Source organism: Centruroides vittatus, unplaced genomic scaffold, assembly GCF_030686945.1.
Source record: "Centruroides vittatus isolate TY-2023 unplaced genomic scaffold, ASM3068694v2 contig_3084, whole genome shotgun sequence".
NCBI classification, from domain to species: domain Eukaryota; kingdom Metazoa; phylum Arthropoda; class Arachnida; order Scorpiones; family Buthidae; genus Centruroides; species Centruroides vittatus.
The window spans coordinates 282,931-543,794 of record NW_027121983.1 but is presented as its reverse complement, the minus strand read 5'-3'; the positions used below and the strand labels follow the sequence as shown (position 1 = coordinate 543,794).

Sequence of the window (260,864 nt, the reverse complement as noted above, 5' to 3'; positions counted from 1 at the left end):
TGTCAACCTTGAAACAAAAAACTAGTTCTTTAATATCTTTAAAGAAATAAAAATAGACACGCAAGGGTTGGCATATGACTTTTTAAGCAGTAAAAATATTAAATTTACAATTTCCTGCCTTAAAACACTTCTTTCGTGCTCACTTCCATTATGAAAATCATTGATCAGATTTATTCTTAAAACAGTCATCTCTTCCTTCTTCTTGGACTTGAAGAGCAAGAAAGCACCTAGACTTGTGGCCCTAAACTGTAGTATACAACAGGTCCCCTTCATAAAATAATGATACGTGTAAAAATACGAGGCCCTAAGCCGCAGTTTGTTTAGCTTACGTGCAAATCCGGCCCTTCTGTTTTGGCAAGAATTCTTCTTCTTCGTGTATTTGTAGCCTTTTCTACCACTTGCAGGGTGCCTTTTAATGTTTGATACTGCTATGAATACAGTCGAACCTCCAATGCCGGCCAACTCCAAACAGTGAACACCTCTAAACGGCGGTCAATTTTTCAGGAACTTTCAACAAAAACGCATCCAAAATAACCTCCTAACCATGGGCCTTTTTATGTTTCCGTCAGTGGCTGTTGTTTGGAGGTTTGATTGTTTTTTTCATGAGTTTGCCATTGCTTTTTTTATGATACAATATATTTAATTAACTGATCGAACTTGGTATAAGAATGTAGTAAGGGATTTTTAACAGAAGTGAATTTAATGCATTTAAACCCTTCTGATGGCTCAATGCTGGAGCCTTTTAGCTTAAAAAAAATAGTAGCTATATTGTTTTAAAGCTTTTTATTAAAATTATAAGAAAAAATTTGGAGCTTGCAGATTCTTTTAACTTGCTAACTACACTGAATATAAGTGAAGAGGGCATTGATTTTAATAATTAAAATACACTATTTAACGCAAATTTATTATGAACTTTCAAACAGAAATTTTTAAAGTTATTTATTTTTAAAATTTTATATTTTATGGCAAAAAGAAGAAGTTATCATTACATAAAATACAGTCAACTATAAAAAGTAGCTATAAATAAATTTTTATTTAAACAAACCATAAATAACTTGAAACAAAATTATAAATAACCAAGAAGAGTGAGCAGTAAAAAGTAATAAATTTTATTAAATAAATGTAATCCTCATATAAGATTTTATATTGTTGAAGTTCCCTAAACAATAATGCCCATACGTAATGATGGTATTTTAGAAATGCCGTTATATTCCATACATTACTTTTTATTATTACTAACAGATGGCGCCACAAGATGTACCTATTTCTAATGTTTTCATTCTCTACAGCGCCATCTACTGGCATAAATATTGATTACTTTTAAAATAATATCTAATGTATACATATACAGTATACTTTTTGGCAGATTCTCCCCATAAAACTCGGGACTAGGCACTCCGATTTGGCCTTTTTTATGATCAGGCAACTCCAAAAACAATATAGTGTAGTGAAGCCGGACTCTCAAATACTTACATTTATTTTTAAATTTAAACACAAGAGCCACAAAGGGGAGAATATCGAGAGCTTTCTTGCAGTCTCCCGAACAAGCATGAAAACAAAGATCACTTACAAATAACTGTAATAGATCAAAGTTCAGTGGTATCATCAAATAATTTCGAATTATCTAGTTCTGGATTACCTGCTGATGGATTAACGAACGTCTGTTGCAGTGGCACGTTATCCTATTTTATGGGCAAAAAAACCAATTGCCTGGGGTATTTATCAACGGAAGTCCCAAGCCATTATTTTTATAAGAAAATATCTTTTGAAAAAATTCGCCCGAAGAAAAATGTATGAAGTAAACACTATACACAGGGCCCCGAATTTAAATTTGCCTGGGCCTCTCGAAACTATACCGCGCTACTATTCTATTGTAATTTTGGGCCCACAAATGTACAAAATCTGAAATTTTCAGCGAGTTTTGAAAATGATCAATGTTGTAACAAGATAAATTTATAAAAATTTCATTTTCATTTTTTGACATTTTGCATGTTTATTATTGGCAAATTCGTGTTCTTAATACAGAAATTTCAATTCATAACTTGTATTTTATTCATTCGTTGGCAATTCCGTTAATGAACATAATGTTTCATTCTTGTAACATTTGCATCTCAAAGGAGGGCCCGTGAATGGTGGAGGGAGGCACACTCCACAAACCTTATTTTTCTCCACGCAGTAATCGTTACACAGGGTTTCATTGGGGCATCCTCTATGAGGAGTCGGATGTAAAACTCCTTCTGTATGGAAACCACCTGAAATATTAAGAAGGCAATTACATTTAAATTTACTGTATTTCTGAAATGTAAAGATTAAAAGTTCTTCCATCTCCATTATTGCTCCTTCAGGTTTCTTAGTTGATTCTTACGCACGGTAATTTAACCGTATTGCTTCCATCACTATGGTATTCATACTTGATATCACAAAATCGAGTTTAGCTGCAGTAGATGAGCTTTGTTTACCTTCATATTTCCACATCATTCGCAATTTCGGCGCAAAATTGAGCGTGGTACGTTTGCCAGGTAGTTCACGCCTCGCTTCTGGTTGCCGCGTATCATTATCATTGTGAAAAATAATAGAAAATGACAAAAATACGTGAAAATGAACACTGCCAGAAAGGTTAGTGCTGAAAAAATTAAGCCACTTCCTATTTTCAGGAAGCGTAGACTTGCGCCTAATTAAATTCATATTGCAAAAGCGCCAGGGCGATCGAATTTTGAAGAATTCTGATACGTTTAGTTGAAATAATAAAATCCTGTATAAAAATTCGACTTACCGTAAAAAATTACTGCTGCCAAAGCAAGATAAAAACAAGGCTTCATGATTATTTCAAATTCAATATTTGTAGAAAAAACAAATTTCAATTAAACACCTCGAGGGAAGTAAAGTGAGGAACAATGGAGAGACAAACCTTTATATAAGACTGAAAGCCATTTCGTCATTTAAAATTGACCAATAAAATTTTTATAATCTTTAATATGTTGTGTCATAAATTTACTTTATAGCTGGAAATGATGTATTTGCGTGTTTAATACAGGTTAAAAAATAAATACTTCAAGGAACAAATATACTGCTTTGTTTTCCAGTAATTATATAAAATATATTTGAATAAATTTTAAAAATAGAGTGGTTCTTGTGTTCAAAATGCTTACAGAAAAACGAAATCAATGCAGACCACAGAAGATGGAAAGAGTAGGATCACTCGAGTTTGAAGATTTTCTTGCTCTTTCTGCTTTGTAGGTAATAAGGGGGCATTCTTATTATATGAATATATCGTAATAAGTGGTAAAGTGCTACAAATTTTTACTAACCCCACTATCTCTTTACTCTCTCACCTACGACACAAAACCTAATACTGCCAATTCACCATGCATAGGAATAACGCTGCCTTGTTTGAAAAGTTTTGGTTCATCCGTTTTTCGATGTAATATAGAAAAAAACGCCGATACAAATATACACAGAATTTTGTAAGGATTATAATAAATTTCTATGTTCTTTTCAATAAACAGAAAATATTTTATGATGACATAAATTTTGAAACGTACAAGTTCATTTCTGTATATGGGTAATTGATAGTATTGAATTTATCGGCTAGGGGAGAGAGATAGTGTGAGTCACATTAATTTAATTACTTAAGTTTATCATGAAAGTATAAACAAAGAAAAACATAGTAACAAATGTATTTTATGTAATTACTGGAAAACAAAGCTGTCTATTTGTTCCTTGAACTATTTATTTTATAACCTGTATTGTACATTCAAATACATTATTTCCGGTTATAAAATAAATTTCGCTAAAGAGTGTTTACATTAAGTGAAGTAAATACTTTACAATCTTGTCATTAACCTGTGGAATCGTTGTTACTCAGTTCTATACTTCTTTTTAAACTCTTTCCGCCTTATGGGCACTAAGAGGGCTTCATTTAGCAAACCCATTATAGGTTCAACCAGGCCCACAATGGGGCGACCGGATAATGAGGGACGGGGCCCGACATATCTGGACGAACTACTGTCTGAAAAAATTCCTGGAGATTTTTCGACTCGTCCGGATTCGAATCGGATCCTCCAGACCACTCGGCCATCCGGCTTTCACTCGGTTCTGTACCATGACTTATGAGCTATTTGTATATGGTAACACGACAGATGGGCATTCTGCCGAGGGAGAGTGATACTTTCCGGGAGGTATTTTGTGGGAAACAGGACCCTATTTAAAATGTTACTAACGTAAGAAAGCCTGGTGGTTTCGAGACGCGAACCCACGACCAACTACCAGCGTCCAGTGATTTTATATAAACTCTCTAACTTTCATACCCTGATACTAATGTAGTTAGATTCAGAACACAGGACCTTAACATTGCCGCACTTGAGCATGTCAGTGGCGTAGCGAGCGGGGGGAGGCAAGGGAGTGTATAATGCACCGGGCGCCACTCGCAGAGGGGCGCCCAAATGGTCTTCAAGACAAACTATATATGTTCCTGGAGGAGGAGGGGGAAATAATGTGTCGTGCCCCGGGCGCCAGTTATGTTCGCTACGCCACTGGGGCATGTATCCACTTTTTCGTCTGGTTGCCCTTTTTCCTAACTCCGAGGGGCCCCAAATTCTATTATCAACAAACAACAGAAGATTCATGTCTTCAAGCCTATTCTGCCAATATGAAAAAAACTAGTGAATGATATTTGTCCATTGTCCTATGAAACTGTCGTATGTTTACCAAAACTTGACCGAAAAAAATAAGAAATGTTTCTCGTTTATGGACTAAGTAAGCCCCCGATGCAACCAGCGTTACCTTGAGGGAGCGCTGATCCGACGTTGAATAATAGTTTGAAGCTTCTTGCAATATCTCTTTTTTATAGATTGTGTTTGTGTTTTTATAGTCTGCCGGCACCATTGGTCCCGCAGATTATAAAAAAACAGTAGAATTTTGATAAGTGAAAACTTTGTAACTGCAAATAGTGTATGTCTTTGTATTTACGGTAATTCTGGAATCTCGACACTTCATATTAAGTTTTTGAAAAGTCATTTTATTCAGTGGGCACCAAGAAAGCGGTTTTTTTAGCAAGTTCATTATGGGTTCGGCCAGGCCCACAATGGTGCAACAGAGTACTGTGGGACGAATCCCGACATATCCAGAGAGACCATCTCCCAAAAAAAAATTTTTGGGGTTTTTCAACCCGTTAAGATTTCATTTAGGGTCTCTTACAGCAGCGGTTCTCAATGTTTCTCATTTCGCGGATCCTTAAAATCCCACACCATGATGGTCTGCGGATTCTGGACGCGGCACCTGGACAGCTAGAAGCCCACGGACTACCTGTTGAGAAACGCGGCCCTAGAGTTGGTAGTTGCCATCTTAACCTCCCGGCCATCAGGCATTCCATTCACAGTAATAGAAAAATTTGTAATTTCTTCTTAACGATGTTTATTCTTTTAATTTTAATATTTTTAAAAATTGTTTTATGCAATATAAATATACTATTTCATTTTTATTCGTTCTCTGATTTTATTATTATTAATTAATAAAATATTTTACCCTCTTAGAGCGCCTCTATCGGCTATCTTACAAAACAGATTTGCTAATTGGTTTAAGTAGCACGTGGTATTATTTTGAAGTGTAATTTTTGGTATTTTAATATGAATAGGTAAATTTCTGTTAATATTTGATTTGATCATTAATTTCATTATAAAGTCTGTATTAGTTTTATAAATTTAAGTCGTAACTGTGTTAATATTTGATTGTTGTACGTTCACTAATGTTATGGGACTTACACGACCATTTAAATTTATGTCTCGATTTGTAGAAAGCCATTTAAGGTTTAATTTAAATTAATATATTGACGATAAAGTCTCTAACTGAGTTTTATTTAATTCTGCAAAGCATAATATACGGTTAATGTTACCTTAGGTAGCCAAGATGGCGGCTCGTCTCTGATTCCAGCAAGGAAACAGGTTAAAACGTGCGTCCCACTGTTTCCTTGCTGGAATCACAGACGAGCCGCCATCTTGGCTACCTAAGGTAACATTAACCGTCATGAATATTTTGTATGTAGGTATCCTACTGTTGGCCATGTGTGTGGGAAATAAAAGCACCCTTTTGCAACTCCATAGAAATCAGTGTGTAACTGTGCATGTGCACACCATAGAAGGAACATTGGTCCTAACTATTTATCATTGTCACAAGTTGCAGAACATTATTCATGTTATTGTGCACAGAATGGTCTTTACTGGTGTTTGCTATAAAGAGATTACTTTTTACGAGGGAGTTTTTTTTAACCTTGGCTAGTCCGTAAAACAAAGACAAATGTAAATAACAAAATGAATTTATTACCAAAAGTTAGTTACAAACTTCGTTACTTTTCGACATAATCATAGTGAAGATTGAGGCATTTGTCATATCTGTGGATGAGCTTTGCAATCTCTGCTTTATAGAATGTTGCCGTCAGTGATTTGAGATGGGCCTTAATGTTGTGTTGAAGATCCTCGTTAGTCTCGAACTTCTTTCCTCCTAGCCACATTTTCAGTTCAGGAAAGAGGTGGAAGTCTTCACATATTAAAGATGTAAAGACTCCTACCCAGCTTGGAACTTTTTAAACACCCAGTGTATAGCCCGGATTTAGTGCCGAGCGATTTCTTTTCCTGAACTGAAAATGTAACTAGGAGGGCAGAAGTTTGAGACTAATGAGGATCTTCAAAACAACGTTAAGGCTCATCTCAAGTCACTGGTGGCAACATTCTACGAAAAAGGGATTGCAAAGCTCTTCCACGGATATGACAAATGCCTCAATCTTCACGGTGATTATGTCAAAAAGTAACCATGTTTGTACCTAACTTTTGGTAATAATTCATTTTGTTATTTATTCTTCTTTGTTTTATGGACCATTGGAGGCTGAAAAAACAGCCTACATATATTTTTTTAATAGACAGATGAAATAGATAGATCTGTTTGAAAGTTCAGGTTCTTGTTCTACATTAACTTTAATTAATTTTATCAGTGCTCTAAGTAAATGCTGAAAAGTTGGGAGTTTATACCAATTTTTTAACCAAGGTCCTATCAGCTACTTGTGAAGTTTATCATAACATCTTTGTTTAGTATTTTATCAGTAAGAACAAGAGCAAATCTGGAGGGTGCTTATGGTGCTGCAGTACCTGTTTGATATCAAAGCAATCAGTTTTGTTATTTTAAACTGTCTTCTTACTAAATTACTGGAATGAAACATGCACAATCAAGAACCTTTAAACTCCAGTAACACAAATTTTAATGAAAATGAATGTTTTTGACCTTACCCAAAGTCTGCTTCAGATTTTTAACAAACAAAATTCCAAAATAGAATGCATAGAACAAACATATTTGAAAAATTATTTTTAATAATTTTGAACATCAAACGTGTATAAAACAATTTGAACGATAGACAGTACAAAAAAGTCATAAAATAATACAACTGTCTCATATACAGTAATTTTTTAAGATGTAAATAGTGGCTCATAAATTATTATGTGCTAGCGTTGCCTGGTTTTTCATACATTTAAAGACAGCAACACTATCCTATGCATGGAGTACATTTATGAAAAACCGGGCAATGCTAGCATATAATAATTTATCAGTGAGGCGAGATTAGGTATCCAAAGCAATTCTAAGGTAATTGAGGAACATTCTCTGAAAAATGACAGAGAGCACGTGCTTAGATACCCCCGAATCTACGTCGAACATTACTCGTATTCTCAGAATCCTGGATATGCCACTGATGAGAAACCTTTTACCTTCTCGTTTTCTGGCTTTTTATACAAGAACAGTACTAATATTGGCAAAACATACGTTGAGCCTTCCAAAGTTTAATTAAACAAAAATATTAACCTTTTGTAAAAACTAAGAATCCAATTAAATGACCTATGTATAAGGACATCTGCCTATGACTTACGTAATTGCCATATTCAATTATTTCAATACAGTTTTGTAAATTTTATGAATGCTTAATATTCTAGGTTTAAATACAAAAATTTGAATAACATATGTGCCCTTGTTCTAACTGATAAAGGAATATAAAAATATTTTTATATTATAATTATTTTCAGTATATTTACCAAGCTTTTGTAACTAGGACTTAACATTTTATGTAAAAGGAAACATCGTTAATCAAAAAATCTTTCAAAAATATAATTCATCCCCAAGCATTTTCTCAGAATAATAATAGTTTTGTATAGACACACATTACTGGATTTTAAAGGTTGCTTGTGTGACAAAGAACTATTCTGATGCTTCATACAAATTTCTGAAAATATAATTAAAACGATTACTAACTTCTGCTACATCAATAGAACTACTATTAATAAATACATACAAAAATATATGATTATCATAGTCTCTTTGTTGCAGTACTCTTTTGATAATTTTCATTTTCAATAGTGAGGTTGAGGCCGAAGTTTTAAACGCAAAAACGTGTACGTCGGACGTTCGGCGCCACTTTCCTGTAAGCCTAGAAGTTTGACAACGGTGTTTGGAATGTCGAGCACATTGTCAAACTTCTAGGCTTACAGGAAAGCGGCACCGAACGTCCGACGTACATGTTTTCGCATTTAAAACTTCTGCCTCGACCTCGCTAATAACAATTATAAATAAACTTATGCTGTAGTTGCAATTACGGAAGAGTAGAATTTCGATAAGTGAAAACTTTGTAACTGCAAATAGTGTACGTCTTTGCATTTATTTATGTTTTCTGGTGAGTGAAAAATATTTTATCTGTTTATTTCTTAATTAATAATGAATTCATTATTGTTTTTTTTTTTTTAATAAATCAATTTATATACATAAGAAATTTGTCGTGGCAAAATTTATGGGATAAATATGTAAAATGTTATGAGACGCACGTGTTGTAAAATGAAATAAATGCTGGAAGACCGTAGTGTAAGACTTTAAGAACAACATAATATCCAAGAAAAAACAAGCGCTATTATTTATATTGTTATTAGTTTTCTTATAAATAAATAATTTGAACAGAAAAATGGGATGGAAGAATGTTTGAATTAGTAATTGTAAATATACTTATAGCTTTATGAAGAAGCCAATAATAAATAAGATAAAAATGATTGACTATTTTTTTGTTTATTGTGTTTTTCTTAATGTTTAATCTTGATTTTTCTGTATTTGTTTTTATTTGTGAAAATATTAATAAGAACAACAGCAAATAATCATAATTTTAGAGTTAGTTAGTTAAATGGGAAATTTTGAATATTAGAAAAAATTCAAATAAGAAATTGCAAGTTATGGACCATAGTATCTTTTTGTGAAAGTCAATGGAACTTGGAATTATATTAATAACTAGCAAAGAATGCAGGATCTCAGTGGGGATCGAGTTTCCTCGTTATACAGTAGTGTATGTTTTCTGCAGGATGGCAGAGAGTAACTATGTAAAATTGGTGCAAATCTATCAAGGATTTTGGCAACTTTTGGAGGATGAAATCAGGGAAAAGAATCGAAGGTTTGAGTTTTAAAGTAGCATATAGTTTTTGTAGGATTCTAAAGATTAGTCTCTACAATCCAAAAAAAATCTTATTATGCGAAATTTGTCTAGATTGCTGAATAAGTTTGGGAGTTTGGGGTTGAAATCGGGAGGAGTGAGTGGTCCGAGTTTTATGGTAGTCCATGTTTCCTGTAGGATATCAGAGAGTTAAGTTTGTAGAATTTGGTCAGATCAGTCAAGTTTGGGAGTTTGTATGGAAGATGAAATCAGTCGGAAGGAGTGAGGTGTCTGAGTTTGAAGGTAGTTTACATACTGTACATCGAAAAGTAATATGCTTCCTAGTGGTTTCCTGACACAGATGTGTTTTGTGACAGTTGCAACTTTCTTTTATGTAGTTTATGATCAGTAAGGCTCACTACATTTGTGTATACTTGAAAAGGAACTGAAAGAAATCAATTTATGTAGGTAGCTGATAACATGAGAAAAATTCTTATATTTAAATAATACTAAAATGGTATGGTAGGATTAATACTAAAACAACAAACACACAAAAATATTACAGACCTACTTCAAAAAGTTTGGTTTCATATAAGGGAAGTAAATGTGCACATTATAGTTGTATCTGATAACATAAGAGTATTATTCTAATAAACAAATGACCAAGACAATATAAAGAAAGCATATACACAACTATCCGAAGTACAGAAATCAAAACCTAAACTGAAAATATAAGATAATAAGTTTAAAAAAGTTCACCAGGTAGCGAAGGGAATTGAATGGAGCAGACAAGCGACAATATGAGAGCAGTACTGTGGTAAAAACATCATTCTTGTGCATTTTCGTTTTTTAATATGAAAATAGTACACAGTCTATGTTCATCTAAAAGGAATAAGCTTTCCAATAGTGAAAGAGTTCTAAAAATCAGTTTAGTTGATTTCAAGATTTTTCTAGCAAACAAATGAACAAACATTCTCATTTTATGTATTAGTATAGATCAGGGGTCGGCAACCTGCGGCTCGCGAGCCACATGCGGCTCTTTAGTTCCATACGCAAATATTATTTATTTTATCAAAAAAAAAAAACATTTAAAAATCGTTCTGAATCGATTAACAAGGATTAGGCACCGATTCTATCTCTCAGCCACTTGTACTCGCTTTTCACCGCACCCCTCCCCCGTGACACGCGTCGTCAGTCCGTCGGAAGCTCTCGAATGACGCCGTCGTCGGATGTTTCTATGTAGGTTTTAATTCGTTTTCGACGCAAGACAATTTGGCGTCTTCACCAGTGCTTTGGCTGTGACGTATAGTTTGTTGTTTCAAGTAAAAGAGTTAGAAGCGAATTATCTTCTCAAAGTTATGTATGTGCATATATATTTATATTAATAATAAAAAAACCGAAGTAAAGGTAGGTAACATAATAAGTATTATATTTTTAAAATACATATTATACATATTTTTTTCCAAATAAGATACCTAACTACTTTTTTGAAGTCAATAAGAATTGTCAAAAAAGAAACAAAGTACTACTGTTGGATATTACCGCAAAAGTGTTTATTAAAATATATATTTAATAAATTACCTATTTTATTATTTATCTATTTTATAACTTTTATTATTTAAAAATTCACGTTAAAATAATAATTATAAGTGTAAGTACCTATAAATTGTTATTTAATAAACCTATTTTCGAACTCTGAGGATCAAAGTAGGTAGGTATTTGCAGTTTTAGATTGTTTATATGTTTGGCAATTTTCATTGATTTCGGCATAGCTGGTTATAACACCTTTACTTGTAAACTAAGCATCTAATATTAGCCAAAATTTAAAAAAAAAAAAAACTAAAATGTGCAGACTGCGCCGTGATAAACACGTTCTGACAAGTCTGTTCGTGCCAGTCGGCGATCACCGCACACTGGAGGTGACCACAGATGCGACGAAACTGTGTACTTATAGTCAATCAGTGCGTGAGAAAAAGAGACAAACAGTGTTTCGTGTCTAAATTATTTATTTTAATAATTAAATTATTAGAGAATTATTTATTTTATTTAGGTAAGTATTTTTAATTGGGAAATATCATTGTAAAATGTTTTTTGATAAATTATATTTCATTATGCCCAGCTTCTCGTATGTATTTACTTAGGTATACGTTGACATAGTAAATAATTGCAAAACTTGTCATCTGCTATTTTGGATCCCTAAATAATAATTTTAAAAGTTCTTTATTACAGCTTCACTGCAAGCATGGCATCTACAAAAAAAAAAAAAAAAAAAAAAAGAGAAGAACTGAAAAAGAGCATCGAGAATTCAATCGGAATTGGACAGAGTCGTTCGCTTTCATATGCAACTCAGATGGCCTTCCGACATGTCTCATTTGCCACGAAAAACTCGCACACAATAAGAAATCAAATTTAGAGAGACACTTCACTAAAAAACATACTCAGTTTGCTAGTAAATATCCAGCCGGCGAAGAACGAAAAAAGCTGTCGACGAGCTCCAAAAACAAAAACAGCAATCAAGTTCCATGTTAAGTAACTGGACGCAATCTACAAGTAATGTTAATCTGGCAAGCTTCGCGGGATCACCAGAAATTGCAAAAAAAGGCAAACCATTCACAGATGGTGAGTATGTCAAAGATTGCTTCATACGTGCATCTGAAGAACTGTTTTGTGATTTAAAAAACAAACCAGAAATCTTGAAAAAAATCAAAGAATTGCCACTATCCGCTAAAACAGTACAAGATAGAATAGCTAAAATGTCTTCAAATGTAACATATTTGCAGGTGGAAGATATTCAACTTTCTTCTGCCTTATCACTTGCTATAGATGAGTCTTGCGACATAAAAGACATGGCACAAGTTACCCTTTTTGTCAGGTATATGTCTTCCCAAGGTCCAAAAGAAGAACTTCTAGGATTGCTACCGCTCTCGGGACAAACTAGAGGGGAAGATATAGCGAATTCCGTGCAAAAATGCCTTGAAGACAATAAGATCGATTTAAATAAAATCGTTTCAATAGCAACTGATGAAGCCAGAAGTATGACAGGAAAAAATAAAGGGGCAACAATGATTCTTCAGCAAAGTAAAGCAAAGCAAAGTAAACCACGAAATTCTTACGTTTCACTGTATAATACACCAAGAAATGCTTTGTGCCCAAACATTTCCGGCCGAAATAGTTGAGGTCATGAATTTGGTAATCAAGATTGTTAATAGCATCTTGTCAAAAGCACTCTACCATCGTCAGTTTAAAGAATTCTTAAACGAAATGGAGACTCAGTATTCCGACCTCCTTCTTCACAATAAAGTGCGATGGCTTTCGAAAGGTAAGGTGTTGAAACGTTTCGCTTTGTGCTTGAATGAAATAAATACATTCCTAAATGAAAAAGGCATTAATCACCCTGAATTAGAGGACAACAAATGGTGGCAAAAATTTTACTTTATGGTGGATATCACAGCGAAATTAAATGAGCTGAATCTAAAACTGCAAGGAAAGGGAAACCCAGCCTATGTTTTGGTAGAAGAATTGGTTTGTTTTGAAGAAAAATTAATTCTTTTTGCAGAAGATATTCAGAGCGGTAAATTACTTCATTTTCAATTTCTAAAGCAATATCGCGATAAAACCAGTGCAACTGTTGACACGAATTACTTCAGCACAGTTATAAAAAAAATTAAAGATGAATTTGCTGACAGATTTGAGCAATTCAAAACCAACAAAACCACTCTAGCATTCATAGTAAATCCTCTTAACACAAATAGTAACAAAATCCACATTGAGCCATTTGGAATTGATACTGGATCTCTAGAAATGCAATTGATCGATTTAAAAAGTAAAGCTTTGTGGAGTGGAAAATTTACAGAGTTGAAAAGCAAGTTGGAAGAGTTGGAGGTCCAGAAATGTATGTACGTAACGCAACAAAAGTGGACAGCTTTAAAAGAAATGCCGCGACTTGAGGCACTTACATTCGACGCATGGAATAGTCTTCCAGATTGCTACAGTGAGGTGAAGAAGTTAGCATTTGGAGTGCTGACTATCTTCGGATCGACATATTCGTGCGAGCAAGCGTTCTCTTGCATGAATATACTTAAAAGTAAAGTAAGAAGCCAACTAACAAATGAAAATTTAGAATCGTGTCTGAAACTTAAAACAACAAGTTATGAGCCAAATTTATTGAAACTTTCTAAAACCATGCAAAGCCAATGCTCCCATTGAATTTGTTTGCTCAATTGTTTGTTATTCAAGTACAAGTTAGTGTTGTAAGTAAATGTTTAATTAATAATAAAGACCTTTAATGACAAATTAAAAAAAAGCAGAAGAAAAAAAACACAGAACACCAGGTTTTGGGTTACACCCCAGCATACTTAAGTAAATGTTTAATTGTTTTAATTTTTATAAATTTCTTAAATAATAAGTAATTATCTAATAATGCCATATATATATTATCTAATTTGTTGTGAAAAACACTACTTATATATGAATAAATAGATTAGTTTTTTTTATCAAAAAACTTTATTTATGCGAGTACTATTTATTGTTGGCAAGAAAAAATTTTGTGGCTCTTTAAAAACTTTGAAATTTTGTAAATTGTAATTTTTGACTCTTCCGACTCAAAAGGTTGCCGACCCCTGGTATAGATAATAAAACAAACTACTAAAGTTCTGGTTACAAAAAAGGTATTTAATCAGGAGTGTTTTTGAGGATCGTCGAAAATATTACTTATTAAATAGCTTATGATGAGAAAGAAAATACATCAGTGATGCATGTTACTAAACACAAAACACGAATGCTAAATCTAACGAAGCAATATTCATTCGTCGCGATACAATGTAGACAACATATAGTTTACCAAATTACACTGCACAAGAGTTTGATTGTCATCTTCCTAGCTATACGTGATACGATATGGATGGAACTAATACATCAGTTGGGATGGAGCCATCAACCTTGTATGAGAAGGTGTTCTAGTTTTTTGGAGTTTTTCAAACATGTCTTTGATGTGTACTTGATATAGATATAGAATATTTTCATTTTAAATGAGATTTGGTACAAGATATAACTATCTATAATAATCCCAATGATCGCCTAAATATTCAGGCTATAATCAAATAATCAATACAAATAAATTTGGTACTAGAGGTAAATGTTAGGTGCCATCTCTTATCTAAATTAATAACTATAATTTTAATAATTTAATAAATAATTTAGAACCTTCTGGAAGAAAATAACTGATCCGGGGCAGGGCTTGAACTTGCAGCCTTCGGTGCACTACCAATCGTGCCACGAAATAGCCCGAATATTTAGGCGATCATTGGGATTATTATATTAACTCGTCTGGCTTTGACACGTGTATTATACTGATATAACTATCTGAAGGCAAGAAACAAATTATTCATATACCAAGTATGAAACTTAAAATTTTATAGAAACTTTATTTCCTGATTAATTGATACATTAAACATATCATTCAATAACCAAATTTCTTATCCTTTTCAGTCAAGTTAAATAATATATAAGACATACCATAGCCAGCCAACATTGAATTGAATTTGTAGAAACAATTATTATTATAACCATTTTTCTGCATAGGTATAATTTTAAATTCATCCAAAATATTGTCACTATTATTAATTCTTTTAAAAATTTTCGTAATGCGGAGTAAAACATGTGCATTTTTATAGATAATCCAGAAGGAGCAATATTTGATACAGGCCCATGGGGAGAATACTGTACATAATAGATATCATTGATTGAAAAATATATACTATTATTCCAGTTTTAGGAGAGTACAAACTGTTCTTTTTGGTTTCTAGCCTAGCATTATGGTTTTCTTTTTAACATCCAATTTGAAACTTTTACCAAAATCACTGAATAATAGTGAGGTCGAGACCAAAGTTTCAAACGCAAAAATGTGTACGTCGAACGTTCAGTGCTGCTTTCCTGTAAGCCTAGAAGTTTGACAATGGCGTTTGGAATGTTGAGCATGATTCCACTGACTTTCCAAACACCATTGTCAAACTTCTAGGCGTACAGGAAAGTGACGCCGAACATCCGACATACACGTTTTCGCGTAGAAAACTTTGGCCTCAACCTCGCTAATATGAAACTATTTCTACGTGAGGACACCACCTTTTTATTTTTTTTTTTTTAAATGAAATGTTTTTGACTTGTGAGTCATCAGCATTTTGAATGTTTGAAAATGGAATTTAGAAGATTTTTGAATCATTGTTCAGTGTACATACACCATTGATTAGTAAGAAAGAACACAATTCTATTGGTTTATTCAGTATACTAGCAGGGACATAGCATGATCACACAGTAATAAAAAAAGGAATTAATTTATATTTATGTAGTAAAGGAAATCAAGGTTTCTTTTACTTAGCATCTTCTCCACTACAATTGCATTTAATGGGTCTGCTTGTTTGATTTGCAGGATGCTAAGAAGAATAATTACTAATATTTTTACAAAAAATTTTATCATCCAGCAAAAATTCTAAAATTAAAAAAGAATAATTACATTGTTGGCTATGTATTTGATTTAAAACTGGTGCAGCTGGCACACATACTGTAAATAACAGCTATATGTATTGACTAAACAGGATTCTTAAATTAAAAATGCTTAGGTGCTATGTATGTTCTCTTCCTCTGCTCTCTTAATGTCACCAGCAGATATATTGATAGCCTATTCTTAGGCAATTTATACAATTTATTTAACCTATCTATAATAGCTAAGGTTGCCAACATGTAGCTTTGAACTGAACTGTCTAGTTGTATGGGTCTTGTCCACTGTCTAATTGAGAAGTCAAACCAAACACCAGTCAGTTTTATTTGAATAATATACTATAATAAGTTATGTAATTACATGATATAAAGAAGTATTTTTAAGTTTCATGATTCAAGATAATGTTTGTTATCTTCTTTTTAAATGTAATGTTGAACTTTATTGTATTATTGTATAGTCGATTATATACTTTCTTGATGATTCTATGCAATTCTGAACATACTTGCTCGTAATAACATCGGTACAGAATCATTGTGATAATTTTAACATTTTTGGCGATCACACTTTTCCGTTATTAATTGATAAATTAATCTGAGTTATTCCTCGTGTCAGACATTCTTTCGAGTTCAGTGTAGTTAACAAAACAATATGAAATAATGTAATAACAATCTACTTGTTTAAAAATGAAAAATTTCTTTCAAATCGTGCTGAAAATTAATTGATCAGATGTGATGCTGGCCATTCACAGCCATTTATTAAGACTGAAGCTCGTTCCTTAACAAATATAGTTCTACAGATTTATGAATAATTATTTACCAATTACTCTAATTGTTGGAGAATTAATCATCACTTAATAATTAATTGGTATAAGAGCTGATTAGTGTGATTAACTATTAGCAAATAATTACTTATTACATCTTTAAATGTTTGGTTTGTCTTTTCATTATAAAAAGTGTTCAGATGTTACAAGAATGTTTAATTTTGTCTCTTTTGTTTTTTCATTAAAATTGTTTGAATGTTTCAAGAAACTGAATGGTTAAAGAGGTCATATAATATCGTTGTAAACATTGTTTTCAAAAATTTATTTATTCATACATGCATATATTTTTTACAGATATTATGGATCAGATGATGAAATTGAAAGTGGAGAACAAACTGAAAAAAGAAAGCGAAAAATCATAAAAAAAGTTCTTAAAGAAGCAAAGGAAAGAGAAAAGAAATTTAATGAATATAAATTATTAGAAGTAAATGCCGATGTGTCTTCAGATACCGAAAATATACCTAATAAGAAAATTAAATATGATGATTTATCTGTAAATGGCATAAACTCTGAATTAACAACAAAATCATCTGATGATGATGAAAGTCGCGATTCAGACAATTCATCTGTACAAGCACAATCAGTAGAACCAAAAACAGTGGTAAAATTATCTAAAAAGAAAAGGAAATTGTTAAGGAAAAAGGAGAATGCTGCAAAAGAATACACTGTTATCGGCGAAGACACATCTCGTAAAAAGCATCAAGTTCGACGAGTTCTACCCGATTGGCTTGCTAATCCAATTACTGTGGATTTGGATTTACATAAGAAAGAAATTCCTGTCGAAGAATATGATCATCTTGATAAATCTGTTCTTAAAAATTTAAAAAGCTTTAAAATTTCACATTTTTTTCCTATTCAACAAGTTGTGATACCAGAACTTATAAATTCGAATTATAAAAGATGGTATTGTCGACCCGAAGACATCTGCGTATCTGCTCCAACTGGAAGTGGGAAAACTTTGGCTTTCGTCGTACCGATTGTTATGGCTTTAAAAGATCGAGTTGTTACAACGGTAAGATGTTTAGCCGTGTTGCCCGTACGAGATTTAGCCGAACAAGTTTTTAAAGTTTTTTATAATTACTGTCAAAATACTACGTTGACGGTAGCGAAAGTGACAGGAAGCAAAACATTTGCCGAAGAACAAAAAAGTCTCGTTAAAAAGGGAATTCGTGGATTTCATAGTTTAGCTGATATTGTTGTAGCCACTCCGGGTCGACTTATCGATCATCTACATAGCACAGACGGTTTCTCTTTGTCTCACTTACAGTTTCTTGTTATTGATGAAGCAGATCGAATGATGGAAGAAATTCAGCAAGGATGGTTGAATGAAGTAGAGAAAGCTGTATATGGAGAAAATGCTCAAAAGATCAATGGTTGCTGCTGTCAAGAGCAATTATATTCAAAAGTTAATTGTTTTTATTTGACACCTTGCACTCACGGACACATGTCTGATCCACTGCAAAAACTTCTTTATTCAGCCACGTTGTCGGAAGATTCTGATAAAATTCAACGACTTTCCCTCTTTTGTCCAAAACTTTTCACCAGCGCTATTGATCCAAGGTTAATTAAAGTATCAAAATATAAGAAAAATGACAAGTCTACCAATAAAATTACAAATGAACCCGCCATAAAATACGTCACTCCAGCGGAGTTGACGGAATACTTTGTCGTTTGTAATCCAACCTTGAAACCCTTAGTAGCGTGGTATCTTGTCGTATTGAGAAATTATAAAAAAGTTTTGTGTTTTACAAAATCTGTCGAGAGTTCTCATAGATTACATTTGGTTTTAAAGAGAATGGGTAAATTGACAGTAGAAGAATTTTCTTCTCATGTGCCAAACTCTCAAAGAAAAGAGAATTTAAAGAAATTCATATCAGGAAAAGTAACAGTTTTAGTTTGTTCTGATGCCATGGCGAGAGGAATGGATATCAAAGATGTGGACTGTGTGATTCTTTACGACGTTCCATTACATCTTAAGACATACATTCATCGTGTTGGCAGAACTGCTAGAGCCGGTAAAGAAGGAGTTGCCATTACTTTGATGGAAGCCGGAGAGAAAAGAGACTTTTTGTTAATGATGAAATCGGTTCCGGGACAAAAGTTATCCGAACTTAACATATTACAAGAAGAATTAGAGACGTTTAAAGAGAACTACGAAGCTGCCGTAAAAGGAATGGCACATCACTTGACAATTGAACAACAGAAAAAGTCTCGTTCAAAACACTTAAATAAAAAAAAGAATAAATATGTTAAAAATAGTGATAAATAATAACACGACACATATTGATAATAAAATTTATTATTAAATATTTGAGTATTATTTATTTATTTTAGTACATTCAATGTTATGCTAAGAAAAAAATATTTAACAGAGTTTGTACCAGTCAGAGAAATCAGGGAAATTGTGGAAAAATTCAGGGAGGAGAAATTTCTTCATGAAGTTAAAAATTCACATAAAAGGGAAGGATTTTAAGGAAAATGAAAAGTAATCAGGAAATTTTTACTTGCCAAATTTACAGCAAAATTAACACTTAGTTTTAAATTTTCTATAAGCATTTGAAAGTTTGCCATTGTATGAGAACATTTTAGTTTCATAACAGGTTAAAAATACATTATAATTTTCAGTGCCATAACTAGGCAGGTGCAACAGGTGCACCCGCACAGGGCCCACTTGAAAGGGAGGTCCAAAATGCATGTATTTGTTTTATTAATTTCCCAAACCTAATTAAGGGGCCTAAATGCAAATTCTTGCACAGGGCACAGGAATGGCTAGTTACGGCACTGATAATTTTGTCTCAAATTGACTGTATTTGGTTTTTTTTAGTACAATGATTATGCTTTTTCTTAATTAAGTTTTTGTAATAGTATTTTGTCCTTAAAAATTAACACTTTTCACAGGTTTTCAAAATATAAATACTTCAGTTTATATATCATTAATTATGATATAAAGTTGTATATTTGTGAGGTCTTTTTGAACATTAATCTTGGTACAAAATGCTTTTTTGGTGTTTTTACTACAATTTTTAATATTTGAATACAAATTTTTGAAGAAGAAATAATATATATATGTCTAAATTGATTAGTGTAAAAAATTCCTTATATTTATAATGGGAAATTTATCATACTTGCAACATGGCAGCTTGTGTTTTTTTTGTTTTGTTTATTGAGAACTGTCATAATCTTACCCATTTTTGGTTTCTTAAGATCCACAATGTGGGCTGCCGGACTGTATGGAACGAGACTTGACACATCAGGTACAGACCACTCTGGGTTCTTCAACAGCCCGAATTTGATGTCGGAGCGGTTAGACTGAAGTCTTTACTGCTGAAACATCCTGCATCACCTTGATATACTAGGTCTTCAAAGCCTGGCCATGTAGTTTTTGGCGTGGCTGCTAAAGGGCAGGTGCTTTCAAATGTCGGCCTTTTCTTTATAAATAGAGAAACTGGTCTTATTTGGCCAATTTAAATGAGTGTATAAAATTGGGTGAATTTACTTGCTTTGTGTTTTACTAAATTTTTTATGCATCAGACAGGTGGGATTTGATGGTTTTGTTCAGTAACTTTTTAAGTCAATGAGTAACTAAAATGACTGCTCATTTTTAATGACTTTGTTCAAGGATAAAAGACAGTCTAGTAAAGGACAAATAGATGATAATGCAGTATGCAAAAAAAGTAATGCATGAGTGTAGATCCTTATAGGAGAGAAGGGACATAATTTGTCAGTAATTTTGTACTGACAAATTGTCCCCCTCCCAATGCATTTTTATATTATACTGTATTGCAGATACAGTGTTAGGAATAGAAATGAGGTCTATATACAACAGCTATATATTAATTTTTCTATCCACTGAAAACCAAATGAGAAATTTTTTTTACTTACTGTCATTGGCCCATACCCCAATATGTATACAGAACAACAACAATGCTGAAATGCAGAGGCGTTTTTCACGCTGCAATATTGGACAGATTCCTTGGACAGCCAATGCAACTACTGCAGACTTCAGACAGCAGCTTGTAACCAAACTACAAAAGCTACATATTGTTTACCTAATACACAAACCTCCGTACAAAATTTCAGAAATTTCGACAAAAAGCAAAGGAGTTATTATTTAAATATTTGTTTAATACAATACAATTATTAAAAACAATTATATTGACCACTACGTGGCTAAGGCAGTTGACATTTTTGGGGGTGGATTGAATCTGGGCGAGCAACTTCCCAAGAATATTTCATGGATGGTCTGTCTCAGATATATCAGGCACTCTCCATCACTATCTGTCCCAATTTTGCCCCAGGCCGAACCAAAATAGATATAGAAAAAAGGCAAGGTGTAGAGTAAAAATGGGAAAACATCAATTTTCATTCAAGTTTAAAACATTAAATAATAATAACATTTTATTTAATTCTCTTTGTATGTCCTCAAATCTCGCATCTGAAGTTTCACCCACTTCTAATTAACACAGAAGGCTGAAACTTTGGGGACATATCCGATGATAGTGCATTTTTAATGATGTATATAGTGACCCACCCCCTACCATACTTTCCATTCCGAAATACAATAACCACAACCAAATGTAGCATTTAATCCTTATGTGCGTGCATAATACACAATTGTGATGTATATGGTGGGTGAGGCCATCCCTACCTCTTACTCGAAAAACATGACGAATGAAAGTGTTTATTTTGATTTTTTCAATGTTACACATTGACGGACCTGATTACAAATTTTTGTTTGCATAGCAGTAATAAATAACGTTAAATATTCTATTTTAATGACTAAATAAACTAATAAATTATTTTCATTTGCAGATTTGAAGTACAGTATTTTTCGAAGTAACATGCGTTTTTATAACATTAAATCATGTTCCCTGCGACGAATCCTTTACACTTGTGGAGCATTAATCATCACATTGAGTTTTATCTTGCTGATGAATCGAATCACTTCGCATCCAACTTTCCGCAATTTTTGGGCAGGAGACATTGTCGACTTCAGCAATTCCAACAACGTAACAGGTTATCCTTATCCAATAGTTCCGGATGTTGTTCATTACGTTCGTTTCCGGAACCCAAAGTTGAATTTCGTCGACATGATAAACATAAAATCTGTATACATAAATCACAAACCGAGTGAGATAGTGATACATTGCGACTGTCACAACTTAACAGGAAAGTATTGGGATATGGTGAAAGATATACCAGGTTTGCGTGTACAGTACAAAAAAATACCCACTTACATTTTTGGAAAACGTCTCAGCTCCGTGTATCACTCGTCAGATATTGCTCGACTTCAAATTTTAATGAAGTACGGAGGAGTATTTCTGGATAGTGACGTTTATGTAGTAAAGTCTCTTCATTATTACAGGAGATTTGAATTTGCATTAGGATGGCCACCGAAGCAATTTTTAGGTACGCAAGTTCTGATAGCCCACAGGAATTCTCGGTTTTTGAAATTATGGTATCAGTCTTATAAGTACTATAGACCTACAAGATGGTATTATAATGCCGGAGAATTGCCAACAGAATCCATACTTTTGTTCCGTCCGAATTTCGTTCACAGGGTGCCTTACGATTTTGGGGTTCAGAATTTGGCTTTCATGCTTTATGGTGTAAGAAGTCCCAACTGGAGGGATTATCATACTATACATCTTTTAATAAGACACCGGAAATATCTTGTTCCTGACGATCACTTGGAAGATTTCGATGAAAATAATATCAAAACTTATAATAAAACTTTCGGTGATATGGCTAGACAGGTTTTATTTGGGAAAAGTGATATGATTTTGGTTTAGGAGAGCTGAAAATTTGGTTGTGATACTTAAGATCTGTTTCTATAAATTTTTTATACACTGTATTTAGTTTTATATATATATATATATATACACACACACACAAGAAATATGTATATAAATGAATAACTGTGACATTGTTTTTATTATTGTACAATACTGCATGACTAAGTAGTTTGACTGGAGGTAGGTGATTAAGCCACCACGTGATAAATTTAATAATAAAAAATGAATAAAATTATTTTAATTCAGAATACTCTAGAAAATAATTGACTGGATGTGGGTTCGAGTCCCGCTTTGGACCGAACCTAATAAATTTACGGGATTTAAATGGCGAATACGAGTACACGTTCGCCATTTTCCTTTTAGTCAATGGGCGTTCCATTTGTGTTATGTAAAGGCAACGAGCTAGAATATTTAACTCGTGTAAAAGTACAAAGGAAAGGAAGAGTTTTAACCCTTAATTAACTAAGATGGTGCGAGCCAAAATGACCCTACTTATATTTTGTATTTAATTTTGAAAGTAAATAATAAGACATTTCATTCTTTAACCCTTTATTTAAATGTTCCTAAACAAGACAAAATATTCTGTAGCGATAAGTCTAACATTCTTAACATTTACAATTTTTTTTTTTTTAATAAAACTCGTCATTTCCCTCAAAACAGCTTTTTTCCATTAGATAATAATTAAAAATATTAAAAGTTATAAGTAAAGGTTTCTTTTTGTAATAGTGAGACTAGTGATATTTATCACGTTTTAATTATCTTCAATTAGCAGAGACCAAGATTAAAACAGTTCATTTTGCCTAATTATCAATGCATTTCGGATTGGTAATTTTCCAATCCCTCTTCAGGCTCACGTCTGAGGTTGTCTGCAATATAACGAACAAAAGGTTAGTTCATGTTACTTCACCAATGTGGTTCATAACATGACAAAGGTCAAAATTTAGTTTTTCATTGAAAATATTTTCACGAGTAGAAATGTTTACAAACAAACTACATAATAAAAACACAAGAACCCTACTTATATTTTGCAAAAGATAAAAACAATCTCCGAAAAAATCAACAACGTACTGTATGGTACAGATCAGAATACATTATAAATAAACAATCATGTTGCCTAGAGTAAAAAATCCTTCCTGCCTAGTATGTAGATTATAAAAATACTCTTTATTCAGAGCACTTAAATAAAATCTAGAAAATAGCTGAATTCGAGATGAAACAATCTAGATTTAGACGAGAAAAATATATTTTAAATTGACAATCCTGCCCAACACATAGTATAGACTTGAATGTTTTGACTCAAAGTAAAATGGCGGTCGATAGTACTCGTCATTGTCACCGAGAGCACTGTAACAATGGTCACAGCTACTCTATGTAGTATATTCTAGTTCGATGGATATACCGGTTTATTTTTCCATGCAAGAAACACTATAGTAAGTAAAGTTCTGCGCTCTGTATGTTAACTTTTTCAGTTTCAATGCGTGGTAAAGCAGCTGTAATATAGATGGATAAGCGAACCAATGACATACTCCGTTACAAATAGAATTGGCTCGCTTATCTATCTGTATTAAAACCACTTTATCGGGCAACGCGCCCATAGAGTGTCCTTAACCTGTTTGGTTTTATCGAATGTTTATTAAAATATGTTTTCCAATGATCACATGCAACTAACTTATTCCAAACTTATATTAACAGTATAATATATTTCGGTTAATTCACTTTTGGACGAGTTTTATATGGAAGTAATTTATTGTATTATGCATTGCAATAAGTGTTTAAAATGAACTAAATTATGTAGCAGATAGAAATTTTATTAAGAACAACCGATACATAAAGTTTTTTAAACGCAATTTATTAGCAAAGTGAACAGAGCAATGTGGATTTCACTCCATATTGTTAATAAATTAAACAATGGGAGAGCAAATTCCTTTCTGATTAAAATACCAAACTTGCTCATTATCGACTTCTGGAGGAGGAGGTGGTTTAGCACAAACGGAGCTGTGACCACATATTCCGAATATGTTCCAAGGACCTCCACATTCTTCTCCTATAAGCTGTTAATTACATATAAATTTAAGCTTTATTCATTAATTACATTATTATGTTTTTAGCTTGTACGCTTGATGCTTACCTTGGAACAGACTTCACAACATGCACATACGTCTTTTACTATTCCAGCTGGACATCTGCCGTGTGGCTTGCATTGCGATTTATCGCAGGTAGGACAATCCAGAGCATATGCTCTAAATATAAAGAATGAATTAAATTTGATAGAACGTTAAAAAATATAACAAATAACACAAATATGTGTACTTACACTGCTATACAAATGACTAGGAAAGAGCAGAGAATTGAAGATTTCATTCTGAAAAGCGAAGATTTATATACATGATATAAATTTTATTTTTTAACCGATTATGTACTTACTTGAGGTATGTTTCGTTATGTAGAAATGAAGAGCAGATAACTTCAATCACCCCCTTTTTATATTTCCCAAAATATCGATAATTAGCTTCAAGGTTAACCTATGAGAAAACATACAGGAGATTTAATATCTCTAGTAAGATAAAAAAAAAATTGTAAAAAAATAATACTTAGATAATAAAAGGTCGATTAAAATTTATAATAATTAATTAATTAATGTTGAATTTTTCAAAGAATGAAACTTATACTATTGATCCACACTGATAGGGGAAACACTACTATTGATCCACACTGATAGGGGAAACACTAAAAGCTTGACGTCAGAGCATAAAAGTTAGGCAATGTAGGCCCCAAAATGCCAGCAAAACTATTTTTTCATTGAATTTTTTTGGTTAATGTTACCTATGGTAGCGAAATATGGCAGCCCTTCCAGTAATCTCGATGGCATGCGTGTTTAGAAATGAAATGTAGATGCGCTTATGGTAATGATGAATTTGTATGCAAATTTTCAGCAAAAGTATCCGATCTGGAAATTTGAGGAATAATGTGAATTTCGATTTTGGTTACGATGTAGATGGATCGTGCATATTGTTAAGTTTTCTAAAGGTGTCCGTGTTTATTTAACGTTTGTACAATTTTATCTATTTTTTTAAAGTTAACGAGTAGGAAAATTTAGCCAATGATAATTACCGTGCTAAATGTGTCCTAAATGTGTTAAATGTGTATTATATGTGTTAAACCTGTGTTAAATGTGTTAAACGTGTGTTAAATGTGTTAAACGTGTGTTAAATGTGTTAAAATGGGTGTTAAAGATGTGTTAAACGTGTGTTAAAAGCAATGGCATAACGTGGGTGTTAGCCGCCCGGGCAGAGGAAAATTTCGCCGCCCCTTAAACTTTCGCACCCTTAAATAAAATACAGAGAATCCCTACAAGTCAGTACAGACGGTGTTGTCAGTCGATACAATGAGCAAAATGTCATTATTATACATTCATTTAAAGAAAGGGGATTCCCCAATTTCCTCACAGAATAAGTAATGAAAAATTCCGTGCTCATTTCGATCGGTCCGAATCGTAGATGCGACAAAAATATGAAATGAAATGGTTCAAATTTTTACAAGATATTATTATTATTTATTGTGAAAAAATGCTGCCTCCTAAAAGTGCCGCCCGGGGCAGGCCGCCCCTGCCTGCCCCCACTACGCTACGCCACTGGTTAAAAGTGTCATAACCAGGGATATGTTACTCGTGATTTCCAACGCCATGAGACAATGCGACGGACACATGGAAGGTGAGGTGTGCGTGGATCGCAGATGTCAATTTCTGTGGAGACGCTTCCTCTTGTAGTCGAAAAGGCGAGAGATGTGAGTCGCAATGTTGCAGTTCTTTAGATGCACAAACTTTAAGTACACTCCAAGCAAATTCTGTTTGAACCAGTGGCATAGCGTAGTGGGGGCGGCACTTATAGGAAGCGGCAAAATTTCACAATAAATAATAATATCTTGTAAAAATACCTAAATAAGGAGGCGGCGAAATTTTTCTCCGCCCCAAGCGGCTGACACCCACGCTACGCTACTGGTTTGAACCACTGATGTATCCAATCTCGTAAATAACTACGTCCAGTTATCGATGGATTTCAGGTTGAATGATGAACTTTTTATTTTTTGTCTTCGATCCAAAGAAAGGAAATGAAACCAAAGTCTCGGGAAAGAGTAAGTAGCAAATTTACGGTTTAAAAATGTTTTAGTTTAATCACTTACTCCGACTCAGCTTCTTAAATTGGGCCGAAAACGTTAGTTGTAGTTAATAAATAGTTGTTCTCAGCAATAAGGTGTTTTGGATGTTTATAGTTTTAGTTTAAAAAAAGTTTAAATATACTGTAGTTGCGTATTGGTTAATGTTGACGGTCGCCATCTTGCTTGCACATATGGGTGCGCAAACAAGATGGCGACCGGAAGGGCCGACATATTTCGCTACCATAAGTAACATTAACCGTTTTTTTATAACAAAAACATGAATTTTTTTCGGTTAATGTTACCTATGGTTCCAAGATGGCGGCTCATCTGATTCCAGCAAGGAAACAGTGGGGACGCATGTTCTAACCTATCCTAATAATTTTGTTGGTAATAATTATGGTAATTTATTAGAATAGGTTAGGTTAGGTTAGAACGTGCGTCCCCACTGTTTCCTTGCTGGAATCAGAGAAGAGCCGCCATCTTGTAACCATAGGTAACATTAATCAATTTTTCTTATAAAATAAGCATACTCAACGTGCATTTTGTATCCCGCAACTGGTGTGAGGTTAAGAAGACTTTTATGGATACTTTGTCTATATTGATGTATTAAAAGTAGACAATAAAGAACTTGTAAGTAATTTTATAAATTTTAAAAATCATTGTCGGGTATAATATTGTTATTTTTTAAAAATAATTTTTATTTAAAAATCTGTTATCGAATGTTACTGTAAACCTGCTGAAGTGGGGCTGTCAGGTCCGAAACACAAAAATAGAGTGTACAGGTGAAAGTAGAGATGTTTGATTGTTCTAAGTTCTGCTATATTTGCTATACGGAAACTACACCAGTGTAATAAGTCTTATTAATTAACAAAATCCAAAATAGATAAGGATAAAAATGGAAATTAATAAAAGTAAGGAAATAGAGGCAAAAGAATTAATAAATATTATATAAATGATTTTTATCTAATATTCTTCTTCCGTATTTATCTTTAATATTATGACTAGAAATTGCAACGAATTCAATAAATTTATATTTAATTTTAAAGATATACAATTCATTCATCTGTGGGAAAGTAATAATATGTTGCCTAGAAACTGATGGGAAAGTAATATTATTTTATCAATATGTCATTTCACGAGCAATATTTCTAAAACAGATTATAGTGGATTCAAGTTACGTAGCTATGGAAACAATTGATCGCAACATTTCTCCATTAATTTAAGAAATGATTATTACTTAACAGTTAATTAAAAGTAACATCATCTGTGGTGCATGGACAAAGATGTTTTCCGGAAAAGAGTATCTCATTCAGCTTATCATTGCTACGTACATTACTATTTCTACAGTTTAATTTAGTTTCATGAAACGAACGAAATTTGTTTTTGTAAGCAATAAAGGCATACATCAGGAGGAAAGGATATCAATGAATTTAACAGAATGTCTATGGTATATTTCACTGGCAATATTTTTCGTATGGCAACTAATGGTTTCGTTTTTATTAGATTTTTTCATGTACGAAGCTCTAAAGGGATCACCTGGTGCTGAAATTGTATTTTGTTGTACTAACTTTCAATTATTATTTGTATTTTGTATAGGACAGTTCTTTTCTATTTTCTCTGTTCTACTTTCTACATTAATTTTATTGTTGAATAAATTTAAAAAAACTTTTACAGGAATTTACTTTAATCCATCTTCATTCTCGAAACTTAGCTGTACTCCTTGAAGACATCATTCAAAAACATTCAGTCTTATGGTGTCATATTCAACGTTTCAACGAATAATACGACATGATTTTTGCTGTATTGTACTATTTTTACTTGTATCTAATCTGTTTCTTCATAGCTGGAGCTATGTTTTCAGGATTCTCCCCTCCTTACGTTTTCGCCATGTCCGTAATTTCGATTGTGATGGTTAGTGTTGCCACCTTATTTGCTTTTGGCTTATCGAAATTTAGGATACTTTATCGGTAAGGGTTTTTAGTCTGCTGTTCACAGATAATACAATTTATTTAAAAAAAAATTTAATGGCTTTTACAGATTTACGGGAATTTTAACGAAATGAATCGATTGTCATCAGCAAGAATCTCTCTTCGATACAAGTTAAAGATAAATTCATCAACATTACAGTATTATTAATTTGTTTTAGAATTTCCCTTCTGTTGAATTTAATAGTGTTTACTATTTCCTACTTTGCGTAGATACTGAACTTCATGAAGAGATTTGGAAAAACACCCATTGGATTATCCTTTTATGTTAAAAAGAATTTTCCAATCAAGGTGAGTTATCGATAAAATATATTTTTTACCAAGTTTACATAAGAACTGAAGATAATAAAACATATAAAATCACAAATTAACTTTTCATTGTTTTCAAATATCAATTATTTTATACAGATTTAATCACCAAATTATCCACTATAAAGAATACAGGGTGTACCGAAAGAATATCGGAGTTTTAAATTTGTATAATTTGTCTTACTTGCAGTATAAAATAAATTATGTCTGATAGGAGAGGAATGTACAAGGTTTTTAATAACACACCACAAGTACTCAAAGTGGGAACTTTTTTGATGGGACGTGATGGCGACTCTCGAGCTCTTTCTTTCAGAACAGAGTACAAAATGGCGGATCCTGAGCCGCAGTCATGTGCACTGGCGCAGTCATGAGGCGGTAGAAGAAAACAGCTTTAGTGTTACCATCAGAATTTTCACAGCTACTTTCATTTCTCACTTAGGTTACAAAGGTGTACAGTACGCTTGCTTATATAACCGTACTAATTATTTAAAACTCGATATTCCTTTCGATACACCTTGTATGGGCAGAACGATATACAGAATGGTAAAGAAAGTCACTTAACTCCCTGCTACAGAACATAGAACGTACCCAAAGTTAATTTGCTCATATCAGTTAATTTTCTCATATTAGCGACCATATTGAATGAAACCGAAATTTTAAATAGGAAAGGTGTCATGTGATACATCATTTAGGGTCAGTATTTCACAAGGAATTGATCTCTGAAAGATTTTTTGATCTACCTCAAACAGTTAGAGTTATTAATGTGTTTTCTTTGTAGTTACAAGTTGAAGAACAGACAACACAATGTTCCTAACACATAGAAATTATCTTGATGGCAATGGAGAGAAGTTCCAGGGTGTTTTCACAAGATTTTAATCAATGTCATCCACCTCATGTGCCTGTGTCACAGGTATCAGTTACCAACCCACTCCAGAAATTCAGGGAGACGTGGTCGGTTCAAGATAAGAAACGTCCAGGCCTGTGCAATTACACTGCAACTTCTCTCCTCTTCCATCAGGACAATTTCCATGAGTTATTCTGGTGTTAGGGGCATTGTGTTGTCTGTTCTTCAACTTGTAACAAGAAAGAAAACACTTAATAACTCTTTGATCTATCTCGAACTGTTAGTCTTTCAGCAGTCAATTCCTTGTGAAATTTTGACCGTAAATAATGTGTCACACGATTTCCTTCCTATTTAAAATTTCGGAGTTGTATTCAATATGGTCGCCATCAAGATGGCGGCCGTGCATGTAACGCACATCAATCTGTTTTCCCCTTGGTGTAATGTGTTCCTGAACGAAAAAATTAACTTTGGGTACACATTCCATATTCTATAATAGGGGTGTTCATTGACTTTTTTTTACCACCTTGTACTTTACTTGTGTACACTAAGATGGTCTCATCGAGGGTTCGGCCAAGGTTACATTTGAAGCGCTCAGGCAGTCGGGAAAAGGATTAGATGCACACTGCAAAGAAAAATTTTTGGTATGTGAGAGATTCACGATTTGATCTTGGATCTCCAGGGTGATAGGCTGACACCTTAACTTATTTAGGCATCCAACCATCCATTACAGTATATCAATTTCTTTAATAATAACCATGCTATTATAAAGGTATTAATGACTGAAAAAATATATGAAATTTCATTAAAAAATGGTAGAACCAGGTTAAAAAGTAAAGCTCTGCGAAAACAACTAAAAAACTTTGTTTGTCAAAGTTGTCCCATAATAATACTGAAATAACAGTAAGACCAAAATATAAATTAGGTGCACATTACAGACTACACTACAGGAAGTTATGGATGAAGCAATGTTACCATGGTAATAAATCAGGAAAACAAGCAGAGAAAAAGGCTCCGAGTTTTAATTGGTGCCTTAAAGTTCGTTCACTAATATTGTTCAAAGGTGTTCTAATGTTTAGTGAAATTAATGTAGGCGCAAGGACTTCAAGGCAAAAAGTAAAGCTCGAAGCCTTTTTCTTTGAAGATGCCTGTTTTCCTGTGTGATTATCATAATAACATTGCTTTATCCAGATTTTCCTGTAATTGTAGTCTGTGTTTTAGTTTATTCGTTTACGGCATTGCGATACGCGGATTCTGGGAGGACATTTATGGGTAACTGGCCCTATTTAGATGCTATACATGTAAAGGAAATACAGAAAACTATACGTGGCCAGCCTGTTGGCGAGGCATGAATCCACGACCATCAGCAAGATTCTCTCTTTGATACACTGTTTTAAAAAACTCTTTCCGCCCTGTGGGAACTAAGAGAACTTCTTTTAGCAAGCTGGTTATGGGGGCTTGGTACAAGAAGTCCTCTTAGTGGGTCCGGCAAGGCCCACAATGAGGCGGCCGTGTAGTGAGGGACAGGGCCCGACATAGCCAGACAGACCATTCCCCGAAAAATTCCTGGGGATTTTTCAACCCAGAGCAGTAGACTGCCATCTTGACCGCTTGGCCATCCGGCCGTCTGACAAACAGGTAGTTTCTCTAGTTTTCTTAACATTTTCAACTCCTCCCAGGAACCATCCCTTACTTCAATATTAAGAAATTGCTGTGATATTTTATTATTTTATGTAATTTCATTACTTCTGAGTGAAACATATTGATTTAATCAGAATCTTTCCCTAAGTGGTTTTAGTTTTATATAAGCATGTAACTACATGCTTACATAAAACTCTAAGAGAAATTTCTAAAATTCCTGAAATTGATTACATAATGTATAGTTATAACATACGTTTAGTGCTGAATTATTATTTCTAACTTTTGAATTATATTATATTATTTCATGTTCATGTTTCATGAAATAATAATCGTTTGATTTTCTGAAAAGAAATCTCCGCATTTTTCTTCTATATTTCTGAATGGAAAGATTGTCCTTATAAAGCCAAATTATCCTCCGAATTTGGAAAAATTTTACAAAAATTCTTTAATTTTAAAAGAATAATTTAATCAATTTTTACTAAAAATATCATACATTTGTAATTTGTTATTTAAAAATAAAATTTGAATTATAACGAATCAGTTCTGTGTTCGTAATTGTAAAAAATATTCTGATGTTTTAACAAGAAAAAAAAAGGGAAAATGTATATTATTTCTTATTTTGTGAACTAATTTTAATTACATTCTATCATTATTTATTTATTTCTTAATTACAGAACATTTTTAAAATTATAATTTCGATTTTTCACATGATAGAAGTAAATTTAACACGAAACTGGACATCACGTTTTTATTGTTTTAAGGGAAAGGAGCATATCTGATACATATTTGTGGCATTTCGTTGATCAAGAATACAAGGATACTGGAGAATATTTTCATGGTAAAAATATTTAGTTTTTTAACTCATCTGTAGGGGACTTATAGCGCTGCTAGCGGCAAAAATACACAGCGTATGCAAAATAAACGCATGCTATGATATAAAACTGCTAATGGCATGTGAAATAACATTCGTACTAATGCTGATCAGCAGCGATGGGTATGACCGTGCCTGAATTGTTTATTTTGTAAAGATACTTAAAGAAAGCAATGCCAATGCTGCCACTATGCTTGGAGAGCAAATTTTTTTTTTTGTCGCTTGCAGTGCCAGAAGTTGCCTAGTGATGAGTTTTTGAAATAAAAATTTTTTTCACATGGAAATCTCTCTTTCCCATGTCCGGAAAAGTCAGCATACAAAGTTTGATTGAGTTCGGACTGCTACGTAATCTTCAAGGCCAGGTATTAATAAAGCAATTTTAATCCAGAAATACTTCAAGTAAACATGGGAGAATTTGGTTTGGTAACAGTTTAATGAGGTAAACTTGATTATTCGACTGATTACAATTGTCATTCAGTAGCATTTTCACTTCTACATTCCAGATAAAGTGTTTCCAAGAGCATTTCTACATCCATGCCTCCGAGAGGCATGGATGTAGAAATGCTCTTGGAAACACTTTATGGGAAATTGGTCCTTAGTTAGCTGTTAAGTAGTTGAAGAAAATCGAGAAAACTACACGTGGCTGGCATGCGAACCCACGATCATTAGCAGTGTTTGTTTATCTATTCGATGACTAGCGGGTTGTAATATTGCAACTCGTGTTGTTAAAAATGTTTTTATTTAGAATTTTATTTTCACTCCAGACACCAAATTGAGTAGTATGTCTTCATTTTGAGGTTTTACAACAGGGTAACCGTAATTATCTATTTATATTAGAATGTATATATCTTTAGTATCTATTTTTCAAATATATTTATTTGAAGTAAATTATTTTATGCGCGCTTCAAGATAAAGAAAAATCAATTATACATGAACATCAAAAATCAAAAAATTTTCACAAAATATAAAATTTGATTTCTGCTACAGATCTGAAAAACATGGAAAATATTTTAAACTAAAACTGTAATTTTTATTATATAATTATAGATAATAAAGCATAGTCTCTCTTCCAAGGTAGTTTAAGTGCATCTGCACTTATATTATCCTTACCTGTCAAAACATCGTTAAGTTATATATTATATAAGAGCACAACTTATAAAATTCGTCTATAATGTAAGATAAGTTTGTTTTCTCTTAAGAGAATAGAAAATTTCCATTAATTAATCGATCAATTACATCAATAAATTAGCGAAACAATTTTGAAAATAGTCGAAGTAAATTTTTCAATTATCTCTATGGCAACAAATGTTCAGCTCAAACAGAATATTGTTCTGGTCCATGCTGATTGAATATCTGAAGCAAACGTCTCGCTTCTTCTACTATATTTAATGGTAAAAATGTATATATTTTGACAATTTAATTACACATTTCTGCTGTTTGTCACCGAATATCTGGAAATTAAGAACATTCCAATAATATTAAATTGAACGTACAGTACATCTTCTCACCGATTAAAATTTATGAAACATAAGCTTGTAAGTTCTTTAGCTATTTAAACTTATCATACAAAATGTCTTCGAATTCAGAAGTTTGTCCCGTTTCACTTAAAATTCTGTATCCAATTATTGCGTGCAGTAAATTATTTGGTTATGGTACTGAGAAGAATATGGAAAAATTTCAGCATAAACCACATAAACTGTTCGAAGTGTATTCCCTCTTCATTGAATTGTTTCTTTATGCAAATATTATGTTCATCGTCTTAAACATTGCAACTGGTGATATCATATGTGGTAAATGGACTGAGCTCTTTTCAGGAAATGAACATTTCTTATATCCTGTATGCCTGGTATCCAATATTGTGTGTACATTGCAGTTCAGTTATTTGAAGCGTATAAAATATATATTCCCCAACAACCAAACCACCTACCCTAACGAAGAAATGACAGTAAATTTCATGCAATATTTATGGTATATTTCATTAAACATATATTTTATATTGGAAATAATTGTATTATTCTTTCTTGATTTCTTCCTATATGAAGCAATGGAAGGATCATCTGATATAGAAATTGTTTTTTGTTATATTGATATACAACTGTTATATATATACCTTATAGGGCAGTTCTATTCTCATTTCTCACTGTTTGTATCCATAGCATTTCTGATGTTCTTTAGATTTAATGTTATTTCACAACAGTTTATAGAAATCCGTTATAAATTTCAAAATTTAGGGCACGTTATTGAAGACATTATACAGAAACATTCAGAATTACTGCACGATATTGATTGTATCAATGAATTATATAACATGATATTCGCTATTATATACTGTTTTTTTCTATATCTCATTTCTCTTCTCATCGTTATCGCACTATTTTTGAATTTGCCTTCTTTTTACATCTATTGTTTATTACATTTATCAATGGTAATGATAATGGTGGTGACCATAATTTCTTTTTGTTTATCTAAATTTTCTTCTTCGGTAAGATATTTTTTAACGTTTTTTTTCCTTATTCATTTGGTGGATTTTTAACGATTTTAACTTTCAGATTTACGGAGATTTTATTAAAATGAATCGATATTCTTCTGCAAGATTTATTCTTGAGTACAAGTTAAAGGTACATAATTTATATAATAATGTATTTTAGTATACTTTATAGAAGTTTCACCAGTGGATAAAACCACTGAACATCAATCGCAAGTTTGCACTTCGCAAATGGCTGGCCAAGTGGAGTTTGGTGGATTTACTTCACGTGTATAACACGAAAATAGATGCCAATTTACCACAAAAGTCCTCCAGGAAGCCATCTTAACGTATTGCGTTGCCGTATCCCACGAATCCTCCAATCCTTTATATAAGAGTTTAGTTTAAAATTTAATGTTTTGTTTATATGCTTTTAGATGCTGAATTTTATGAAGAGATTTGCAAAAACACCGATTGGAATATCTGTTGGAGGATTCTTTTATGTAAAAAAGAACTTTCCAGTTAAAGTGAGTTAAACACTTCTACTTTAATTATTTAATTGTTTACAATGAAAAATTATATTTCATAAATACAAGTTTGTGTATGCTGAAAATCGCTTCCCTCGACATGCGATAGCATCTCATTAATTCCGTTAACAAAATGTCCTGGATTGACGGACAAAATAAACGATAAATTTTTATTTACACCTTTATTTTCAGATTCTCTGCCGATTTTATTCAGTACTTTCTGCATTAATACAACTTGGACAAAGTAATAAAAAAGGAACGTGTTATTCGGATGGATTCCTGCCGTCAACTTTCAACAAAACAAATTAAGAAATTATTTTTTGACTTAAATACTTATATTTTATTGTTCTAATCGGTATAAGGATATTAACACTAAGAAATTGTAAAGTGCTCACTGTAGAATATTAAGTCACACCATATTATTCATAGGGAATTAACTTACGAAAGTAAACAGTTGTCTGTATGAAGAGAAGAAATAACCATGGATAACTGTGCAAAACGACAAATCAATCTGAAATGAATTGAAAATACAGAATTCGGACATAAATCTTTCATGGCAACACAATATTTGTCGGACTTTACATTAACTAATAGAACTTTCATACTTAAATACTTATATTTTATTGTTCTAGTAGGTTTAAAAATATTGTTTTTCAACACTAAAGGATTGTGAAGTGCGTATTTTGAGACTTGAATGTATCTAAAATGAAACAATATAAAATAGATTTTTTCTATTTTTATCTTTTGTATTCAAATTTCCTTTCTCTGCAGGAAATTATTTTCCAAATTGCCGTGGGTAATGGGTGAGAAGTCTAAATACAGCCGGTGGTCAAATCTTTGTCGATTTCTCGCTGATTTCTGGTGTTTACGATTAAAATAATTTTGATTCGTTTCCCCTTAAGACCGCTCTCACTAAAGAAAAATCACCACAGAAAAGTAATGCGGAGAAAAAGAATACAGAAAAGTAATTCTATAGTGGTTCTGTTCGAAATATAAATGGGATCCTCGTCAGATCCGAAAAATAATTTAAACAATCGGATAATTTTATGGTTCACACTGATAATACAGTGCGATTTAAAGTCCGTGCGCACTGGGCGTGGAAACGACAGTCTCTTCCAGGAAAGAAATAATGACGTCGCGTGTCCAAACACACAAAGCAAATCGTAAAGTCGGCAAAATCAGCCCAGCTACACAGAAGTAACCACGCCGAGAAAAAACTTTTTCATCGCACTATATAAACCATACTTCGCTAACATACAAGAGAGAAACATTGTCTATTAAGGATACTAGAAAATGCGAGGTTAGTAGAATCTCAATTTCCGAAGCACAGTCTGAAAAAAGTAAAGGGTAAATACATTATCACCACAATCGACATATATACGTCATATTAACATATCGAAAACTTTCGCAAAGTATAGGAAAGTTTAAAATACAGCTCACCCTTGATAATCCGACATGCTCAGTAGTCCGACGCACCTCCTGTCAAGGTCACCGTAGTCCCGTCTCGTTACGTGTCTGTTTTCCCAGACGGATGTCGCTACATGAATCTCCCCACCCAATTCTTACAGGATGACACACATTACTTGTGTTTTCCGTGAGCAGTTCTGTACGTACTGTATTATTTATGCCTATACATACTGTATGTGCTGTACATTTATTGCCTTCCATATTTCTTTTAATAAACATGTTTTAGTTAACCGAAATGGGTGTTTCATTTCCATATTAACCCAGGCAGCATTTTATTCATAAAATTAGGAATATTGTAGGCTACTGCTAGCAAAACAATGCCAAATATGTAATCACTTTCGGTAATGCGGACACTTTTGGTAATCCGACACCCCTTTGGTCTCATACCTGTCGGATTATCGAGGGTCAGCTGTATAATATAACTGTTTGAAAATCGTAGCAGCTCTTGACAACAACTGAAGAATTATAAACGCAGTTTGCTTTACAACTCTTTTTCAATAGCTTTATAGAGTTTGCTTTTTGTTTGATAATAGCATGTTAATCAAAAAATTTTCAAAGAAATAGTAAAAGAATAAAATCCTACGCGAAAATCTTTGGTTAATGTAACCCTTGGTGCCAAGATGGCGGCTCTTCCGGTAATCTCCAATCCGGGTGTCGTGAGGTAGTAGCGATAGAGGGAGCTATCATGTAATTGACTGACATAATACGTAATGACGTTTCACGTGATGTAAAAAAAAAACGTGAAAGATTATGCAAATTTGTAAAATATGACGTGGTAGACGGTAGTTTTTCATGGAAATATGCAAATTAACCAGTAGGTAGACGATACTGACAGTGTTGCGTTGTATCCATAGCGGATTTTGTGATTTTTATTTTTTACAATATTTTTTTTTTTCCATAAAAAGCTAAAAAGGTAAATATATTGTGTTCTTAAACGATAGTATTGTGAATCTGATATAAATTACAACTAAAAACGTTGTTAATTTTCAATTTTTTTTTCTTTTCTTTAGTTTTGTATCTAGTAGTTATGCAGAAATTAGGTCCTGTGAATTTTTGTTAGGTCGAGCTCCCCGTAAATTCTAATAGATAGACGTAAATGAATATTTCGAAATTTGTGTGGGACAATGATATCAATAATGGCTTTAAAATGTGCTTTAAAGTTAGGACTACAACGAACTCGTGCAAGGTGCAACTCCTGTGATAAAACATGTAAAATATACTATAGAAACGAATTAAAATCGCGTTTTCTAAGATTTGTAAAAGTGGTAATAAGTATTCAGCATACGAAGAAAACATTCAAAAGCATATTTGGCAATGTCCATTTTGGTGGTATTTAGTCTTTCGGTTCGCCCTCGAATTGTTTGAAATGTACGGCAAAATGGAATTACAGCTTTCGGCACAGTCCGAAGCATATATTGGATCGAATAAGTATAAAGAAAACCTGGAAACAGTTTCCAATTTTTCCAAAACAATTTGGTTGCCATGCGTCCAGGGACTGAGAAAACTCCAAAATGGTTTGATCTACAATCTGTTCTGTCTGCACTATTTTCAAACTTTAATAAGAAGCAAATACCGAAAATAGAGAAAGAATAGGAAAAGACAGCAGCAAATATGGATAAAAAGACAGCCAAACACTCCTCTAAGATTGTAGCCGAGACGACAACATTAGGGAAGAAAGGATCAGCAATAGAGGAAATTAAAATCTACGAAGCTAGGAAAAAAAGTAGAATCGAATATAAAAAAAGAATCGTTAACGTGAGTAAATTTATTTTTCTCAAGATTACTAAATTTGCGGAGACACGTGATCTCCGATCAAAATAACGCTAAACGCTCAGTCTCCAAACCAATCCAAGATGGCGACCGGAAAAGCCGCTATCTTGACACCAAGGGGTGGTTACGTTAACCAAATCGTTGCATGATTTGGCCACGAAAATAAAAAAATAAATATATATATTTGTGTGAAATAGAAGAATCAGCTTAATTTATTTTATTGTCGTTAAGCAATTGTTATGAAATACATTGTAGTTTGCATTGTTGAATGTTAAGTGACGTGTTTTTCAATAATGATGGAGCGTTTAGGGGGTTGAAAAAAATTACATTGTTGCAGACCAAAGTGCAAGAAGTGTGTGTGTGTGTAAGAAAATACGAAACGAAACGAAGCGAAGCGCGTGCCAGAAACTACGAGACAATCGTTCATATTTATATTATTTCTATTTTTGGTTTGTTTTTTCTAGGTCGCGAGGGTTCTTCTGATTGGACAGTGGGCCCCAGGACCGCCGATAAAGCCAAAATCCCGAAGGGGATCCGGAAGGCAGTCCAGCTACAAAAGGGGCCTGCAGGACAGAACCGAATCTGTCTTATGTTTAGATTATTGTCATGTAGTACAAAAGATATATATCACATTTTTAAATGTTTCATGACTGCGACAGAAAACAATTTACAATAATAATTCTCATTGTCGAATTTAAATAGCTTTAAGCGTCTTTCACTTCAACAGCAGCAGTACAATCCTTTGTCGCTAACTTCAGCATAGTAAGACACTTGTCGACCAGTATCGAATCTTGTACCCATTTGGAGGCAATTTCTAGTGGAATGACATTATCGGATTGTGTTTCTTTTACTGGAGAGGGAAAATGATGCTTTTTTTTCTGGGCTTACAGTCAATTTGCATCTTTCGCTTCATCTTGCAATTTTGTTGCTCGAAACACTGCACAATCAACGCTTTCCGATCAGGATTCTTTCAATCGATCAAGTTTTTGATCAGGAGGTAATCGGCGACTACTGGTTCAGCGCAGGGCCCGTTTATCGCTGGTGTTTTACAACTCTAAACCATTTATTTACAAAACGGCTTCTCGAATTTTTAAACGTTTCATTCAAGTCTGTCTGGTACGTTTTCCTCCGATTTTCTTCAAAGTGAATCGTTTCTTCCATAAATAGTTTTAGATTACCTTCCGAAGTCAGATTTCGTGGTTATCTCGCCATCCTGTAACGAGTGTTAGCATTGAAATTTCTATTAATTGTGTATTCTGAAACCGTGTCTTCCTTTATCTGTGTTTATTGTCACGACTATAGCATAGATAAACACGGCATTTCTGACATCGACTTTATTCGGAATATTCTATAGGTCGATACGCGTTTCGGGCATAAGCCCCTCTTCAGCTAACTAAATTTTAAAAATTAAACATAAGAAAATATATACATACTAATACAAATTACATATAATCATAGATTTCACATAATTAAAACGTATCCTAAAAGCACGGATCACGAACATACAGACTATAAACGCAATGTTTTGTATCTGCTTTCATAGATCAAATGAGAGAAGTGTGAACAGACTGGCGGGTTTGATGGCGGATTTTCCAGATGCAAAAGCACATCCGGAAAAACACATAGGCAGACATGATGTAGCCGCTTTCACGGATCAAGTAAAAAAGGGGGCAGGTTGACTGGTTAATGTGAGCTTAGGTATACAAAATGGCGGCACTTCCGGTAATCTCGAATGTAATCACTAAACGAGTTGCGAAGTAGAGGGAGCTGCTGACGATTGTGTCGTGATATGCAAATTATTTTTTGAAACGCCCCTTGTGTGGAGACATGGTAGGAGAATTGTAGATTTTGCGTTGATACTGAATTTGAGTTTTTTAAAACTCCTAATTTTTGAATTTAGTTATTTATTAATAATTATTTGTTAAAAATGGGTTCGTTTAATATTAATTCTGAAGCATTTTGGGCTGAATGCATCTCTCAATCGTTTTTCCAATTGTTCTAATCTGACTTTTCCGAATTAGGTATTGATACCAGAATTGATAAAGGTTTTAAATTAGCAGTAACGTTAGGAATACAGCACGTACAGGATCTGTGTAAAAAGTGTTCTAATTTATGTAAAATCTATCGAATTGACAGAGAATCATGTGTTATGCGATGCCAAACATGCAGAAGCAACTCTTCAGCTTTTGAAGGAACATTTAAAGGGAAATGCGGCAAAATCTCATGGAATTGGAATTTTTCGTTTGTGTGGCATTACATTGGATTAGACTGCTCTACTACAACAGCCGCCTTAGCCTCAGATATTTCTAATAGAGCTGGAATAGACTGGTCAAACCACATCCGTTTTGTAATGATGGTTGCTATGCATAATTTAACTACATTTAAAATTGGTGGGCCAAACAAAACTGTAGCAATAGACGAAACAGTCATATGCAAACGCAAATATGAAAGAGGTCGGAAACTGAAAAGTACAAAATGGGTTGTCGGTGAAATATGCAAAGAAGACAGGAACTGCTTTATTTGTCAAGTGAACTATCGATCCAAAATCACCTTAAACTGGATAATTTCTAAATTTGTTAACTCAGGGAGTACAGTCCTGACCGACGAGTGGAAAGGCTATACGCATATAGACGATCTGCACGGATTCGATATTGAACATAGAACAGTCAACCATTCGGAAAATTTCGTTAATCCAACTACTGGCGATCACACCCAAAATATTGAAAGACTGGGGGTATTGAAAAAATAAAAAAAAATCTGCCGAAACATTATACCGACGATCTATCCGATTCGTACATGTATGCATTTATGTACAAGAAGTTTTTAGATTGGCCATCTAAGAAACCCGGCGAAAGATTTTATATATTCTTACAACATTTAAGAAAGATATTTCCTGGATCAGGCAGAATTCCCGAATGGAAAGAACCAGAGACTGTTCCCGCCGCTCCCGTTTGTACTAATAAGAAAAAAGTGAAAAAGGAAACATGCAAGAAATGTGACGTTACAAAAAAGAGCGAAAAAACCACTAAGAAGAAACGAAATCAGACCGGTCCGTCAGAATCAACTGTTGTAAAAAACAAGCGTCGGAAAAAGGGAAAAGAAGAATCTTAATGTAAGTAAATCTGTTTTTTCAATTTAATAATTACTTTTTACATAAAATAGATTTAAAATAGGGATTATTAGTGTCTAATAATCGGCGAGGCCTAATTTGCATAAATAATTTCGCTGATAGTCGTAATCAAGATGGCGGCCGGAAGTTCCGCCATTTTTGTTTACCTAAGCTTACATTAACCGGTTGACAATAGGCGGCTGTAATGACTGACGAATTTACATTTTTAAGCCCAAACGTACAAATTTAATACAGAAGTGTTTTTTAGAACAATGTTATACCTTTAGTTTAATTTATATACTAACCAAATTTTCAATATAACTATTGTAGGTTTTTTACTCGAGTCACACACACATTAACCGAACAACACAAACCCGTCAGCTGATTTCCATATACATTGACATACAAATTTAAACCAATATTAATACATAGTAAGATTATTGTATCGATATACACATTTTTCATGATACAAATTTTTTCAAACTAAAATTTTTAAGCTTTTATTAACACCACACAAATTCATCTCAATGGCACAAACCAATTTGCACATACATTAACGGACAGATTTTAACCGATATCATTATATAATAAAATTATGATATTAATTAATGTACATTTATATATAAATTCTGATTTTTTACAGTTGAGGCATTTAATTAGACAGACGTTAATTTTATATAATTTGCAGTTAATGAATTTACGGTGCTTTTTACAGCAACTATTTTTTACCTCACCGACAGATCTTACATAGAACATTTCTTAATTACATTTTTTCCCCTTATGTCTATTAATTTAATATACTTACATTAATAATCAACGCCGCGACAATGTTCAACAATGCTTAATACGTTTACAATATTTTCATCCAGTTTTCACAAATTTTGACACAGATTTTTGTTTATACAGTTCTGATTTCTGATTTTTAATAATTTCAACACTCCCGTCAAATAAAGCGATGAATAATATGCCAAGTGTTTTTGAAAAACGTCACTCCATTGTGTCAACATAAAACAACGCAAATTAAAACACTGTTTCATTACAATCAAAATTGTAGGCGGTGTTAACATGTATACATCTCACCTACAATAAATCCTGCAAGTCATGCCGATAGAAGATGGGCTTATGCCCGAAACGCGTATCGGCCTATACGATATTCCGAATAAAGTCGATGTCAGAAATGCCCGGTGTTTATCTATACACCTAGTCTGGTTCGGATATAAAAATAAAGCTCTTATGTAGTAGGTGAGTCCAATGCCATCAGATATAAAAAATTCACATCCGTTGGGACCCGGTGGAGTGGCAAATGTACTATAAGGACAGACATTTCAGGCGTTCGCGCTTTGTGTAGCAATTTAGTTTCTTTTAAGCGGGAGGCTCTATTTCCTAATGTAAATTCTTTCATTTTTTTGTTAATTACACGATCATTTAAAGACCTTCTGCATTATTTTTAACATTAACTCCAAACAAATTGAAAAAGGAAAATTATACAGTTTATAAAAAGTAGTGTCGGTGCTTGGTAAAGGATTGTACTAAATGCGGTTCAAATAATCGATTAATCAATTTTACATCTTCGTAAGCAGAGAAGATCGATTTCAAAGTTCGATTCTGCTCGTGTTAAACTGTATTCCTGTAGTTAGAAAGGGTGTGTGAAGACATCAAATTTTTATTCGAATTTAGTCTTCATTTTGTAATATTTTAAATATATTTTATTTTACACTTCAAAAATTTTTATACAGATTACTTATAGAAAGATATTTTTAAAAAACATTAAAAACTTTGGTACTATCGAAACCGTGTTGTTATTTGTATTTGGTATACTGGCACGATGAAGTGACGCTTAATCAACACTAGGCGAGTTTTCCATCTTTATTTAGTTAGTCTAACTAAATAAAGATGGAAAACTCGCCCAGTGTTGATTAAGTGTCACTTCATTGTGCAGTATACCAAATTAAAAAATTTCTCAAATTAATTTTTAAAAATGTATTAAAATGGTTAGATGGCGTTAGTCTATTTATACCTGGAAGACATGCTTGCTTATTATTTTGTGACGCGAAATTTATCTGTTACTTTGTGTATTCGCTTCTTATTAACATTTAATGACTATAATACAGTTTATATATTTAAAAACCTACAAATAAAAAGTATGAAATAACGTGGTTTAGACATAAAATGTTGATCAAATTGTTTTATGTTTCAAACTTGAAATGTTGTAGAAATTCGGCAACGGCTAGTGTCTCCGCTAAAAAACAGATTTTCTAACGAGTTAAACCACGTTGCAATATCGGAACCATTGGTCACGTTGATCATGGAAAAACCACATTAACAGCAGCTATAACTAAAGGTAAATTTTGTATAGTATAAGTTACATTTCGGTTATTCCTACAATTATAAATATGTAGGTATTGAGGTAGAAATGTAGCTCATAATGAGGCGATTGCCACCTTATCAGAGCTATGGACTTTGCCCATAAGAGTAAATAAGTTGGTCTACGTGGGTCCGTTTGCAAGATATAGACCCAAAATCAGCATATCTGGATTTTGAAGACTCAAAAATGGGAAATTTAAAAGTAAAAAATCCTTGAACTGTTTCTCAAAACAATATTAAAAATCAACTGTTTTCCAGTTTACTAGAGACAGCTAAAACACGTGAAAAACACCATTGCACCAACTGCTACTGGGATATATAAATACTATGTACTATATCTCGTGAAGAGCTTCATTTGTACCATTATGGATTTAACAGTAACATTTACTACTTTAGGTATGAATTGTTTTTAATCCTTTTAAAATATGTACTTTAAGATGAACAGTTCTGCCCGAGAAAAGACTTGCCAATTATTGGAAGTATGAAGATATGGACAATGCTTCACAAGAAAAAAGATGGTGAGATAAGCATCAATATTGCCAATATTGAATATACTACTGAAAAACGACATTACAGCCATACCGGTTGTCTTGGACATGCAGATTATATAAAGGTAGGTGGATTATATGTTGCTTATAATCAAATATGCACCATAAAAATGCAATAATTGGATTTTGATTACATTCTACAAGATACGTATCATACTTTGAGTGATGTTATCTCTATCTATTGTATAGAATAGCCATAAAGTTTCTATGCTTGGGACTGTATCTTCGATTGGCCTGTTAGAAAATATCTCAATGAAAATTCATAGGGTGATGGATTGAATAGATCAGTTATTGTTTTGTTTTTACATTGTCCATTTAGATCTTGTTTATAAAAAGGACATATTCTACTGGTGTAGTTTTGAGTTAGCAAAGGGAGGAAATATTAGTAAAAAAATAAAACAAAAGTATCTTTACTTTAACCTGTACACTCCTTTTGTGTTTCAGACCTGAAGGCTCCTCCTCAGCAAATTTACAACATTCTATAACAACTATAAAGCATTTTTTTAAAATATAGTGTCTTACCTGACAATATTCAAACACACAATCTTCTTTACTGTGCAATATTAGTAAAACAATAATACTGACATAAAGCATGTAAAAGACAGAGCTAAACATAATTATCTTAGTGTCTGCTAATTTACATCTCATTCTCCAATATGAAAGAATAATGCTATTAAAAACTTTTACTTCTGTACAAAATATAAAAAGCACAGAAGTAAATAAAGGTTCCTGACATTTTGAAGAAAGGAATTTATGGATGCAGACAGTACTATAACAGGAATGGCCTCTCTTAGTAAATTTGTAACCAAAGAAATGGAAAAAGGTATGCAGCGGGGTTCTAATAGGATAAAAAAATAGTATAATTTTTCTATTTACTAATTTACATGAATTCTTATTCTATATCAATCAGTAAGTAAAGCTAAAGGTATCATATAATATAACTGTACTTCAAAAGTAAACTATAAATATAATGAATTTGCAGGGTCTATGTCACTGGTTGAGTGATGATACATTTTAAAACTTATTTGAATTTGGAATTAAAAGAGGAGAATTCTAAAAATTAGAACAGAAGAATTAGAAAATGGCTATATGTGAAATTCTTATTTTTATTTTATTTTTTGCTATTGGTAAAATAGTAGTTCATGGAGTTACAAAGATTGCTTGTTGCATGTATTCTAATCAGAAATAGATGAATATACTATAAAATATATACGATAATTCTTCAAAAACTTAATAATATTAATATACTTTGGGCTTGGAAAATATCATATTTCTTAATATGCCAAGCTGTAACTTAGTTGTTGTATTGTATAATGAAAACCTAAAATTTAAGGAATATAATTAAAATAATTCGCAGGATCGGTTTTTATTTTATGGAATAAATTGCATTAATTTTAGAATATGATAACTGGAACAGCAAAAATGGATGGAGCCATACTAGTTATTGCTACTACAGATGAATTTATGCTACAGACAAGAGAACATTTAATTTTGGCAAAACAGGCCAGTTTAATTATCAAATTATTAATTTGGCTACTTAATATATGTTATGTGAATATATTTATTTATTGTGATGTAAGGTTCAGTGCATATCAGTATGGATAACATTTGTTGTTTCTATAAAATGCATTCAAAAGTACAGGAACGACATCACCATGTTTTTCTAGAGCAGAGGTTTCCAACTTGTGTTCCACAGAACTCTGAAGTTCTGCCAATAAAATTTGGGGTTTCGTAATAAAACCCATTGAGTGTAGTGATGTATGAATGTGCCAATTCAGGTTTGGGATGTGAAATGTAATTCTTTTAGCCTCGGATCGAGTCCTTTTGATGTCTCATACACGTGCTAGGGTTATCTATAGATTTATAAACAGTTGGGATCTATTTATAGATAATTGCCTAATTTCTCAGCACCTACAACAGCTTCTATATAGTTTAAAGAATGCTGTTGTAGGTGCTGAGAAACGAACTGAAAACATTTTTGATCTTGGTAATTAATCGTATAAGTACGACTGAAAACAAACTTCTTCATTTTTAAATTAACTGATTATAGCCGACCTCGTTGAACGGCCGCATGGTCAAGCCATGATTGTACAAAGCGAAACAGTTAACAAAATAAGCAAAAAAGCAGACCTCATTGTGAGTCAGATGCATAGTATCGTGCCTAATAGCATACGCTAAATGAAATGACTCTTTTTTGTTTTTTTACTAAACATTGTTGATGACAAATTTTTAAAATTGTCAAACCAATTTTTGAATTTAAAATGTATATAATATGAATAAATGGTTTGGTTTTATTCGTATAAGTCAACGCGGCACATAGGCGTTCTGCCGAGGCGGAAATGCCTTCCGAGATATCTTCTGTGGAAAAGAGGAACTTGCTTAGACGTTACCAATATGAAGAAAACCCACGTTGAACAGGCGCGAACACACAACTAATTACCAGTGTTTAGTGGGTTTATTTATTCGGTGGGCCGTAAGAATAAATGTGGGAATGAAATATATTCTAGAAATATTTCTGATTTCTTTTGCCGAGTGAAATTAGTGACAGAATATAATTTTATTTGAAGCCACGGAAACGTCGTCATGTCCTCACTCTTTTCCGTGGGTTTTTTGCTTGTCCAGAAATTTCGTAATGTCTAGGCAGCATCCATATTACGGGAAAAACTGCAATTGCTCCATTTCCATGACAAAAATGTCCATAAAGTATTCGAAATTCTGTCTAAAACTATTATTACACATCGGAATGATGCATCAGAGGAGCAACGCACTACCTGAAATAAAAGTACAATCATAAGTAATGAATCAGCAATACGCTAATTATGGACAGATTTGGACAAGACCCTTTTGGACTATTTAAAATCTGAAATGAAAGGATTTCATATTAATAACAACTCTTGCAATTATCAAAAATTGGATTTACCCTTAGCCGATGCCTTCAGAACTCAAAATTATCTTAAACTTTTAATATTTAAAGCGAGGAACAAGCAAAAAGAAAATCTAGTAGTGGACGTTAAGCCTGAAGATGAATTTTCCACAATAAGAGAATTCTAACAAACGCGATTCATTGTTTCTTCATATTAATTTCTAAAGTATTGTTTTCAATTCAATTGTTTCTCTAATTACGCGTATTTTTAGATAGAATTACTTAAATGTAACATATACATAAATAAATTAAAATAAATATAATTGAAAATATTAAAATATGGATTTATTTTTCAAAATGTTACATTGTCTTTGTGTTTTGCTTATAAAACATGAAGCAGACATGCGGGGAAGATTTACACGATGAAGAAAATTTGTTCCATGCCAGCGCCATGTTACAAAAGAAAAAAGTGTCGTGTCTAGAAAGAACAGCGTTAATACAGTTCTATATAATTTAATCTAAATAAAATTTAAGTGTGGGCACCAAGAGGGCCTCTTTCCGCAAGCACATAATGGATTCGGCCAGGTCCATAATCGGGCGGCGCCCCACATATCTCCAGGATTACTGTATTCTGTATGTATATACCATACGTGTTGTACAGTAAAACACACTTGGGCAACAGTTAGTTTATCGTATTAATCACGATTGTGACTGTTTTGCCGACCGCATTTGCAACAAACAACTGTCGACCGGCAGACACGTATTGATTATACTGTACATCAGTCTCTGTTACCCGCATCGACAAGCGATAACACGAAAATATCATGTGCGCTGCCGTTCGAATAGACGGATTACTGGATGTGTCGAGCTAACGAGAGACGGACTGTAAAAACTCTATTGTTTTAGAATTAAGTGTTTTTCTAGGTTTCGTTTTTTTCCTGTAATTTTGATAGCCGAGTGGATAAAATAATAGACAGTGTATAATCATTAACAAGCTAACATGGGAGAGGGAGAGATTGCCTATTAAGAATAAACGTAAAATGCGCAGTTAGTAGAATCTCAATTGCCGAAACACAGTCTAAAAGAAGTAGGGGATCGAAGAATAATTAACACAATCAATATATAAGTTATATTAACACAACGAAAACGTTTATAAACTATAGGAAAGTTTAAAATATCCCGAAACTGTTTGAGAATCGGAGCAGTTCTTGACGAACAACTGAAGAATTATCCAAACATTTTGATTCTGAACTCTTTTTCAATAGCTTTATAGAGTTTTCATTTTGTTTAATAGTAGCATGTTAATAAAAAATGACCTGTAATACTTCAGCGTAGACATTACTTAAATTAGAAAATCCGTGTGTGTTATGTGAAAAATTAGACTGATGTCAAAGTAGTGGAAGAATTAAGTAGAAGGTAATGATCTTTGCATGATTTGGCCACGAAATTGAAAAAATAGATATATTATATATTTGTGAAATAAAAGAATCAGCTTAGTTTATTTTACTGTTTTGAAATACACTGTAGTTTGCATTGTTGAAGGTTAAGTGACGAGTTTTTCAATAATGATGGGCGTTTAAGAGGTTAAAAAGAAATTACATTGTTGCAGACCAAAGTGAAAGAAGCGTGTGTGTGTGTGTGTAAGAAAAAACGAAACGAAGCGCGTGCACGGAACTAGAACACAGTCGTTTATATTTATATTATTTCTATTTTTCGTTTATTTTTGTAGGTCGAGAAGGTTCTTTCAACTTGACAGTGGGCCGCAGGACCGCCTATAAAGCGAAAATATCAAGGAGCATCCGGAAGGCAGCACATCTACAAAAGGGGCCTGTAGGACAGAACCGGAATTTGTGTTATGTTTAGAGTATTGGAATATAGTACAAAAGATATATATCACATACACATTTAAATATTTGATAACTACGACAGAAAACAATTTTAAATAATAATTCTCATTATCGAATTTGAACCAGTTTTAAGTGTCTTTCACTTCAACAGCAGCAGTACAAACGTTTGTCACCAACTTCAGCATAGTAAAACACTTGTCGACCAGTATCGAATCTTGTAACCATTTGTAAGCAATTTCTGGTGGAATAACGGAATCGGATTGTGTTTCCCTTACTTGAGATGAGAAATGATGCTTTTTTTCTGGGAGTAAAATCTATTCGCATCTTCCGCTTCATCTTCCAAATTTAACGCTCGAAATCAAGATTCTTTTTTTCTTTCAATAGATCCAGTTTTTTATCAGGAGGTAATCGCCGAGCTACTGGTTCTGAGCAGGGTGCGTTTGATAAGAAATAACCATTTTTCCCGAGATTAAAGTCAATTCGCATCTTTTGCTTTATCTTTCAAATTTATCGTTGGGGGTCAGGATTCTTTCTTTCTTTCAATAGATAAAGTTTTTGATCAGGAAGTAATCGTCGAGCGACTGGTTCAGCGCAGGGTGCGTTTAATGAGAAATAACGTTTTTTCCCAGGATTAAAGTCAATTCGCATCTTTTGCTTCATCTTTTGAATTTATCGCTCAAAATCAGGATTTTTTTTTGACTGATGACAGAATTGGATTATGTTTTTTTTACTTGAGATGTGAAATGTTGCTTTTTCCTGGGATTTAAGTCAATTCGCATCTTTAGCTGCATCTTCCGAATTTATCGCTCGGGATCAGGATTTTTTTTTGACTGACTGATGACGAAATTGGATTGTGTTTCTTTTACTTGAGATGAAAAATGTTGCTTTTTCCTGGGATTAAAGTCAATTCTCATTTTTTGCTTCATTTTCCGAATTTATCCTTTGGGGTCTGGATTCTTTCTTCTTTTCAATAGATCAAGTTTTTGATCAGGAGGTAATCGCCGAGCTACTGGTTTAGCGCAGAGTGCGTTTGATGAGAAATAACGTTTTTTTTCAGGATTAAAGTCAATTCGCATTTTTTTCTTTAACTTTTTAAATATATCGCTCGAGGTAAAAATTTTTTTTTAATGATGACGGAATCGGATTGTGTTTCTATTACTTGAGATGAGAAATGATGCTTTTTTGGGAGTAAAGTTTATTCGCATTTTTTGCTTTATCTTTTGAATTTATCGCTTGGGATCATAATTTTTTTTTGACTGATGACAGAATTGGATTGCGTTTCTTTTACTTGAGATGAGAAATGATGCTTTTTCCTGGGATTTAAGTCAATTCGCATCTTTAGCTGCATTTTTCGAATTTATCGCTTGGGATCAGGATTTTTTTTTTTGACTGATGATGAAATTGGATTGTGTTTTTTTTACTTGAGATGAGAAATGATGCTTTTTTTTGGGATTAAAGTCAATTCGCATCTTTTGCTTCATCTTCCGAATTTATCGCTTGGGATCATAATTTTTTTTTCGACTGATGAGAGAATTGGATTGTTTCTTTTACTTGAGATGAGAAATGTTGCTTTTTTTTCGGGATTTAAGTCAATTGGTAACTTTTTGTTTCATCTTCCGAATTTATCGCTTGGGATCAGGATTTATTTTTGACTGATGACGGAATTGGATTGTGTTTCTTTTAATTGAGATGAGAAATGATGCTTTTTTCTGGGATTAAAGTCAATTCGCATCTTTTACTTCATCTTTCGAATTTATTGCTTTGGATTAGGATTTTTTTTTTGACTGATGACGAAATTGGATTGTGTTTCTTTTACTTGAGATGAGAAATGATTCTTTTTCCTGGGATTAAAGTCAATTCGCATCTTGATTTTCATGTTTCGAATTTATCGCTTGGGATCAGGATATTTTCTTTTTTACTGATAACGAAATTGGATTGTGTTATTTATACTTGAGATGAGAAATGATGCTTTTTCCTGGGATTAAAGTCAATTCGCATCTTTTGCTTTATCTTTCGAATTTATCGCTTGGGATCAGGATTTTTTCTTTTTGACTGATGACGAAATTGGATTGTGTTTCTTTTACTTGAGATGAGAAATGATGCTTTTTCTTGGGATTAAAGTCAATTCGCATCTTCCGCTTCATCTTCCGAATTTATCGCTTGGGATCATAATTTTTTTTTTGACTGATGACAGAATTGGATTGTTTCTTTTACTTGAGATGAGAAATGTTGCTTTTTTTGGGATTTAAGTCAATTGGCATCTTTTGCTTCATCTTCCGAATTTATCGCTCGGGATCAGGATTTTTTTCTGACTGATGACGGAATTGGATTGTGTTTCTTTTACTTGAGATGAGAAATTATGCTTTTTCCTGGGATTAAAGTCAATTCGCATCTTTTGCTTCATTTTTCGAATTTATCGCTAGGGATCAGGATCTTTTTTTCTTGATTGATGGCGAAATTGGATTGTGTTTCTTTTACTTGAGATGAGAAATGATGCTTATTCCTGGGATTTAAGTCAATTCGCATCTTTAGCTGCATCTTCCGAATTTATCGCTCGGGATCAGGATTTTTTTTTGACTGACTGATGACGAAATTGGATTGTGTGTCTTTTACTTGAGATGAAAAATGTTGCTTTTTACTGGGATTAAAGTCAATTCGCATTTTTTGCTTCATTTTCCGAATTTATCGTTTGGGGTCTGGATTCTTTCTTCTTTTCAATAGATCAAGTTTTTGATTAGGAGGTAATCGCCGAGCTACTGGTTTAGCGCAGGGTGCGTTTGATGAGAAATAACGTTTTTTCCCAGGATTAAAGTCAATTCGCATTTTTTTTCTTTAACTTTGTAAATATATCGCTCGGGGTCAGGATTTTTTTTTAATGATGACGGAATCGGATTGTGTTTCTATTACTTGAGATGAGAAATGATGCTTTTTTGGGAGTAAAGTCTATTCGCATTTTTTGCTTTATCTTTTGAATTTATCGCTTAGGGTCATAATTTTTTTTTGATTGATCAGGTTTTTATCAGGAGGTAATCGTCAGACGAGTGGTTCAGCGTTATGCATGTCTATCGCTGGTGTTTTACAACTCTAAACCATTTATTTACAAAACGGCTTCTCGAATTTATAAACGTTTTATTCAAGTTTGTGTGGTACGTTATCTTTTGATTTTTTAAAAAAAGTGAATCGTTTCATCTATAAATAGTTTTAGATTACTTTTTCAAGTTTGATTTTTCGTTATCATGTCAGCTTGTAAGGAATGTTAGCAATGAAGTTTATATTTATTTTTCATACAGAGTTTTTAATTTATAATTGTTATATCTTAACAATATTACTGTTTTCATGAATTACTAAGTTACTTTTTTGTTGTTTTTTATTTTAATGTATAAAGTTACTTATTTTGTCTGACTTACTGACTGAGTGTGTGACTGATTCATCATTGCCCTGATTTATCAGCTTAATTTAAAGATTTGAAATTCGGTACCCAGTTAGGGTATGTCATGAAAATGCACACTTATAACGGATTTAATTTTTTTTTTTTTTTTTGCGGGGAGAAGGAAAGGATGAATCTTTAACTTGAAGAACATCTACTGTTATTTGAGATGCGATTTTTTGTTTTCAATTAGGTTTCGTTTCCATTGTGTTGTTCGATGCATTAAAGAAGTAACATTTCAGACATTTTTATAGATATTTTTATAAAATTCTTATTTTTTAACCAAATGTTCGGACTGTTTTAAGTCCGAATTCGCTATTGCATACATATTGGTTCGATTTTAGAACGATTGTAAACGTTTTAGAAAATTGATCAAATTGAAAACAATTCGTTTGATTCTCAGCAATTGTCATCATTGTCTGCTGGTAGGAGTTATGTAACAATTACTATGGTTGTTGAAATACTTGAGTACAAATGGTGTTTGCTTGCAAAATCTGCGCGTGCGAAGTCGCAGGTAACAGCTAGTTAATGATATTTGTATACCGACGAAATGTCTGCTGCCGTTTGCGATAAAGTTTGCCCGCTTCGGATTTATGAAATAATTTCGTTTGATATATATTAACGTTATAAGCTTATATCACTGTTAACATTGTTTTTGTTAGAATGGCTAAGAGTACAATAATGTTTCAGGTATCAAATTACTCTGCCGTTGAAGAAATATTGGAGAATTATACAATAAGCGTGGCGTTGCTTGGGCAAAAAGTAACAATAGCGAAGATTAAGTTTATTACATTATAGCCAATCTTACCCGTTTTTACAGAATGCAAGAATTAGGTCCTCCTGTTTTCAGACTAATTAGAGAATTCTTAGATGGGTCAAAAATTATGTTCGAATTTCCGCAAAAACGCAAAAAACCGCATCTGCGACTGTAAATCTTGCACGTCTCTTTCTCTTAACACTTCCATTGTTTAGCAATACACTTCTTTTATCCCCACGTGGTATCCTACTAAAGCGTAGTTAAAAACAAAAAAGTTGCATTTAAAATAGTACAGTAGAATCTGAGTTAGGATAAGCCTTAATTCTTTCCTGTTATTCCCCGTGTGAAGTTCCAAAATTCCCTTTATAGTGTGCATTCTCTTGGCATACCCTAACTGTGTACTCAGCTATTACCTAACCGTTTATAGTAAAAGTAATATCTTTACTTTTTTATATTGACTTTTATTATTATATTATTAAGATGATATACAGCATTTATAAGCTTAGCTTTTTTATTATATACTCCTCTAAATTGAAGGATTTTCCTTTGGCCGTTCATATCGCGTGCTTTAGGCATCCATTATTATAATCGGGATACCTCTTGTTGTAGATACATGAATGCTTTCGGATGTTTTCGATAAATCTTTCCAGATCTTCTAGAGTAGCCACGAGAGAACGTACACAAAAGCTCGTTTTCCGCCATTTTCGCACCGTGTCACGATGACCTAGATTTAACTGACTTCTGATTGGTGGATGGTACCGGTTTATGATCGTATTCGCTTCGAAAGTTGAACACTGCTCAACTCGCTTTTACGTTGGTTTTACGACTTGCTCAGGCGTAAAATATCGTGGGCACGTGATTAAAAGCTTTCACGGCCCTTTTACGGCTAATGGAGTCGCGGCCTAAATAAACAGATAAATGGTAAAACAACACATTACTCACATATTATTCATTATTCATGATATTAATTTACTGGAATGCTTTACGTCTAACAGATTTAAAGGCTTTTCTTCTTAACCATTTTACTCTCTTAATGTGTTTGAAATTGAATGCGAGTAATTCATGTGATGTAAAATTTTGTTACAAAATTCCGTTACAGAAATTACACAGATTCTTTGCTGCTATGGTAACAGTTATAAAGAAACAAAGCAGTTTCAAAGACTGGAAAAGTCGTTATAAAACGTGTATTTTGTGTGTAATACTTAAAGAAATTTCTACAGCAATAAAATCAAAACATTGTCTTCACAATAACGATGTCGTCGGGAGTACAAGACGAAGATTGCTCCATTGCTCTAGGAATTTTATATCCTGTTATAAACTGTAATAAAATATTCGGATACGGCACGAAGAGGAATATGCAGAAACTTCAAAGCGAAAATAGCAAATTAATGGAATTCTATTCGCATCTGGTCGAATTGTTTTTCTATTGTAACATTATCCTCTTCATTTTTATGTTAATAAGAGATGACGTCATCTGTGGAACGTGGATTCAAATGTTCCCAGACAAGGAATATTTCGTATATTCTATAGTTCTTGTTTTCATCATTGTTCTGACTTTGCAATTTAGTGTGTTAAAACGTACCGAGTATGTCATACCCAATAATATTTCTACTTATAATGGCGAAGAGAAAATAAGAAATTCTGTCGAATTTATATGCAATTGTTTCCTAATGACTTATTTCATAATACAATTATTATTTGCAGTTGTACTGGAGTTTTTCTTGTACACAGTTCTAAAAGAAACATCTGATTTTGAAGTGATCTTTTGTTACGTTGATTTCCAACTCATGCTTGTGTTATTAATCGGGCATTTCTATTGCATCTTTTGTCTCATCATTTGTACTTTTTTCATGTTATCTTCTAGATTAAATAAAACTTCAGAAGAATTTACTGAAATTCATTCCGAAACGAAACATTTGCCTGTTCTCATCGAATCAATTATACAGAAACATTGGGAATTACGGTATTGCATCCAATGTTATAACCAGTCACTCGACATGGTTTTCGCTGTAGTTTACGGCTTTTTTATGTATTTGACGTCTTTCCTGATTGCTGGGGCCATGTTTATAGATTTCCCTTTTACTTACGTCTTGATTTTTTTATCGATTTCTCTAATAAGCATAACTGCTCTCGTTGGATTTTCTTTCGGATTTTCCAAGTTCACATCAACAGTAAGATATCGACCTCTTATGTTTGTTTTTATAATATACGGTTCTTAATTAATAATTCTGATATTTACAGATGTATGAAAATTTTAACGAAATGAATCGATTTTCATCTGAAGAATTGAGTCTCGAATACAAGTTAAAGGTTAGATTACATTGCGTATCATTAAATATTTTCAAATAATTTTGTATGATTTACAGGAAATCCTCGTTAGTTCGAACTCGGATTGTTCGAAATCCTGGGATATCGAGACTTACATGTTAAAAATATAGTGCGAAAAATAAGGCTATTTCGAAATTACAAATGAAAATTCTATCCGAACACTCATTTGTATGTCACCTCATTCGTTTAGATCGGAGTACCTCTATACAGTAACAGAACAATGGAATAAAACAACTGTAATCTGTTGAATTTGGTTTTGCTTTTACACATTTACAGGTGTCACCTTATCCATGAATTTCCTTTTATTTCTATTATCTCAGAAAATAATGTTGGGTTTCGGAATTGCAAGATTGTTGGGACACGAATAGCAGATTGAGATATTTTAGAGCTCTACTGTACTACATTTGGGTAAATTACTACTTTTCGAGCCATTTTAAAAAGAATTTAGACTGTATTTCGAGGATTCTGCTTTACTTTTTATAAAAAAAACCTGTCGTGCAACAGTGAGGTTCTCAACGTACACACGCTGCTACATAAGTAAATCTCGAATAATTCGAAAGAGCGATTATTTCGTTCCTTCAATTTCGAACTAACGAGGATTTCCTGTATACAAAATATTGAATTAAATTTCAGTTTTTCGTGCAGATGTTGAACTTTATGAAGAGATTTGGCAAATCTCCCATCGGTATATCAATCGGAGGATTCTTTTACATCAAAAAGAACTTTCCAATCAGGGTAATTGCATAGGTCTATTTTATGCATTGTCAGAAACGATAATGTAATTATAGTATTTAGTTTAGTAGCACATGTCGTTAAATAAAACGAGCTGTGTTTAAAGAATTTTTCACAATGTTGTCTTATGTTTTACTGTATTTTATTGGATGTAAAGAAATTTGAATATTTTATAAATGATGTCTTTATAACCTAATTGCTTATTCGACTTTATTTTCAGCTTGTCAGCAGCTTCTACTCAATCCTGTCAGCATTGATTCAAATTGGACAGAGCAGAAAAAACACAATCTGTGTTTTACAAGGATCGTTTGAAATCATCAAAAACGAAACTCTTCTAGAGTAATTGCAGGATATTCATTAATTTAAGACATTATAAACATTTCATAAGAGTTTTAAATATAACGTTATAATTCGTGATGTATTTATTTAAACGTGAAATACCAAGTAAATGACATTTAAGAAAGTTAATTTTGAAATAATTAAATGTATAATCAAAACGTGTGTAAAACTTCACCAAAAGCGATGGGCTATTCAAAGTGTTTCAAATTTCTTAGCGAGAGGATATTTATAATTCTTTTCGCGTACGACTCCGTAAAGTTTTCTACCATGTTTTTGTCAAATTATATTTATTTGTAAAATTGTAATTAAATTTAAATACATTATATTCGTTAGAAGCCATTTGACTGTTTCTGTTTAATATTCTGATAGAATTACTTGTGCACATGCTGACATGGGAAATTTATTTGTATAAAAATTGAGATGTTTCAGAGGAAGGAAAAACGTCTATATAAATGCATTTCATAGACATATGATTCGTTGTAAAATTCGTTAATTGACTTACTTTTACAATAATGTTATATAATTAATTGTATTTTTAATAATCATCATGTCTGAATGTTCAAGAATGGAATATTTTATGATTATTAACATATACTAGTGTTAATTTATAAGGTATAACAGAGCTAAAGAATCAATTAAATTTATGCGCTTTTCAGTGGTAAACATTTCAAACCTGCTTTTCATGGTCTGTGGATATCAGTCAGTTTAATGCCGCATATTTATTGTTGTTAATTGTCAATTTTTTCACTGAAATCATCATTTGTGATCTTGAATGTAATAGTTTTGAAGACAGAAAGACGAGAGGAGCTTAGATAAAGATGTAATAGAAAAAAAGATACAATTAGCGACAGAAACAGCACCAGTGTGAACAGCATTCACTGAAAAAACAGTGTTAACAATACGATTAAAATTTGAATGAATCGAAAATAGTTAACTAATACGACTCAAATTGTTTTATTTCTAAATCATTTGCAGTACTTTCTATTTTTATCGCAAATTATCTGTCGTTTTGATTTAAAATATATTGTTACCAGGCTTAAGTACTATGAAAGTAGCGAGGTTGAGGCAGAAGTTTTAACGCGAAAACGTGTACGTGGGACGTTCAGCGCTGCTTTCCCGTAAGCCTAGAAGTTTGACAATGGCGTTTGGAAAGTCAATGGAATCACGCTCGACATTCCAAACGCCATTTGTCAAACTTCTAGGCTTATAGGAAAGCGGCGCTGAACGTCAGACTTACACGTTTTCGCGTTTAAAACTTCGGCTTCAACCTCGCTAATATATTAATCCTTATATATTAATCCTTTAAAAATTACTACACTTTGTTCAATACTCGTTTTAATCGCAATATTAAAGTAGCCACAGAGGAAAATAAATAATTACAGGAGATTTCAATAAATCAATTCTCTGAAACAGATAAAGAAATATTTCTCACAATAAACTGTATTTAGGGCCTATAAAAATGAATTATGGTATAGATGTTTACATTTGTACTTTTGTTTCTGAGATTCGAAGTACCACATGATTTAAGAAATAGTTGTATTTATCCAACACCATCTGCTAACATACCGAGTATTGTGTTAACACAATACTGTTAATAAATGTATTGTTAACAGTACACGTGTTAACAATTCAATTATGTTAACAAGACATAAGCAAATTATGTGATTTCAGGAAAAACAAAATTTCTTTCTAATGTAATATAAGTAAATGTTTTTATCATATAAAACAATATTTATCACTTTGAAAATTTCTAATAACATTAAATATAACATTATGTTTGACTGACCTAATAGAAACATATATTTAGACGAAAATCTCTTTAAATATTTGTATATGATTGAATCTCCACTCACCTCTGAACAGAACGACAGTTACTTAAATACTTTCTTCGTCTTCCCTTCGCGAAACTGATCAGAAGCGAGCGTTGCCTAATAGAAACATATATATTTAGACGAGAATCTTTAATAGACAGATCAAATGACCATTTGTCTTTGGTTACATTAGCGCCATAAAAGTTACATTAAGCCACTTATGGCCACTAAACAACATTTATGTCACTTAATGTTACTGAACACCATAAATGCAATAAAATGCAACTAAACGACACAAACATCACTAAATGCCAGTCAACGACATAAATGACACTTATTGTCAGTGATCAACATAAATGCCATAATAATGCCACTTATGGCCACTCGACAACATAAATGCGACTTATCACTATTAAATAATACAAATGCCACTAATGATTAGTAAACGACGTAGATGTTACTAAATGCTGCGAAACGAAATAAATGAACTTATAACCATTCAAAACCATAAATGACACTTACGAAAAATAAACAACATAAGTGCAACTTATTGTTACTAGACAACGTAAATTCCACTAAATGTTGCTAAACGACATATATGCTACTAATGGCATCTAAACGAAATAAATGCCACTTATAACTACTAAACGACATGAATGCCACATTTGTGCCACTTATGGCCAGTGAACGACATAAAGGCCACTTATGGCTACTACACGAGATAAATGTCACTCATCAAAACTAAACCACATAAATGTTACATTAGTGCCACTTATGGCCACTATACGACATAAATGCCACATTAGTTCCACTTATGGCCACTAAACAACATAAATGCCACAATAGTGTCAATTATGGCAACTAAACAACATAAATGCAACATCAGTGAAACTTATGGCCATTAAATGACATAGATGCTACATTAGTTCCACTTATTGCGACTGAACGACATAAATGAAACTTATAATCACTAAACGACATAAATGCTATATTACTGAAACTTATGGCAACTAAACGACATAAATGCCACATTAGTGCCACTAAACCACATAAATGTTATTTATTGCAACTAAACAACATAAATGCTACCTTCATGTTACTTATAGTTACAAAATGACATAAATGCCACATTAGTGCCACTTATGGCCACTAAGCAACATTTATGCCACATTAGTGTTACTTATTACCACTAAACGATATAAATGTTACATTAGTTCCACTTATTGCTACTAAACGACATAAATGCAACTTATAACCACTAAACAACAAAAATGCCACAATAGTGTCACTTATAGCCACTAAACAACATAAATGTTACTTAATGCCACTTGATACCATAAACGCAATAAAATGCAACAAAACTACATAAATAAATCTAAATACCAGTAAACAACATAAATGCCACATTAGTTCCACTTATGGCTAGTAAATGACATAAATGTTACATTAGTGCTACTTATGGCCACAGAACAACATAAATGCCACATTAGTTAAACTGATAGCAACTAAACAACATAAATGCCACTAAATGCAACTAAACTACATAAATGAAACTTATTTTGACTAGACGACTATATGCAACTTGTAACTACTAAATGACATAAATGCCACTTATGGTTTATAAACGACGTAAATGTTACTAAATGCTGCTAAACGACATAAATGCCACATTAGTTTTACTTATGGCCACTAAACAACAAAAATGCCACAATTGTGTCACATATAGCCACTAAATACATAAATGTTACTTAATGCCACTTAACACCATAAACGCAATAAAATGCAACAAAACCACATAAATGATTCTAAATACCAGTAATCAACATAAATGCAATTAGATGCAACTAAACGTCATAAATGTTACTGAATGCCAGTAAACAACATAAATGCCACATTAGTTTCACTTAAGGTTAGTAAATGACATATGTTACATTAGTGCTACTTATGGCCACTGAACAACATAAATGCCACATTAGTGAAACTGATAGCAACTAAACAACATAAATGCCAGTAAATGCAACTATAGTAGATAAATGGAACTTATTTTCGACTAGACAACATAAATGCAACTTATAACTACTAAATGACATAAATGCCACTTATAATTACTAAACGACGTAAATATTACTAAATGCTGCTAAACGACATAAATGCAACATTAGTGTTATTAATGGCCACAAAACAGCATAAATGCAATAAAATGCAACTAATCGACATAAATGTCACTAAATGTGTGTAAACAACATAAATGCGACGAAATGCCAGTTAACAACGTAAATGCCACATTACTTACACTTATGACTAGTAAATGACATACATGTTACATTAGTGCAACTTACGGCCACTAAACAACATAAATGCGACATTAGTGCCACTTTTTGCTACTTAACAACATTAAATGCCATCTATTTCAACTAAACAACATTAATGCCACATAAGTGCCACCTATAGCCACTAAACTGAATAAATGGCTTTTATTGCAACTAGACGACATAAATGCAACTCATTAACACTAAACGACATTAATGCCACATCAGTGCAACTTATGGCCATAAAATGACATAAATGCTACATTAGTTTCACTTATTGCAACTGAACGTCATAAATGCAACTTATAACCACTGAACAACATAAATGCTATATTAGTGCAACTTATGGCTACTAAACGACATAAATGCCACATAAATGCCACTTATCTTACTAAACGACATAAATGCCACATTAGTTTAACTTATGGCAACTAAACGAAATAAATGCCACATTAGTTTAACTTATGGCCACTAAACAACATAAATGCCACAATAGTGTCACTTATCGCAACTAAATGACATAAATGCCACATCAGTGCAACTTATGGCCATTAAATGACATAAATGCCACATTAGTTCCACTTATTGCAACTGAACGACATAAATGCAACTTATAAACACTAAACGACATAAATGCAATATTAGTGCAACTTATGGCTACTAAACGACATAAATGCCACATAAATGCCACTTATCTTACTAAACGACATAAATGCCACTCATTGCCACTTAACCACATAAATGTTATTTATAGCAACTAAACGACTCTACATTAGTGCCACTTATGGCTACAAAATGACATAAATTCAACATTAGTGCCACTTATGGCCACTAAACGACATAGATGCCACATTAATTCCACTTATGCGACTGCAACGCACATAAATGCAACTATAATCACTAAACGACATAAATGCCACATTAGTGCGACATGTTGCAACTAAACGGCATAAATGCAACTTATAACTATTAAATAATATAAATGCCACTTATGGTTACTAAACGACGTAAATGTTACTAAATAACGCTAAACGATATAAATGCCACATTAGTGTTATTTATGGCCACAAAACAGCATAAATGCAATAAAATGCAACTAAACAACATAAATTTTACTGAATGCTGGTAAACAACATAAATGCAACTAAATGTTAGTGAACAATGTAAATGCCACATTAGTTTCACTTATAGCTAGTAAATGACATAAATGTTACATTAGTGCAACTTATTGCCACTAAACTACATAAATGGCACTTATTTCGACTAGACGACATATATGCCTCTTATAAATACTAAACGACATGAATGCCACATAAGTGCCACTTATGGCTACTACACAAAATAAATGTCACTTATCAAAACTAAACCACATTTATGCCACATTAGTGCAACTTATGGTTAGTAAATGACATAAATGTTACATTATTGCAACTTATGGCCACTAAACAACTTAAATGTTACATTAGTGCCACTTTTTGCTACTTAACAACATAAATGCCATCTATTTCAACCAAACAACAATAATGCCACATAAGTGCCACCTATAGCTACTAAACTGCATAAATGGCACTTATTGCAACTAGACGACATAAATGCAACTTATAATTACTGAACGACATAAATGCCATTTATAAACACTAAACGACATAAATGCTATATTAGTGCAACTTATGGCAACTAAACGACATAAATGCCACTTATTGCCACTAAACCGCTAAAGAGAAAAAATTCATCAGATATACAGTAAGACCCCGCGTAACGTGTGGGATGCGTTTTTAGATGACAGCGCTAAACAAAACAGCATCAAACGGCGTCATCTTAACATGTAAATAAGGGGATGCGTGAAACAGAACAAAGAATAAGAAAATTTATCAGTTATTTGTTTTGTAACATTTTTTGTTAGATACTTCTTTATTACATTAATTATAGACTTATTTATTGCTAATATCAAAATATATTCATAAAACATTCAGGAAAATGAAAAAAAAGTTCCAGTAAAGAAGTTACGTTTGTGATGATGAAGGTTCTTCTTCATTTGACATCTTTTGCTTCTTTGTGAAGAAGTCATGTAATGTCGTTTGCCTTTTCCTGTTCTGTTCAGCCAGCAGTTGTCGATAGCAAGACATTGCCTCCATGACACTTCGTCTTGCTTTTGAACTTCTATCAAAATTGAAATCATTTTGTATAAACTGATCTATTATTTCCGTTATAGTGGCCAAACTTTTTTAGAAAATCCGTTGAAAGTTCCTTTTGTTCCTCATCTTCAGAAACGCTAATTTCGTCAACTTCATGCACCTGTTGTTCTACTAATTCTTTAAGATCGTCGTTGTAAAAACTTTTCTCCAGTTGTAACTTGCAATAATTTTTCAATATCTTGCGCATTTATATTATCCAACCTTGTTTCATTAGCTAGTTTCACAATTTCGTCGACATCAACAGTGGATTCTCTTGTGTCAACATTTTTGCTTACCTCCGGCCATACATTCTTTCATACTCCTTTCAAACATTCCAGGAGAGATTGTTGTTGTCTACAGCATCCATGATATTATAGTTTTTCCAAAAGTCTCTAATAGATTGTTTATCTGCTCTATCTGTTTTATCAATCAGTTGTCGGAATATCAGTTGCAGATAATAAGCTATAAAATTTGATATTACGCCTTGATTTCAACACTGCGTGCGATCTCGGGGAATTCCAATACTACCGCGTAATACCGGAACAGCGTTCAGCGGGGTCTCACTGTAATTTGATTCATTTAATTAAAATTTAGATACCCTATAAAGTATTAATTAAAAAGTATGTAGTACATAAAAATGTATTACAAGATAATATCTAACAGTTAATAAAAATTTAAATAATCCAAAAGTAAATACAACAAACACAATTATGATTTTAGCAATTAGCTAAAATAATGAAAATATCGTGTCATAGAAGTGAGAATAGTGTATATGGCCGTGAAATAGAGAAAATTATGTCAAAAATGTAAACAATTAGCGAAAACCATATTACGTGACTGGCTATAACGTTGAATGCAATTACTATAATTCTGAATCTTTCTGTATGTGGTTCGTTACGACACGGCAAACCTCTCATTTCGAGATTTATTTTTTTAAGATCTCGTGATACTTTGCTTTATACAATATATAATAAAAATGCTATAATAACAAACAACAGACAGAATAGAATTGATCAACTAATAACAAGAATAACAACTGAAAATCAATGTAACAAAAGATAATTTCAATTTCTATTACAGAATTCGACTGTGTTAATACATATTTAATTTTAATTGTGGTTTATATTATATACATTTAATAATTCTACGTGACCTTAAAAATTTACTGAAAATCGTATAAACTCTTTCGATAGCCAAGAATTGCACTTACATAGACGTACTTAAGATTTCAGCAAACTTACTTCTGTCTTAAGTTTTATAATAAAACACAAATTAGTGAAAATTATGTGTGCTTCTGTAATTAGATGTGTTGACAAAATAATTGTATCCTTGGTAACATAAAGCATTCTACGTAAAAATTAAAATTTTATACCAGGAATGTTAAAATCTCTAATAGATATCGATTACTTGCAGCTGGTTTATTAGGTCTAATATTAAGTAGGGTGCATCGTGCATGGCATTTATTAATGTTAATGGACTTTTACATCATCTCTCCACATTTTCTTATCTCACTGTCGACTAATATTAAATTAAAGATGATTAATTAAAAACTGCAGCTCGAATTGTAACGTCACAGAAAATAACCGCACGTTATTCGTGGAACTTTTATTTCAAATCAATAATATAAACGGATGCAATCTGATATTATCGAGGAGTTAATTCGTTACGTATAGCGAAATGATCATTCTGAGTGCTTTGTTGTTTTTCTAAGGCTCTGATAAAATGAGTTTCAATAGTAATGTGAACGAAACCAATAAACACTGATACTTGGTCGAGGGTTTGTGTTTCACCAATGGGCTCGCCTCATTAAGTTTCCAGGTTGATGTGTCTTTCACTTGAATATGGTCCAGTTTTTCATTGAAACTCCTGCGAAAAACAGTCATTTGTATAGATTACCCATGTCTTGCGTTGCATTGTTCCGTTAAAACATGAAAATATCATTAGAAATATTGCAAGAAATTGACTTTTTAAAAGATCGTCCGGCATTGTTTTATTAACAAGATAAGTTCACCAGCAAAGCAATTCATGCGACGGCGTAGTCCTTTGGGAAACTGAAAATCGAATCTGGACCCCAGTAATTATTAATACGCTTAATCTGTACCAGATAAGTTAGGCTTTATCTCTCATCACACGGATGTCCCATTGTTCGCCTAGCCTAACCCACAATGAACCTGGAGAAAAAGTTGTCGAAGTGCCCACAGAGCTGCATAAAAGCATAGAAAATCTTATACAGAGAAAACAGTCACAGTTACTTCTCAAAACGCCATAACGGGGTCACCCTTCTTCTGCCAGTTACATATACGCCGCATGAATGTAATTAACAGTAAGTGAAGAAAAGACGATCCAATTTCAATTAACGCGCATACTAAAATTTATTCCAGAAGTTTCATTCGTTGTATTTACAAAAGAGCTGTACGAAAAACAGCCTGTCTTCTTCTTGTGTCCGATTTGAATAAGGGCAGATAAAATAGAATAAAAGCTGCTGACTACCTGTAAATAAAATTCAAGTAAAAATCAGTTTCCTTAAGAGAAATTACGTTAAACGTTCACAATATCTTTAATTATTGTAAACATTACTAATTCTGTTCAGAATACAACAAACTGTACTATTAAATATAAAAAATTAAATAATTAGTGACATTTCTAAGTCAAATTATTTAAGTATACACTCATGTTATTATTGTAATCAAATTTTTCAACGAGTGAAGATAATCTTACCCTTATAGGCAGGTTCTTTTTGATGTAGAAAAATCCACCAATAGATATTCCAATGGGTGTTTGGCCAAATCTTTTCATAAAGTTCAGCATCTGTAACAAAATGTTTAATCGTTAGTGTAAGAATTTGCATGCTATATTCGGAATGCAGGAAACAATACCTTCAATTTGTACAGGAGACAAAATTCTTCGGAAGAAAATCGATTCATTTCATTAAAATTCCCGTACAGCTAGAAGAGAAAGTAGTAGTTAAACGAGTTTCGTATGTTATTTAAATGTAAACTGAAAATATCTTACAATCGAAGTGAATTTAGATAAGCCAAACGAAAGCAAAGTTGCAACAGTTATCGTCATTATCGAAAAAAATGACAATACGACGAACAAAGGTGAAAACATAGTATACACAGCTGCAGTAATGAAGAAACAGGAGAGATAGACGTAGAAACAATACACAACAGCGCAAATCATGTCATACGCTTTATTGAAAGCTTGAATGCAGTTCCATAACTCGGAATGTTTTCGTATAATCGCTTCCACGCGATCGGGTAGATTTGTGTGTTCGGGTTGGAGTTTAACGAATTCTTTTGCTAAATTGCGTAATCTAAAAGAAATTAAAACACTTATAGACACAAACAAACAAAACAGAGAAGAAAATTGGCCAATTACTAGAATAAACGCCAACTGGAAATCGACGTAACAAAACATAATTTCCACATCGGAAAATTTCGCCAGAACTTCGTAAAAATAAATGTCGAGAAAAAATAAAACGATTAATTGCCAAGCAGAAAATATTTGTAGAAAAATACCGCAAATTAATTCTGTAGAATTGATTAAATTTCTTTCGTCTTTGTAAGTTGAATTGTCACTCGGTAAGATATACTTGGTGCGCTTCAAGACACTGAATTGTAATGTCATGATCGTAAGAGAAATAAGGATCAAGAAGTACACGAAATATTTTCCTTCGGGGAAAATCTGAATCCACGTTGCACATACGACATCGTCTGCGATTAACATTAAGGTAAAAAGAATAATATTACAATAGAGAAACAATTCGATTAGATGCGAATAGTATTCGGTTAATTTGCTATGTTCTCTTTGAAGTTTTCCCATATTTCTCTTCGTACCATACCCAAATACTTTATTACAGTTAATAATGGGCTGCACAATTCCCAAAGCAATGGAATACTCTGCGTCACACATGATCAAAGACGATGCTAATTGTTCACAAAAATATCTTCTTTTGCTGAAATTTGAAAAATTGTAGACCTATAAATTTCCACTGCTGTCGGACTGTTTGTCTATCATTCCTTAGGTTCGTGAAACAATGTCAGTAAAATGAAATTGTAGTCCAGGTATGGAAAGAGTAGAAAAGGGGACCCCGAATAACGGCAATCACGTTATTTCAATTGAAACTTTTTCTTCTGAAACGTATTAGATTACTGGACGTATCTATTGATAAAAATGAAAATTACGATGTACAGGTACTAAAAGAGACTACTAATTTCAGGTGGAAAGCATATATTTTAAATTAAATCAATTACAAATACGATTAAGAATTGCAGTCTAACATTGTGACGACGTCACAATAAATAATTGCTCTCTGCTATTCTACTTAAATTTGTTTTACAGTACGACAGGCACAGTGATATACGCACCACAAATAAACTCTCGTTCGTTTCGCATAAATGTAGTTACTAAACGAGAATCGGTACCAGTGCATTAAAGATTCAGGTTAAAACGTAATCGATTTTTCCTGCTCTTAATAAACAAACTTCCTGATCGATAAATTATTTCAAGGGAAAGTCGTGCAAGCTTCGTGGAATTTTAATATTTCGTCTTAGAAATATTCGATAAGCAAATTTACACAACAAATTAAATGTCAAACGTTTAGCCGTAGTAATTCCACAAAATAGAGCAAACTGATTGTCGTTGTATTAAGCTCTTTTGACGGATTTTGTAATTTAAACGCAATTACGGTTTTATGTTATATATGCTTTATGAAATGTACGAAATAGAGCAATCTGTGTTAAAATCAAATTAAGAAAATTATATTGTTTTTACACAGACTTACGTGAAATTATTATTAAGATGCATTACTTAATCATACTACTGTTAAATAAGTTGCAAACACTATACATTATTCCGCTGTTCGGGCTAGAGACAATGGGATATAAGTTACAGATTACAATATTGGTACAGTATACACCATTAGAAAGTAGTTTGTCTAATCTCCTTAAATAAATGTCTTAGATAATAGATTGCTCTAACACAGGACGAATTCGTCACTGCAATGGTTTATGTATATGTGAAGTACTTTACCGCTACATTAGCATGTAACCATACTTTGAGGCCTTGATACATTTTCTAGTCAGAAGAAACGAATGTAGTGGAGGTTAGTGAGTAGCTGAAGGTTTTGTGCTACGCTTGTTTCTTTACGTTTGCCGGCCAAGCATACCTTTCGGAAAGCAAGGTTCCTGTAGGGAGTCCATTGGCACCAACTTTATGTCAATTAGTAGTTAGGAGGATGGAAAAATTAATAGTACCTACAGTGTATCAACTTGGGTGTTGTACAGAAGTCACGTCGATGAAATAATCATAACATCGAGGACGGATATAATATATGAGAAAATTACAAAAAATTATCACAGTTAAATCAAGTGTTTTCCTTGATTTTTAGTGATCCTCCTCGTATCTTAGACGAGTCGTTTATTTATAGTTTGTCTCAGGATCCTGTCTAAAACACAATTAGTTTTCACTGAATGAGATCTGTTTTCTTAAAAGTAACCCAGAAAAAGAAATAATTTGCCATTCGTAAAAGAAAAATCACTTTTACGCCTCTAATTCCAATTGTATTCGATGTGTCGATCACAAAACACGTTAAATGATAATTTTTTTATTCCAGCAAACTGCTTTCTGCGCTTATAATTGTTACCATAGCAGCAAAGTATTTGTGCACTTATTGTCATACAAATTCCTAAGAAATTCATTACATTAAATAAAAGGAAAAGTATGATGTACAGAAGCAAGCCAGTACTAATTTGAGGTGGAGAGCATATACTTTAAATTAAAATTGTGATTAAAAATTGTAGCCTAGCATTGTGATGATGTAACAATGTTTCATACATTTTTAGCTCTACAGTTTAAAAGGACAGATTCTCAACTGACTAATCATCACGTATTGTTTCGTTAAAATTCATGGAAATATTTTGCCTAAGAAAAATCATCTACGCCTATTTGTACACATAGAGTCAATCAGAAACTACTTTTATTTACATTTACATCTTTAGGACTGTTGGATTCGACCCTGTCTATGCTTAAATGGCAATATTCCGAAACAATATTTTTGTATTGTCTTTAATTATTTTTAGAAAAACATTCAATTTTTAGCCAATTTCTACGAACTTTTGATAAAATATGTTAATGTATAGTAACTCCCGTTTACTTTAATCTAAGGAATTTTAAGAAAATTAGAATAATTTATGTAAGAAAATTGTACATAAACGACCGATACAGAAAGCAATGCATTATTGAAATATTATTAATAATTCACGATATTGATTAATTTTCATTAATACATTTAAAGTGAGATAAAAGCTTCGGCTCTCGGATATTTCCTTATTTAATTGCATACTTTTAGAATTTAATGCTAATAATTCTTGTGATGTAATGTATCTCGTATACATTTCCATGACAATCAGTAAAAAAATAAACAGTTGCGAGAACAGATAGGATCAGTGCCGAAGCGTCTAAGAGGTAATTCAGACTAAGGTTACCCTCGATGAATTTTGAAGTTAAAAATATTAACCAAAACGACCTATAATTTGTGGTTTTTATCAATAGATTGAATATGAACGATCAGAGTAATCTTGGATTACGTCACGTTTTTTATGTGGATTTTATGCACGAATGCCAATCGAATAATTGACTCATTATACATTTGAATTTATACGAATTCGAAAGCTTCACCTACGTCAGTATATAAAAATAATTAAAAAACACTTCTCCAAAGTACAGGTAAAATTATATCAAATTAAAAAAATCTTGCAAATTTGATCACATATTTTATTTTACAGTGGATTATTTGATTTTATTATTTTTGTTGTACGAGTGCGGGTACGTTTTACGATAAAACAGGGACGAAATTAACTTTCTGATATTAACTATGAACTCACAACAAAGAGAAAGACAGGTAGAACTGTTAACAGTGGTTGGAGGTAATTCAAATATTTATTGAAAGAAACGTTTCCATTTCAAAGAAGTTCACGAAAACAAATCGTCTACAAACGCCTAGCGTTGAATCAAGTTTTTACAACAATAAAATCAAAATGTCCTCGTTAGTGCAAAACGAAGATTGCTCCATTTCTCTGGGAATTCTTCAGCCCATTATTAACTGTAATAAAATATTTGGATACGGAACAAAGCGGAATATGAAGAACCTTCGAAGTAAACACAGTAAATTGATAGAATTGTATCCGTATCTCATCGAATTATTTCTCTATTGTAACGTTATTCTCTTCGTTTTGATGCGAATTAGAAATGATGTCGTGTGTGGAACGTGGATTTAAATGTTTCCAGACAAAGAAGATTTCGCATATTTCACAACTCTTGTTGCCATTATTACTATGGTATGTCTATTTAGCGTGTTAAAACGTACGAAGTACGTCATACCCAATAACCTTTCAACTTATGAAAGCTTATGAAAGCGAAGAAAATATAATAAATTCTGTCGAATTTATTTCTACTTGTTTTCTAATAGCGTTTTTTGTAACACAATTATTACTTGTATTTTTCTTCGATTTCTTCTTGTATAATGTTCTAAAAAATACATCTGAGTTGGAAGTTATTTTTTGTTACGTTGATTTACATCTGTTAACAGTTCTAATAATAGGACAATTGTATTCCATTGCTGCTTTCTTTATTATAACTTATTTTGTGTTATCTTCTGGATTAAGTAAAACATCACAAGAGTTTACTCAAATCCATCCGGAAACCAGAAATTTGTCTGTATGCATCGAAGCTATTATACAGAAACATACTGAATCCTGGTATTGCATTCAATGTATGAATCAGTCATATGATATGGTGTTTGCTGTTATTTACGGTTCTAGCATATACTTCTCCTGTTTCCTCATTGCTGGGGCCATGTTTTTAGACCTTCCTTCTATCTATGTCTTGATTATTTCACTCATTTCGCTAATAATCGTTATTGCTAACGTTGTAGTTTCTTTCGGATTATCCAAATTTACATCAACCGTAAGATATAATTTTATTACACATGCTGATATAATATGGGCTAATTATTTTTGTCATTAATGCTATTTATGTTTTTAGCTATACGAAAATTTTAATGAAATGAATCGATTTTCATCTGAAGAATTTTCTATCGAATACAAATTAAAGGTTACATTATACTTTTGTATTTATTTCGAAATTTTCGTAGTAAATAGGGCGTATTGTTTAACGTGATATAAGTTATGTAACATATTTAATTACATTTGAATTCTTCGTACAGATGCTTAATTTTATGAAAAGATTTGGCAAAACACCCATAGGAATATCCATTGGAGGATTCTTTTACATCAAAAAGAAATTTCCTATCAAGGTGAGATCGTTCGATGATGTTTATACCTCATTATATATATCAGCCTTGGCCAACCGAAATTGTTTCGCGGGCCACTTTGATCACGCGTAAAATTAAGGTAAGCCACAATTTAGGCAAATATGCTTTTAAAAAATTAAAACAAATACAAAATGAATAAGATTTTATTGTTATAGCAAGAATTCGTTCTCGCACTTGTGCATTATAACAATGACACATGCAAATTTTCATTTATTTAATTGTTTTGGTATACACATAACAAGAAACAAAACTTTTAATAGATATATAATTTTGCTCAGTGGGCCAAAAAATTTAACGTGACAGGCCACCTGAGGCCTGCGGAACGCGAGTTGGCCAGGCCTGATATACATAAACACAAGGCAATTTTTACTTTTTCGGCTGTTATACACAACAGAGGAAAATTCTGTTTACCGAGTAAAATTGACCCCCGAAGATTTTTACATTTTGAGATTTAAAACACTTCAACCGGTCCAGATATGCGAAAAATTCCGGTCTTATAAGCATATATATGTATGGATGTAAACGGGTAGGTGTTAGTGTTTGTGGCATAATTTTGTTCACCCTCGTTAAAGCTTAATAATCCCTGCGCATTTTGTCGACAATTTCTGAAATTTTTCGCTGTGGTTTGTGTATTAAAATAATAGATGCTATGAAAGTTTGGTGATTATAGGTCCAGGACTTGGCAGATAAGAGGGTCTTTCGTATCTCCAGTAAGGTCGGATTTAATTAATGACGATTTCACTTCTTATTAGCGTTTAAAACTTTTATTTATAAAACTCATCCGTATCCTGAAAATTAAGCTGTTTTCCATTTTATAACAGTTGAAAAAAATTAAAAAAAATTTTTTAAATAAAATATGATAAGAGATGGCGCTACCAAATGTTCGCCCGGAAATTTAAGCAACTCGTTGCTGGATTTTTTTAATATAGACTAATGATAACATAAATTCGTAAAGAATTATTTTTTACTATTTACACTATTCTTTACAACTATTATACTATTTATATTGTATTATTGTTTGATATAGTAACCTATGTTTATATCAATATTTCTATTTGAATTTGATTTCAGTTTGTTAGCAGCTTCTATTCTGTGCTTTCTGCATTGATTCAAATTGGAAAAAGCAGGAAGAAAATAATCTGTTCTTCACACGGGTTATTTCAAAATATAAAAAACGAAACACTTGTGGAGTAATTTACTATATTGTTTGTATCAATTTGTAGAATAATGAAAAGTGTTTCAAAGTGTCTTTTATACATCAAAGAAATGTGTGGTGTTTTTCAAAATACAGTATAACATGTCAAATGGATGACATTTAATTCGGAAGACTCAAATTATTACAGATAACGTCGTAACATGCGTGATTTATGATCTATTAACAGCAAATTAAATTCTTGAAGTGGTTGTAATTCCTCTAAAATGCATTAAGAGTTCATAGAAAATAGATGATTTTGTGAGTGATTATTTTATATATATATATATAATACACTCAATTTAAAAAATGACAATTTATCAACAGAAATATCAAAACATGACTTTCTTTGTTTAACTACAAATATTCTTAAAGTGTATAAATATTTTATTAAGCATTCAGTAGAGGTAGTTTGATATTTTGAAATTGATTCTTATGATAATATATGGCAGAAAAGTTCGAATGTTGTGTATAAATTGCGACATATATTTTATAGACATTCCATAAAAAGCCAAAAAACTAATGAAAATCATTAATGATTTCTTTTTCAAACAAACAATGAACTCAGTGCCCGATAAAACATTTTTTTTATCTGTAATTAACAAATAGTGCTGGGATAGTAAGAATTTACAAGAACACATACACTACCATTCTCAACAATATGGAAGAAAAACAAACAATAGTGTTATCTTTTTCTCATCAGAATTTTTGTTTAACAATGCACATTTATCGGTAATGCCGATAAGCGTCATTTCCTTATGAATCTACCATCTTGGAAACATTATGGAAGACATCATCCACAGTAATTTTTAAAAATGATAACACCGTCTTTCAGATAAATATGTAGAAATTTATAATTATTTTCGTACGTTTTAAATGCATTTACGGAGTGTGTTAGTCTATGCAGAAATTCGTCGGAATATTTATAATTTGTTTATGACTTTTGAAAGATATTAGTTATCATGAATATTTGTTAATAATTAAATTGATATGAATAATTTTCGACCTACAGTGAAACTTTCTTATCACTTAAACATGCCGATCAGACAGAGATGATCATCTCATCTCGGCATATTCAGGCATTAAGTGGTCGTATTTTTAACATTAGGAAAGTTAAAAGATAATTTTAAATTATTCTAAACTTCTTTTCTCTTCATCGTTATTGTATGTTCAATAAAATGTAAAATTGTTTTTACTTGTGCATTTTACAGAACTAACCTTGTTTTAAATTTTTTTAAGTATCAAATATTCATCAAGTTTAACATGTGAAAAATATGAAAAACAAAAACTTTACTCATTTATGCTAGTCAATATGTTAATTTTTGATAATGCAATCGACTAATAATTAACCTGTTGTTTGTCTTATATTTGCGAAGATTTTAATTTGTCTACTTTTAAACCAGTATATACAATACCAAACAACTCACACATCATTAAATTTATAATAACTCAAACGTTTTTATCTCTAACCAACAGGATTTGTAGTCCTCATTCAAGTGAAAGTAAATATAGAATAGAATATACAGAAAAAACTAAAAACTAAATAATAATAATAAATTGTGAATATAAGTAGAGCATAAGTTTATGTATAGAACACCTCACAACAGTGAAGATTTCAAGGAAATTAATTCGTTTTCTCTATCTTTCTAAGAAAATATGCTGTTTAAATTGGCGCTCGGAACGCATAAATTTCTAATCTGCTGGAATATAAAGCAGGTAGTAGATTAATCTAGTGTAAATATTCGTATAAATGTGGCCATTATGAAACACTAACCTTTAGGTATGTTCTTTGTTGTTCTAACCTTACTTGAGGTCCCCGAGAAGCACCGCTATGCCATGCATTGCAGCCCTTAAGTTACGTTATTTTAATTGAAAGCTTTTCCATGAAAAGAGTTAACAGATAACCAGCACGACTGGAATTTTTTCGGAAGTGGTCTGTCCGCATATGTTATATCGGACTCTCTCTCCCGTCGGTCGCCCAATGCGTACCCGACGAATCCTGTAATAAGCTAGCAAAAAGACCGACTTTGTGCTCCAAAGGGCGGATAAAAGTAATAAAAAGCAAAAACACCTAATCTCCTTGTCACTCAGATGGGGAAATACAGTTAGATAATTCCTTGTTTTTACGAAACATTCTATTTGACATTTTAAAAAAAAAAATCTATATCCTTGAGCAAAAAAATAATAATAAAAAAAACTATCGTCAAGGTCTCACTCTTCTCTGCAGAATTTTTGTTTGTCTAGAAACCCCGTAATAAATAACCAGCATCCACATTACGGGGAAATATGGAATCGCCCCATTACCATAATACAAATGTTCATAATGTATTCCAAACTTTGTCTAAAGCTATTATTACACATTACAATGAGGAGCAATAGACTTGCTTCAGCTGGTTTGTCTGCATGCTTCCTCACACAATCTCCATTGGCAGAATTCTTTTGGAAATCAAGGTACATAATATTTGTTATATTTACATATTGTTTGCATTACAGTACATATTAATTCGCGTATAAAATTCCCGTCGAACAATTTAAATTATGTTAACGATGAAACTGTAAAATACGAATGCCAAGAAAGCTGCAGAACCAGTAGAAAGCTGATGATGCTTCACATTATGAATCAGGACAGATGAGAATAATTATTTGAATTCCACAAGATTTTCTTCTGTCACATTGAGATATTTCGACAGTATTTTCAAATTCAAATCCAGTAAATTTTCTCACACCAACAAAAAACGTACGAATAATTATTTATCGTTGCAATTATTATGAGATAAATAAAGGGTGCCATTTATATATTTTAAAATAAGTCCGAACCTGAAATAAATGTAAAATCATAAGTAATCAATCAGCAATATGCTAATTATAGACTTATACTTCCCTTTTGGTCTTCTTGAAATTTAAAAAAAAAAAAAACATTTGACATTAATAATAACTCTTGCAATTATCGGAAATTGGATTTACACTTATCTTTTAGCTGTGAACACAGCACGTATCTTAAACTTTAAATAATTAAAGCAAGACACGTAATAAGAATATATCGCCGTGAATATCAACACTAAAGATGAAATTTCCACAATAAAGGATTTCTAAGAAACGACATTTGTTGTTACTTAATATTAATTTTTGGAGCATTGTTTCAATTCAATTGTTTTACTGATTACGCGTTTTTTAAATAAAATTAGTGAAATGTGACATTGACACAAATAAATTAAAATAAATATAATTAAAATTATTAAAATGTGATTTTACTTGTGGAGTAATTTATTATATTGTTTGTATCAATTCATAGAATAATGAAAAGTGTTTAAAAGTGTCTTTTATGCACCAAAGAAATGTGTGGTGTTTTTTTAAAAATATAACATGCCAAATGAATGACATTTAATTCGAGAGACTTAAATTATTACAGATAACTTCGTAATATGCTTATTTGAAGATTTATTAAGAGCAATTTAAATTTTTCGAGTGGTCGTAATTTTTCTGAAATGCATTAACAGTTCATAGAAGATGGATAAATAATAGTAAATATGTACGTAGTTACCTTTGTTGTAAATAGTTATTAGAAGAAAAAAATACTGTATATTTTTAGTATGTGGTCCAAGTAAGTTATTCTTTGGATGCGATCTGTAGATTCCGCACATAAATTTAAGGTCCACAGTTGCTCTGAAGCAACTTCGAAACAATCTCGTGTGGATAGAAAGCTACACGTGTTTATAGTAACGTTTTATAAAGCTGTCAAAACTTGCATAGATTCGATATTTTTCACGTATGTTAATCTTGTCATGATCTGTGCTAATTTGCAAATATAAGCTTTCTTGATGAAGCCGGAACGTACAAGTACAGTGGTTTTCAGTAAGGTGCACTGCGAATGCTGCGACTCGTTTATGTACTGTACAGTACTACTCAAAAAGGTATTAGGAACAAAGCTACAATGTACCAATACCTACTTTTAATAAGGATTGATTTTGCTTGAAAGACATTTAGTACGTTTAGTACAATGTTTTGAAACTTTCCATCACATTTTTTCGAGTATCGCTTGGCGGCTGGTTTTCAACGCCCCCTAAATTTGCCTTGGACCAGAAAGCCCCGTCAACGCCCACCGGTGGGCGATACCGACCCCGTTGGAAACCACTGCTTTAAAATATACTGTGAATATATTTTATATGTATATATACTTAATCTAAGAAATGATAATTTATTAACAGACTATCAAAACATCACTTTCTTTCTTTGATTATAAATATTCTTAAAGTGTATAAATATTCTATTAAGCATTTAGTAGTATTAGTTTAATATTCTGAAATTGATTCTTGTTGTCGTTTTCGTCGGATGAATAAAATATTGTTTAAAACAACTAAAAGACCATGTCGTTTAAAAAATTAGACGACTACCATTTTTATTCTTCTTTCAGTGTTGCAGAACAAAATCAGACAGCCAGACCTTTCTTTATAGGCTACTTAGCTGCCATTTTTAAAAAGACTTTTTTAAAAAACACCCAGAAAACCAATTATAATCAAATAATTTCTTAAAATTGGAATGGTAAATCTTACGACGTCTTGTCTGATTTTGTTCTAAAACACTACAAAAAAAATAAAAATGGTAATCGTCTAATTTTTGAAACGACTTGGTCTTTTAATTGTTAAAAACAAAAAAAAATTGATTCTTGTCAAAATTTATGTCAGAAAAGCTCGAATTTTTTCTTGGAGGAAATAGAGACATATAGCGTATAAACATTTTATAAAAACCGAAAAATCAGTGAAAGTTATTAATGTTTTCGTTTTCAAACACACACTGTACTCCCTGCCCGTTGCAACATTCCTTTCTCTGTAATTACCAAAGAGTGCTGAAGTAGTACAACTTACAAGAACACATACACTACCATTCTCAACAATATGGAAGAAAAACAAACAATAGTGTTATTTTTCTCTCATCAGAATTTTTGTTTAACAATGCAGATTTATCGGTAATGCCGATATGCGTCATATCCTTATAAATCTACCATCTTGGAAACATTATGGAAGACATCATCCACAGTAATTTTTACAAATGACAACATCGATTTTCAGATAAATATGTACAAATTTATAATTATCTTCGTACGTCTGAATGCATTTACCGAGTGTGTTAGTCTACGGAAAAATTCGCCGGATTTCCGCCAATATTTACTATTTGTTTATGACTTTTAAAAGATATTAGTTATCATAAATATTTGTTACTAATAAAATTTTTATGAATAATTTTCTAGCTAGAGTGAGGCTTTCTTATCACTCAATCATGCCGATTAGACAGAGACGATCACCTCCTCTCGGCATATTGAAACTTTAATTGGTCGTATTTTTAACATTAGGAAAGTTGAAAGGTAATTTTAAACTATTCTAAACTTTTGTAAAATTGTAAAAGTGTTTTTACTTGTGCATTCTACAAAATTAATCTCGTCTTTAGTTTTCTTTAAGTATCAAATATTCATCAAGTATGATGTGCAAAATATGAAAATCCTTATTCATTTCTTCTAGTCAAGATGTTAATTTTTGATAATGCAATCGATTAATAAATAACCTGTTGTTTGTCTTATATTTGTGAATATTCTGATTTGACTATTTTTAAACTACTTTAAACAATTTTACTTTTACTCAAAACATAATGCCGATCAACTCACACATTATTAAATTTATAACAACTCAAACGTTTTTCTTTCTATTCAACAGGATTTGTAGTCCTCATACAAGTGAATGTAAATGTGAATTACAAAGGAAAATTAAAAAAATTAACAATAAAACTAGCTGAGTAATTAATATAAATTAATATATTAAGTATAAGTTCGTTTTCATAATTGAAGTTTAGACTATTTACAAAAATTATATAATATTTTTGAGTTTATCTTTAATCCTTATAAGTTTGTGTATGGAACACTTCAACACCTTCAAGAAGATTAAGTCTTGGACTATGAACCCGAAGTTGAGTTTTAATTAAACACTTGGCTTTATTTCCATCTTCAATTAGTTGATACGTGCCATTTGCACGTTTCGGGCATAGAGCCCTTCATCAGTCAACTAAACAATACAACAATTAATATATTACACTAAGTATTTTACAAACAAAATTAACACAAGGTATGATTCTTTCCATTATCATATTCGATCTGCCATGCATACAAGGTTTAAACTCAATCGACACATGTATCTTATTTTTTCAATAAACGGAGTAAGCCCTTTTACACACAGTATTTATATCTAATGTACTGTATATAATCTTTTGCTTATTTTACGATATCCAGTTATCACAATATCTAGACACCAGATATAAATACTGTGTGTAAAAGGGATTACTCCGTTTATAGAAAAAATAAGATACATGTGTCGAATGAGTTTAAACCTTGTATGCATGGCAGATCGAATATGATAATGGTTAGAACCATACCTTGTGTTAATTTTGTTTGCAAATACTTAGTGTAATATTTTAATTGTTGTATTGTTTAGTTGACTGATGAGGGGCTCTATGCCCGAAACGTGCAAATGGCACGTATCAACTAATTGAAGATGGAAATAAAGCCAAGTGTTTAATTAAAACTCAACTTTGGGTTCATAGTCCATCAAACACGGTTTGAAAGAAGAGATTAAGTCTTGTTCTCTATCTTGCTGGAAAATATGTTCTTTTAATTGGAGCTCGAAAGGCATAAATTTGTAATCAGCTGGAATATAAAGCAGGTAGTAGATTGACCTAGTGAAAATGTTTGTATAAATTTGGCCATTACGTAATACTGACGTGACTTCCAGGCGTGTCTTTTGCTGTTCTAACAATACTTGTTAGAGCCCCACCACACGATTGTATTTAAGGTTTAAACAAAATCACTTATTTCTCTGCTTGATTTTATAACATTATTAAGATATTATAGAAGTATCTGCGGCACAATAACCAGAAAAATTAGTATTACTTTATAACCCTTTATGTATTATCTAATTGTTCTTTCAGTAGCCGAATGGATAAAACCAGTAAATACTGGTAGTTGAACGTTGGGTTGCATATCTCCAACGTAAAGTTTTTCGGTTTTATCACGTACCTAATAGGTAATGTACTGTACATCTTTGTATACAATGGAGATAAATAGGTGAAGGCATTGTCTATATGGACATGTTTTTAGTGGTGTTTAGGAGTATACGACGTTATTTTTACGAACTTAATTACTTGTTATGTAAATAAATTATCTCTTGGAAAATATTTGAAGAACTTTTCAGTCATTCTTGAAATGTCACAACGTAATGAAAGCGAAGAGATTTGCCAAAAGTACATTAGTGTACACGATAGGACGAGATCAGAAAAGGCACAAAAATTTAAACACGTAGTTAAGAAATGACGCTGCTAGAGATTAATTACATCTTTATATTAGAAGTTCTTTCAAATAGACATCTCATTGATGATCAAAATTTGAATTGGTGCAGTTGTCCAGTTGTTCCGAAACTGTGGGGGGAATTCTCTTTAGTGAGGCTTTCTAGAGACGATCGAATAAAAGTTATCGCTGTAGTTACAGCTGCAATCTGTTGATTATTACTATATTATCAAAATTTGATATTATATCAGTTTGTATTTCTGTGTTTGTTCCGCTTTTGTTGCGTGCTAAATTTACATGTGTACTATTAGAATTAAACACATCCTAAAACAAATGTAGCTCAGTAAGAATTCAAAGTGTATTTTACATAAAAAGTCGCTTAAAACTTTCGGTATCAGTCAATCATTTTTACAAGACTACTCACAGTTACAACCACTGTTTCAGTATTAAGATATGCATAAAAAATTATTTTATTCAGAGTATATTTTAGGAGTACGATTACTCAGACATTAAAATACTTATTCAAATACTTGCTTGAAAATTTCAGGAATAATGCAATTAATTCAGTCTGAGTAGAACACAGTTACACAGGCTATATGGTGCTGTCAAACCTTATCAACATGACATCAACATTAGCTAAACTGAATAAAGATATTTGATGGAAAACTTGCCAAGTGTCTTTGGAACACAACACAACACTACTGTTTACTAAATCTAAACTATAAAATTTATATTGATTTATTCTTTATTCGTTTAAAGTTAAAAAGGACGAAAAGTACAGCCCATTTTCACTTTTTGAAACGTAATTCAGAGGAAATAATTTAGAAAATTCGTAATACAAATCGGATTTACAAAATCGAGTTGATCAAGTTTTAACTTTTCCTTTGTATTGTTTCGAAATTATTCATTTATAGGCGAGACCACGTATACGATGACGTGATTTACGTCATAGTAACGCACCTAAGTATAAAGAATTTCGAACAAATACAAAGTAAAAAAGAGAAAACAATTACAAATTTACAGAACTATTTCTGACGTGGAAAAAATCTTTGTCCATCGACACAAAATTGTTCACCATGCAAACGAAATTCTACGATCGCTTCTTCCTGCATCTCCATTGTATTAGCTGTGACGTCATTATAATAGCTGACACTTTATGATTCTTCTAGTGGATTTAAAGACAACGAGATTTTTATCAGGTCATTATAGAATTATCTTTTCTGTATTATTTTTCTGCAAGTGAAAACGGAGCTTAAGGAGAAACTGTTTCCCACCCACATTACATAATAAAGTACAAAAAAATAATAATGTAACAACCAGAAAATAATATTAAATAGATAGAAATTATATTTATTGGTTACATTTTACGTACATTTCAAATGTTTAAGTCATAAAACGTATTATTTATTACAAAACGGATTTCGTGAAAACAGCTATTTTTTTTTCTTTAAATATAATCTTCTAACATTAATATAAAGTGATGACTAATTTACTAACAATAAATAAATTAAATAATATAAAAAATCTTCGGTATTGTCTTGAAAAGATAATATTCGCTGAAAAATTATATATAATGCGCACTTCACAATTCATTACTCTTATCAATCAATACTATTAAAGGTACAATTATTCTGTTTTGTTGGAAATTGACAGCGGGTACCCGTCCGAATGACACGTTGTCTTCTTATTACTCTGTCCCAGTTGAATGAATGCAGAAAGTATTGAATAAAATCGGCAGAGAATCTGAAAATAAAACTAGTAAATGAAAAACTGACAACTTATTCAAAAAATCCTTTGTCGTAGGATCTTTTGCTGTAACTTGAAAATATAAGTACTGTTTTATAAATTGAGTTGTTTAAAATTTTCCAATTACGTTAGTGAAATTAATCGTACACATAATATAAAGTATGAAATTACTTCTTTTTACCTTAATTTATTTAAAAGTGTCTTAAGAATGTTCGTCAAGAGTATTTAAGAATATTAATTTACAGTTCTATACTTAAGTATTGTATTTTAAGCTGTTCAAAATAAAGAAATTTGTATTCCTAAAATATGAATTTAAAAAAAAAATAAAATAATTAAAGTAGAAGCGTTGTAACTCACTTTAACTGGAAAGTTCTTTTTTACATAAAAGAATCCTCCTATAGATACTCCAATCGGTGTTTTTGCAAATCTCTTCATGAAATTCAGCATCTGAATAGATATAAACAAAAGATTTAAATTTTAAACTGTAATTCTCTGAAGTGTTGGGCTCTTTTTTATAAAATATACTAGAAATACATTATATACAACCCATTATATACTTTTAACTTATACTCAAGAGTAAATCTTGCACAAGAATATCGATTCATTTCAATAAAATCTCCGTAAATCTGAAAGTAAATATCGTTAAAAATCCGCCAAGTGAATAAGGAAAAAAGACGTTAAAGAATATCTTACCGAAGAAGAAAATTTAGATAAACCAAAAGAAATTATGGTCATCACCATTATCATTACCATTGATAAATGTAATAAACAATAGATGTAAAAAGAAGGCAAATTCAAAAATAGTGCGATAACGATGAGAAGAGAAATGAGATATAGAAAAAAACAGTATATAATAGCGAATATCATGTTATATAATTCATTGATACAATCAATATCGTGCAGTAATTCTGAATGTTTCTGTATAATGTCTTCAATAACGTGCCCTAAATTTTGAAATTTATAACGGATTTCTATAAACTGTTGTGAAATAACATTAAATCTAAAGAACATCAGAAATGCTATGGATACAAACAGTGAGAAATGAGAATAGAACTGCCCTATAAGGTATATATATAACAGTTGTATATCAATATAACAAAAGACAATTCCTATATCAGATGATCCTTCCATTGCTTGATATAAGAAGAAATCAAGAAAGAATAATACAATTATTTCCAATATAAAATATATGTTTAATGAAATGCACCATAAAAATTGCATGAAATTTACTGTTATTTCTTCGTTAGGGTAGGTGTTATTTCTACGTTAAGGTAGTTTGGTTGTTAGGGAATACATATTTTATACGCTTCAAACAACTGAACTGCAACGTAAAGACAATAATGGATACCAGGCATACAGGATATAAGAAATGTTCATTTCCTGAAAAGAGCTCAGTCCATTTACCACATATAATATCACCAGTTACGAAGTTTAAGATGATGATGATAATATTTACATAAAGAAACAATTCGATGAAGTGGGAATACGATTCGAAAAGTTTATTTGGTTTATACCGAAATTTTCCCATATTCTTCTCAGTACCATAACCAAATAATTTACTGCATGCAATAACTGGATACAGAATTTTGAGTGAAACGGGACAATCTTCAGAATTTGAAGACATTTTCTATAATATAGTTTAACTCGCTAAAGGTCTTTCAAAGAATTTCTATGTTTAGTTAAACATTATTGCAATACTCTACATTTCTAGATATTCTACAACAAGCAATAGAAAATTTTAGTTTGAATTTTTAAAAGATGTAATTTTTAACACGTAAATGTATTGTTTGGCTGTTAAATGTTTTATCAGAAACAGGAGGTTTGCTTCCAACATTCAATCAGATATGGACCACAATAATATCCTGTGTACTGGCAAACAATGGTAGCCATAGAGATGAGTCATAATTCTTAGTTCACTTTAGCTTATTTTCAAAATTACTTCTCTGATTTATGAATTTAATTAATCGATTACATAATGAAAATTTTCTGTTCACTTTAAAGAAAACGTAATTATAAACGTCACAGAGGAATTTAATTCATTTTGGAAGTAAATATCGTGTGACGTAAAGATGTTTCTTCACGTAAGGATACTCTAAGTGAAAATGCATATAAATTACCTTGGAAGAGACTATGCTTTGTTATCTATAATTATTAAAATTACTGTTTTATAATAATATATTTTTGAGTTTTAAAATCTAAATGCAAAAATATAATTTTGAAGGAGCAATTATTCATTGTAACATCGTCACAATGCCGGGCTGCGATTGATTTAATTTAAAATATATTCTGTCCACCTCAAATTAGTACTGTAGTGTCTTCTTCTGTACAACACACTTTTCCTGTTCGCAACAGTCATGCTGTCATCTATTTAATGTCAGGCCGAAATGAATTACGAGTAATGGTTATAAAAAGTCGAGCATCTCTAGCGTAGAGTTTCACTGTGAAAACTACAGTGAAACTCTACTCCACATAAACTTTGAAAATTTTTTCTATTGGCAACAGTGTAGTGTTAAATTAGAATTTAACAGTTAGCTACAGTGCAGGGGTCACCAAACTTTTTTCACAGCAGGCCACATAACTGAGAGAATGAAGAGCACCTGCTGCATAACCATTGTGTTTAATACAATATACTGAATACGCAAAAACTAGACAACCAGCATATACATTAACCAATACACAAACACGATCTCTGCAACAAGCTCCTAATCGCTTTTCTTAGAAACTTCATTGCAGATACAGCAAAAAGCGCTGTGCTATCCAAAATCATAAAAAATCGCCGAATTTTTTATTTCACTAGTTTTATAAAATATTATATTGTGGTCAGACGCAAAAGCGGCGGCCGGATGCTCTCTTGTGGCAGAGTGCAAAAGTGGGATAGAAGAACTGATCTGGCGAACCAGATTTGCTCTGCAGGCCGTAGTTAAATGATTCCTGAGCTACACGAACAATTATATCGGACATTCAGAAGCTTTGTATTACTTGTATATATGAACCTACAACTGGTTCTGTGGTATTAACCACTCGTTTATTAATGGCTCATTCAGCACCTTTTCTATTTCAAAGAGTGGTACCTCCAGGAAGGAGTTTACTAGAAATTGGCTTATATTTATGTATTATATTAAAGAAAGAAAGCTTCAAATTCCCAAACTTCCTGGAACTTTTTGATAATTCCTTGACCATTATCACTATTTATTGGTTTTATATATTCGGCTTCTGGTAAGATGTATTAAAGTAACTCCTGTTTAAAAATATATATATTTAGATTTATTACTGAACTGGTAACAAGTTTTATGGACTCTTTTCATTTTGTAGTTATACAATTTAGTAGCCATAACAGAGAAACCTGCTAATGTGACCACTAAAGTAACCAGCTCAACGTGGTCATCTTACACACGTTGTCTTCTAACGCAGGTTCACTGTAATAGAAGACAATTGACACATGTAACTTTAATATCAATTTTTTGAAATATAGTAATTTTAATAAATTATTTTTTTATAAATTTCAAAATTCAGATATACCAATTGCATTATATACCAACATCAAAAAATCAGAAAATCACGACAAAATGTCAAAAATATATTATTATAAAACGGTAATTTTAGTTGTATAATTATAGATAATAAAACATAGAGTCTCTTTCACGATAGACAAAGTGAGCTTGCAATTATATCTTACGTGACGAAAGATCGTTTAAACCCTACTTTTAACGACCGAAATAAACGAAATTCGTATTACGTTTCCTCTTACATAAAAGGAGAACTTCCGTTAATAAATCGATTAATTATATGAATAAATTAGCGAAATAGCTTCGAAAATATGCTAAAGTGCGTTAGTAAGCCATCAATTATCTTTACGGCGACAAAAAAAGAATATAATTATGGTCCATCTTCTAAAACTAATGGTTCCTTTTTTTTACGCTTATGTCTTTAACGTTTTGCTGTTTTGTTTTTATATCATCTACATGGACCTTGTTTATAAATAGGACATATTACGCTGGCAAGTCAGAAACTATACTAATATAATAAGTTTTATCTATAAAAAAAGGTCCAAGCAAACATTATAGAAACAATAAAGCAAATTATTCCTTTCTTAAATAGAATTTATTGGCAAAACAATACATTTATATGCGGAAAGAATGCGCTTTATTTTTTGATAATTTACAAGACACATTTCTACAGCTTATTCCCAAATATCTAGAAATTAAAAACATTTCAGTAAATTACAACTGAATATACGTTCAGCCAAATATTAAAAGTTATGTTAATATTTAGTTTAATAATATAACAGAGATAATTTAATAACTTATTAATAAAACGTTTATATTTCAAAGTAGTTTAAAAATAAATATATTTACAAAAAAAGTATAAAAGTATAAAAGCCGAGACACGACGTGAAACCTAGAAGGACAGAAGACCCCGATTAATTATATACGAATTTCTGATGCAAACCGTTAGTCACGTTATTTTATTTCAAATTTTTTCCCGTGAAATGAATTAACACATGACCAGCAGGACTCAATTTCTAACAGGAAAAGTATGATAAACATACACAGACAAGTCACTACTAATTTGATGTGGAGAGCATATATTTTAAATTAAATAAATTAAAAGTATGAGCCAGGCCTTGTGACGATGTCACAATAAATAATTGCACGTATATTGTTATTTTTTCTAGTTTTCCCTGTGAATTTATCTTATATGGTTTTTAAGTTTGGCGACCTTGAAGTGTGAAAAGTTCACACTAACAGTGGCTACTTTTCCGTTAGTTGTTTATTGTCTAATCTAATATTCTTTCTGTACATGTTATCAAATAACTTGTTGTGCATCACATGTTCAGCAGTTAAGATATCATCCGATTACTTGGGGAATCCAAAATGTAATTTGGACAGGTCGAAAAATCCCTGGAATTTTTCCGGAACTGGTCTGTTCGAGTATGTCAGGCTCTTCTCTCTATCGCCTAATTACCAGCTTGACAGAAACTGTGAGGACCGGGTTTAACCCGGCCCAAAATCTTTTTTGTTGTTGTTCAAATCACCTCGTGGGAAATCGTAGAAAAGGTCGACATTCAAAGGATGTGCAGCTTTCCGCCGTCAGAAAGCACTTTCTTTTTCTCTGGATCCAAACTCTTAGTCACGGAGATCGAATCATCAGCGATTCACAACCTATCGCGATTGGTGATGGAAGATAACGTTACCTGGAGTATATTAGGCGGAAAAGGCTGATAACGGGGTCGCTGAAGGTCCGCATAAGACGCACGTTTCGTCGGATCTGTCTGGAGAATCGAGGGCCGAAACCCGAAGTTACCGAAGCACGCCGACGACGAGCTGCCACGACCGATCCTCCTGCCTGCCTCCACGATTGGAGAAAGACCGATCCTCCTGCTTACTGAGGCGATATTCCTACGATTAAAGCCGATATATCCTAGGAAGAGGTATGAACCCTAAATTTGTAAACTCTCTCTCTCCTTTGCGGTTAGGAACTGGACGCGTTAGGTTTGATGTATTTTGTTTAGCTATATATATAAATCGTTATTCGTTTTCATTATGGTTCCGTTATTTCGAATATCGCCTTAACTTATCGACGAACCCGCACGCTTCCTCCACTCGACCTGACAATTAATTACTTAATCCCAACAAGTCTGACTATTATAAAAATTTAGCGATCCTTAACAGTTGGGTTGGTCTTGCCGACCTGTTCGCCGAAAAAACCAAGGCGGTACGACTCCGTCTTACCTCCCGGCGTTCCCACAGAACCTGTAATAAACTGAGAAAAAAAACTGATTTTGTGCACCCCAAAGAGCGAAAGAAAGTGAAAAAAAAAGAACCAATTAGAACTGCTTGTCTTTCAGATGCACAGTAGTACACTAAGTACAACTATTTTTATTGGAAATTTGATAAGATTATTTTTTTTTGAACATTTGGTTAATGTCACCTTAAATAGCCAAGATGGCCGCTTGTCTCTAATTCCAGCAAAAAAACAGTGGGACGCATGTTTTAATCTAACCTAACCTATTCTAATAATTTGGTTGCTAATAATTATGGTAATTTATTAGAATAGGTTAGGTTAGGTTAAAACGTGTGCGTCCCACTGTTTCCTTGATAGAATTAGACACGACCCGCCATCTTGGCTACCTAAGGTAACATTAACCAAACATTTTCCTAAGCAGAGAAGAGCCTGAAAGAAAAGTTCGACTCTGCCTATTAAAGTAAGTTAATATTGTGTTTCTATGATTGGGAAGAATGTCGTTGACATCAATTTGATCTTAATGTTTAGTTTTAAATTTTTAATATTTTAAATATGTTTCATTTTGTATTTTTGAAATATTTTTGTTTATACAAAATCATTATAAACCACAGTAGTAGTGATTCGATAGACTTTGGGGTATATTTTATTTATAAGATTACATAAGTCGATTAATGACTTTAACCCGTGTCGTGCTTGATTCTTGTTAACTACAAAACACAATATAGTGCTTTGTAGTTAGCATTACATAAGTCATTTTATATTTTATACTTTTAAATTGTTTCTTTAAATTTATTTTACTTTTTTAACATATCATCATGAATGTTACAAACAACATCAAGTAATAAACTATGTGAACTATAAGCGATGTATTTTCCATCTAGTTTTGATGTAAAATAAAGAAAAACAGAATAAAATTTTACCTGGAGTAGACAAAAATTGCACAAGATGTAAGCAATTCACACACATAGAAACGACAGCTTTCATATTAGTTATTTTTTATATTCAAGTAACCTACTACATACTTTTCATAGACATAAATATTAATAAAAATATTAATTGAATGCTTTTGTCATAAATACAAATCAAATGAACAACTTTTACAACAACTAAACTGTCTTTACTTGGATTTATATTTTCCTGCACGAAATTTGACCTTACTTGTCATCAGCTGTATTAATAAATTCCATATTAAAACATGACTTTTGTACAAGAAACACGCCCAGATAGAAAAACAGAAACAAAGAAATGACTTGGAATAAATACAAAATGTGTTCAATACTTAAAATATCTCAAATATTCAAAATAAACTATGAATGATAGCATTTATTACCTTCATTTACTGAAAATTTACTTGGTTATTTACTGAAAATTTCGCTACAGTAATTTTTAAATATTTGTACACATACACTGAATTGTCTATATCAGTTAACAAAGCTAATACTACACTAATTTGAATTTGTCTGTAAACATGTTGCGCTAAATAAACCGGTAGGAAATATAATGAATATCAGCAAGAATAGGCCTAAATGTTTGATTAACTGTAAATTTTCATTTCATGCAATAACGTGTTGTTGACGTTTTTAGGTTTTTATTTTGCTCTTAATACACTCTAATCACACATCAATCGCTTCTAGATTCGTGCAAGAGATTGTGTAACCAAATCAGCATATAGCAGCGTGCACACAGCATAGGGATACAGTAGCATACATGCAGCAAAATGAATACAATGGCATGCTTATAGCATGAACTATATTTTATTAGCAATACATGTTTACGTTCAACAAGTCGACAGCACATGACTTATCGATAATGGAACGGTCGATTTCGATATTCATGAGTATTTTAACCATGTCGTGAAGAAACGTCCATCACTCTTCTTCGTGTAATAAGTGTCTTTAATCACATTTCAATTACGCGTATTCTACTTTTCGTGACTACGGCAATATACGTCTACTTATCACCTTTAATTGGGAGTTTTCTTGTACTGATCAAGTATGAATTCCTCGACAATGTGAAATAATAGATTGTAAAAACTCTGCAAATGTTTAATGATATCATTTCAAAAGACTGTCGTCTGTTATATTTTTAAAAACATTGTGGAAAGAACAAGCTGTCTTCTTCTTACTCTGTCCTATTTGAATCAGTGCGGAGAGGATTGAATAAAAGCTGCTAACAATCTGTAAAGTTAAAATAAATGAAGTATTAAACGACAAAGTTATCATTTGAAAAATAAATTCAAAAATTTTTGTATTTATTGTTTAATGGCTACAAGTTTGAACTGCAATTCAAATTGCAAACTTGTAGACACGTGTCTTATTACTGTTGTCGGTCCTTCTGTCTATAATTTTATAGATTACTGATGCTCTTCGAATGAAAGTATTCATTACCGTATTTTACGGACTATAAGACGTATTTTTTTCTTCGAAAAATTGCCTCCAAAATTCAAGTGCGTCCTATAGTCCGTAGCATCATATATGTATTTTATATGTATTTAAAAAAAATGCTTAAAATTAAAGTGCGTCTTATAGTCTGTAGCGTCTTATAGTCCGTAAAATACGGTATTTATTAACAATAAATTTATATTACATAGTGCACGAAGCTTAATAATGACACTTTAAAACAGGTGGATAAGCAAGTCAAAGACAATTTTTTTTTCGGTACAAAACTGAATGTCATTGGCTCGCATTTAACGATGTGTAAAGCATCTTTGAAAGACAACTTCGCAACATTGATTAAGAAAATTTCCAAATTACTACATTTTAACAGAATAGCGATAGGAATATGGCTCCACTTGAAGTGTCAGGCACGTGTGTTAAAGTGGGGAAACGCCACATGCCTTACACATGTCGGTCGCAAACCCGCGATCAGTGTTCACTAGTTCTATTCTCAACGATCGTGATAGCTACTTGTTGGAACAAACCATGCAATAAAATGCATAAAAATATAAGTGCAAAAACGTTTTCCGTGTAAAATTTAATTGTAATTTTATTAATGAGAGTTTACGTCAAATTAAAGTAACAAATGATGCAGAGTATTTTAAAATTCTTATTGAAATAAGTAAATACGCATAAATATTCTCACCCTTATAGGAAAGTTCTTCTTGATGTAAAAAAATCCACCTATGGATATTCCTATGGGAGTTTTGCCAAATCTCTTCATAATATTCAGCATCTGCAAGAAGAATTTGAGCTTAACAAAACTTGAAAACAAAAACAAATTCGAAATAATTAAAATATTCATATGCATAGAGTTTAATCGAACCTTTAATTTATATCGGAAACAAAATATTCCACATGCCAAGTGATTCATTTCGTTAAAATTTCCATACAACTATAAAAAATATAAAAAACCGTTAATTTAGAAACAGATATTATATAAACATGTGTATTGACTGTTTATGTTTATTACATACACATAAAGTAAATTTAGATAAACCAAAAGCGACTAATATAGCAACCATTATCATCAGCACAGAAACGGATAATATGGCAACGACATAGAAAAGGGGAAAGTCTAAAACATGGCTGCAGCAATTAGGAAGCTGATGAAATATACGTAGAAACAATAAACAACAGCAAATACCTTCTCGTATGATTCGTTCAAGCACAGAATATAGTACCTCAGTTCTGAATGTTTTCGTATAATCTCTTCGATACGATATGAGACATCTCTCATTTCGGGATTTATTTCTTTAAGATCACGCGATACTTTGCTTAATCTAGTATATATTATAAATGTTATAAAAACAAACAAACAACAGACAGAGTAGAATTGACCCGCTAATAACAAGAATAACAACTGAAAATCAGTGTAACAAAAGATTACTTCAATGTCAGACAATGCATTTGAAACTTTGTGAAATGAGTATCCGAGAAACAGTAGAAATGTTAATTGCACTGTAGAAAATATTCTGAAGAACGTATTGCAAATAACTTCTATAGAATCTATTATACTTTCTTCGTTTTTGTATGTCGAAGTGTTATTTGGTAAAATATATTCGATGCGCTTTAAAAAACTGAATTGCAATGTTACAACAATGATAAACACAACAATTATAGAATATACAGAATATTTGTTGCCAGGAAACATCTGAAAGCATGAACTACAGATGGAGTCATCTCTAACTAACATCAAGATAAAGAGAATAATGTTAAAATACAGAAACAATTCGACCAGATACGAATAGAATTCCATTGATTTGCTATGTACGCTTTGAAGTTTCTTCATATTCCACTTGGTGCCGTATCCAAATATTTTGTTGCAGTTTATAACAGGATACACAATTCTTAGAGCAATGGAGCAATCTTCGTCATATACTTCTGTCATTTTAAATTACGTAAATAAAATCGTCTTATACTTTTACTTTCACTTATTTGTGTCTACGCACCTGTATTAACTTTCAATTTTTCTGAAATAGTTCTGAGAGACATCCTTAGTGGTAGATGTATTTTAAAGCTAAAAATAATTGCATAATGATCGATTGAATAATTGTTTCCAAGGTAACGTAATTTATTTCACGAGTAAGCTTAAAATTCTGTCGGAAATGTTTAAATCTTTAATAGCTATCGAGTAATCGCAGCTGATTTAATGGTACTCTAATTAAGTAGGGTGCATAATGCATGACATTAAAGCTTACTTAGTAATAGAGCAGACCTTCTACCTGGCAATAAATGTCAGGCTTCCGGTGCTGACATTAAAGCTAAGTGCGTTTAATAAATTTATGCGACGTAATTGAATAATCCATATAGCCATATAGTAGATATAAACCGTAATCTATACTGAGCACATAGAAGATTGATTTTCCCGGTCCACATCATCTATCTCCCAAGCTCCTCATAGAACACCACGACTACGAATATTACATAAGTCGAGGTAGTATAATTTAATGTGTATGTAAGATCTCTCGTAACTAGAGTAGTTATAAGATATTAGAAATCACTTAATTTTTGTATTTAGTTCTTTTAAATTATATTAAATTCTTGTTAATGTTTTTAATATTGTCTCATTCTTTTCTCAAGTCTCAGCCTACGTCCACTCCACTTACTCGCGACCCTCCCACTTGAAATTCCTCCCGAATGAACATCGGCGTGCCTAACGCTATAACTAGGCTGGTGTCAGGAAGAACAACTTACAGGGGATCTTCACGGAATCCTGTTTCTGATTAAAATGTTAAAAAGTCATCCTTCGACTCTGCAGAACAGTTGTCCCAAATGGACAGCCGATTAAGTGGTATAGAGTACATTGCAACTTCATATTCCCGGCTAGCCCCTCACAAAAATTATATTATAATATTTTTATTAAAGTACATTTTTGAGAATTAAAACTGTTTTTTTTTTTATTTTTTTCCGTTCTTTGGGGCGCACAAAATCAGTTTTTTTTCTCAGTTCATTACAGGTTCTGTCAAACCGGTAATTAGGCGATAGAGAGAAAACTCGGACCAACCAGTTCCGGAAAAATTCTCGGGATTTTTCAACCTATCCAAATTACATTTTGGATTTTTCACGTAATAGGATGATATCTTAACGGCAGAACCTGTGATGCACAACAAGTTATTTGATAACATGTACAGAAAGGATATTAGATTAGGCAATAAACAACTAACGGAAAAGCGCAACAATGCAGTTTTTGGCTTATTGCATGGTGACAAAAGCCCACTTGACCTTACCACAGACCCAAGTGTGTGTGAAATGCCCTCTAGGTCTAGAAAACCACTCAGCAAATACATGAGGTACACATTACAAAATTTTTCTACCAAGCTGAGGAAGAGTGAATACGACTTATGTAATGAAAAAATCCCCACAACGCTGGTTATTGTTGCCACTGTTAGTGTGAACTTTTCACACTTCAAGGTCGCCAAACTTAAAAACCATGTAGGATAAATTCACAGGGAAAACTAGAAAAATAACAATATACGTGCAATTATTTATTGTGACATCGTCACAAGGCTTGGCTCATAATTTTAATTTATTTAATTTAAAATACTGTATATGCTCTCCACATCAAATTAGTAGTGACTTGTCTGTGTATGTTTATCATACTTTTCCTGTTAGAAACTGAGTCCTGCTAGTCATGTGTTAATTCCTTTCACGGAAAAGATTTGAAAGAAAATAACGTGACTACCGGTTTGCATCAGAAATTCATATATAATTAATCGGGGTCTTCTGTCCTTCTACGTTTCACGTCGTGTCTCGGCGTTTATACTTTCATACTTTCTTTGTAAATATATTTATTTTTAAACTACTTTTAAACATAAACGTTTTATTAATAAGTTATCAAATTATCTCTGTTATATTATTGAACTAAATATCAACATAACTTTTAATATTTGACAAGACGTACATTCAGTTGTAATTTACCGAAATGTTTTTAATTTCTAGATATTTAGGAATAAGCTGTAAAAATGTGTCTTGTGAATTATAAAAAATACAGCGTATTTTTTCCGCATATAAATGTATTGTTTTGCCAATAAATTCTGCTTAAGGAAGAAATTATTTGCTTTATTGTTTCTATAATGTTTGCTCGGACCTTTTTTATAGATAGGTCTTATTACATTAGTATAGTTTCTGACTTGCCAGTGTAATAAGTCCTATTTATAAACAAGGTCCATGTAGAAGATATAAAAACAAAACGGCAAAACATTAAGGACATAAGCGTAAAAAAAGGAGCTATTAGTTTTAGAGGATGGACCATAATTATATTCTCTCTTTTGTCGCCGTAGAGATAATTGATGGCTCAGTAATGCACTTTAGCATATTTTCGAAGCTATTTCGCTAATTTATTCATATAATTAATCGATTTATTAATGGAAGTTCTTTTTTTATGTAAGAGGAAACGTAATACGAATTTCATTTATTTGGGTTACGTAAGATATAATTGCAAGCGCACTTTATCTACCGTGAAAAGGACTCCATGTTTTATTATCTATAATTATATAACTAAAAGTACCGTTTTATAATAATATATTTTTGACATTTTAAAATCTGAACAGCAGAAATCAAATTTTGAATAGTATAGAATTTAATTGTTTTTAATAAAATCTTTTGATTTTTTTTTGTTGATATATAATGCAATTGGTATATTTAAATTCTGAAATTTATAAAAAAATAATTTATTAAAATTAATATATTTGAAAAAATTGATATTAAAGACACATGTGTCGATTGTCTTCTAATACAGTGAACCTGCATTAGAAGACAACGTGTGTAAGACGACCACGTTGAGCTGGTTACTTTAGTGGTCAAGTTAGCAGGTTTTTCTGTTATGGCTACCAAATTATGTAACTACAAAATGAGAAGAGTCTATAATGAGTTGAGTAATAAGTCTAAATATATATATTTTTAACAGGAGTTACTTTAATACATCTTACCTGAGGCCGAATATATAAAACCAATAAATAGTGATAATGGTCAAGGAAGTATCAAAAAGTTGCAAGAAGATTGAGAATTTGGGGCTTTCTTTCTTTAATATAATACATAAATAGGAGCCAATTTCTAGTAAACTCCTTCCTGGAGGTACCACTCTTTGAAATGGAAAAAGGTGCTGGATGAGCCCATTAATGAATGAGTAGTTAATACCACTGAACCAGTTGTAGGTTTACATATACAAGTAAAACAAAGCTTCTGAATGTCTGATATAATTGTTCGTGTAGCACAGGAATCACCAAACTACGGCCTGCAAGACAAATCTGGCCCTCCAGGTCAGTTCATCTGTCCCACTTTCGCACTCTGCCACAAGCGAGCATCCGGCCGCCGCTTTTGCGTCTGACAACAATATAACATTTTATAAAACATATAATTAAAACATAAAATAAAAAATTCGGCGATTTTTTTATGATTTTGGATAGCAGAGCGCTTTTTATTGTATCTGCAATGAAGTTTCTAAGAAAAGCGATTAGTAGCTTGTTGCAGAGATCGTGTGTGTGTATTGGTAAATAAATATGCTAATTGTCTACTTTTTGCTTATTCAGTGTATTGTATTAAACACAATGGTTATGCAGCACGTGCTCTTTATTCTCTCAGTTACGTGGCCTGCTGCAAATAAGGATGGTGACCCCTGCACTGTAGCTAACTGTTAAATTCTAATTTAACACTACACTGTTGCCAATAGAAAAAATTTTCAAAGTTTATGTGGAGTAGAGTTTCACTGTAGTTTTCACAGTGAAACTTTACGCTACAGATGCGTGAATTTTCATAACCTTTATTCGTAATTCATTTCGGCTTGACATTAAGTAGATGACAGCAAGACTGTTGCAAACAAAAAAAGTGTGTTGTACAAGACAAGACACTACAGTACTAATTTGTGGTGGACAGAATATATTTTAAATTAAATCAATCGCAGCCCGGCATTGTGACGATGTCACAATGAATAATTGCTCCTTGAAAATTAAATTTCTGCATTCAGATTTTAAAACTCAAAAATATATTATTATAAAACAGTAATTTTAATAATTATAGATAACAAAGCATAGTCTCTTCCAAGGTAATTTATATGCATTTTCACTTAGAGTATCCTTACGTGAAGAAACATCTTTACGTCACACGATATTTACTTCCAAAATGAATTAAATTCCTCTGTGACGTTTATAATTACGTTTTCTTTAAAGTGAACAGAAAATTTTCATTATGTAATCGATTAATTAAATTCATAAATCAGATAAATGATTCTAAAAATAAGCTAAAGTGAACTAAGAATTATGACTCATATCTATGGCAACCATTGTTTGCCAGTACACAGGATATTATTGTGGTCCATATCCGATTGAATGTTGGAAGCAAACGTCCTGTTTCTGATACCACATTTAACAGCCAAACAATACATTTACGTGTTAAAAATTATATCTTTTAAAGGTTCAAACTAGAATTTTCTATTGCTTGTTGTAGAATATCTAGAAATGTAGAGTATTGCAATAATGTTTAACTAAACATAGAAATTCTTTGAAAGACCTTTAGCGAGTTAAACTATATTATAGAAAATGTCTTCAAATTTTGAAGATTGTCCCGTTTCACTCAAAATTCTGTATCCAGTTATTCTATGCAGTAAATTATTTGGTTATGGTACTGAGAAGAATATAGGAAAATTTAAGCATTAACCAAATAAACTGTTCGAATCGTATTCCCACTCTATTGAATTGTTTCTTTATGCCAATATTATCATAATTATCTTAAACTTCGTAACTGATGATATCATATGTGGTAATGGACTGAGATCTTTTCTGGCAATAAACATTTCTTATATCCTGTATGCCTGGTACCTGCACTGGTACCGATTCTCGTTAAGTAACTACATTTATGCGAGAAGAACGAGAGTTTATTTGTGGTACATATATCGCTGTGCCTTTCGTATTGTAAAACGAATTGAAGTAGAGTAGCAGAGAGCAATTATTTATTGTGACGTCATTATAATGCTGGACTGCAATTCTTACTCGTATTTTTAATTAATTTAATTTAAGATATATGCTTTCCACTTTCCTTTTTATCAATAGATACGTGCCAGTTATCTAATACGTTTCAGAAGAAAAAGTTTCAATTGAAATAACGTGATTGCCGTTATTCGGGGTCCCCTTTTCTACTCTTTCCATACCTGGACTACAATTTCATTTTACTGACATTGTTCTCGAACCTAAGGAATGATACACGGACAAACCGACAGCAGTGGAAATTTATAGGTTTACAATTTTTCAAATTTCAGCCTAATAAGATATTTTTGTAGACAATAAGCATATGTCTTTGATGATGTGTGACGCGGAGTATTCCATTGCTTTGGGAATTCTACAGCCCATTATTAACTGTAATAAAATATTTGGGTATGGTACGAAGAGAAATATGGGAAAACTTCAAAGAGAACATAGCAAATTAACCGAATACTATTCGCATCTAATCGAATTGTTTCTGTATTGTAATATTATTCTTGTTACCTTAATGTTAATCGCAGACAATGTCCTATGTGCAACGTGGATTCAGATGTTCCCTGAAGGAAAATATTTCGTGTACTTTTTGATCCTTATTTCTCTTACGATTATGACATTACAATTCAGTGTCTTGAAGCGCACCAAGTATATCTTACCGAGTGACAATTCAACTTACAAAGACGAAAGAAATTTAATCAATTCTACAGAATTAATTTGCGGTATTTTTCTACAAATATTTTCTGCTTGGCAATTAATCGTTTTATTTTTTCTCGACATTTATTTTTACGAAGTTCTGGCGAAATTTTCCGATGTGGAAATTATGTTTTGTTACGTCGATTTCCAGTTGGCGTTTATTCTAGTAATTGGCCAATTTTCTTCTCTGTTTTGTTTGTTTGTGTCTATAAGTGTTTTAATTTCTTTTAGATTACGCAATTTAGCAAAAGAATTCGTTAAACTCCAACCCGAACACACAAATCTACCCGATCGCGTGGAAGCGATTATACGAAAACATTCCGAGTTATGGAACTGCATTCAAGCTTTCAATAAAGCGTATGACATGATTTGCGCTGTTGTGTATTGTTTCTACGTCTATCTCTCCTGTTTCTTCATTAGTGCAGCTGTGTATACTATGTTTTCACCTTTGTTCGTCGTATTGTCATTTTTTTCGATAATGACGATAACTGTTGCAACTTTGCTTTCGTTTGGCTTATCTAAATTCACTTCGATTGTAAGATATTTTCAGTTTACATTTAAATAACATACGAAACTCGTTTAACTACTACTTTCTCTTCTAGCTGTACGGGAATTTTAATGAAATGAATCGATTTTCTTTCGAAGAATTTTGTCTCCTGTACAAATTGAAGGTATTGTTTCCTGCATTCCGAATATAGCAGGCAAATTTTTCTTACACTAACGATTAAACATTTTGTTACAGATGCTGAACTTTATGAAAAGATTTGGCCAAACACCCATTGGAATATCTATTAGTGGATTTTTCTACATCAAAAAGAACCTGCCTATAAGGGTAAGATTATCTTCACTCGTTGAAAAATTTGATTACAATAATAACATGAGTGTATACTTAAATAATTTGACTTAGAAATGTCACTAATTATTTAATTTTTTATATTTAATAGTACAGTTTGTTGTATTCTGAACAGAATTAGTAATGTTTACAATAATTGAAGATATTGTGAACGTTTAACATAATTTCTCTTAAGGAAACTGATTTTTACTTGAATTTTATTTACAGGTAGTCAGTAGCTTTTATTCTATTTTATCTGCCCTTATTCAAATCGGACACAAGAAGAAGACAGGCTGTTTTTCGTACAGCTCTTTTGTAAATACAACGAATGAAACTTCTGGAATAAATTTTAGTATGCGCGTTAATTGAAATTGGATCGTCTTTTCTTCACTTACTGTTAATTACGTTCATGCGGCGTATATGTAACTGGCAGAAGAAGGGTGACCCCGTTATGGCGTTTTGAGAAGTAACTGTGACTGTTTTCTCTGTATAAGATTTTCTATGCTTTTATGCAGCTCTGTGGGCACTTCGACAACTTTTTCTCCAGGTTCATTGTGGGTTAGGCTAGGCGAACAATGGGACATCCGTGTGATGAGAGATAAAGCCTAACTTATCTGGTACAGATTAAACGGATTAATTTTTTAGAAATTACCATATCAATCAATTTACCTTAGTTTCATTTTAACAACACGCTTATAATAAAAAGTTACAATAAAAAAGAAAACACAAAGTGTTTAAAACACACAAATTTATTTTACATAACATTACAACACACACAAAAATTGAGTATAATTCAATGTACTTCGCATTGTGTGCCAAACATTTGTCAATTTTCTGTATTATTAAAGCTCATAAACTCGAAAATCGCAATTTTAATACTTTTCCGTGTGTGTAAAGTGAGAATGAAGGTAGATGCAAAACTGAAATACAGTAAAGCCACTGTAATCTGTCTGTGTAATTCAGAAAAAAAACCAATGTAATGTTTATAGAAGTAAAATCACATTTTAATAATTTCAATTACATTAATTTTAATTTATTTGTGTCAATGTGACATTTCACTAATTTTATCTAAAAAACGCGTAATCAGTAAAACAATTGAATTGAAACAATGCTCCAAAAATTAATATTAAGTAACAATGAATGTCGTTTGTTAAAATTCCCTTATTGTGCAAATTTCATCTTTAGTTTTCATATTCACGGCGATATATTCTTATAACGTGTCTTGCTTTAATTATTTAAGTATAAGATGCGTGCTGTGTTCACAGCTAAGAGATAAGTGTAAATCCAATTTCCGATAATTGCAAGAGTTATTATTAATGTCAAATGTTTTTTTTTTCAGATTTCAAGTAGACCAAAAGGGAAGTATAAGTCTATAATTAGCATATTGCTGATTGATTACTTATGATTTTACATTTATTTCAGGTTCGGACTTATTTTAAAATATATAAATGGCACCCTTTATTTATCTCATAATAATTGCAACGATAAATAATTATTCGTACGTTTTTTGTTGGTGTGAGAAAATTTACTAAACTTGAATTTGAAAATACTGTCGAAATATCTCAATGTGACAGAAGAAAATCTTGTGGAATTCAAATAATTATTTTCATCTGTACTAATTTATAATGTAAACAATTATCAGCTTTCTTCTGGGTCTGCAGCTATCTTAACATTCGTATTTTACAGTTTCATCGTTAACATAATTTAAATTGTTCGACGTGTATTTTATACGCGAATTAATATGTACTGTAATGCAAACAATATGCAAATATAACAAATATTATGTACCTTGATTTCCAAAAGAATTCCGCCAATGGAGATTGTGTGAGGAAGCTTGCAAACAAATCAGCTGAAGCAAGTCTATTGCTCCTCATTGTAATGTGTAATAATAGCTTCAGACAAATTTTGGAATACATTATGAACATTTGTGTTATAGAAATGGGGCAATTTCATTTTTATCCGTAATGTGGATTCTGCCTATTTATTACGGGGTTTTTGGAGAAAGTAAAAAACCACGAGAAGAGTAAGACTTTGACGATGATTTTTTTCATTTTTTTTTTTGTTCAAGGATATAGTGTTTTTTTAATGTACAAGAAAATGTTTGGTAAAAACAAAGAATCATGTGTATGCGCTCTTCTCATTGACTAGCAGGTTAGGTTTTTTTTTGCTTTTCATTACTTGTATCCGCCCTTTGTTGCACAAAGTCGGTCTCTTTGCCAGCTTATTACAGGTTTTGTCGGGTACGCAATTGGGCGACCGACAGGAGGGAGAGAGTGTTAGATATAACATGTGCGGACAACCACTTTCGGAAAAATTCCAGTCGTGACGGTTATCTGTTAACTTTTTTCAGGAAAAAGCTTTCAATTAAAATATCGTAACTTACGGGTTCCAATGCATGACGAACCTTACTTAAGGTTAGAACAACAAAGGACACTCCTAAAGGTTACGTATTACATAATGGTCAGATTTATACGAACATTTACACTAGATTAATCTACTACTTGCTTTATATTTCAGCTGATTACAAATATATGCCTTTCGAGCTCAAATTAAAACAGCATATTCGCCCAGCAAGATAGAGAAGAAGAATTAATCTCCTTGAAAACTTCACCGTTCTGGTGTGTTCTATACATAAACTTATGCTCCACTTATATTTATAATTTATTATTTTTATTTAGTTTTCAGTTTCTTCTGTAATTTATATTTACTTTCACGTGAATGAAGACTACAAATCCAGTTTAATAAACAGATAAACGTTTGAGTTATTATAAATTTGATGATGTGTGAGTTGTTTAATATTGTTTATACTGGTTTAAAAGTAGACAAATTAAAATCTTCACAAATATTAGACAAACAACAAATTATTTATTAATCGATTGCATTATGAAAAATTAACATCTTGACTAGCATAAATGAGTAAGGTTTATGTTTTTCATATTTTGCACATGTTAAACTTCATGAATATTTGATACTTAAAGAAAATTTAACACAGGGTTAATTCTGTAAAATGCACAAGTAAAAACAATTTTACATTTTCTTGAACATACAATAACGATGAAAAAAAAGAAGTTATGAATAATTTAAAATTACATAAGAATAATCTGAAACTTTTAACCTTCCTAATGTTAAAATACGACCAATTAAAGTTTGAATATGCCGAGATGAGGTAATCGTCTCTGTCTAATCGGCGTGATTATGTAATAAAAAAGCCTCACTCTAGCTAAAAAATTATTCATAATAATTTAATTAGTAACAAATATTGATGATAACTAATATCTTTCGAAAGTCGTAAACAAATAGTAAATATTGCCGGTAATCCGACGAATTTTGCATAGACTAACAAACTCGGTAAATGCATTTACACGTACGAAGATAATTATAAATTTGTATATATTTATCTGAAAGTCGATGTTGTCATTTGTAAAAATTACTGTGAATGGTAGCTTTTATAATGTTTTCAAGATGGTAGATTTATAAGGAAATGACGCATATCGGCATTATCGATGAATCTGCATTGTTAAACAAAAATTCTGATGAGAGAAAGATAACACTATTGTTTGTTTTCTTTCCATATTGTTGCAAATAGTAGTGTATGTGTTTTTGTAAGTTTTACTACTTCAGCACAATCTGTTAATTACAGAGAAAGAATGTTGTATCGGGTAGAAAGTACAGTGAGTGTTTGAAAAAGAAAACAACAATGACTTTCAATGATTTTTCAGTTATTATAAAATGTTTATACGCTTTATATCGGTATTTCCTCCGCGAAATTTTAGCTTTTCTTCCATAAATTATCATAAGAATCAATTTCAGAATATCAAACTACATCTAGTAAATCCTTAACACAATATTTATGCACTTCAAAAATATTTTTAATCAAACAAAAAAGTGATGCTTTGAAACTCTGTTAATAAATTTATCACCCCTTGGATTAATTATATACACATATAAATTATAATCACAGTATATCTTAAAGCAGTGTTTTCAACGCGGTCGGTACCACCCACTGGTGGGCGTTTACAAAGCTTTTCTGGTCCACGTCAAATTTAGGAATGTGCTGGAAAGTTTCAGAACATTGTACTAAACGTTCTAAATAACTTTTAAGCAAGATCAACCCTTATTAAAAGTATGTATTGGTACATTGTAGCTTTGTTTCTAATACTTTTTTGACTAGTATAGTACTGTACATGAACGAATCGCAGCATTCGCAGTGCACCTCACCGAAAACCACAGTATGAGTGTACGTTCTGGCTCGATCAAGAAAGCTTATATTTGCAAGTTTGCACAGGTCATGACAAGATTAACACACGTGGAAACAGGACATGTTTTGACATCTTCATTAAACATTACTATAAACACGTGAGGCTTTCTATCCACACCAGATTGTTTCGAAGTTGCTTCAGAGCAAGTGTGGACCTAAAATTTATGTGCGGTACCTACAGATCGCATTCACAGAATAATTTACGTGGACCACTGACTAAAAATATACAGTATTTTTCGTGTAATAACTATTTGCAAAAAAGGTAACTATGTCCATATTTACTATTATTTATCCATCTTCTATGAACTCTTAATGCATTTCAGAGGAATTACAACCACTTCAATAATTTAAATTGCGGTTAATAGATTTCAAAACACGCATATTACGACGTTATCCGTAATAATTTAAGTCTCTCGAATTAAAAGTCATTCATTTCACATGTTTTATTTTGAAAAAAACACCACACATTTCTTTGGTGCATAAAGCACACTTTGAAACACTTTACATTATTCTACAAATTGATACAAACAATATAGTAAATTACTCCACAAGTGTTTCGTTTCTTATATTTTGAAATGACCCGTGTGAAGAACAGATTATCTTTTTCCTGCTCTGTCCAATTTGAATGAAAGCAGAAAGCACAGAATAGAAGCTGCTAAAAAACTGAAAACAAAGTCAAATAGAAATTTTGATATTAATATAAGCTACTATATCAAACAATAACACAATATAAATAGTATAATAGTTGTAAAGAATAGTGTAAATAGCAAAAAATATAATTCTTTATGCATTCATGTTATCATTAGCGCAGTGGCGTAGCTAGGGTTCTCCGGGCCCGGTGCGGAACCAGATTTGTGGGCCCCGCAAAAAAATTTTCGGCATAAGGCTTTTTTCCCATAATGGGAATCGGGAACGTCCAAGCAAAAACCAAGTAATTATTTCTGTAAATTTTGGCTTTTCAATTTATTTATTCGGTTGTAAGCATAGCGTTTAGACGTTCGCTTCCTTCGTTTGATGAATGATGTATTAGGTTTTTTTTTCTTGTTTTTTTACGTAAACGGCTGACTAAAATATTTTTGTGTAGTGGTTTATATAGTGTATAATTAGATTACAGTTAAGTTGCTTGTTTTCCTGTGTAATAGGTGCCCGAACAGCTGGAACAGCCAAATGCCAAATTTTGCTTTGTTCTGATTGCCGTAAAAATTTTTCGGGTCTTTTTTTCTTGTGATTTTGAGGCCCCCATGGGCCTATCGCTTCTTAGGGGTCCGGTGCGGACCGCAACTACCGCATCCCCCTAGCTACGCCACTGCATTAGCGTATATAATATATCTCTAGGATCGAGTTGCTTAAATTTCCGGGGAAATATTTAGTGGCGCCATCTGTTATCATATTTTATTTTTTAAATTTATTTATACTTTTAACCGTTATAAAATTGAATACAGCTTAATTTTAAGGATAGGGATGAGTTTTATAAAAAAATTATAAATACTAATAACGAATAAATTCGTCATTAATTAAGTCTGACCTTACTCGAGATAGGCATAATTCCATTTATCTGCCCATTTATCTGTCCTCTACCTTTTAATCACCCAAATTTAACAGTATCATTCCTCCTAATACACAAACCTAACTACAAAAAAATAAGCGCAGGAATTATGAAGCCTCAATGAGAGTAAACAAAATTGTGTCACACATACTAATATCTATATACAGTACAGAGTCGTAAATCGGAACCTCGGTAATCGGAATCGCCGGTAATCTGAACGATTTTCAGTCGGACTGTGTCGTGCTGAATCGAACGTTTTTAATACTAGATTTACTTCTAAAGTATAATTTTCATGTTTTTATATTCTTCAATATATTTATTTTGTTTGTACAAAATGAAGAAATAATTTTTAACGATACGATAGCCTCGATTATTATTATAAAAATTTTCGTTAGGCTTAAAATCGACGAAAATTCAACACGAAGCGACACGCGACGGGAAAAAATTCAACGCGAAGCGACACGCAACGGAGAAAAATTTCAACATGGGACAGGTTAATGTATTTTTTCGTACATAATCGGTAATCGGAACAAATCACTAATCTGAACAACCCCGGTCCCCAATTGATTCCGATTAACGACTCTCTACTGTATGAACGTCCATACATACACGATAAAAAAAACCCGAATTTTTTCACATTTTTCGACGTTTATGATTTAAGATACTCGCAAAACGTAAGAATTATGTAGGACCATTTTCTGACAGATTGCCACACTTTTCCTATTATGTATAAAAGCCGTAAATGTAAAAATTGACTTGTGTTAATGTATATGATGAGGTATAAACATCATTGCATGATCTTACCTTGATAGGAAGTTTCTTTTTGATGTAAAAGAATCCTCCAATGGATATTCCTATGGGTGTTTTGCCAAATCTTTTCATAAAATTAAGCATCTGTTCGAAGAATTAAAACGTAATAAAATATCATTCTAAACAATATTTACTACAAAATTTTGAAAAAAATACAAAAGTATAATTTCACCTTTAATTTGTATTGGAGGGACAATTTTCCAGATGAAAATCGATTCATTTCATTAAAATTTTCGTACAGCTAAAAACATAAATAGCATTAATGACAAAAATAATTAGCCCATATTATATCAGCATGTGTAATAAAATTATATCTTACGGTTGATGTAAATTTGGATAATCCGAAAGAAACTACAACGACAGTAATTACGATTATTAGCGAAACGAGTGAAATGATCAAGACATAGATAGAAGGAAGGTCTAAAAACATGGTCCCAGCAATAAGGAAACAGGAGAAGTATATGCTAGAACCGTAAATAACAGCAAACACCATATCATATGACTGATTCATACATTGAATGCAATACCAGGATTCAGTATGTTTCTGTATAATAGCTTCGATGCATACAGACAAATTTCTGTTTTCCGGATGGATTTGAGTAAACTCTTGTGATGTTTTACTTAATCCAGAAGATAACACAAAATAAGTTATAATAAAGAAAGCAGAAATGGAACTCAATTGTCCCATTATTAGAACTATTAACAGATGGAAATCAACGTAACAAAAAATAACTTCCAACTCAGATGTATTTTTTAGAACATTATACAAGAAGAAGTCGAAGAAAAATACAAGTAATAATTGTATTACAAAAAACGCTATTAGAAAACAAGTAGAAATAAATTCGACAGAATTTGTTATATTTTCTTCGCTTTTATAAGTTGAAAGGTTATTGGGTATGACGTACTTCGTACGTTTTAACACGCTAAATAGACATGTCATAGTAACAATGGAAACAAGAGTTGTGAAATATGCAAAATCTTCTTTGTCTGGAAACATTTGAATCCACGTACCACACACGACGTCATCTCTAATTAGCATCAGAAAGATGAGAATGACGTTACAATAGAGAAATAATTCGATGAGATACGAATAGAATTCTATTAATTTACTGTGTTGTTTTCGAAGGTTTTCCGTATTCTTCTTTGTCCCGTATCCAAATATTTTATTACAGTTAATAATGGGCTGAAGAATTCCCAGAGAAATGGAGCAATCTTCGTTTTGCACTAACGAGGACATTTTGATTTTATTGTTGTAAAAACTTGATTCAACGCTAGGCGTTTGTAAACGATTTGTTTTCGTAAACTTCTTTGAAATGGAAACGTTCTTTCAATAAATATTTGAATTACCTCCAACCACTGTTAACAGTTCTACCTATCTATATAAACCTTGTAATTTATATAAATTTTAAATGTAATTTTACATCACGCAAAACATGAGCCTGTGGATAAATGGATCTGCTTCAAATATGTAATATCTCGACGACGTGAGGTCTTGAAACTGTCCTTTTTACAGGGATCATTACTATTTCTCGGATGTCTGTAAATATCCAAGCCCTGTGACCATAAAAAATTTAATTTGCGGGCGAGGCTACTTTTTCTGTTACTGATGCAGTTATTTCACTGGCATGCGTGCATAAAATCTGCACTAAAAACGTGACGTATTCGACGATTACCCTCACCTTTCACACGCACACTTGATAATAGGAAGAGTGATAAAAACCACAAATTATGTGTCGTTTCGGTCAAAATTTCTAACTTCAAAATTCAACGAGGATAGCCTTACTCTGAATAGCCTCTTAGATGTTTCGGACTGATCATATATCCTCTTGCGTACTGCTTATTTTGTTGACTGGTTGTCATGGAGATATATAGGAAATTAATTACATCACACGTATGATGCAGTTAAACAAAGAAATATATGAGAACCGAAGCTTAAATGTAATAATGAAAATTAATTAATATTATAAATTATTAATAATTTTTAAATAATTGGTTGCTTTCCGTATCGATCGGTTTATATACAATTTTCTTACATAAATTATTCTAATTTTTTTTTTAATTCCTTAGATTAAGTAAACGGGTGTTAATTTACATTAGTATATATTATATCAGAAGTTCGTAAAAATTGGCTAAAAGCCGAATTACATATTTAATCGGGGTTTAGTGACTCTATTCTTTCCAGGTCTTGTTTTTTTTATACATCTATCTAACTCTTAAATCATATTCTGTGCAGCCTAGTAGCTTCGTTTTATGTAATTTTCTGATTCGAATGCCAGTTCCGTAGACATAAAGACTGTTGGGAAAGGGGATTGAAGTAATTCGATTAAATAAAGTCGTTGACCTTCACTCGGAGGAGAGGATGGTCAACGGTTACTAATTAATACTGGTCGATTATTAATATTTGAAATCCGTGATATCCTTGTTGAATAAGTTGTGATGGCCCCAAGTGATCGAAATTGCTAACCTTAACGTTCGAAAAACTACATTTGAGTTCTATGAATGAAAAAAAAACCTGTAGAAGTGCGAGAATAATTGCTTTTAGTGTATAAACATTAGTAAATTAAACGAAAAATCCATGTAAACGAAAGTAGAATCGTATCAAATTATCTTTGCAGCGGGTCAACAGTGAGGTGGATAAAATTAAGAGAAATAATTCGAAAATATAATTAAATTATTGATTTTAATGCACCATGCACTCTACCTAATTACAGCACTAATACATCAGTAGCGATTAATCGATATCCATTAAAGTTTTTAATGTTTCTGATATCAAATTTTAAGCTTACACGTGGAATGCACCATGTTACCATGGAATCCATTGTTCGATCAACAGTTATGGTTGCAGAAATTCACGTAACTTCTACTCAGCGGAGGACAGGGGCATGATTTGAAATCTGTAAACTCAGGACCACTCCTTATTAACTAGTGTCAGATGTTAATATCGCAAAGAAAATATGGTAAAGGAAATTATGATGTAGAATAGGTAAGTGCTACTGATACATATAATACGATAGATAACGAAGACAATTTGATAAATTATCAATGAAAATTGATGCACAATAAATATGTTTTAAAATACACATTTGTCAATTTTCTGTATTATTAAAGCTGGAAATTCAAAGACATGGCTACAAGATCTTTATGATTTGGAATTTACAGTGACTAATTACGGGTTTATTGTGATAACGAAAACATATACCAGAAGAAAAAGATTGTTAATAACAGCATTTATAGAATGTAAAGAAAACTTTATGATAAAAATTTTGTATAGGCCAGTTTTGCATAGAAAGCTCTCCCATTCCTATGGGAATCTACGGAAAAATGCTTTTTATTTATGTGTTACCTGAACAAATGTTTCTTATTTAGGTGTCATCATTCAGTAATTGAGATTTATTTATTGGTATTATGCAAATTAGATTATAATAACGGTAATCAATAATAAGTATGACGATCTTGTGTACTGTTCATAAGATTGCGAGTAAGTGTTTTTGCAAAAATAAAACATATTACATTACAACGTATTATTTATATGAATTACAAAAGATTGACACGCAGTTTCTTCTATAGAAAGAAATTTCAGAAGAAAAATTAAATATAAAATATAATTTACTGTAAATAAAATTTTAAATTGTGTCACCAGATGGCACTAAAAGATACCCTTTAACATTCAATAATTTATCAATATATTTTTATATAGATTTTATTATATTATGGATAATATTCGAAATTGCAATAAGTAAGTAAACTTAAATAATAATAAATTAATTTTTTATTACATGAAAATAAAAATCTTGTTAGATGCTAGTGAATTTAAGCCTTCCTCAATGTTACTCCTTTATAGGACTACGAGCCTTTCACTAGTCCCTCGTAGGGACTCATAAACTTGTGTGTTGTGGTATTTGTATAACATTATTACTCATACGTGCTAAATTATTCATTAAAGCTTGTTCAAAACGGACACCTGGCAAACCAGAAAAAATATTCGGTATCTGGCGAGTCTTACACAGGTTTTACTGTATTTATCAATTCAAACACAGATGTGGATAGAAATTAACTGTTAATATCATCAAAGCACGTAAAATTTTGCCCTAAGAGGTTACGAATGTATTCGCAACAGTTTTTACGACTGACACACAGGACGTTTTACGAAATTTTCTACTATTTAAGTGTCGATTCTAAACGATTTTAACACGTAAAACGTATTTGGAAGTTAAAGAAAAAGGGGGAATTTTTCTCTTACGAGGTCATTTGATATTATCTTATCGCGTGATCTCCCTTGTTTTAATAAGTTTAATTTTTTTCCTGTAATAATTGTAATTAAAATAAATTTTAATTAGTAGACGTGATTTAAATTAATTTAATAAATTTGTATTTAGAAATATTAAGATTACTTAAAGAGGATGATTCATAAGTCTGTATATGCGTAACTCGTGTTAAAGTACCCCCTATTTAACGCTTTCTAAATAGATATTTAGCAGTTTAAACTCAATTACATTTGATACAATGACATTTTAGGACATGCGGAAGATATTTCCGTAAAAAAATAATAGTACTAAATGTCACCGTTATGGCACTTTTGGAGCTTTAAATATTGAACTGTAAGGTTTTTGATTGTGGGAAAACTTAAAAAGTACGGATTGTCGAAAACAGCTCGCAAATTTGGTAGCCTTGAAGGGGATTATCACACTGCACGTGAGAAGAGTCACAGAAAATTAATTACGTCAGCACTTTGAGTAGTGGATAAAAATACTGAACACACTGATTGTTGGTCGCGGGTTCGAGCCTGATCAATGAGCAGACCACGTGGAGATTTCCAACTTCTCTTCACGTGTTTACCACTTCAATACAGGAACCATTTTTCCGTAGAAGGTCCATCTTCATTGCTAATTTCTCCATGCCTTATCGTATAAATAATCAATACTACATCCTACAAACTCTAATGTCCTAGTATAGCAATGTGTCTTTCACAAGTAAAACATTTCATTCATATAGCGCCAAAAATGCCCTAGTGGCGAGTTTTGGCATTAATTTCTATTAAGGAAATGTCTTCCTACCTCCCGAAATGTTACCATACCGAATTTAATTGCCCTTAGACTGCATTAAACAGGGGTACGTAAATTACGATCACCCCGTAGATTAATATACTTATGAAGTTATGTATTTCGTCTTTCTAACGATTAATTCACTTTGGACCATCTTTTGTATGATTTATTCTTAAAACATAGAATTCAATTAGCATTTTTATTATAAAATTTATTTATTTAAATTAATCATTATTATTTATAGGTATTTTATAGATTTAATTGATAAGAATTTAATGAAATTTATATTTCCGTAACGTCTGTTACAGTCGGTATCAACCTTTCAAGGACGGACTTACTGACGGATATTAAAACTAGAGTTGATTTACTTAAAAAAACTGCAAGTTGTAAGCCGTTAAACTATAAATTTAACTTTTGATTCGATTTAGCGTACTCGTGGCTTTTAAAATGGCGCAAAATCGAATACGGCGCTAAAGTAAGGCACCTCAAAATAACGAACATTGTATATAGGCTAATAAATGACGTGTATGCCTTAGTTTAAACGTAATGAATCGGGGCATACACGTGTCTCTTGACGTTAAACGAGGGTGGAACTGTATCGACGTTTCCTTGTATTTTAATGCTGAATGTATACATTGTTTCTTTCATTGTTAATCCTCGATTTAACGTTATGCATGTACAAAAAATTAGTTTTATTATAAAAACTGTACAGAAAATACACCTAAAAGTATGTTTACGAGATAATACAGCATCACAAACTAGATATGCAGTCTCATAAATGAGGAAATTTTCTATAGCTTACATTATCAGGAATGCTACACATGTGTATATTTAATTAAATTATGTTCCTCGCTGTGGAATGAAATCATAAAAAAAATACAATTAGCATATGCGAAAAGCCATCAAAATTGATATTTTTAAGTCTCGAAACGAGCGAGTTAATTACAATTACAACTTAACTACAATTTTATGAATGTAATGTAATAGAAGAGCAATGAATAATACAAAAATCCTTATTAAAAAATTGTAAATACGCTAGGCTTTATTAAGACCGTTCGTACTAGAGTTAAGATAACGATCTCCTCTAGCTCCCCATCACCTTGACCTTTCATTACCAAAATTTAACAGCATCAATCTACCTAACAGGGAAGCCTCTGTACAAAATTTCAGAAATTTTTGACAAAACACACAGAAGTTATTAAGCTTCAAAATGGAAGAAAGAAGTCGAACTCTCCCCACACATTAAACATTCATATATACACACACACAAAAAAACCCCCAAAATTATTTACATTTCTCGACGTTTTGAGGTCCCACGAGTCTGAAAATGAAAAAATCTTAGGGCTAGTAATGTGTGTGTGTGTGGGGGGAGATTTGTGTATTAGAGGTATTGATTTAATCGCCATACTTTCACTGTGTTACGTACAACACAGGAAGAGTATGGCCATTAAATTTTATCAAATTTTCGTTCAGAGGTACTTTTTTCACTAGAACACTTTTTAAAATGTAAATAAGACAGTTATTCTAGAATTTAATATAAAAAAAATTTGCCTAAAAATTCCGAAATTATTTTTATATACCGGTCAACATTGAACGCCCCGTAATGTTCGCAAAAACGAGGTCGTACGTCCTTTTATGAATGGATTGTAATACTGATTATAGCGGCGATAGAAAAGCTCTAACGTTATTTTCAGTAAACCTTGACATTTTTATCCAAAAAACTTTCCAAATAAACTCGTTATAGATTAATCGACTACAACCCAACGACCTTCGACGATCGTATAAAAGTGCCGTTTTCTGTACGTTACGACCAGTATCTGCTGAACACAGAAACCAATAAATCCTAAACAATGAAGGCTATGGTAAGTAACCCTCCTCGTATATATCTTAATTTAATATATAGTTTTATTAATATACGGCATATAATAATGTGACTTTCCTACTTCCAGATCGCTGCTGTTTTCTTCGCCCTCGTGGCTACCTCCCTGGCCGGTTATCTGGGTTACGGCGGTTACGGATACGGTGGTTACGGTTACGGTGGATACCCAGTAGGACGTGCCGTAGCCTACAGCTCATCCATCCGTCACCCAGGTTACGGATACGGTCTCGGATATGGATATGGTGGATACGGTCTCGGATATGGTGGATATGGTCTTGGATATGGTGGATATGGTCTCGGATACGGCGGATACGGACTCGGATATGGTCTTGGATACCGTGGTTACGGACTCGGTCACGGATACGGTTATGGCAAATACTGGTAAATTCTGCTAAGTATTGTATGTGAAGGATGCTGAAAGTACTGTTGGACACGATGTAAATTTTGTACAAAAATAAATATTTTTCTAGAGATACGTATGTTTTTACTGGTTGTTCTACTTAAGTATGCACTTTTTTTACGGGTAATAATTTAAAAAATTGCTTGGATTGGCTGGTTTGATGAATAATGCAACGCAACACATAACAGGCAATCCTTTGTCAGATGCAGTCTTTCTACGGGGCATCTTTATAACACATTGCAGGCCAGATGCAAAGGGTCATAACTTTACATCTGACAGAGTCGCTTGCAAAGATGCTCTTTAGAAAGTCCTATCCTGGAAAACTTTCTAAAGTTAGCTCCTATTTAAGTGTTACACCTTTGAAGAATACAAGAAAACTTCAGCCCTTTAGTTCATGTCGAATCCGTGACCGACTACTAGTGTTGAATAATTTTACTAACTCAAACACTGCTACATTTACTAAAAAATATGTTGTGTTTTAAGTAAACTTTTCAAGAAAACTTTCACAGACTTGTATGCAGGGGTAATGTTATGTTTGATATTGTATAAGGTCTGGAACAAATGAGGCTTGCGTTTGGTATACGTGACCAAAGTGGCATATAAGAAGAAACATTTTTAAACTTGCTTCTTTTAGATCAAATATAAAGTATTTTTGACCTATTTACATTAGAGTTAAGAGCTTAAATATAAAACTCGCGATATAAAATATGCAAAAAGTACATATTGTTCTATACTTCACACATTAATCTCGAAGCAGCCATTCTATGATCATATTTCGTTCGGACAGAGCCGTCGAGAAGGGTAAGTGAAAAGTTTTCTACCGGACCCTTTAGTATTCTTTAGTTTAATTACGCCCTTAGTGATTCCTAAAGAATACATAGAAGCCCTTAATGGTTCCTATCTCTGTACATTAATATTATTTTTCTTAAACGTTATATTTCTTTAACAAGAAATATAACGTTTAAGATTACTTTTTATCTTGACAACATGAAAAATATGAATACTTTCTTCAATTAATATAATAATAAACGTACGGGATGTCTCGTACAAGAAAAGTGGAGACCATGCCAATTACAAACAAGACATTACACTTATTCCCGTACATAAATAAATAGACTTTTTGATATAATCAAAGTTTATATTATAATTTTTATGAATGTTTAAAAAGAAATATAGTAAGATATTAATTTCGATCAAATTACTTCAGAAAATGAGGAAAAAACTCTACTTTGTAGGTCAACAACTTCGATAATTATAATTAAAGTACGTTCATTGCTGACATGCATACTTAAATTTCAATGTCATTTTTTCAATTCTGTGCACACAATGCGTAAAACGTTAATTGTTTCCACTGACAAAATCAATTTAAATCTATTTATATTTTGTATTTTTAAATAATATATATATATATATATCCTTCGCTTTGAAAGAGAAACTATTCAAGGTCGTTTGTCACTTGCAGAGGCTATCAAGTTTGGTCCTTTGTGTAATGAATGAACACGATTAGAAAGTGAACTAAATTAAAGTCTTTTTTAGATACGCGATGAAAGGTTGTCTTTTTTATTTATTCTACTCCTGTTTATATGTATTTTACGGCATTCAGAGAAAGATATGGTTTCAAATTTGTAGTCCCAGAAACCCTCTAAAAGGTTTCAGAAAGATTTCATTCATCCTCAAACACTTTACTAGTAGTATTTTATAGAACCAACTTTACTCCGAAACCCTTTCTTTGTGTTTTATAGGACCACTTCGCATGGCTTTATAAGATCTCACTCACCCTGAAACCATTCACTTATAGTACTTCATAGAACCCACTTCACCCTTTTCGTAGGATCCACTTCATAAGACTTCACTCTGAAACTCTACGAAAGGGTTTCAAGATAATGTAGATTTCACAGATACTTTCTTGGAGCCCAATTTAATTTATCATGGCATGATTATAATCCATTTTCATATTATGAAACTATAATTTTCATCTTTTTAGACATGGAGGAGAGAGAGGGTTGAGGATTACCTGAAAACTCGGCTTCTACTGCACTATTATAGATGTTGTTTTTGTAATAATTTTGTAAATGTTTTATTGAACGCGTTATTGAAAACACAAAAACAAATTTTATTAGTAAATGCACTAATTTTTGAGTGAACTACTACCGTTGATTAAAACTAGTTAAGTAACGCTGTATCAGCGTGTAGTCGGAACGAAGCCGCTTGCACCTTTATTTTCTAGATTATGAGGGGAAAAAGAAACAAAGAATCATTCGTTCTCAACAATATATTTGATTTCTATTGGATCATTTAAAGGTACAAACATAAGGTCAGAATAAGCCATTAATTAATTGCTATGCGAACGTCTCGTGAAATTCTGTTTTTCACTATGGTCCTTGGACTTACAGATTGACTCGTAGAAATCTTTATTGTAACTCTCTAAAAATACTGAGTCGGTTATTTTTTCACTCGACTCAGTGTAACATAGGTAAGACCGATAGATGCCTCTTTTTTCCCTATATCTATTTTGATTTTTGGAAGAGTTAATCCCTGTGATTTATGTATAGTCATCGAGTATGCTAAGGTAAGGGGAAACTCTCTACGAGATCGCAATATACTGCCATCGTTCGAAGAGGTGTTATGGGGATTATTGGAAACAGATTACCATAGATAAAAGGTCCTTGATAGCTATCGAATTCCACTAAAATAATCAAAGGAAGAGCTGGAGGGCGAGCATTAGAAGCATATATAATGTAGCGTATAGTTCCTAGTGACCCATTGACGAGACCTCCTTGCATCCATAAGTTGACTCTCAGCATGATTCTGGCATTAACTAAGAGATTCAAATACTTAGAGAGACCAAGAGCTGAGTCATTTTTGGACGAAGGTGGGGCAATATCTGGAGTGTTTTCAGATGCTATATAACCAAGAGGGCATCCAGTTGACTGCAAGTAGTTTTCGTTGCTTTGTTTAACTTACTCGTTTATTGGATATAACTCTACTGCCGTTTGGAACTGATCAAGTTCATCTCTGGATAAACGGGCTCGATTTCTTGTCGTCAGAATGTTCAGATCTGTATCAGAGAAATCACCCGAAGCTAGATGTTTTAAGACATCTGTGAAGGAACTATCTGTGCTATATTGTCTATGACAGGAATTACTAAGTTCAATGAACTTTTCAAAAGAATCAAATGCAAATGTAATGTAAGGTCCCAACAGGGTCCCTACCTTGTTGGGACATCACATTGTAAAAAACACTCGAGTAGAGAGGAGTATCTTTAACAGGAGGAAGCTGACGAAAATCACCAAACAAATAGATAAAGAATACACCAAACGGCTCATCTTTCTTGGGGTTTATCTCCCTCAATCTTCTCTCGATTATGTAAAGCATTCTTGCACCAATCATTGACATTTCATCGATGATGATGAATTTGAGCGACTTCATCTCAATCTGGAATCTCTGTGCTGCTTGTCCATTTATAGATAGAGATTTCGTACTAACGATAGGAAGACTAAGGAGAGAATGGATCGTAAAGCCATCAATATTGATTGCTGCTGCTCCACGTTTTAAAAAGAAAACTTTTTTAACTTATTATTCTATAAAGATTCTTTATATTTGTTGTGTATCTAGTTAGCGATAACAATTACCTTTCAAAAGTACTGTTTTAATGCTTGTCATATTTTCCGACCACTAGATGACGCTTCTACACGTGCGTGCAGGAAGCGACTAACACTTGACTTCATGCATTCGTTGTCAACATTATAACTCCAGAATGAGTTGTCCGATTTCGATGAAATTTTCTAGGACGACTCACCATCACTCAAGGATGAACTGATTAAAATTTCAACTCTCAAAAATGATCCATACTGAAGAAAAACCCTATCTCCAGTTCTACAAAAACAGATCATTTTTGAAAGTTGAAATTTTAATCAGTTCGTCGTTGAGTGATGGTGAGTCGTCCAAGAAAATTTCATCAAGATCGGACAACTCATTCCAGAGTTATTCTGTTGAAAAGAAATGCACGAAGTCAAGTATTAGTCGTCACTACGTTCCGACAATTATTTAACGGTTGAAGTCAGTCACGGGTTCGCACAAGAACCGACGACATGATGTTTTCGTGATGTTCTTCACGTGTATAACACTTAAATAGGCAACAACTTCCCTTAAAAAGTCCTACTCTGAAGGACTTTTCTAAGGGCATCCTTTATATACATTGCAGGCAACCCTTTGCATGTGACAGAAGGTATACCTGCAATTCTTTGTATTTGGCAAAGAGTTGCCTGCTATGTGCAGAGTTGCATTATTCATCAAACCAGCCAAACCAAGCCATTTTTCAAATCATTACCCATAAAAAAGCGCATAATTAAGTACAACAACCAGTAAAACCATATGTATCTCTAGAAAAATATTTATTTTTGTACAAAATTTACATCCTGTCCGACGGTACTTTCAGCATCCTTCACATACAATGCTTAGCAGAATTTACCAGTATTTGCCATAACCGTATCCGTGACCGAGTCCGTAACCACGGTATCCAAGACCATATCCGAGTCCGTATCCGCCATATCCGAGACCATATCCACCATATCCAAGACCATATCCACCATATCCGAGACCGTATCCACCATATCCATATCCGAGACCGTATCCGTAACCTGGGTGACGGATGGATGAGCTGTAGGCTACGGCACGTCCTACTGGGTATCCACCGTAACCGTAACCACCGTATCCGTAACCGCCGTAACCCAGATAACCGGCCAGGGAGGTAGCCACGAGGGCGAAGAGGACAGCAGCGATCTAGAAGTAGGAAAGTCACATTATTATATGCCGTATATTAATAAAACTATATATTAAATTAAGATATATACGAGGAGGGTTACTTACCATAGCCTTCATTGTTTAGGATTTATTGGTTTCTGTGTTCAGCAGATACTGGTCGTAACGTACAGAAAACGGCACTTTTATACGATCGTCGAAGGTCGTTGGGTTGTAGTCGATTAATCTATAACGAGTTTATTTGGAAAGTTTTTTGGATAAAAATGTCAAGGTTAGCTTAAAATAACTTGAAAGTTGTTATTTATATTATAATATTTTAAAATAAATTTATAAATTCTTTATTAGTTAAGGATTTTAAGAAACTTTAAGCAAGTGAGGAGTATGAAATCTTTTATAATAACGTTGCAATTTCTATAGAAAATAACATTAAAGTGTTCATTTTTTCTTTATAAGGAATTTTTTGGAAACTGAAATTACAAATTTTTTCTTCTACAGTATCTTATAAATCTTCGAAATTCAAACCAGATGTACTCAGCACAGGTAATTTACAATGCTACTACAACAGCTGATAATGGCCTATAGCGCCAGGTTAAAAACGTTTGTTAATAATGAATTCTCTCAGAAAATGCTCCGGTGTTGTTGTAAGATTATCGTCTTTATTGTCAGAATCACCCTTTCCTTCTTTCTACTTCATTGCTTTAACATCTCACCTCGTCCCTGTTATCATCTTTAGTATCACTCTCTTCATTACTATTGTCTTTCTTTCTGTTAAGCAATTTTAAATGCAGTTATTATTTCAGGCAAAAAATAATAATTTTTCAGAATAATTAGGTGCACCATCCGAAATTTAAGATGAAGAATGACCCCCGCACCCCAGAGTTTTACATTTTTGGACTCAGGGGACCTAGAAACGTCGAGAAACGCAAGAAATTGGGAGTTTCTGTATGTGGATGTTAGTGTGGATGATGGTGTGTGTATGTGTTTGTTGTGAAAATCTCTGCTTAATAATAGCCTCAGAGATAACGATATTTACTGGTGACAAGCACTAATGTTATTTCTACAATAACAATTATTACCCTTCACTTTTGATTCTTCCTACTCGGAAGCATTAAGAATGATTTTTAAATATTAACTAAATGTAAGATTTAGTGTACCGGCGTAAACATCATATTTATACAAATCTAAAGATTACGTTGTATAACAGTATAAAAAAAAATTACATTTCAGTTGTATCTTTTATATTGGATAATGGTAATTAAAGTAACCCTATTGAAAACTGTCTGTAGAAATATTTAGCAGACTGAATGCAATTAAATCTGCATGGACATGCGAACATCATTTCCATAAAAAACAAAAATGAATGATACTGTGGCACTTTTAGCGCATTGTCTATGCAAAATGTTTATTACCTAGAATTAAGAACACCTAATAGGGCGCAATTTCCCTATTAGGACCCCCTGTTCGATCATGTTTTTCGTAACGGTAGTTTGGTCGAAGGTTCGCACCTCACCAACAGCTGGCCAGGTAGAATTTAATGGGATTTCCCGTCTTTAACACTTAAGTAAGGCCCAGTTTACCATATAATGTCCTTTCGGAAGGCATCCCTTTGTCAGATAGTCATTATGTTGCCTTGCCATCTTTACTACAAAAAAAAAAAAAACAAACTTTAAAATTCAGCCGCAAGTGGAAAATTTGGCGCTGTAAGTTTCCGTTTTACTACTGTACTCTATAGAAACTTCTACTACTGACTAATCTACTGTACTTATTTTTGTTTTCAGAGTAGAATTATAAGAAAAATCATTTAAATTTTTCTAAATAAATTTTAGAATTTAATTAGAAATAATTAAATTATATACGCTAAATTATAATTTAATTTTAATATTTATAACTCGTTAAACAATATTTTTTCAGTTAACTGAAAGAAATTAACACGTGAAAGTCATAATACATAAAGTATCTGTTTTCAAGTAAAACATTATTTAATTATTTTTATAGATTTATAACGTATTTTATAATTTATAAAACTAAAAAATAATTGAAATAATTATCATTTATTTTAAATTAAATTATTTGTGAATGATTCGTGGAATCTATAGGGTGATAATGGCGCTGTAAATGATGCAAAAAACATTGGTTAGCTCAGAAAATAACTTAAAATAATCAGCACGTATGCAATCAAGGAACAAATACACAATATATTTTAAAATTAATTTATTAAAAATATCTTGAATACTCTACAATATCGAATTGGTGACTCTACAGTGTAGCAACTATAAGAAATTAATTAAAAATTCAGTTAAAATGAAATAATTCTAAATAGACTTCCTTTAATTTTAGAAAACCTTATTATAAAAAAAGGATACAAACCAGTCGTTCATTGACAACGTGATACGTCACAAAAATAAAGGTCATGTACACCTTTAACGGTAGAGATAGAGTTACATGACATGTCCATAGATAAAACAATTTTCGTTTCAACTCGAACGGAACCTTGACACTTTTTATTACTTTTTTCCACGTAAAACTCGTTATATTTTAAATTAATGCAAGTAAATACTTTCGAATTTTAGTATAAAAGAAGTTGTGTCGATCCCGATTAGTCAGAATCACACCAACACAACACAGCAACAATCAACATGAAGTCTATGGTGAGTACAGTCTTACTGTGTACATAACACAATGTATATCCTCTTTGTATACTCTAGTATAGAAAGGTCTAACAGTGAAATTTTTGGTTACAGATCGCAGCTATCCTGTTTGCCTTAGTGGCCACCTCCCTTGCCGGTTATCTGGGTTACGCCGGTTACGGATACGGAGCACCCTACGGATACGGTGGTTACGGTGGTTACGGCTACGGATACCCCGTAGGACGTGCCGTAGCCTACAGCACATCTGTCCGTCACCCAGGTTACGGATACGGTCTGGGATACGGTGGTTACGGATACGGACTCGGTCTGGGTTACGGTGGATACGGACTCGGCCTGAGATATGGTGGATACGGACTCGGTCTTGGATATGGACTCGGACATGGAAAAGTTTGGTAGAGCCGAAGATGGATGAAAATTACGTTGTAAATTAATATTTGTTAAATTAAAATTATTTTTTTTCTGATTTATTTAATTGTTCTTTCCTTTTTATTACGTTAATGGCGTTACGCGTGTTTTCGGCACGTTCGTATTGATTGAACAGATTTATGTATGGCTGAACATTAAATCATAGTTAATTGTATATATAATATTTTAATACATTGCACGCAGTTATAAATTATGCAATTTATATAATTTCTACTGTAAAAGTTTATTTATTAAATGGGAATTTACGTACAAAATTCTCTATGCGCTCCGGTTGCCATAAATCCACCTTTGAATTCAAAACACTTCTACTGTACATCACTCATATAAGAAAATAACTGAATATATAAAATTTTATTAAGTAAATTATTATGCAAAACAAATAAAAATAATAAGTGTTATTTTAAATACCGTAAATTTATGAATAATGGCCACTAGCATTTGTTAAGTGGTAATGGTTAGGCCTATTTTGCACGCATGTTTATTGAAAAGAAAGTTTTCAGCGGTTAATAATAATTATAATATATAATAATGTATGATATTAAAATACAGTACATACGTAACATATTTAAGTATACGTTTAATGTATTTAAATAAAATATTATAACAGATGATGGCAGACAAAAGTTTAAAGTTATACATAAAATACCGTTATTTCAAAGCTCAAATTTAATATGATTAATATACAGTAGTTAATAATTCAAGGTTATATGACTCACAGTTACAGTTTTGAATTTGTAATAAGTAGATAAATTAACATTTAAAACGTGAATTCAATATTAATTTTATAATTAATCATTTATGTATATATTAATATCGAATACTGAACTTGATCACTGATTAGGAAACAGAGGAAAGAAGAGGAAAATGTGGATTAAGGAGGAAAGATTCTACATTCAGGAGAAAAGTGATAAGGCTGTAGTCTTTCTAGTAAAAAATGTAGGCTAAGATTAATATTAATTATAGAGAAATCGTCATTAACGAGAAAAGAATGATGAGTACCGATGAATTCCTTAAGTAAATCAATTGTGACACATAATAAGTATTAACGTATCTAACTTACAGAAAACATAAGCAAAACATTTAATTTTAAGTGGAAATTTCCCACGGTTAAAACACTAGGCGAATAAATGGTGTTATTACTATAAAAAAAATCTATTTTAATCATAGAAGGACTCCACCCTCCTGTTTCTTAAGTAGGAATGACCGGAAACTCCTGTTATCAATATTAATGATATGTGAGTAAGCTTCGAGAATAGAAGTTTTTTCTTACATCGACTTCCAACGATGTCTCGAGGTTACTCCGAATCCATAAATGGAGAAACTTCGACCTTCAGGTCAGGTGTAACCTTTTGTAGCTTGTAGACTGACCTGATAAAATGATATAATATAAAAATGCGTATTTTAACATCGGTTTATCATTGTTTTTTCAGATAAATTAACAATTAAGATTATTTTCCTCTATTATAAATACCTATGTAAGTGTAATAAACGGATAATTTTTGTGAACGTATAGTGAATCATACAATCATGTGACTTTAAGATATTTGGAAACTGGTCAAAAACTTGATAAGTAATCGCCCGTGTTTAGGGTGTGATGTAATCTGTGTTCTTATATCTCGGACCGGATGACGTCAATCTCGTTTTACCGGGCGTAAAATTTATTAGAAGTTCGGAAACAACGCCTTTCACTTAACACAGGTTTCTCCAATCTTTATTCAAACCCCTGTCTGGTTCTCTTCCTCCTGAACGTCCTCCTGCTCTTAATTTTCCAGACTCTCATCTTCCCAGATCAGTACATCCATTTTCCACATTTTATTTTCTAGCTTGAAGCCATTTACTTACGCAGGTTAACGACAGATGAAATGCTGACACTAATTAATTTCTACTTGCTAATAAAATACATCATTCGGTATAAGACTCGAAAAGTACTAATTTATTTTCCTATAGTAAAATAAATTAGTACTTCAGGAAAACAGTAAATAAATATTTATCAATATAAAAACGTCTAGTTAAAACAACCATCAACAGAAAATTGTATTTAATTGTACGAAAACACAATGGAACAACTATACGTCATCAATAGAACGTTTGAGAAATTATTACCTTTGAAAGCAAGGGTATTTACTTTCGACGTAGAAATCTTAAAAGTTGGTCTTTGTTGTTATAAATGCTTTCTGTGAATAACAACTGGAAAATGCTATTTTTATATCTGATATTTAAATACCTTCAGTTTTCAAAGATGAGTAGAGCTCTACATTTGTGAATGAAAAAACCCTATTTCACTTATCTCTCGTGATATAAAGAACGTTAAAACAATTAATTGCCAAATTAATTTCTTGCCAATACTTCGTTTATACGCAAATCATTAACCTAAAATTCCGTAAATCTTTAAAGATTTAACACCAAAATCGAATTCCTTCACGTTTTAAAAAAATTGATAAACGTCAGTTTTTTAATCACAATTATTGTAATTTCTATCGAAATTTTCTCTTTAAAGGAACGTTATCCAGCGTTCAATAAAATGTAAAATTGTACGACAATGAAATCATTTTTTTATCAAATTTTCCTTTTAATTAATTAGAAATGTGTTGTAAAACTATCGAATGGCATCAATCAGTAAGAAATAAATACTCATACTCTACTCGTATGAACCCACTAAATTCAATTCTAAACGAAATAATTGCAAATCGACTTTCATTAATTTTAGGAACTTTGTTATAAATAAACGACACAAACCAGTCGTTCATTGACAACGTGATACGTCACAAAATTAAGGGTCATGTACACCCTTAACAGTACATACAGTGTTACATGACATATCCATAGATAAAACAATTTTCGCTTCAACTCGAACGGAACCTTGACACTTTTTATTACTTTTTTCCACGTAAAACTCGTTATATTTTAAATTAATGCAAGTAAATACCTTCGAATTTTAGTATAAAAGGAGTTGTGCCGATCCAGATTAGTCAGAACCACACCAACACACGCAGCAACCATCAACATGAAGTCTATGGTGAGTACAGTCTTACTGTGTACATAACACAATGTATATCTCTTTGTATACTCTATTATAGAGGTCTAACAGGAAATTTTTGGTTACAGATCGCAGCTATCCTGTTTGCCTTAGTGGCCACCTCCCTTGCCGGTTATCTGGGTTACGCCGGTTACGGATACGGAGCACCCTACGGATACGGTGGTTACGGTGGTTACGGCTACGGATACCCCGTAGGACGTGCCGTAGCCTACAGCACATCTGTCCGTCACCCAGGTTACGGATACGGTCTGGGATACGGTGGTTACGGATACGGACTCGGTCTGGGTTACGGTGGATACGGACTCGGCCTGAGATATGGTGGATACGGACTCGGTCTTGGATATGGACTCGGACATGGAAAAGTTTGGTAGAGCCGAAGATGGATGAAAATTACGTTGTAAATTAATATTTGTCACATTAAAATTATTTTTTTTCGCTTCATTAAGTTGATTTGTTATATTTCTTCTGTATTAGTGTTGAGAATCATTTTTATTTATTCATTTATTTGAAAGACTGAAGCATTTCTTCTACTATCGCGGTCTAGTTTTATTGTTATTTTTTCATTATTTTAACAGTAAATAAGTGTTTTATAATGTTTAATTATTCATCAAAATGCTACATTTTTAAATCCAACTCAATTAATTAAACTCTATTTTTAAAAAAATTGCTACCAGCTGTCAAAAATAATTTTTAGATTTTTAATTTTTTAGAAGAGAAACAATGGGGGCGCACGTTCTAACCTAACCTAACCTATTCTAATAAACAACCAAATTATTAGAATAGGTTAGGTTAGGTTAGAACATGCGTCCCCATTGTTTCCCTTCTTCTGTTTGCTGGAATTAGAGACGAGCAGCCATTTTGTATACCATAGGTAAATCTAACCAAAATTTACAATTATTTAATTAAAAGGAACTGTTGGTGACTTTTTATCGGGCATCTGTACTATTCATAGTGTTAAGGGCAACGTTTCTTATGATTTATTTCTAGTTTTTAATATTAAATTATGGGTTTTGCGGATGTTTGGGTTGTTATATATTCTATCGCTTATTGATGAAATTGAGCAAATCTGGGTACCATATTCCATTCTTTCGTCCACCCCTTCATCAAAATCTACTGTTTTTCCAGGAAGCGAGCCGAGTTACAAGACTTTTCAATGTTTTACCCAAGTTTTCCAGATCCGGCAAAATATTTTGGTAAGAAATTTAATTAATTGGTTGATAAATTTACACTGTAACTAGAAGGAACGAATATAGAAAATATAAATAAATCTATAAGTCTGCTCTCAAAACGTAACGTAAAAGCTTAAAATACAGCTTTTGTAATTAAAGTTCATATTTTGAAACGATAATTTGGGAATTATCCAGCAGAATGACATCATATTACATATAAAGATTTTTGTAGTGATGGGATCTGAAACAAAAAAATTAGTTACAAAAATGTTCACTTGGGTTGTAAATGGCGCTGCAAGACTTAGTAAAGAGAAAACTCGAGAAAACTCAATAGTTACGATACAGGATACAGCGTGTATAGTAAATTTTGAGACGTTTCGAGTTATTCAGTACCGTGTTACAGCGCTCTTTACCGCCCTAGTGCACATTTCTATAACCAATTGTTTTGTTTCATACAAAATTCCATCACTGCAGAAGATTTCATACGAAATATGACATCATTCTGCTATTTTACTTAAGCTTATAGAAACACCCGACTATCTGTGGATCAATTACTAAAATTATACAAAAATTAATATGCTTATAATTATTATATTTACATCAGAAAATGGTATTTATCTTGATGAAATTTTCAAGAAATAATGGTCAAGAAATAAATTCCATTGTAAAATATCTATGTTCCACATTTAATGGCTTTTTAGGTGTAGTAATGTACTGAACCAATACATATAATATCTATAAACTGTACAAAAGATTTTCTTTATAAATATTTTGTGATATGCAAGGATTATGTTGATAATTGTTCAAAATTTATAAAATACCTCGGATATAAGACAGACATTTACTGTACAGTGTACAGTATTTCCAAATATTAAACAATGGGCTCAGTGGAAAAATGGAGTATCTCAGTGGTATTTATTAACATTTCTATTACGTGGGAATGGTAAGTCACTGGTTTCCGTTCCCTCCGCTGCCCTTTGTTAAGCCAATTTAATAATCTACTTTGAAGGAACAAAAGTTTAAAAGGTTTACGTAATTTCAGTGCATAGTTAACTTTCAAAATAAATTCTTTACTTCCCTATCTGTTATCTAAATTCCTCAAATTTCGGCAGAATCCCTTAATATAGCAACCTCCTGCGCAATCAATTGCCATTGGTAAAAAGGAAGTTTTACTTTCAGTTTTTAAATTTCATTTATTTATAACGAAAGTCTTTTTATTACGTGCAGAAACAACATTCATAGAAACAACCAGACACACTCCAGTAGAGAAACTTTCTTGTCTGTGCCCGAATTTGAAAGACTGGCAAAGAAAAGGCTCAGATTTATCGTTGCCAGACTTTCAGGAGTCTTGTAAATCTAGCATTTTTCAATTACTTCAGTCTATAATTTTTAATTTAAAAGAAAATCTATTTCCCTATATTGTATATTAACTATAGTTCTTACTGGTCGAATTTAAATTAAACCTGCATTCTCTAAAATACAAGACAAAAACAATAGAAAAAAGGCAAAACAAGTTAATGAAGCGAAAAAAAATAATTTTAATGTGACAAATATTAATTTACAACGTAATTTTCATCCATCTTCGGCTCTACCAAACTTTTCCATGTCCGAGTCCATATCCAAGACCGAGTCCGTATCCACCATATCTCAGGCCGAGTCCGTATCCACCGTAACCCAGACCGAGTCCGTATCCGTAACCACCGTATCCCAGACCGTATCCGTAACCTGGATGACGGACAGATGTGCTGTAGGCTACGGCACGTCCTACGGGGTATCCGTAGCCGTAACCACCGTAACCACCGTATCCGTAGGGTGCTCCGTATCCGTAACCGGCGTAACCCAGATAACCGGCAAGGGAGGTGGCCACTAAGGCAAACAGGATAGCTGCGATCTGTAACCAAAAATTTCCTGTTAGACCTCTATAATAGAGTATACAAAGAGATATACATTGTGTTATGTATACAGTAAGACTGTACTCACCATAGACTTCATGTTGATGGTTGCTGCGTGTGTTGGTGTGGTTCTGACTAATCTGGATCGGCACAACTCCTTTTATACTAAAATTCGAAGGTATTTACTTGCATTAATTTAAAATATAACGAGTTTTACGTGGAAAAAAGTAATAAAAAGTGTCAAGGTTCCGTTCGAGTTGAAGCGAAAATTGTTTTATCTATGGATATGTCATGTAACACTGTATGTACTGTTAAGGGTGTACATGACCCTTAATTTTGTGACGTATCACGTTGTCAATGAACGACTGGTTTGTGTCGTTTATTTATAACAAAGTTCCTAAAATTAATGAAAGTCGATTTGCAATTATTTCGTTTAGAATTGAATTTAGTGGGTTCATACGAGTAGAGTATGAGTATTTATTTCTTACTGATTGATGCCATTCGATAGTTTTACAACACATTTCTAAATAATTAAAAGGAAAATCTGATAGGAAAATGATTTCATTGTCGTACAATTTTACATTTTATTGAACGCAGGATAATGTTCCTTTAAAGAGAAAATTTCGACAGAAATTGGAATAATTTTGATTAAAAAGACTGACGTTTATCAATTTTTTAGAACGTGAAGGAATTCGATTTTGGTGTTAAATCTTTAAAGGTTTTAATTTACGGAATTTTAGGTTAATAATTTTCGTAGAAACGAAGTATTGGCAAAAAATTAATTTGGCAATGAATTGTTTTAACGTTCTTTATATCACGCGAGAGAAATTAAATGGGGTTGGTTCATTTACAGATGTCGGAGATCTTTTCACTTATGTTGTGATATTAAAAAACGTATTTAATTAAATATCAGATATAAAATCAATAAATAAAGAATCTGTTAGTAGTTATTGATAAAAATTTTAATATCTGTCGTTTTTCTATAGGTTCTTTAAAACAAAGACCAAGATTTAAGACCTTCAAGTTCAAAGTAAATATTCTTGCTCTCCCTTTCTATCGAGTTCTGATACTTTAGAATAAAAGACAAAGGTAAGAATTTCTGAAACGTTACAATACTTTCTATGATGACGCAGGGTCGTTCCATTGTGTTCTCGTATAATTAAATACATTTTTACGTATCTCAAGCGGATTATTTTAATTAAAGTTGAAAAACAAAAAGAGGAAAATAGACGTGCTGATCCAAGAAGATGCGATTCCGAAAAGGGAGGTTCAGAAGATGATTCTACTAATATATTCTTCTTTAGATTGGATCGGGTTGTTATAGAGATTGCAGGAATCTGTATTAAGCGGAAAGTACTTTTTTGTAACTCTTAGGGTCTTACGAGTTACAAAGATGTTCCTTCCGCTTAATACAGTTCGAAAGATCGTATGCAATCACTATATGTACACAAATCCGTTTATTACACTTAAACAGATGTTTCTATTAGAGGAAAATCAGAAAAAACAGTGTTTGTTAATTTATCTGAAAAACGATGATAAACCGATGTCAAAATACGAATTTTTATATTATATCATTTTACCAGATGACACTGCAAACTACAAAAGGTTACACCTGGCCTGAAGGTCGAAGTTTCTCTATTTATGGATTAGGTGCAACCTCGAGACATCGTTCGAAGTCGATATAAGAAAAAAGTTTCCATTCTCGAAGCTTACTGACATATTATTAGAATTGATAACAGGAGTTTCTGGTCGTTCCGATCAAGAAACAGATGGAGTCCTTCGACGGTTTAATCGATCTTTTATAGTAATAACGCCATATATTCGCCTAGTGTTAAACGTGAGAAATTTTCACTTAAAATTAAATGTTTTACTTTTGTTTTCTGTAAGAAATGTATAACAAACATTTGTTTCACAACAAATAATAAGATGTCAGTATAAGATTTATAAATGAATATCAGTATAAGATTTTTCAGTAATGCTTTTTCTTATTGAAAAAACAAATTTAAACAGAAGTACATCAGAATGGCTACGTAACTTCTCACCTTCTGCTAAACATGAAAATACTAAAATAAATATTGTTTGCCTGTCTTTTGAAATTGCCACTCAACCACAGCGATCTTCTTTATTAGTATGTTGTGATGGTATTACAGAAGCAAATCATTTCTTGAATCATAAACGAGAACGGGGCCAACCCAGACAGAATCGAAATAGTTAAAAGCTAGTAGAAATTTCAATAATCTTTCATCGGTTTAGTGAAATTTATCAAGTTTTGTTGGATAATCTACGGAAGACTACAATTTTTTATAAGCATGCAGACGTAAATAAAAACATTCTACAGAAGAAAATACACATAACAGTAAACAGGAGTAAAAGTACTACGAATAAATGATATATAATAGATCCATTCACCAATGATGTTTCTTTAATGACGTTCTTACAGAACTACTTAATTTATGTAATATATAAACACCATGGTATAATACAGTTCTGTTATAATGGCTAATGTGCAGGTAGCGCCACTGTCCGAACAGCCAGCGCCACCGTTCGAACAACCAGCGCCGCCAATCGGACAGCTACAAAAAACTTTTGTAAACTCATCTATAAAAAGGAAAATTATATGCAGCATTTATCTTCTGAGTGCATTATTGATTTACACCTTAATAAGTTAATATGTGTTTACACCTCAGTTACGTAAGAGGAAATCGTCAAAGTACAAAAGAACGGCTTATTCTAATGAGGATCTTCCTCGAGACAATCCACTCGCTCTTCTTTCCATTTTATTTCTTAATGACTTACCGTGTTATCTAAGAGATAATTCGCTGTACGGCACATCATTGGTGAACGACTGTTTATTGTACTCTGGCTGACTCTGTGGTGTCCTTGCAGACGAAACTTGATATTATAACTCAGTATTGTCATAACAATAATAATAATAATCTAATCATTAATAGGGCAAGATCTAAAGTTGCGATTTTCTATGATAGAGAAATTGAAGTCTGACAAACTATCCTTATGAAACAAGTTGGGGATTTGACATGGTTTTTTAATGTGTACATGATGTATTAATGTGTGGGGAAAGTTTGGAATGAGAAAATGTGCCGATTGTTGCGTACAAAGAATGTTTTAACAGTTGGCAGAAGAACTTCAGACTCTTCGGACCACGATTTTTGAAGATGTAAGGAGTTTAAAATGCATATGAATGTCAATAAGACAAAACTTTGAGCGTTAAAGAGAATGGACAGAACGTGCAATTCAACTAAATAAGAACGTTTGCAGCAAGCGAGTGATAACTAAATAATTTAACTATATAACTTATGAAATACCATTCCAGTAGAGGATGTGGTTCTCGCGTATTTCTCATACGTGATACATGATGGATCCTGTGAAGGTTTGACCATCCCTATTACATATTATGATATTTTATAAGTATTTATAAGCCAAATGACAGTCATGTTACATGTTTAAATATAGTTTTGGAAGTGAAATACTTGAACTTGAAAAACACTTGATTTTTGACTATGGACTTGATTGGATTGACGGAATTGAGTAATTAATCTGTCAAATGAAAAATGCCTCCATGAAGGACTTTTATGGGAAGCTGGCCCCTAGTTAGATATGTTAGACACGTGAAGGAAACCCGAAAAACCAAGTGGCCAACCTGTTGATGAGGCGCGAACCCACGACCAGATGTCAGTGTTCAAGGTTTCATCAAGTCGATTACTGGTGAGTATTATAAGTCAGTGTTTGCTAGTCACGTTTACTCACATCCATATTATCTAATAACATAAATATAACAAAATATAATGAAACCTCTGAACAACGGCCACTGCCAGAAACATAAAAAATTGCCGCCGTTATTGAAGGTTCGAATATAATGTATTAAAATGTTACAGTCAGTGCTAATTTTTTCATTTTTGTACACTAAAAATAGAATATTCACACTTAAAAAATTAATAATAATAAAAATCTATCTGTAAATCTTTTTATTCACTTAAATATCGTATTTTATACACAACTTCAACGTCGACGTCATCGTTTCCAATACTTTCTTATACAATATTCGAGTATGATTTCCCAACTGAAAAATCAGGATAATTAAATAATTCCCCCTGATAAAATAACTAGACTAGAAATACAAACTTAAAACACATCATAGTTCTTCTGTGTGCAAGACAATTTCCATTGTTTTTTTCATTTTGCAGAAGCTACCGACTGTGCAAATATATGTGACAAGGCAAGTTTTATTAATTATAATATAATATAATATATAATATATATATATATGTGAGTTTGTGTGAGTGTGTGTGTGTATATATATATATATATAATTATTTATATATAAGTACAGTGTGATGATACACGTTAAAATATACAGTGAATGAGGGTGACAGATGATGATGATTTGGCTAAAGTGCAAAGTGATTACTGTGAAAAAAGGATAAGAGTTGTAGAAAAGGAAAAACAACTAAAAGTTATAATCAGCTGCCATTTTCATTCTTAGTCCCGTTCTTAATCCTTTAAGAAAAATGGGTGCATTATCATAAAAATAGCTCTTTCTATTAATAGATATATCTTTTCCTATATAAGCTATATATATATATATAATATATATATATATAATATAATATATATGTATAAGCATGTATATACAAACATCTAACCTTTGATAGGAATGCAAAATAATTAACAGAAATTAATTTTTTATAATGCAATTTTGTCTCTACGAATCATCTTTTAAATAGAATCTTTTTAATATATACGCGCAATTCCTCTGTTATCAAAATAACTAGGCATAAATTTCAATTCTTACCATCAAGAGGGTAAGAATTATCATTTAACTCTTCATGAATATCACAGCATTTCGTCATTTCCTAGCTTAAAACACTTCAAACAATGGCAATTTGTTGTTGATGGTGTTACAGTTGGTTTTTTTTTGTTATCTAATGTGCAAATGTGCGTCACACAATTAGCGCAAGTAGATGATGCCACGCAACAAAAGCTTAGGATTTTTTCTTTGTTTTTGATTTTTTATAAATGAACACGCACAAACTAATTACGCACACTTTCATCACGACAATATCGAAATAAAAAATAAATTATGACACTTATAAACATTAACAAATAAATAAATTAATTTAAAAATGGTTCTTGACTAGATGAAGTTCTGAGAAGATTTCGACTTGTTTTCTTTTTTGGTACATGGGTTAAAGTCCTTTGAAAAATTATGTCTTTGGTATGCTTTCACCTCCACACTTTCAGCTTTCTCAATGATATCTTACGAAATCTAGACATGGTGGTGGAAGTTGAGATATCTTTAACTTCATCGTCTGATATCATTTCACCTTCGCTATGGACTTGTCTTTTGGGAAGTTTAATCTCGTCTGAGGAATTGTCATTTAAACTTTTAATTCTTCTTTCTGATGTTATGGGTGAGCGTCTGTTGTGGTTATTATTCACTTGTTTATCTATAAAATAAATAAATAAAAAAAATTGCATTCAATATCCATAACGGTAAGATTTCGATATACCATAAGATATACCATTTCCTTTCGTGGAAGTTCTGAATTTATTAAACTTGAAGCTTGGAGATTTGCCAACTGAACTTTTCTTATCTCCAGTTATCTAAAAAGTACAGAATTTAGTATATCAAAATCTTGGTAAAACTTAAAAAATAGATATACAGGTCTACCCATAAGTCTGGAACCATAGTTAATCTTTTTTTATTCTTTTACGGGTATAGTATGATGATGAGTGAAGAGGAACGAACTTTTATGGAAATTGGGTCCTATTTAGATGTTACGCACGTGAAGAAAACCCGGGAAAGTCACTTACTGAAGCGCGAACTTGCGACCAAATATGTATCCAGTGGTTTCAGTGGGATCCTCAATTAACGTAAAGTTTCCGAATCGTTTAACAAGCTGAATCAGATTGCTGTGTGTAATTAATAGAAAATCTGAATGCAGCCCGTTAGAATCTTCGAGAACTTTGCATCTTAAATTCGTTCCTCCTCACTAAGCCACCAGTATGAACAACTTCTAGGGCTCCACACTTCTGGGACATCCTGTGTAAGTTATGTCGTTTTTTCCTAACCTCATCTCTTTCTCTTAGTTCTAACCACCCCTTAACTTTCCACTTAGCTTGCACTTGGTAAACATTTTCATTATCTTCCAGTATCCTTCTTTCTCGATGTATACCACGCTTTCTAACGGTTCCTGTTGGTGTGCTCTCTGCTAAAGGTGGATATTCCATTTCTTCCACAAGAACAAACCTGGATGGATCTTCTAACCTCCGAGCTTTGATTAATGCCTTGAAGAACACAAAGAATCAGCCCAAAATTCTATAAATTCAAGTGTTTTTAAATGTTAAAGTAGTCTATTATATACTTGCGCAATTATGTCCTGTGCTGTACTAGATATAGGGGCTTTCAATATGGCGTAAGGTTGATTAGGTGAAACGTTATACACGCAAATTAAGAATGATTCTTCTTTATCGTTCCAATCGTCCATATCGGCTTCGTGTTTCATTTTCTGTTAAGTAAGCAAAAGTGTTCTGTGTTCTACTGTTATACACGCAAAATTTACAGATTAAAAAGTTCACTTACCTGCTCTTTACTGCTTGCAGGTGTCCTAATGCTTGTCATCCACGCTCTAGTACTGGGATCCTTCAAAACAGAATTTCATATCAATAATAATATTACAGTTAAAATTTAAATAGTGTCATGTACTGTACATACATCAGTTATCTTTTTAAGGATGAAACGCCCTTCTCCTTGCCATTGAGCTTGTGCTTCTAGAGGTCTTTCATTAGAATCAAGGATTCTTTGGGTGCTCGACTTTTCTGTTAATTTCTTTTCCCATCCTCTCTGCACTTCTTCTATCAGTACATAATCTTCAACGTTTTCGTGGCTTTTATTAGCCTTTGTAAGCGCCTTAAATATATTTTTAAGTAAGGCTCAGGTGCTTTAAAGATGTATTAGAATAACAGCTTTAATCCTACCTGAGTAACAACCTCCTTTGTTGTGCTGTCTTGAGTGATTTTAAGTACTGTATTCGGCTCGTCAGGGATAACACCGTGGACAACCAAGAAAAACAATCTTCTTTTAACTGGTACACTATTCACTCCTGATACCTAAATTACATATAAAAGTGGAGGAATAAATGTTAAGCTCAGAGCTTAGCAAACAACGCTCACTTACTTCTTTCAATTCGCTTTTATATCTAATTTCATTACAGGGCACTTCCTTCATTTTGCCTTTAGATTTTTTATCTTCGTGAATCTCATTGGTGGTAGGTGATAGTAGTCCTTCTTCTTCTGCTTTAAAATGTATGAAGAGAGTAGAAAGTGGTAAAGTTTGATTTTGAGGACCTCTTAATCTAACGTGTCTGTAGCCTGATTAAAAATGGAACTGAATAAATAAAAATATCACAGATAGTGAAAACTATAAGAGTAGTTCCAAACTGCGGAAGTGGATTCATAGTAGGACAGAGAATAAAAATGTGTCCGGAAATGCCAGTATCCGAATACCATCTTCCCTGGCATTTGGATCGGTCGAGGAAGGCCTGTTGCTTGCTCATCCTGTTTTAGGACCCTAACTCTTTTGATTTTTACTTGCGGGTGCACTTAAAGTGTCGTTTAGGCTGAAGCAACACAGGGATGTGTCAATTCATAATGCGAGGTGTGACTGTTTATATTGAGACCAATGAAGACATCGATCATCCATTGTTATTTTTATTTTGCCTGAAATATCCGTGTATGCAGTTCGAAACTCCCAATGGTATTACTTACCTAGACACAGAGCATTTTCGGACATAAATTAAGTTAACAGGACCATTTTTTTTCTTTGTCTTTCCATGAATCCATTCACAAAGTCCCTCCTCATAGTTTCGAACCACCCTGTATATACAAATATAAAAATGACTAAAAATTTACCCTGACGAAGACACTTCAAAGGAATAACTCTTTGAGCAGTTATGTGATTGGTTCCCATATCTGTTACAGTAAATCTCAAAAATGCCAATTCGTCGAACATAACCTAGAATTATAAATCGAACTTTAAAACAAATCTTCAATAAATAAAACCAAATGAATACACTGTATTCTTCAAACTGTACATACCCTGAAATGAAAAGTATCATTCCAAACGGGATTAAGAGAATTTCTTTGTATAAGTTTGGTCTTCTGCCTGTTACAATCGACTGGTATTCCAATTATTTCGACTTCGATCTGAGGACTACCAGCGTAACTAGTCGGACAGACATATTGACCCGATATAACCTAAAATGACAAGTGATTATTGGCAAAGTTCTTAATCCTTAATCGAAATTACTCGGTCACTTACCGTGATTGATAAGCTGAGAGCATGTAATCCATCAAAAGTCTTATCCCAGGGATTAAATCGTCCATACCACATATGAGATTTATCCCACATCACTTTGGGTTTTAATACATAACCGCATCTTCCGTTTTGTTCAAACATTGCCGTGTTAATGTTCAATGCGGCATCTTAAATTGGATAAATTACGTGTTTTACTACATATTACAAAAGTTTAAGAGGGGGAAATAATGCAAATTTACCTTCGGTCTGATAATTCAAAGCAACCATTTGTATGCCAAATGCCCAAAATATTACTGGATTGAAATTCGAAGAATCTATTCTCATACCTGCCGGGTATGTTCTCATTAACTGGTTTTCACAATGAGTAAATTTAGTTAAGGATTTTATTCTTTCTTAAGGTTGCTGAGTACATAAAACACTGCAGAATTACTGCAGAATACAGTTGAAATGCATATTGATCTGTACTTTGTTGGATGTTGCACGTGTTGCATTGCGTTATTCCATCACAGTACAGATCAATATGCACCTCAACTGTCTTCTGCAGTAATTAAAATATATAAATTAATTTTATTTTAAATAAAAACAAAGAAAGGATATGCAATAAGTGCTAAAGAATGTCTTTTGCATAATTTTTTTGCAGTATTTTCGTTTACAGATGAGACGTGATAACAGGAAGCTGAAGATGGTCTTTTAGATGGCGGAATCTCAATTTTGATATCTTTAATAAATATCAACGTTAAGTATAATTTAAAAAAAATACTCTTAAATAATTTTCTAGAGCAAAATTCTTTTTACCGCTTGCAAGAGGAGGTGTACTCGGAGTAGAAGCATTACTGGATGTATTCAGAACATTCTTTTTACTCGTGATTTTCTTTACTTTAATTGAGTTCGTAGGGCTCGAATTATTAGCAAAACCTTAAAAAATGGAAGAATTACTGACAAATTCGTTTATTAGAAGCTTCATCATAGTATTCTTTAGTTCCTATCTATAATAACTCACCTCTAAATTTAATAGCTTGGCAGTAAATGACGAGATCAGAAAGTTCTGAAGCAATTTGTCTTCCGTCCTTACGAGGTTTATGCGAGGTGTCATCTTCAGCCACATTTTCGAGGGGGCTAAACTGCTTAGATCCCACCGATGCTAGTCCAGGGCTTGCTGTCTTCACGTTAACAAATCCCTCCTGACTTGATATTGATTCTGTACGAACTGTTAATGATGCCGATTTACTAACAGTTCCTGAACTTTGAAGCTCTTCTTGATCCGTGGTACCAACAACTGAGAAACTTTCGGAAAGAGATGCTTGGGTAACACCGATCTCTTTAACTAAATGTACAAAAATATTATTAAATATTTATGCTTTTAGCTTAGAATTCAGCACAGAAACTTTACCTTCTAGTAGTTCATCTTCTTCGTCTTCATCTTCATACTCGTCGTCATCATCGTCATTGAACGAACCTGTACTTGCCGTAGAGATGATACTATTCGTTCGCCCTGGCATAGATTTCCCCTAAAGGTGTGCATCCTGTTAGCATACATTAATAAATTTATAAATAAATAATTAGCTTTTAAAATTCATACCCGAGATTTTAGGGGCAAAGCTGGTGTTAGGGTCGATCTCATTTTCTTGCTCTTTATAAGAATTTTGTGTTTAAGTTCGTTAGGGGATGGAAGCTGGGGATCATCACTATAATCGGAATCGAATAAGAATCGCCTGACTAATTTTTCACCGAAGACAGTCTGTTGAGCAAAAATAAAATATATTAAAATATTTAAAATGTAAATATAATCGAACCTCTAAACAACGGACACTGAAAAGAATATTAAAAAAATGATAGCTGTTAGCTGTTGTTTGGAGGTTTATTTTGTATACATTCTGTTCAATGTTACTGAAAAAATTGTCCGTCGTTTAGAGGTGGCCGATATTGGAGGTTCGACTGTATTTGCCAAATTTATTCCTAGGCTTGTCATAAGTCTAATGATTAATATCTGATGCAGCTCTCCAGGCTGTTTATAGTGCTGCAGAACCCCATTGATAACAAAGCAATCATTTTTGTTAATTTAAAATATAAATAAATATAATAACACATATGACGTGACTTCACTTAGGTAAAATTGGGTAAATAAAGTAATTTTAAAGTAATTGAGTAATATTCTATCCCGAATCAACCAGAACAGCAGTAATATTCTCAAAATCCTGAACACGCCACTGATAAGAGGCATACATTTTGAAGGGTATTGTGTTAAAATTTTCATAAAAATACCAAAATTTCCCTTTATTATTAATAAAATTAACCTAATATATTAATTATAAATATATTTTAAAAATAAAAATTAACTTACACTAAAAATTTCCGCCATTTTGGCTTGTTGTTGAAGTGAACAATGATTTTCAATGGATAAAATGACCGGATAGGGTGATGTAACAAATGCGCTTTTAGCGATGGCTTCTACAACATTCTGTAAAGAAATATATATTAAAATATTCATTTGAATTTATTTAAAAAATGTAATTTTACCTTGAAAGGTATCTTTGTGGTTAGGGTATGACCATGATAAATGACAGGCATCCCGTCGTCTCCATCCCAGCAATCTAACTCCACACATCGACAACCCTGTTAGAAGTACCTATTACAAAGAAATTACCCAGGAAAAGCGATAAATATTATATAAAATAAAATTTTAACAACAAATGAACATACTATACACACGCACCTGACTATAAAGATCAACAGAAGATTCACCCTTAAGTTGATGCCCTGTTAAATACGTATTATGTGAAGATGCAATGTAGTAATGTGAAAGAGGGTGATTCATGTCCTGTAAATAAACGAGAGACGTTAAACGTTTAAAATTTACTCACTTATGTTCAGGGTTGCCTAGAAGGTGTAGCGGGAACATAGAGCAAAATACATAATGGGGCCCTTATATCAAATCATTATGCAGAAACAGAAGTACAGGGAAATTGTTTTCTCTTCTGGGCATCCCTGCTTATGTTAATTCTATGTTTATTTTCAGCTTACCTCTTCGTTTGATTTTGTGCTCTCGGAAAGAAATGCAAAATTATCTTTATCCATGAGATAACGAGCGAATCCTTCAAATGATAAACATTGCTGCTGTCTTAGAGTAGGATCTGGCTCGTGCCTCTAAAGAAACCTCAAACGAATCAATAATGTATGTAATCAAACGAATATTAATCAATGAAACATTAATACGGCCTTCTACCTGTATCAAAGATATTAATTGCTTTTCTGACACACGCTCTCCTTGATTGGTGTAAAGGAATGACTGAAATTCCTGCACACCAAGTACAAGTGTCTTTGAAGTGTCAACACCCGCACAATTAGATACGATACTCGCAGCAGCTATGGCATCGCATATCTTCTTTTTTTGATTATTTTCGTAAAAGTCAAAGGGTGTATTACGTGTCAACAAACCTAAAAATACATTTAAGTTGTAGTTAATAACATTTTAAATAGAAGAATTCGCATTTATTGTTATAAATATTCACCTAACATCTTGCTGTCTGAAGTTGTCACCGCTCTACTGTTTGCGGCATCGAGGTGCAATTCTTGATTGTGTTTTGATGTGATTGAAATTTGTTCGAATAAGTTTCTAAGATCTCTTCTAATTCTAACAAGAAAAGAACGAAACAATTCTGTAAATTCCAAAAAATCCATCTGGCTTGAATGCGTGATGGCGGGACGACATATCGTTGGAGTTTGTGCTGGCTCCCAATTATTAGTCGTTGGAGACTCTAAGTTTAGCTTTTGTCTGCATTTTTCTCTGGATAAAGAATGATAAAGAATAGATGAAAAAAAAACAGTACTTCAATTTTCTAAAATAAATCTTAATCTTACTTGTAAGATGCAATCGAATATTGTCCCAGTGGACTCGTGACTGTTCCTAAATTTTCGGCTGAAACAGTTTGAAACGAAATTACGTCATGAGGGCTACTACAATCAGAACTTTGTTCACTTTGACTTAAAGGACTACTCTTGATAGTACTTCTGTGCTGGCGAACGGAAGGTCGCGGTTTTCGAAGAAGGACTTCACTAGGATTGTCACAGATGGAACCAGAAGGCGATTTAGGGGTGTTATCCTAAAATTATAACGGTTATAAATCATAATTAGTCTTTTAAAAAATTATTAAAGTGAACCGTTAAAGTATGAAATCAGCAAAAATTTGCCATTTTTTAATTCCTCTCCCCGTAATCAACAGTCATCAGAAATTAAAGTAACCCTTCTCCAATTATGTCACCAAACCAAATCTCCCCATAAACTGCTGACACAATACTTGAATGGTTTTAAATTATAGGTTTTGAACTCACTCTAATCGCTCCTAAGGACGATGAAGACTTTTTCTTTCTCAATTTCGAAGCACCCATTCCGAAACTTGAAGCGCGCTTAAATCCAGAGGTGTCCATAGAAGAGCAGCTACTCCCAAATGAACCTAAAGTCCACTTTCTTCCTCCAAATACCTAAAACAGCGTATTTTTTTATTTAACCTTTGTACAAAGTACAATTTAAAAGTCTTACCTTAATGGCCTCTGCTGGAGTTGGACCGAAACAAGCTTGATCCTCGAAATAGAGCTGCAAGTAACGTTCTTTGAGCCAATTAATGCGTTGGTCACTCAGTTGATACTGTTGCCTCAGCAATCCTACAACCTGTGATAAACCTTCGCACAAATTTCGAGCTTCTAGACAGGGTGCTACGAAAGTTAAACTTCTATTATCAGATAAATTAACACCAAAGATTAATTTTATACACTGGGACGACTTCTCTTCTAAGCCGTGACGTTTCGACATTATAGACATATCGTCCGTATCGTCGCACGTTGTTACTTCCTTAACGCACCACAGATCTAAATATCCTTCCTCCAGATTATTCTGTACCACTTCTCCCGTTTCGTACTTCAATAGTAATCCGGGAGAAACAGGTTCTTCGATGTTACCACTCAAAACATAATCCTGGCATCCGGATCCACGTAGAGAACTCCAATTAGGTTTGCACCAAGTTAATGTAGCGTTATTCCTTTCTAGTTTAAGATAGCAAAGAGCAGATCTTTGCCCATCGTTATCCCAATGTATAACTGTAAGCCCATGATGCATTATCTGCAAGAGATGATAATCCAAATATTTTTGATTTAATGGCACGAAACTTATGCAGTGATCGTTGCTGATAGGTTGTATCGGCCTGTAACTGTCAATATCAATTTCGTACAGGTTTTTTCGTTTTCCTTACCATCCTCTTCAATGTTTCTGTATTAAAAAAATAATAGAATCCTTTCTTATATATGAAGTATAAGGCTTATAAAATTTGTAAATTTAAAACTGGCCAACTGTAACACTTGTGAATTTGTATACGCGATCTGCCGTGAGAACTTTCTATGGTAAACTAGCCCCTATTTATATGTTCACCCGAAAACTCCCCTGGCTAAACAATTGAAGAGGTGCGAACCAACAATAAACTACCAACTTGAGGCATCTTTGACTCACTTACTTTTGGGTTATTCCTCTAGTATAATTCTATATGGTTATAAGTGTGTCAAAGTTACTTCTAGTTGCAGTTATACTCAAGTCTCTTCCAGTAGTATAGAGAAAAATCAGGCTATTTACTGATGGAAATAAGGCAACACGACACAAGAGGGATGTCTTCCAGAAACCGGAACCTCTATTTTACACCATTAGTAGTCCACCCAGGAGGACTTCTACAGAAAACTGAAACTCTAGGTGTTACACGTGTGAAAAAACAGAAAATTTCAGCTTGTTGACGATGGGCGAACCCGTGACAAACCAAATATCCACTAGGCCAATGGATGGGTGTCACGAGTTGGACAGTTTATGGTACAGCTCGTGACTTGCATGGACAATGGCGATAAATATATTAAAATTCTCACCTTATTTGATTCACATTGATAATTTCGGTCAAAGCTTGTTCTCTTTTGAGAACATGAAAATGAAAAGCTTGAATATTTTCCAAAACTCGATGAGCCTTCTCAATTTTCTCCACATTGATAATTCCACCGACTCCGATCCTAGTAAGAAAACGATCCTCGCCGTGATAATCGGAGATAAACTAATTTAAGAAAATCTTATTAAAGCTATCGAGTTACAATTTTCAATTTTCTAATTCTTTACCACTCACCTCCAATTTCTGTCCGTTGTTAGCGGGTAGAACAACCAAACTCGGCATCCCTTGCAGAACGTTTTTCAAGTCTTTCAGAAAGGTTCCGAAGAATGGAATCACCTTACTATGGGGCATCTCAAAGGCTCTGTTGATCGCTTCTTCACATTCCTGAGTCATTTCTGGCGTGAGTAATGCTTTAGTTAAGAAGTCTAAGGTTGTTACCTGTTCTTTATCGGTCAACGATAGCCAAAATGGCTTCAGTTTCTCGGATCTAGAAGTGAAAAGTATTTGTGAACTCAATTTTATAGTAAATTAAAGGAAATTCTATGAAAATTACCTTAATCCAGCTAGAATTTCCATAGCTGTGTTGAAATTTCCAAGATTCCAACACGTTGTTGCAACACGCGATATACACGAAAGTACCGCTTTTCTATCTTCGTGGGTCGGTTGTGATATAATTATATGAGTTATCCATGAACTGACCTACAGAAGGTAAAAAATTAAGGATTTATTTGCATAATTAAGTAGACTTAAGCAATAATTTTAATAAAATACCTCATTGAATCTTTTAATTAAGGTCTGGACCGTGTAGCCGTTTTCATCATTGAAGGAAGAGCAAGTTGGATGAAGATTAACATCAACAGTAACTTGTCGAATGTAGTGAATAGCTGGAACTTTATAGAAGAGATCGTACTCGGTTTCCGACAGCATTAATGCAACCTCTTCAGGAAAATGTAATAAAGATTGCAACTTCTCAAGTTCCTCTCCAAAGATTGTGGTGGTTGGACGAAACATCACACTCTTTTTCATTTCTAGAAATATTTTCAAAGTAAATAATTCGATCGAAGGTTTATACTGTTTAAAATTAGGACGTATAATCCTACTACACGAGACAATTCTCTTCAACCTGTTTTTTACGGTCACATCCAAATAAATCGTTACACTAATGGAAGAATAGTGTAAACATCTCCTCGAAATTATCTCGGAACAAGCATCGAAAAAATAATAAAAAAAGTAACCTTTTAGAGAAGAAAACTGTAAAAAAGGACATAAAAAACTCTCTTTCTGTAGATAAGAAAGTTTTAATTCTATTTTTGTACAGTTGGACTGCATAAAAATTAGAAAAAAACGAAGTTAAATTTACTTTCAAAGGCTTGGTTTGGTGATGTGACACATTATACCTATGGGCAGTGAGGAGGATTTTAAGAAAAAAGGTTAGAAAACTTGAGAAAATTATAAAGTAACTTCTTCTTGAACTACTTTCAGATACAGAAGAATCGAAAATTGGATACTTCACTCTCTTATATGGTAGATATGATAAGAGGTGATGAAATTTACCGGAGGGTGATGTATCTACAAAGACACGCCCGTCCTCAAGGGATTCTTAGATAATATCTGCTCGAATTAGTAAAGAGAAGTTTTGAAATTTATTCGTAATTTCTGTATCAGACAAAATTTGACGTTATAAAAACTAGATTATCATTACAAAGAAGGTGTTATGGATGTTTCAATCACGCTTTCCTTTCTTAATTTAAACGTATTTTAACTAGAAAAATGTTATCGAATCTTCGTCTATTTACCTTTATCCTTATCTTTTCATTACAGATAACGTGCTCTTTAAGGAATTGCGAGTCTAAATCTTGCATAACTTCCCATAAGACTGTACTAATCGACCTTAGTGTACCCTTCGATTTTTCTTTCTTATCCCCATTTAACGCATTTTTAAACTTCAAAATGTCATTAAATTTTATCAAAATATACTTCTTCACCCTTATCCAGATCTTTACTAGAGATAATGTGCTCGTGAAGGAATTATTAGTCTAAATTTTGCAGAATTTTTCTTATGGTACCCTTGACTTTAGTGTATCTTTAGCCTTTCTTTCTTATCCCCTTAACGTATTTTAACGCATTTAGACTTGAAATCTTCATCGAAATGGCCTATTTACCTTTATCCAGATCTTCCTTGGTGCAGATAATGTGTTCATTAAGAAAATGCGTATCCAAATCTTGCATAATTTCCCACAAGACTGTACTGATCGACCTGAGTGTACCCTGCGAAGGAGTGATGAAAGACCACTTGGTGGCTCGAAACTCCAGAACAAGTTGATCGTGTGATCTCCCTCCACCCGTTCTCCATTGTTGCAATTCGCCGGTTAATTGAGTTTTAGCAGGTAGCAACGTTTTGCTGTCCAGGAGGACGATGTTCTCCATTCCAATCCCCAAAATCCTGTTTGCCTGTTGATATAATTAAAATATTTTCACTTTTATTTATATTTCCTCCTCATCGAAACTGATAGAGGAGAGGAGTAAATATTTTTACCTTCTTCTTAGTCTTTCCTCGAAGGAGTTCTTTAACTTGAAAGATCCTACACCCATAAGCAGGAAGTCGTTTACAAGTTTGTGTGTATAACTTCTTTAAGTGGATTTCACTCTCGTAAACGGAAGTGTGGAAGAGTTTACGTTTGTGTTCCTAATTTTGAGAGGAGAAAATTCATTTTTTTTTTTTTAAACTCGTAATTAGGTTAATTTAATTCAATTTAATAGCTTAGTAACCAGTTATCAAATACAAATATTCATCTCTATGACTTTTAATAGTAATTGTTTATTAGTAAACTTGATTATTTCACGATGAGAACACAATTCGAATATAATTAAATCAACACGTTTAATTGAGTAAATTAGCAACTTAGTTTGTCCCCAGACACGGATGTTTGTGGACGTATTAAATTAATGTAATTTCTTGTTAATAATTTTTAAATATCCGTGTTAATAAAGCTCAAATGAAGCTTTAATTAAATAAAAATTTCCTGTAGAGTGAAATTCTTTGATTTGCAGCTAAATTAGAAGAAAAATATTAAGAATTGTGAACTTAGAATTGTTTAAAACCCCCTAAAATAAAATAAATTTACATAAAAATACGGTGGAACCTCCCAACAACGACCACTCTAAACGGCAGCCATTTTTATCACGAACTTTCTCTGCTAACAAGATAACCTCTAAACAACGGACACCTGCCAATAGAGGCCATTTTTACCTACTTTTTTAAAACAAAAATGCATACATAACAACCTCTAAACGACGACCACCTTTTAACGTTCCGTCAGCAGCCGTTGTTGACAGGTTTGGCGGTATTTTAATGTAAAATTCCGACTTCCTGCTCTATTTTTATAACAAAAGATGGTTGAAAATTTTTGAGAATGTTTAAATTTTAGGCAATTTTTAACGATTTTAAACAAAATTTATGCAATTTTATTATTAACTTAGCCTCTCGAGAACCTTATTTTTGCCTCAGTTCTTATTTCACGCCTTATTATTATTATTATTTTTTTAATAATAAAATAACGAAAGTGTACGCCATACCTTGATCGTCTTTAACATATTTTTGTTCCTTCTGTAGTTAGGAGGTAAGCAATCGTTGACATTTATAGTAGTGCTGCCAATGACTGTACTGTTGCCATTCGCGCTTATCCAATGTCTTAACACTGTATTTGTCTTTGAAAACTTGACATGACCCGTGTTAGAGCTTTCGTGACTTTCGTTTAATTCGCTATTTTCGTCCGTATCAGTCCTACTTCTTGGAGAAGTCAATACTGTCAAGTCAGGAACTGTAGACTCCTGAAACGAGTAGAAAACGTGTATAAAATATAATAGTAACATGAAAATTTCATAAAAATTTACCTTTATATCTTCAGTAATTGGTCTTAATTTATATTTCTGCTGTGTTTCCATTACCGTTCTCCTCTCCGAGGGCCAAGTTTCTTCTACACGTAGTTGTATACAAGCTAAAATGGCCGCTTCTTCCTTAGAGCATGGAAGTTCACCGTTTATAACTAATTGTTGAAGCTGTAAAATGAAGAGTTTATTAGCGAAATTTGCTTAAAAACACCTCAATAAAATAAAATGTCACCCGATTTTAAAGGAAAATAATTAATATTCATCGTTATTTGCGATTTTTGGGGCTTGTCTTCACACGGTAAGTAAGCAGAATTTACAGCTTACTTATACAATTGACACAAATATAATAAAAATGGGTGACGTCGTCTCCCAGTTGGTAATACGAGGGCCCTTTTGCTATACCCCACGGCCAGGCCCACATATCCGGAAAACATGCCGGGCTTCCCAGAACGATAGGCTAATCCCCTTAACCGCCTGGCCGTTTAAAAGAGGGGTGCTATCATAAATTGTATGCTCGATATTGCTTGATTATGTTATTAAACAATAAACTTTTAAGCTCCATTAATGTTGCAGTGTTACGTCATTATCAATCGATACAAGCGCTTATCAATTTATCTTTACTCCACACTGAATGCAATCATTAATCTAAACACAAGTCACATTCATTTATAAGAATTTTAACTGTAGCAAACACAGAGGATGATAGTTTAAGACGTAAAATGACTTATTTAACGTATTGTTTTTTATGCGAAAATAATAATCTAAATAAGCACTATATTTAATGAGTAAAAAACAAAAATTCAATATTTAAAACCACGGGAAAGCTGGCTGGTCGCGTGTTCGCACCTGACAAACGTACTGACCACGTGTTAGATATAGTCGTGGGTTCGCACCCCCACTAATAGGCTAGCCACGTGGAGTTTTCTTCTTGTGTCTACCGTGTTGTGTTGCGTCATACCAAACCAATTGTCTTAACTTCCCATAAGTTATTGAACGATGTAGGATCGATAGGATAAGGCAAAGCAACAAGAGGAATATCGCCTAGGGAATCTTTCTATAAGAAACTGACCCCCTTATAAATTGTCTAATTTAAAATTTATTGCTGTATACTAGTACTTTTTTATATATTAACACGATTTATTATACTGGAAACTATGTATAATAAGTCCTGTTAATATATAAAAAAGTACTAGTATACAGCAATAAATTTTAAATTACGATAGAAAGGACACAAAGGCATAATAATTAATTATAAATTTTCTAGTTTATACGTTTATAATTTGCATGAAATGTTACACAAAGAAACGAAAGAATCCATTAAAAATGTAAAATCTATTACACACAGACTCACATTTGTAATGTCGTTGAACTCGAGAAGATAAATAAAAATATTTTAATATGATTTTTAACTATAAAAGAAAAGAAAAAAGACTACAAAACATAAATAAAACTTTAAATTTTTAACGATATTAACGATAAAAATGACAGAAATTCTCTTCAAATTTCTTCTTACGTAACACGAAATAAACTTGTTGATGTAATAAAATTTAAATGTTTTCGTTTATCTTTAAGTTTCTAACTTAAAATTTACGATATAAATTCGACAATTGCGTGCAAATATAAAATTTAAACGTATTTTCTTTCTTTTTTTCATCCCAGAATAACTTATATTTGATGATTATTTATGCTATCTAAACTATGCTGTAGCAGTGTACCATCACAGTGGTATACACTAGTATCTGTGTATACCACTATTTATCTAACCACTTGTGTACTTATGTGCCACAATATATGTGTACCACTATTTGTGTATACCACTAGTGGTCCAGTATGTATGTTTAGAAGTTTTCTTCACGTATCTAACAGGTAAACAGGGACACCAGTTACCTGTTTCTCTCGAGTAAACTGACGAATATTTTCCTAAGAAAGAACAAATATATATATATATATATATACATTCTTTCCGTTATAAAAGGTTTGTTTTATCATTTTATTTAAATTAAAGTAATGTAAACAACGTTCGTAAGAATGTATTTTATGATGACTTTATAACTGTTTGTTTTAGAGGAAAAAAAGACAAGGGAGTTTACGAGTTAAGCGAGTTTACATAATTGTGTAAACGTAGAGATGCGAAGAATAATTTGTAAATTAACCAAATAATAAAGTTTCTAATCGCTCGAAACAATTACTTTTAAATGTTTCGTGCAATAAATTATTCTCTAACCTCTTTACTTTACTGTACAAACATTAAAGTTACGACATTTACTGTTATTTAATGTAAAATTTTAAACGAAAAATGATCATTTTTCTTTAATAAAATGTGCCCTTTCACGCGACTATCAAAGCTTTTAAGTTAAACGTTTCACTTTACGAAACGATCCGAAATCGATTCTTAATAAATCACTTTTTTTTTTGGCATTATCATTAATCACTATCGCTTTAAGTAACAATATAAAAGAATCTCACGCTTCCACGCAAATATCACGTGTACGAATTCAAAAATAGATGCTACTTTTAATGCTTGAAATTGCCCGAAAATAATTGCTAACGACGTCACTTGGAGTAACAATTTAAAAAAAATAATAATAATAACCACGTGTTTACATCGGTACCTCACGTGTTTAAAATAAAAACGTGATAATAATTACTTGGCTGAAACGGTAAGAAATTGATTAAAAAATACGAGAAAATGATCTATTGTTAATCAATTTCGTCACAACAGACAAGACACGTGCTTCCACGAAGACGTCAGTTACGTCAATTAAGAAATTGACAAATAAGGAATCATTTTCTGGTATTTAATATTAATCAATTTCGACGTAAGAAACAAACCACGTGCTTTCAACGATCGTCACGTGTACGATTGGCGAGAAACTGACAAATAATTTCGATTTCGTTAAACACGTCGATTTAACTGTTAACAAAATCGATCAATTTCGCTGTAATTAACAACATAAAAACACGTGGAAAAAAGCCACGTGTTTAGCGGAATACGACAGAATTATTTAGAAAATAAACATCATTTTTCTGCTTACCTATTACTGTCCCATTTTTATATAAGGGCAGTTTTTATAACAATGTGGTGACGTTGGTATTTTTTTTTTAAAAAAAATAAAAGAAAAATGTCCGTTTAATAACCGTTAGATATTATAGGTGTTATCTATCCGCGCGGTATAATAACGAAGATAGGGTGATTCTTCTCCACCCAGGATCGTTTCCTTAATGATGTCGTTATGACCCAGTTGAAGTAATGAGCTCCCAAACATTACACGTTACTGTCCCTTTTGAAAGGACAAACATTTCCTGTCTTAACTCGCGTTTTATTTTCTACAAATCTATCCATCCTCCCAGCTTCAATCAATCTATAAAATTTTTATCCTTTCTCTTCTTTGAATAAATTATCCCTCTGGAACCAATCTCTTTCGAATTTTTCTACTTTTATAACTCATAATATCAACCGAAAACAATTATGACCGGATGTAGAAGCTGGTCCTTAAAGATAAAAATAAAATAAAATAGTTTTTCGAGTAAACACCTCAAAATTGAAATTATTTTTAGTATTAAATCTCCACATTTCTTGCGTTAAAAAATTATGTAAAGCTATTATTATTATTATTTTAAAAAAAACTTTTCGTTATAAATCTGTTTAATATAAAATTAAACCTGATATAAAAACCTGTCTAAGGCGGAACCTGTATAAAACGGAAACCTGCCTAAACGGAAACAATTCTTCAAAGTGATACGAATTTTACGTTTTTTTTTTTAAATAAAAAAACCTGTTTAAAACGGAATCTCCATACCGGAAAATAACATTCGTTAACGTGCGATTCCGGCTTACACAGGTTATACTGTATATCTATTTCTCAATTGTTTAAAAAATTTAATTTGAATTTTCGTTTAAATAAAGGCAATTTTATGTTTTATTTTTATTCATTTATTATATAAAAATTTAGTTAATTTACGAAGTAATAATCACGTTTAAACAATCTAATTACGTTTAATTGTCATTTAATACAGCATTTAAAATTTAATTGAGTTAACACGTTTCTTAAACCGTATTCGGGAGCTCTTGTTACGTCTGGCCAATGGGAAAATGCGTTTCAAATAACACCTTAAGTGATGCCTTCTTCGATTAGCCAAACGTAACGTTACGTACGAAGAAAATGTGTTACGCAGCCTTACATTTTAAGTTCGAAAAAAAAAGCTGTTAGTGTGTAAATTACATGAAAACTGTATTATACAGTAACGAAATTTTAATGTATATGAAGGAAATGTCCTGCGTGCAGGGGAATTACTTTTATGCAAATGAAGTGATGCCGAGGATGAGAAAATCGAGCAGTTTCAACAGGATAGAAAGTATTCTTTAATACATTAATATTTCACTAAAAGAACACCCTCACAAGTAATTCAAAATGCACAATAACAAGTCCTATTCATGAAAGATTAAAGGTGTTAAATAAGGATTTTAAACTTTTAAACCTCACTTTTATTGTTTGCTTGTTTAAATATAAACTACTTAAAGTCGTCAATGTTTTCTACCGCAGAACAAAAGAAACTTGGGAGATGAACATAAAGCAGGTTTATGTGAAAGAGCAAAGGAGATAAAGGAATTTAGTAGAAAAGAACAAAAGAAAATGGAGAAATACGCGGGAAAAAATGCAGAAATTTCGTGTAAATACATAAAAAGTAAAGAAATTTTGCAGGAAATTAAAAAAGGAAAGAGAGAAATATGCGAAGAAATTACAAAGGAAAGCGAGAAAGATGGTAAGAAAATACGAAGGAAAGCGAGAAAGATGGCAAGAAAATACAAAAGAAAGCGAGAAAGATGGTAAGAAAATACAAAGGAAAGCGAGAAAGATGGTAAGAAAATACAAAGGAAAGCGAGAAAGATGGTAAGAAAATACAAAGGAAAGCGAGAAAGATGGGAAGGAAATACAAAGGAAAGCGAGAAAGATGGAAAGGAAATACAAAGGAAAGCGAGAAAGATGGTAAGAAAATACAAAGGAAAGCGAGAAAGATGGGAAGGAAATACAATGGAAAGCGAGAAAGATGGTGAAAAAATACAAAGGAAAGCGAGAAAGATGAAAAGAAAATACAAAAGTTTTATAGCAAATTTAAAAAAAAAAATAAAGATTTTTCGTAGGAAATAACAAAGAAAATGAAGAAATATACAGAATAATACACAAATTGTGTATTAAACAAAGAAAAAACGAAGGAATTATCTATGAAAGAACAGAGGACAGTGAGAAATATACGAAGAAAATGCAGAAAGTTTGTAGAAAACAACAACAAAAAAATAAAAAAAATAAATGAAGACGTTTTGCAAGAAAGAACAAAGGAAATTGAAGACAATGTGACAGAAATTTCACACACATATATATATATAAAATTTCTGTAATTCGTGAAAAGTAAATAAGGCCCAGTTAATCGAAAGTTCTTGCTGTATATACAGTATGCTGTATATATATATACATATACAGCAAAAATTTATATAAACGAATAAAGGAAAATAAATGTGCAAGCAAAGTAAAGGCAGAAATCTTGTATAAAAGAACGTAAAATAAATAAATAAAAAATATATTAAAATTAATTGACTTAAAATTGAATTCGGGTTTATTGCACCGACGAATATGAAACTAAACCGTTCACCTGAATTATTTGTGTCAAGGTGCATTGTTGCATCGAACAATGAAAACACGTCGACGTTTTTGATGCCCGTGTCGTAACTCAACACCCTTTCGTTTCGTGTTACGTATCAAGAATTTAAACAAATAAACGGTGAATGTTTACGTAAATATTAATTATCTTTAAATAACCATTTAAAAACTATTAACCTGTTAACGAATTAAACTGATATTTTCAAATTTAATTCGGTTTCTCTTCTGACTTTTAGGCCGGCGTAAAGATATTTTACTGTAAAACCTGTCTAAACCGGACCGTCCGCCTGCCTAAACGGAAAATGAATCTGGAACAGGACGATTTTCTATGTAAAATGTTTCTACAAGCCAGTAACCTGTATAACGCGGAAAGGGATAACTTTTGTTTTTTTTTGTCTCAGTTGAGTAACGTAACCTCAGTAAAAGCGGAATTTTTCTAGCGTAACAGCAGTTGAATGCTAAATTGGGATGGTGGGGCGTGAGAATGCAATCCGTCAGACAGGGGTGGTGGCAGTCTATGGGAAACTGTCCCCTATTCACACTCTACTAAAAGGACCTGCGTAAACGGACCATTTCTGCCGTTCCTTTCGCGTTCCGTTTTAGACAGGTTTTACTGTATGAATAATCTAAATACAAACTCCTAATTGTTATATTATATCAAAAGGCCTTAAACGTTAATTTAAATTAATGACTTTCATAATTAATGTTAAAGCTGTTAAATTAGTTAAATCTGTAAACTATTTAATGTTTAAAAAATCGATTAATTAACTGTCAAATCCCCAACAACGGCCACTGCCTAGAACATTAAAAGTGGTCGTTGTTTGGAGGTAATTTCGTTTGCATTTCGAAAAAGAAACGTTCCTGAGAAAAGGGAGGTGGCCGTTGTTTGGAGGTTCGATGGCCAATATATTACTCGTTTTACAGTAAAACCTGCCTAAACTGGACCAGCTACCTGCCTAAACAGAAAATATTTCTTTTACGTAGATACAGAGTCCGTTTTATACAGGTTTTACTAGAAGATTTGAGGTAGAGTGATCTCATATATGGTATTCTGGATCATGTTTGAAACATAGCCTTCAGAGTAAAAGTAAATAATTTACCGTATAATTATACATGTATTTTACAGGTTTTGCTTGTAAATTTTACAGGTTAAAACAGTTAAAATACGGCTGCTTAATACAGTTTTGTTTTTTCTTCTATTTTCTTTTATTATTTCCTAAAGAAAACCTCTCAAAACGGTAGGTGACAAGCGAGGTGTTATTAACTTGGCATGTCACTACCTATTATTTAGTTTAGGAAATAGGTCGATACTTTATCAGACCAAACACCGGTCAAGGAAAAGTTTTCGCACTACTTCTTAAGAAAAACAAGCTTTTTTTTTTCTTCTTGTTTTCTACAGAATTTTCTGCCTTTAACACAATTTTAAAGCGAAAATTCGCTTTAAAATATTATAAAATCTTAAATGATTTAAGACTTTTCTTTAACTGATCACGTACTGAGATTTGAACCCACGACCAGTGACCACAATCACTGGTCGTGGGTTCGAACCGCATTTACGTGCTGGCTTTTCTCAGGTTTTTTTTTCACCTGTAACGTCTAAACAGGTGACAGTTTTTCATACTTTCTTCACTGTCACGTAAATAGGGAATAACTTTTACGTCTTCCGTGTGTTCTTCACTACCTAACACCAAATTAGGGAAAAGTTTCCCACATTTTCCGGGTCTTCTTCGCGTGTCTAACACCTAAATAGGGGGCCAGTCACCCATAGATATACCTCTCGGAATGCCACTCCTTCGTCAGATAACCCCCGTGTCGCGTTGCCGTATTCCATCAAGCCATTACAATCAATTATTTACACCATTGTCCTCGTTGTGGCAAACAAATTACCGTCGTCTTCAACCCGGAATTCCAGATATCGACGTTAATTACTGGCGTTGTGTTTACCCGCTCCTACAATAAATTATTCTCGATGTTTCTTTCCTTCATTAACCGTGCAACTTGTTAAGCTATTTTTCTCCCTCCCTCAGACTCGTCCACCCTGACGAAACACCCGTTTACACACAAGAAAATACGAGTAAAATTCGCCCTTACCTTGTCTTTAACATGGCTTTTATACGTTATAACTCCGAGTTAAAGTCTCGTGCGTATGTGACACGTGCTCTCGACGACACTAACAACTCCACCCCGTCACAGACGAGGTAGAGATTTGTCTACTTCGATTGGATAACGCGCCTTTTACGTAGATAGGACGTGTGATTAATGGCGATAACTTACTGATCCTGTACATAACGTATCGTGCTTGTCAACCTGTACGGCTAAGATACACGTCACAGATAATAATGAAGTCTTAAATTCCCAATTGGGGATTATTAATTAAGGATTAAGGACTATCTCCTTAATCCTTAATCTTTATCCTTAAGGAGAAACACAAACAAATACAATTAAAAAAAGAGGGTCTTCACTTGCAGATCGTACTCGCTGCTTAAGTACAAAGCAAAAATCGATTTAATTGTAAATTAAAACTAGAAATGTATTCAATTATTGACACAGGGTATATTAAATTCGGCAATAAATCGATAATAAACAGTACAGGATTTTTTTAAGAGAAAGAAGAACACAGGAAGCAGTTTTCTCTTCTGTGTTTAGAATTTTCTCTTTTTATAAAAAGAAAAAGAGGGAATTTCTTATTTTCTTCTATAAAAACAGGAAGAAGAGGGATTTTTCCCTCTCCTTGTATCAGATAGGAATCTTCTCTCTTCTTGACAGAAAAAAAGAGGGATTTTTCTCCTTTTTTCCTATGAAAATAGGAAGAAGAAAAACTTTTAGACTGATTTTTTTCCTGTAAAAATAATGAGGATGACCTTTTCTCTTCCTCTCTATTTACAAATTTCTCTTCCGTAAAATAAAAAAAAAAAAAACATAGAAGAGAAAGGCTCCTCTTCTTCCTAATAGAAAAGGAACGTTAATAAAAGTATACTTTTTCATTATCATCTTCGTCTTTTTCCTGTAAAGTAAGATGTTTGATAGATTACTTCCCATTATTTTGCTTATTTTATGAAAATATCAAGCAATAAAATATCCAACATATTCTCATCTTCTCCCTGCAATATCCAACTGTTATCATCCATCATCTACCATCCTTAATGGTTATATTCAATATAAAGGGCTCCAAATTCCTCCCGAGTGCGTAATACTTTCTTTCTGAAGAATCATTGCCCTATAACAGCGAGAATTCTCTATATCGAGTAGAAAATAAGAGAAATTTTACTATTTTACTCTGCTCCAACAAATATAACAACGGCTCTAACATAATTTCTGTAATAAATCTTCTTGATAGAGCTCGTTCGCCTTCGAAATTGGCGCTAAATCGAGTGTGGCACAATATCGAGGTGGCTTAAACTTGTAATTCGCAAATGCTAAAACGGGGGAACCGTTTACACGGCGCTTTAAGCGGGTTCGACCGAGATTTATCGGGCAATTTGCCTGTCTGTGTGTCCGAATGTCGCACGTAGAAACCGTCAAAATTTAATTAAATCGGCGAATTTATAAAAACCTTTAATATTTTATTTAATAAAAGAAAAGACGAATCAACAATGTTTAAACCACATGGGAAATTCATTTTTTTTTTTTTTTATCGTTCACTTTCTTCTAATGACCACTTGGCGTGATGGACAGACACATCACGAAAATCGACAAGTTTGAAGCCATTACGTAATGTTACTATATAAGAAAAAAAATCAGTCACGTTACGTTACGTCACGACACGAGACGATATTTTCTCGTAGTACTGTACACCCCTAGTATACATCGCGTGTTTTCCATATTACACCACGAAAATAAACCCTTCCCGTTTTCCATTATTTTATCTCTCGAAACGGAAGCAAGTTCGATCTGATAAACGAGATTATTTAGATAAAAGGAAAATAAATAAATTAATGACGAAATGATGATGATCATCATCATCATTTCCTCATTAATTCAAACAGTACGATCACTAGTTATTCCTATTGTTATAGATGATGACGATTATCATCATCTATAAAAATAGAGAGAATTGTGAGGAAAACAGCGTGAAATGGTGAGGAAAACACCGAGAATTGGTGAGGAAATGAGTGAAAATTGGAGAAGAAAACAGTAAAAATTAGTGAAGAAAACAATAAAGGAAACAGGAAAAATTAGTGAGGGAAACAGTGAGAATTAGTAAGAAAACATCAAAAGTTGCGAGGAAAACAGTGAAAATTGGCGAGGAAATTAGTAAAAATAAATTGTAAAAAAAAACAGTGAGGAAAACAGCAAATATTGACGAGGAAAGTTGAAAATTGGTGACAAAAACGGTGAGGGAAACATAGAGAACTGATGAATAAAAAGTCAGAATTAGGGAGGAAAATAGCACTAGTAAATGAGGAAAATAATGTAATAATGATCGTTATGGTGATCATTTAATTATCGTATTTACTGAATTAGACTTACTCTTTCGTATTCATCATCTATAAATTGCATATCATCCTCTCGTTTATCTTCTACATTTTGATTATTCTGCCAAATAGATTTTTTCAAATATGAATTAAAATTTTTGTAGAACAAAATGTTATTTTTTAATATCAATTAGGTTAACTATAAATTTAATTCGGTTATTCTCAAAGGAGTGACATTTACAGAATGTATTACACATCGTTTAATTATACAGTGAAACCTGTGAACGACGGCCACTGGCGTGTATGAAAAAATGGCCGTTGTTTGGAGGTTTGACTGTATATTATTCCAAGCGTGTCCTTTAATTAAATGAATCTAAATTCACATATTTAATTACAGATTTAAAATACAGTAAAACCTGTGTAAGCCGGAATCACCCGATACCGAATATATATTTTTATTCCGTTTGGCAGCTTTCCGTTTTAAACAGGAAAATCGCTCCGTTCCGAAGAAATTTTTTTCTGTTTAGGCAGGTTCCGTTTCGAACAGGTTTTAATGTAATCACTCCTCTGAGACATACCCTCTCTTAAAATCATACTAACATAATTAAAAATACATTAAATATAACTTGTTACTTCTTACAGTTTAAACGCACACAGAGTGTACTCCGATACAGCGAATGATTTATAATTCGCTATATCGAGGGCTCACTGTATACGTATACAATTTACTAATTTACATTTAAAAATAACGCTAATAATTAATATTTTATACTTTTTATTTCAATTGCAACTTAGAGTTAGTCACAACAACAATAACAATAAAAATAGAAGGTCTTACAACACGAAAAACATAAGTGACAATGCTTACGTCGATACCAGTGTTGAGTCTCATATCATCAGCCCACCATTGGTATTGTTCTCCCATACAGGCCACACGCGCAACGAATTCCTTCAGCTCCCTATACGTGCTTTCGCTGTGCGCTAAATCGAGGTGGCAGTGACAGAACCACTCCTTGACAAGTGTCAGCACTGCCTTATGACTTAATGGCATCTCTCCCGGCAAAGGGCTCTCCGAAGAGCAAGGAATGTTACCTGAGTGAAGAGAATGAAGAGAATTAGTTCGGGATTCGATATATTCGAATACTTTAAAAGGATTCACGTACCAGGAGATAACGAAGAGGGGCTGCGTGAGGAACAAGTCGGATATCCTCCTTCTGTGGTTGCACTTCGGATAAGTAAGCCGTGTGGGTGCACTCCTGGAAGCTGGAGAGAGCTGGCATCGAATATCACGCGTGGGACAGAGCACGAACGAGGTCTCGCAAACATTGGTTCCCCTCCAAGTTCCATGAGTTCTCTCAAGTAGTTCGCTGCTGATAACTACACGAGAATAGAAGAAGAATTAAAAAAAAAGAACACGTAGTCAACCCCTCTTGCTACTATTCACCTTCTCAAAAAGTTTACGCGGACATAAATAGAACTTATCTCTACTTCATCAATTCCTGGTATCATCTAGAGTCTTGTTTATTTATAAGTGTATCCGGAAACTCGAGTAATTATGAATGAATTAGGCGATAATTTAACGTTTAGTGGTGTAAAAAACGATACTAAATATTTTTAATTTATTAGTATATAAATTTGAGTTTTGAGTCGTTCTTTACGGAGCTCCATTATTTATAAAATGTTACTTGTTTTCTTGTCAAGTCTTTACGGCGACGAATGAGTAGAGTAAATAAATATTTAAAGAAGTAAATTATACATTTATTTTTGAAATGTTTAGGCAAAATGGGGTAATAAATTTTAAATTTATATTTGTTTTTTTAGCTTTTAATTAACATTATTGTTTGTATTAACGAGGGAAACAATGTGAGTTAACGAGAAAAACAAATGAGAGAACTAGTAAGAAAAATAGTGGGAATTATTGAGATAAACACTGTGAGTTAACGAGGAAAACAATGGGAATTAGTAAGTAAAACAATGGAAATTAGTGAGTAAAACAGTGGGAATTAGTGAGAGAAACAATAAAAATTAACCGGAGTACTATGCGAATTAGTACGGATTAATAATAAAAACAAGAGTTAATGAGAGAAAAAGATTGAAATTAGCCAGGAAAATAGTGGGAATTATTGAGAAAAACAGTGAAAATTAATGAGCTAAACAAGTGCATTTATAAGGTAAACAAAAGTGAGGAAAACAATAGGAGTTAATGGAAACACAACTGAATGAATGAGGAAACAATGGGCGCTTCTGAAGTATTCCATTGAAACAAAAAAACACACACACACACACACACGGCTCTATAAAAACTGTGACAAATGATCATAAATTTATAAAGTGGTAATGGAATAGTTAAAAGGACGACTCACATGAGAATCGAATTGAGGTAGATTTTGTACTTCTCTTTGAAAGGCCACTATATCAGCTTCACTGGTATTATGACTATCGCCCTGAGAAGAATTGAAACTGTCTTTGGTTATAAACTTGTTCCTCTTCTTACGTAAACTGGAGAAACGAAACGTTTTCTTATGATTAGCCGCCGGAGAAACGGTGGGTGTTCCCTCTTTCCTCTCTTTGTTGGACCAAAGGAAGTTGAATTGGTTCATGGTAATGGACAACAAGGACATGGGCCCTATGCTGGGTGCTAGGGACTGGACGGGTGGCAACTGATTCTCTGATTTCAGCGAGTCTCTTCTTGGTGTTTCCGTTTGCATGGGTGACAGAGTGGGACTAGAGCAATTGATGGTCAGGTTCACCTTCCTCCTGGATCGGAGGGAATCGTCGTTTCCAGTCGAACTGGTGCGACTTCTGTTTTCTCCGGAAGCCACGCTCGAGCGGGATGCCGTGCACCACTTCCTTTGCAACATGCTACCCAACAAACGATGCTGAAGTAGTCTCAGGAGGATCAGAGGATGAAGAACCATGGGCAACACAGCCAGATAGTACCAATAACTATTGATATCCTCCTCGCCATCCCTGTCCACTGATATTCGAGGACCTGAAAGGAGCGTTAATCAGTTCGAAACTGGAAGAATGTATGCACGGTTGAACCTCGATATAACGCCAACAACGAATGCTTTAGCCTCCTTTTAACTACTAAACTACACTACAAAAGATGCATCGTTCCCACCAAATTACATTGTGTAGACCTCATTATTTTGTAATTTTTATTGTTCCAGGGCCCTTCGGTTTAGTGCCATATTCCAATTACTGAAGCGGCGCTATACCAAGGTTTGACTGCATGCATGTATATAAAGTTTAATGTATTAAATTATATAATAATTTATATTTACAGTCAAACGACGGCCACTGATGAGAAGATAAAAAATAGCCTGTGTTTAGAGGTGGCCGTTATTACAGGGTCAACCGTATATATATTTTTAAATATCCTAACTAAGCATAATTTTTCTTCGTAAATACATAAAAAATTCCAGAAAATTGAAAGATATAAATAGTGTAAAAATTCAATTTAACGTTTATGAAAGAACCGACAACAAGAAAACACGTTAAATCGAAGAACATTAAATCGAGTTTCTTCTGTATAATTTATATAAATTATTTAATATTTTAACGAATTAATTATATGAAAATTATAGGTTTAAGAGGTACTTTAGGTGCATTAAATATACCCTATAAATGGGAACATTAACTTAGCCACTTTATCCAAGATATAGAGATTCTTTATATGGGGGTGAGTTACAGAATTAAATTACAAATCATATTTAAATTGTTTTACTCAACAATGTCGTCAATGTGATGTCATTGTTGAGTTTACACTTTTCAACAGGAAGTAGCGAATTAGCACATTTACAATGAAACCAGCAGGGTATTAGAGTACTTCAGTGACGTCGATACTCGATGAATGACGTCAGTATAGAAACTAGCGCACTTTTGTGACGTCATCGTAAAATTGGCAACCTGGAAAGGGAAGAATTTCTAAGGGAAACTGGCCCCTATTTAAGGGAATAAAATCTGGCAAACATCACGCGACCATTCTCTGGTGTCAGGAGTGAACCCACGACCACTTGAGAAAAATTTGACTGTTTGTTACGCAAAGAGACCCAAAAGTCTGTTTACTGTTGCAAAAACCGGTTAACCGAGTTTTGGGCCACCCTGCGTATATTAATTATGTAAAATTTAAGTATATTTATTTCTGAAAATCTCACCTTTAGTTGCAGGAAATAGAATCTGTTGTTCCATTCTATCAGTGTCTCCGATCACTATAGTTCTCTGCCAATCATACATAAAACAAGATTCCAACAAACTATTAAAATTTGATTATAATTAAAAAAATTATAAGGTGGCCATATTATAATATAAATTAATTTATTTGGTAATTTTTCTTTATTTAAAAAATCGTTATAAATTTTGAAAAAATCGCTTTTTAATAATTTTTTTCCTTTTTTACCAAAAACTTTTTTTTTATTAATTTTTAATTTTAAAATAAATAAAAAAAATGTATTAATAATTTGATTCGATAATAGATGGCAGCACGGATCGCGTTACATGGGTTACTCACGGACTACTACGCACTTCCACGTCTTTAACCATCTCCATGACGACAGTTTCCACGGAGATCCGATGGACTTCCCGTTAACGTCCATGACAACAGATGGCGGCAGTGACGTTTGAACGATGTAATTGTCTTCTTCGGAGGATACTAACGCAGTAGTTGGAAGAGTTGGTTCCTCTAAAGAAAAAAAGACACCCGAAAAAATGCATTTCAGGGCCTTTTCTAGTAGGAAATTAACTTAAAATTATCTTAAAATTACCTAATAAATCGAAGAGATACACTTTATTCTTCAGTCTCTGCTCCAGGCCCAGATACACTAACACTCTAGCAGCGTGATGCTTGACAAATCTCGCGTATTTAGTACTGTGATTGGTATAGTACCATTCGTCTGATGGTAGTACCAATTGGATTAGACAGTCGGCTAGATCGTTGTCTAGTAAGACTTTATGGTTGTCTGGCTCCAGCGCTAACGTAGCTACCACTTGAAGGACTAGACAAAGGAGTTGCTGTAAAACAGTTTAATACATGCTAAACTTCACTTGTAAATTAATAATTTCACTTAATTCTACTTAATACCACTTAAATATTAAATTATAACAGAGATTTTCACCATTAAAACACATTAAAATAAAATAAAATTGAAAACTTTATAGCGCCTGTAAATGACACTTTGTTGCAATACTCATCTAGTTATAATCTCGTCTGTATATAAAAATAAAGGTTTAAAACGTTTAAATTATCAATTAAAAGTAAATTTAATTTAATTTATATTGTTATAAGTTAATTATATATATATATAAAGAATTTAACTCACTGGATCGTGCGTAGAATCGAGAGCTGCTATAATTATCTTTAAGTGACCATCCTCTAGCAATTTCTTTTGTGCTTCTTCAGCTTGAGACAGGTAAAGAATTGCTCTAGCACTCAATATCTGTAGACAATGATAATTACAATTCCTCCATCTGTAAATAAGGCAGCAACATTATTACTTTTACTTGTTTTACAATTGATAAATCATTATTGATTTCTTCTCCGAGTTCTTAAAACTCTTGAAGAAACGTTTAAAATGTTTTTCTATTGTCTTACGTAATTATTAAACTTTGCAGTTTATTCTTGTCAATGGCTTTAAATACATTATGCCGTGATAACAATTAACTGTATATTGCTTTCATAAAACTGACTTTGCAGTTATTGTAATTAACTCTAGTCATTTAATTATGTATAGAATAATGGATAATTAATGTACTTAATTATTTATCTATAAATTTTACATATAATACATTAATTAAAGACACGTAATTGTTAGGCGAATAAATTGGAATTTTTAAAAATATATTTTTAACATTGTTGCCTTATTCATGCCTGAAATGTATTGTTTTGTTAATTGTAATTTTATTCCTTAGAAATTCACAATTTTTCACCTAACAACTAAACTACCATTTTGTATTTTTAAATAATTATTTTTACTGTATTATTAACGACTGTTTTCAACAATAACTTAATAATTATTAACTCTTACACTTAAACACCAAATAATTATACAACAAACACAAACGATTATAATACAACAACAATTAATTTTTGAATACACTTTACGAATAATCGATGATCAAAAGCCCGGTTTAATAATGCCCACTTACCACAATTAACTGAATATTTCACGTGGCGACATAAAGCGACATTATTAATTACAATCAATTAATGATTCCAGTTAATTGAGTTTCACTGTTTGATTTTCACGCGCGTGTTAATTACACACGTGTTTTAAGGGCGGTTTTTTGTAAAAGTTGAAAAGAAAATCAAACTAATTAGCACATTCTGAAGTGAAGTGGTTACTTAGAGGTGTTTTTTTTTTCCTTACAGAATATTTAAATTACGGGGTGTATCTGCTCATTTTCTTACCTCCTACTGGGTGTGCAATGTTGTCTCGTACCCACAACTCTTTTGTGCAGAGTGATAGCATTATTTAGTACATTCAGAATTAAATCTATCGATCTATCGGTGAGGATCTCTAAGATGCTCTTCTCTTTTTTCCATTCATCTTCCTTCTTAATTGTCCAACTCTTGTTCTCTACACCATTGACGTTCACTATCAGATTATTCGAGTTTATGTGATAATGAGTGATGCCATTTTGTATGGTTGCATCGATTATCTTGTTAATTAACAATAGGGATGTGTACTGTAGAGAATGCCCTCCACGTAAGCAACCTAAGATGACGTAAAGGAAACGACCCAAATACGTGGTCAGACAGTCAACGTTAAAATTATCCCTGCGATGATGTTCTTCTACGATAGTCTGTAAATAATTAAATTTTTTGTAATTTCAATTTTGATAAAAATTACTAACAGATGGCGCCACCTTGATTTTAATTTATCATTATTATTTTTATTTTTTAAGTTGTAATAATTATTGTAAAAAGTTACAATTTTTTCACGATGACTTTTTATAACGGTCTGTAAGCAATTAAGTTAATTAAATTTATTATAATTCAATTTTGGAAAAAAACCTGCTAATAGATGGCGCCACGCTTAAAAATTATTTATTCGCCCTTAAGACGAATTTAATTTATTTTAAATATATTTTATACTAAATTATCGCGTGTAATACGTGATTTATAGCTTCATACTTGCAATAGCTGATTCATTAGTATGGCGATGGGTTTATGCAATTTAGTTCCGTCCACGTGATCGCATAATTCTATAACCGACGATAGATGGCACTGTAGGGAATTCAAAATTGATAGAAGACATTCCGGGTTCGTAGCCATTTTGGATAAAACATGAAGGCTGTTTTCTGCTCTGGAAACTCTCAAATCGAAATTCTCTCCTATAAATAAATATATATTTATATAAATATAACTTTATAAATAATGTATAAAAAGTACACGTGTATTATTTCAGGCGGAATTTCCATCACCCACCATTTTTTCTTTCTATTTTTATACCCTTTTATCCCGAAAACACATAATTATTATCGACTTTATCCGATACACTTAGCCGCGACGTCATATTTACGATGACGTCAAAGCGTAATAAATCACCAAGGAATGGATGACGTCACGCGGCCGGGACGTCGATGCTCACTTCTGACGTCACTAGAGCGAGAAAGGGAAAGAAGTGGGGGAAAGAAAAAAAGGGACATTTCCTCGGGGAGATAACTGATAAGTGTTGATGATGCATTAAGTAATACAAAATTCCGGAAATTACCCACGTCTATTTAGAAAACGGCGTAGGCGAGCAGTACAAATGCCTCGGGTACAGTTATTGAAGTGATAAACTGAGAGAATTATATATATATATATATATATATATAATGATTAATGGTGGAAAAATCTATTAAGGAAATCAAGGTGAATTCGTCTGATGAAATATACGGCTATGTAATTCCTACGGGGGTGTCGTATGTCTAGATAATTAGATTACGAGAGACGTGAATTGTTTTTTTAGAAAGTATCATTAACTGTGTGATGTATTTATGACTTCGATAGTTAGTAAAATGTCGTTGGGTCTTTAGGGAAAATACTAATTATATATAGGCTTTTTTAAGCTTGTTTAATGGAATTACAGTACAAAAATTATGTCAAATTGGATTGGATTGGTGGAACGGGGCAAAACAACACTTGGGCGATCTGTTATGAAAGAAGGACTTTTTATGGGAAACTCTCTCCCTATTTAGGTGTTGATGCCTTCCAGGAGGACTTTCTGTGGAGCCGTTATTGGAGGTTCTACGTATATATAACCTCTTGACATATAACGGCTCCATACATAAGTATAACAATATATAAAGTTATATAGAGGAATACTAAACAATAATAAGCTGGTAAATTCATCAATAACATAGAAATCTATACAACAACTACTATTAAATAACCAAGTGACATTAAAACTCGTATTCCATTCTCATATTAAATTAATTAATTAGTTGAGTGTATTCAATTAATGGAGAATTAAAGCAGAATTATGAGCTAAATCACTGTATGGATAGAAAGTAGTGAGAATTTAAGCAGTTAGAAGGGAGATGGCTCGAGTCTCTTGTGCAATAGAGCAAAGTGTACGCAACTAAAGGAAAAAACTCATATTATTTGAAGTATAAATTGTGTACAGTTATAAGAGACGGAAGAAAAGTCATTCCTGTCCAAAGAAAAATGAGATTGGTTGCAATGTACCCGCATAAAATGAAAAAAGGGGGCATAAAATTCAAGCGTGCAATTGAATCAACTACATAAATAAAATAATGTACAATAAATGTAGATTTAAGAGAATAACATATATCATAAATAAAACACAGACTATGATTAAATATGAGTTATATAAGAGCGTACAATATACGCTTAAGAATGTGTGGCATGACAAAGGTGTCTGTAGTACATTACATTAATTTGACGTCATTCTTGCAGTTTTTTGCGAGAAATTGTAGTGGTGACGTCAACTCGACGTAGATATGTACAGTACACTAAACAAAACTAACGCATTTATGACGACACACATGATAAAGGTATAGAAAATAACGTTCACGTACGTAAACAAGTAAAAAAAAATTGACGTTTCCATACTTTTATAGATTCTAGTAATTGTAATTTACTGAAAATAAGTAAAAATTGGCCAAATTTTATTTACAAAAACACACCGAAATCGAAGAGAAAGAAAGTAAAACAGAAGAAAAAACACAAGAAAAATGACGGAAATAATTAGGAAAAGAAAGAAGTAATAATAGTTCGATAAAAGAGACAAATGTGACCTTTCATCTCTGACCTCACACTAAACTTTTTTTTGTGAGAAGTTCTTTTCTGTCTCCTTGTCTGTATTTTACACAGACACGATGAAAGGAGAAAAAATGAATAGGAGAGAAAGTTTACCCTTCCTATCTTATTCAGTCATCACTCTTTTCTTCCAACATCTATACTTTTTTTCTTTAGAAGAAGATATAACTTGACAGAAATGCGATTTTATGTCGAAAATTTCCACTAAAAAAATATTAAAAATTAATATTGCATGCCCTTACTTTTTAGCTTTTTACACACAAAAGTAAAGGAAAAATTTTTATTTTATTAAATTAATTTATAATAATTTTAAATAATTTTCTGAAGATGCTTTACAGTTTAAAAATTCAGTATCAATTTATAAATAAATATATAATTGTATGGCTAAACATACAGTAAAGATAAAGCTTTACTATATATATAAATCTATACAAATTCCCTAAAAATTATATATCCATAGCATATTTATTTAAATATACTTTCAAAAACTCTCGAATTGCCTTCATTTATATAGTTTTAAAGTAGATTTTTTAAGTTTAATGTCGAAAAAAGTTGTATAAGAACAGTTAGAGAAGAACTTTGTTGTGTTATTTGCCCAGAGGAAGAATATAACTTAACAATAAATCAATTTTTAAAATAGAAACGACTCAAATTCCAATAAAAATAACTTAATTTTTTATTTCTGTCAGCCAAAAAAATTTACTGTATTATTTACGTAACTAATTTAAAAATAACGGTTTATTAATTATTAAAATTATATTTAAACCCCGCAGTATAAGACCATTACTATAATAAAATATAATTAACTAGAGAACGACATCGTGTTTATATATATGTATACATATGAAAATTATTGTATTTTTTATATTTTTTAAAATAAAAAATAAAGCAAAAATTTCATAATATTATGCAAACTTTATACGTGTTTTCTAGCAACCGAAGCGTGAGATTTTATGTTTGAACGGAATACAGAAAATTCTTTTGAATAAATTTAGATTAAAAATGATATAAATTCAATAAATGTATCCTATGCCAACTAAATATGGAGAGAGTAGAAGGTTGGTTTTACCTTTGAGAATTTTATCTCCTCATAAACAGAGACACGTCTCAAAGAAGATAACGAGTTAATAAAAAAGAAAAAAACTTTCTTTAAATTAAGAAAAAAAATTAAATAATACATTTAAAATTGCATCCTAAAAAGCTATAAATTATATAAATTGCTCCTTTATGTTCGAAATAATGTCAATTTCTCTTAAACCAATATGTTTCAATGAAAATTGACACTGAAACAGATTAGTCACTGAAACAATCATTTTTAATTGTTTAATTCACTAAAGTTTGAAAGAGAAAAATTAATAAATGTCAAATGTCAGTTTCACTGAAATAAATCTGTTTAAAATCAGTTTCATTGTCATATTAATGTCACTTTCATTGAAACAGATTCAATTATGTGATAACAATGCTTGAAATCTATTAATTTTTTCTATCAGTTTCATTGTCAGTGTCACCTTCGTTGAAACAGATTAAATTGTGATAACAATGCATGAAATTTATTTATTTTAATGAAGAAACAGATAATCGAAATTAATTGATAAAATCAGCTGATGAAACCGAAAATTTTTATTTCACTCAGCTGTTTAAATCGAACAGTTCTTTAAGAATTAATAAATTTGAAGTGAAACAAATCAGTTTAAGTGAAAAAAAATAATTTAAACAAATATTAGATACGAATTTCAAGCGCAATAACGACATTTTAATAATATAAAAAAATTTAATTTAAAATAAAACTTTTTATTAGCTGCAGGTTGCTTGAAACGAAATTAATTTCATTTTATTTTATTTTATTCTGAAACCAATCTAAAAAAAATAAAAGGAGAAGAAGGGGGAAATACCCCTGGATAATCCACCGTTCAATCAGGAAATTGCTCTTAATCTAACTATTAAAGTTGAAATCTTTAACCAGTGAAAAAAGAAGCCATTTTTATTGGAAATTGAAAAGAAGTTTATTTAGGAAGAAGGAAGGAAACCTCACGATGACAACGTTGAAGAGAAACGAGGAAAGTTTGTCATTTGAAGTTCAATGAACTCTTCCAAGATGGTGAGCAAATTCACTTTCCATTAATTTTATACAGATTTATCATTACCTTTTATACCTTGTTTTTTCTTTATTAAATTGCATAAAATTAAGAAGAAAAGTTTTTAAAAAATTATCTTATGGAGAAATGCAAGGATATTAATTTTAAGAGAAGATTTAGAAAATCGCATTTCGGAATATACGAGAATCTGGAAGAGGATTTAAGAGAAAATTTAAATTAATTCGAATTCAGAATTTTAAACTCGAATTTTACGAGAATTTGGGGGAGGAGTTGAGAAAATTGAATTCAAATTGGGAGAGAATTTGCTGTAGATACATTGGAATTATATTTTTAAAAAAAATTATATATATTCAGAGCGGATTTGAGTGAAAAATAAATTCGGATTTGAGAGAATTTAAGTGAGGATCGAGGAGAATTTAATTTGAATTTTCATCCAATTTTATGCGATTCGAGTGAGTCTCACGAGTGTGATTTCAGTAACAAATCAATTAAACATGATAAGATAATGCGCAAAATTACTTAAAATTTAAGTATAAATTCATAAATTTAAGGTTATATTATTTTATTTTATAACTTTAAAGGAGAAAATTTACATAAAATTATAGAAATTAAGTCAGCTATTCTTTACATCACTATCTTCTTAGGGGTGTAATCTTCAATCTCCTGAACAATTCCTGATGCTCCCTACTACAATAAAACAAAATTTCCCAAGTAAACTTGATTAAAAATCTACAAATCCCGTATCCGTAAGTTTAAAAATTAACATCCCACCAATCATAATCATAAAAGTCGGCGTGAAATTACAATAAAACAAGACACGAGACCTAAGCAAAGACTTCAAAAAGTCTCTAGTATTAAATATATAATTTCGGAGAATTAATTTCGCCTGTTGTTTATCAGTATCAGTGATTGTAAAAATTAAATTATTATATAAAACAAGGAAAAAAAAATTAAATTAAAAGAGAAAGCTTTTATTAGTCACGTTTTCCAGATTCGAGGTGGGGATAATGGGCCATCCTGATTATCCCCCACCTCATCACCCCATTATGATTTCGGCTAGGGTCACCATGGAAGTGAAGAATGGAGGGCCCGACTTATCCGAAGGCATATCACCTATGAAAAATACCTGGGGGTGGGTGTTGCTTATTAGAATTCGAACCCGGTTTCCGAGAATGGTAGGCTGTAATTACTTATAAATAAATTTAAAAAATTAAAGTGGATATAACAATACGTTTTATATCCACTTTAATTATTTATATTTGTAATTATTCGCCAAAAGCCAGTTAACCTAGTTTACTAAACGTATTTGATTAAACTGATGGGAGAATGCAATGCAATACGTGGGAGTTTAACCGAAGGGGAGATTCCTCTCTCAACGAGTTCCTATGGGAAATGGTCCCCAATTTAGGTGTTAGACACGTGCAGAAAACCCGGAAAACTGCACGTAGCCAACCTGTTGTTCGGGTACGAACCCACGACCATTACTCGGTGGTGTTACCCATTGAGACAGGTATAAGTACGATTTGGCTAATTCTGTATATCTATTTTAACTGGCTTTTTTTGGCCACTGCGTATTATGTTAAATTTATAATTTTGAATCGTAGTTTTATGTAGATTTTATTAAAAAATAATAACAATAAATATTGTATAATCTTTAGGAAATTTCAGAGGTTCAAATAATCGACGAAATTGTTAGGATTATTTATAAATTTCATTAAAATACCGATTAATATAAACATTAAATCAATATAAAACTAAGATTAAGAGAATTTAAGAAACATTATTTTAACTACTTTCTAAATTTTAATCCCAAGAGAGATATAAAACAAATTATTACTATTTATAGTATTTATATTATAATTATATATAATTAAAATATAAATTATTTTTATTATTTTTCTTGTTACCTGTTATCGTGGCTTGACTTCTTGTCGAATTTTTTTTATGAGATATTCTGTGATTAACTTCTTCGTGATTCTGTACATTTAAAAAATATTATAAATATATTTTAAAAATATTTTTAAATGATAATATTTTAAATGTAAATGCATATTTACGTTCTAAAAAATTCAATTCGACTTTTGTTACTGTTTAATTTTATAATTTTATGTAAATATTAACATATAAGGTGGTCTAAAAGCCTGTTAAACGAGTTAAGAAATTTTTATTATTATCTGCCAACGATTAATTTATTTAAGTAACATTTAAAGAGTATTAAAAGATTAATTTTTGTTTGTTTTTTTTTTAATCATGTCTACCCGCTGATGGCCAGTTACTAGGAGAAAATTTGATTTAAAAAATAAATGCAACCAATTTTTTTTTAAAAGCTCGATATTTTTGATGTAAAAATATACGTAGGATGATATTTGTTACGCCTTCTCGCAGCCTACGTAACATATATACAGGATATTAAAGGTAGACGACTTTGTTACCGAAGTGGTCAACAACCTTTCAGAATTTTCAACACTAAATACACGAGAACTTTTATTAAAAAAAAAAAAAAAAAAAAAAATATTTGAGGATTTTTAATTTTAAAATTTTAATAAATTTTTTTTTAATCCACAGAAATTGAAAATAATAATAATAATAATAATTTTATTATAAATGTTTATTTTAAAAATTTAATAAATAACACTAAAAAATACTTCAATATGCTAAATGTGCAGTTTAATAATTAATTTATAAATTTTCTTTAATAAATTGTAAATTTCTTCTAAAATTTAGTTTATTTCATTTGAAATTGATCGATTTTTTAAAACACGCCTGAGATGAAATCGATTATTGATCGATTAAAAATATTAATCAGTTTCGTGAAATAGATTATTCTTAAAACGTTTTCGTTAGAAATCGGGTAATTTCGTGACGTAGTAAAAGCGAAATTGAGTAATTTCGTGACGTAGTAAAAGCAAAATCGAGTAATTTCGTGACGTAAAGTAAAATCGAGTAATTTCATGACGTAAAATGGAATCGAGTAATTTCGTGACGTAAAGTGGAATCGAGTAATTTCGTGACGTAAAGTGAAATCGAATAATTTGTGACGTAATAAAAGCGAAATCGAGTAATTTCGTGACGTAGTAAAAGCGAAATCGAGTAATTTCGTGACGTAAAGTAGAATCGAGTAATTTCGTGACGTAAAGTGGAATCGAATAATTTCGTGACGTAAAGTGGAATCGAACAATTTGTGACGTAGTTTTAAAATGAAATGGAGCCTTTTTAAAGAAAAGAATTATAGAATATATAGACAAACTCTGAACAACGGCCACTGAGGAAAATATTAAAATATGGCCGCTGTTAGGAGGTTGTCTTTGTATAGAGGTTATTCTGTACGCATTTTTATTGAAAGAAAGCAGTTATTGATAAATGGCCGCCGTTTAAATATGACAATTGTTTGAAAAATTATTTATTTTCTATGCGTTGTTATCAAAAAAATATTGCTCCTGAAAATGTGGCCTTTTTATATAGAAGTTATTTCGTATACATTTTTATTAAAAATACAGAAGTTCTTGGAAAAAAATGGCCGCTGTTTACGAGTGGCCGTTGTTTAGAGGTTCAAATAATCGACGAAATTGTTAGGATTATTTATAAATGTCATTAAAATACCGATTAATATAAACATTAAATCAATATAAAACTAAGATTAAGACATTTTAAAAGCATACATAGGCTAAACACACATTTATACAGAAAAAAAAAATTAAAATTATGCAAAAATTGGATTTTCAAAAGTACTTAAAGGTGTTAGCCATAAAAGTATTTACCGAATTTAAAACGATAGAAAATTAAATTGGATTATTAAAAAAAAACCGAAATAATAAAAATAAATAAATTCTTTTTATCTTATTTACCTTATCTCCGGCTAAAATTTTATAAATTTTGACAATAATATTTTGTTTTATTTAATCCAAATAAATTCATATTATTTTTTAAAGCTTGTAAAATATTTACCTTTTTTCATATATGTCGTGAACTTTGACCCTTAGTCGCTGTTGTTTTGTAAGGACAGGGAGGAGAAAGGAAGGGAGAAATGCCAGATTATGAGAACGTAGGTAGAGATTATCGTCTTAAATTCCATGTAACAGAGTCGAAAATAAAAAGAAATAAAAAATAAAAAATAAAAAAAATCCCCCTTTTAACGACAGCTGACATAATTCGAAACAACATTCTCTTTTAATTGATTTTCTTTGTTTAAATCTAAAGATAATTACAACATTGTTAAAGTTAATTACCATCGATTTAATGGTTATAAATCGAATTATTATTGGTTAAATTTCTGTTGTAAACAGTTTTTCTCGTACTCTACTGTTATGGAAGTATATAAATTTGCCTTTTTGTTACATAAACAATGAAGTGAATTACTCACGCTGGGAAGTATTGACTACTTCGTTAAATGTTTTTCTACTTAGGTTAAAAGGGAAAGAAAGTCTTGCATTGTGAAAAGCTTTATTTTTTTAAGGAAATTGAGAAGAAAAATAAGAAAAAGAAGGAGGGGAGAAGAAGGGGAGAGAGAGGAAGAGAAGGATGCCATTCTGTTCAACATCACCTAACTTGACCTGAGGCGTTTAAGATACTTTTTTGTTATCAGTAAATCTATTTTCCTGTTCAGAAATAGAAACTTTTACCCTTCATCAATAAATTTCGTCTCCGTTTCTCCAGTTTTAACCGGAAGAAGTAAGCTGTGTAAGGGGAGGGGTTGATCCTCATCGACCGTACGCATAACCTTAGAGGCTGATTTGTATCGAAGTTTTCGAGTTGTAGATCTTACCTCTGATATAACTAAATTGATGATAAGGCAATTCTCAAATCAAGATTTCTATCTGCAATCTTAATATAATGTGATTATAATAAGTACAATTACTTACAACACAAAGTTTTCGATTCTACAACATCACCACCCCTGTTTGAAAGTATTAGAAATAAAATCGTGTCTTAAAAACACCCCCTCTAAAGGGAAAACTTTATGGTGGCACAAAATTAGTATATCCTCTTCCGGAAATGACGTCTAGACAACTCCGTGGCGTCACTTCCGTCAAGAGAAATGCCCACTCTCGCGCTACAACATGGCTTCTTTTCTAGAGTTTCGATTTATATAACCCTTGTAAGGAATCTTTAAACACGAGACATCCTTAATTATCAAGTTATAAACATAAAATAATTTATTATTTTCGTGTAACAAAAGAAAAAACTCCTTACAGAGGCCATTGAAAATTCCTGTTTTCATCAATAGTAAAACATTTTTATCTTTGTTTTTATATACATTGAAAATTTAATTTTTAATAGTTCGAAGCGTATAAAATATTAAAATGTTAGAAAAAAAAATAAATAAAATTTTAAAATAGTCGAACAAACGTGAAACTTCAAGATTAAAGAAAGAAAATAGTAGAAAGATCTTTGTTTATAATGTTAAAAGTTTAATTTAAATAGCGGTTGAATTGTGCTTTAACTTATTAATATTGTAATATTACTATTATTTTACGGGAAGAAACTAAAATAAAACGAAGAAAATTCCTTTCTGATGATAAATTTCCGTGTAAATATTGAAGAGAAATCAAGCAAACTTGTTTAAATATTGTTTATTTTATACCTTCATCCACCATTGTACAGCAAAATCAACGTTCTTTCAACATTCAAAACGGCATTTTTAATATTATAAATACACGAATTTCATCTAAGAAAGGATGAAAAAATGAAGGAAGCTTAACTTTAATTTTGATCAGAACTTAATTAAACTTTAATTAACATTAATTCCTTACACGTAAAATGCTTATCAACAACTTTAATGAAATTCTTTCGTGTTTTTTATTCGTAACAAACGAGAAGAAATTGTTTTTAAATTCGATTTTAATTTATTTTATATCAAAATTATATATAATTTTTCTCATTTTTCATTTAAATTTCCTATCTAAATAGTAATTTAGTTACGTAATTTAACTATAATTAAATAGTTTTTGTTACAGTGAAGGAGATGTAATGATGTTGTTTTATTTAAATAATACACTTAAAACTAGTAATTAAATAAATATTACGTTACGCTAATTTTCTAAACGTATACATTTTCAGTTAAACTAATGAAATTAAAGCATTATATTGACGGTTATAGTTATCTTACGAGATAATTATTAAGTATTTAATCGTAAAAAATATTAAACTTTTAAATTAATGATATTCGAATTGTAATTATAGCCATGTTTTCTAGAGAAGAGTATTAAAAATTTATATGCGCATCCTGAAAGCTCAATCTGAAGCATTCTATGCGGCTAGTCTCTTTTATAGTTTATAAAATCGATTAAAATTTAAATAAAAGATGTTTTAGATATAATAAAATGACGATATAAATGGTAGATATTGATTGACATGCGATAGATTTCAGGTAATATCACATAGAAAACCATTGACTTAGAAATGAAATGGGACTCAGCAATAGGATAGCCCTTTTTACATCGCTGTTTACTTCGACCTTTTTTACTTGGCCTATTTCACCGTGCCCTTTATTTCCCCTTTTACTTTTTCTTTTATACTTTACCTTTTACTTTGCCCTTTACTTTGTCCTTTTTCTTCGATAACTACAAAAGAAATTACTGCTTGACTTAGACAAAAGCACACCTAACAGCTTCTAAACGTGTACTCAATAGTACAGCGAAGTTGGTGAAATGCTTTTCAATAATGTAATTGTCAAAAAAAAGTTTGTCTCTGGCGTCACAATTCTCGATATTATGCAAGAATACCCTTCTACTTAAAATGCGCATCATCTCGCCTTATTAACATGTATTATACAGTATAAGAGGCTATAGAGAGCTCGTATAGGGCTAGGGATTAGAGGGACTCTTTTTACTATTGCCTTGAACAAATTAAATGCGTAGAAGGTTTCTTTATTAAGAAAAAGCAGCCTTAAAGATCAAATTAACCACTACTATCACGAGAAAAACACCCAGCTTCCCCCTCATCAACGACCCTGAGGCTATACGTACAAGAATTATATATAATAGATATATTTTCAGATAGAAGACTTCAAAAATATATTTTAAGTGCTGTATAAATGAATGCATCCTCTATCCCAGAGCTATTAACTCCATATAGTCTCATAACACAGCAAATAATGAATTTTTTTCACTGCTGTGCTCGTCCTCCTATCATCTTATCACTTTAATATTCTTCGACAATGTGAAAATTGAAAATTGAAATTCCATCCTTTTCAAACTGAATCAGATAAGAATATTGCTTATTCAGAGTATTTTATTCATATATATATATATATATATTTTAATAAAAATCATAATAGTTTCTGTAAATCCATTTTCACTGCATCACATTCAAGTAGAGCAGAAAATTGACTAAAATAATATATATATACATATTTAGATCAGAAATGTTACCTTGTTAAATTGCAATATTCAAATTACAGACCTATACGTTCCCACTTTGTCGTTTGTCTGTCCGTCTGTCCGTCTAATCGTTCGACTATCTGATTGTCTGTCTTCCTGTCCGTTAATCTCGAGAACGGAGTTAGTTAGATAGATGAAAATCGAATTTAGATATTAAAACCTAAGGGCCTTTTAAATTATACACGAACTTTTAGTTGGGACAGGAAGTTACGTGATTTGACATTCAAAATTTTCTCCACACAGTGAATCGATTGTTATAGGGAGATATATGATGTACAGGGGCAAAAGACCACTAAAATCGAAAAGCTTAGACGCGGGAGACAACGATTATCTACATACAAACTTTCGGATTGGACCGGAAGTCACGAGATTTTTAAAGAAATTAAAACACGATTAAAATTTGTAGCCCGGCATATTGTGATGACGTCACAATAAATAACCTCTCGTTTCCTACGCGAAAGTTATGATTAATCTTCATAGAATATTATGTAAAATTTAGAAAAGTTATGAGGAGAGTATTATTAGAAATTCTATTTTTAGAGGAATTTTTTCCCCTTCCCCTCCTAGAAAACTCATTACAGTATAGATCAACAAGTAGAATGAAAATGATGAAACTTCCTAGTTATAAATGTCTTTGTTCAATTGTCAAACACAGAAACCTTACTCGAGTTTTAAATAACAACATTTCTAGTTTTCTATGGGTTTCTGGTAGAATGAATAAAACTCATTCAGGAAAGACTCCTCTCAATTATAGAGAATAACGATAATTTGACATTGGAATAATGATTTATCCAATATTGATTCAAAATGTATATACACAGATCGATATTTTAATAAGGATAAACAACTTTTTATGTATATATATATATATATATACACGTTCAATATCGCTAAAGACCTTTTGAGAAAATTAAGTGCATCTTTTAAGTGTCTGATGAGAAATTTTTACGCTAATGTATTTTTAAATGCCTTCTTGTAAATTGTCACCACAACTCTACTCTGTCTCGTGTTATTTTTTTCCTTTTAAATTATTCTTTTTCTCCATCAATAAACCATTAAAAAATGATTTACATAAAACGCGATTTAAATATCATGTTTATTTTGCTGTATTTTTATCTAAAATAACCCTTTGCTTCCCCTCAATACACTTTTTTCATTTATTTAATCCGTTGTAACAATGCGTTAAATATCGTTATCTTATTAATCAATTTCGTGAAATAAAAACGCAATTAAGTGCGTTATTTAATTATATTTAACTAAATTCGTCTATTACGCAATTAACGAGAAAAAGTATTGTTGTAACGGAGTAATTTCAGAAATTCTGAAAAAGAAATTACTCCGTTACAACAATACTTCTTTACGAATAAAAAATAATTAAATTTATGGAAATTTTTAAGAAATTAAAGTTAATTCGGGACAATATGGTGTTATTAAAGAATTTAAATTAATATTTAACAAATAAATTATTTATTTAGAGTTTATTTTGCTACATTTTTAAATATTATTATGTAAATATTTCCCTAAATTTGTAGAAATATGATTTAAAATGATATATTTAATGTAATATTAGTTTAATTATTAAATTTTGAAAATTATTTTAAGGTATTTTTTAATGTAAATATAACATACCCGTTAATTATAATAAAAAATACTTCTATTCAACGATCTAAAATGATATTTAGCAGTATAAATGGAACCAAATTTAGTAATGGGATATTTCAAGACACGTGAGAGATATTTGTATAAAAAATTGTTAGTACTTAATCCCGCCACTGTGGACATTTTGGCGCTGTATGCAACGTAAAGGTCGTTTTTATTTGTGAGTACACTTAAAAAGTGTGGTTTATTAAGGGCAAGTCTTGAAAGATTCTGTCACACTGCATATGAGAAGCATAACAGAAGATCAATTAAACTCGTCGAACACAGTGTCCATTGTCTACAGGTTTCACATTTTTAGAATTAGAACTATATTAAACAGTATCCGTATACCTTATCCTGTACAAGTAAAATGTTCGTTGTTTACAGCGCCCAAACTGCCTCAGTGGCAACTTTTGGTACTAGTTTTGTCTTTTACAGATAGATCTTCTGCATTTCGTAAATGTTGTTGCATTAAATCGGGGTACGTTAATAACGATTACCGGAAATTTTAATAAATTATTTTTAATATCCAGACTTAAAATTAAATAAAATACACAGTAAAACTTGTGTAAACCGTACGGAATATTTCACCGGTTCAGCCGATTTCCGTTTTAAAAAGTTTTTTTTTTCTTTTTAACACAGAAAACCACTGTGTTTATGCAGAAATTTTCCCGTTTAGGCAGGTGTCCGTTTTATTAAGGTTCCTTCTTCGACAGGTTTTACCGTAATCATTAAAAAAGTTGTAATATTAACCGGTTTAATTTAATTTATTTTTAGAAACTTAATTCGCATTTTAAAAAATTGAAAGTATTGTTGATAATTGCTTACAGATATTTTAATTAATCCGAAATGTCAGTTGAAATTTTTATTTAAGTTTTTAAAGTCAACAAGTGAAAAAAAAAATATCCAATTAAATTTTTACAAGCCTTAAAAGTATTGAAATTCTAACTGACATTAATTTAATATTATTCAAGAAAATTTCACTACTTATTAAGGTTAATGTACCGTAAGAAGTGAATTAAGATGCTCAAGAACATCTTACATACATTTTTATCTTCATATAAATGAAATAAAATCTATTTAAAAAATAAAAATAGATTTTAAAATTATATATTAAAAAACTGTAAACTGTTAATGGAGGAATTTACAAGTTAATTTATAAAAATAAATTAGGCCACCTCCTAACAGCGGCCAGCATTAAACGGAGGCTGTTTCTGTTGCGTAAAAGTTGAGGGAAAAGCATAATAACCTCCCAACAACGGCCACTTTTTACGCTGCCTAGGTGGCAGTTATTCAGAGGTTTGATTCTGTAATAATTTCGTTAATATAATATTAACGAGTTTCATAACTATATAGTAAAACCTGTGTAAACTGGATTCGCAGGTTTCCTTTACTCACAGCTGTGTTCCGAGGAATTCTTCCTGTTCAGGTTTTATTAAAGTTCCGTTTTGAACAGGTTTTACTGAAGTAAGTAGCCCACAAGTTAACCGATGTACGATTAGTTTAATAACTGATAAAACTGGTTAGTTTTTGTGCTTAAATATATCAGAGTTCGTTTAAATGTACTACACACTTATCGTGTATATACGTACAGTACATACACAATTATCTCTACATGCGATTTCCCCGGGGATTCCCACTGGAAAGACCATCTACGCAAAACTATCCTCTATTTAGGTGTTAGACACGAGAAGACGACCGGGAAGTATGGAAAACTGTCCTCTATTAAGAAGTTAGACATGTAAAGAAGACCCGGTGGCCAGTTCGTTGATGAGGCGCGAACCCACGACACAACAATCTTGTCTTCACTAGTTGAATGCATTCAGATTCTGGTTGGCCTTGCAATAAACTATAGGGTCTTGTAAATTACAATTTATTTAGTTTTTATTGTGTAAATTACTTAAAGATGGAAATATATTTAATTTTCTTTTATTTAGAAGTAATAATTTTCACAAACCTTCTAGTCAGTGAAGGGGGGGGAATGTGGAAGGTAACTTTTAAGAAATCTCCTTAAACCTGAAGCATCTGTAGCAATTGTAAATCGTATAACACGAGGCACATCAAAGAGGAAAGTTCTTTTGTAGAACGTAAAGACTCCATTGTTTGTATGTATTATGCTGTTAATTATTACTTATCAATATCTCAAGTGGTTTACGTAAAAGATCCTTTTGTCTGTCCGTCGCTACAGGCTTAAATTCGAGATTCTTCACTATAGATTCCAACATGGATGATTATAATTTTACTAATTGAATTAAATTCCTTATTAGATATTCCTTTATCTCAGTTAAGTTATACAATTAAGAAGAGTAAAGGTTCTTTAACTGCTAATCAAAGTTCGTTGCGGCTTAATTATATACTACTAAAAACATATAGCAATGATTGCAATGTAAATTATGAATTATATTTCTACACTCGAACCTCCAATAACGGACACCTCTAAAGGCGGTTATGTTTTTCAGAAACGTTCCTTTCTGAAAGGCGCATAAATAAACTCCAAACAACGGACGTCTCCGAACGACGGTTGTTATATGCTACCGTCATTGGCCGTTGTTCAGCGGATTTATTGTCATTTTTAAACAAGTTTTTTAGTATTCCTACATTAATAAATATATAATTTATATATTTTATTTTTTAAAGAATAAATTTCTATTTAATATAAAAATAAATAAAAGATAAATGATAATTATTGATTTTGCTAATTTATTCTGACATTAATGTTTACACGTACTGATATATGAGGCTATAAATATAATTTATTTAAAAGAAAAACTAATAAAATTAAAATACATACAGTCAAACCTCCGAACAACGGACACTGTCAAGAACACATAAAAAAAAAAAAAAAAAAAATGGCCGTCGTTCCGATGTGGACGTGGTTTTTAGGTTATATTTTACGCATTAAAGAATGAGACATTCCTAATAATGTCCGCCGTTTAAAGGTGGCCGTTGTTAGAGATTTGACTTTATTTCAGTTATTAAATACGTATTTAATCTCTTCCTATCGGTTAACAGAAATTTGGTCTACCCTTTATATTTTAATAAGCAGAAAACAAAATTTAATATATTTTTTTAATTTTCAAATATATATTTACGAAAAGAATTAATTAGAATATTTGATTTTCTGTTAAAATTATAATATGATTAAGATATTAATTAATGTGATGTTATTATAAATAAATAAATAGATTTTTATTTAATTATTTATATAATATTCTGTTACGAATATTTCCTTTTATGAGTTACTTAATTATAAATGACGAAACATTCGGGTAATTTGCAGATTTTCAATAAATTACAAACCGGCTGTCCGTCATATACAGGTTTACATAGAAAATATATATATTTAATATTTTATTTTATTCTCGATAAAATACAATATAAAGAAATAAAGATTTTGATTTTTTTAATATTATTATTATTATTATGTTCTGGTAGGTTTTATTTTCTATAAAGAAGTAAAAAAAACAAAGCAATCGTAATTGATTTTTATACAATGAGTTTATATTTCTTTTTTCCTGTTTTCTTCTGTAAAATGGCGAGATGACGTTGGTGAAGTATCACATTACTTCATGTTTTTTTTCTTTTTTTTAAGTTTAGTACACGGCTGATTAAAAAGAAATTGATTGGTACGTTTGATAGGGTAAGGCAACGTAATACATCGATATAACAGAGGTCAACCCACAGGTTGACCTCTGTTTATGTGTTAGACGCGTGAAGGAAACCTGGTAAACTGCATGTGGCCAGTCTGTTGACGAGGTTCGAACCCACGACTAGTGTTCATTGGATTATCCGCTCGGCCATCAAGGAGCATATAGATGATTGGATTGGATTTTCGGTGCAAGGCAACAGGTGGGCGTTTTGCCGAGGTTAAGTGATTCTTTGGTAAACTGGCCCCTATTTAGATAATGATCACGAAGAAAAATAGGCACCAAGTAAATTATTCTCACGGAGAGAATTTGGTGCCAATGTTCACAAGGTCATTTTTTGACCGATTGCAATAATTCCCCTCTGTTACGTGTAACGACCGAGAAAGTGAAAGTAGGAATTTTACTTATTGAAAAACTTGGCATTAAGTTACACATGAAAAATTCCAATAAAACTCAAATTACAAATGATAAATTGTTTAATTTCTATAAACAAGGGAAAAGATTAAATTTTTCAGCTGTCTTCTACCATAGAAACAATGTACGAAAGCGACAACCGAAAGAAATTCTGGATTTCGAAATATTCAAAATTGAATAAAAATTACATTTGAAAGAAATTTCTGTTTTCAAATGTGTAAGCAACATGAATATTTTACATTTAACATAAAATAGAAACGAATTGGATCATCACCGTAAATACTTTACACAACAAAGAAACATGTTTATTACTCGACATCAATATTCGTGGATGTTATCAACTACGTTCAACAATAACATTTTTTTTTTTTTTTTTTTTTGCCTTAACAAATATGAAAGTTAAGGAATAATATTTTCTCAAATGTCAGAATAAATTACTTTTAAAAGTTGTTTCAGTTTCATTTCATTGTATCTATATGGTGGGTGATGTTATACTTGCATACTAAATAAATTCTATAATATACAATAAAGTTTTGTGTATTTTCCCTAAAAATTCCTCAAAAATTTCCCTTAATAATATCTTACAACCAAGTTTCAAAAATTTTCTTAACAATTTAATCCCCAAAAATTTTCCCTAAAAGTTTATTCTCCAAATTTTTTTATAATGATTTAACGATTTCTCTAAAAAATTCCCCAAAAATTTTCCCTAACGATTCTCAATAATTTCCCAAATTTTCCCTAACAATTCGACGATTTTCCTTAACAATTCCCTAAAATTTTCCCTAACGACTCAACGATTTTTATTAACAATTTCCCAAATTTTTCCCTAAAATTTTCCTAAAATTTTCCAAACATTAATATTAAATATATATGTTTGTGTAGAATACCAAAGTATATGAAAGTTAATATACGAGGGAGTTTCAAGAAATTTGATCCCTGGTATGATTTAATGAACTAACATGGATGATCAGTGTTCCTACATTTTATTTTATAGTTATTCTCTATGATTAATACGGATGACATTCTTTAAGTTCTCTGTAGAGTCAGTAGGGATTATCAGTACTACTATAGGATGTTTCATAGGAGAGTAGCGTATCCTTAGAGATAATCAGTAATTCCACAGTTATTCGATTAGATTAATACACGGGATCAATCTATATATGTACTGATTGTACTGATGTGAATAACTGATTATTCACATCAGTAGTTCTATAGGGTGGTATTCTATATGTCGCTCATCAATACAGAATGATCATATTCTTCAGTATGCTGCATATAAAGACCTGTTGGGTATGTCTTAACCAAACTTGTTATACATATTTTTCTGAATATGCGATTTCGATTATCGGAAAAACTTTTACTTCAAAAATTCATTCGCTAGGGAAAAATTGGCGATGCACTCCTTTAATGTGCGTATTACGTCCGTTTTCTAATGAATTTCAGAAGTTATGACAGAGTTTAATAATTTTCTCAATAAAAAATGTGCAATGTTGAATTAACAATTAGTTAGAGGCGTGTGTAATATGCACATTAAGGGAACAGTAGAGCCAAATTTAGCTCTAACGGTTGAATTTTGAAGTAATTTTTCCCGTAAACCGAAATCTCTGCATCACACTGTAATTATTACGTGAAAAATGTAACGTATCTTGCTGAAAATTTGACAATTATTGTCAAAAAGCTATTAAAATTTTAAATCTATTATAAGATTTTCTAAAAGTTTCGAAACACTGAATATATATCATCATAAAATATTAAAGTAAATTGAAATTACGATAGGTCTAAGCATGAAATTAACAGTGATTTACATAATTAAACATATGAAAGATTTATTAATAGTTTTAAAAATAAATTATTGCCAAAATATCTGAAAATCTTTTTCACACATTAATTATGCGTTAAAGAAAAAATAATTTAAATTTCTATTGACCTTCCAAAAACTTCAAATTTATATCATAAATAAATTAAAACAGAAATAAATTCAACAGAAGAGAAAAGTTCCAATGAATGTAAACTATAAATTTATATGTTTATTTATGATAATGTAATAAGAAATTTTTATTACATTTATACACAATGTGCAGAAGGTTACAAAAGATTTTCTGTTTTAAAATAACATTCTAAATAAATTCTTTTTCTATTTTATTCATGAAATAAACAAGTCTCCTTTCCTTGCATATATACAGGGCAGACTATAGGAAAGGAATAACACTGTATGCAATTACACTTATTGTTCCTCATTAAATTAAACTCGCACATTTATATTTATGGCGAAACCCCATAACCCCACGTTTATACTATTAACAGGTAAGGAAATTAACCCTCTACATCTATTTATACTGAAATACAGGGTGAAGTTTCGTCCAAGGCCAACAGATGGCGTTAGACTTAGACAAAATGAAAATTTTCAGAATACATTCAATAATTAATGTATTTTTTCTATATTTGTGCAATATTCTTTATATTATAGTATAAGACATCTAGCCGGCCGGATGGCTGAAGAGGTTAAGGTTCAGCCTACCACTCTGTGTGATCCGGGATCGAGAAGTCAAAATCCCCCTGTAGTTATTTTGAGGGGTATGACCCTGATATGTCGAATCCCAAATATCTAGGACAGATCTCCCCACTCGATCATTCCATTGTGGACCTGGCCAATCCCAAGAGGGGTAGAAAAAGTCTCTCTGGGTGTCCACAGGAGGAAAAGAGTCCCTCGATTAAAAAAAAAGGGTTGGAGTTGCTAATAAAGGAAGAGAATGTCGAAATCTTTATCCAAACTGCACTAAATCATACAATAAAGTAAGATTTTTCACATAAAATATAACTATACTGTATAAAATTGCTTTATTCAGTGGCTTATCGTTATTTCTTAAGCACGAAAATGAAAGAGTCAATTCCAGTAAAGTCCGGATTCGATTTTCGTTTTGTATAGATTATTTCAACTGTTTCTGGAGAAAGATTTATCTCAATATTCTGTTTCTATATTATACATGTTAAACCTGTAAACAATGGCCACTGACAGAAATACAAAAGAAAAATGACAGTTGTTCAGAGATGGTCGTTCATGGTGGGTTATCTGGTATGCATTTTTGTTAAAACAAATAGTAGTGGAGGATTTCCGTTATTGTAAGTTCGACTGTATTATATAAATTATTTTACAGCATTTACTGCATAGCATCTAGGAATTATAGCGCATTTTCCGGGAGAGTACGGGTTCGATTCTCCTTTTGGCTTTGTCAATTTAAAGTAGGAAAATTGAAAACTCCATTTAAAAAGGAAGAATTAAAGTCTTCTCGGAAGGCACCCCCTCCGGAGATCGACAACTTGTCGTGTTGCTGTATACAAACAAAACAAACATACAAGAGGAAGATAACCCTCGAAGCAAAACATATAAATGGTGATCATAATTAAAAAGTAGGTGTTTAGTTCACTTTGCAAAAGACTTATTAGACAAATCTCAACCAAATTTGGTAGAGGATTTTTCAGAAAAAAAAATTTATTTTAAAACTCAGCAGCTAGGTTGAAGTTTGGCACTGTTGCCCACTTAATGGGCATATTACGTACGTTTTGTAATGGTGCTCAATTTACCTCATCGCGCAATTCTGCATTTCACATCTGTAATTGAAGTAATATTACCGAATTGCGTTGTTTACTCCAGAAATGCGTTTGAAAACATACGAAGTATGCACATTAAGGGGACAGCAGCGCCAAATTTCGCCCTAGTGGCTGAATTTTGAAGTACATTTTTGTTTTCGGAAATTGAAACCTCATACACAAAATAGTGTGTATAGCAAATTTTGTTGAGATTTGCCCTATAGTTCTCTCTACAGCGAGCTCTGAAAATATACATTTTAAATATTATCATATCTGTATTATATAAAGATATATTCCAATTTTTTATTTTCAAAGTATATAGAAATTGTGGAATTTAAACAGAGGGAGTCCGTGTTCATTTTCTATTATGAACAAATTTTTTTTTTTACTTTTTTGTTAATTTTTTAAGGAAAAACTAAGAATTTGAAAAGAATTCCTTAAATTTCTCTTTCTTATTACTTATTACACCAATTCTAGAAACGAGAACATTGACAATAAGAAAACGGTTAAAATAATAAAATAGTTTAGATTTTAAGTCGAAAAACAGGAGCTAACGATAAATAAATAGAGCTGTTTTTTTATATTTTATTTCTTACTTTTATTTACGTACAGTTTTATTGCTCATATTTACGTATCGATTCACCCTCACACGTACATTTCTCGAGTGTTTTAGTGGAAATCCAGATGTCTGAAAGTGCTTTGCATTTCCTTCGAAAGTGAATAACTTTCTATGACGTCATAAATCAAACATCCTCCATAAAACTCCATCCAAGAACATGATTCTAGTTTGCAGAAATGTAAGTAGAAATTGATGGAAAGAAGTAAAGCAACACTTGGGCACTCTTCGAAGGGGTGTCAACATGGAACTTTCTACGGGAAACTATCCTTATTTAGGAATTAAACACATGAAAAAATTCTGCACGACCAGCGGGTTCGCACCTTACGAAAGGTGCGAACCCGCTGGTTCAACCGGTGTTCAGAAGTCACTCGGCCACTATTGAACCAGCAACAACATAACGACAGGAAAACTTCACGAAACCGTGTAAATTTACATTAAATATGAAAAATAATTTAAAGCTGCTTAAGAGTTAATTATGATTAATCGATTTAAAATTATAAATTAATTGTAATCCTTACTTTATGACATAAAGTTACTCATGTAACACAAGAGCGACAATCATTCTTGAATGTAATTTTTGGAGTTTTAATTCTAAAATTTAGTAAAATAAATGCAGAAATATACTTCAGAATATTAATAAACATGTTTTAAAATTTTAATATTTTGAAACTGAACACTAAAATCCTTCCAGCTGTTTCATCAAATGATTAATATCATCACGTTTCGATACTCCGCGTGACACGTGACTGTAATCACCCTGTTTCTAATACGAAAAAAAAACATCTCTAGATGTTTATATATAACTTAAAATTAATTATTAAAAGTACTTTAAGGTAATATATCACATATCAGATTTTTTTAAAGTTTTCAAAAAATATAATTACGTAAAATTTAAATTATTCGTTACTAATGTGAACGTTGCAACGTTTAACACGTAACTGATGTATAAACAAGACAATTTTCTTTATTAAAACTGTAAATCTCCATCCTGTAATGTGTAATTACATGTTATTTTTTGTTTTTTGTGACAGTTTTTTTATGCATTTGTTATGAATTCTACATTTCAGGCTTTAATGCATTTATATTTCTTATATACGTGTGTGTGTTTATGTATGTAACAGACAAATATATATATATAATAATATGTCTGTTGTCTGTCAACATGTTCTATAAACACTGATTGTTTTGCACTGAATTTTTCATAGTTACTCTTTAAGATCATGCAGAAATTACAGTCTACCATGACCATCACTCTCCTCTTAACTCATAATCTCTTTGGCCATTCTACATCAAAATTTTCATAGTTACTTACTAGGACCCTGCGAAAAATATAAGCTAACACCAAACCTGGACACCTCACTCCTCTTTATGATTTCTCCCTTGACACTTCGTAAACAATAGGAGGTTAAAATAAACTAAACTTTTAAATCTGGTTTTCATTTTAATGTTTATCTGTCTGTAGGTCTGTGTACTGTATATATATTTCTACTTTATATGACATATATGCAGATTTATATATGTAAATGTGTTTTGGTATATTCCGTATTTCATACATATCACACTAAATATACTAGATTTCACGTATACGAAAGTAACATAAACACATTTTCCTTAGGATTCATTAACTGCATACATTATTAGTTATAACGTAATCATTTTCCACGTAGATTTAATGACTTCTAACATGAATACACGCGTACAACACATACATAATTGCATACATAAACTGTCTCTAGCATATTTCCTTCACAGGAAAAGGTACTGACAGCAAATTTGCAGTACCGAATTTTATATTTACCAGCACATTTAAGTGATTTCATAACTAGAAAACGGTAAAATAAATACAGATTTTAAAAAAAGGAACAGCAAAGGGAGAGAAAATAAACAAATCGATTATTTAAACATATTGAACCATAGCAAAATCGAACGTTACACGTAACATGCGATTAGATAAATATTTTAGGAGGTTTACTTTATTAGGTTAAAGATCTTGTTACTATTTTTGAAATCCGAAACTAGTGCCGCAGACGTATATTTGATTTGATTTTATTTGCTCTTATCTGATGAATATTTAATCAATAATAAAATTTAAAATCAAATTTAACGCATTGACTTATGTTAAAACACTTTAAAAAAATCACTAAAATCATCTGTATCACGTAACATAAATGGGGTGGCTCAAGATTCAGTTAATTCTTGTGATTAATTGATTAAGTTAACTCATAAACGCATTTTAAATCACGTTCACAGTGTTCACGTCTCGATTTTATGCTCTATATACGTAAACGTATTTACAAAACACAAAAACAATATTTTTTATGAATAACGCTTAACATATAAAGTATTAAATTTTCAGAAGATTAGTATAATAAACTAAACACAGCTAATGGAGGGAGAAGTTACTAATTTACAGCATCAACACATAGTTAGTTGGAGCGTTAGAGTGCATTAATTTTATTGATCAAAGGGAGAAGTTTCAAAAAAGTTTCACCCACTTTCACAGAAAAATCTCTATTAAAAAAATTTGTGGCAAAAAATGCAAGATTGAACCTTCAAAAATTCCTATTTATATCATGTTAAATTCATGTTGTTTTTTTTAAAAAATCTGATACAAATAAACAATAGCTGGAAGGTTGGCTCTAATAACTTTCTAAGAAGAAATTGTAGTAATTTTCTGGTTGAAGAGAGTTGAGAGCAAAGCTGTCGAGCTGTAGGTGACATTTCATCGTCGAAGAAACCAGCAAAAGATGATTTCCAACTGTTACCATGACAACAATGCAGTCGCTGCTAGTGTTCACCTCTGTAAGGCAATGAATTAAATGTTAGTGAATTTTGTTTCCTTTTTTTCTCCCCTAGTTGTACAGGTAAAAATTACCTGTAGAGAGTGTGGGTTGGCCAGCCAATAAGGAATATTTGTCGCCCGAGTGGGAGCTCTCCTACACTAAACACGGAAAGGATCTGAACCATGACATTTCCCACTCGAAGAAACCAGCAAAGTATTCGTTATTGATAAAACAATTCATTAAAAAAATGGCCAGCTGTTATTTATTTAGCTTAATTTTTAACAATTTTCTTCTCCCCATCGTTTGTTATGCGCATATTTATGCGGTTTTAACATAATTCCAATCTCGTTTTGAATGCATGTGTTTACAATTCAGTACAACGGGGGGGATACTTCAACGCTTATATCTTCATTTTGTAACGTGCACTCGCTTACAACGATTAACCTTAACCTATATTTTAAAATATCTGTTTTGTATGCGCATTTTTATAAGGAAATTTAATTAATTGCATTAAAATCTTTCGTGTGTGCAGGTTCAGTCGTGTATGCACATTCACTTCTAATTGTTTTTATATGCCAGCATACGGCATATGATGTTGTACTTCACTGAGCGCATTCGTTCGAGAACTTATCTATGTGCGTGTTAACAATATAATACTCGCCATCGTGTGTATGCACATATTTATAATGCATTATTGTGATTAAGCTTACATACGAATGTTATTTATGCACACGTTTACAATATGGCACAATAATATGAACGTTACTGATTTTATTAGTCTCTGCATATGTTTACCAATACGTACAGTGCATACCCTGTACTGTACATATCGGTGACAGGATCAACAGTGTATGCACATATTTATCAATAGATACATACAAAATTCTCCACGTTATCACCTATTATAACGACATAACAAAAACAAAAATTCCAAGAAATTTCAACGAAGAAAATAAACTTTTTTTATACCCCCAAACAGCAAATTTATTGTATAAAAATGACTTTTATCAGAGAAAATATTCTTACAAATTTACGAATATTCACACAGAGAAAATTTCTGAAAGTGCTCTCAAAAAATTAAATTTTCTACTAGAACCAAACAAGTTTCGATGCACAAATAGCAGAAACGAATACAGAATAAGTAGATGAAGGTGTAACCGAACAAAACAGATGAAATAAAATATAAAAAGTTAGTTTTCTTCTAGCAAAATACAAGATCTAGCTTCAGAAACCACTTTTTCTTTGGATAAAAAAAGCATTACTAATATTGGATTGTTGCACCTTTCTTAGAAGAGATCAAAAAAAAAATTTGCTTGCAACCGATATACATCTTGTGCCAAGTTTATTCGAAAATGATAAAATAAACATATATATTTTTTCTTTCATAAAAATCGTCTATATCTTTTAACGGTTTATTGCTTATTTTTCGTTATTTAATCCTTATTAACAATTTATTTTTCCTAAAATCTTCTTAACGACATTCCAATCAGCTTCCAAAAATTTCCCTAACGATTTAACAAATTCCTTAAAACTTCCCTAAAAATTTCATTAACATTTTCAACCAAAAAATTTTTCTAACAATCTTTTCCCCAAAATTTCCCTAACAATTTTTTCCCTAAAATTTTATCCGAAATTTTCCTAACGATTTATTCACTGTAACTTTCCTAAATTGTTCCCTAACGATTTATTAACTGAAATTTCCCCAAAATGTTCCCTAACGATTTAGTCATTAATGTTTACCCAAATTTTTCCCTAACGATTTCGTCATTAAAATTCCCTAAATTGTTCCCTAACGATTTATTAACTGAAATTTCCCCAAAATGTTCCCTAACGATTTAGTCATTAAAATTTACCCAAATTTTTCCCTAACGATTTCGTCATTAAAATTCCCTAAATTGTTCCCTAACGATTTATTCACTGAAACATTCCCCAAAATGTTCCCTAACGACATTCTCAATTGTTTCAAAAATTTCCCTGACGATTAATTCCCTGAAAAATCACGAAAAATTTTTCCAACAATATGTTTGCTGATAATTTATTTTCCATAAGAATTTATTATTTCTAAGAATTTCCTTAACAATTTACTTATTTGTTTCTGTAATTACTTTTTCTCCGATTAAAAAAATTTACGTATTTTAACAATTTTATTTATTTATTAAAATAAGTACAAGTACCTATACTAGTACCTATTAATACGCTCAATCTGGTAATGATGATAAATTTTCAACCACTTTGGCATATAACCAGAAAGTGATTTAAAGAAGATTTATTACATTAAATAGGGTATGACACATTAATGATCCATGCAAAACATTAAGTGTTATATTAAAAACACACGCTTTTAAACGGCGCATTGAAAGATGCTCGCATTTTCTTTAGTAGCGAGAGATATACTCGTGTGCTATAAAACCTGTTGAACTGATCACGCGTGTGTGACGACCTCGTTCGAATTGTTTTAGAAAATTTATGTTTCTAGTCGTTAAATATTTATTGCCTACATCTTTACGTGAAAAACATTCCAACGTTTCCGTATTTTAAACGTATTTTCCAGCATAAAAATACATAGAAATTCGCACGTTTCTAGCTTTAATTTTAAAAATTTCTGTATTTTTTTTCTTTCTCAATATTTTTTTGGTTTTTTTCTCTTTTATTTGATAATACTTTTACTCACTCCAAATAATATTACATTATCTAGAAATGTGGCTCCCGATCTACACCTTAGGAGATTCGTAACATTATTTAAACTTATACGAATTGGTGTACCGTAACTTTATTTAAATAATGAAACGTTTCTACAGTATATATGATATTTATAAGCAATATTTGCATAGAGGAAGAACACGTCGGGGGTGATGAATAATATATTTTTTAATAAAACAAGTATTCACGTTTAATGTGCGGTTCAATACAAAACTTCGGCAAACAAACTGCATTGTTAAGTGACGTCACGTGATTCTATTCATGTTTTCATAACATTATTTAATATTTTACGAATTCACGAAGCATTTATATGTTAAATATTCTCTAATAAATGTGTAATTCTTAATTATTTAACTTGATATTCGTAGTTACATAAAAATTTCAAGCATAAGCTTCACCCTGTAAATATACAGGATGAGTCTTATGCCTCAACCTGTATAAATATGCAGGTTGAGGCATAAGCTTTAACCTGTATAAGATAACAAAGTTTTAATGCACAGAATGGTCAGTTTTTCATGTAACAAGATTATTATAGAGAAGGAGTTCAGATCTCTGTAAAAAAGATTGAGAAAATTTGAATATTAAGGGGACAGCAGTGCTGAATTTCGCCCTAGCGGCTGAATTTTACAGTAGAAAAATTGTTTTTCCCGAAAATCGAAACCGCATATCAAAAACAATTGAAATACCAAAGTTGATTGAGCTTTTTTCAATAGTTCTTTCTACAGAGATCTCTGAACACCTTTAATTACGTCCCCCTTATATTAGATTTCAACTTCTTCAATTGATCACGTAACTACGAAAGAATGTAATTAAAAAATATTCTAAAAACAATAAAATTTTATCGTAATTAAATCAGAAATTATTGTTTTAATGATCAGAAGATATCTTTAACTTCTTAATAAATAGAAATCGTTAAGATTTCTGAAAGGAAGATATAACTTCAGTAATTTGTTCAGAAGTTAATGTTACTTCTAATGACTCTGGCTTGCAATTTAGAAATTTAAAAAATATACATAAAAAAGAGGAAACCATCAGAAGTTTGCTTGTTCCTGTTAATTAATGTCTGAGTATCTGAAAAGAATAATTTCACGTGAAGAATTCTTCGGTAATGATACTTTGATGGTTAATTTTGTATAGAGAAATGAGTTTTAATAAATCTAAAAATAGAATAAAAGTATTAAATTGTGGTTTTTTTTAAACTCACCTTTTCTACAGAATTACTTTTATCTTCTTCGCCGTGTGAAACGTTCACACTTTGGATGCTTCTGTTAGAATGGCGACTGTGTAAGGAACTGTGATAGGAAGAACACGAGACTCCTTCAGGAGAACCCCTTGCAGCTTCGTCTACAGATAAGTAGTCCTTTTTCCTTGACATATGTCTCTGGTACTTGCTGTCCTGAAACCTTCTGAAGAGGGTGTGCTTACAACCGATTCCGAACATTAAGGGGTCATCGTCACTTATGGGATCAGAAACGAAACTATTCACCGCTTCGTCAATGAGCGCTTGTTGCAAATGAGCAAGATTTTGATCGGCTAAGTCGTGGGGTGTAATGCCCTTATGATTTTTCATGTGTAACCTCCCACCGCTCTCCAAGAGTAATCTTAAACACGGTGTCCTTTCCACGCAAGCTGACAGATGTAACGGCGTTACCCCGTGCCTGTCTTGGAAATTGGGTGAGGAGTTATACTTTAATAAAACGTGCACCATCCCGGGATTACCGAGCACTACAGCTAGGAACAAGGGCGGTAAGGCATAGAGTATGTCTCTGCTATAAACCTCTTCGTAGGTCAAAGGGCGTCCGTCTGGGGCTATCGATACCACGCGCAAATCATCAGCGATATCTCTCCTCATATGAACTAATTGTCTAGGAAGAAATACGGGAGAGCTCCTCCCATCCGTGTAATGTCGAGCCGTGGCTGGAGTGAGCAATTGGCTAAACCTTCTACCCTTAATTTCTGCGGGGCTTCCTTCCGTGGGACCGGTGTAGCTGCTCCTCCTCCACATGTCGTTGCATCCTACACCACATTCGTTAGGATCCACGCCATATTTGAGCAGCAAACGCGCTACGTCCTGCGAGTTGTACTCCACAGCTAAATGTAATGCATTGGCAAATATGGGTGGTGTTTCTTGTTCTGTCGAAATGCTGTCGTTTCTGTCCAGGCGATCGAGAAATGTCTGACTCTTCCTCAACAGTATATCCACATCTTGGCTCACGCAATGGCTCTTGGTTTCGCAACTAGACTTATCTAGTAGACTCCCGTGAAGATTCACAGGGAATCGTCCGTGATGTAACTCTAGCATCCTTCTGACGTAACACAAGTCGTTGTGACGTACTGCCCTTTCTAGTTGTTCTGCCTCGAAGGTCAGGTCGTTTATGCTGGATGCTGCACTGGTTTCGCAGCCATCCGCTTCCGTAGATTGATTGGAGAGTGAGTGGCACGAACTGCTTGAAGCTACCCCAACATCTGTTGGAACTGGTAATATTCTTCCTTGGACGGACTGTTGTCGCCTGGTTGAATGGCGCTCTTTCACAGACTGCTGCAAAAGAAAACAATCCATTAATGTAAATAGAAAAATTGACGTAATAATTGAAATTTATCTTTTACGATTATTACATAATGATTTAATGACGTAACAATACTTTAAAGATACTATGTAATAATACGTCGCCAGTTATTGTGTATACTTTACAATGAAGCATTATTACGTAATTTTCAAAGTATTATTACGCAATTACTATAAATGTTACGTAATAAAATTAAGTAACAATATTTTGCGATGAGTATTGTTAAGTAGTTTCTTACATTATTATTACGTAAACACATTGAATATTGTTACACAATAATATTTTGAGAATCCAAACAACAATACTCTTCTGAGAACTACTAACAATACTTATCAACAAGTACTGTTACGTAGTTAGCGAGGAAATGAAGACGTAACCATGCAGTAATTATCGAAGCAATTATCATAATAAAGTCGAATACAAGAAGAAATTCGCGAATTTAAACAATGTAGAATGTTAAAAATGTATAAACTTTTGCCGAAAATTAGCAATTATAAACGAGATTAAACGTGGAATAAAAGATAATTTGAAAAATTAATAAGAGGGTTTTTTGCAGTTAAATTCGTCCGAGATAATATCTTTCATTAAAAATTAAGTATTAAGATACATAATTTAAAAATTTTCATCGATTTAAAAGTTTTAAATTGATGTAAATGCTAAAAATCAGCTTAGGAAAGCATGAACATTTCTCACATTAAAGGCTAACGTAATCAATAAATTTCGCTCCTGGCATAAATGGTGTTATCAATCTTTAAATGCGAAATTTAGTAATTATAGGAACCAAACTCGAACTTTTTAATAATATATATATTTAATCTTTAATAATTAATACAATCGAAGAAAGTAATAAAAACAAAAATGACAATTACTGCGACCGTTTAATGGCTAGTAACGTTACGAATTTATAGCAAATGTCTTTAATTTTTAGTGTAATATGTGTAGCACACAATTAGTAGCGTAACTTGAACCTATATTGGAGGATCGAATTAGGTGAAAAATTAAATTCATCCCTGTTTGCGTTGGTTTGATGGAATGTGGCAAGAAAACATGGACGATCTGCCAAGGGGGTGTCTTCTGGAAGGACTTCCTATGAGAAACTGGCGCTTATTTAACTGTTAGACACGTGAAAGAAACCCGAAAAGCTCCATGTAGCAAGTCCGTTAGTGAGGTTCGAACCAACGAATAGTGTTCAGTAGTTTTATCCACTTGGCCATTGATAGGCATGTTTATCCATGTACCACTGTGGTGTAGCGACTACGTAATGGATGATCTTATTTGATTTTTATTTCATTTAGTTACAAAGAAAGACCGGGTCTTGTAAATAACTGTGAAGCTCTTGCTTATTGCTATTGAAAACAATAAGTAATTGATACTAAAAAGTGTAATGAAAATAGTTAGAAATTAATCTAAGTGATGATTTTGTCCTACTTTTGTCAATAGAGCCACTCATCTCCACACTACTCTAATAGCACAGTCATTAAGTTTTTAACCTTAACCTTAAGATAAAGCTGTAATTGTATACCATTTACTGTTTATAAGTACAATAAATAGCCGTACATTTGCTACAATGGCAATAAACTTCGCAATTTAATTTGTATATAACAGTGAATAAACTCCATTTGTTTACAATAAGGGTCATAAACTCGATAGCGTAATATCAATAATAATCATGCGTTGGTGTAGTGGTCTGTTACCAGAAGCAGTCGGCTTATTATTGAATAGTATTTGATTAATACAGTACATAGGTCTATATTTATAAATTTATGTACTAAAATAGAAATAAAATAGTAAGTACAATACATGCCCCTACCTACAAAAATGTCGACTCGCGTGTTAGAATGTTAAATGAGAATCATGCGTCGTAATGCTAAATAAAGAACATGTGGTCATGAGAGGGAGAAAACTGGGATTTTCTCACCTTGTAAAATTTTCTGCAAACGCTCATGGCTCTGTGTATTTTCTCAAAACCAGGGGAGAAACTAGGCTCCCTATCACCCCTAGCAAACTGAAATCTTGACTTTCCTTCTGTTTCAAAAGATTGTGACGTCGACGTTACGTAATGAGACCGTTCGTTCTATGCTAGGGAGCTAGTATATAGAAAGCGATTGAACAATGCTACTTTGGCAGCCATTTTTGACATGCCAAAAAAAAAACAGTCGAATGTGTTTCAGAATAGGCGATAGGTTTCTACAGTAAGCTAATTACAGTGCACTTTTATAATATTTATACGAATAGTTAAATTTAATTAAGTTATTTGAATTTAGTGTACAGAAAAATTCGTAAATTCGAATTTTGATTATCTTTGAAACTGTGAACAGCATGAAAATATCAGATAGATTAATCTAACTTCGGTCCGCTAGTGCATATAAAGAAAATTTTCGTGAAATTTATTACTGTCAGAAATGTCAATACTGGCCAATAGATTATGCCTTTTGCATTTTTTGAATGACATAATTTATTCACCACTATTGATTTCTTGTAGTAAAAACCTTTCTGGCAATGAAAAAAACCTTTCTGGAAGTGAAAGAAGAATCTTTCTGGAGGTTAAAAAAACCGTTCTGGTAGTGAAAAAGACTTTTCTGGAAGTAAAGAAAACCTTTCTGGGGGTTAAAAAAACCTTTCTGGTAGTGAAAAAGATCTTTCTGGAAGTAAAGAAAATCTTTCTGGAGGTTAAAAAAACCGTTCTGGTAGTGAAAAAGACTTTTCTGGAAGTAAAGAAAACCTTTCTGGGGGTTAAAAAAACCTTTCTGGTAGTGAAAAAGATCTTTCTGGAAGTAAAGAAAATCTTTCTGGAGGTTAAAAAAACCGTTCTGGTAGTGAAAAAGACTTTTCTGGAAGTAAAGAAAACCTTTCTGGGGGTTAAAAAAACCTTTCTGGTAGTGAAAAAGATCTTTCTGGAAGTAAAGAAAATCTTTCTGGAGGTTAAAAAAACCGTTCTGGTAGTGAAAAAGACTTTTCTGGAAGTAAAGAAAACCTTTCTGGGGGTTAAAAAAACCTTTCTGGTAGTGAAAAAGATCTTTCTGGAAGTAAAGAAAATCTTTCTGGAGGTTAAAAAAACCGTTCTGGTAGTGAAAAAGACTTTTCTGGAAGTAAAGAAAACCTTTCTGGGGGTTAAAAAAACCTTTCTGGTAGTGAAAAAGATCTTTCTGGAAGTAAAGAAAATCTTTCTGGAGGTTAAAAAAACCGTTCTGGTAGTGAAAAAGACTTTTCTGGAAGTAAAGAAAACCTTTCTGGGGGTTAAAAAAACCTTTCTGGTAGTGAAAAAGATCTTTCTGGAAGTAAAGAAAATCTTTCTGGAGGTTAAAAAAACCGTTCTGGTAGTGAAAAAGACTTTTCTGGAAGTAAAGAAAACCTTTCTGGGGGTTAAAAAAACCTTTCTGGTAGTGAAAAAGATCTTTCTGGAAGTAAAGAAAATCTTTCTGGAGGTTAAAAAAACCGTTCTGGTAGTGAAAAAGACTTTTCTGGAAGTAAAGAAAACCTTTCTGGGGGTTAAAAAAACCTTTCTGGTAGTGAAAAAGATCTTTCTGGAAGTAAAGAAAATCTTTCTGGAGGTTAAAAAAACCGTTCTGGTAGTGAAAAAGACTTTTCTGGAAGTAAAGAAAACCTTTCTGGGGGTTAAAAAAACCTTTCTGGTAGTGAAAAAGATCTTTCTGGAAGTAAAGAAAATCTTTCTGGAGGTTAAAAAAACCGTTCTGGTAGTGAAAAAGACTTTTCTGGAAGTAAAGAAAACCTTTCTGGGGGTTAAAAAAACCTTTCTGGTAGTGAAAAAGATCTTTCTGGAAGTAAAGAAAATCTTTCTGGAGGTTAAAAAAACCGTTCTGGTAGTGAAAAAGACTTTTCTGGAAGTATAGAAAACTTTTCTGGAGGATAAAAAACCTTTCTGGTAGTGAAAAAGATTTTTCTGGTAGTGAAAAAAACCTTTTTGTAAGTAAAGAAAACTTTTCTGGTAGCGAAAAAGACCTTTGTGGAAGTAAAAAAGTCCTTTCTGAAGGTAAAACAACCTTTCTCGTAGTAAAAAAAGATCTTTCTGCAAGTAAAGAAAACTTTTCTGGCAATGAAAAAGAAAAAAACTCTGAAAACTAAAGTCAAATAACTTTCAAAATTTTAGCAATTAGCAAATCGATCCAAAACAAACTTTACAAACAAACCAAACTTTTTTTTTTCCAAATTCCACTAAATATTCCAATAGTTTTTAAAACTAAACGAAAAATACAATTAATCGTACAAGTTTTTCTGGTAAAGAAAGCAATTTATTTTCTATCATTCCATTAAGATTTTCTATTATAATTTTTGTCTTTAATTCTCATAAATTCGGTATTTTTTAGTTTTTTTCAATAAAATACAAGTAGAATTACAGATATAATTTGGAGAGATGGTTTTATGAAGTATTTAATATTACTAAGCCCAATTACAGTTGAGAAAAGGAAAATAAAACTTTGCTTTTTGTTAGTGACAAGATTTTTCTTTCTAAGCAGGGAAAAATAACTTAGCTTAATTAATTTTCCCTTATTATACTTAAACACACAGCGTTACGTTTAAAAACTGTGTAAATATGACGTATTTCTAAAGGTTTCTTTGAATGAATCATACATTTAAAATTAACTTTATAGTCTTTGCACAGCACCTTTGCATTTACAGGAACATTTACAAAACGTTTCATGGCAGCTTTGCATTTACAGCATGTATTATAATAACTTTGTATACTTCATTTATCTGCATTTCAATGTAATAAATGTAAATAATACGGCATTAATCGCAAGAAAGAAATAATATTTTCTTGTTTAATGAAGCATAAACCCCTTTAACTTTCTCTGAATACACCCGGTCGCACTATATCTACTATAGAATATTTGCCATTACATTAAACAAGCAAGGTCAATTCATATTTACAGTCGGAAATGATAAAATGGAACACACAACTGTGTGTTAAGACAAAGTAAACTAACTTTTTGCATCAATACAGAACAGTAACTTGTCTCTGCAGTTCTATACGTGTTCTCTACATCCCCCTTACACATCCTTCCTTTCGAGGCCCTCTTACCTGGCATCTAGGGCACGTGTCCCGCACGTTCCCTGGCTACAACTCATGCCACTTGGTTAAGGTTTAAAGGTGACGTAATTATGTGATTTTTAATGTATTTTCGTAGTTTTATACATGAATATTTTAAAACAGTAAATTCGTAAGAAATAATTATTTTATTTAAGTATATATATATTAGCATCCAGTAAATGTACTTTTTAAAAGAGAGAATAAGAGAAAAAATTGTTCCGAGCTTTTGTCTTTTAAGGAAATGGTAAAAATCCTATTTTTAGAAAATATGTCAATCCCACGTCGTTTACGAGAAGGAAAAAAGGGGGACATCTTTTGCCGATCACGTGACTTAAAAGCGGAGAAAAAATCGAGAATTTTATGTCATAAAAATATCCATGCTCCTTGCCAAAATGTGACAAATGTCGTTTATACTGTTACCTGACTCGCTACCTCTTTAAAAAGTCAGTAGCGAGAATACATCACGTGATTTCACAGAGATATTTTCCTCACATTCTGCCAAACAAATAATTAAACACATAAAATGCTTCTCTCTCTCTTTATTTCTCTTTCTGTCTCTTCCCTCCTCCTCCTCCTCCTCCTCCTCTGTTTTAAAATTAATCTTATAAGTCACGAAGGCCGTTTTTGCAGCATTTTATGCTTCAAATTTGTTTAAAATATCCCCCAAAAATAAAAGTTCAGAGCTTTCAGATAAAAATATATCCGTGATTACGGGCGGAGTAGCTAAAAAACTTTTTACTTGCTTCGGTATATCGCTCCCTACTCCGCTCAAAATATACTTGTGTAACACACAGTTTTGGGCAAGAATACTTAAGAATATTATCCAATACTCCGCCCAAAATATATGCTTTTATAATGCGAACTTTTGGGAATGTATCGCATTAGTTACTTTGGTATAACCATGCCACACTCCGCTCAAAATATACTTACATGATGACTATCTTTGGGCGGAATACCCAGTTAAATCATTTGGCATATTACGTTCTATGTTTGGCCAAGACAAATATATCCGTTACGTGGCGTACATCTGAGCGGAGTAGTGCATGCAGGAGGCCCGAATAACTGTATACTAACTTCCGGTATAAACCGGAAGTCACGTGATTCAATTCAAATATTTCCCCATGAAAGGGCTCTGTTGTTATCAGGAAAAGCATGATGTACAGGGGCAAACACTAATGTGAGATAGAGAGCGTATATTTTAAATTAAATAAATTACAACCCGGCATTGTAACAATGACACAATAATTTTTGCTCGTTATACTCAAGAATGACTGTGATTTTATATTGGGCGAAGGATATTTTAAGACAGAAGCCTTCTCCGCCCAATATGAACCCATAATCATTCGTATACAAATTAAAACCTTTCGAAAATCATCATTACTCTTCACAGGAATTTACAGATAGAGTGCGAATTTGGGCGGTGCAATGTTAAAAAAAAGATTTTCGCTCCTTCCAAATAATACAGTAAAAATTAGAAATATAAATAAAATAGTAAAAAAAAATCCGAGATAAATATCTCCTTTATCACAAAACGATATCTGCTAGTGACAAGTCGTGTAAGTGATTTTTGTTGGGGGGTGGTCCTTATCGAAAACTTAATTTTGCTTTAGTTATCATCCGAAAAAAAAATTCCGAAACTTATTTATTCTCCTGTAGGAAAGGATAAGGAATATTCAACTGAGATGGCGGCTTAGACAGGTTTCAACGGTGTTTCAACTTCCCTAAAGAGAAGCTTTCAGTAAGAGTGATGATGATTTATCTAACCGCAAGTAAATCGATAGAAGAGTTACTCACGCTGTATCCAGTTACAATACTACAAAAGATTTTCTTTTTTTTTCATAAATTCACTTTCATCCCACATAAAGATGCTTTAAATGTTTCCTGTCAGCTTCTTTACTGATTTTTTCCCATCCATTTCCTTTATGTTTCGCATTCTGTAACGCTTCCAAGTCAATTTTTATATATTTTTCAGAACATTATCCGTGAATTTAACTTTACATTTCTTAATTTCGCTTATCCTAAATAAAATACGGGAAATTTAATTGATTGGTGGAATAAGGTACGAAACGCCTAGACGGTCTGGCATTCTCTTTGCACATCGACCAGGAAAATCTCATAGTGGGTGGACTTTATATAGGGAATTAATCTGTATTTAATTGTTAGATATGTGAAGAAGCCTAGAAAACTCCACGTGGCAAAGCTTTTGTCAGGCGTGACATGCAATATCACTGTGGCATATAACAATATCTTGTAATTAATGTATTGTTTATACGCTACATCTACTATACAGTACAAGTAAAAAATTCAGTATGTTGAACAAGTAAATTTCACATAACAATATATCAAAAAAGTATATTGTTACATGAAATACCGTGTGTGTACAATAGAATCTTCGATAACTGCCACCTGTATACGGTGGCCATTTCTTCGGGAACGTTACTGTTTTTTAACATTACCGTCAGTGTCCTTTATTCACAGGTTTGACTGTATTTAAGTGTGAAATTACACGGATTATAGAACAAAAATTTAAGACAGAGTGTAAGAAAATAGATATTAGATGCGGGAAACTTTAAAACTCTTTCCATAATCTCGAGTGTGTCCTTCAAATGCAAATTCAAATGATTAATTTTCTATCTTTCTTCAATTAACGTTGCAATTAGCAGCGAAGTAGCAAGAATGTAAAGATTCTCACTCGAAATTTATTTAAATCAGAATTCCCCAGTTAACAAGAGAGGCGAGAAAGTAACTAAAACTCCATTCCTTAATAAAGAAACTCGGTACAAATCAATAGTTGACCATTGAAAAATTGTACTTTTTTTTTCCATTTATACTTCGAAATTTATATTAATTTCTTTTTCTTTCTAATTTTAAAATTCTTCTTTAATATTCTTTACAAATTTAATTTCATTTTTTTCTTTCTATTTTTAAATCTTGATGGAACGTTTTCAATTTTCTTTTTTTTTTTTTTTTCTTATTGTTGGATCAATATCTCGATCATCTATCAATACTTTAATTTCTTTGTAAATCTTTTTTTCGGTACTTCACAGTCCTTTTCTTAGAGATTTTCGATAAATTTTGAAGAATCTCCCTCTCTCTTTCAGGCAATTTAAACGTATCATGCAACATACTTCTCTTTCTAGTTTTCAATATATTTTTTTATGAAACCATTTTTAGAAATTTCACTTTCTTCTCCGTTTGTTTAAAGTTTTTTTTCCTGTGTTATCTTTTTTTTTTTGAAAACCGTTTTCATTTCTCTCTCTCTTTACTTTCAGGAAATGTTTTCTTCAACAACTATGTTTATATTCTCAACAATAACACCTTATATTGTATATCTAAGCCATTTCTTCTGATATTTGCAAGGTTCTTGTCTTCTGAGCAAGTTCTTTGCATATTTTTCAATGTTCTTCTCTTTCACTCCATTGGACACTGCAAGCTTCTTCTATTTTTAACAGCAACATTCCATTTGGTTTCTTCTAAGTGAATATATTTCTTCGTTAATTTCTTAATCTCTTCGGAAAAATTCTTAGAGGAGCCATTTACAACCGATTATTACCCCCTTTTATTATTTGTTAGAAGTATCAGCAGAACTCAGCAAGAAATTATTCATTGATATTACTTAAGAAAAATTCCCAGTGGCACATTTAAGAGCAACAGACTTATTTGCAAACCCTTTAGCAGGTCTTTAAGAGTTCCTCGTGTCTCCAGAGATTGATTTTTGTTGATTTCTTAACGAAAGTCCTCAGGAAAACCACCTGTGATTGACGAACTACTTGATTATAAATTAGATTTTCAATCACTCATGAGGGCTTTATCTTGAAGCAGTCCTTCCTGTTACATCATACTTAATATAACCTGTTGGTAACCATAAAGTAGGTAAAACGAGGAAAAAATGGTAATGCCATAATATTAATTTAATTTTTAAAACATTCTCTCCAAGATTTCTTGTCAGTTCCCTAGAATACTTTAATTTTCACGATTACTTCCTTCATATTTGAGTGTTGTTTTTAGTCAGCAATCCCCACACACCTACATTTGATAAAAATGTTATGAATAAACATAAAAATCTATAATATTTTTATTGAAAACAGAAAGTCGAGTGATTGATTTCCTGTTTACAAAGCAAAGCAGAAAGGTATCAAGTTATACAAATAATTCTCCATTTCAGACGAAATCTTAAGAATAAAAAATATAAATCAAATACTATACATTTTTATAGAGATATAAATATTAAAATATATGTCTATATCGCTGTATAATTTGTTATAAATAAATTACATGCGTAGAAAGAGAGATTCACAATAGCATTTACACAATACAATCTTTATATAACAATGATATATCTGTGTACACAGTTTAATATATACTTTGTACACTATGCCTGTGTGTGTAGGGGTTTAACTGTTTGTAGTTTGTGTATAGGTGTGTGTTAACCACACTTAGTTCTGTGTATGTGTGTAGATGCACTACTGTGTAGTCTGTGTATAGGTGTGTCTGTAGCTGTATATAGGTATGTGTGTATATGTACTTTTTCTACAGATGTATGTACGTGTTTACATACATTTTGTACTTTATTTTCATGTACATATTTGGTTTATTTCCATAATGTATACGTAAAAACATACCTATACATACATACGTTACGTATTTATTGTCAGTAAACAGATACAAGTACTTATGTTTATTGCACATAGAGAAACACGTACTAGTTTTGCAGGTGTTTATATACAGTAGAATTCCATAAACAACAAGAAACTCGTACACAGAGTGTAATTTTTTAATGTATATTTTGCTGAGAAAAATATACAATGCAATCTATGTTACGTATAATATCTACAATGATACCAGGGTATGGTCAAATTCAAATACGTACATTAAGTTGTAAGACCAAAGGGTTGTCGGATTACGTACTGTACATCCAGTATTATCGGGCGCGGAATTTAAAGGTTTTATAAATACATTTTAGATTTTAAAAAAAGAAAGAAAAACACAATACTTTATAAGAAAAACAGTAAAAATTAAACGATTTCAACAATTATCTTATGGTTAAAGTATCGTTAGTTACAACATCTCTGGAAAAAAATGGCGGATTTATGGAAACTTAAAGAGCAGTATTTAAGTCCTCTAATACAATATTTAAAGGATTTTAAGTTCTACAACACGATCCTTCACATGTTCTAAGAACTGCAATAGGATTACCTGCATGCAACATTCTACAGGGTTCCAGTATTAGCAATATATTAATGTTTATAAGAACTGTAATAGATTAATGTAAATGCTTTGTATACCGCTATATAATATATTTACATGCATTTTACAGATTCTCGAAGATATTTGATATCTTCTGTCTGGAGATTTTACATGTTCTAGAATATTGTTAGATTATACAAATTTAGAAACATAAAAAATCCTTGTCACATAAGACAACTGTACAGTGGATTATGCAAATTCTTCGAAAGTTCTGTGTAATCTAACAATGCGAAAGGGATTTTACAGATTCTCGAGTAGCTGTAAAATGTGTTTTACTGTTTATTGAGAATTTGTAAAGTGAGTTTTTCAGTGTATCGAGGATCTGTATAATGTGTACATATGTGTATTGTACAAATTCATGAGAATATTTACAGTGAATTTTGCGAATTTTTGAAAATCTGTACATTGCAGTTTGAAGATTCACGAGAATCTCTACAGCGGATTTTGCAAATTCTTGGAAAACTGTACAGTGGATTATGCAAATTCTTCGAAAACTGTACAGTGAATTATGCAAATTCTTCGAAAACTGTACAGTGGATTATGCAAATTCTTCGAAAACTGTACAGTGAATTATGCAAATTCTTGGAAAACTGTACAGTGGATTATGCAAATTCTTCGAAGGAACTGTACAGTGAATTATGCAAATTCTTGAGAAACTGTACAGTTGATTATGCTATTCTTGGGAAACTGTACAGTGGATTATGCGAATTCTTAAGGAACTGTACAGTTTATTATGCAAATTCTTGGGAAACCGTACAGTTGATTATGCGAATTCGTGGGAAACTGTACAGTGGATTATGCGAATTCTTAAGGAACTGTACAGTTTATTATGCAAATTCTTGGAAAACTGTAACACCCATATAATATCTTAAAATATATTTTATTACATTAATTATATTTTAAGAATTTTAAAGTTTGCATATTCTAAGAACTTTGACAATTGGAATAATTTAAAAACTGTAAAACATTGTATTGAGTGTTATAAACAAATATTTAAGGCTACATAAATAAAACAACAACAAAAAAATGTTCAAAATTAAAAATACTAAATTAAAAACAAGATGCCATTAATAAACTTTACAGTCCAATAACAGTCACCTCCAAACGGCGACCATTTTTTTCAATAAGGTTTATTTTCCGAAATAACTTGCCAAAAACAACCACTTTTATGTTTTAGTCGGTGACCGTTGTTCACAGGTTTCGACTGTATTAAATTACGTAAATGTACAAGCTTTGATACAGTTTAAAAAAGAAAAAAAAAGCTGTATGAAAACTTTAAAATATGTAAATAATTCTAGAATTAATCAAAATTTGAAGTATTAGTTATTTAAAACATGAAAAAATAAAGGAAACGGAGTAATTAATAGGCCATATTTATTCGCTGTTCGTTAATAAACTTGATTTATTATATTGTAATTAATTCTAGAACATTATCTAGAAGTTTATATTCATTAATTAAGATGTAAATATAATTTTTTATTAAGTTTTACGTCTTAATAAATATAAACATAACATTAAATTTTAATGCAGAGTAATCACTGAAGATGTAAATGCTCTTGCAGAAGAGGTAAAATAAAAAAAAATGATGAATGAAACTATCAAAAATTTAGAAAAATAAGAAAAAGTGAGACTTAATAACATTGAAAACAACATCACTACTTCATTATTATTGTTTTGAGGGCCATAAAGATGCTGCAAATATCTTTAAATGCATAAAAATCTCGCTTGGATACTGCAAGAAGGAAAGCAATTTTTACATTTATCTAGCTTACTTACGTGTACAGAAAGAAATTAGAAACATTAAACCATTAAAAATGCTCGTAATTTAGTTCAAAAACAGGTGACAATTTCCATACATCTCGCTTAATTCCTCTTCGATTAATCATCATCTGTAGTGTCTGTGAGACGAGAGAGATGAGTTGTAGCATCATCCTCCAGAACAGTATAAAAAATATACGAGTAGAGGAATAAAATAAAGACTTTTTGCCTTTTATACTGCTTTGTGGTGGTGTTTTTTCCCTAATTCTACACTCCTTGATTGTCAATTAAGAGACTGAAAAAAAAGAGAAGATTCACTTCATCCCTCTCAACAAATTATTAAAAAAATATACGAATATAACATATAAAACGCATTTTTTACTACTTTAACACACAGTTTTTAATCTGTACATATAATATATGTGATTTTAAACATAAAACAATAAATTTTGAGGGTTATCCGGTTTACAGAACTTCCAAATTACGCATCTGCTTATAACTTTCCTGTAGACTTGACTAAGTAAAATTCCTTAGGAAATGATAAGAAAATAATAATAATAATAATTGAATAGAGGGATATAATAACATTTTTAACACTTATAATTATTATTTTTTACTCTAATTTTCCATTTACACCAATGAAATTCCATTATACTTCAACACGTATTCTTTTCACGATTCCTTTATCGAATTTAGAATGGTTTCTGGTGACTTTCGGAATTCGAATTATTTCCTTTTCTCTTTATTATAATGTAAAAAAGTCGATTTTCTGGGAGGAGGATATTTATTTATTCTACACGTGTACAAATTCTCATTTACACATTACATGACATACCACGCGTTTTAACCGAAGATTTTTAAACTTATATCCAAAGATACGCGTGTATAACAAGAGAAAAACGAATAATAAACCTCCACACAACGACAGAAACTAAGAAAAATGAAACTAAGCTGGAAATTGGGAGCAATATAATGAGAAAACTAAGAAAATAATCACCCTATGCGTTGTATAATACATTACAAAATGAAAATAACTCGATCCAGATGACAAGTACATCATATAAAAAGTATATTTACTTTTACGCAGTCGAACCTGCAATAACGGCCACCTGTCTACAACGGCCAGTCTTTCGGCAACGTTAAATACATGCAAAATAATTTCCACCACACAACACTCACCCCCCCAAAAACGGTAATGTTTTATGATCCCGTCACTGTCCGTTGTTTACAGGTTTGATTGTATAAAGCTGTAAAGTATGAAAGATATACGTCAGTATACCTTACTAAGAACCTTAACCTTTATTAACGGCCACCTCTAAACGGGGTCATTGTTTTCTTTACAGGTAAGTCTCTTTTCAAAATGGATACGAAATAACTTCCTAACAACGATCAGTTTTACGCTTGTCAGTGGCCGTTGTTCACAGGTTTGACTGTATAACGATTACAATCACACACAGATCTCACTCTCTTTACTCTATACAAATGTTACAGCAATACTATAAAATTTTTTTCTTATTTTTAAGGGTTCTACCCTTATAAATATCTATGCAACAAGGATTATATCCTTAGAGAAGTTCTTATAATTTTTGTAAGAGAATTGGATTGATGGATAAGGCAACACAGCACAAATGACAAGGGGTGCCTCCCTGAATACCTATTCAAAAATGGGCCTTATTTAGGTGTTAGGACGTGAAGAAAACGCAAAAACTCACATGGCTTTCAGTGAGATTCGAACCCACGACACGTATTCAGCAGTTTTACAAGCTCAGCCACTGGTGGCACCCCCATATTAAAATTATTTCTTAAATGGGAGAAAATATAAAGAGGATTTCATTCCTGAAAACTGGTAAAATTCTACAATTTCTTAAACATAATTGAATTAAACGTAGTGAGAAGAGTCTCAAGATGCAGGAACTCAGTAGAGCGAACTCCATGAATAATTCTTCAAAAATATACGAAAATTGCCAGTAGAAAACATGGATAATATCTTATAAAACATATTTAAAAACTAAGAGAACAGAAAAAAATAACAATTTCTTAAAAAATTTCAACAGAATCCATCATTCTCCAATCCACTGCAAAGCAACTCATTTAACAAGCAATACTTAAAACGGCATCATCAATCTAACTTCTCTCTCCTTCGCCCCAATTTCAAATAAATCGTACAAACTTTTTTAAAGGGGGGAGACAAAAAAAGGAAAAGATACCAGACATATTTTTCTACATTCCCATTCGTTTATTTTTCTAAAAAAAAAGAGCAGACTTTATCATAAACCGCATCCTGTCCTCTTACGATCATTTTTCTCCAGCATCCACGTTTCAACAGACGTTTCATTAATAACAGAAAGGGTTTTCTGATTGAAAAAAAATGCCCAAATTGTTCATTATGCAAGTAATTTTCGGTAATATCAATCCATTATAACTTCCATGTCAATTTATTTTATTATTATTAAAGCTTAAATGATGATAAGGAAGAGGAAGATGATGTATTCTTGTAATATATTCCTGTCAAACGATTCACAGATTCACTCTTTGATCATTTATCATCTTATATGTTTTATGTTGGTCAAGTAAGATTTCATACATCACATCTTTTTTCTGTTTTCAAAGACACATTCCTCATTACTTTTATTAATACTTGGGACGTTTTTGATCTACGTCAACGTTTCTATATTTATATGCCCCTTTGTATTATATAAACAATGGCATTTTACATCCTTACGTCACTACATTTGCTGTTTTATTTTGCCTCCTGTTTGTCATAATACTGTTATGCCTAGTTACTTATTTCTTAATTCTTTTTTCGGAAATTTAGTAAGAATATTTGTATATTTTTTCATAAAAATCCTTGTTTTTCTCGAGGGATGAGTAAAATTAAGCTAGGATAAAGTGATAACTATCGGATGATTCATCTAGTGATGCGGATCTTGCAAGATTTTTACGGCTTAAACTCATTAATTTCTGTTTTGATCAGGATTTTTTTTTTGACTATTTTCTTACATTTGATGTTTTAATCTTTTCCTACAGTTTTGTTTACACACCACTCTGGGTGTTCCTACTTTTCTATATGACTCACTCGTTCTATTGACATTAACACATTATTCATCTGGAGGAAGTTTTAACGAATGTTTTATATATTTAGCACTTGATATTTATTGTGCTCTTGTAAAATTCAGTTAGAATATTTAAATTTTTCACAAATAAAGTGCACTAGAACTAAATTAGGAAGCGGGAATCACCATCAGATGCATCATCTAGTGATGCGGATCTTGTAGAATTTCTCGAAAATCTTTACATTTTAAACATTTTTATCCAAATTTTTCTTTATAGAATGTTGTTGAGATTTTTCTGTAACTTTCTCTTACGTTAAACGTGCCAGAAAATTATATTTTCTTAGGGTTTCAAGCGTAAAATTAGATTTAACTTACGAATTCGTGGATATTGCGAAGCAATATTTATTATAAATGTAACGTTAAAATCTCAATTTTAGTATTTAATATTTATAAATAACAAAATAATTAATGTAATTTATCGAATAATTAATATAATTCTTTCTCTAAAACTAAAAATTTCCCTAATTAAATTATAGTAAAATTTAATGGGGGGAAAAAAACGATTTATACCATAGATATAGAATAAATTATGTAAACGTTTACATAATTATGAATGTATTTACAACAATATAGGAAATTTACTTTAATTTCTTACATAAATATCCTTAAAACGTTTTAATTTAGCATAAAAAGACCAATTTTCTACAGTCACTTCATCTTTCTCCATCACTGTCATCAGCATCAATTTGTACACAAAAATAGAAAAAAGTTAATCAGAAACAATTCAATATTCTAATACAGAATCATGTCATCTTCCTTCTTCTTTCTGCATCATCCTCATCATCAAAAACGTGTACATAAAGATGAGGAAAAATAGAAAAAATTAACTAAAAGTTGCTTCATCTTTCTGTAAGAGCATCATTGATAAATTTGTAAAAGAAGAGCCAAAAAACAACTTAAATTAGCTAGAAATCTACCCAAAGTTTATTATTTAATTACTTCATCTTTCTTTATCATCATCGTTAGCAAAGATTTACATGCAAGATAAAAGAAATAAAATAAAATTAGCTAGAAATTGCATCATCTCTCTGCATCAGCATCATTAACAGAGTAACTAAAATATGAAAAATTAAAATAAATTAGATAGAAAAACATCAAAGTTTTCCATTTTAAAATGGTTTTATCATTTAATTTTAGTTAATTTCTTAGTAATTTAAGTGAATTTTGTAGGTAGATGCTGTAAATCTGCATCTTTTTCCAATATCGTCTACTTCATCTCTTTGCATCATCATCGTTAACTAGTGCATAAGAAACAAAAACACAGAGTAAATTAGTTGTATATCTTCATTTTCTACATCATTGACAGAAATTTGTACAAATTAGAGGAAAAGTTAGCCAGAACTAATTCCAAATTTTGCTAATTTACTCCATCATTACCATCATCACCGTAATTAGAAATTAGTGCGTAATAAATAAAAATAACAGCTTGAGACCATCAAAATTTAGCATTTTAGATCATTTTATCATTTAATTTTCCCTCTTTACTTCACAATTTAAATAAATACGAATCGTTGATGCTATAAATCTACATCCTTTTCCAGCATCACTTCATCTTTCCGCATCATCACAGTTAACATAAACTAGTGAATAAGATACAGAAAAAAAGAAATAAATTAGTGGAAACGCATCAAAAGTTTGCATTTTATATTATTTTAACATTTAATTTTCCTTCTCTACCTGGTAATTTAACAAAATATTAATTTTCTGCATGTTGAAACAGGATGCTGTAAAATCCGCATCCTCTTCCAACATCAAAGAATCTTCTCACTTCGCAGCAACGCTAGCACACTGAGAATTTTCCAGCAATGTCTACTCGGGCGTGCAAAGATCACTTTAACTAAACAAAGTATGAATTGAAACAAGTGCAGACATGCACAAAATACCTGCAACAGGTGTTTAGTCAGATAACACTGACCCATACTCTACACTGTATTTGTATATTCATTGAAAACAGTTTCAGGATATTGCGTTTACATAAGATATTTTACGAGTTCCTGACAATGTTTAAACAAGAACTTCCTTTAAAAATCCTTATTTCTCTTCATCTCCCTCTTCATCTCCCTTCACTCCTATCTCTTTTCTCTCTTGCTTAATTCTATCAAACGTTCTGTAAAATTTAATGGGAAATTATCAAAGAATTTAACATGTTATACATGTAAATTATACGTTACGACAATCTTTTACGTGTTTTATTAAGTTAAATCTAAAAATAAACGTTTATAATTATTTCAATTTTTCTCTACAAGTGATAAAAATTGGGATTAAAGTAAAGAAACTCGCGATAAAAGTGATGAAAATGGAAAAAAAAGTTAGAAAAATTCGGATAAAAAAGCGAAAAATATGGAAAAAAATAATTAAAAATGGGATAAAAGGGAGAAAAACGGAATAAAAGTTATGAAAATAGGGATAAAATGAATGAAATTGGGATTAAAGTGACTAAAATTCGAAGGAAAATGATAAAAATCTCATTTTATACAGCTTAAAACTTGAATAATCAACAGACATTCTTATGCATAAATATTAAAAGTTTTATATTTTAAAATATATTCTTAATAAATTTTAAAAAATATCCATTAAAATAAAATAATTAATAAAATATTCAATTAAATTTTGCAGTATTTCTCCATGTTTACCATAGAAAGTCCTATACGTTATCAAGCATTAACTAATCTTAAATGCATTAAAATTACTAATTGTATATATTATACACTACAAAACACTTTTTTAAAATATTATTACTATTGCATTAATTAAAATAATAGTAATAATAATAATAATTTGTTGATAATTGTTATCAAACAAAATAATTGCAATTGAAAGTGTTATACATGAATTTCCATTAGGTATATTCAATTAGGATCTTAATTAATGATATTCCTAGCTAATTGCATTTAAATTGATTTTATTATATTTAATTAAACACAATGAAATACGTCATTATCATTTTATTTCTACGTGTTATTTACACATACAAATATCGAAATTAACCTCAGAAAATAGGAGACTGTGAAGACAATTTCCCTAATTTTAATGTAAATTTTCACGTTTGTATAATGAAATTTGCTAATTCGACCCTAAATGTCGATGTTCATACAATGAAATGCCCCAATTTTACCGTAAATTTTGATATTTGTGTGATAAAACTTCCCTAATACTACCCTAAATTTTGATGTTCATACACAGAAATTTCCCTAATTTTCTCTAAATTTTTATACAAGAAAATCTCCTTAAATCTGTTGTATGAGTTGTACATTTCCCTAAATTTCCCTAAATTTGTCATTTTACAGAATTTATTTTACAGAATAACGTAGTATAAAATAGCGAAATAAAATGGAATCTTTTCGCAACTTTTAAATCAAAATTCATTTAAAAAATTTTAATACGAGTCCTAAAATGTACCTAATTAAACCGAAAAAAACACCAAAAATTTCCCTGTTTAACACCAAAATTTTAAATAGTTTCTCACTTTCCTCCAAGACACCTGACACGACAAACCCACTCCTTTCTTTACACTTTACATCAGTTTACAGCTAATTTCTTACATTAAATTAATGTGTAAAATTTATGGAGAAAAAAAAAAACACGTAAAATTTCCCTAAGGTAGCTTACAACCAGAAAAAACCCCAACAGAAGATAAAATATTGATCAGAAGATCCGTAAACAAGGATAGGTGATGGGTGGAAAAATGTTTAATAAACTCGACTTTCCATAGCAAGGTTAGGTATTTTACTGGCTGCAATACACGTGTAATGATATTGTTAATCAAGAAAAATATTTGTAAGAATTGTTGTAAAAGTATTTACAAGATAAGGAATTGAAGTAAAACAGAACCTGCCTTAGATAAAACCAAAGCTTTGATCCACTAACAACCAGGATAAATGGCCGTATCCGTACAACAAGAGATAAATCCGAATAAAATAATAAATAAATTTAATTATTTACAGCTTTAAAAGTTATAAAAATGATTTAAAAATTTAATTATCTTTGTAATAAAACGATTAACTTTTTGAAAATATTTAAAATTTATTAAAAATTCGGCGTTGAAAGTTTGTATTTGGTAGAAATCTCCTTGTTTTTCTTCACTTATAACGCATTTTTATTTAATTAATTCTAAAAAATTAAACTTTTTTTACAGCCTGACTGTATTTTACCGTTAAAAATTTGAATTTTATTCGGATTTTTACGGAAAAAATGCAATTTAAACCGGCTAAAATATATTATTTTTGAAATGTTTGACTATTTTATTCACATAATATAAGAGAAACATAAATATTTTCTTCTTATACACTCAAACCTGTTAACGACGGACACCTCTAAACAGCGGCCATTTTGTCAGACTAATTTTTAAATAAAAATGTACATAAAATAACCTCCGAACGACGTCCATATCCGAAAAACAGAACTTTTTTTAATCTTTTCGTCGTTGGCCGTCGTTAACAGGTTTGACTGTTTTATATTAACCTCTGAACAACGTCCACTGACCGAAACATAACACGGCCGTTCTTCGAAGAGAAACTTTATGTGGATTTTATTTTGACGCATTATTGTGTAACAGAGTTCTTGTTTAGAAGTGGCCGTGGTTCGAAGGTTATTTTGTATGCAGCTGAAAAAAAGTTCCTAATGAGTGGCCGCTGTTTAGAGATGGCCGTCATTGAGAGGTGCCATTATTAAAGGTTCTTCATTCATCATTTTTTAATACATTAAAATCATTTTAAATAAAACATGACAACAGATGGCGCCACAATATGTTTGGCCAGGAAAGTTAAGCAACTCCTTGCTGAAATTTTTTAAATATTTTTATCAGTTTAAATGAAGAAAATAAATATTTTTACAAGTTTTTACAGTAAAATTAAGTCAATTTAATTGTTTAATGAATTTTAATTTTGTATTTTTTTAAAATTCCACTCCAAAAACGCTACTGGATGACTGTTGAAAGTATTGTGATTACAGGATAAAAATGCAATTCTTTTACTCAATTTAGCCAAAAATATTCAAATTTTTAATCCCAAATACAATTTTAGGACCATTATTTTTCCAAAAATACAACAAAAACAAAGCTTTAATCTTGTTTTTAAACGTACAAATCTCAATTTTTAACCTGTAACACAGTCAAAACTTTAATTTCATTTTTTAAAAATACAGTTTAAAAATGCTTTTTTTTCTTTCGTTTCTTCAATCGTTTTAATCATTTCTTATACAAAATTACTTATATTCTTTCCCTAATAATTTCTATATTGCTTCATTCTCCATCTTCAGCATCATCAATCTGCGAATATCGTGTGACGTGGCAGAAGATGATCATAAAATTTTTCATTTCCAGAAACATAAAACCGGGTTATAACTTGTATTTCGGCAACTTAACACTATAAAATCGTTTCCAGATCATTAATTTTCAGTTTTTTCAGCGCTGAGAACTTAATTAAGCTTTCGACAAAAGAAAACAAATATGTAAATTTATTTATTTTATATAAAATTAACTTTTTATATGGTAAATATATAAATTTTATTCGCTATCTTTTGTTAAATACACTCATAATAACTCGTGCCCTGTTCGTTTTGTCGAAAAAGTGTACATCCTTACGTCAATTTGACGTCATCTCTTCGGTTTTACAATGAATGTGTTTAAAAATGACATCAAAATGACTTAAAAGTGTAGAATTTTTGGACGAAACGAAGAAGATTATAGTTTTCATAAATTTCAGGCTGATAACGGATCAAATATATTTTGCATACCTTTTTCTTTGTGTAAAATTAAACTTAATTTCTATGCATAATTGCTATAATAGGAGCTACAATTAGACATTAAATAAATAAATAAATAAATATATATATAATTATATATATATATATATATAATTCCTACCTTGTCCTGCAGCAACACAGCATAAAATTCCAACCTTATCCTGCAGCAACACAGCATAAAATTCCTACCTTATTCTGCAGCAACACAGCATAAAATTCCTACCTTATCTCGCACAATACAGCATAAAATTCCAACCTTATCCTGCAGCAACAAAGCATAAAATTCCAACCTTATCCTGCAGCAACAGAGCATAAAATTCCAACCTTATTCTGCAGCAACACAGCATAAAATTCCTACCTTATCCTGCAGCAACACAGCATAAAATTCCAACCTTATCCTGCAGCAACACAGCATAAAATTCCTACCTTATCTCGCAACAATACAGCATAAAATTCCAACCTAATCCTGCAGCAACAAAGCAGAAAATTCCAACCTTATCCTGCAGCAACAGAGCATAAAATTCCTACCTTATTCTGCAGCAACACAGCATAAAATTCCTACCTTATCTCGCAACAATACAGCATAAAATTCCAACCTAATCCTGCAGCAACAAAGCAGAAAATTCCAACCTTATCCTGCAGCAACAGAGCATAAAATTCCTACCTTATTCTGCAGCAACACAGCATAAAATTCCTATCTTATCCGGCAAGAAAAGGGCATTAAACTGCGACCTTTTGAAAAATTTCGCGTGAAATTTCTATATTCGGCTGCGGAAATATTGATATCAATAGGAAATCATATTTTTATCAATATTATTCCGGAAGAAGGTAAAAATTTATACACTATATAACATGCCTTAAGAACAGCTACAATTATAAGTATAAATAGATCATTTAATTAAATAATTACCGCTTCTACTGATGCAAAAATGAATATAAATTAAGGTTTATTTCATGTAAAAAAAATTACAAAAATAAAGATCTACTTAGAAATTTACTTCCCATTTAACAGTTAAACTGTATAACTTACAACATGCATCATCGCGTGTTACAAGTTGTATTTAACAACTACCTGTTAATTAAATTAAATTAATGAAAATGTCGCCAGTTTAATGATGAATTAATCATCATTACAACATCATCATCATCCTCTTCTTTATTTAAAGTAAGAATATATTTAATAATTAATTCCCCTCAATCGAAAAATGGATCCGACACCATCCATCATGGAGCTTTAACTGAACGTTTCCATCGTGAAGAATGGACGATTTTAAATTTTAAACAGTATAATTTGTCGTTATTTCAATAAATTACATAAATATAAATAATCTAGAATATAAAATTGTATTTCGAATAAATTTTATAAAATTTAAATCCATTTAGCTAAAGGAAATAAGTTTCAAATGTAACTGGAATTTTCAAATTGCAGCCTTATACATTCCAGCTATTGTCCGTCTGCTTGTCTGTCCTTCGTTAATCTGAAAAATGAAGTTAGACAGATGAAAATCATGGACCAGTAAATATGGACCAAATATAAAACCAGAAGATCGAGAGCAGATTAGAGGCCGAAAGCCCCGATTAATTACATACGAAACTTCCGGTTTAGACCAGAAATCACGTGATTTCAAATCAACATTTTCTCCAGAAGGGAGTTAAATAGATGATTGACAAGACTCGCTTGTTAACAGGAGAAGTATGATGTACAGGGGCAAGATACTCGTACTAAAATCCACACCGGATATGGTAAGCTTAGGGGCCATAGACCCGGATGAACTATATACAAACTTCCGGGAAATCACATAATTTTTTAAATTAAACGGTGATTAAAAATTGCCACCTGTCATGATGTCACAGTAAATAATTTCTGGTTGTGTTTAAAATCTTAATATATGTGAAATTAATTGTAAAAATTTTAATTCTTTTTGTAAATAATTGTTTAAAATAAATTTATAAGCAATTTTTATTCTATTTTATAATAGATAATCTCCATTATGTCCATTAAAAGTGAATTTTCTTCCTGCAAGAACTTAATGATATCAATCAGTTTGATGTCGGTTTTACGTCATGTAAAATGTATATCATTACGTGTATACCTGATATATTTATCTACCGATAGAAAACATTTATATTACAGATTTTATTGTGATATTTTTCAAAATCTACGTCAATTTTGGACATTTATCAATGTTTTCTACATTAATTCTTAATGTCATGTTCTGAGAAAGAATGGATGTCGTCAAAGAATCATTACTTTGCATCAATGCACCATTACTCTACCATCTACAGACTGAAAATACTGTGAAATTTCCCGCTTTCATAGTTTGTCATGCATTACGGGTTCAACCTCCAATAACGGCCACCTCTAAACAACGGCCATTTCTTCAGGCATGTTCCTTATGAATTCCATAAAAAACATTTTAAAAGAATAACCGTTGTTTGGAGGTTATTTCGTATGCCACATCAAAATTAAAATTTCCAGCCCCCCCAAAAAAATGACCGCCATTTAGAGGTGGCCGTTTAGAGGTTCGACCGTATTTACAGATTCGGTCAGTTAGCCACATCTGGATAAGATAAGTTAAGTGTTAAGACAAGTTAACTAAGTTTTGGGTCCGTTAACGCCATAAAAAATCAAGAAAAACGTAAGAAAAATATAGAATTTTATATAAAATAACAAGTTTATGAAGAAAGAATTAAATGAAACATGAAAATTTCCTTAAAAATAGACAAAAATTTTAAATTTATTGTATTTAATACATAAACACTCCAACTGCATTTATACAGTGTAACGTTGAGTTATCAACAAGAAAATAATGTTTATTTATTAAAAAATTTACATAAAACAAGATTTTTTTATATTAAATATTAATAAAATCAAAATATAAAATAAGACAAATATATATATATATATATATATATTTATTAATTTTTCTTTGGCATTTTTTTATTTTTATGTTACACTTACTCAATTTATAATTCAAAAACATCAACTTAAAATGATAAAATTTAAATAATAAAACTAAATTTATTTAAATTTAACAAATATCAATAATATTTTTATAATATTCAATCCGCTTAAGTAGTGTATATATTATAAAAATTTATTTATTTTAAATTTCTTCTTTACAAATTCCTTTTCAAAAAACAAGTATAATAAACTACTAAACATATAAACAACTTCATTACTTCTGTTTACACTTAAGAAAATTCACGAAAAAAAATGTAATTTACAGTGAATTATTTCGATTTTTATTAAATTTTGTTTTAAAATACTGCATAACCTGTCTAAAAGGGACACAACGATTTTTATGCATTAAAAAACTATGTTTAGAATAGAAACCTGCAAAACCAGAAAAAATATTTGTCCGGTTTTAACAGGTTTCACTGTATTTAATAAATTTTCATTTATTAAATACAAATGAGTGTAAGAAGTACGAAAGACTAAAACACTTATTCAACACTTCTATCATATACATATAAAAAAAGTAACAATTCATCAATAATAAAATTATTTTTATAACTTTATTGAATTACTTGCAATAAAAACTTTACTAGAATTATACAATAAAACCTGTGTAAACCGGAATCGTATGTTTTCGGTTGCTGTCCGCTTTAAACAGGTTTTTAACGCAAAAATCACCGTATTTCGAAGATTTTTCACGTTTAGACAAGTTTCGTTTTATTAATGTTCCGTTTATGACAGGTTTTGCTGTATATATAATCAAATACACCAAACACCTGAAGCTTCTTTACATGTCTTACATGTAAAGTAAGGCTAAAAAATTAATTTTTTTTAAAGAAAATTCAAAGATTTTATACCTATTTTTTCTATATAATATATATAAATATATATATATATATATATATTAAATATATTTTTAAGGAATTTTTTTAAATTCTAAATAATGTAATAATGAAGGAACACGTCACTCCACTCTAAAAATATAAGAAGCTTCTTTTATTTAACTTATATTTAAATTTAAAAAAATAAATAAATTTATTAGAAAAATATTTAAATATTTAATAAAATAATTAATTATATTTAAATTTATATTATATTTTATTTAAGAATTATATGAAAAACTGTAAGCAATATAAACGATCCAACATTTATTTTTATACTTAAAAAATTCTTTTAGAAAAATGTAATATTTTAAGAAAATTTTTATTATATTTATATTATAAAATATTTAATAAATTATAAACATTTATAAAAATTTAATTACTTAAAAACTTTTAAAAATTTTTAAATAATTTAATTTGAAACTTTATATTTCTTACAATTATTATTATTGTTATTTTATTTATTCATACAATTTAAATAGTTACGACTTTCGATTTTCTTTAGTGTCTGTACGTTTGTCTGTGCGAACTTTTATCTTCGAATTACTAATAAAAGAATTTTTTTTTCAATTTCTGAACGTTTCAATGATATTTTAATAAAAAATCGCATTTACAAAATGGCGACTGTTTCAATTCATGTGTTATTTTATTATTAAAATTCAATGTTATCGTAATATGTAGCATGATTTTTATAGTTTTTCTATAAATTTCAATGAAATGAATTGATTAGATAAGGCAACTCGACACGTGAAGGGTGTGAAACTTGCCCCTGTTTTACGTAGTAAACACGTGAAGAAAACACGGGAAACTCCACGTGACTACCCTTTGTTCAGGTGTGAATCCTCGATCAGTGTTTATTACTTAAACCACTCGGTTACTAGTAGACATATAAATTCTAGAATGTAGACTGTATATGAATCTATAAAAGTTACATAAATTAAAGAATTTCTATGGTATAAATCATTCATAATTATATAAATTCAGGATTTTCTAGTTGATTGAATTACTAAATTCTGTATAAATTCGGGATTTTCTATTGTTTTAATCAGTAAAATTTCATACATTCAAAAATTTATACTGTTTAAATAATTAAAAATTACATGAATTCTGAATTCCCATCGTTTGAATCCTTAAAACTTATATAATATCAACAAATTGGAGTGATGAAATTTTCATCATTTAAAGAAATTTCACAGTTTCAATTGAAAACATTACAAGAATTAATCAAGAATCGAAATTCAATTCCAATTACTAAAAAATTTCAGTTCTACGAATCATGAACACAACGAATTACAAGTTAACCGAATAATTTTAGCAGATTTAATTAAAATTAGAATTAAAAATTTCAAATTATTTCTCATAATTAACTTAATAAAACGTTAATAAGATGGGAAAAAAAGATTATGTGCCATTTAATTATTCATTAATTCCCTTTTAGTCTACTTAAAATCTAACAATTACAGAATCAAAATTACCTTAAATTATAGAAGAGATTTATAAAAGTAACTAATTTTCTTATATATTTTTTTTTAAATTATAATTATTTTAAATCTATTTAATTTTTAAGCATGTTCAGGATGTTAAATTGAATTAAAAGAAAATTCATTTAATTTAAAGTTTCAATTTTTTCGTTAATTTTATTTCTTATTAATAATGTTACAGTGATTTTATTTTGTTATAAATAAAAATAAAATTAAACTAATTAGAATTAGGTTCAATAAAAACACATTAAATTACAATAAGAAACTCAATTATTTTAGTCAATTATAAAAAAAAACCTCAATCAAATTAATCAATTACATTTAAAAACGCAATTAAATCAACCGATTACATTTAAAAACGCAATTAAATCAATCAATTACATTTAAAAACGCAATTAAATCAATCAATTACGTTTAAAAACGCAATTAAATCAATCAATTACATTTAAAAACGCAATTAAATCAATCAATTACAATTAATAAACACATTTAAATTAATCAATTGCGATTAAAAAACACAATTTAACCAATCAATTACAATAAATTTTTGTTTTTATTAGTTTTAGTAAATTAATTAACTTATCTTAATTTTATTTGACTTTGTTTTTTTATTAATTTTATATCAAAATTTTATTAAATTCAAGAAATTTTATTATATTCAAGAAATTGTCTCGTGTATAGCCTCGGACCTTTGCAAATGTTGCAAATTTCCAGAGATTAATTCTTGTATAAACACTTAAAATTTGAATAGTTGATACGATATATAAAAGGAATCTCTCGAGGAATATTAATTTAAGTTTAAAATTTATTAAAATGGCATATCCTGAATAAACATAATTTAAATTTTCGAACAAATTTCGAATTTATAAGTAGTTAAAAACCAGAAAATGCAATAATAATATATATATAAATTTCATGATTTATTGTTTTAAAATTTTAATCTATTATCGTTCATATTTTTTTTAATTAAATACTTTATTAATTTAATTATATGCCTCTATGTCGTTATTTTCTACAATTTGTTAAATGTTTGTCTACGAGGTCTGAGCTTATTAATAGGACGTATTGCACTGGTGTATTGGTTTTGCAACCGAAGAAAAACTTATTCAAAGAAACAAACAATCTTTCTTTGTTTGACAACGATGGAGAAATTGTGTAAGTACACCTGTACTTACACAATTTCTCCATCGTTGTCAATGGAGAAATTGTAAGTCAAGTTAACATAAGGTAATTATAAGTCATGATAACAACTATATACAGTATTATTGTCGGGTAATTTTACTTATATATTATTTTAAAGTGTTATAAATTTCGTTTTAGCACCATGCTTTTATAAACTGCTGAGGAGGGACCTAAGGTCAGAAACACAGAGAGTGTACAGGTATGATATAATGTGAAAATAAAGATTGTTTGTTTCTATGAATAAATTTTTTCCTCGGTTGCAAAAACCAAAACACCAGTGCAATACGTCCTATTAATAAGTTCAGTCCATAGTAGACAAACATTTAACAAATTTTATTAATTTGTTTTATTATAAATTAAATTATATAAAAAAAGCTACAATATAAACTGCAATAAAATACAATTAAACCGAATAAAATAAACTACAATAAAAATAAAAGTTAAATTATACTAAAAGCGCATACCAAATTAGTAATTCAACAATAAAATTACAATTAAATTAATTACAATAAACACGCAATTTAAATTAAAATTTAAAAAAACACAGTTAAATCAATTACAATTAATTATATTAAAAATGCAATTTAAATTACAAAAAGAACGCATTTTTTAATGTAATTTATTGCTATTGTTTTAATTGTCTTTTTATTTTAATTGAAATTGCGTTTTTGCTGTAATTGATTTAATTGCGTTTGTATTGTTAATTACAATTTACGTTACAGCAAAAATCTCAATTTAAATTACAATTAAGACGCAGTTAAAACAATTTTAACAAAAAAATTTTTTTCAATTACAATAAAAAACACAAATCAATTACACTCAATTATATTAAAATACAATTTAAATCGCAATAAAAATAGTAAAACAATTAAATCAACGATTTAATTGTTATTTTATTATTTTAATTTTATAAAATTAAAAATAGCAATTAAAAATCATCACAAAAATATAATTATCATTATCTTTTTTTTTATTTAAAACATGCTTTATTTTTTTAATTTTTATAGATTAAATTAAAATAAATTAAAAACTAAGTGGCATTTTCAATATAAAAATTGTTAAGTTCTATTTAGCGGAAACTATTCAAAGGTAATTTTTATTATTTTTTAAATTATATTATTTTCTTTGAATTGTATAACATTGTTTTATTTTTATATATTAAAAAAACAAAGTTATTACATAAATTTCTTTTAAATTATTAAACAAATTTTTAAGTGAAAACATTAAAAATTTCATAGATTTTTATGCATTCTTAACACTAACTAATGATTAATTTTTAATTATATAAATTTATAAAAGGTAAAATAATAAAATCTGCTTGAATTTTTCCTCGTTTTGTATTAAAATTTTTAAAAAATATAATGCAAATACCGTAAAAAAATAACCTGTACTAGTTTATGATTTGTAACTGTTTTTAGTTCATGAACCTCTGAAGAAAGGCCACTGAGTAAAACGTAAATAATGGCCACCGCTTAGAGTTGGACGTTATTAAAGGTTTGAACACGCACTTCCTATTGATTAACATACAACTAGGCCCCGTGATATTATTATTTGAGATAGTGTCTGCTTATGTATGTTAACCCTCCGGGTATATCGAGCAGATTTATAAAGGCTATTTGATCCGGGTATTACATTAACCAGGGCTCAAAAAAATTTATTACAAATTGGATTGATAGACAAGGGCAACACAACAAACAGACAATCTTCCACGAGATGTCCCTCAGGAGAGGACTTTCTATGGAACAGTGGCCACTATTTACATGTTAGACACTTGATGTCAAGGGGGGTCTCTAACGGGAAGATTTCTACGAAAAACTGCATACTATTCACGTATTTGACACGTGGAGAAAATCTATTATATTCAGCTACGAACCCACGACCAATGGTTTTATACATTTGGACACTCACCAGTGGACCCGTTATAAATTACTCATTCCTCTGTATACCTTGTGTATTAAAAACACTAACTTTTATCAAATTTTCTTATTTAAAACACATAATAAAATATTTTTAACTCCGTTTCTTTGCTTATTTAATATATTTAATGTCTCAGAAAAGTAAGTAGGACCTCCCCAACCTGTACAAAGCCATTACAGGTGTGAAATTACACACAAAAATTGTAAGACAAATAACAAAAAGTTAATGTTTTTGTTAATTTGATATATTAAAAAGAATTATTTAAATTTGTAAAATAAAAAAAAAATATTTAAAAAAAATATTTACTTTAATATCATTTAACTGAAAATATTTTTTCTCTTCACTTTCCTCTTACTGTTATTTTTTAATTAAATTTTTTGAAATTAAAAAAAACAATTAATTATTTTAAAAAATGCATTTTTTTAATCACGAAAAAATTAAATTAGAATTAAAAATAAAAATAAATTAAATTAAATTTAAATTTCGTTTTTTAATAAACCTTTCTAGAATTGAAAAAATTAATTTTATAAGATTTTTTTTTTTGTATATTTTTAAATTATTTACTATTTTTGTTTTTACAGGAATTTTGAATTTTTAAAAAAATTCAACACAGAAAAAGTTAAACTTGCATGTAGCGCCATCTGTTATAAAAGTTTTTAATAAAATCGCCTATCATTATAAAATGGCAAAAAGCTTAATTTCAGGGTAGTGACGAGTCTTTTTTTTTAATTATAAGTAATAACCAGTAAAATCTTCATTAAGTTCGACACTACTCGAGATACGACAAGTGAACCCCCCTGTATCTCCCCACCTCCTTTTACCTTTAACAACCAAAATTTAACTGCGTTAACCCCCCTAATATACAAACTTCCTTGCAGAATTTCAGAAATTTTCGACCAAAGGAATAAGAGTTATTAAGCTTCAAATTAAATAAACAAAGTCGAGCTCCCAACACACACACACACATACACATTAACATCCATATGTACAGTAAACCCACAAATTTTTCGGAATTTCTAGACGTTTCAAGGTCACGTGTAAAAATTTTGGGGAATTTTTTTCAATGGTCACTATACTTTTTCTCTGTTATACATAACATGACCGTACTTTCCCTTTTATTGCCCTCTGTTAACAGAGGGTAATAAAAGGGAAGTAAAGACAATTTATTTTACTTTCATTTATTTAAATTAAAATTTGATATTAAATAATCTATTTTAAAAAATTAGAAAAAAAAATTTCTACAATTAAAAACAAATTAATTTTCTTAACTTTTTTTTTAACATTTTAAAGATAATTTTAATTGGCTTTTTTACATTTTTAGCAAATTTAAAAATGTTTGAAGTTTTAATTAATTTTCTTATAACTTTTTATTCAAATTTTTAATTATTTTTTTTTTAAGTTTCTATTTTAAAAACTTGATAAATAATTTTTAAATAATTAAAACAGAATTCATTTTATAAAATTTGTATGTAATTAATTTAATCATTATTTTACTTTATTTAAATTAATGTTTTTGAAATTTAAAACGTATAAAATAATCATAATTTATTCTTTAATTTGTAAAATAAATTTTATAATTGTTTAAAATTATATTTAAGACTTTTTTTTTTATTTAAACAGTTAATTACAATTACGAGTCAGGTTTACACAGGTTTCGCCGTAATTACAATTACAGCAAAACCTGTGTAAGCCGGACTCGCATGGCAACGAACGTGTTTCCCGTTTAGACAGGTTTCTTTTCTGAACAGGTTTATTTCTAAACACAAATTGCTGCCCTTTTTAAGAATAAAACAATAAATTAAATTAAAATTTCTCTTCTTGAATGTTAAAAAAATTAATAAATAAAAACGTTTTAACGCTTAAAAATTATATAAAAAATTTAAACGAAAATTATTTTAAATATTTTAATTAATTAAATAATTGTTATATTTTCTAAAGTTAATAAATTTTAATTAAATTATAAAGTAAATTTTTGCCATGATTATTAAAAAGTAACACTTTGAATTAATTGGATTTCATGCAAAATTCCTGCGTATTATACACGAAACTAATTAAATTTCGACACTAAAACGGGGGGGGAACTAAATTTTACTGTTTAAGTAAATTGTTTATAGAATTTTAACGCTATTTACTGTGTTTATAATAGTAAAATAATTTATTCGAATTCTTTCTCTTCGTCTTAACATTTAAATTTCCTCATAAAATCTTACGCAGTTACCTCGTTTTTAACGTTTAGAATTGTATATTATTACCCGAAACATATAAATAAAATAACGTTATTGTTACGCAGGTTTAACCTGCAAACAACGGCCTGTAAAGAAAACGTAAGAAGTGGCCGTGGCTTGGAGGTGGTTGTTCTTTGGAGGTTACTTTGTATTCGTTATGAAAAAGTTCCTGGAAAAATACTCGTTGTTTAGAGGTGGCCGTTATTGGAGGTTCAACTAATCGAATTTCTTTCGAAAATTATGTTATTATTATGTTAAAATAAGTCATTTATGTGAATGTAGAATAATGTATCGAGGACTTACAGGCGACGACTTGCATTCTTGGTTTTTTTGCAGTTCTGGTGTTATGTCGACAATGAGCCCAGATTCGTCAGCCATGGATGACACAGTCTGGCATCACACAACACTCAATTGTGATTTCATGACACACTCCAAACATCCTGAATATGACTAGAAATAAAAAGTTTACTTTAATTTCACACTAAAATAAATGGAGAATTTCACGTTAATTTTACATAAAAAATGGAAAATTTCACATTAATTTCACACTAAAATAAATGGAGAATTTCTCGTTAAATTTACATAAAAAAATGGAGAATTTCACGTTAATTTTACATAAAAAATGAAAAATTTCACATTAATTTCACACTAAAATAAATGGAGAATTTCTCGTTAAATTTACATAAAAAAATGGAGAATTTCACGTTAATTTTACATAAAAAATGAAAAATTTCACATTAATTTCACACTAAAATAAATGGAGACTTTCTTGTTAAATTTACATAGAAAATGGAGAATTTACGTTAATTTTACATAAAAAATGGAAAATTTCACATTAATTTCACACTAAAATAAATGGAGAATTTCTCGTTAATTTTATACAAAAAATTAAAAATTTCACATTAATTTCACACTAAAATAAATGGAAAATTTCACGTTAGTTTTACATAAAAAATGGGAAATTTCACATTAATTTCACACTAAAAGACAGAACATTTCGCGTTAATTCTACACTAAAAATCTTTCGCTTTCATTAACGCTAAATGTGTGTAAAGTATTGAGGAATTCTGTTATTATAACAACAAAGAATTTTATATTCTGTTTAGTCTACGTTTTATTTCTAAACAAAACTTGCGGGATGTAATTCTAAAAATACATATAAAATTATATTATTTACTTTTTTAATTTTAAATTCATTTATTTATAATATTTTCTATCGTTAAAATAATTGAACAAGTGTTAAAGTTGAAGTTACGTTTGTTAATTCACACTTAATGGTTAATTATTTTAAATTAAATAATTTAGTAATTTTAATTATTTCGTGTGTATATGTTATCACGTGCCAAGTCTTCAATTAAGGGAAGAGACGAGACAATACAAAAGAAGGCCCCAATATAACACTGAGGAGTTAGGGGGCATGAGATACAGGGGGCATGAGAAACAGGATATTCACATTTAAGGGGAGGCCCTAATACCACTATGGATGAGGCCATTAGCACTAAGTTACTGTACATACACGGGTATAATTGAGTTTATCGCATTCAAATTCACTTTTTAAATTTATTCATATACAAAGATAGAGGGCCCCCTAGGCCTCACGGTTAAGTCGATTGTAGTATTCAATATAGAAACTCTACACCGAGTGATTAATACAATATTCAGAGCAGCTGTGGATTAAGACCTGCGAGGCCTTTAGGTACAGAAGATCAGGGCCCATCTATACAATTTGCGACTCGTAAACTAATAATTGTAGCTATAGAATTAGGCATTCAGTATAAAATACAATAACAACAGTAAAATTGCTTCTTCCTAGTTCCGACGGGCGCATTACAGCTTCATGGTGCCCGGGCGAATTTGAATTGGGGTGTTGACTTCAGGCATTTTTCTTCGAGGAAATTTTTTAAGGGAAATTTCTCATAAAAGATTTCTTTGGGGTACCCATTCAATTGCCCTGTTTGAAACAAGCCACGGGGGGCATGTGCATTACGTGCTTAGGGGCCTCCCATATTTGGAGGGCCTCTAGGCACGTGAATCAGTATCGAATTATTACTAAAGGAAAAACTAAATATAATAAAAATACTACTTAATTTACTTTCATGAATTCTTTATTATACAGTGACTACATGAATAGACGAAGGAAACGTTTTACTGCATTATACTCAAGGTTGAATGGTGACACGTGTTAAGAGATGTGGAAAAAAGATGACCCAAGGTCGGTCCCGTTGTCAAGGTAACGTATCAAAGAACACGTCACCATGACATATTTCGACCCCATAATAATTAAATTAAGTACAATTACTTCGATACACATAACACTGTACCCAGAAATAAGCCATCGTTCCACGCTACAACACTTGAAACTACTCATAAAGAATTCAAAACATGGATTCTAAGCGAGAAAAGCGAACATCTGGATGTCTGATCGTTGCCAAGACAGAAAATGTCTTAGTTTTTCTAACTTTACGATCGACTTTCGGGCCAAAATATGCAATTAAATTTTTAATTACATTTACTGAGTAATTTAAATGGCGTCGTGCGTAATGAATTTAGAATTAAAAAAATATATATATATTATATTACATTGTTTAATTAGTTACAGAAGTATATATTATATATATACAGATGATTCTAATTTACTGAGATTAAAGTGGTAATTAGTGTTACGTCAATAGTGGATTAAAGATGGATATTATATAAATTGTGATTAATTTTAAAGTCGTTGAGATGTAATAATCATCTCACGATTTCTATATAATTACATTTGTCTTAATTATAATACGTTTATTTACACGTATAGATACGCGAGGTCTTTTATATAAACTCTGCGCCAAGTAAACACTGCCTCAACCTTTACTATATAAACTATGCGCCAAGTAGTTTATATATAAACTCTGCCTGAATATTTACTATATAAACTATGCGCCAAGTAGTTTATATATAAACTCTGCCTGAATATTTACTATATAAACTATGCGCCAAGTAGTTTATATATAAACTCTGCCTGAATATTTACTATATAAACTATGCGCCAAGTAGTTTATATATAAACTCTGCCTGAATATTTACTATATAAACTATGCGCCAAGTAGTTTATATATAAACTCTGCCTGAATATTTACTATATAAACTATGCGCCAAGTAGTTTATATATAAACTCTGCCTGAATATTTACTATATAAACTATGCGCCAAGTAGTTTATATATAAACTCTGCCTGAATATTTACTATATAAACTATGCGCCAAGTAGTTTATATATAAACTCTGCCTGAATATTTACTATATAAACTATGCGCCAAGTAGTTTATATATAAACTCTGCCTGAATATTTACTATATAAACTATGCGCCAAGTAGTTTATATATAAACTCTGCCTGAATATTTACTATATAAACTATGCGCCAAGTAGTTTATATATAAACTCTGCCTGAATATTTACTATATAAACTATGCGCCAAGAAAACTTGGCGTCAAATCTCGAATATGTAAAATTTGTGTTGCCATATATACATAAACTATGTGTTAATTTATTGCTAATATTATGTAATATACTGTACGTATCATACGCCAAGTACATAGCCAAGATTTCTAATGTGTACATATGGAAATCTTTTATGTATGTGCTGTACTTGGCGTATAGTTTAAACATTACTTGTATAGCTTACATATCTGTGTCAAGTTTATGATGAATATACACATTGTGCGCCAAGTCTAATTAATTAACTCCAAACACAATATTTATATAAAACATTTTTATGGCGTTAACGTTTAAAAACAATAGTAATTCAGAAGTTGGCCTCATAAAACACGCCACAAGAAATAATTTATATCAATTTTAATGTGGAATATTTCACGTAAATTGCATTTAAAGTCATTGTAGATTATTTGGTCCCTGCTTTAATACATGACAATGATTTCAATGCAATAATTCAAACAGGAAACGTGTTTACAATACATGAATTTTTCATGTATACACTTCACATAAATCATAATAAATAACTTGAATGGATCTATAACTCTTGAATTTATACATTACTATAACGTTAAATTTTTTTATTTTTCTACTTAATTCGATGCCTCCGCCCGAATTATCCGTGTTTTATACACGGTTTCGACATGTTTTCAGTGTAAAATTACACAAATATTTGATTAGAAATCAATTTATTAACACAAAAAATGCTCGAGAAGATGTCGTGTTAACTTAGAACAGACAAAATTGTAAGTACTCCGCCCAAATTAAGCGATATTAAGTGAATAAAATCCGCTCAAAATAACGATATATTATTTTATATTAAAAAAATAATAAATATATGTACAAAGATTGGCCAAGTACGAAAAATTACAGTAGTTCAGTATCGAACTACACGTAGTATCAAGTTTCTGTTGTGTTTGTTGTGTTTACTGGTAACAGAGTTTAGTTAAAAGTTCAAAACTTTGTAAAAGTAAATACATCAATATACAAAAATATTAAATAATTCGCAGTACAAGTATCGAGAGGGCTTGTGGAATTAATTAGTCAATTCATACATAAACTATCAACACCCCCCATCATAAATACACGTCTAGTGAAGTGTAAAAATGTATGAACTCCGCCCAAATCATGCTGTAAAATTAATAAATATTAAACTATAGTGTAAAGTAAGTTATTTGTGATAAATATAGCGGTTTGGGGATCAGTTCTTGTGTCACATTAAGCGCCAAGTATCGAGTTTAGAGGAGCAAGGAGACCGAAATATTTTTTATTTGAGAGATAATTTACGTAAAATAAGTTAAAAAGTACAAGATTTTATGGAAATAATAGCATAAAAAAGTACTTAACCTGTCTAAAACAAAACAAATTCTTCAAAACACAGCGATATTCTGTGATAAACCTGTCCAAAACCAAACGAGAATAACTATTGCTACCGTGAGGTTTACACAGGTTTTATCGCATGTATGAAGTAATTATTTACAGTTTTACAAGGAATATATGCGAAAAAAACCTGCTAAATATTGGGAACCATGCGAGTCTGTCTTGAACAGGTTTTACTGTACATAGAAGCACCGGAATAGAAATTTGGGCGGAGGTGTTTCACTTACACTAACAAAACTCTCATTAACTCGCGTATTAAATTAATTATTTGCAGTTTTATTAACAGGAAGGCAGGTAAAAGTCATGAAAGATTAAAAATTAATCCATGGATGATAAGGGATCAGAAAATCAATTCAGATAAATATAAAAAGACTTACCTATCATCTTGGAGAATTTTATTCAGTAGAAAATCAATACCCTCTAGCACGTGTTTGCATTTTGGATTTAGTGCAGTCCACACTTACTATATCAATAATATATATATATATTAGTGTTCTCAATACTGTATAAAGTGAGCACCGCTCGATCAAAATGACGATAGTAAGAGGCAAAGTTTCATATATTTAAATGGAGAATGAGTGGAGCAAAGTGTGAAGTATGTCACGAGACCTAAATACCAAGTGGAAAGTTTCAAGGATCGTTATCATCTAAAAATAAGTCACACTGGGAGAATGATTAGAACAAGACAACTTCCTCACCAGGCCAATGCCTTTCCATTAAATAAATGATAAACTTAATTAAAAATAGCTTCATCATTTCCATTTCTCTTAATTAGTTTAATTAAACTTCTTCTTCTTTTAGCGAATATTTTGCAGATTGAAGTGTAATAAGAGGAACTTTTATGCGTAATTTCTATTATTTTATAGTTAATTTTAAGAATTTTTAAAAAATTAATTTAATGCAGTCTTCGTTGAAATAATGCTTAAAATAGTTTCTTCTCACCCTCCATTAATTTTTTGTAGTAGATTCTAGGGATGTTGGTTAAGTGTGAAGACGTGAAATGCTCCACACAATTATTTTTGCATAGGAAAATGCTTAAAGTTTTGCATTAATACCTTCAAGCAATACTCAAATTCGGTGTTAAATGGCATTTTCTTTATTTAAAAAAAATGCTTCATTTTTAATTTATGCCTTGTGCAGCATCTAAAATCAATTATGCATTCAAATTAATTATGAAATAACGTACTAATGTGCAAAAGTAAATGCAATTTAAAAAAAAAAAATTATTTCTAACGTTAATTTCTCTTTAAAAAGTCAAATTTCTATCCTATAGTTTTACACTTAACTCTTAATTTATATATAATTTAATACATTTTAAATTTATTTAACATTAACGACGGATAATAATCCTTGTAATTACTAAAAAAAACCCGTGCAAAATTTGAACATAAACGTGTGCCAACACACTTCATTATACGCGCTACTTAGCAACCGTTAATTATAAATATTTATCTGATTAAGAGTTAAGATCTCTGCTAATTTGAAAGTACAGAAATAGCTCAGGAAATATGAAATGTAAGGAAGAATTAGGATATCATCTTAAAGGACTATCCGTCTTCGATGCGCAAATGTAGGTCAACCTAAAGAAAATGGTTGTAAACATAGAAACGTTTTCTATAATTTATGTTCACTTCAAATGTAAACACCACAGTTCGTAGTTAAAGTTCAACAAGGTAAAAATACTAGCGAAGAAATGCATCTTATGTATTTTTTTCTTCTATAAAATTGATATTAAAAAAAAAATGTATTTTTGTTTAAAAAAAATTCAAATTTTATGTAAATTTTTAAAAAATTATTCATTATTATGTCATTAACTCATCATCATCATCATCATTAATAAACTTTATTGTTAGTACTTGTGTTCTCACAATTAGTTGTGGAATTATCACAAAGCTACTGTTGGAAACAAGTCACACAGGAACACTCCTTTTTGATGAAAAAATTCGATTTATTTTCTATAATTTCGGGCTTTATGGGCCTCTTCAGTCCTTATTTTATTAAATATATCGGCAAAAAAAAACTATGTAAGAAATTACATAATGTGTTAAATTATATTTAACATACGTGTACAATAAATTTTTTTTTTCGAAAAATGGGAATTAAGTAGTTCACTCATCTCATTCCTCTCCATAAATGGTCCTATAGAAGGACCATATTTATTTAAGATAGTAGATACTTGACTAACCCAATTATTTCCAAGAGAACTAATTGGCATTCAATTATTTGATGGTAACAACTCCCATCTCTTATCTTTTTTTAAAAAAAAAATCTTTATAAAAACTGTCTGATTTTACTAAGCTGCAGTTGAATAATTTGCAATTAAAACAAATAAGGCCAAGTGAGTACCTCCATTTTAAACAAATGCAAATTGGGTATAATATGACCACCTGTGTAAGATGACCACTATGAGCTGGCCCCTCCAGTGGTCACATTAGCAGGTTTCACTGTACTGTACATAGAAAAATGTATCAAATTCACTCGACATCATGCACAATACATAAATTTAAAAAGAAATTTATCAAAATTCATCTCCCTTTTCAAAATGAATCCATAATTATCAAATCTGGCAGTAGCACTCTTCCTTATCACCATCGTACTTTACCCTTTGAGATATCGTGTTAACACGAAATATAAGAGGTTATACCTTAGTTTTATACTACAAATACAAGATAAAGTCTTGACCTAAATGGATACTTTAATGTACAGTTAACATAGGAAGGAAGGGAGAGTTAGAAACCTGTACTTTTTAGTCACCACCGCTGGTTTCTTTGTCTTCCCCCTCGAGTAATTAACATATCATTAACAGTCGAATGATAGCATCGAAATTTATGTCGTAGACTTTCAGAAACTTTCCAAACTATACTTTATGATAAAGATAAAAGGGTGATGGAAACTTTATTGTGTAGAGGATGTTGACCTCGTGTGAGAGTGTCGATTCGCTGACCAAGTGTTTTTACACTGACACCAACTGATTAATGCCCTTTCTATGGTTAATAATGTGGCACTAATTGTTTATATAATGTATTTTTCTTTAAATATAATAAAAAAATACATTATAAATTAAATTTAAATAGCATAAAATGCCACGAAACGTCATCAACAATTGATATAATATGAGCTATAGACGTATCGATGTACTGACCCATTTAATGCAGTTAAGGTCATTTAACGACTTTATTGCTCTACGTACAGAAGATTTTTGGGCTTTTAAACTAAATTACTTAATTTAAAACATTTATTAAAGCCAATTAAGGATTCTGCATCAAAATTTTGCTAATTAAATCGATTATTTTTCCGCATAAATCTGGCTTAAGTTTAATGAAATCGGTTGATAAAAATAATTATATTTAATTACTTTAAATTGATTTCGCTGTATATTTAACGAAATTTAATAATATAGTTTTATACGAATAATACGACATAAATAATTACTGAAAATATCATTAATTTTCCTAAATATCTTGCGTGCAGCTGCTGATTGATAGTGATACCTAATGAAGTAAATCATGAAATATGCTGATTAAATTTTGATCCCTTGTTATAATATGCGGAATTTAAGGAACGAATATTTATCAAAATAGCAAATAATTCATATATTTTGGTGTGAAATATCAAAAAACGAACAATTTAATCTACTTCTGTTTAGTAAACCTAATCTATTTTTAATGAGATCGAAATGTAAGAGTTGACATAAATACTAAGAAAAATTGTTAATTTCTTTAAATAATGGCAAAAATATAGACATTTTAATAATTTATATATAATTAAAAACCGCAAAATTACATTTAAAACGTAATTCGAGTTGTAACGTTTCCAATTAAATTCGTTGTTCATCACACGAATGCATTATATATTGAACGAAGCGTAATTGAATGGTTGTTGTTACGTTGAAAATTAAATCCTATTAAATTATCCTTAAAAAAATCGAAAGTAAAAATTTAACGAGCCAATTAAAAACAGAATTTATAACATTTTTTAAAAAATTTTAAATGAATTTTTTAAATATTTTATTTTAAAAAAACAAGGAAAAAAAAATCAGAGTAATATTTGGCTTCACTGCAAGGCTCGTGTTAGCTTGAACATTTTCTTTTTGTCTATTTCATTCATTGAAAACGAATAAGAAACTCGATTTCAATTTTGTATTATTACGTAACAATAGTCAACTTTAACCTTCGTATTGTTACGTATATCATCGTTAATCATTATCATCTTTCAACGTCAAACTGTGGGTTATTAAACTCTTGACATTCAGAATAAAAATCCGGAAATTTGCATTAACTTAATTGACTCTTCTCGTATTGATCCGTATAATATTTGACCTTTGACCTAAGGGATATTACTTAATATATCTGCTCTTTAACTTTACTTTATGAAATTATTACATACAGGAGAAAGTTAGTGATAATAATAATCGCAACGTGAAAAGTCAACCGCATATAAATTATTCAAGGAATAAGTGTAGAAAGTATGGAAAAGCTTTAATTTTTCATACATTAGTACTCTATACTGTTAATATATATTATAGTGTAAGTATTACGTAAGATTAACGTCACTTTGAGATAGAAAAATTAATTTTTTTGATATTTGTAACACAACTTTTAACATAGTTTAATGTTAATAAATAAAAAATAATAATTAAAATTCAATTTTTAAGTAATTAATTAGTGATTCTTACCAAATTATTAAGCCAAGTACCCAGAATTTGTGCGCTAAAAATAGGGCTTAAAGCCAAGGTTGACCTTGTTTCTTGACGTTCTATAAGAGACCCTTCTCTTGCCGAATAATAAAAACACCACACCTTAAATTGTAACAGATTAGGGCCTCACATCCTCACAGTATGAAGCCCTAAGGTTAGGGCCTCACAGTATGAGAGTTTCAGGCTCTATAGTAGATCTTTACCTTTAAATCTTGCCCTGCTTACAGTTGATTTTTTTCTGTTATTATTTTAAAAATAAATTTACGTAAAATTTAACATATAATAATATTATTTCATATTTAAAATAATAATTTTTTCGGGCCTTTTGTACAATTTCCCTCACACAAATTAACCTTACTTTAACAATAAAAAATTGATTTTTTTAAAGCATAAACTTATTATAAATTTTAAAATATATACAGTATATATAATATTATTACAGAAACAACATTATTTATCAAGTTAAATTGAATAATAACATTCAGATTTGCTCACAGAAAGTAAATATAATTCTTATTTATTATCCAACATTTTCTCGTATTACTGTATTAAGTATATAAGCAATTCTTGTATGAAATATTACTATTAATATGTCTATTTTTTTATTATTACAAGGCCACAAATCATAAGTTTCTATTCCTTTCTTCATACAGAACAATACTACACAATCTTACCCCCCCCCATAAGAAAAATATGCACTAAATCCCAAAGATATCATATTATTATTCTTTTTTTTTGTGAATTAATAGTCTGGAAGAAACCATTTGATGATATTTTATAACGATAAGATTCCTTGTACATTTATAAAACGACGATTTGTACGCCATTCGCATACGTCTTGCCATCTTACAAATGTATTCTCCATCCCCCTACAATAATATTCTATGGGGAATTTTTGAGAATATTAGCAATATTCTACGAGTTTTTAAAAGTAATTCTACAATTTTTATTATGTAAAAAAGTAATAAAATTCCAATTTAAAAAAAAAAAAATCCAGCAACGAGATGAGTAACTTTCCCGGCTAAAAAAAGTACTGAAAATTTTGGGCGCCATCTGTTATCATATTGTGTTAAAAAAATAACTTTTATACTATTAATTATTATAAAATGCAGAAAGCTTAATTTTTCGGAGTGGAAATGAGCTTTATAAAAGATTTAAAACTGTAATAACGTTTAAAATCTTTATTAAGTCCGACCTCATCTGTATGACACGTGACTTTCTCTAGCTCTAGCTCCTCACTCCCTCGACCTTTAATCCCCAAAATTTAACAGCATCTAAACACCTAATACCCAACCCTCCTACAAAATTTCAGACATCTTCGACAAAATGCACAGGAGTTATTAAGCTTCAAAGAAGGTAAACAAAGTTGTTGCCCCCCACACGTAACTATAATACAGGAAAAATCCCTAAATTTTTTAGATTTATGAACGTTTCAAATGATTCAAATATGTAAAAATCTTTGGAGGTCATTTTTGACCGATGGCCACACTTCAGTGACGCCTTATAGCTTCATGGGGCCCAGGCAAATTGGAATTAAGAGGCCCCATGTACCGTGTTGAGTTCAGGAATTTTTGCGAGGAAATATTTTTCTTATATAAAATTGTTTGGGGCCCCCAATAATAGGGAGCCTCGGGAAATTGCCCTTTATGCCCATAGAGTAAACTGCCACTGCCATGTAATGTATAACATTCGGAAAAGTAGAAATTAGTTTGACTTTATTAACTTTTTAATGTATAATTTGTGTTTTATTTAAAATAATAATAATAATAAATAATTTCTACATTTTTTTGTATGTTTTAAAAAAAATAAAATTTAATTTAAATAATTATATTTAAACTTTATAAAAATGAAATGAAACTTTTAATTGCATTTAAATTTTAGAAAAATTCAATTAATATTCTAATTATATTTAAACGTTATAAAAATGCAATTAAAATTTTTTAATTTCGTTTTTGTAATTTTTTTCGCAATAAAAATCAAAATTACGAGTAAAATGATTATATATTTAAATTTTAAAAAAATTAAATTTTATAAACCTTTAATACATTTTTTAACGCAGAATAACTCGTATAAACCAGAATCGAATTACTTTTTCTCCGTTCACGCGGGTGTCCGTTTTATACAGGTTCCGTCTTAGACAGGTTTTTTGGGCTTACAATAGAAATTAAATTTTACAATTTTCCCTAATTTTCTTCGCTTCATTTTATCTACAAATTATTATAATTTGATAAGATTTTAAAAACAGATTTATGATCTAAATTCGTAAAAAAAAAAAATAAATAAATGTATTTATTCAAAGGGGGTTATTTTAAATTTAATGCAATTTTTCTCTTTAGAAAAGTCTCTTAAATGTTTAATAATTTAATTAAAATTTCCATAAATTTTCCTCATACATCAAAACTTATAAATAAATGATGCAAAATGAGGTAAAGTGAGGTTCATTAATATTACATATTACAAGAAAATGAATTGTTTAAATGCAATTATATAAAGAAAAAGAAAATGTATAATAAAATATTACATTTAAACCGCTTAATTTACCTAATTTCGTGTAATAAATTACTTTATATTTTAATTGTTCTTTAATTATTAAAGTTAAAACTTAAAGGTGTTTAATATTTAATTTACAATTGTAAACGTGACCGGGATGAAAGGTTTTCCCCGCACAAATCTCGAAGTTAAAGCTTATTATTATATATAAATATACACCATTCGAATTTAACTTGAACTAACTTTCACGTTTAGTTTTAAAGATCTAAGGCATTAAATGAAATATTTAAGTGCCATAGGAAATTAAACTCCCTTAGCAGGGAATACACCAAGATATATCATGTAAAGTGTAGAAGACACTTCTAGTTTAAACTCCTATAATAATTAATTTAAAAATTCTGTAAATAGGATGGCCTAAAACCGTGTTTAGATTTCTGTGTGTAACTGCGTGAAGAAACGTGACTAAATACTGAAGTGTTTCTAATCATTAACTGTATTTCGGCCCATCCCTAGGGCCGAAAATTTTAGTGAATGAATAGGAGGAACATGCAAAGGACCTGTACATACTTCCATGCCACCTGTACCAATATACAAGTGGCCCAACAATCTGCTTACCCGGTTTAAAGTTCGTGTTTTGAAGCAATGTTGAACAGAGTCCTATATTATAAATACATAAATTTGATTAACATAATTAATTTTTAAAACTCCAATTTAATTACAATTAAAATGAGATAAAACAGCGATTAAAACAATTAATTAGAATGTACTTTATCGCAGTAAACAGCAATTAAATATTTGTTGATCAGCGACCGATAAAATTGTACTTGGTTAATTTAAAGAAAATAAAATAATAAATTTTGTTAAAACTTTGTGGAGTAAAAATAAAATAATTTCGATTAAATAATAAATTTTATTACTCCTAAATTTTCCATTTAATTCATACGTGCTCGTGTCTGTCCGTAAACTTTTACGATATTAAATGTCAAAGAACGTTTACAGACAAACAGACGTTCCATTATTTTTAAAATAGTATAAACAACAATTCATTTACATTACTGAATTTCATTATATATCCGTCATAATCAATAAAAATTTTAAAGAACTACATTAATTACAATGTGAAATTCGAACCACCTTTACAAGAAAAATCGAAAAAAAAAAAATTCATTAAAATAAAAGTTTAATTCACCATGTAAACAAGCACAAGATAAATACATTTCATTTAAACTTTCTCTTATAATATAAATAATATTTAAAAAATGTGAATAAATTTCATTTAATAAATAAATTAATTAAAATTTCATGCACGTTTCATTCGAACCCATTCACTTAGAAAATTAACTTTTAATATTTATGTATATATTTAATAATTAAATTTTTCGTTTAAAAAAGAAGTAAAAATTCTAATATAATCCATTAATTTTAAAACGAGTTTTAATGACATTTTCACCCTGTTAATGTGGTTTTACCGTTATACTAAACGATTCTACAGAGAGGACAACATTAAAGTAACACTGTAAAAATAAAAAAAAAAGAACATAAGATTTATATTAATGGATATGTTCACACTCCAATAAATAAACCGTATGAGAATTATTAAAAATGATTTAAAGCTTCCTCTCCTTACTCTCTAAAGTTCATATCTCTTTAGACTGTAATTCGATAGAATTGGTTAAATTTGGAATAGTTCCAGAATGCAAACTTGTTCGCAAAGAGACTTTACTTTTCTCTACTTTTCACGAACTTTTTTTTTAAAAAAATATATATAAAGAAAACGTCACGCATACAATTCCATACGTCATTGGTTAGAAAGAGTCACGTCAATTGAATTTTTTTTTTTTTTTTTTTGAAACGTTTGCTAAAAAGTTTTCTGTTTAGTTTCAACAAATAGTTTTTAAAATTAAAAAAAACCTTATACTAAATTTTTTAATGCGTTTATTACGTAACAGTAGACAATGCAGTGTTTTAATTGTGTTTAAATTTAATAAAAACGCAAAATTTTAATGTATTTATTACGTAACGTGTTTTAATTGTGTTTAAAATTAATTTAATTTTAAAAAAATACAAAATTTTTAATGCGTTTGTTACGTAACAATATAAATTTTCGCGTTTTAATTGGGTTTAGTTTGTAATTGATTAATTTTTGACATAATTGGTGAAATTGATTATTTAATCAGCTGATAAAATCACGTGATAACTTATCAGCTGTTCACAGAAATTCAATTATTGAAATTGATTATATTTCTTTCACCTTACGTAAGAAATAATCGATTATAATAACAAATTCCACGTGATTTTGAAACGAATTATTTAAAAAATCGTAAGCCTGTATTGGACGAGAAAAATTTTAAATTAACCAATACCGTTTCGAATTTGAATATTTCATCAGGATTGATTAATTTTTAAATATTATTAACGAATAGTGGCACGTTTCTAAGATATTTATCCTATTATTTTAAAGCGTTATCTTTAATTATTTTTTTATTTTTATAAGGTCGTTTACTCTACAGATAACAACTTTATAAAGAAAAATGAAGAAAAATAACTTATATAAAATAACTACTTATATATATATATATATTTTTTTTTTTTCACGAGCTTTATCAATACCACAACATATATATAACATAAACAAACAATAATTATTCACATATATTTTTATATAGAATAAACAAACGATAATTATTATTGAAACCTTCATCCTGATGGTGAAAGAGGAGATGTACTGTAAGTTTTCTTTTGATGTCGCCCCCCAATCACCCAAGAAAATAAATCCTTTAACCTATCAAAATCATTCTTTCAAGTTGATATAGAGTCAACGACACTCTTAAAAGTAACGACCTATTGGGAGGACAGTTAACTGCGGGTGGTTAGGACAAGCTGCGACACTTCCCTTCAAACTACATCCAGACCACGTGACTAAGGAATAATACAAGATGAAACCCTTTCCAGACGCCGTCTGACGCTCAGGTAATTTATCAAAATCATTTTGATTTTTACTTTATTTTCATTATTATTATCTATCTCTCTCTCTCTCTCTCCTTTTTTTTCATTGGATGATGTTGGCATTTCCATTATCATGTAGCCAATTATGAATGTTATTTTAACATTTATTCACGTAATGAGTGAGATCTTTATCGTTATTACTTATAAAAATAAAGCTTTAATTTATTGCTGTTGTTTCTAATTTTATTTTATTTTTAAATAAAATAAATTGTATTCGTTAATTACAATTTTTTTAAGCAATCCAATTATCGATTTAAATTTAAATCAGTGATTATATTTGTGTAATTATTGTGAAATTTTTAAAAATATTTTATTTTTTTTTTGTAATTATATTGTTAAAAATATTTATAAAATTTTAAATTTAGTAAATTTAATTTCTGTGTATTTTTTACATTATAAATTATAATGATTTTCCATTGAATGTAAGAAGAGTTTTATGTAAATGTCTTGCGTGAAATGAACTTTCTTTCTTGTTTTTTTTTTAATTAACTGAAATTCTGAATAAGGAATGTGCTAAAATTAAATGTCAAATGTGAAAGAAATATATTTAGAATTTTATCAAAATTCTATTTTTGTTGAGTTATTTTAAATAAATTACTTAATTTTCTTTAAATGTAGTAAAATAATTGCATAAACTTATGTTGAAAGTTACGTGTACTGTACAGTACATATTGTTCAGTAACTAGGGTTTTATAATGGTAACACAGCAGCATCATTTTGAGGTAACGTAAGGCAACATTGCAATAATATTCTGAGGTAAAGTGAGAGCAATATTGCAGCATTATTTTGAGGTAACGTAAGGCAACATTGCAATAATATTCTGAGGTAAAGTGAGAGCAATATTGCAGCATTATTTTGAGGTAACGTAAGGCAACATTGCAATAATATTCTGAGGTAAAGTGAGAGCAATATTGCAGCATTATTTTGAGGTAACGTAAGGCAACATTGCAATAATATTCTGAGGTAAAGTGAGAGCAATATTGCAGCATTATTTTGAGGTAACGTAAGGCAACATTGCAATAATATTCTGAGGTAAAGTGAGAGCAATATTGCAGCATTATTTTGAGGTAACGTAAGGCATAATATTGCATTATTATTTTTGAGGTAACATTGCAGTATTATTTTGGGGGTTACATTGCAGCTGTATTTTGAAGCAATGTGGAGTAACACAATGCTATTATTTTGAAGGAGGTAACTTTGTAACATTATTTTGCATAAATGGCATTATTTTGGAGGTCTTACAGTGGTGATTTGCCTTAGGAAAATTGCTACCATTTTTATATTTATAGATAGGTAATTTATATTCTCTAAAATATATACGTTCAAAATTTAAAAACCATTTTGGTCTTTGAAAACTTATTTGTGTCTATGCTAACAATGTGCCTGGACAAAATGCTTCGTTTGTGTTCACATCTAATAAGGCTCTGCATAAATGCAACAATATATTTCAATATTTGTATTAATATATAGAAATAATTATTATTAATAGTGAAACATACGTGAAACGTTCAAAACGTTTCTACCTCTCAGTAATACGTAGCCGTGACGTATAATTACATAACACACAACTAAAAAAATACATAACTGAAACACATACTATACTCCACATAAATACACAAATAGAAATTAAATGTTTATATACCCCAATTTTTCTCTAAGTGATAGAGAAACACGAAAGCAACTAATAGAACATAGAGTAAATACACTAGAAAAATAGGTAAAAATACACCTGAAATACATCACACTTGACATACATTCGATAGTAAACAGTAGAAAAACATTGATATTTACCAATTTCCTTAAAAAAAACTCCAATTACATTTTAACACAATAAATAAATTACGTTGAGAAACACAGGTAACCGAACAGAGTTTATCACAAGACCACTGAGAGATAGCATAGTTACGAGATACGTTATCAAAAAATGATGTCAGCAAGCATCGTAAAGGATCAAATGATAAATATTTTCAACGCTATATTTTCCAATATTTGTTTCTTTAATCATCAGATAAAGTTATTTTTTTCCACCGGAAGTCGATGTTTACATTTTGTAACTGGCCGGAAGTCGTTACAAGCAGTGATTTTTAATCGAACGTCATCAGTTTCGTCACTTCGCCTTTTAAATAAATTATAATTTTACATAATTAAACGTAAATTCTCTATATAAGGATACGAGACCCTCCCCCATATAACGAAAGTTCTAATGTATATATAGAACGTAAAATAAAGCTGTTACTTTGTTAAGTGCCAAAAATGTACATTGGTGTAGAAAGCGGGAACGAGTCGTAGTACAGGGACCTTTGACCGAAGTTGGAATGTCAATGGCAGGATATGGCACAAACATTGGCCATGTTATGGTTACACGTGAAGCGAATGGGCCGATGACATACATTTGTCATTGGATTTAAACAGCTGAAGAGAAGCAGATAAGCTGGATAGGAAGAATATCCAAGAATGAATTGTTGACGTTCATTCGGGGGTTATTTTCAATTGCAAAAAAATGCATTTTTTTAATGCTTTACGGATGATTTTTTGCAAGTTTAAAAATTACATTCAAAATCCGAATAAAAACTTCAAAAATTCGAGTGATTCTTCCAGCTTCCAGTCATTTTTTTTTTTCTAATTATGAATACAAATTTTCCAATTTTTAGACTTTTTTTACGAAGGATTATTACAAAACTCTTACTAAATCCTTGCAGGCATTAGAAAGGCCTGAATTTGAATAAATATTTAGATGAAAAAAATATATATTTGTTTCTTTAAGTGCATTCTTGAACAAGCATTTCTTCATTTTGCAACTGTATAAAAGCACTAATTTCCTTAGAAATTTAAAAGTGTTCTTAAAATTAGAATGGTTAGATTTAGAAGAATTAAGTATTTCTTTCAAACTTCGGACATATTAATTATTTTCTTTTTATAATTGATGAATAGCAAAACCAATTCGACTGTCCAACCATTCTAAAACAACTCCGTAATTTAGAATGGCTCTTAAATCAGAATAAATAGCTAAGAAAACTTTAATTCTTGAGCATTCTTAATAACGTATTTTTTAAATAAAAACAATAATTTTTCAGATTGAAATACAAAAGTTCTTTAAAATATCCTTACCAAATTCTTACAGACCTTACAAAATCCTTACCAAATTCGTACAGACCTTACAAAATCCTTACCAAATTCGTACAGACCTTACAAAATCCTTACCAAATTCGTACAGACCTTACAAAATCCTTACCAAATTCGTACAGACCTTACAAAATCCTTACCAAATTCGTACAGACCTTACAAAATCCTTACCAAATTCGTACAGACCTTACAAAATCCTTACCAAATTCGTACAGACCTTACAAAATCCTTACCAAATTCGTACAGACCTTACAAAATCCTTACCAAATTCGTACAGACCTTACAAAATCCTTACCAAATTCGTACAGACCTTACAAAATCCTTACCAAATTCGTACAGACCTTACAAAATCCTTACCAAATTCGTACAGACCTTACAAAATCCTTACCAAATTCGTACAGACCTTACAAAATCCTTACCAAATTCGTACAGACCTTACAAAATCCTTACCAAATTCGTACAGACCTTACAAAATCCTTACCAAATTCGTACAGACCTTACAAAATCCTTACCAAATTCGTACAGACCTTACAAAATCCTTACCAAATTCGTACAGACCTTACAAAATCCTTACCAAATTCGTACAGACCTTACAAAATCCTTACCAAATTCGTACAGACCTTACAAAATCCTTACCAAATTCGTACAGACCTTACAAAATCCTTACCAAATTCGTACAGACCTTACAAAATCCTTACCAAATTCTTACAGACCATACAAAACTAAAGGATTATTCCAATTTCGTATTTAAATGTTGGGATTAAAATCGCATTTTTCTCGTAATATGTATGGACAGACACACAGCCGAGAGAGAAAAAGAAAATTATGTTTGTTTATAAAAATATATAGGAGAAAAATATGAAAGCCTCAAGAGTAAGAGGTTACGTGAGATGAATTAAGAGTGAAGAATTCTCCTTCGTGTTTCATTCTAAGCTAAAAATAGTGTATATATATATATATATATATATATATATATATATATATATATAAAATTTCCTATATAAAATAAAATCATAATTAACAAACTTATAATTTATAAATCAAGCTTAAAATTCTGTTTTTATCTTTAAAGGGTGCTTTCAAGCAAAAAAAGTGTGGGCACTTAATTGGATTTTCCTACAAAACACATCTGTAATAAATTAATACTTTCGAATATCATTAAATTTTAAATATACTTAATTAGATTAAAATAAATCTGGTACTTTGACATTAAAAAGTTTTCCATTTTGTTTTCTTAATTAATAAATTACAGTCGAGAAACTTATAAACAACGGCCATTTCTTACCTTGTTAGTGGCCGTTGTTGGCAAGTTTGAATCTTGTAATGTGAATTTCTCACCTTCATTACTAAATTATTTAATACAGTCAAACCTCTGAAAACGGCCAAAGACGAGAACATAAAAATGGCCGTTGTTCACAGGTTGACAATATCTGTCGGTTGTTTTATGTACACGTTTTTTTTTTATTTTTAAAATAGTCGCCGTATAGAGGTGGCCGTTATTGGAGGTTCGCCGCATTAAATTTAGATATGATTTTAGTAACATAACCTTAAAAAAAAAATACATTAATTTACTTTAAAAATATAAATTACTTCGACTTCTGGAGTGATTTTCTCAGCTTTAATATTGAATTATTTAATAGTGTTTGTACGTTTGTCTGTACAAAATTAATATAAACATTTGAAACAAAGTTTAGTAAAGATATAAATAAACAAAATAATGTTAAATCACTTTAAAATTCATCGAAATTAGTTTATATCATTAGCGTAATGAAGAAGTTAGTAGAAATTCTCTAATTAAAATGATCCAATTTTTTTTTCATGTTTTAGATATAATAAGTTAATTAAAACTTTTAATAAATAAATCCCTGGTACACTCGGGAATCGATTAATGTTTAATTTGTGAAATTTTATCAGTAATTTAATTTTTAATTAATTTTTTTCCCTCGTCTTTTAAAGCTATCGAAGTATATAAAGATCATTAGGAAAGTTCAGGAAATTTCCTTTTTTTATAAATAATTTTTTAAGATATTTTTCTGCATTTATATTATATGAATTTTTAATAATTTTTCTTTATAATCTACGCTAAAACCTGTCTAAAACGGAAACCTGTCAAACCGGTAGAAAATATACGTTACCGTGTTTAGCAGGTTTCCGTTTTAGTAAGGTTCCGTTTCAGACAGGTTTCACGGTGTATATATATATATATATACTTTAATTTATTACATTCATTAAATCAAGTAAACATTATAACAATAATAAGCAGAAGAAAAAACAATGTTTTTGTGACTTCTATCTAATTACAAACCCAAACAATCTTAATTAATATAAGCTTCATTAAGAGAAAGTATATAAACAATGAAGGAAAACATTACAAAATAAATAACCTCGATTAACAATTCGAAATTAATTATTTTTAGATTTAATTAATTAAGAAATTTTATAAATATTCTTTAACCTTTATAAAGGGTTTTGTAATTTAAAACCGGTGTGTGTGTGTGTGCATTTAAGTATCATTAATCCTGATAATTATTTAGATTATTTGTGTAATTACTTCGTATATTTAAAATTTAATAAAATTTATTATATATATTAAAAAGTATTAATACTTTTAGTTAAAAAGAGGAAGATTTAAGTACTGTGTTATTAATATACTATCAAACTTCATTTAACGCCATTTGTTCGCCTCTAAACCTGGCACTAAATCGAGTGTCACTAAAACGAAGTGCCACAAATAATATTAACAATAGGATCTACACGTGAGTTCGGTGTTTGGATCATTTGAAATCATGTGTTTTTGTGTCGTCGCAAGTTATTTATAGAGAAAAATCCGTCTTCAAACATTCGTTGGAGTTCTACGAGGTTAGCGCTATATAGAAGGACGTTGTATCGAGGTTTTAACGTATAATATAGTACAGTAAACTATATACGTTATAATATGTAGAGTATAATAGTGTATAAATATATTTTTCTCGGGGGAAAAAAAGACATATTAAGCGTATTTATAAAAGATACAACAAAAAACAATTTCAAATCAAAATTTACATTCAGCTGATACTCAACGGACAGACAAACAGACGTGAATTCGTAATCCTTTCCAGAACTATCACGAATATATATATATATATATACTAAGTTTTATACATATTGTTTAAGCCTTTGTCACGTTGATATACGAACAGACACACAAACAAACACACGAATTCAATAAATCACATTATAATCTTCTATAACATTATAACACATATGTAATATATATTATTTTAATTGGTAATTTGTTACATATATTATATAATAAAGGAAATAATCTGCATATTATTTCCCTCTTATTTTAAGGTGAAATTATTTTTAAATTCATACAAAACGCCAACTTTCTTTTCTTTTCATCTCACTCTTCGCAATGACCTTGTATTTTTGCTACTCTGGTTAAGATTTTATCGTCTTTGAGATACAGGAACAAATATATATATACATATATAGGCCTATTTATAGGCTAACTGACATTTTATCCACCCTATATAATTGCAAAATTTAGTATAAGATTCATTAAGTCAAACCTGTGAACAACGGCCACTGAAGAGAACACAAAAAAATGGCCTTCGTTTGAAGGTTATTTTATACGAATTTTTCTACAACGTATCTGTAAAGATGGAGGTTCGACAGTATTTTATAATTAACAACAATTATAATTACTATTAATTAAGTTTTGTTTAATGACGTTTTATCAATTTATAAGTTTATAATTTGTCTTCTAATTATAGATGGGATTTAAATTTTAGCGGATACGGGGGTGGAGAGACGTTAAAAAAAAAAAAAAAAAAATTGATCTCGTGCCTACGTTTCGTCACCTCCTCAAGGCTCCACGTCACTTCAGGTGATGACAAATTCCAGGAGTTGTTATTTAGGAAAAGAAAAAATAAATTTTTCCCCTCGTAATTTACGCGATATTTAAATAACTTTAAATCACTAAGCAGAACTTAATTAAGGAAATTATAATTATAATTAACGTTTTATCATCATTAATTCAGCGTTTCTTAATTATAACAAATGACAATATGAAATTTAACTCTTCTTAAACGTTACGTCACGTAACTTTTAAATTAAAATTTCACTAATTCAACAGTGTTTTATGATCTTAAAATATTTTTTAAAGTAAAATAATATGTATAGATTAACTACCTTTACCTGTAAAAGTAGTAAATTCTATGCTTATTTTAACATTTTAAACTATAAAAATAGTAATATTTATATAAATTATATTATATTTATAACTACAATCTGAAGACATTCGTAAATGATAGAATAAACAATGGATTCCCAACCAGTAGTCCGCGAACCTCAAGGGGCAGCGCGTGAAAGGATCCGCATAAAGTTCAAGAATTGTTTCGTTAAGTGTCTATATTTCAAGTGATTATAATAAAATAAATAATGATGTAGTAGTGACGATAAGTAGCGATGATAATAAAGGACCCTTCATTATGGAGGTTCACCAATTTTTTTTTTTTTTTTTATTCAGTTTTAAGTGGTCCACTCATCGCCAAAGGTTAGAAATCGGCCGAAAAAAACAATACAATTTAACATGATATTGTATATATAAATGCAAGAAGCTTTATATGTAAATAAAAATTCAATAAGATTTTCTGAGATTGATAACGTTAAAAACGTGAAAAAATAACATTTTTGATATCACCTCGTGAAATTCAAATTTTAAAATAACACTGTAAAAGATAACAGAAGAAAACACTGCTGAAATACCTTTACCCATTACGTACTTCAAGGGCACTGTCGATTGTATAAACAGATATAACGCAGAATATCTCTTGGAATTTTTTTCCCCTCTCTCTCTCTCTCTACTTTTTTTGGAATTAACTGAGAAAATATTATTTATGGAGAACAAACCTCATTTAGCATTCTCCCATTCCATTTACCTTTAATTATTTTTTCATCTTTCCTCTGTTATCGAACGGAAGGGAGGAAGCGTGTAACGTAATAAGAGACATATTTGGCCAGAAAAAATACATTTAAATCGTAATAATTCTACTAAAATATCATTTATTTAATATTTTTCGCCTATTATTGAATAGAATATAAAATTGATTTTTTAAAAAATATGTTTATTCTATTTTATATACGTTAAAAATAGATTTAATTAATTATTTAAAAAATTTTGTTGTAAATTGTTTGTTTAAAAAGTCGGAAATAAAGCGATGTTTTAAATTTTCTTCGGTTTTAACAATGCTAGAAAAAATTTGTTCAGTTTCAGCAATTAAAACAAAATAATTCATTAATTTTTTCCATTTCAACAATGCTAAAAATGGCAGCTGAAGTAATTTATTAATTTTCTTCAGTTTCAACAATGCCTGAAGAAACGTAATAATTGTTCTATTTCAACAATGCTAAAAATGGCAGCTGAAACAGAGTTTTAATAATTTTCTTCAATTTCAACAATGCCTGAAGAAACGTAATAATTGTTCCATTTCAACAATGCTAAAAATGGCAGCTGAAACAGAGTTTTAATAATTTTCTTCAGTTTCAACAATGCCTGAAGAAACGTAATAATTGTTCCATTTCAACAATGCTAAAAATGGCAGCTGAAACAGAGTTTTAATAATTTTCTTCAATTTCAACAATGCCTGAAGAAACGTAATAATTGTTCCATTTCAACAATGTTAAAAATGGCAGCTGAAACAGAGTGTTTTAATAATTTTGTCCAATTTCACAAATTAGAAAAGTAAATAAATAAATTGAGTTTTTATAAATTAAATTTTTAATATTAATCAATTTAATTTTCGTAAAATAGCGATGATAATAATAATAATAATAATAATATTAATTTAGATTAAAATTTCAAAAACGAGTTTTATAGACAGACATTAATAACTACAAATCGAAACAAATAATAGCTAATATTAATAATAAATTACGTAAAACGTTAGCATTAAACATCGGAAATTTACATAAATTACAATCAACATTTTCAGACTGTTATTAAGCAGGTAATTTATAAATGCAATTAACGCAATAAAATGCATTATTAGTTATATAATAATAGAAAAATCATTAAAAATTTTAATTACAATTAAATTTGAGAGATTTATATATGATGGAAGAAGGTATTTTATTGAGAATTTTTACCTATATTTTTCAATCGAATTTTGATTTTTAAGTACACTTCTGGGAAGTGATTCGTATAGATATACTAAGATGCTGTTTGAAAATTTGAAATTCGTCTATCAGCCCACATCTTCCCCCTCCCTTTCTTTAACATTACACTACATTACCTATCCTGTATATTACTCAGAACACAGATGGAAAGGAGATAAGATAATGCAAATAAACACGAAAATTGTATAAGAGGAACACCAGATGCGTTTATAAATCAAAGCGTAACATATTACGAGAAAGAATGATCGATAGGAATGATTAAAATTCATAATTTCTCTCCATCTTCGTCGACCTATCACGTATAAGAATTTACCTACAGACAGACGAACATTTAAAAATTCTATACAGTAAAATAACTTAAATATAAAAATGTCAAACAGAATTTAACGACGTTTATCGTTACGAAGATCGAAATATGTTTTTATTTTTATTATGGGAGGGAAATTTTTTTTATTTTTTTATTTCATGCTTCCATAATTTATCTTGATGGATTGTTACATTGGCGTCATGAAGGTCAGACAACCTACATTTCGCTTTCATTTCTCTCTTGACTCTTATACTAAAATCAAAATGAGGACAGTGCACTCGTCAATAGGGATTGTTACGTGGATAAATCACCTCTTTGATTATTGCTTTAGTAGCAAAGCAATACTTTACTAAATAGAGAACTCTTAAAATTATTTTTTTTAATACTTAAAAAACTATTTCAGAAAAGTTTTTTTCTTATTAAAATTCTTGTTTCAATGAAGAGTATTTATCGTTTATTTATTTTTTGTAAGGAATAAAAGGACACGAACGTAACTTTTCCAGGAAGTAATGCATAAACAATGTGTTCTAGGAAAATATTTATTGTCCTTTTACTAAAAAGAATTTATTTAAATTCTTTTTAGTAAAAGTACAATAAATATTCTCGCGGATAATGGTTAATTTATTATTATAAAATCTATTAAAATATACAAGGAAAAAAATCATCGGTAATATAATACTTAATAATACATCGTAGTAAATTAGTAAATACGTACTCTTAAAATATTAAAAACGAGTACATTTTTAATTTAATTCTTTATATCATTTTGAACAATTAAATTAAATTATTAAAATGCTTACGAAGGAATTTATAAAATGAGAACACGTTTTAAATATATTTTAAATAATACAGTGACATTATTGATACGTGATATACAGTACTTTCACGTAACCTATTTTTAACGCAGACAAAGATGATCACAGTACGTACAATATACATATGTGTGTGATTCTGGCGACAGAATAAATCATTCTTTTAAAATTGTACATAATGACTTGCTTGGTATCAACTTGTCAACGACTCAAGCAGACAGCTGTCAAGTGACAAGTGCTTAAGAACTTGCCAAGTGATACCTGGTTAGATTTGTAGCCGGTCGTTGACTCTATTTTAGCTACTATACAATGGATATGCAAGCATTCGAAGCTTATTTAAAGATTTTAAAAATGTATATATTTAATTATAAGTTAATTTACAAACAGACAGACATACCGTTTGTTGAAGAGTTAACATTAAAATTCCGATATTAGAAGGTTAAATGCGTGTACAGAATAATTCAAAAAGGTTACTTTAATTTATGAAATAGAAAAATAAAATGCATTTTATACAAATTACAAAAAACATCGGTTTTAAAAATCTCCAAAAAATCGAATGAAAGTACATAAAGAAAATACATTTTTATATAATAAAATCCAAAATGTTTTCTGTAGAAAATTGTGGTTTAGAAAATGCTAATAAAAAAAAATTCAATGAAATTTTTTTATTATTACAAAAGTGACTTCATTTTTTAAATAAAATCGCGATAAAATTTAATATCGAAATGGATATAAAATTAAAAATAAGTCCTATATTGAAATGCATAAGATTAGATTTGAAAATAATGTAAGAACTTCTTAAGAAAAGTATTAAATTTTAAACAAAATTAATTAATTTTTGCCAATTTTTTAAAACCGATACGCGTTAAAGTGTAAAGAAATTTTTATTAATACGTAAAAATAAAATTATCCTGCAGCTATATAATAATATTTCTTAATTATTTATTATTTTTCTTTCGTTTATATTCAATATTTACTTAATGCAATGAGGAAAAAAATAAATAAAGTTCATTTATAGCTAGTAGATGAACAACTAACCTTCATCTGCAAAGAGAGTGAGAAAAAGTAGAAAAAAGATATTGCACAAAAGCTAACAGAACTTATATTCCACTTATATTCAATCCTGTAAACGTCTAGAGAATATTCAATTTTCGTTTCGTATCTTCAATAGCACATTCTCCGGTTTTGTGTTGACAATGACAAATATACTTCACACCGTTAACTTTTTTTCTTTTTAAATTCAAAGCTTCATATTCATTCACACTAATAAACCAAAAAAAACCCTTCCACGCCACAAATAATTTCCACTAAAAACAAAATTGACGAGTTGCTTAACTTTCCCGGCGACATTTGTTGACTCCGTCTGTTATTTAAAAACTTTTTATATTTTTAACAATTACAAAATGACAAAAGTCTTAATTTTGAGGGTAGAAATGGGTTTTATAAAAAAATTATAAATGCTAATGACGAGTAAAATCGTCATTAAGCTTGACCCCTTTATCTCCCTACCCTCTCGACTTTGAATGACCAAATTTTATTAACATTAATCGCCCTAACACAGAAACCCCCCTTCAAAATTTCAGAAATTTTCGCCAAAAAAACACAGGAGTTATTAAGCTTCAAACGGGATGAACCAAAATCGTGCCACACATACACACACTAACATCCATACATAGAGAAAAAAAATCCCCCGAATTTTTTTCGCATTTCTCGATGTTTGCTGAGCCAAAATTGGGGGATAAATTTTTGACCGATGGCCATACTTTCCCTCTGTTATATATAACACCCGGAAAAGCAAAAAGTAAGATAAATATTATAGATTCTTTTAATTTGTAATTTTCAATAGGGTGCCATCACAATCCACCACTGTAAATCCTCTACAAGATTAGTTAAGATCTTAAAGTTAAGCTTCTTATTATAATTTTTAATACTAAAATAAACGTTGAATAATTCAAGTGGTAGATAATAAGTAAATAAATATTGAATAATTCACCCTCTTCGATTATTTGCTTTTTTTTTCTGATCGAATACAGGCGTTAACATATGAGGAATAAGTAGAAAAATATATTAAATTATACTGATTTCAAAATAAATTAACTTACTAAACAATAAGTAGAAATTTTAAAAATAAAAATTAATTAATTTTAAGTGATTATTTATTATTGAAACTAACACATTTCCTTTTTTGTATTTAAAAAAAACACACAAAATATATCCATTTCGATTATTGTAATGAACATATTTTATATTTAAAAAAAATCAATTTCTGATATTTTTAAAAAATACAAAAATGTCAATTTCTAACAATTGAAGAATTGTTAATTTCAAGAAATTCTTTATTGAAACGTACAATTTTTTTGGTATTTTTAAAAAATACAAAATATATCTATTTCGGTTATTGTAATGAACATGTTTTTCATTTTAAAAAAATGAAATTTGATATTTTTTAAAAATACAAAAAGCCAATTTCTAACAATTAAAAAAATGCATTTTCGCGTAACTGTCATTTTTCAAAATAAAAATATATTACGTATTTATGTCAATATTTTTAAAAAATAAATCTCAACATCATAAATCTAAAAAATTTCTTTAATAACAAGAAAAAAAAATAGCAAAGGAAAATAAACTATTGGATATTATCTGTTATATAAATTAAAATGGTTTCGCCTTAAGTTAGAAATAGCGATTATCAAATGATTTGATTTTCTCCTGATTATTATTATTATTATTATTATTATTATTATTATTACAATTTTAACAAGAAAATAAACTTAAGATTTAAATTTAAGATACTACATCTCCATTATTTTCTAAATATATTGCATATTATTGGTAGAAGTAAATTATAGGATAAACGATCGTTTCTATCGATTATCTAGGTGCACTATAAACATGATTATTTTACTTTATCTGCTTATGGTATTCCTTTTTCATCTTTTAAGTTATAAATTTTAATTAAACAAACAATTCGTCTAATGAAATCTTCGACTTTTAACGTTAATGCTTAATATTCTCAAAGACGTACTCCTACCTGATTCGAATTTCTATTATCTTTTCCAACCACAGATTTTAAGTTTCACTATGATGTTTTTGTTTTTTTTTTTCCTTTTAAATTATATTTACGACTAGGAAAAAGAGTATATATATTATACTTACGTAAAGGCAAACTCCCATAAGTTACTTATAGACATCGTACAGATATCCAACTTAAGAGGGGGTGAGATGAAAGTTGGAAAAATAAGTATGTACACTTCTAATGATCACATCCAAAACGTGGCATTTGTGTGTTATTGATGATTTTCTAAGCGGGAACGAACTGTATTCATTTGGAAGATGATCCTGTTTCGTTTATTAAGGAACGGAAATGAACAGAACACGTCTTGTTTCCACTCAGCGAACGGAACAAGTTCATGACGTCCGAGCATCCAAGCTGACTACACTCGATTGAAGGAAGCCAACGGAACGAACCGATAGGTGGCGCATGCTCTGGTGTTAAAAACAATGAGTAGAAGCGAACGCCACCTAGGTTTTGTTTACATTTTCTCGATTATTTTTAGAGGAATTGGCGTTTATACATTTTTAAACGAGTTTTTTTTGTTGTTCTTCTTCTTCTAAAGAGATAATTATTAAATTTTCGTCTTTTCATCACGAAAATGAAGGGAAAACATACTTTTATAGTTTAAAAAAATTATTCAATTATAAATTATTATTTTATTATTTTTTTCGAAGGTTGTTTGTGTTTGTGATGGATTATTTTTCAGTGAGCCTAACAAGAAAAATAGCTAATGTAGTTGAATAATATATATATATATATATATATATATATAAACTTTACAAATAAAGTGGAAAGTTATTAAATTTCAAAATATTATTTTGCTAATTCAATAATATTTATCGAATTTTATAGACAAAAAAATAACGATGTAAACAGCTTATTTTTTAAATGGAAGATGTGCTTAAAAAGAGTACCGTTTTGAACTTTTAGTATATTAAATATCAGTGACTTGTTCCCCTTAAAATAAAGGGAACAATACAAAAATCTAGTTGATTTATGTCAAAATAAAACTTAGTCATATTCGTAGATATTAACTTATATTTTTAGTTTGATGGAAGGAAACGTAAGTTGGAAAAAGATAACCAGGATGAGGGAATATAAGAGTATGTTTCTTCATCCCCGTTATCTCTTTCGAAGAGAAGAATCAGTAAGGAAGTTTTTTAAGAATGTTGAACCTTATAAAAAAGAGAAAAATATGAAAATTTGAATATTTCATCACGTGATCGAATATTAAAAGTCTTCCCTACTATCTTCTATCACGGACCTAATTTAAGGTGTAATAAACATAAATAAAAATATATAATTTTAATAAACATCCTTTTCTTTTTCTCTTACTATAATAAACAAGCAGATGAAGGTGAATAAACTATTAAAAATATTCGTGTATAATTAAATTATCGCTGTTTATTATACAAGACATTAAATTTAATTCTAAAAAATGAAAACAAAAATTAATAAACATATTTTTGGAAGAATAAATGAATTTATAATGTAATAAAGTGAAAACCTGCCCAAACGGAAAAAAAATATTCTGTACCCTGCGAGTTCAGTTTATACAGGTTTTCATACGCTAAACGTCCCCCCCTCCTTATTCTTTTATAAAACAATAAATAAAACAATTTTGATTTATTAAAAAGAGTGAAATTTAATGCTGAAATATAACCGAAAACTTTTAAAGTATAATAAAATTAAATTTTTCTAAATCAAGCGGCCACAAAAATATTGTATTGTAAATCTATTGTAACTTTCACAGCGTGATACTTTCAGGAAACGTTTCTAATATTCACTTATCCTTGAGAGTGTATTCCAAAAACGTTAAAAATTTCATATTCAATCGATTTATTCTCAATACACGCATTTGAAACTTGTCCAAATGTTACCAAAATATCTTTATAGAATATATATTGACCACATAAATTTCCCGTATTTATTGTCTGGGTGTCTTCTCTGCGCTTCTTTATATATAAAAATAAATATATTTTACGCTGTTTCATAACTTTTAAACCCTTATATAAACGTCCTATATATAATATGTAAGTCTAACATTAATTATAGGGTATAATATAGTCTATTATTTAAATTTAACCTTTAAAAATTAATACTGTCACACCTGTGAACAACGTCTACTGACGGATATATAAAAACTGGACGTTGTTCGTAGGTTATTTTGTATGCATTATAGGATTATCTGGTCCAAATTAGGCAATTTTACGAAAAATTTAATTTTTAAAAATTGTTTAAATTAAACATTATATACTATATTTATAAATTAGAGCAATTTCAGGTCCTAATTTCGATAGATTCGAAGATAAACACCGCACAGACATACGAACAGATTAGAAAAGTAAACAGAATCCTATATTATGTACAGTACATATATACAATTGTATCCTATTGTATAAGTTATTAAAGAATCTTGGACATTAAAATCGTTCGAAATTTGAGAATTTTAACCTATAAATACTATAAGAAAATCGTTATTTCGAGGGTTTAACTTTATTATAGAGAACGTATAGTGTCTGACCTTTAACATTATGTCTTAAGAGTAAAATCGGTTGATATAATATAGCAATATGATCAAAATTAAGAGCGAAATTAGTGAAAATTTAAATTAAATTAGAATAAATTATTATATATTAAGCCATTTTCCTTAATTGAATTTTATCTCAAAAGTTTTGAATAGTTTTAATCAGTTGACATCAATTTTATTAATAAATATCGCTAGACGTGCGACTCGAAGGAATACCTCGATATTGCGAATTATCGTCGAGTATGATTTAATGTTGTTTATTAAAATAATAGTTTATTAATTAATATACAACTAATTTTAATTAATTTTTATATTAAAAATTCAAAATTTAAATGAGAATTTGTCGAGGAATTAGCCACATGTTAACGAAGATAAAGGAATTTTTTTTAATTATTGTTATTATTTTTCGTTTTGTGTGAATAAATTACATTAAATATTAATTAATTTTATAATAAATATTAAAATATTAACGTTAAAATTATATTTTTATTTGATAAAAAAACAATATTTAAAGTAGTTCGTTTGTCTATACCTACTTTCTCAACACAGTCTAACTTAAGAAAAACGTTAAATTGGGTTAAATAGTAGAGAATATTTAATTTTATATATACCCCGATTTAACGTTTTCTCATATTTTATATTTTAAAGTATCACTTTATTTTACTATGAGGCTATTTTACGTTAAGGGATGCTCACAGGAAAATAACTAATTAATTTCTTAATTAAGTTTCGAAAGTTAATTTACTACGTAACCCCGATTCAACGTTTTCTCTTATTCTACGATACTGTGGACTAAAAGTATACATATATAATTTTTAAATGTTATTTTGTTTTAACCGTTCTTAAGACAACATGTGTCGGTTAACTTGCTTTGGGGCACCCCAGTATGTGTTAATCTACATTTATAGCAAATTAAAACACTTTAAAAGTGAAATAAATTTAAAACGTATCTAAACAATTGTTTACTCAATTAGTCATTACATAAATATTCTTGCGATTTTATGGCCATTTTTCATTAAATATTGGCTGGTTTCCTTGTAATACCAATATGCCTTTCCCCAAGTATCAAATAATCCTATTTATGGTAATTTTTTAAAAATTTACCATTATTCTTGGCTTTATTGTAGCAGTTACAATCCTTTCATACTGGTATCAAATGGTGCTAATTTAGGGTAATTTTTTATAAAATTTTCCACAATTTTTGGTTGTTTTCGTTGTAACGTCTCTAGACATTTCCCACACGTATGAAGTGGTCCAAATTTATAGCAATTATCCATAAAATTTACTTATAAATATACACATATTTACATAAGTGTAAGTTCATTAACTCAGACGTATATTTCACTTAAAATCTTTCGCATATACATACAAACATAAGCGTGGTAGAAAGCTTAGATAAATCTTTAAAATATACACGAATTAAATCATATGTTATAACAAAAATTTACTTAAAACCGTAGTACAAACAGGCTTATATAATGCTTAGATAATCCTTTAAAGGGAGGAATTTTTACAAAAGGAAAACAATGTACAATAGATTTACATCACAGCATTAAATCAACGAAACAACATTTTCGTTTTCGTCCAGCTTTCACGACATTGTTTCATAATTCCATCATCTAAAATGGCCTTTTAATTTAATTTACGTGCTACGTAATCGCTAATTTCATTTATAGTTAATTAAGAATTGATGGGAATTAAATAAAATCCACTTCCTCCTCCCTCTCTTCTTTCTCATAATGACCTTGTTGCATCATAGAAAAATCATTAAGTAAGTTTTTAAACTGAGTTTGAGAAATTGTTAAACGTAATTAAATTTTTGAAAAAAGATTAGCCAATCTGATTTGTTAATATTTAGTTAATTTTAATGACGTTAACGTGATAGAGCATTAATTATTATCCAATTAAAATGTTCGCTAGAGATATATCTAAATGCAAATATGTTTGTTAGAGAACGGATCTTATTTAACTTTATATCGATCAAGGGCATCAAAACCACTTCAAAATACATCAAATATGGGAGCCTTGACATTTATTACGAGTTTCGACCAAGTTCAACCCCTCTTTCATCTTCCATTAAAGAAAAGAAAAGCATTTTTCTCTTTCTGATTGAAATTTTCGCATGGTTTATTTTCGATTTTCGCATCAAATTTCTTAATTTTAATTAAAATATTTTGATTAATTTCTAAACCGTTAACACCTTCGGTCCTATTTCACACGTACAGAAGACTTTTGAAACGATTAGATCTTGTAATGATGATTAAAACGCAATCGAGAAAATAATTCCTCTTAAATACAATTTGACCTGATTGATTGGGTTCTGTTTGAGTAAACCGATGGAAAATTAGGAGCCATTTATTACAAGCATCTCATTTGGAGAATTGGATCAAATGAAGAAGAGCGCGTGGACAGTTTCTCCCGAGAGTCGGCAATGGATACTCTTTTAGTACTCTAATTCGACTCCATTGTAAGAAAGAAAAGAGAAAAATGATAATCAATATTATCAGGAACACTATATATTATATTTGTATGTAGCTAGTTGAATAAATTGCTTGTGATTTACTAAAATCTTGGCATTGGTACAAAAAGTAGCTAAAATTAGACATTTAACACACAAACCATTTACTGTGAAAAAAAAATTGATATCGATCGATTTCGATCAAGTGATTTAATCGTTTATCCAGGAAGCGATTTTTCCATGGATAAAGTATATTTAGTGTCAAGTGATCAAATAAGTCAGAAGGGGGCGGATCAATAACAAAATAGCTGAATGGGATCTTTTCATGACGAAAACACAGAAAACAAATTATATTTTACAATTGAGGTGTAAACAAATGACGTAAGTAGATAATTTGAGATGCAAAATTCCTGTAAAAACTTGTAAAATTTATCAATATTCTATTTAAAATCGCATTCTTGAAGTAGCAAAAGTTAGCTGCTTCAAGAGTGCAGTTGTTAATTTTTCTTTTTTCCTTTGAATTTTCATCATTTTATCAAGCGAAGCTTCAAAAAAATTTAAAAATAAGGAGCCGTTTTAAATCAATTTCGTCAGTGACCGTTATTTTTGTATTTAAATTTTAAAAAATAAATAAAAGTTTCCGTTTCAGCAAATTCGATACATTTACCTGGAAATCAGATCGCAATATCATAACTTTTTTTTTAATTTAAAACTTTAAAAAGTTAATAAATTAATTAATTTGTTAATATTTCAATAAAAATAATTTATATAAAAAAGAATATTGTTATCTTCTTTAATTAAAATTATTAATAGTGTAGGTAACTGGATCTGATTTGCACACAAGTTGAAGAAATTGTAGCTTAGGGCCTGGCAATATTAGTCTATAAGTTGGGGTCTTGCGTTATGACGCTAAGTTAGGGCCTCATTTTAATCGTTTATCATTATTTGATGGAAGGGAAGGGTTTTAGCATTGTTATTCTCTTTCTGATTCCTCCATTATTCAAAGGATTTTCTTAAATATTTGAATCAATTCTTTTTAATTTAAGCAATATTTGATTTATAAAAAATCTTAATAAATACTACTTAAGAAGTATAAAATAACTTAACTATCGTTTAATAAAGAATTCTACTTAAAACTTTCGATGGTATTAAGTACTTACATTAACAAAGATTATCCTTTCTTACGTTCCTTCTCCATTTCTTTTTTTAAGAAGTTTTGAGTAGATCAATACTTCTCCTCTTAATAACGATTCTTTATTTTGTCTAGAAGTTCAACATTGATTTTTTTTTTCCTCCTCAATTTTTTCAGCAGTCTTCAACTAGGTCAACTTTCAATGAGGATTTGAAGCTAAACCTTATTGTGAATACAGTGACCTTGAAACTTCACTAACGAAATTTCTTGTCAATTAGAATTAATCCAACTAAAAGAATAAAATAAATAAATAAATAAAATGAAATTTAACAAGATCATCACCGCAGACTATAATCATTACAGAAAGAAAACCTTGCCTGTTTTTACTTATTTATTTATTTTTTTCTAAAGAATCGTATTGTTTACTTCTATTTTCTCACCGTGATTAACCAGAATGACAACTCTAATAGTGAATTATCACCAACAACATTTTTTTTTTGTCATTTACTTTTGTACTTTTTGCTTATTTTGTAATTTTTTTGTCATTTACTTTTGTACTTTTTGCCTGTTTTGTAATTTTTTTGTCATTGACTTTTGTACTTTTTGCCTGTTTTGTAATTTTTTTGTCATTTACTTTTGTATTTTTTGCATTTTTTGTAATTTTTTTTCTAATTTTGTAAGTTAATTTATCATTAAAAAATTACTATGTTTTGTAAATTATAAAAATTATAATTTAGAATATGAGAAATTTACAATTTCTATAAATATTAATTGTAATTATCAACATATTAATTGTTTATGTAATACAATTTTATAATTTGTAAGTGTATAATTTATAAGTGCGACTTACAGCTTACAACTTTTTAAATTTAAAAACATACAATAATAAATCACGAATCCACATTGTAAACAACTGGAGAACCCTTAGAACTCGATGCCAGTAAAACTTTTGAGGCCCTCAGCATATTAGAAAAAGAAAATTTTACAAAAAGGCATGTCTTTATAATAAATATAATGGAAGCCTTCTGCATATATGAGGCCCAAGCGAAATTTCCCTACTGTTCTTCTACGATGGCCCTAATACAGGAACCTGAAATCTCGCATTAAATTACAGTAAAATGAACTTTTATGCTTAACAATAAAGATTAATTCTTCCTGATTTTATAATAAGAAATAAAAATAAGGTCAAACCTCTATACAACGGCCATTTGAAGTACAAAAACTGACCATGGATTGGAGGTTGTTTAAAAATGACCGCTGTTTACAGGTTTAAAGTTCTACTGTTTATTCAAAAAAATATTATAAAATATAGTTTCATTATTCTATATTTATTCCCGAATATTTACTGTAATAAATATAATTTTCTGAATATTTAAAATATAAATTTAATTTTTGACATATTAATGAATATTTAATGTATTTTCAACTTCTAGAAAAATATTTGCATAATTTATTTTGTTTCAATCTTCTATAATATTTTAATAATAAATTATATTAATTCAAAATTATTTTTCATTGTAATTAAAATTTATATTCATTAATCTTAACGTTAATTACGGCTTAACGAATATAAATTTATCAAGTTGACTTAGTTACTAAATTAAATGAATAAATTATAATTAATATAATAAATTTTTTATATGCAAGAGCCCTTTTTATATGTGTTTGTAGGGGGTCACTCCATAGGAAAAAAAATCAAATCTGCCCCAAAAAAATGCAATAAAGTTAATTTTAATTAAATTATTTAACATTTATAAAGATATTACGTCATACTATGGTTTAGTATACATTAAATAACTTATTATGACGTTTACAGTTCTGGTATTGAATTAAATGTAATCTCCTCCACAATGAAAAACGGTATGCAAACGTGGCGCCATCTGATGTATAGAATTATAATTAAAATTAACAAATTTTAAATAAGTTATAAGATATTTTATAATTAAAAACTTTACTACAAAACATAAGAAAAAACCCTTTTAATTTTTACTTAAATTATATAAAATATTATAACATGTTTTCATCATTAAAATTATTTAAAATTAATTAATAATTTAACAAAATTAAAAAATTAATAAAGTTTTAAAAAAACTGTAAAATTATTTCTCTTTAATATAAGAAAAAATTAAAGTGAAAAACAGAGGGGGGAGAATGAAATTCCCCATTCACGTCAGCGAAATCAACCAATTTTACCACCGATCTCATATATGTCACGTCACAGTGATGTCATTGATTCCATTCTATCTGACATCCCCATTTAATATAAGGCATTTATCTTTGTTTTATATTATACAACTGGTTACGTAGTATTCGAGGAAGAAGGAACAAGAGAAGAAAACAATATGCCAAGTCATTTGTCACCCACTTTCCATGCTGAAAGTTCTACTTTGTTTTTGGTTTAATCACATTAATAAAACTTTCTTATTAAAGGTAAATAAACTATAATATATTTAATTCTAAACAGTTTCTCTGACTTTTCGTGGCTGTTCTTCCCAATTTTCCTCAATGTTTTTCTCAGTTTTTATCTCTAAGGAACCGCAGAAAACAGCGATGAAAGGTCAAAGGATGTGGAGCATCGTTCATTAATTTTTATTATTAATAAAATTTAGAAAATATTTTATAATCAAAATAATACGTCTTGTTTTTTATATTTTCAGGGGATAAATTTTAATGGAATTTATACATTAAAAAGTTTAATATTCCCTTCGATTTTCTTAAGCTTGTTCATCTAAATTTGTCACTTCATTTCGTAATTGGATCGGCGAAGGTTTAAAGGATGAATTTAAATAATAAATGCATAAAATATTGCAGGAAACTCGAGATAATGTGCTTAAAAAGTCCACATTTAAATAACCTTTTTTCTTGTAAAATTAAAAAAAAACTTTTTACTTTTCCATCACAGAAGAGTTTGAAATTGTTTCTGTGTTCATTTGTAATTTCCACTGTTTTGTAATTACTAAATTATATTTAATTATCGAATACGTAATACAGAAACATACAAAAGTTAAAATGAAAATTTTGTATATTCATTTAATTAACTTTTAGTTAATTGTATACACGTTCTTGCAAGATACAATTAGGAGAATGATACCTAATTAAGAAGTTCTGTAACTCTGTAAACTGGTTGTAGTCACGTAAATTGGAAGTTTGTTTTCATAAAATTATAGCAAATAAATAGGAAATTATTTATTTAAATATAATATTTAAAGATATTTAAAAATCATGTACTTAATTCATTACTATTAGTAAAAGCTGGTGGCTACATGCGTAGTAAATTAATAATAATAATGTAATAATTAATATTACATTAAATTTTACTTTAATTCTATATTTGGCTCTATAAAAACTTTTTATTCTTTAATAAATTAGTTTAAAATAAATAAAATTTTAATATTATATTCTCCCCTTACAGATTTTATGTTCCACTTACAATATTTTAAAATATTAAAC

General features: G+C 30.9%; 9 protein-coding genes and 3 long non-coding RNA genes across 12 annotated transcripts; 6 read left to right on the top strand and 6 right to left on the bottom strand.

Annotated features, from left to right (window-relative positions):
* Nucleotides 1-1,962: 1,962 nt before the first annotated feature.
* On the bottom strand, nt 1,963-2,886 carry LOC136973102 (uncharacterized). The gene is made up of 2 exons (XR_010880438.1): nt 2,774-2,886; nt 1,963-2,252 (listed from the first exon to the last, which is right to left on the bottom strand). It is a non-coding gene; the product is annotated as an uncharacterized lncRNA (long non-coding RNA).
* A 2,645-nt stretch (nt 2,887-5,531) lies between these two features.
* Dbp73D (putative ATP-dependent RNA helicase Dbp73D) lies at nt 5,532-19,062 on the top strand. Its single transcript, XM_067267773.1, has 2 exons — nt 5,532-5,632; nt 17,050-19,062. The coding sequence occupies exons 1-2, from the start codon at nt 5,625-5,627 to the stop codon at nt 19,022-19,024; spliced, it is 1,983 nt and encodes a 660-aa protein (XP_067123874.1). The 5' UTR covers nt 5,532-5,624; the 3' UTR covers nt 19,025-19,062.
* A 2,534-nt stretch (nt 19,063-21,596) lies between these two features.
* Nucleotides 21,597-22,547, top strand: LOC136973080 (uncharacterized). The gene has a single exon (XM_067267768.1). The coding sequence runs from the start codon at nt 21,597-21,599 to the stop codon at nt 22,545-22,547; it is 951 nt and encodes a 316-aa protein (XP_067123869.1).
* A 1,790-nt stretch (nt 22,548-24,337) lies between these two features.
* On the bottom strand, nt 24,338-24,998 carry LOC136973101 (venom protein 302-like). Its single transcript, XM_067267798.1, has 4 exons — nt 24,975-24,998; nt 24,865-24,912; nt 24,679-24,790; nt 24,338-24,601 (listed from the first exon to the last, which is right to left on the bottom strand). Exons 2-4 carry the CDS (start codon nt 24,909-24,911, stop codon nt 24,452-24,454), a joined length of 309 nt encoding a protein of 102 aa, XP_067123899.1. The 5' UTR covers nt 24,912; nt 24,975-24,998; the 3' UTR covers nt 24,338-24,451.
* An 8,919-nt stretch (nt 24,999-33,917) lies between these two features.
* LOC136973100 (uncharacterized) lies at nt 33,918-35,341 on the top strand. Its single transcript, XR_010880437.1, has 3 exons — nt 33,918-34,834; nt 34,902-34,970; nt 35,254-35,341. It is a non-coding gene; the product is annotated as an uncharacterized lncRNA (long non-coding RNA).
* A 46,336-nt stretch (nt 35,342-81,677) lies between these two features.
* LOC136973099 (uncharacterized) lies at nt 81,678-82,799 on the bottom strand. The gene is made up of 4 exons (XR_010880436.1): nt 82,479-82,799; nt 82,343-82,411; nt 82,143-82,232; nt 81,678-81,782 (listed from the first exon to the last, which is right to left on the bottom strand). It is a non-coding gene; the product is annotated as an uncharacterized lncRNA (long non-coding RNA).
* Nucleotides 82,800-111,936: 29,137 nt separating this feature from the next.
* LOC136973079 (glycine-rich protein-like) lies at nt 111,937-112,381 on the top strand. The gene is made up of 2 exons (XM_067267767.1): nt 111,937-111,979; nt 112,067-112,381. Exons 1-2 carry the CDS (start codon nt 111,968-111,970, stop codon nt 112,379-112,381), a joined length of 327 nt encoding a protein of 108 aa, XP_067123868.1. The 5' UTR covers nt 111,937-111,967.
* Nucleotides 112,382-116,863: 4,482 nt separating this feature from the next.
* On the bottom strand, nt 116,864-117,277 carry LOC136973078 (glycine-rich protein-like). Its single transcript, XM_067267766.1, has 2 exons — nt 117,266-117,277; nt 116,864-117,178 (listed from the first exon to the last, which is right to left on the bottom strand). Exons 1-2 carry the CDS (start codon nt 117,275-117,277, stop codon nt 116,864-116,866), a joined length of 327 nt encoding a protein of 108 aa, XP_067123867.1.
* A 2,456-nt stretch (nt 117,278-119,733) lies between these two features.
* Nucleotides 119,734-120,272, top strand: LOC136973097 (glycine-rich protein-like). Its single transcript, XM_067267795.1, has 2 exons — nt 119,734-119,805; nt 119,899-120,272. Exons 1-2 carry the CDS (start codon nt 119,794-119,796, stop codon nt 120,199-120,201), a joined length of 315 nt encoding a protein of 104 aa, XP_067123896.1. The 5' UTR covers nt 119,734-119,793; the 3' UTR covers nt 120,202-120,272.
* A 2,918-nt stretch (nt 120,273-123,190) lies between these two features.
* On the top strand, nt 123,191-123,703 carry LOC136973096 (glycine-rich protein-like). The gene is made up of 2 exons (XM_067267794.1): nt 123,191-123,247; nt 123,337-123,703. The coding sequence occupies exons 1-2, from the start codon at nt 123,236-123,238 to the stop codon at nt 123,637-123,639; spliced, it is 315 nt and encodes a 104-aa protein (XP_067123895.1). The 5' UTR covers nt 123,191-123,235; the 3' UTR covers nt 123,640-123,703.
* A 2,258-nt stretch (nt 123,704-125,961) lies between these two features.
* On the bottom strand, nt 125,962-126,474 carry LOC136973098 (glycine-rich protein-like). The gene is made up of 2 exons (XM_067267797.1): nt 126,418-126,474; nt 125,962-126,328 (listed from the first exon to the last, which is right to left on the bottom strand). The coding sequence occupies exons 1-2, from the start codon at nt 126,427-126,429 to the stop codon at nt 126,026-126,028; spliced, it is 315 nt and encodes a 104-aa protein (XP_067123898.1). The 5' UTR covers nt 126,430-126,474; the 3' UTR covers nt 125,962-126,025.
* Nucleotides 126,475-130,295: 3,821 nt separating this feature from the next.
* On the bottom strand, nt 130,296-251,687 carry LOC136973083 (1-phosphatidylinositol 4,5-bisphosphate phosphodiesterase epsilon-1-like). The gene is given in 48 exon segments (XM_067267772.1): nt 130,296-131,794; nt 131,870-131,951; nt 132,420-132,635; nt 132,713-132,856; nt 132,931-132,990; nt 133,063-133,257; nt 133,326-133,457; nt 133,525-133,718; nt 134,259-134,361; nt 134,445-134,603; nt 134,668-134,831; nt 134,904-135,028; nt 135,262-135,382; nt 135,460-135,579; nt 135,665-135,988; nt 136,055-136,172; nt 136,244-136,402; nt 137,006-137,122; nt 137,182-137,277; nt 137,372-137,482; nt 137,686-137,808; nt 137,888-138,099; nt 138,174-138,448; nt 138,523-138,764; nt 138,994-139,143; nt 139,202-139,913; nt 140,563-140,741; nt 140,811-141,063; nt 141,130-141,275; nt 141,348-141,604; nt 142,739-143,027; nt 143,113-143,262; nt 144,153-144,407; nt 144,471-144,635; nt 154,595-154,660; nt 155,408-155,631; nt 155,703-155,916; nt 156,903-157,531; nt 158,700-158,797; nt 159,067-159,223; nt 159,306-159,552; nt 159,861-160,008; nt 160,949-161,343; nt 161,675-161,874; nt 167,811-167,880; nt 189,876-191,210; nt 223,097-223,243; nt 251,396-251,687. Coding segments are annotated over 47 exon segments (10,230 nt in total). The 5' UTR covers nt 223,172-223,243; nt 251,396-251,687; the 3' UTR covers nt 130,296-131,570.
* Nucleotides 251,688-260,864: the final 9,177 nt, after the last annotated feature.

Bases quoted from the DNA above. Each gene is read 5' to 3' on its own strand.
- LOC136973080 (XM_067267768.1), top strand. From the start codon at position 21,597: ATGCGTTTTTATAACATTAAATCATGTTCCCTGCGACGAATCCTTTAC.
- LOC136973101 (XM_067267798.1), bottom strand. From the start codon at position 24,911: ATGAAATCTTCAATTCTCTGCTCTTTCCTAGTCATTTGTATAGCAGT. The intron at 24,791-24,864 runs GTAAGTACACAT...CTTTATATTTAG, and splicing joins CTAGTCATTTGTATAGCAGT to AGCATATGCTCTGGATTGTC. The intron at 24,602-24,678 runs GTAAGCATCAAG...TGTAATTAACAG, and splicing joins GTTGTGAAGTCTGTTCCAAG to CTTATAGGAGAAGAATGTGG.